The sequence below is a fragment of the Salvelinus namaycush genome, chromosome 33 (genome assembly GCF_016432855.1).
Source record: "Salvelinus namaycush isolate Seneca chromosome 33, SaNama_1.0, whole genome shotgun sequence".
NCBI classification, from domain to species: domain Eukaryota; kingdom Metazoa; phylum Chordata; class Actinopteri; order Salmoniformes; family Salmonidae; genus Salvelinus; species Salvelinus namaycush.
Window position 1 is genome coordinate 10113107 of NC_052339.1, and position 288358 is coordinate 10401464.

The window sequence follows — 288358 nt, forward strand, 5'->3', positions numbered from 1 at the left end:
CAAACATAGAACTGTTTGGCCATAATGACCATCACTATGTTTGGAGGAAAAAGGGGGAGGCTTGCAAGCCGAAGAACACCATCCCAACAGTGAAGCACGGGGGTGGCAGCATCATGTTGTGGGGGTGCTTTGCTGCAGGAGGTACTGGTGCACTTCACAAAATAGAAGGCATCATGAGGAAAAAATATTATGTGGATATATTGAAGCAACATTTCAAGACATCAGTCAGGAAGTTAAAGCTTGCTCACAAATGGGTCTTCCAAATGGACAATAACCCCAAGCATACTTCCAAAGTTGTGGCAAAATGGCTTAAGGACAACAAAGTCAAGGTATTGGAGTGGCCATCACAAAGCCCTGACCTAAATCCCGTAGACAATGTGTGGGCAGAACTGAAAAAGCATGTGCGAGCAAGGAGGCCTGCAAACCTGACTCAGTTACACCAGCTCTGTCAGGAGGAATGGGCCAAAATTCACCCAACTTATTGTGGGAAGCTTGTGGAAGGCTACCCAAAACGTTTGACCCAAGTTAAACAATTTAAAGGCAAAGCTACCAAATACTAATTGAGTGTATGTAAACTTGTGATCCACTGGGAATGTGATGAAAGAAATACAAGCTGAAGTAAATCATTCTCTCTTCTATTTTTCTGAAATTTCACATTCTTAAAATGAAGTGGTGATCCTAACTGACCTAAAACAGGGGATTTTTACGAGGATTAAATGTCAGGAGATGTGAAACCTGAGTTTAAATATATTTGGCTAAGGTGTATGTAAACTTCCGACTTTAACTGTAGCTATCTCGCTCTCTCTATCTTGATCCTCCTTCATTTTTGAATAAATTAATTTGTTCAAAACTGTTCAACTATTGTCTTTCACTCTCTGAGTCAACTACTCACCACAGTTCATGCACTGCATTGCTAGCTAGATGCATCTTATGCTTTCAGTACTAGATTAATTCTCTGATCCTTTTGATTGGGTGGACAACATGTTGGAAGAGCTCAAATAGGTTGGAGGATGTCCTCCGGAAGTTGTCATAATTACTTTGTAAGTCTATAGAAGAGGGTGAGAACCCCAGTATCCTAGGTTTTGTACTGAAGTCAATGTACTCAGAGGAGGATAGAAGCTAGCTGTCCTCCGGCTACACCATGGTGCTACCCTACAGAGTGCTGTTGAGGATACTGTAGACCGTCATTGCAAAACAGTGTGTTTTAATCAATGTAAATGTATTTTGTTTTTATCTAAAAAGGATAATTTAAAAAAATATCAACATTTTTATGAAATTCACTGGGGAGGATAGTCCTTCCTTTCCTCCTCTGAGGAGCCTCCACTGATCGACGTGTATTACAATTCCCCCCAATATCCAGCATCTTCGCACGACCATTGAAGAGGAGTGGGATAACATTCCACAGGCCACAATCATGATCAACTCTATATGAAAAGATGTCGCACTGCATGAGGAAAATGGTGGTCACACCAGATATTGTCTGGTTTTCTGTGACCAACATATATATATCTGTATTCTCAGTCATGTGAAATCCATAGATTAAAGCCGTTTTTTTTCCTTCAATATATATTTTTTCTTCCATATATGAACTGTAACTCAGTAAAATCTTTGAAATGGTTGTGTTAATATTTTTGTACAGTGTAAATACTTTTTCTCTCATGTAAAACTAACATGATGTCTGAAAAAGACAAACTGAATGGGCGAGGAGCTAGTAGGCTGAGTAGGCGGGGAGCTCACCTTAACTGGCGGTTATTTGAAAACGCCTATTTAAAAAAAAAAATATTTGAATATTTAACCTTCTCAGCTCGGAGATTCGATCCAGAAAAAGTTCTGTTACTGGCCCAAATCTCTATCCACTAGGCTACCTGCCTATGTCAAGCAACAGTGAGCAGAAAGACAGTGAGAGAGAGAGATGATTATAATGGGAGTTGAAAGAAAAATGCTGTATATTTCCCTGCAGTGGCCAGCAGATGCCTTATTGCAATGGCCTGGCACTCCAAAAGTGCTGTAAGAGAAAAATTGTGTCCAAAATCGCACCCTATTCCCTAGAGAGTGCACTATTTTGACCAGAGTCCATAGGGAATAGGGTGCCGTTTGGGACATACTGGCCAAATGACATATAGGGGTTTGAAAAGTGCAGGAATGTTTTCTAATTTACCACCAACAAGAAAAGTGACACCTACTGCACAGATATAATAGAGCAGGTAATCAATGTTGATTTGAGGTTAGAACACATGGCATTTTGGAGAGCGGGGGAATGGTGGGATGGCACCCTATTCACAATATAGAGCACTCATGTTTAGCAGGGCCCTGGTCAAATATAGTGCACAATATAATGAAAAGGTTGCCATTTGGGATGCAGATGAGGACGTATACAGAGACAGTACCGGGCCGAGTCTTGTTGACTTTGGGAGAGGTGGTGGTAGGTGATGAGTGCCATGCAGCCCGGCCCACGTCTCAGTGGGAGTTGTTACCTAATTACCTTGCAGTCTAATCTGTGTTTAAAAAGTGACTGCCCCTAAAAAAACAACTTCTCGTTTTAAAAACAGCCTGTGGCATCAATATGAGTCAAACATTTATTCTAGTGTTACATTTGACTACACAGTTTAAATAGGATTTTTTTTGTCACAAAGTCAGTCTCGTCCAAATCTTAGATTTACTAGATTTACATAGACAATAGGAAAGCATTGTACGCATTCTTAAAGTATTCAGACCCCTTAATTTTTTCCACATTTTGTTGTTTCAACCTTATTCTAAAATTGATTAAATACATTTTTTGCCTCATCAATCTACACATAATGACAAAGCGAAAACAGGTTTTTAGAAATGTTTGCACATTTTTTGAAAATACCAAACAGAAATACCTTATTTACATAAATATTCAGACCCTTTGACTCGAAATTGAGCTCAGGTGCATCCTGTTTTCATTGATCATCCTTGAGATGTTTCTAAAACTTGTTTGGAATCCACTTGTGGTAAATTCAATTGATTGGATATGATTTGGAAAGGCACACACCTGTCTATATAAGGTCCCACAGTTGACAGTGCATGTCAGAGCAAAAACCAAGCGCCGAGACAGGATTATGTCAAGGCACAGATCTTGCGAAGGGTACAAAAAATGTTTGTAGCATTGAAGGTCCCCAACAACACAGTGGCCTCCATCATTCTTAAATGGAAGAAGTTTGGAACCACCAAGACTCTGCCTAGAGTTGTCCGCCCGGCCAAACTGAGCAATCGGTGGAGAAGGGCCTTGGTCAGGGAGGTGACCAGAACCTGATGGTCATTCTGAGAGAGCTCCAGAGTTTCTCTGTGGAGATGGGAGAACCTTCCAGAAGGGTATCCTTCTTGACCTGTTCACCGGAAGTGCTACCTGTCCCAGACCTGCTGTTTTCAACTCTCTAGAGACAGCAGGAGCGGTAGAGATAGTCTTAATGATTGGCTATGAAAAGCCAACTAACATTTACTCCTGAGGTGCTGACTTGCTGCACCCTCGACAACTACTGTGATTATTATTATTTGACCATGCTGGTTATTTATGAACATTTGAACATCTTGGCCATGTTCTGTTATAATCTCCACCCGGCACAGCCACCTGGCCACCCCTCATAGCCTGGTTCCTCTCTAGGTTTCTTCCTAGGTTTTGGCCTTTCTAGGGAGTTTTTCCTAGCCACCGTGCTTCTACACCTGCATTGCTTGCTGTTTGGGGTTTTAGGCTGGGTTTCTGTACAGCACTTTGAGATATCAGCTGATGTAAGAAGGGCTATATAAATACATTTGATTTGATTTGCAGCACTCCATTAATGAGGTCTTTATGGTAGTGACCAGACTGAAGCCACTCCTCAAGTAAAGCCACATGAAATCTCGCTTGGAGTTTGCCAAAAGGCACCTAAAGACTCTCCGACCATGAGAAACAAGATTCTCTGGTCTGGTGAAATAAAGATTGAACTCTTTGGCTTGAATGCCAAGTGTCACGTCTGGAGGGAACCTGGCACCATCCCTATTGTGAAGCACGGCAACTGCACCACCCACAACCGCAGGGCTCTCCAGAGGGTGGTGCGGTCTGCACAACGCATCACCGTGGGCTGACTACCTGCCCTCCAGGACACCTATAGCACCCGATGTCACAGGAAGGCCAAAAAGATCAACAAGGACAACAACCAGCCGAGTCACTGCCTGTTCATCCCGCTACCATCCAGAAGGCGAGGTCAGTACAGGTGCATCAAAGCTGGGACCGAGAGACTGAAAAACCGCTTCTATCTCAAGGCCAGACTGTTAAATATAAGAACTAACATTAGGCTGGGTATCAGTCAAGCAAGACCTGATGAGAAGTTTGATGACATGTCCCCTAGCCTACCACACAAAGGCACTATGGATTTATTTTCTCTGGTTGACACATACATGCTCAGGAAAGTGATATCACAATTTAAGCCTTCTACCTGCCTTCTCAATCCTATCTCCAGCACCTTCTTCAACAGTTTATAATTGCGTATCTGAAGAAGTGCAAGCTGTTGTTAATCACTCCCTGTTCACAGGCACTTTCCCCACTGCACTAAAAACTTATGGTGAAACCCCTTCTGACGAAAAGTAATCTAGATTCTTCAGCTCTTAGCAATTTTTGGCCAATCTCCAACCTTCCATTCTTTAAAAAAAATCTGGAGAAATTGGTGTTCAAACAGATTTTTTTTTATAATTCTGTATTTTTGAAAAATTCCAATCTTGTTTTCGTGTTCAGCCCACAGACAGCCTTAGTTAAAGTGGTAAATGATCGTAGAACCAACATAGATGCCAAACAGCTCTCTGTCCTTAGATTTAAGTGCTGCATTCGACTCTGTTGACCATTATGTCCTCCTGGACAGACTGGAGAGGTGGGTTGGCCTATTTATCCAGTTTAGGACCTATTAACATAACTCAGAGAAAATACAAATGACATGTACCATTCCACAAGGTTTGATTTTGGGTCCAGGACTGTTCAGTTTATATATGTTACCCCTTGGCAGCGTTATCTGAAAGCGCAGCATTGATTTTCATGCAGACGATACACAACTTTACATTTCTGTGTCACCAGAGGATTGGATAAATTATTACACTGTTAAATACTTGGATGGCCCACGACTTCCTCCAGCTAAATCAAGACAATACCGAGGTACTTATTGTTGGAGACAAAGCACAGAGAGAATCTAGCCGCACATTTTAATTCATGGACAATCAAGATAACACCTAGGTTTTTTACCTGATGTTTTATTTTAAATTCTGAACAAAGTTTTGAATCACACATTAGGAATGTGACCAAAATAGCTTTTTACCACCTGGGGAACATGCCATGGTGTGACCGTGTCTCTCTCAGGCTGATACAGAGACTCATCAACACTTTTAGTACAAGCAGGCTTGACTACTGTAATGCTCTCCTGCCTGGTCTACCAATGAAAGCCATTGGTCAACTGCGAAACATACAGAGTGCTGCAGAACGGTCAGTGACCAAGATCAGACTGAACACACATTACACCAGTTTTAAGGTCTCCGCACTGGCTGCCTGTGAGTTTTAGAATTAATTTTAAGCTTCTTCTATAGGTTTTTAAATCAATCCACGATTGTGCACCCCAATACAAGTCAGACATGCTTTTAAGTTGTGTACCCAGTAGGGTCCTGTGGCCAGTGTTGTAGTACTCAAGACCACATATTAAGTGTCTCGATCTTCTCTCGGTGTCAGGTACATTTGTACTCGTTCCTGACTGGTCTCAGACAGTGAGGACTGGTAATTTCTTCCCGAGACCAGCAGAGTAAACTCATAATTATTAGCTCCCATTCAGTCAGGGCATAAAACCGCTTCCCCAGGCCAAATATATACACTCCTTTCTTGAAACGTTAGTATCTTAACAGCCTTATCTATTATAGACATGTTTGCTCAGTGGCGAACATATAGGCCTTCAGTGTGTGACAGGTTCTTGATTCTGAAATGACAGTAACTGTAATACCAGCGCACTCAAATAGGAGAGTGCACTTTTTGTAAAACACAAAGAGCCAGTGGTGTAGTGGAGGGTATACTCAGGTACAACAGAGAAATCATGCACAAAGTAGCCTATAAAATTGCAAAGCACGTGAAGTATATTCACATGAGCGCCGCACACAGCCTAGTTTAAGCAGAATATTATCTGCAGGCAGCAGGTGCGTGCAGCTCTCAACTGGTTTTGGGATAGAGCAGCTCACAGAATAATGACGTCAGTAGCCGGTAGGATAGGAAAGACTTTTCAATTGATGATATCTACCAGTAAATGCTAACTAAGGCAACAATGTGTATGCAAACCAGGTATTGAAAAAATGCAGTCCGAAGTGTTGTCATCATGCATTGTTTGCATCAAGGGCGTAGACATGGATGGGCCTGGGTAGACAAGAGTGTACAAAGCTGTCATCAAGGCAAAGAGTGGCTACTTTGAAGAATCTAAAATCTAAAATATATTTTTATTTGTTTTACACTTTTTTTGGTTACTACATGATTCCATATTTGTTATTTCATAGTTTTGATGTCTTCACTATTATTCTACACTATTATGTAAATAAAGAAACCATTGAATGAGTAGGTGTGTTCAAACTTTTGACTGGTACCGTATTTTAAAAAAGATCTTGAAACACATATTTTTTGCTTTGTTTTTCATTAGTGTACTTTTTAGTTCAGTTGTTTTGTTTGTTTTGTAGTAAATATTTCAGTATTGTTTTTTATTTAAATGTTTTCCTGTAAAGCACATTGTGTTGTATTCCATGTCTGAAATGTGCTTTATAGATAAAGCTTGATTTGATTGCAGATTTGGATGTTCGGAGTCTGTTTGACAACCACACATTTCCTAATTTGTAAAGCTCCAACCTCAGTTACAACAGAACTCAGGAAGCCAATTTTTCTGTCTGTAGCGTGAAAACAAAATTATCTCCTATCCTGAATCTCTTCATGGAGGTTGTGAAGGTGGTTAAGCAGATCTCAGTTTGACAGCAGGGGAAAAGAAAAAGAACACACAAAACAGGTCATAATTATTAGATGATGTAGAGGTGTTTTCTGTCAAGCTTTCTCTTGATTGTGTAATGAAACCAAAACTGTCGTCATTTGCAGGTGCTCAGCTGTTAGCTCCATCAAATATGCACTCTGAGGACCAGAAAATATAATTCATTCTGTTGCCAAAAACGGTCTCGAATTAGTGTGAAATGTATATGAATATTCATTAAAAAAAAACTTGTGTTCTGTTCAAGATATAATTTCAGTTAGGGCTCAACTGTGGGATTTGGTTTGCATCCAATTTGTATATTGTGACATACAAATGCAGATTAGTTTGGCAACAAATTGATAGACGTTTTCAAGTAAACATTAAGCTCATTTGGTAGGCATGGAATTTCACAATGGCATTACAATGCCTCTCAAAATTCTCCTTCCCTTCCCCGTTTTGCTATGCCACCCACCCTCATTCAATTTAGGAGAGGTGTAAAGTCAAGATTTCTATTATTTGTGTTATTATACTGTATTATTACTTCCTCTCAGTCCCTGGCCCTGTTTGTTGCAGTGATATGTGTTTGACCCGCTCGCTCCTCTGCTATCTGGTGGTTGACATCAGCAGAAAGCTGATGCTGTGAAACGAATGCAGTGGGTTTGCACTCAGCAGGCGGCCAAAACATTAGCCATAAACAGCAGGCAAGGGCTCCCTCGATCTCTCACTACAGAGCTCTCGCTCTGTCTCTCATCCTTTACTCTCTCTCTTTTCCTCTTTCTGTTGTAATTAACCATTCACCTCATCATTTATCATAGAAGGATAAACATCTGTGTTTGAACACTTCTTTAAATTGAACCTTCAACTAGGCAAGTCAGTTAAGAACAAATTCTTATTGACAATGGCAGCCTACACCAGTCAAACTCAGATGACGCTGGGCCAATTGTGCACCGCCCAATCACGGCCAGTTGTGATACAGTCTGGATTTGAACCAAGTTGTCTATAGTGATGCCTCTAGCACTGAGATGCGGTGACTTAGACCACTGCGCCACTTGGACGCCCCAATCATATGTACTATATGTGTATATACCTTCTGAGATGACTTTTCCACCATATCAGTTGGATAGTGGGATATGGTGCCTTTCACTGACTATGCCAGCTGCTTCTTAATGACTGTCTGACATCACTGTTTTACCACCTATCAGCATGATTACCACACAATTAGCACTGATTAAAGAGCGACACAGGAGGTGCCAGCCTGAAAGCACTGATAATAGAATAGGCTTACTTGGTCTAGCATAGGGATACAGGTTGCTCACACAAGTCTAGCATAGGGATAGAGGCAGTGCTGGGAAAAAGTAATTGAGTAATAGTAAAGACACATTAATAGAAAATCACTCAAGTAAAAATCACCCTGTAAAATACTACTTGGGTAAAAGTCTAAAAGTATCTGGTTTTAAGTACAGTGGTGGGAAAAGCAATCAATTGTCATACTTCAGTAAAAGTAAATGCTATACATCAAATTCCTTATATTAAACAAACCAGACGGCATGATATCATTTTTATTTAAAAAAATTACGAACAGACGGGCACACTCAACACATTTACAAACACAATATTTGTGTATAGTGAATCCACCAGATCAGAGGCAGTAGGGATGGCAACGTGTTATGTTGATACATCATATATGCTGAAATATTTGAACAAACCCCTTCAAATTACTGGATTCGGTTATTTCAGCCAAAAATCGAGCACACAGTCATGCAATCTCCATATACAAACATTGGCAGTAGAATGGACTTACTTACCTTTCAACATGGCACCATCATAGGAAGCCACCTTTCCAGCAAGTCAGTTCGTCAAATTTCTGCTTTGCTAGAGCTTCCCCAGTAAACTCTAAGTGTTGTTATTGTGAAGTGGAAACGTCTGAGCAACAGAGGCTCAGCCGCAAAGTGGTAGGCCACACAAGCTTACAGAAATTAAGGTCTAGGGCTGTTTTTCATGGTTCGGGATGGACCCCTTAGTTCCAGTGAAGGGGAAATCTTAATGCTACAGCATACAATTACATTCTAAACGATTCTGTGCTTTTAACTTTGTGGCAACAGTTTGGGGAAGGCCCTTTCCTGCTTCAGCATGACAATGCCCCCGTGCACAAAGCGAGGTCCATACAGAAATCGTTTGTCGAGATTGGTGTTGAAGAACTTGACTGGCTTGCACAGAACCCTGACCTCCCTCAACCCCATCGAACACTTTTGGGATGAATTGGAATGCCGACTGCGAGCCAGGCCTAATCGCCCAACATCAATACCCGACCTCACTAATGCTCTTGTGACTGAATGGATGCAAGTCCCCGTAGCAATGTTCCAACATCTAGTGGAAAGCCTTCCCAAAAGATTGGAGGCTGTTATAGTAGGAAAGGTGGGACCAACTCCATATTTATGCCCATGATTTTGGAATGAGATGTTTGATGAGCAGGTGTCCACATACTTTGGTCATGTAGTGTAGGTGCGTGAATTGGACCATAATTCTGTCCTTCCTGAGCATTCAACATTTAACGAGTACTTTTTGGCGTCAGGGAAAATGTATTTGAGTAAAAAGTATATATTTTATTTAGGAATGTAGTGGAGCAAAAGTAAAAGCTGTCAAAATATAAATAGTAAAGTAATGTACAGATACGCCAAAACTACTTTAGTAATACTTTAAAGTATTTTTACTTAAGTACTTTACACCACTGGATACAGGTAGCTTACACAAATCTAGCATAGGGATACAGGTTGCCAGAAGATACCGACCTTACCTTTACGTCTGCTTACACTGATCTGCACTGGGGTCAGAACGCAATCATGGTAACTTTAAGATGCCGTTGAGCCGGCGCGAGATATGGGTCAGAAAACGTACCTCGATGCAGTGATTGATTATGCCACAGTACTGTGGGTTCAATCCCAGTGCTATAGGCACTCGTTAAAAATGTTTCCGTTTTAACCCTATCCCAAACCTATCCCTTACCTTTAACTTCACCCATAGATGTTTATTCACAGGCAACTGTATTAGGGTAAAACTAGGCCCTCAAAATAAGGCTTTATGAAATACTTATGGTATTGTGTTAAATACATACTTTTTTTTATTATAACATATTCACTTATCTCACTTTGTGAGGTCCACATGACTAATAAAGGATGGAAGCAACGTGCATGTCTCTGTCTCTAACAAATTAAATCATGGGTGGTAATACTACAATTTACTCAATAGGCTAGGCACTCTGGGAAATATTTGAATAAGGCTTTACACTAAGCAGTGTGTTAATTTAACACTGTTCCGGTCTCTATAAGAGTCTACAGACTCAACACTTTCGGTGTTCATTTGTTTGTCTTTTTACACTGGAGAATTTTCTGTGGTACTCAAATTGACCATAACCACATCCGGGAATAAGCAGTTAATTATTATTTCAACAAAACTTGCTTTCTTTTTAAATATGCCCTTTTGCTGACTTGAATATAATCAAGTGCAAAATTACAGGGGAAGAAAAAGAATATGGGCATTATAAATAGTCATATTTTTAGCACTTAAATTTTGCCTTCAATATGCAATTTAGTTTTTCGAAGAAACCCATTTACTAGAAGTGTTTTCCGCTTTCATTTTCCATTGCCTACCGAAACACACTCTCCAAATGTCATGCATTTGAGTAGCTTAATATCTGTCGTTATCACCGCAAATGTATTTCTTGCTGCCCTGGTTATAATTCAGATTGCCAAGGCACCAACTAATCCTTTCATACAATGGCCCAGCACTGAAAAATAAATAATAATTTTTAACAAAACACCAACTCATCTATGTGAGTCTCTACAGCAGGGGTAGGCAACCGTGGTCCTGGAGTGCTGCAGGCACTTCATGTTTTTAACAGACCTAGAGGCATTCACTGAACTGATCAATTAGGTGTGGTGCCTAGTTGGAACAAAATCCTGCAGTACCTGCGGCACACCAGGAACAGAGTTGCCTACCCCTGCACTACAGTTATAGCCCCATACTGGCTTTAAAGATGGATCCTAACTCATTGGGCACTATTACTTAAAAAACACCATGCCTGCATCCCAAATGGCACTCTATTCCCTATATAGTATACTACTTTTACCAAGGTCCATAGAGGTCTGGTCAAAAGTAGTGCACTAAAGGGAATAGAGTTCTATTTGGGATGCAAACCATTTCTGTGACCTCACCGGCACATACAACCTTTGAATAATTGAACAAGTCACCTAGGGCTGTGGTGGTCATGAAATTTTGTCAGTCGGTGATTGTCAAGCAAATAACTGCCGGTCTCCTGATAATTGACCGGTGATTAACATAAACACGTTTAGCCTCCCCTGGCTTCCACGCATAGCCTACAAGCCACTGATGTAGACCTTTTGGAACATCTTTTTTAAAAGTCGAATAAATCTATTTAACGTAGCCTACACTATCACAATAAGTCCATTATTTATTTTAGACAGGTCTAAAGAAACATGATATGAAGAAAATGTAGTCTATTTCGGAAGAACAGAATAGAATACTCTGAGTTGTCCTTATGTTAGGCCCTGATATGGTTGTGGGCTACACTAGTTGATTTAGCAGACAACATTTGCTTAGAGTTCTGTGGAATTATTTTAGTATTATTTTATAGTATGTAGAATACAATTGAACATAGCTGAATAAAATAGAAAGTATATTTTCTCTGAAAGATTTCCAAGGAAATATTCAGTTTTGAGTAAATAACAAAGAAACAGGTCCTCCTATATAATTAATTTAGAGTTATTTATGCAACGTTAGTTGTCATACAAACGTGTGCCATTGGGCTGAATATAATAATTATAATTCCCGGCTGCTGTGCTCCGAAGCACCTCTCACTTACATGGCGCTCTATGATATCTCAATTCTTATTGGCCAATGCCCCTTGTGTGACCGTAATGCCCCCACAAAAATCCAAGCCTTTTGCGGCCAAAATGGCCGTTGTGCCATTGGGTTGAATATAAGAATTATAATTCCCTTCTCCCGGCTGCCGTGCGCCAAAGCACCTCTCACTTACATGGCGCTCTGTGTCTCAATTCTTATTAGCCAATGCCTGTCACATGATCTGGTCCTTCTCACAGCTACGAATGAATCTACAAGTGAAGACCGACATGTCGGGGATGCAACTGCTTGCGTCCCTCATCAAATTTCCAGGTGCATATTGAAGATGTTAGAACTGTCCACATTTAGCCTGCTTTTCAGCCATCAAAATGAGTAGGCCTAATGAAAAGCAAAAGCACTGGCCTATGTCAATCTACTATCCCCCACAGTACAAAAGTTGACCCATTCAACTTGTCCTTCTGTGCAAGAAATACATTTTCCAAACATACGCTGGGACAGTTGTGGGATGCGATAGACCCCAAATTAATACAACCACTCGCATCAAAAACCTTTCAAAAGCAATGAGGCTGATGCAACATATCAGAACATTTACCTTAAAATGTTAATGAACTATTAGGCTATTTCCTCACATAAGCGCAGCAATGCGCACATGGCAGTAGGTTATAAGCGTGAATGTTCCAAAAATTCAATCAATTAGCGGTTGATTAAAGCAGATTGTTGTCCTTAATTTCAAGAAGCTACAGTATTTGGCTTTTGGCTAGGCTATATGAGGTGTGCAACTATGATTTGAAAAAGTTTTTAAAAAAAAAGGCTATTCCTTGCCTTACAGCACATGCTGAGCATCATTCACAAGTGATAATACATCGTTCACAAGTGATAGGCTAATATTGTCACTCATCAGACTATTCTTAATGTAATGTTATCTTTACATATACTAAATAATATGAGTGAAATTAGTTTTGATTTAGAATGGACCATTATCATGCACCTGTCACGGAACAGGGGCATGGGAAAAATAAATATACATACATGTCATCTATACACTTAAATAACAAATAAGGTCACGGTAACAGTCCTAAACGCACCAGAAATGTGTTTCGTGTTCTCCGAACTAATTGTAAGGATCTGATAGTGGCATCTTTTCTGTATTCAAAGACATCTTTTTAAAATGCTTGCCCTCTGTGTCAAGTATTATTATGGCCAGCTCCTATACATTTTTAGGAGATTAAGTAAGTTAAAACAAAAAAAAATGTAATACATCCTTCTCTCTCTCTCTCTTTTTCTCTTCCAGGAAACACAAAATGGTCGCCATAATCAACTCCAGTTTCTGGTAAAACTAAACAAAAGCCATAATCCATCCGTGTTTTTCTCCAGACCCTGGCTGTTCCATAATGTAAATGAAGCTTGCCTTGATTCTACTCAACAGACGGCTAGGCCATGAGCCTTAGAGGATCTACCGTAACCCGGACAGGGCCTACCCCGGTTTGGATTTAGTGCCACCCTCGTCCTTCTGTTGAGACTGCGAGCCACGTGAGGCTGCAGACGTGGCCGGTGGTGGTGGCGACGGCGGTGGTGGGAGGACTTTCACACGTAGCACAAAAAACACTGGGATATATTTACAAACATACTGAGGAAACACCATGAGGATATCCACGATCTTCTGTCTTTGTCCCGTACTGGTCTGCCTCTGCTTTCTCCAGAAGTGCTATGGGGTTAGCCATCATGTCCCAACATCCAAAGTGCCCAACACAAAGAACCAGACCAAACTGGCCAATGGCGAGACGGAAGTGCACCACAGACCTAAACGCGGCTGGATCTGGAACCAATTCTTTGTTTTAGAAGAACACATTGGACCAGATGCTCAATATGTGGGAAAGGTATTGTTTTATCTTACTTCACAGTACTTCATGGCTTGAATTTAGATGCTTGTAAACAACCACTTTTTCATTACAAGGATATTTGACTCCTTGGCTCTGAATTGTGTCCTAAATGGCACCTTATGCCCTACATAATGCATTACCATTGACCAGAGCCCTATGAGCCATGGTCAAAAGTAGTGCACCACTTATGGAAAAGGGAGCCCTTTTTGACAAATACTCTGTTTTTCTGCGCAGCGGTCTTGTGTGTTGGAAATGCATTGTGGCAGGTACAGCTTTGATTATTAATGTGACTTGCCTTGTTGGTATTCCAGGTGCTTTTGTTCTGTCTAATGATGTAGAAGCCAAGGCTATGTTCCAAATTGCACCCTACTCCATACATAGCTCAATCATTTTGACCAGGGCCAATAGGGCTCTGGTCAAAAGTGGTGCACTATGTAGGGAATAGAGTGACATTTGGGATGCACTACAAATCTCACGTGGGTATATTTTGTAGAGAAAAGAGGTCTACACTGTCCAAGTTCTTCTCATGATAATGTCTTGTGTTTTATGTAGGATTAATCAACAAGCTCCCCTTAGATCATCTTAGTCTGTCACGTTCGGCTTTAAGGCATGCGACATTCAATTGTGAAAATAGCTTGTTCTTTGTTTGAATTAAGCATAGTACAAAATCAAACCAACCCTTACAAAAAAAACACATGATTTCACATGTGAAATGTCCACGTTGTGCACAAAATGTGAAACCAATGTGGTTTTGGTTCACTTCACATGTGATATGACACATGAAATTTCACAGGTGATGCCCTGCAAACAAAACTTTGTCATAAGAATGTCACACAGTCACAGTGTTTTCAAATTACATATTTGACACACTTGATTACGTTGTGTATATTCATTTACGCAGTAATTATTATTCAACATGCCCTCACCTGAGATTTTAAATCACAAACTCTTGATTGACGATATTCCGATCTTCCTGCTACGCCACCATGTCTGTGCCAATAATAGATTTTCACCATTATTTCTACACTTTGGACTTCAATGTACAATACATCTCAGCTTCGTTAAGAATACACTCAACAAAAACTATTATATTTATCATAGTGATTCAGGAGTAACATTAAACCAGAATAATATGCCTCACCAACATTAGACAACTATACAGAAAACCCTGAAATTGCTGAAATAAGTCAATTAAATCAATGATGAGAGAATAATCGGATTAAATTATAACTAAATTGTCACGTTATCATATTAATAACCTCACATAAGATTATGAGAAATTCATGTTTTTTCCCCCAAGGGATGTACCACAGGTGGCCCGTAATTGGCCAGGCTGGTCTCATAAACTAGACGGAACACACTAAATGAAAATCCAGGACACTCAAATTAGTATAATTTCTTAAGTTTGGTATGGTTACATAAGGATACTTACGGCAAAAAAAACGAAAGGAGGGTGGTTGGTCGGGTTGGAAGGGTAGACATATAATGCTAACATCTAGCAATCCAAATGTTCTCATTGGGGACAACTTTAGCATTTTAGCTAATTAAGAATTTGCAACAACTTACTACTTTTTAGCTACTTTGCAAGTACTTAGCATATTAGCTAACCCTTCCCCTAACCTTAACCTAAACTCCTAGTCTAGCTAACGTTAGCAACCGAGCCACCTACCTAACGTTAGCCAAAACAAATTGGAATTCGTATCATATCATGCATATCATAAAGGGGGTCATGTAAATTGTCCTGGTAGCCATTTGATTAACTGTTCAGCAGTCATACGGCTTGGGAGTGGAACCTGTTCAGGTGCCTTTTGGTCCCAGGCTTGGTGCTCCGGTATCGCTAGCCATGTGGTAGCAGAGAGAACAGTCTATGACTTGGGTGGCTGGAGTCTTTGACAATTTTTGGTGCGTTCCTTTGACACCGCCTGGTATAGAGTTCCTGGATGAAACGGAGTTCGGCCCCAGTGATGTACTGTGCTGTACGCACTACCCTCTGTAGTGCCTTGTGGTCAGATGCCGAGCAGTTGCCATACCAAGCAGTGATACAGCCAGTCAAGATGCTCTCAATGGTGCATCTGTATAACTTTTTGAGGATCTGAAAGCCCATGCCAAATCTTTTCAGCCTCCTGAGGAGGAAGAGACGTTGTCGTGCACTTTGGACCATGATAGGTTCTTAGTGATGTGCACACTGAGGAACTTGAAGCTCTCAACCCGCTCCACTACAGCCCCGTCGATGTGAATGGGGGTGCATTCGATATTCTCCTTTGTCTTTCCCACATTGAGGGAGAAGTTGTTGTCCTAACACCACACTGCCAGGTCTCTGACCTCCTCCCAATAGTCTCATCGTCGTTGGTGATCAGGCTACCACAGTGATGTTGTCGCCAAACCTAATGATTTTGTTAGAGTTGTGCGCGGGCTTGCAGTTGTGGGTGAAAAGGGAGTACAGGAGGGGACTGAGCTGATCTGTAGTCAATGAACAGCATTCTCACATAGGTGTTCCTTTTGTCCAGGTGGGAAAGGGCAGTGTGAAGTGCAATGGAGATTGCTTCATCTGTGGATCTGTTGGGGAGGTATGCAAATTGGAGTGGATCCCGGGTTTCTGGAATAATGGTGTTGATATGACCAGCTTTTCAAAGGATTACATGGATACAGATGTGAGTGATACAGAGTGGTAATATTTTAGACCGGTTACCTTGGTGTTCTTAGGCACAGGAACTATGGTGGTTTGTTTGAAACATGTAGGTTTTACAGACTGGGCCACAGTGAGGTTGAAAATGTCAGTGAAGACCCTTTCCAGCTGGACATCTCATGCTCTGAGTACACATCCTGGTAATCCAACTAGCCCTGCGGCCTTGTGAATGTTATTCCTGTTTAAAGGTCTTACTACATCGGCTACGGAATGCGTGATCATACAGTCGTCCGGAACAGCTGGTACTTTCACGCATGGTTCAGTGTTACTTGCCTTGAAGTGAGCATATCGAGCATAACATATCATACGAAATGGATGATGGACATCCACAAATGAATACTTACCATACCAAACAGAACATACAGTTGAAGTCGGAAGTTTACATGCACTTAGGTTGGAGTCATTAAAACTTGTTTTTCAACCACTCCACAAATTTCTTGTTAAAACTTCTTATGGATAGGGGGCAGCATTTTCACGTTTGGATGAAAAGCGTGCCCAAACTGCCTCCTACTCAGACCCAGATGCTAGTATATGCATATTATTAGTAGTATTGGATAGAAAACACTCTGTTTGAATGATGTCTATGAGTATAAAATAACTCATATGGCAGGCATAAACCTGAGAAAAAATCCAAACAGGAAGTGGGAAATCTGAGGTTTGTAGTTTTTAAACTCAACCCTATTGAATATACAGTGGGATATTGGTTATGGTGCACTTCCTAAGGCTTCCACTAGATGTCAAATGTTTTTAGAACGTTGTTTGATGCTTCTACTATGAAGGGGGGCTGAATGAGAGGGGAATGAGTCAGAGGTCTGCCAGCAGCCAGAGGTAGCTCTCGTTCCATTGCTTTTCTACAGACAATGGATATCTCCGGTTGGGACATTATTGAACATTTATGATAAAAACATCCTAAAGATTGATTCTATACATTGTTTGATTTGTTTCTACGACCAGAAATATACAATTTTGGAATTCTCATCCGACATTTCCGCCGAGTTTCGATTTGTTTACTAACGCCCTAACAAAAGGAGGAATTTGGACATACATTATGGACTTTATGGAACAAATCAAACATTTATTGTGGAACTGGGATTCCTGGGAGTGCATTCTGACAAAGATCATCAAAGGTAAGTGAATATTTATAATGCTATTTCTGACTTATGTTGACTCCAACATGGCGGATATTTATTTTAGCTGGTTTGGGCTCTGAGCTCCATGCTCAGATTATTGCATGGTATGCTTTTTCCGTAAAGTTTCTTAAAAATCTGACACAGTGGTTGCATTAAGGAGAAGGTTATCTAAAGTTCCATGCATAACACTTGAATTTTCATCAACATTTATAATCAGTATTTCTGTGAATTGATATGGCTCTCTGCAAAATCACCCCATGTTTTGGAACTACTGAACATAACATGCCGATGTAAAATTAGATTTTTTGATATAAATATGCACTTTATCGAACAAAACATACATGTATTGTGTAACATGAAGTCCTATGAGTGTCATCTGATGAAGATCATCAAAGGTTAGTGATTAATTTTATCTCTATTTGTGCTTTTTGTGACTCCTTTCTTTGGCTGGAAAAATGGCTGGGTTTTTCTGTGACTTGGTGGTGACCTAACATAATCGTTTGTGGTGCTTTCGCTGTAAAGCATTTTTGAAATCAGACACTGTGGCTGGATTAATGAGAATTACATCTTTAAAATGGTGCCTAGTACTTGTATGTTTGAGAAATTTGATTTATGAGATTTCTGTTGATTTGTATTTGGCACCCTGCAATTTCATTGGCTGTTGGCGAGGGGTTTCACTAGCGGAACGGGGTTAACAAACTATAGTTTGGCAAGTTGTTTAGGACATCTACTTTGTACATGGCAAGTAATTTTTCCAACAGTTGTTTAGACAGAATATTTCACTGTATCACAATACCAGTGGGTCAGAAGTTTACATACACTAAGTTGACTGTGCATTTAAACAGCTTGGAAAATTCCAGAAAATGATGTCATGGCTTTAGAAGCTTCCTGATAGGCTATTTTGACATAATTTGAGTCAATTGGAGGTGTACCTGTGGATGTATTTCAAGGCCTACCTTCAAACTCAGTGCCTCTTCGCTTGACATCATGGGAGAATCAAAAGAAATCAATCAAAATATTATAGACCTCCACATATCTGGTTCATCTTGGGAGCAATTTCCAAATGCCTGAAGGTACCACGTTTGTCTGTACAAACAATAGTACGCAAGTATAAACACCATGGGACCACGCAGCCGTCATTCCGCTCAGGAAGGAGACGCATTCTGTCTCCTAGTGATGAACGTACTTTGGTATGAAAAGTGCAAATCAATCCCAGAACATCAGCAAAGGACCTTGTTGTAACGGCAGTCTAAGTCGTCCTCCTCCTCAGACGAGGAGAGGCGAGAAGGATCTGAGGACCAATGTGCAGCGTGGTAATTTTCCATTATTAAATTAACACAAAACAAGACACTATACAAAATGACAAAACAAACTAACCGTCACAGTCCTAGCTGGTGCAGACAAAACACAAAGACAGGAAACAACCACCCACAATCCCCAACACAAAACAAGCCACCTATATATGATACTCAATCAGGGACAACGATTGACAGCTGTCTCTGATTGAGAACCATATTAGGCTGGACACAGAAACAGACTAACTAGACACACAACATAGAATTCCCACCCAGCTCACGTCCTGACCAACACTAAACAAGCAAAACACATAAGAACTCTGGTCAGGACGTTACACTTGTGAAGATGCTGGAGGAAACAGGTACAAAAGTATCTATATCCACAGTAAAACGAGTCCTATATCAACATAACCTGAAAGGCCGCTCAGCAAGGGAGAAGTCACTGCTCCAAAACCGCCATAAAAAAGCCAGACTACGGTTTGCAACTGCACATGGGGACAAAGATCATACTTTTTGGAGACATGTCTTCTGGATTGATGAAACAAAAATAAACTGTTTGGCCATAATGACCATCGTTATGTTTGGAGGAAAAAGGGGGAAGCTTGCAAGCCGAAGAACACCATCCCAACCGTGAAGCACGAGGGTGGCAGCCTCATGTTGCAGGGGTGCTTTGCTGCAGGAGGGACTGGTGCACTTCACAAAATAGATGGAATCATGAGGTAGGAAAATGATGTTGATATATTGAAGCAACATCTCAAGACATCAGTCAGGAAGTTAAAGCTTGGTTGCAAATGGGTCTTCCAAATGGACAATGACCCCAAGCATAGTTCCAAAGTTGTGGCAAAATGGCATAAGGACAACAAAGTCAAGGTATTGGAGTGGCCAACACAAAGCCCTGACCTCAATCCTATTGACATTTTGTGGGCAGAACTGAAAAAGCATGTGCGAGCAAGGAGGCCTACAAACCTGACTCAGTTACACCAGCTCTGTCAGGAGGAATGGGCCAAAAGGCACCCAACTTATTGTGGGCAGCTTGTGGAAGGCTACCCTTAAACGTTTGACCCAAGTTAAACAATTTAAAGGCAATGCTACCAAATACTAATTGAGTGTATGTAAACTTCTGACCCACTGGGAATGTGATGAAAGAAATAAAAGCTGAAATAAATCATTCTCACTACTGTTATTCTGACATTTCACATTCTTAAAATAAAGTGGTGATCCTAACTGACCTAAAACAGGGTATTTTTACTAGGATTAAATGTCAGGAATTGTGAAGAATTGAGTTTAAATGTATTTGGCTAAGGTGTATGTAAACTTCCGACCTTATCATACTATTTTGAATGTCCTTGATTTTCATATACTACGTAACGTCGACCCCTGAGTCCATGTTGGAATGGCTCTTGATTACATAGTTAGTGTGGATTGAATTGAATTTATTAGACAGTTTATAAAATACATATAGCCTACATAAAAAAACTATCAAGGATAACGGAATAAAGTCGCTTATTTATGTACACGATATCTACTGTGACTGTGGGCCTTTTGTAGCAGTAAGTCTGAGCCAGGGGCGCTTGAAAACGTGTGGCGAGGCAGCATTTGCCACAGCACTTTTAAATCACCTTTTATTTAATTTAATCAAATATATTGGCAAAAAAAGAGGGGCAAAGGGCTGTTTTTTTGACCGATTTGCTTCGTAGCAGTATATACACCTAAGCATTAGCGATCCGACATGTTTCATTGCATGGAAACGAGACAATTTTTTTGTCTGATCAACTGTAGGCTACTAACAAAAGTACCTGCATAGTCTAGCCTACTATGCGCCCTGTCCCTCTGGCCAGTGTAACAAAGGAGTAACATTGTGCATTTGTAGCCCATTAGTTTGTAAGAAAATGTGATTAGGATCAAATTTGGTTTATATTTCTTACTTGGGCTGACTAGACAACAGACTTTTTTGATAGAAAATCATTAACTGAAATTAATCAATAAACACAATAGCTAACATAGACTGTGAGTTAATGTTATATTAGGCCTACAGTTGCATAGGGCAGGACTACATGATTACAAACCTGCATAAAGCAGGGTCAGCCCTGTGAGTTTTATTGTCCAATCATGTTGCTTTCTCTGTTTATGTGTATAGGAAACCCCCCTAGTCCTTATTTAAAATATAATTCATATGACCAAGTGCACTGTTGCTGCAGATTGACAAGGTTTTCATCGTTCCCAAGGCCAGGAGTTTTTCCATCAGATCTTTTAAAACGTGACCTGATTAGAAAAACTCTGGTCCCATCATGGCCCATATCAAACCTACAGGCCCCAGACTTTATTCTGCCACACCACTCTGAGACCTGTGGCTCAACCTCTGGTCAGAGCTCCATGTCATACCAGCTATGGGCTCAGACTGTCACAGACAGATGGGTGTCACAAAGACTGAGAGGCAGGGACTAGAGATGACTGGTGGTCCTATCCTCGTGCTCGGAGGACAAGATCAACCCAGCAAGTATGGTCTGCGGGCGCTGTGATGACTTTTCTGTTAGTTACACAAAGGGCCACAGGAAACTGGTTAATAAGTCCTCTGCTTGCAGATTGCCTGCCCCCCTTATCTCCTGAAATGTGGAAATGTGTTTCTCCGCTGCAGTGATCATTATTCTAGGCACTCGGGCAGAAGCTAATCCCTTCGACCGCACTCAGAAAGAACGAGGGAGGCAGATCACTCCTCTCCCTCTGACTGCATGCGCATATGTCTGTATTTCAATACATAGGAGGGAGCATGATGTGGAATAGAAAAATACATACAAAAAAGAAAGCAGTCCAGAGAGACAACATAGAGGGGTGGAAAGACAACACTAAATCCCTCTATCCTTCTTAATGTTATTACTCACCATCACCACTAAGCTTGTTTTAATCACCGTGATGACAACAGTGTGCTACAGAAGGCTGCCTGGGTAGTGGTTTTGACAGAGCAGGAAAAAACGAATCCTTATAGGTGTTATTTATTGATGAAACATGCTGATGCTAAGGTTATAAAATGCATGAGTGAACCACAAAACTCCCAAGGTGCCACCAAAACATTCTCTCAGCCTTTTTCTGTGGTTCTGTCTGTATTATTACAGCTGACTAACTGGAGTAGTACAAGGATATTAGCGTAGAGAACATCCTTATTGAAATGGCAACATTGTATAATGGCAGTGTATCAGTTGCCACTAATTACATGAGAGAATAATAACTTTCATGGATTATATTAACATTTAATACAGCTGCTGCTTATCATTTGAAGACTCTGATTGGCTTGCTGTCTCTATCATGCTGAGTTTATATTGGTCAAGTCTCTCCATCCCTCATATTCTACAGTAGAGGGAGTTGTGATGGTGTGTGTCCCAAATGACACCCGATTCCCTTCATAGTGGACAACTTTTCAACAGGGCCCTGGTCAAAGGTAGTGCATTCTATAGGCAATAGGATGCCCTTTCGGACGCATGCCTGGTGATGAAAACAAACAAAAATAGGTAATCCTTACCCTGTTTGGGACCCTAAGAACAAACATACACATTATTAAAGTCTATGTCCAGTGAAAATCTCACTTTTAAAAGTTAATATTCTGTTAACTCATAGCCAAATAATGTTGTTGACTCATCCTATATTCATACAGTATTTGTGGCCAAAGCATACACATTAGGGAAAAAAAAACACTTCAAAAACCCCATCTCAAACAAATTTGCTTGGATAATGACATCATTATGTGATTTGTCCAGCAGCTTTTTCCTTTTTTCCTAATTCTCCGTTGGGGAGAACAATCTATTTCGAGACTAGGGGAGAAACTAGCTCACTGCCCAAGTGCAAACTAGCTAGCAAGCCAAGCTATCCACAGCTGTTTTTAGCAAAAGGACAAAGCCTATGCAACAACTGTCTTGCCAGTCACTTCTATTTGAAAGTATGTGGTTTGTAAGATTTGTGGTTTGTAAGAGGCTCTTTAGAAGCAGTTAGCTAACATTAGCATGCTAACATGAGCTATCATTAGCTAGGTGGCGGGCCAACAAGAAAGCAAGTCAAAGCAGATCCTCCACACAACAACCATCTCACCATTCTAATTTAAATCCTGTAGTTTGTTGCTAAACATTTCATGTCAAGAGGAAACCTAGTTGGCTGTTGTTGACTGATGTAGGCTAGCTAGCTAGCTTGCTTCATGACTAGCTAACTAGCTAGTTAAGTAGCTAACAACAAAAATATCAGGAACATAGGACAAAAACAACTCACACTTGTGAAATAATCAGCCTGCATTTGTTGCTGTAATAGTAAAGTGCCATAGTAGTTCCATCAATAATTTACAAATCCTGAATTCAATCCATCCATAGAATTTGAGTTGGTGCAGCCGGGAGTCTGCCCCCGTGCCCCCAGTTAATATCCAAGTGTTTGTGAGCGTCTTATTGAATGAGCCCAAACCATTCTGGTCTGTCGTAACAGGTCAAGAAGCGGCACAAAGAAAAACTGCTTTTTAACATAGTTAATTCTATTTTTTTGTGAAGGATATCTATTTAATTCATATTGTAATTAATTTGAAGTAATAATTCATAAAACAGCTTGAACACTGGACTTATGTACAGTATATTATACTGTACTTTAAGGAATTCATTTGACACACCACATTTGGACGAAGAGAGATGATGAAGTGTCTTGATGGCTGGAGAGAAACTGGGCAACATTTAATTATGAGGCTGCGGGATTGCTGTGCCATGTCTTAATGTGGCCAAGAGACTGAATGACCCTTAATTAAGCCAAGAGAGGAGGATTAATCTTTCACATTCAAACACTATATTGTTCTCATCACTGCGCTTGACAAAAATTGCAGACACTAGCAAGCAGCAATGGAGGAGCGGGAGGAGGTTTCCCCTGAAGAAATTGGTAGGTTTGTTTTTAATGTCAAACCGTGCCCATGCTGTTTTTTTTGTGTGTTTTAGATTGCTTAAAATAAATACTGTTGAAAATCATTAGAATAAATACTGTACAATATTGTTTTTAATGAAGTGTAACATCTTATCACCAGTGCAACCAACTATTAGGACATTATACACTGAGTATATAAAACATTAAGAACACCTGCTCTTTCCATGACATAGATTGACCAGATGAATCCAGGTGAAAGCTATGATCCCTTATTGATGTCACTTGTTAAATCCACTTCAATCCGTGTAGGTGAAGGGGAGGAGACCGGTTTATGAAGGATGTTTAAGCCTTGAGACAATTGAGACATGGATTGTGCATGTGTACCATTCAGAGGGTGAATGGGCAAGACAAAAGATTTAAGTGCCTTTGAACAGGGTATAGTAGTAGGTGATACGTGCACCGGTTTGTGTCAAGAACTGCAACGCTGCTGGATTTTTCACACTCAACAGTTTCCCGTGTGTATCGAGAATGATCCACCACCCAAATGACATCCAGCCCTGTGGAACGCCTTCGACACCTTGAAGAGTTCATGCCCCGACGAATTGAGGCTGTTCTGAGGGCAAAAGGGAAGGGTGGGTTGCAACTCAATATTAGGAAGGTGTTCCTAATGTTTGGTATACACGGTGTATACAGTACAGTCCAATACGAGCAGGTGAAGTAATATTATTCATACAGTAGAACACTAATTGCACTGCATTTCATTCACTGGTTTAGTAAAAATGGGAGAAACATAATGCAACCCAACCCGACCACATGGTGAGGATTCAGAATTACTCTGTGGGCGCTCATGTGTATCTCTTAGCCACACACACATACACAGACACAAATCAAATTGTATTAGTCAGATGCGCCAAATACAACGAGTGTAGACTTTACTGTGAAATGCTTGCTTACGAGCCCTTCCCGATGATGCAATAAACAATACACATTTAAAATAGTAACACAAGAGGAATAATATACACAAGAATTAAGCTATATACAGGAAGTACAAGTACCAGATCAGTGTGGAGGGGTACGAGGTATTTGAAGTAGATATGTACATAAAGGCAGCGTAAAGTGATTAGGCATCAGGATAGATAATAGATAGATAAGAGCAAGAATGAAGTACAGATTAGCAGAAGCATATGATGAGTGTGAAAGTGTGTGTGTAGTGGCTTCAGAAAGTATTCATAGCCCTTGACTTATTCAACATTTTGTTGTTATAGCTTGAATTCAAAATAGATTAAATAGTATATGTTTTTCTCTCACCCATACATACCCCATAATGACAAAGTGAAAATATGATTTTAGAAATTGTTGCAAATGTTTTGAAAATGAAATACAGAAATAATAAATGTAGATAAGTATTCACACCCCTGAGTCAATACATATTAGAATCATTTTTGGCAGTGATTACAGCTGTGAGTATTTCTGGGTAAGTCTCTAAGAGCTGTGCTCACCTGGATTGTACAATATTTGCACATTATTCTCTTTAAAATTCTTCAAGCTCTGTCAAGTTGGTTGTTGATCATTGCTAGATTTTCAAGCCTATTTAAGTCAAAACTGTAACTAGTCCACTCATGAACATTCCATGTCATCTTGGTAAGCAACTCCTGTGTATATTTGGCCTTGTGTTTAATTTTATTGTCCTGCTGAAATATGAATTTGTCTCCCAGTGTCTGTTGGAAAGCAGACTGAACCAGGTTTTCCTCTACGATTTTGCCTGTGCTTAGCTCTATTCCTTTCTTTTTATAAAAAAAACTCCCTAGTCCTTGTCGATGACAGGCATACCCATAAAATGCTGCCATCACCATGCATCACCGTAGGGATGGTGCCATGTTTCCTCCAAACGTGATGCTTGGCGTTCAGGGCAAACAGTTCAATCTTGGTTTCATCAGACCAGAGAATCTTGTTTATCATGCTCTGAGAGTCCTTTAGGTGCCTTTTGACTAACTCCAAGCGTGCTGTTATGTGCCTTTTACTGAGGAGTGGCTTCTGTCCGGCCATTCTACCATAAAGGCCTGATTGGTGGAGTGCTGCAGAGATGGTTGTCCTTCTGGAAGTTTCTCCCATCTCCACAGAGGAACTCTGGATCTCTTTCAGAGTGACCATCGTGGGTCTTGGTGACCTCCCTGAACAAGACCCTTCTCCCCCGATTGCTCAGCACTAGGCAGAGTCTTGGTGGTTCCAAATTTCTTCCATTTAAGAATGATGGAGTCCACTGTGTTTTTGGTGACTTTCAATGCTGCAGACATTTTTTTGTACCTTTCCCCAGATCTGTGTCTCGACACAATCCTGTCTTAGAGCTCCACGGACAATTCCTTCGACCTCATGGTTTGGTTTTTGCTCTGACATGCACTGTCAGCTGTGGACCTCATATAGACAGGTTTGTGCCTTTCCAAATCTTGTCCAATCAATTGAATATACCACATTTAAACTCAAATCAAGTTGTAGAAACATCTCAAGGATGATCAATGGAAACAGGATGCACTTGAGCTCAATTTCGTGTCTCATAGCAAAGGGTCTGAATACTTACGTAAATAAGGTATTTCATTTTTTTTGCAAACATTTCTTAAAACCTGTTTTCACTTCATCATTATGGGGTAATGTGTGTAGATTGATGAGGAAAATGTTTGATTTAATCCATTTCGGAATAAGGCTGTAACAAAATGTGGAAATAGTGAAGGGTCCTGAATACTTTCAGAATGCACTGTATATAGTCCCTTATGTGAAGTTATGATAACATGTAACTACATGTGATAATATGACACTACACATTTGAAAACATTTGAGCACAAGTAAAATGTAATCTCATATGACATAACTGTGAACACATGGGGATGCAACATTTTAACATGTGATACCATGAAACTACATGTCTCAGAATTTGAACATTTTAGACATGTGAAAGTGCAAATTAGATTGTCACGTGAATGTCTACCGTAAACATCTATTTCACATGTCACATTGTTTTTTGTCTGTAAGGGAAGTAATAAAATAGTTTGGTTGTTTTAATATGAATAAGTCCCTTACAGATTCATTGCCTATAATACATCTCTGAATTTAGCAAAAGTGTGCCATCTGCACTGCTGTTTTAGTTATCAGTTAATCTGACTATTCTCTCATCATTGATTTAATTGACTATTTCAGCAATTTGAGTGCTTACTGTATAGTTGTTTAATGTTGGTGGGGCATATTATTTTGTTTTAATGTTACACTGAATCACTATGAAAAATATAATGGTTTCTCTTGAGAGTATTTTTAACATAGCTGAGATTTTCTTGGATTCCTACACTTTGGACTTCAAAGTAAAACCTGTTATTTACACAGCCATGGTGGCATAGCAGGAAGATCAGAATGCTGTGAACCAAGAGGTTGTGAGTTCAAATCCCTGCTGAGGACATAATAATGAATAATATGAATAATTACTGTATAAATAAACATACAAAATGTGATCATGTATGTCAAATATTTGAAAAGACTTCTTGACATTCTTACGATAGATTTTTGTTTGCAGGGCATCACCTGTGAATCGTTATGTGATTTATCATCACATGTGAAGTGTTCCGAAACCACATGGAAATTTCACATTTGTTTTTTTCCGTAAGGGGTGTGCATAGAGTCAGTGCAAGATAGGGTCAATGCAGATAGTCCAGGTTACCATTTAATTAACTATTTAGCAGTGTTCTGGCTTGGGGTACAAGCTGTCTCGGAGCTTGTTGGTCCGAGAGCCAATGCTCCACTACCAATTGCCGTATGGTAGCAGAGTGAACAGCCTATGAACATATGTGCACACGCACACACACACACGTGGTAGTGGGATCCATCTATGCACACATTACAGAATTTCTTCAGAATTTGAATGAGTGAGTGTGGAAGCCAGTCTGTCAAACTGTGTCCCTAATCCACTTGTGGTGTGTAGTATAATCCCCAGTGACACTTCTCTGAGGACCCATGCATTTGGGAAATTACAGGTCTGTGTAAGTGAGAGAGAGAGAAATACAAGGTAGGGGACAGGCCTTGTGCAGATATGTACAGTAGAGATGGGCGGCTGCGTCTCAAATGACACCATTTTCTTATATAGTGAACTATATAACAAATAGTGTGCTATTTGAGACGCAGACAGGAAGACACCCACAGGCCCAGTGGGAGGTTTGGATGTGTTCATGTCACTCAGGGAAAGCCACACGGTGCCCTGATGTTGTTACACTAGCTAGTAGTAGTATGCTATTCTGCTGTATGACAATGCCCATTCTAAAACAAGCCTTCAATTGCATTTCCACGCCCATATGCTCCTACTCTCTCTACACCCCAAAAAATGCTGGATTAAAACAACCCAATTTGCGTAAGTATTAGGCAGAACACATGTTGGGTTATTTTCCCCTATCCAGTTGGGTCACATACAACCCATTGTTTTCTTTAAATTGATGTTGGGTTATTGAGCTATGAACCACCAGGTCAGATCAGAAGACTGTAGGCATGGCTTAGTAGGGGTGTGGCTTTCCGCTAGTTAGTTTTGGCCACCCGTGAGAGTAAATGTCATTCCGGTTAACCTGTTCCGTTCTATTGTTCACACATGTTGGGTACTGATGTTGGACAATTAATAAAGTTTACATAAGAGTATGAGGTCCTTAAGTGCCTATGCATTTTGCAATAGTTACCACTTAAATAATATTCAAATGATGTAAAATGTATATAGAACTATGTAATGTTTTATTCATTGTATTTATTAAACTAGGCAAGTTAGTTAAGAACAAATTCTTATTTACAATGATGGCTTACCAAAAGGCCTCCTGTGGGGACAGGGGCTGGGAATTAAAATAAATTGAATGAAAATACACGACAAGAGAAACAACACAACACTACATAACGAGAGACTTAAGACAACAACATAGCATTGCAGAAACACATGACAACACAGTACAAACATTATTTGGCACAGATAAAAGCACAAAAGGCAAGACGGTAGCGACAATACCTCATGTAAAGCAATGTGCAAAACTATTGACTTTACATTTTATTTGCAGTGTACAAACTCAAAATTATGAACATGAATGACATTTACTCTCATGGTTAGCCAGCAATAACTATCCGAAAGCCACGCCACCAATAGGCCACGCCTTTGAACTGATATGGGTTAATTTAACCATCAGTTGGGTTTTCATTCAGGTTACTTTCAGGAGGAATGTATTTAAAGATGCACTATGCAGAAATCGCTCCGCCTTATTTCAGTTTATGTGACAAAACAAGCAAGTACAGTGTAGATAATCATTGTACCATCTAAACCGCTGTGAAATATATTTTCTATAAAATGAAATATATTGTATTGTCAGCTGTTTGAAGCTGGTGTACAAAACCGGATGTAAAAGTTGCAAAACTAAACTTAAATAACCGGAAGCATAGAAATAGCGCACATAGAACAGATCTACCGCTTCTTAGACTTGCTTTCAATGAAGACTGGAGAATGAGAATTACATATCTATAAGAAACATTTCTATGTGAATTTGTTTGGGTGGCCTAGAAAGTTACATATTACAGCCGTAAAGGTAATGAACAGTCCAAATATTTATTTTTAATGAACTTGCATGAAACCAGATCAAAGTATAATGACCAAATTAGAAAAAATGACTGGTGCTTCTACATTGATAAACTTTCATCATAAAGTAACTGGTCCCCTCTGTGTCAAACACTTGGATTAAGGAGGCAAGATTATTAAGAGATAGGGTGAGATCACCCTAACGCTCTCATTTTAATACACCAATGGTAACATGATATTCTCTTACCTAATTTAAATAAGTACCACCTTGTAACCAACATCGGAGAAGGTGTGTTTGCAGAAGGGCGTGGTTTATATAGCTAAATAGCTGCTCTACTGGTGCCAAAATTGTACTGTAGGGTGTCAGAAAATATAATTAAAAGTTTACCCTATTCATCTATGGCAAAGATACCTACAGTATATGTTTCCCCTTTTATCTGCGTCTGGTGTTAGCTAGTTAATGGCTCGTAGTTAGTTGTCAAGTCAACACATCCGTCAGTGCTGCTCTGAACCGCATCATCAACAACATGCCAAACGGGAGAACTATACATTTTTGGGGGACATCATTGATGCAATTTCAATGTCGTTTGAGTCGGTTTGTGTATCACCAAATTGGTTCAAGATGATTGTACTGCAACACTGCATCTAAGTTGCTTGACATAGGCATTTTAAAGAGCAGTCAGTCAAGGCGAGCTCATGAATATAAACTCCCAGCCCACTCAGCCTGTCTTTTCAAACTTCCAGGTAGCTAGCGATGAAAAAACAAATTTTGAGCATTACTATCCAAAACAAAAATTATGGGTGATAGTTTAGTCCGTCAAAAGTCTGTTTTACAAGGGAATCAGAATGACTGTTCGGGACCTTTAATTTGTAGAGCAAAATGCCAACCTCTCAGAAAAGGTGCCTAAATGTTTTATTCATACCGCTATAAATGGTTTGTGCTGTGACAGAATCAGGCAACTGGCTTATATTTAATGCTACAGTGGAAAAAAGTGAAGCAAGGGTTTTAGTTAAATTGCTTTTTTGCGCCCATGCTTTGCAAAGGAGCTGAGCTGAGCGCTTGCTGGGTTCTGAATGCTCATTACCCATTGAGTGGTAATTTAGAACAGAATAAAATACACTGTCACAGCTCGCGTCATTCACCGTTTGTAATACAGAAAAAAAACAATCCTCCAAGAGATGTTTTTTACAAAACTCTAAACCCAGTTACAGTTAGGTTATGTTCACTCACAAGTGTAAACCACTTCCCAGATCCCTGAAACACCACCTGCGTGTGTGTGTGTGTCATGCATCCATACGTGTGTATTGATTTTTCTCAGCCTTTCAGTGCACCTCCAGTCAGTCTGGGGCTCCTGTCCCGTCTATGTTCAGGTCAGATCAGGAACCTTCTAGAACAATCTGTTTGCATCCCAAACGGCACTCTATTCCTCATATAGTACACTATTTTTGTCCAGCATAATAAATACATCCTCATAAAAATATGTCAGTTTAAGATAGAGATATCTGGGGTTTTGCACTGGATGCATCTACAAACTATTATGAGACTCTCACGGACACGGTGGTGTTCTCTGTTTTGCTCTTGGACGCCCCACAATAATGTCTGAATGTTCCCTGGTGCCAGTTGAAAAAATGAATGGAGGTACAGTATATATGGAGACTGTTTAGTGCAAAAAAAGGGGTTCAATACATGTTAAAAAAATCAGGATCTTTCAAAGATCTATCAGATATAGGACAGTTACTTTAGAACAAACTTCCTTCAGATTTTTGGGGGGGTACTATCTTTTGTTCCATTTAGTGAATCTATTATTCAATGCGTTTGTATGGCCAATAACAGTAAGGCCACATTTTAGTAAAACATTATTTTTTTTATATTCATGAAAAAATATATACTTTAAGGGGTCTTCAAATTTTAAATCAAATAGCTAAATGATCCTTGATATGACCTTAAACAATTCCATATAGCTTAGTTGAACACGCCCCCCTGAACCCCTTGCTAAGACAGGACTGTAATGGGTTTTAAAAGCACCTTTCGCACCATTCACAAACTCTAGAAGGATAACTCTGCTTCATGTTCAGTGGACTACCTCTGCTCTCTTGTGTTGATCGTGCAAGATCAAATGTGTCTATGCGTGGAGTCAATTAAATAGCCTGTAGGCTACATGCATGGGTGGAGGAGCATGTGCAGTTGTTTTTCCATGGAAATTAACTTCCTAAATATGATAGGCTATAGTTTAGGCTCCGACATTGACTGGAAAAAAAAAAAAAAATTCTGCCTGCAAAATTGTCAGGATCCTATCAAATTAAGGTTGTAAGATTATTTCAAAACAGTTGTGTTTCTGTTTTGTAGGCTATTCGTTATCTATTGTATCCCAGTCTTTTGTCCCCACTCGCTTCAAGATCACCACCATTGTTCCTGTACCCAAGAAAGCGAAGGTAACTGAACTAAATTACTATTGCCACGTAGCACTCACTTCTGTCATCATGAAGTGCTTTGAGAGGCTAGTTAGGGACCGTATCACCTCAACCTTACCCGACAACCTAGACCCACTTGAAGGGGGTTCACCTAGGGGTCATGATAGGGGCTGTACCAAATGTTTGATGTATTATAATAATAGATTTTGCTTATGTTGTATTAATAGAAGGGGAGGGGTTATACGACCCCACCCTCCTTACATTATAAGACCCCTCCCTCCTTACATTTATAGGGTCCTAGACTACACAACATATATTCATTATAGAGGTTTAGTATTGTTCCACAGTTGTTTTCTGGTCTCTTTGCCTCTTATAAAGAGACCCCTCTGAGAAATGTGTGACTGTGAAGACAGAACTCTGCAGGGGAGTGTAAGAGATAAGAGATTAGTCAGACATTCCACTATAAATCAACTTGGACATTTACTGCTAAGCTTTTAGATAGCTATATAAACAAGAGTTTTAGTGTTGAGTAGGCACGGTTTTCGTCTCATGAGTAAAAGATAATGACGTAGGCAGTGACGTCACTAGGGCTGGACTTCGGTTTGATAAAATAACTTGGGACCTTTTCTTTGATGCAGAACTTACTCGGAAACATGCGTGCTATGTTCCTGGTGCCAACTTCTGTCTGCAATTGCAATAATAAAGGTTTTGAATGATTTAATTAAAGATATTTCCATAATGCTAATTTCACCAATGAGCCAACGATTGACAAGGAACAAGGAAACGAACCCCAACACACTACAATTCACATACCGCCCAAACAAATCCACAGAGGAATCAATCGCAATTGCGCTGCCCTATACATTTCCGACATTTAGCAGATGCTCTTAAGCCTTCAACACCATAGTGCCCTCCAAGCTCATCACTAAGCTCAGGGCCCTGGGTCTGAACCCCTCCCTGTGCAACTGGGTCCTGGACTTCCTGACGGGCCGACCCAAAGTGGTGAAGGTAGGCAACAACACCTCCGCCTTGCTGATCCTCGAAACGGGGGCCTCACAGGGGTGCGTGCTCAGCCCCCTCCTGTACTCCCTTTTCACTCATGACTGCGTGGCCACCCATGTCTCCAACTCAAGTTTGCTGGCCACACAACATTGGTAGGCCTGATTACCTTCAATGACGAGACAGCCTACAGGGAGGAGGTGAGAGTCCTGGCTGAGTGGTGCCAGGAATAACTTCTCCCTCAATGTCAACAAAACAAAGGAGCCGAAGTGGAGACGTTCAAAAGCTTCAAGTTCCTCATCGTGCACAGGACTGACGACCTGAAATGGTCCCTTCACACAGACGGTGTGTTGAAAAAAGCGCAACAGCGCCTCTTCAACCTCAGGAGGCTGAAAAAATTTGGTTTGACCCCTAAGCCCCTTATGAAATTCTACAGATGCACCATTGAGAGCATCCTGTCGGGCTGTATCACTGCCTGGTATGGAATTGGCTGAGAAAAGAGAAAAGGGCAGCACAGCTGGCCCTTAAATGTACACGGAGTGCTAACATTCATAATACGCATGCCAATCTCTCATGGCTCAAAGTAGAGGAGAGATTGACTTCATCACTACTTGTTTTTGTAAGAAGTATTAGAATGCTGAATGCACCGAGCTTTCTGTTTAAACTACTAACACTCGGACACCCATGCATACCCCACAAGACATGCCACCAGAGGTCTCTTCACAATCCCAAAGTCCAGAACAGACTACATAGAGCCATGACTACATGGAACTCTATTCCAAATCAAGTAACTGATGCAACCAGTAAAATTAGATTTTAAAAACAGATAAAAAAACACCTTATGGAACAGTGGGGACTGGGAAGACACACACACTTAGGCACAGACAAACGCTTACATGTACACATAAGACACGCACTCTACACACACGTACACATGGATTTTGAATTGTAGATACAGTGTATGTGGTAGTAGACTATGGCCTGAGGGCACACACTTAATGTGTTGTGAAAAGTGTTATGGAATGTAATGTCATGTAATATTTATAATTTTGTATAGCTGCCTTAATGTTGCTGGACCCCAGGAAGAGTGACAGCAGCTAATGGGGATCCTTAAAAAATACAAAAACTGCCTGCCCTCAAGTACGTCTACAGCCCCCAGAGTCACAGGAAGGCCAAGAAGATAAATAAGAACCTCAACCACCCGAGCCACGGCCTGTTCACCCAGCTGGGACAGAGAGCTGGTACCGAGAGACTGATAAACGGCTTCTATATCCAGGCCATCAGACTGTTAAACAATCACCACTAGCTGGCCTCCTCGCAGAACCCTGGCCCGAAATGCTTTCCCTACATACTGTACATAGTCATTGAACATAGGTAACTTTAATAATGTTTACATACTGTTGAACAACTTTATATGTATGTACTGTATTCTAGTCATGGCACATCACTGTACATACATGTTCTATTAATATACTGTCAATACTGTCTATACACACCATTACTTATATATACGCTACCATTCAAAAGTTTGGGTCACTTAGAAATGTCCTTGTTTTTTAAAGAAAAGCAAATTGTACAACACAAGTTTTCAGCTGTGCTAACTTAATTGCGAATGGATTTTCTAATGATCAATTAGCCTTTTAAAATGATAAACTTGGATTAGCTAACACAACGTGCCATTGGAACACAGGAGTGATGGTTGCTGATAATGGGCCTCTGTACGCCTATGTAGATATTCCATTAAAAATCAGCCGTATCCAGCTACACTAGTCATTTACAACATTAACGATGTCTACACTGTATTTCTGATCAATTTGATGTTATTTTAACAGATAACAAATGTGCTTTTCTTTCAAAAACAAAGATATTTCTAAGTGACCCCAAACTTTTGAACGGCAGTGTGTACAGTTGAAGTCAGAAGTTTACATACACCTTAGCCAAATACAAATAAACTCAGCGTTTCATAAGTCCTGACATTTAATCCTAGTAAAGATTCTGTGTCTTAGGTCAGTTAGGATCACTACTTTATTTTAAGAATGTGAAATGTCAGAATAATAGAGAGAATTATTTATTTCAGCTTTTGTTTCTTTCATCACATTCCCAGTGGGTCAGAAGTTTACATACACTCAATTAGTATTTGGTAGCATTGCCTTTAAATTGTTTAACTTTGGTCAAACGTTTTGTGTAGCCTTCCACAAGCTTCCCACAATAAGTTGGGTGAATTTTGGCCCATTCCTCCTGACAGAGCTGGTGTAACTGAGTCAGGTTTGTAGGCCTCCTTGCTCGCACACGCTTTTTTAGTTCTGCCCACAAATTCTTTATAGGACTGAGGTCGGGGCTTTGTGATGGTCACTCCAATACCTTGACTTTGTTGTCCTTAAGCCATTTTGCCACAAATTTGGAAGTTTGCTTGGGGTTATTGTCCATTTAGAAGACCCATTTGTGACCAAGCTTTAACTTCCTGACTGATGTCTTGAGATGTTGCTTCAATATATCCACATAATTTTCCTTCTCATGAAGCCATCTATTTAAATATGTTTTGATTTATTTAACACTTTTTTGGTTACTACATGATTCCATATGTGTTCCTTTATAGTTTTGATGTCTTCACTATTAATCTACAATGTATAAAATAGTAAAAATAAAGAAAAACCCTTGAATGAGTAGATGTGTCCAAACTTGACTGGTACTGTATATAAAAATGTATGGGACATTGTTTTTTTTACCAGTGATGTTTTACTCACTCAAAAGGCAATTTTACATTGGAATCAGAATAACTGTTTGGGACCTTTTTAAGTGTGTGTGATCGTGTCAGTTTGAATCTGTGGAGAGTGAAACGTCTCATCAAAACCACACCCATAGTTATCATATTTCTCAGCATACTGCAGGTAGATTTTTATTTTCAGGATCTTTTTTTATTATCTGTGTTTTTGCCTGTAAATTGTTTGATTAATCTTGCTACACACAGATAAATACGATTCATTTTTCTAAAATAATCCAATCAGTTAGTTTGAGTTATTGCAACCGTTACTGAAATTGTTGTTGCAATTTAAATGGTTTAGGTTGTCTTCTTTTATACTTATGTGTTTAATCCACTATGTAGGTGAATGAAAATGCCTAGTTTTGGGTAGCCTATCTCTGGCTGGATTCTAATATGAATTGCATATCACTTTGCAAGCCAGTGTACTGTGCCTTGAAGATATACAGTGCCTTGTGTAAAGTATTTAGCCCCCTACTTTGGCTTTTGTCCTATTTTGTTGCCTTACAACCTGGAATTAAAATAGATTTTGGGGGGCTTTGTATCATTTGATTTACACAAAATGCTTACCACTTTGAAGATGCAAAATGTTTTTTATTGTGAAACAAACAAGACAAAAAAAACTGAAAACTTGAGAGTGCATAACTATTTACCCCTCCAAAGTCAAGACTTTGTAGAGCCACCTTTTGCAGCAATTACAGCTGCAAGTCTCTTGGGATATGTCTCTATAAGCTTGGCACATCTAGCCACTGGGATTTTTGCCCATTCTTCAAGGCAAAACTGCTCCAGCTCCTTCAAGTTGGATGTTCCTGCTGGTATACGGTAATCTTTAACTAATACCACAGAATCTTCAATTGGATTGAGGTCTGGGCTTTGACTAGGCCATTCCAAGACATTTAAATATTTCCCCTTAAACCACTCGAGTGTTGCTTAGGGTCATTGTCCTGCTGTAAGGTGAACCGCTGTCCCAGTCTCAAATCTCTGGAAGACTGAAACAGGTTTCCCTCAAGATTTTCCCTGTATTTAGCTCCATCCATCATTCCTTCAATTCTGACCAATTTTCCAGTCCCTGCAGATGAAAATCATCCCCATGATGCTGCCACCACCATGCTTCACTGTGGGGATGATGTTCTCAGGGTGATGAGAGGTGTTGGGTTTGTGCCAGACATAGCGCTTTCCTTGATGGCCAAAAAGGTACCTTTTAGTCTGGAATTGTGATACAGTGAAATAATCTGTCTGTAAACAATTGTTGGAAAAATTACTTGTGTCATGCACAAGGTAGATGTCCTAAATGACTTGCCAAAACTACAGTTTGTTAACAAGACATTTGTGGAGTGGTTGAAAAACTAGTTTTAATGACTCCAACCTAATTGTATGTAAACTTCCGACTTCAACTGTATATAAACTCAGGCAAAAAAGAAATCCCCTTTTCAGGACCCTGTCTTTCAAAGATAATTTGTAAATATCCAAATAACTTCACAGATATTCATTGTAAAGGGTTTAAACACTGTTTCCCATGCTTGTTCAATGAACCATAAACAATTAATGAACATGTACCTGTGGAACGGTCGTTAAGACACTAACAGCTTACAGACGGTAGGCAAATAAGGTCACAATTATGAAAACTTAGGACACTAAAGAGGCCCTTCTACTGACTCTGAAAAACACCAAAAGAAAGATGCCCAGGGTCCCTGCTCATCCGCGTGAACGTGCCTTAGGCATGCTGCAAGAAGGCATGCGGACCACAGAAGTGGCAAGGGCAATAAATTGCAATTTCCGTACTGTGAGACGCCAAAGATAGCACTACAGGGAGACAGGACAGACAGCTGATCATCCTCACAGTGGCAGACCACGTGTAACAACACCTGCACAGGATTGGTACATCCGAACATCACACCTGCGGGACAGGTACCGGATGGCCGAAGTTACACCAGGAACGCACAATCCTTCCATCAGTGCTCTGACTGTCCACAATAGGCTGAAAGAGGCTGGACTGAGGGCTTGTAGGCCTATTGTAAGGCAGGTTCTCACCAGACATCACCGGCAACAACGTCACCTATCGGCACAAACCCACTTTCGCTGGACCAGACAGGATTGGCAAAAAGTGCTCTTCACTGATGAGTCACAGTTTTGTCTCACCAGGGGTGATGGTCGGATTCGCGTTTATCGTCAAAGGAATGAGCGTTACACCGAGGCCTGTACTTTGGAGCGGGATCGATTTGGAGGTAGAGGGTCCGTCATGGTCTGGGGCAGGACTGAGCTTGTCGTCATTGCAGGCAATCTCAACGCTGTGCATTACAGGGAAGACATCCTCCCTTCCTGCAGGCTCATCCTGACATGACCCTTCAGCATGACAATGCCGCCATACTGCTCGTCCTGTGCATGATTTCCTGCAAGACAGGAATGTCAGTGTTCTGCCATGGCCAGCAAAGAGCCCGGATCTCAATCCCATTGATCACGTCTGGGACCTGTTGGATCGGAGGGTGAGGGCTCGGGCCATTCCCCACAGAAATGTCCGGGAACTTGCAGGTGCCTTGGTGGAAGAGTGGGGTAACATCTCATAGCAAGAACTGGCAAATCTGGTGCAGTCCATGAGGAGGAAATGCACTGCAGTACACTGCAGCTGGTGGCAACACCAGATACTGACTGTTACTTTTGATTTTGACCCACCCTTTGTTCAGGGACACTTTATTCCATTTCTGTTAGACACATGTCTGTGGAACGTGTTCAGTTTATGTTTCAGTTGTTGAATGTTGTTATGTTCATACAACTATTTACACATGTTAATTTTACTGAAATTAACCCAGTTGACAGTGAGAGGACGTTTCTTTTTTTGCTGAGTTTATATATATATATATATATATATATACTGTATATATATATATATATATATATATATATATATATATATATATATATATATATATATATATATATATATATATATACTGTATATATACACTTTTGCCTAGATGACAGCTTGGCACACTCTTGGAATTCTCTCAACCAGCTTCATCTGGAACGCTTTTCCAACAGTATTGAAGGAGTTCCCACATATGCTAAGCACTCGTTGGCTCAAACCATCTCAATTGGGTTGAGGTCGGGTGATGATGAAGGCCAGGTCATCTGATGCAGCACTCCATCACCCTCCTTCTTGTTCAAATAGCTCTTACACAGCCTGAAGGTGTTGGGTCATTGTCATGTTGAAAAACAAATGACAGTCCCACTAAGCACAAACCAGATTTGATGGCGTATCGCTGCAGAATCCTGTGGTAGCCATGCTGGTTAAGTGTGCCTTGCATTCTAAAAAATTACAGACAGTGTCACCAGCAAAGCACCCCCACACCTTATCCTCCATGCTTCACGGTGGGAACCACACATGCAGAGATAATCCGTTCACTTACTCTGCGTCTCACAAAGACACTGCGGTTGGAACCAACAATCGCACATTTGGACTCATCAGACCAAAGGACAGATTTCCACCAGTCTAATGTCCATTGCTCATTGTTTCTTGGCCCAAGCAAGTCTCTTCTTTAGTAGTGGTTTATTTGCAGCGATTAGACCATGAGGCCCGATTCATGCAGTGTCCTCAGAATAGTTGATGTTGAGATGTGTCTGCTACTTGGACTCTGAAGCATTTATTTGGGCTGCAGTTTTTGAGGCTGGTAACTCTAATTAACTTTTATTCTGCAGCAGAGGTAACTCTGGGTCTTCCTTTTCTGTGGCAGTCCTCGTGAGAGCCTGTTTCATTATAGCACTTGATGGTTTTTGAGACTGCACTTGAAGATTTTCTGGATTGACTGACCTCATGTCTTAAAGTAATTATGGACTGTTGTTTCTCATTGTTTATTTAAGCTGTTCTTGCCATATTATGGACTTGGTCTTTTACCAAATAGGGCTATATTCTTTATACCATCCCTACCATGTCACAACACAACTGATTGGCTCAAACGCATTAAGAAGGAAAGAAATTCCACAAATTCACTTTTAACAAGGCACACCTGTTAATGTAAATGCATTCCAGGTGACTACCTCATGAATCTGGTTGAGAGAAAACCAAAAGTGAGCAAAGCTGTCATCAAGGCAAAGGGTGGCTACTTTGAAGAATCTCAAAAATGAAATACATTTTGATTTGTTGAACACGTTTTTGGTTACAACATGATTCCATATGTGTTCTTTCATACGTAGTTTTGATGTATTCACTATAATTTTACAATGTAGAAAATAGTAAAAATAAAAAACCTTGGACTGGTACTGTATATACTGTATATATGTATATATATATATATCTGTACCAATAGCCATGTGAGAATCTCTGGTATTTTAACCTATTTCTTAGGCAATTATTTCACATTTTGAACTTGACTAGGGTGTCAAAATTGCTGGCATGGGGCTGCAAAGTGAGCTGCATCACATACACCTAAAATAACATTGAGGGTTCAGGACTAGTTCTTGTAAGTCAGCAGCAGCAGGCAGGTGTGGTATAAAAATCAGTCCCGCACAGACCTCTACTGTGAACATCAATTGTACTGAACAAAAATATAAATTCAACATGCAACAATTTCAAAGATTTTAGTTACAGTTCATATAAGGAAATCAGTCAATTTAAATGAATTAATTAGACCCTAATCTATGGATTTCACATGACAGATATGCATCTGTTGGTCACTGATACCTTAAAAGTTAGGGGTGTGGGGTTAGGGGTGTGGATCAGAAAACCAGTCAGTATCTAGTGTGACCACCATTTACCTCATACAGCGCAACAAATATCCTAACATCCTAACATGCTTAATGGGTGACATATCTGGTGAGTATGCAGGCCATGAAAGAACTGGGACATTTTCAGTTTCCAGGAATTGTGTAAAGACAACGTTGACATCAGCAAACCGCTCGCCCCCATGATTCCATACACTTGGCCATTTGGAGGTACTGGCAAATTCTCTAAAACGACGTTAGAGCCCGCTTATGGCCTTTTTATTGTCCCCAGCACAAGGTGCATCTGTGTAATTATCATGCTGTTTAATCAGTTTATTGATATGACACACCTGGCATGTGGATGGATTATCTTGGCAAAGGATAAATGCTCACTAACAGGGATGTAAACAAATTTGTGCACAACATTTGAGAGAAATAAGCTTTTTGTGCATATGGAGTGCCGGGTTTCATTTTATTTCCCCCAGCAGCAGTAGAAGTCAAAATAGAGGACAGCCATTAGGGAAGATGATGTGCATCAGAGACAAGCAGCACATCTTTGTCATGACCCCATCACAATGTCCCAATTCACGGTCATTAGCTGTGTGTTCCATCATCACCAAGGTGCCCAAGACTGTGACAAATCAATTGTCAAGAGAGTGCTATGAGGATATGATTGGGGGAAGCACGGACGAAATGCAGCAATAATCAAGCAATAATCAAGCGCACCCACATAAAATGTGATTAAGTCCTCTTGAGCGAAGAATAAGGGCTGAAATTTAATAAAAAACAAACCCTCCTCGCTAATTGCAAATGTGAGGCCTGGCGCTGAAGAGCCAACCCCTTTTTCTCATACCGCTTCCCCTCTCCTCCTTGCCTATTTGTGGAAAGACAGAGAGCGCGTCCCTAAAGACACATATCCTTAATTTCTCCAACTCCCCATCAGCACTTTTCTATGTTTTCAGAGATGCTAACTCTTAGGTGAATCTAGGCAGCTTCCTAGCAAGACAGTTGACACCAACACTTGTTTGGTTCCTGCGGCGTAGCACAGCTGGCAAATGTGACAGCATATAAATCGTAATGGTCAAATACAAACACTCCAAGTGCACATACAGACACAAACAACAAGATAATCAGTTGAGATAATCACACACCCCAACAAGTAGATGTACATGCTAATGTATGTCTGTGTCTCAAATAGCACCCTATGCCCTATATAGTGCACTACACTGTAAAAATGTCCTGTTATTTTACAGTAACTTACAGTCAGAGAGTTGTCTATAATTACCGTAAAAAAAGGTACAGCGTGTTAGCGTTCTGTGTTTTACGGCATCCAATACTGTTACTGTAATATTTTTTACCATTGTTTTTTCAATCACTGACAAGCAACTGGCTGCCTGTAAGTTACCATAAAACAACAGTACAGTGCATTACTGTAATCGTATGACGGTAATTGTAACAAATTAAATGATATGTTCTTGTTCTTGTTCATCGACCTTAGCTTATTGCACTGACTGTAAGTCGCTCTGGATAAGAGCATCTGCTAATTGACCAGAATGTAAATGTGAAAAATGAAGACACACTGCTGGGTATTATTTTAATGAGCTCCGCCCCCAAACAAGGCCACATTTGATCAAAATACAAATAGTTAGAGGGTGGCACACATTAAAATAATACCCTACAGTGTGCTTTGCAACTGTTCATTTTTACATTTACATTTTGGTCATTTAGCAGATGCTCTTATCCAGAGCGACTTACAGTCAGTGCAATAAGCTAAGGTCGATGAACATGGACATATCAGAGTCATAGCAAATAAAAATATTATGTCCACAGCTTTGTCTCTGTGTACCCCTCCATTATCAGGCTGCACACTGGCCAAGTGATCAAATCTATCTAGACTTCGTTTATTAAAGGGTTTGTCTGGGGATCTGAATGTTCCTGCCAGTGACTGTGTTGCCCCTGACAATTTTGATCCCTTTAACACTCAATGTCCTAATGCATTCCCTGCAGACAGCCACCATGCACCAGCCATGCGCCAGACAGTCATCCTTTTGGCTAGGCCTTATTGAACTCACCATAGAGAGAGAGAGAGAGAGAAACACAATCCCTGCATCCTCCTCTCTGTAGCACAGTGGAGGAGAGGGCTCAACTTTTCAGTACAGTACGTCTCATATGGCTTCCTATTTACTTATATACTAATATAGAGCACTACATTTGACCAGAGCACTGTAGTAGCAGTAGCAGTAGCAGCGGTAGCAGTAACAGTAGTAGCAGTAGTAGCAGTAACAGTAGTAGCAGTAGCAGTAGCAGCTGTAATAAAAGAGCACTGTACTGTATATGGAATAGGTTGCCATTTTGGAAGTAACTTATAGTGCATTCAGAAAGTATTCAGACCCCTTGACCTTTTCCACATTTTGTTACGTTACAGCCTTATTCTAAAATTGATTAAACCGTTTTTTTTACTCATCAATATCCCGTAATGACAAAGCAAAAACAGTTTCTTAGAAATGTTTGCAAATTTATAACAAATACAAAACTGAAAAATTATATTTACATAAATATTCAAACCCTTTACTGAGTACTTTGTTGAAGCACCTTTGGCAGTGTTGATGCTACAAGCTTGGCACACCTGTATTTGGAGAGTTTCTCCCATTCTTCTCTGCAGATCCTCTCACGCTCTGTCAGGTTGGATGGGGAGCATCGCCGCATAGCTATTTTCAGATCTCTCCAGAGATGTTCGATCGGGTTCAAGTCCGGGTTCTGGCTGGGCCACTCAAGGACGTTCAGAGACTTGTCCCGAAGTCACTCCTGCATTGTCTTGGCTGTGTGCTTAGGGTCATTGTCCTGTTGGAAGGTGAACCTTCGCAACAGTCTGAGGTCCTGAGTGCTCTGGAGCGGGTTTTTATCAAGGATCTCTCTGTACTTTGCTCCATTCATCATGCGCCCGGTCCTGACTAGTCTCCCAGTCCCTGCTGCTGAAAAACATCCCCACAACATGATGCTGCCACTACCATGCTTCATCGTAGGGATGGTGCCAGGTTTCCTCCAGACGTGACGCTTGGCATTCAGGCCAAATAGTTCAATCTTTGTTTCATCAGACCAGAGAATCTTGTTTCTCATGGTCGGAAAGTCCTTAAGGTGCCTTTTTGGCAAACTCCAAGCGGGCTGTCATGTTCCTTTTACTGAGGAGTGGCTTCCGTCTGGCCACTACCATGAAGGCCTGATTGGTGGAGTGCTGCAGAGATGGTTGTCCTTCTGGAAGGTTCTCCCATCTCCACAGACAAACTCTAGATCTCTTTCAGAGTGACCATCGGGTTCTTGGTCACCTCCCGGCCAGCTCTAGGAAGAGTCTTGGTGGTTACAAACTTCTTCCATTTAAGAATGCTGGAGTCCACTGTGTTCTTGGGGTCCTTCAATGCTGCAGATTTGGTACCCTTCCTCAGATCTGTGCCTTGACACAATCCTGTCTCGGAGCTCTACGGACAATTCCTTCGACCTCATGGCTTTGTTTTTGCTCTGACATGTACTGTCAACTGTGGAACCTGTTATAGACAGGTGACTGTCTTTCCAAATCATGTCCAATCAAATTAATTTACCCCAGGTGGATTCTAATCAAGTTGTAGAAACATCTCAAGGACGATCTATGGAAACAGGATGCACCAGAGCTCAATTCCGAGTCTCATAGCAAACTCCTGAATACTAATTTAAATTAGGTATTTCTAAAAACCTGTTTTCACTTTGTCATTATGGAGTATTGTGTGTAGATTGATGAGAAAAAAAATATTTAATCAATTTTAGAGTAAGGATGTAACGTAGCAAAATGTGGAAGAATACTTTCCGAAATGCACTGTATGTCTTATTGGTTAAAATAATAAAGAAAAAAATAGCTGTCTCTCCCTCAGTGGCCAATCAAGACACGACTCACCTAGCAATGTTTTGCCTGCTTTGAGGAGAGAGAGGAGAAAGCAGCTCAGTATTAGAGAGGATTTCTACTTATTTGTATGTGGACACTCACCGCTAACTGACAGACAGTTCCCCACACATCTTTCCATCCCCTCCTCAGGACATTGCAGTTGTTTTTCATATGGCCTTCATTATTCCCACACACACACGCACACACACGCACACACACACATACACACCCATACACACAGACAGTGGTGATGTATGTTCAGCTCTTTTCGGACAGGACCGTTGATGTACTAACAAAATTAACACTAATTACATCCAAAAGGCGGGGAGTCATGAACATTTCTGAGTGATCATCTTTAATGAACTATAAATAAATTATCCCTGACTGTACTGGTATTGAATGCATTAGAAGGCACACTGCATAGAGATGTAGCCATTTACAAAGGATTATGTCTGTTAGAGCATTGAGTGGTCTTCCTAGTAGGTTTAGCCTATCAATATTGGCCATCGAATATGATGTTATGGCTTTTATGTCAATCAGGCTTTTCCTGACACTGCTGGAATCAAATGCATTACAAGTATCAGAAGTGCACTCCACATGGAGTTGTAGCCATAGCCCCAAAGGAAGCTGTCTGTAACACCATAGATTGGTCTACCTAACAGGTTCAACCTTTGATGCTGATCGGTATTGCCCATCTGATTTGGTTTTATGACTTCTGTGTCAGTCTTGTTGTTCCCATGTGGCCTAACACACTGTGTCTTCCCCTATAGTGTTTGATGTTGGGATAATGACCCGTGACCTGTTATCACTTTTATCTCCCGGCTTTGGAAAGGGACCAGTCACCATATGCTCAGTGGCTCACACACTCTTAAGCGACTGTGATATATTAGCTCTTGCCAAACAAGTCAATGGCCAAATTAGCACTCTGACCGCAGGCTAAATTAAATGTATGTGCTTGTACTTGCAGAGTGCCTCCTTCCGACATGTAAGTGGTTTCTTCTCCTGTAGTGAGGTGTTGTTTATTTCCTCCCTACTTCCTGATTTCTCCAAACACCACACACCCTGATCATGACACTCACATGTATAATGCACATTTAAAATCTATAATATTACTATTACTCTGTTACGCCAGGTTCTTTCCTGCAGTCTCCATCACCCATGGGAAGTGTAAACCGCCTGTTTCATTGTGTACTTTTGTATGGTTGGTGGGTTGTCGTTAACTTAATCCTGATTCCTGATTAGGAGAGTAAAAACTCAATGGGAACTTTGACTCCCTACCTAATTAGAGGCTCTGATGTTTACCAGAGGATGGACAGTTTGCTCCCATCAAGTGGCAAGCCTTGCAATCAGCCAGCAGCTTTTTAATTAGGGATTCATTTGCTAGGCACAGTTTTGATTAGATTTGGACCCGGTACCTTTCGCACTGCTCAACTTAATGTTGTGAAATACAGAGGGGAACAAGGGGAGATGGGGTCAGATGTGTGTAGGGGAGGGGTAATTCCTGACATGCAGAAGGACACCAGTGATGAAGTATTTTTTATGTCCCCTGCTGTTTTGTATTTGTCTAATTGAGATAATCATTGTGATCGGAACTCAATAGCCTGTTATTGCCAGTGCAAATCAGCTGACAACTAGACCGTGACTCCAAACCACCCCTTGGGTGCTGTCCTGCAGGACTACTAGAGTTCTTTGTAAATAGAGTATATCACCACCAACAAGCCTTGCTGACTTAATGCAGTACTCCTTGTCTGTCACTTACTGGGAGTCTACCTCACATGCTCACTCAGAGGGAGTTTACCTCATCAATAATGGCTACCTCATAAATTCAGTAATGGCTACCTCATATGCTTCATAATGGCTACCTTCAGTGGTGTAGTTAGTGGAGGGAAAACACGTAAATGCTGTTTACGCACCTTTTTTATTTCGCTTACCTACTGATCTCTGAAAAACACATTGAGAATAAGTCGTTCAAATGAGATACTAAGTCGTCCAAACAAGTTATTTAGTCGTTTGAATGTCTTATTATCTGTTCAAATGACTTAATTAGGCCTCATTTTTATGCAGCGCCAGTTGTGCTTTTGAGACCATTGCTGCAGCCATTCATTCACTAATTCCATCCATTGATATGATTATTCATTGACAGTTCTTTGATAGAGCTGCTTATGAATGCCAGAGTATGTAAGTGGGCCAACAATATCAGACGGTTTTACCAATTTGACTTCCGATTCTGCCACTTATCCACATTGCTCCAAATGTAAAATGTTGTCAGTGTTATTTGACCTCAGGTTTGCCCCTACTGCTCAGCATCATCATTCCGAAGGTTGCATGTTCAATCCCAATAGTATTATTATTTATTTTTTTACCCTATCCAAAACCTTAACCCTTAAAATGGTAACCTGGAGTTGCTACATACTTTTTTTGACTTATAAAATAATATGTACAAATTGATTATTAAAGAATATAACGTATAAATGCCTCACGAGCTTATCTTAACTGTCATACCACATCAGAACCCAACATATAATCTTGCTTTACTCAAATGTTTATAAACAAAGTAAATGTAAACACCATTTTTGCCTCAAAACATGATTAAAACTACTCTGAACAAAAAAATAAGTGCAGCATGCAACAATATTTTTTTTTTACTGAGTTACATTTCACATACGGAAATCAGTCAATTTAAATAAATTCATGACTAGGAATACAGATACCTATCTCTTGGTCACAGATACCGTTTAAAAAAGGTAGGGGCGTGGATCAGAAAACCAGTCAGTATCTGGTGTCCACAATTTGCCTCATGCGGCGCAACACATGTCCTTCGCATAGAGTTGATCAGGCTGTTGATTGTGACCTGTGGAATGTTGTCCCACTCCTCTTCAATGTTTCCTGGATATTGGTGGGAACTGGAACACGCTGTCATACACATCGATCCCGAGCATCCCAAACAGGCTCAATGGTTGACATATCTGGTGAGTATGCAGGCCATGGAAGAACTGGGACATTTTCAGCTTCCAGGAATTGTGTACAGATCCTTGCGACATGGGGCTGTGAATTATCATGCTCAAACATGAGGTGAAGGCGGCAGATGAATGGCACGACAAAGGGCCCCAGGATCTCATCACGGTATCTCTGTGCATTCAACTTGTCATCGATAAAATGCAATTGCGTTCATTGTCTGTAGTTTATGCCTGCCCATACCATAACCCCACCACCACCATGGGGCAGTCTGTTCACAACTTTGACATCAGCAAATCGCTCACCCACACGACACTATACACACTGTCCAGTACACTGTCCAGTACAGTTGAAACCGGGATTCATCCGTGAAGAGCACACTTGTCCAGCGTGCCAGTGGCCATCAAAGGTGACATTTTCCGAACTGCATTCAGGTCTACACCCTTGTGACGACGACGAGCACCCTGATGAGCTTCACTGAGACGGTTTCTGACAGTTTGTACAGAAATTCTTTGGTTGTGCAAACCCACAGTTTAATCAGCTGTCTGGTTGGCTGGTCTCAGAAGATCCTGCAGGTGAAGAAGCTGGATGTAGAGGTCCTGGACTGGGGTGGTTACACGTGGGCAGGGGTTGTGAGGTCGATTGGACATACTGCCAAATTCTCTAAAACAATATTGGAGGTGGCTTATGGTACAGAAATTAACATTCAATTCTCTGACAACAGCTCTTATTGACATTCCTGCAGTCAGCATGCCAATTGCACGCTCCCTCAAAACTTGAGACATCTGTCACAAAACTGCACATTTTAGAGTGGCCTTTTATTGTCCCCACCACCTATGTAATGATCATGCTGTTTAATCATGTCACGTTCCTGACCTGTTTTCCTTTGTTATGTATTTGTTTTAGTTGGTCAGGGCGTGAATTGGGTGGGTTAGTCTAGGTTTCTATTTCTATGTGGGGTTTTGTGTTCGGCCTGGTATGATTCTCAATCAGAGACAGGTGTGTGTCGTTTGTCTCTGATTGAGAGTCATACTAAGGCAGCCAGGGTTTCACTGGTGGTTTGTGGGTGTTTGTTCCTGTGTCAGCGTTTGGGCCACACAGGACTGTTGCAGGTTAGTCAGGTTTGTTGTTTTGTTAATTTGTAGTGTTTGTTTGTTTGCCATTAAATAATGAACACTTACCAATCCGCATCTTGGTCCGATCCATGCTCCTCCTCGTCTGAGGAGGAGAACGACATTGACAACCTTTACAGAAACACCCACCAAACCAGGACCAAGCGGATTGGAAAAGGACGGCAAGAACAAAAGCAATGGAGAGAAGAGGAATGGACATGGGAGCAAATATTCAACGGAGAAGGACCCTGGGCTAAGGTGGGAGAGAATTGCCGCTCTCGGGAGGAGAAGGAGGCAGCCACAGCCCAGGAGCGCTGGTATGAGGAGGCAGCACGTAAGAGAGGCTGGAAGCCCGAGAGGCTCACCCAAGAATTTCTTGGGGGGGGGCTAAAGGGGAGTGTGGCGAAGCCGGGTTGGTTACCTGAGCCAACTCCCCGGGCTTACCGTGGAGTGAGAGGGCGTCGTACTGGTCAGACACCGTGTTATGCGGTAAAGCGCACGGTGTCCCCAGTACGCGTGCTTAGCCCAGTGCGGGCTATTCCACCTTGCCGCACTGGTAGGGCTAGGTTGGGCATCGAGCCGGATGCCATGAAGCCGGCCCAACGTATCTGGCCTCCAGTACGTCTCCTCGGGCCGGCGTACATGGCACCAGCCTTACAGGTGGTGTCCCCGGTTCGCCTGCATAGCCCAGTGCGGGTTATTCCACCTCGCCGCACTGGCAGGGCTACGGGGACCACTCAACCTGGTAAGGTTGGGGAGGCTTGGTGCTCAAGAGCGCGTGTCCTCCTTCACGGTCCGGCATATCCGGCGCCACCTTCCCACCCCAGCTCAGTACCACCAGTGCCTACTCCACGCACCAGGCTTCCAGTGCGTTTCCAGAGCCCTGTTCCTCCTCCACGCACTCTCCCTATGGTGCGTGTCTCCAGCTCAGTGCCTCCAGTTCCGGTACCACGCACCAGGCCTACTGTGCGCCTCAGCAGGTCAGAGTCGGCCGTCTGCCCAACGCCGCCTGCACTGCCTGCCTGCCCAGCACCATCTGAGCCATCCGTCTGCCCAGCGCCGTCTGAGCCATCCGTCTGCCCAGCGCCGTCTGAGCCATCCGTCTGCCCAGCGCCGTCTGAGCCATCCGTCTGCCCAGCGCCATCTGAGCCATCCGTCTGCCCAGCGCCATCTGAGCCATCCGTCTGCCACGAGCCTTCAGAGCCGCCCGTCTGTACCGAGCCATTAGAGCCGTCCGTCAGTCAGGAGCCGCTAGAGCCGTCCGTCAGTCAGGAGCTGCCAGAGACGCCAGCCAGTCAGGAGCTGCCAGAGACGCCAGCCAGTCAGGAGCTGCCAGAGACGCCAGCCAGTCAGGAGCTGCCAGAGACGCCAGCCAGTCAGGAGCTGCCAGAGACGCCAGCCAGTCAGGAGCTGCCAGAGACGCCAGCCAGTCAGGAGCTGCCAGAGACGCCAGCCAGTCAGGAGCTGCCAGATCCGCCAGCCAGTCAGGAGCTGCCAGAACTGCCCTTCAGTCATGAGCTGCCCTCCAGTCATGAGCTGCCCTCCAGTCATGAGCTGCCCTCCAGTCATGAGCTGCCCTCCAGTCATGAGCTGCCCTCCAGTCATGAGCTGCCCTCCAGTCATGAGCTGCCCTCCAGTCCGGAGCTGCCCCTTATCCTGGTGCTGCCCCTTATCCTGGTGCTGCCCCTTATCCTGGTGCTGCCCCTTATCCTGGTGCTGCCCCTCAGTCAACTGCTACCCCTCAGTCTGTTACTGCCTTTTGGAATAGCGGGATTGACATGGAGGGTGAATATTGGGAGGAGGCCACGGAAGCGGTGGTTGACTATGGTGGGGTGGGGACCACGACCAGCGCCAGAGCCGCCACCGTGGACAGACGCCCACCCAGACCCTCCCCTAGACTTTGTGCTGGTGCGCCCGGAGTTCGCACCTTAAGGGGGGGGTTCTGTCACGTTCCTGACCTGTTTTCCTTTGTTATGTATTTGTTTTAGTTGGTCAGGGCGTGAATTGGGTGGGTTAGTCTAGGTTTCTATTTCTATGTGGGGTTTTGTGTTCGGCCTGGTATGATTCTCAATCAGAGACAGGTGTGTGTCGTTTGTCTCTGATTGAGAGTCATACTAAGGCAGCCAGGGTTTCACTGGTGGTTTGTGGGTGTTTGTTCCTGTGTCAGCGTTTGGGCCACACAGGACTGTTGCAGGTTAGTCACGTTTGTTGTTTTGTTAATTTGTAGTGTTTGTTTGTTTGCCATTAAATAATGAACACTTACCAATCCGCATCTTGGTCCGATCCATGCTCCTCCTCGTCTGAGGAGGAGAACGACATTGACAACCTTTACAAATCAGCTTCTTGATATGCCACACCTGTCAGGTAGATGGATTATCTTGGCAAAGGAGAGATGCTCACTAACAGATATTTAAACAAATGTGTGCACAAAATTTGAGTATCGAACATTTCTGGGATTTTTTATTTCTGCTCATCAAATATGGGACAAACACTTTACATGTTGCATTTAGATTTTTGTTCAGTATATAATGTTTATGGATTGTCACTCCTTGCATCCATAGCACTTTCTTATTGTTTCAACTGCTGATTGCCCCTTTAATTTAAGCATCTGGAATTAATAATGAAGGAAGGTGCTGAGTAGGAGGAGCAACCAAGGGTGTCAAAAACACTTTGAAATGTTACCTTTGGAGAAACATGGATACATGTCAGAATCTGAAGTCAAATTGGTAAAACCGTGAGATCATGTTGGCCCACGCATGCTTTTGCATTCAAACGCAGCCCTATCAAAAACTGATGAATAATAATAACTGTCCATGAATAATCATATCAATGGATGGAATCAGTGAATTAATGGCTGCATCAACGGTCCGACAAGCACAACTGGCACTGCATAACAAATGACACCTTATTAAAAAAATAAAAATAAATAACAATTAAGTCGTTTGAACAAGATAATAAGTAATTCAAATGAGATACTAAGTTCCAAGAGTCAAATTTTGTTATATATTTTTTTGCCTTGGGCTTCAGGACTTCTGTATATGCTCAATAATGGTTTGGTAGATACATATGCAATGCAATATGAAAATGGTGCCGCTATCATGAAGCATTATTGCTGTGAAGTCAAAATTGCCTGTTGTGGCTAGCCCCTTGATGTTTGACACATTAATTAATGTAGAAGGTGAGAATGTAAATGGACGGTTGAACTCTTCAGGCTTTGTTAGATCACTGTATACATTTTAAATGATAAGTTACCTATTACTTAGTACCTTATATATTTTTTTAAAGTTCTGTCATCTTCATTCAAATGAATGAAAACAGTATGGATGGTTATACTGCATTTGTTGTACAGTTATAATGTCCTGATTTGTTAAAGCAGGTGAATAGTATGTAATGTTGGGCGGCAGGTAGCCTAGTGGTTAAGGAGTTGGGCCATTAACCGAAATATCACAGGTTTGAATACCTTAATCTACAAAGTGGAAAAATCTGATGTGTCCTTGAGCAAGGCACTTAAAACTTCCCTGTGATATGTGGGACGCTAGCGTTTGGTATTGGTTTCACATGGCCAACATCCAGTGAAAATGCAGAGCGCCAAACTCAAATAAATTACAATAAAAATTTAACTTTCATGAAATCACACATGCAATACACCAAATTAAAGCTACACTTGTTGTGAATCCAGCCAACCTGTCAGATTTCAAAAAGGCTTTACGACAAAAGCACACCAAACGATTATGTTAGGTCAGTACATAGCCACAGAAAAACACAGCCATTTTTCCAGCCAAAGAGAGGAGTCACAAAAAGCATAAATAAAGATAAAATGAATCACTAACCTTTGATGATCTTCATCAGATGACACTCATAGGACTTCATGTTACACAATACATGTATGTTTTGTTCGATAAAGTTCATAGTTATATCCAAATATCTCAGTTTACATTGGCGCGTTACGTTCAGTAATGTTTTGCTTCCAAAACATCCGGTGATTTTGCAGAGAGCCACATCAATTTACAGAAATACTCATCATAAATGTTGTTGAAAATACATGTGTTATGCATGGAACTTTATCTAAACTTTTCCTTAATGCAACCGCTGTGTCGAATTTCAAAAAAGCTTTACCGAAAAACCACACCATGCAATAATCTGAGTACAGCGCTCAGAGCCCAAACAAGCCGAAGTCAGATATAGCATTATAAATATTCACTTACCTTTGATGATCTTCATCCGAATGCACTCCCAGGAATACCAGTTCCACAATAAATGTTTGATTTGTTCGATAAAGTCCATCATTTATGTCCAAACACCTCCTTTTGTTCACGCGTTTAGTACACAATCCAAACTGATGACGCGTTGGCAGGTCCAGGCGAAAGTTCAGACGAAAGTCATGTTACAGTTCGTAGAAACATGTCAAACTAAGTATAGAATCAATCTTTAGGATGTTTTTATCATAAATCTTCAATAATGTTCCAACCGGAGAATTCCTTTGTCTTCAGAAATGCAATGGACGCAAGCTACCTCTCATGTGAATGTGCGTGACCAGCTCGTGGCACTCTGCCAGATCTCTGACTCAATCCTCTCTCATTCCCCCCTCCTTTATAGTAGAAGCATCAAACAAGGTTCTAAAGAATGTTGACATCTAGTGGAAGCCTTAGGAAGTGCAAAATGACCCCATTTCCACTGTATCTTGGATAGGCAAAGACTTGAAAACCTACAACCTCAGATTTCCCACTTCCTGGTTGGATTTTTTCTCAGGTTTTTGCCTGCCATATGAGTTCTGTTATACTCACAGACAGCATTCAAACAATTTTAGAAACTTCAGAGTGTTTTCTATCCAAATATAATAATTATATGCATATTCTAGCTTTTAGGACAGAGTAGCAGGCAGTTTACTCTGGGCACCTTTTTATCCAAGCTACTCAATACTGCCCCCCTGTCCCAAAGAAGTTAACCCTCATTTGCTGTAATACTATAACTGACCCTGTAAAGCAAACATATTTTATGTTTTTGCTTTTAAGTTCTAACTGAAACTGTCAGGTAATTGGGATTTGGTAAAGCAGGTGACTATTACTGTAAGAACTTCACAGGATACAAACTAAAACTGTCAAGTAATTGGGATTTGGTTAAGCAGGTGAGTAATATGAGATTTGTTGTTAGTATTTGTTGTGAAGTTCTGAGCAGAATAATTGGCATGAGAGTGGCAATTCCCAAGTTATCAATTATGCCTGAACAAACAGCTTGGTTTTCTCTCCCATTTTTTGCTCTCTTACTGAGAATTAAGAGTTAGTAAGTGTAGCACTGAGTAAGTAGCCAATCTACGCCACCTTTTTTCTTATAGAGGTGAGGTCCTCTGATAATTACCAAACACTATATCAACAATCTATAATAACACAGCTTCTTTACCAACATAGGTGGAGCATGGAAATAAAACGTTTAGAATAAAGTTTCAAATAGAAACCCTTTTATTTTTTCTGCAGCAGCATAGTTTCAGTTCGTAGATTCAGTAGAATTGTATGGTCACACATAGCCTAATAATCATCAGAGAGCTCCACTTGAAAATAATACAATCTTCGGCGCTGTCACTTGTACAGTCATTCTAGTAAAATTATTATCTTGACAAGAGCACACAAACTAAATGCATTGTTGAGGGAGACGTGCCACAGGGAGAAGGAGAGTGGATCCTGGCCGAACAGCACATATTTACGACTAGTCAACCAGGCTGCCTCACTGGAATTTGGACTAAAGACACATTCACCGCTTTCGTCTTCCCCAGGCACGCCTATCTGTACACGTGTAAAAGCAATCTGCTGGCACAGGGAAACACTGGCAAACACATGTTTAGAAATCCCAGGCTAAAGCTTTGTCTATGACATTTTGAATATGTTACATTGAATAATCTAAGACTCACAGGTTTGTCTGATGTATTACCTTACCAGCCCACTCACAACTAATAGGCTCCCTATGATTTTCTAGAGAATATCTCCATATTTTGTCGTTTTTGGACTGGCATTTAGCACTTATTAAATATTTAAGTTTTAAAATTGCTATAACTTAAAGGGGTAACTTATCTAATAATTATGGTTATGCAATGTAGTAGAGCTCTGATATGTTGTCTCTGGTCTCTCTTACAGCTTCATTCCAACTCAGACAAAGGGGATGGCTCCGTAAGGTACATTCTGAGCGGGGAAGGTGCTGGGAGTATATTCATCATCAACGAGGTGACAGGAGATATTCATGCGACTGAGAGCCTGGACCGGGAAAGGAAAGCACACTACGTCCTCCACGCACAAGCCTTCGACCGCAACACCGAAAAGCCCCTGGAACCAAAGTCGGAATTCATCATCAAAGTCCAGGACATCAATGACAATGCCCCCAAATTTCCAGATGGTCCCTTTGTAGCTGCTGTGCCTGAGATGTCTCAAGTGGGTAAGGACAGCCCTGTAATTTGCTACCTGCTTCCAATAAGTTAACTTGACTTTGCAGTATGCAAATACTAGATAAAAGACGTGGTGGCCATTTTGGCTTTGTTGGAGTGTGTCCTTTATCTAGGAATGCATTTTACCCATAACATATCTTACATTCACATTCTTATTTACAACATGTTATTATTTAAATCATTGGGAATCTTAAGAAATAGATTGCGAATCGAAAACATCTGGCACAAGACCTCGGTGTTTAATACATTCTAAAAGCTTTAACCCGACTATTAAAACCACTCTGACCCTGTTCCACTACTAAATTCATTGTTAAAAGCCCATACATAGTTGTATACTGTACACGTACAACAACAGGATGATAAAAACATGCAACATGTTCCATGTTCTCAGTTGTTTCCTCTCTTTTCATTTCCATTTTCATCTTTTCGTGTGGCAGTGGAGTCTTCCCTCCCTCCCTCCTTTCTTTCTTTCTTTCTTTCTTTCTTTCTTTCTTTCTTTCTTTCTTTCTTTCTTTCTTTCTTTCTTTCTTTCTCTCTTTCTTTATATTTACTTACTTTCTCTCTCCCTCTCTCTCGCTCTCTCGCTCTCTCTCTCTCTGATGGTTCCCCTGGGTAGGGAAAGGAAGGTCTTTATGAAGCACTCAATAATGCTCTCCGTCATCCCTCCATCCCTCCCTCAAGACTCTGCAAGCCTCTGGAAGCCTCTCCATCAAGGAGAGAAAGATTCCAGTTGCCTCCTCCTGATATGCCCGCATCATGTGGCAGCATCTATGTTGTCTCTCCGTTTTAGCTATGGACAAACAAAAGCTGTTTTTTTTGCGTTTTTTCAGTGCAATGGATTTCTCTCTGCCTGGCAGCCAAATGGCTCTAAAATGTTTTGCTGAAACACATCAGACTTGGGTCCAAAAAGTGTTGTGTTTTGCCCAGAATGGTGGCATGCTTCTATCATCATCTTTTAAACTCTTGGTCAGATATTTCAAAGTTGGTAATGATTGCTCTATCAATGCCACTTTTTGTGTTCTTTGAGCCGCTATCCTCCTTTCTGTCCACGTTCAACCATTTTGGTGTTTATCTTTTGGAGCTTCTTAGGTGCTTTTGAAAAATGACAAAGTGGTGGCCTGGGGTGGTCTAGCGAAAAGGGCCAGGGCCTTCAGTGGACTTGAACAGCTTTGCCAATTCACTCAGTGTACTGTGTAGATCTGCACTGTAAACCCCAATGTGATGTCATGACTCAAAACTTTTGAGGAAACCTGTTGCACGTAATATATCTGAGTACAGTTACTTATCGTGATTTGTAGTCATTACTCAAACCAATAGAGTCACTGTGACCATAAATGGGGTCCAAATTTGAGTTGTATCAGCTTGAAAATGTTGAGTTACGCCCCCACTAAGCCATGCCTCCAAAATAAATGAATTCCCAGTGTGAATTCCATTTTTGAGTGAATTGTAGTTATCACCCATGACTGTGTTTGTTAGTGACAGAGACATAGTTGTTGAATTCGTTCATATTCAGTCCTGTGGCCTTCACCAAGTGAGTTCCTAAGCAAATCTTATCATCATAATTATATAATACATTACATATCTCAGAAGGATGTATTTTGAGACCTTGCTTTACCCTAATGCAGGGGCCTGAAACTTATGGTTTACAGGCCACATCGGGCCTGCAAGTAGGGTTGCAACGTTCCTGGTTAAAGGATTTCCAGGATCCATTCAACTTGGATATCTGGAAAACCTGGGAAATGTACCAGAATTTTGCAACCCTACCTGCAAGTAGTGACATTACGTTTGATGCTGGAGCTCTGAGACATGCATTGAAATCACTAAGCAGTGTACTTCAAAGCAGTGTACCAATGCCTGGATCAGAAGCCCGTGATCAATGAAGTCGGAATCTTCTTTTTGTTGAACAACCACCTGATTGGTTTGGTATTGTTTTGGTAGAAGACAAAGGCTACGCTGCACATGTGCTACGGGGTGTGTGACGTCCTCTATAATAATTTGGCTGCTCTAAAGTATTTTGACCATCAGGTGCCACTAGTGTACACTGTGTTTATCAAAGCCTATTTTTGACACAATATGCTGGAAAACCTTAGTGCTTCAGGAAGCTTGGTTTCCCCATCACTACCTTCACATATTTGTAAGTACGGTGACCAGTAGAGGTCGGTGTTTGAAACAGCTTGGACTCTAAAAAAGCACCGGAACCATGGCAAAATCAGTGGGATCTCGCATTTTGCAACACACGTTTTGAAAAAGCATGTGATCAAACAAAGCTTTGGACGTCATTAATGAAGTACTTCTGATAAAGTGATACATGCATCGGCACACTGCTTCGAAGTACACTGCTTAGTGATTTCGACGGCTTTACCTACAAGCATTACCTACCAGAAAAAATATCATTTTTTTATCGTAACTTTCAAAACAATTGTTGATGTGACATCTCATATAGATTTGAGTAGGGTACCACATAAACATTTAAAGTAATAATACATTTTAATTGACTTTGAGTTCAACTTACTAGAAGTATTTGAGTTTAAAAAAACTTGATATACAGTGTGGATCTCTCCAAAATATATTGACCGCTGTTAACCCAATGGGCCCTGTAGAGGCCTTTTCCATAAACAGTCAATATGACTGTCACGCCCTGATCTGTTTCAACTGCCGTCGTTATTGTCTCCACCCCCTCCAGGTGTCGCTTATTTTCCCCAGTGTATTTATCCCTGTGTTTCCTGTCTCTCAGTCCCAGTTTGTTTGTATGTTTTCCAAGTCAACCAGCGGTTTTCCCAGTCAACCAGCGGTTTTCCCATTCTCCTGCTTTTTGCTATTCTCCTTTTTCTAGTCCTCCCGGTTTTGACACTTGCCTGTTTCTGGACTCTGTACCCGCCTGCCTGACCTTTCTGCCTGCCTTGACCATGAGCCTGTCTGCCACTCTGTACCTCCTGGACTCTGATCTGGTTTTGACCTTTTGCCTGTCCACGACCATTCTTTTGCCTTTTGGATTAATAAAGACTCCAACCATCTGCCTCCTGTGTCTGCATCTGGGTCTTTCCTTGTGTCATGATAATGATCCTTGATGTATTTATGCATTTTTTATGAGCAGACATGCATGCCTTAGAACTGTGTTGCTAAACATCTTTCTACAAACCCCATGCATCCATGTTTGTAATCCTCTATGAGGCCCTGTTACATACTGGACAATAAATGCTTCGTAATCTCAATGTAAATGTATGATACAAGCTGACAGGAATATTTGATGTAGTGGCTGTAGGAATTGGCAGGTGACAAGCCAAATATTGGCTGAATGTGTTGGTGGCTCATTAACAAACCGCTATGTTAATGTAATTGGCTCCTGGTTTGAGAGCTTCCATATTGTCCAATGTGTTGCTTAGACATTTTATGATTTGCCTCAGTTGGGGAAAATCCACAGGTTTCAAAAGTTTCCCTGTTTCCTGGAAAAATGTTGCCAATCAGCCAGGTAGCTAGTCCCTACAACATGTAGAATCAATCAACATTGATGACCCAATGGGAAGAATCAAGGACTGCGATGGGTAAAATAATTACCCATTTTCTCTCCCTCCCTTTTGCTTGTGTCCATTAAAGCTAATCCTCTTCGGCCTGCTGGCGTCTGTGGCATCAAATCGGCTGTAACAATCAACTGTCCTCACACTTCACAGCTCTAATTCTCCTGAGTTTGTCAATACCTGCTCTCTCCTTGCCCAGGAACGGGCTGTCTGGGAGTCTGGCGGCTAATTGCCTGTGGTGTTCCTTTTTGCTGTCTAAATTGATTAGCTGGGCATGTGCAAGGGTACTCCAACATTACCATTTCACTTCTCAGAATTGTACTGCAAAAAAAATATTCGGAGGCTTAGATGAAAGGGGTATCAATTTTCTACTCATCTAATCGACCTTGATCTCTGGCAGACACTCCTGCTTGAACATTTTTAAATGGACAGGAGGTGTGCATTTATACATTTTTCTCTCTCTCTCTCTTTTGTATACGTCTACCCTCAGCTGGCTAGAATCTTGTTGTTTAATTGGTGTAAAATACAAGTTAAAAGATTAAGGGTGTTTTCATCTGGTAAATGTGGAATGGTGACAATCATTTTGAGTAACTCAAATTATATTTGTTCTGTTCTAGAACGTTTAGATATTAAAAGGAATTCAAGGCCTCAATATAAAAGATGGAACACACATTTCAATCCTCTACCCCCTTCCTCAATCTAAACCCTTGGCAAGTGAGAAATGGGTATCCCAATAGGTGCTGTCACCTGTCATAAAATACAGATCAATGCTACCCCATGGGAGCTGGCAAGAAGAAAGTAATTTTGTCTACGATGAAGTGGTTTTACATTTCTTCAATCCATATTACATGAAAACTCATTTTTCAAGATGCTGTTTAACAGGGGGATTTAAATTTCAGTTTCTACCTGTCTGTTGCGCTAGGATTACCCTTTCTGTCTTCTGAGACAATCATCAATCTAAAAGCTTCAGGAAGTATCGCCTTAGCACTTACTGCTTTTGTTAAACTTTTCATAAAACACTGTGCTCATTCGATAAACTACCCCATGACCTGGAATTTTTTCAAACAGAAACAAAATATGTGGTAGTAATGCTGAATTGGCTGAAGGTGGACAGTCTCTCTCTTTTTGCTGTGACTTTCACAGAATTTTTTTTTTTTTTTTAAATACCCAGGTCTGTTGTAATCCTATTTCAGATGGTTATCTTGAGCTCTCAAAACTGCATTAAATGGTTTGTGGTCCCTGCAATAAGTAAACAGCAGACAGTGTAGATAGATGGATTGAAACCAATGGGAGGTAATGAAATTGAGCAGGGACAAGCCATAGGTAATGCTGCACTCGTAATCAAGTAGGAGGTGGGAATTTACTAGTTGTGAAGTCGTAAATACAAGTTGGATGTATTCACGTGCTTTGAACTCATTGAGAAACACTGATTGGTTAATGGTCATCATGCTGCATAAACTAAAAGTACAGCTATCAAGCTTGTACACAAATTATAGTGTTAAAAAATATATATTAATAGATCGCTTTTTAAAAAGAATGCTTTGTTGCAGTTAAATGCCAAAAATGCTGTTGTCGAGCGTGTGAGAGAAGTGGGAGCCCAGGATGATGAACGAGTTCCCACCAGCAATTACCATTTGGAGGGCCATTAAATATTTCCCAGTTGTATGTAATCACTTCCCACTTGTTCCCACTTGGTTATGAATGCAGCATCACAATAAGACGATGTATGTGACATGGGTTCTAAAGGTCTCGAACAGTCATTCTGATTCCCATGTAAAATAACCTTTTGAATGACCAAAACATCACCAATAATATTTTAGAAATGCTCAGCATTTTTGAAAATGTACTTTTTCGAACTATTAGAAAGTCAAAAAAACAGCCTGAGTGGGCGGGGAGCTCACCTAGATGGACAGTTATTAGAAAACGCCCATGTCAACTAATATGGACACATTGAGCAGTGTTGCGATGAGATCATCTCAAGCGAATTTGCTGATATGCAAATCAACTCATACAACATTGAACATTGCATGCAACATCCAATCCTGTCACACATCACATTATGGTTTCAGAAATGATTTATGAATTGTCAGCACTGTTTTATCGAGCTAGCTAGTTCATCTTGGACTATTAGAGTTGAAACTAGACAGGGTGAAGTCTGGGTACACTTCATATATGATATATCATGACTATCAATGATATCAAACATTTTGTATGAAACTAATTCTTTGGTGGGGGTTTTTCTGCAGTTGTCTTCCAACATTCTTGTATGAATATTCTGTTTGCCATGTCTCATGATGTAATGACATGACAACTGCGTCAGAGTTTTGGGCAACCCTTCCCCCGCTTTTGTTCCATGCTGGCTGATTACCTAGCTAGCCAGTGACTTGCTAACACCAAACACAGATGAAAGCAGAAACCTATTTGTATCTTTGCCTTAGATTAATAGGGGAAACCTGTGATTATACTGAACAAAAATATAAATCAATTTAAATAAATGTATTAGGCCCTAATCTTTGGATTTCACGAATGGGCAGGGGCGCAGCCACCCTCTGGGAGCCAGGCTCACACACTGGGGAGCCAGGAGCAGCCAATCAAAATATGTTTTTCCCCACAAAAGGGCTTTATTACAGACTATTTTCATCAGCTGTCCGGGTGGCTGGTCTCAGACAATTTTGCAGGTAAAAAAGCCGGATGTGGAGGTCTTGGGCATGGTTACACGTGGTTCTGCCGTTTTGAGGCCAGTTGGACGTTGCTGCCAAATTCTCTACAATGACGTTGGAGGCAGCTTATGGTAGAGAAATGAACATTTAATTATCTGGCAACAACTCTGATAGACATTCTTGCAGTCAGCTTGCCAATTGCATGCTCCCTCAACTTGAGACATCTGTGGCATTGTGTTGTGTGACAAAACTGCACATTTTAGAGTGGCCTATTATTGTGTAATGATCATGCTGTTCAATCAGCTTCTTGATATACCACACCTGTCAGGTGGATGGATTATCTTGACAAAGGAGAAATGCTCACTAATACGGATGTAAACACATTTCTGTTCAACATTTTAGAGAAATAAGCTTTTTGTGCATATGGAACATTTCTGGGATAGTTTATTTAATCTAATGAAACATGGGACCAACAATTTACATGTTGCATCTATATTTTTGTTCAGTATATATTTGCTGACACGCTACAGTCAAATAGCTACCGAGCTATGTAAACTATGCCAATATACGGAGACTCCTGCAATGTTGGTTACAAGGCAGTACTTATTTAAATTAGCAAAGAGAATAAAATGAAACGTCACAAAAAGTCACAAAATGCCTTTAATAATCCCACCTCCTGAATCAAAGTATTTGACATGAGGGAGGGGACTTGTAACTTTGTGATAAACTTTATAAATGTGGAAGAAATAGTCATATTTCAGACGTTAGTCATCACATTTTGATCTGGTTTCATCCAAATACCATAAAATTACATGATTTTGACTGTACGGGACCTTTTTAAGAGAAGAAAATTATCCACCATCTGAGCTAAACCAAAAAACATGGATCACAAAAGCTATATAATCCTTCTGTTAGGCAAGTAGTAGTAGCCTATCTTTACTGGAAACATATTTTATTGAACAGCTTGAGACTCCTGAATGCGAATAACTAACTGGACATTTCAAACGATGATAGTATCATACAGTACCAGTCAAAAGTTTGCACACACCTACTCATTCAAGGGTTTTTCTTTATTTTTACTATTTTCTACATTGTAAAATTATAGCGAAGACATCAAAACTAGGTATGAAAGGACACATTTGGAATCATGTAGTAACCAAAAAGTGTTAAACAAATCAATACATATATACATATTTTTTTAATATATATATTATATTTGAAAATCTTCAAAGTAGCCACCCTTTGCCTTGATGACAGCTTTGCACACTCTTGGCATTCACTCTACCAGCTTCATGAGGAATGCTTTTCCAACAGTCTTGAAGGAGTTCCCACATATGCTGAGCACTTGTTGGATGCTTTTCCAATTCATCCCAAACCATCTCAAAAGGGTTGAGGTCGGACGATTGTGGAGGCCAGGTCATGCAGCACTCCATCACTCTCCTTCTCTGTCAAATAGCCACAAATGATAGTCCCACTAAGCGCAAACCAGATGGGATGGCGTATCGCTGCAGAATGCTGTGGTAGCCATGCTGGTTAATTGTGCCTTGAAATCTAAATAAATCACTGACAGTGTCACCATCAAAGCACCCCCACCTCATCACAACTTCTCCTCCATGCTTCACAGTGGGACCCACACATGCGGAGATCATCTGTTCACCTACTCTGCGTCTCACAAAGACACAACGGTTGGAACCAGAAATCTTACATTTGGACTCATCAGACCAAAGGACAGACTTCCACCGGTCTAATGTCCATTGCTCTGTGTTTTTTGGCCCAAGCAAGTCTCTTCTTCTTATTAGTGTCCTATAGTAGTGGTTTCTTTGCAGAAATTCGACCTTGAAGGCCTGATTCACACAGTCTCTTCTGAACAGTTGATATTGAGATGTGTCTGCCACTTGAACTCTGTGAAGCATTTATTTGGGCTGCAATCTGAGGTGCAGTTAACTCGAATTAACTTATCCTTTGCAGCAGAGGTAACTCTGTGTCTTCGTTTCCTGTGGCGGTCCTCATGAGAGCTAGAGTAGTTTCATCATAGTGCTTGATGGTTTTTGCAACTGCACTTGAAGAAATGTTAAAAGTTCTTGAAATTTTCAGCATTGACTGGCCTTCATATCTTAAAGTAATGATGGACTGTCATTTATCTTTGCTTATTTCAGCTGTTCTTGCTATAATATGGACTTGGTCTTTTACCAAATAGGGCTATCTTCTGTATACCGCCCCTACCTTGGGCTCCCGAGTGGCGCAGCGGTCTAAGAGACTGCATCTCAGTGCTAGAGGTGTCCCTATAGACCCTGGTTCAATTCCAGGCTGTTTCACAACCGGCTTTCATTGGGAGTTGCATAGGGCAGTGCACAATTGGTCTGGAGTAGGCCATACTTGTAAATACAAATGTGTTCTTAACTGACTTGCCTAGTTAAATAAAGCAACAACTAAAAACACTTGTCACAACTGATTGGCTCAAATGCATTAGCAAAGAAATTCCACAAATTAGCTTTAAACAAGGCACACCTGTTAATTGAAATGCATTCCAGATGACTACCTCCTGAAGCTGGTTGAGAGAATGCCAAGCGTGTGCAAGCTGTCATCAAGGCAAAGGGTGGCTACTTTGAAGAATCTCAAAAATAACATATATTTAGATTTGTTTAACAATATTTTGGTTACTACATGATTCCATATGTGTTATTTCATAATTTGATGTATTCCCTATTATTCTACAATGTAGAAAAGTAAAAATAAAGAAAAACCCTTGAATGAGTAGGCGTGTCTAGTCTTACTTTGAGGGTTTGAGAATTAAACAAATCCCAAAGGTAACCATTCTCTGTGTCCTGAAATTATTAATTCTTCAATTAAATATATGAAGTCACCCAATTTCAAAACCAATCCTGTATGAATTAAAAGGCACTCATGAAGACACACATACTCATAAGTATCACATATCGATAAGAAAGCTTGATTCTGATAATGTTTTTTCATTATATTTTCAGGTACTTCTGTATATCAAGTTACTGCTTCGGACGCTGATGACCCAACGTATGGAAATAGTGCCCGAGTTGTCTACAGTATTCTCCAAGGACAGCCATATTTCTCTATTGATCCCAAAACTGGTAAGACACAATATTGTACACATTATCAACTTACTTTGAGTGAATGCAGTGCTGGTTTTAATTACTGTCATGAAATAGAATCAACGTAAAATATTTATACATAGTATACTATCGTCGGATATGCAGTGATTTTTTTATTGATACTTCGGAAATATCTCCACGGAAATCTCTCCACAATGGCACCTTGGTCAAATGACATACAGTACCGGTAATGATAGTAGCTATCTCTGAGATGTAAGCAAACTACAGCTATAGAGTACCACAGTATAAGTCATAATACTCATAAAGCATATAAAGAACTACATGATGATCGGGACTAGACTACCGAATCGAGGCAAAGGTAAGAATCTCTGATTTAACTCTCTAATATTTGCTAAATTTAGTAATAAATAAATTGCCTAATTTTTTTTAAATTGACAGTTCTGTGGACTATCTTGTGCAAGTTTTAGATTGACGCGATACCTGTTAGCAAAGTTGTCAGCTAGAGATTACGTGCAGGAGTTTACAGGGATTTGTAGTCGTGCATGATGTCTACTTTGATGCTAATTAGCATTTTCGATTCTGAGAGTAAATATAGCCGAATATATTAATAAAAGTCACCTTGTCCTAGAGAGATTTATATGGTTATCAAAAAGTCACGCCAGGGTAAGCTTACACGAAATCCAGTGGTGTAAAAAGTACCCAATTATAAGTCAAAAAATATTTGGTTTTAAATATACTCAAGTATCAAAAGTAAAAGTTTAAATCATTTAAAATTCCTTACATTAAGCAACCCAGATGGCACGATTTTTTTATAATTTTTTTATTTACGGATAGCCAGGGGCACACTTCAACACTCAGACATCATTTAGAAACGAAGCATTTGTGTTTAGTGAGGCAGTAGGGATGAGCAGGGATATTCTCTTGATAAGTGCGTGAATTAGACAATTTTCCTGTCCTGCTAAGCATTCAAAATGTAACAAGTACTTTTGGGTGTCAGGGAAAATGTAAAGAGTAAAAAATACATTATTTTCTTTAGGAATGTAGTGGAGTAAAAGTAAAAGTTGTCAAAAATATAAATAGTAAAGTAAGTACAGATACCGCAAAAACTACTTAAGTAGTACTTTAAAGTATTTTTATTTAAGTACTTTACACCACTTCACGAAACACAGCACTTATTTTAAGTGTTTTGAAAATTCCCTATGGGAAAAATTAATGGTGGAAAAAGGATTAGAACCATTTCCCTGTTTGACCGCTGGGTTTTATAGGTATTATGACACCTCCATTGTGGGGCTCTATACAACCTCCACATTCTTTATTGCAGTGGTCACCAACAGGTCGATCATCCTAGTCGATCATCAAACATTTCTGTAGAAAAGCCAACAACAAAAGCATAAATGCTTGGGCTCTGTTTTTGTGTGTTGTGCTGTTGGCGGTAGGTGCACTTGATTCAGAAGCCCTGTGCACCAGGTAGACCATTTAATTTGTATGAAAATACAAACTTTGCCTACCCGGCGGAACAGGAGATCTTTGGCTAAATCGAGTGCGCCTACTGTGCTGTCCAATCGGATAGACAATCGGATAGAGTACCAGCTGTTCCGGAAGACTGTGTGACCACGATCTCCGTAGCCGATGTGAGCAAGACCTTTAAACAGGTCATCATTCACAAGGCAGTGGGGCCAGACGGACTACCAGAGTGTGTACTCAGAGCATGCGTGGACCAACTGTCAAGTGTCTTCACTGACATTTTCAAGCTCTCCCTGACCGAGTCTGTAATACCCACGTTTCAAGCAGACCACCATAGTTCCTGTGCCCTAGAATGCGAAGGTAACCTGCTTAAATGTCTACTGCCCCATAGCACGTCGGTAGCTTTGAATTGCTTTGAAGGTCATGGCTCACATCAACACCATTATACCGGAAACCCTAGACCCACTCCAATTTGCATACCGCCCCAACAGATCCACAGATGACGCAATCTCAATCGCACTCCATATTGCCCTTTCCCAACTGGACAAAAGGAACACCTATGTGAGAATGCTGTTCATTGACTACACCTCAGTGTTCAACACCATAGTGCCCACAAAGCTCATCACTAAGCTAAGGACCCTGGTACTAAACACCTCCCTCTGAAACTGAATATTGGACATCCTGACGGGCCGCCCCCCAGGTGGTAAAGGTAGGCAACAACACGTCTGCCACGCTGATCCTCAACACAGGGGCCCCTCAGTGGTGCATGCTTAGTCCCCTCCTGTAGTCCCTGTTCACCCACGACTGCATTGCCAAGCATGACTCCAACACCATCATTCATTTTGTTGATGACAGAACAGTCAACGACAATGATTAGTCAGCCTATGGGAGGAGGTCAGAGACCTGGCAGTGTGGTGCCAGGACAACAACCTCTCCCTCATTGTGAGCAAGACAAAGGAGATGATCGTGGACTATAGGAAAGGAGGGCTGAACAGGCCACAATTAACATCGACTGGGCGTGTAGTGGAACGGGTCAAGAGTTTCAAGTTCCTTGGTGTCAACATCACCAACAAACTATCATGGTTCAAAAACACAAAGACAGTCGTGAAGAGGGCACAACAAAACCTTTTCCCTCTCAGGAGACTGAAAAGATTTGGCATGGGTCCCCTGATCCTCAAAAAGTTCTACAGCTGGATCATCGAGAGCATACTGACCGGTTGCATCACCGCCTGGTATGGCAACTAATTGGCATCTGACTGTAAGGTGCTACAGAGGGTAGTGCGTACGGCCCAATACATCACTGGGGCCAAGCTTCCTGCCATCCAGGACCTATATACTAGGCAATGCCAGAGGAAAGCCCAACAATTGTCAAAGACTCCAGTTACCCAAGTCATAGACTGATCTCTCTGCTACCGCACGGCAAACGGTATCGGAATGCCAAGTCTAGGTCCAAAGGCTCCTTAACAGCTTCTACCCCCAAGCTATTAGACTGCTGAACAATTAATCAAATGGCCACCCGGACTATATACATTGACATCCCCCCCCCCCTTTGTTTTTAGACTGCTGCTACTCACTGTTTATTATCTATTCATAGTCACTTTACCCCTACCTACATGTGCAAATGACCTCGACTAACCTGTACCCCCGCATATTGACTCGGTACCGGTATCCCCTGTATATAGCCTTGTTATTGATATGTCATTTTATTGTTACTTTTTATTACATTTTTTACTTTAGTTTATTTAGTAAATATTTTCTTAACTTATATTTTCTTAACAACTGCGTTGTTGGTTGAGGGCTTGTAAGTAAGCATTTCACGGTAAGTTCTACACCTGTTGTATTCGGAACATGTGACAAATACAATTTGATTTGAAATCCCTCTGCCTACCTACAGCTTCCAGGTCCCCGGCCACAGAAAAGTTTGACGCTAGCCTATGTGAGATTTCATAACTTTTACAACCATAACTAGAGAGAGACTGTCAATGAATACAGCAAAGAGCTGCTGTTTTTATGAGTGAGTTCATGTCTAAGTTTAATTCAACCTTATTACTAAACATTAAACTAGCATTTCTCTCTACTTCCACTCGCGCTACAGCTGCAATGAATTAGCGAAGTGTATTGATAGCCCTGTGTTTTTATTATTATTAGCAGCTCGTCGTGTCTTTTAATATCGAGGAATATTTCACTTCCTCTGGTCATAGTAACAACATACATTTTTTCCTGAGGCAGATGCGCTGCGACTCGAGTTTGGCCATTGGGTGCAAGACTGTGGCCCTTCTCTCTGTTCAGTCTCACCGAAGGAATGGAAGTAGTAAGCAGGGACCGTGAGAGGCGAACCCGCTGCTGCTCTCGCCCTCCCCCCACTGAAGCTTAATACCGTGTTCAAACCAATTAGGAACTCGGAAATCTCTGACTTCCGATTTCAGTGCATTCAAGACAAATGGGATCTCTGAATTTTTTTTATCCGGCTGGGGAAATTTGTTTTGAATGGTCATCCAACTCGAAAACATCTTTCTAGAGCTCCGGCTCTCCGACCTGGTGTTCACTGACATAATTTTGTCTGAGTAGCCCAGTTGTCTTGAAACCCCATGAATATCAGACGAAGGTACCATTAGTCTAGTAAAATTAAAAAGCTAAGTATTTAAATTTATGCTTCACTGTAGCTCGCGAGTACTACACCAATATCTACAGTGCATTCAGAAAGTATTCAGACCCCTTCTTTGTTCCACATTTTGTTACGTTACAGCCTTATTCTAAAATGGATTTAAAAAAAAAAAAACTCATCAATCTACACACAATATCCCATAATGACAAAGCGAAAAACGATTTTAGCATATCTATTAAAAATAAAAAACAGAAATACCTTATTTACATAAGTATTCAGACCATTTTCTCTGAGACTCGAAATTGAGCTCAGGTGCATCCTGTTTCCATTGAACATCCTTGAGATGTTTCTACAACTTGGAGTCCATCTGTGGTTAATTCTATTGATTGGACATGATTGGGAAAAGCACACACCTGTCTATATAAAGTTCCTATAGTTGACAGTGCATGTCAGGGCAAAAACCAAGCTACGACGTTGAAAGAATTGTCCGTAGAACTAGGAGACAGGATTGTGTCAAGGCACATATCTGGGGAAGGGTAACAAAAAATGTCTGCAGCATTAAAGGTCCCCAAGAACACAGTGGCTTCCATAATTTTTAAATGGAAGAAGTTTGGAAACACCAACTCTTCCTAGAGCCATTCGGGAGTTTCTGAATGTCCTGAATGGCCAAACTGAGATATAGGGGGAGAAGGTAGGGGGAGAAGGACCTTGGTCAGGGAGGTGACCAAGAACCTGATGGTCACTCGGACAGAGCTCCAGAGTTCCTCTGTGGAGATAGGAGAACCTTCTAGAAGGACAATCATCTCTGCAGTACTCCGCCAGACGGAAGCCAGTCCTCAGTAAAAGGCACATGACCGCCTGCTTGGAGTTTGAGAAAAGGCACTTAAAGGAGAAACAAGATTCTCTGGTCTGATAAGACCAAGATTGAAGTCTTTCGCCTGAATGCCAAACGTCACGTCTGGAGAAAAACTGGCACCATCCCTATGATGAAGCATGGTGGTGACAGCATAATGCTGTGGGGATGTTCTTCAGCGGCAGAGAGTGGGAGACTAGTCAGGATCGAGGGAAAGATGAACAGCGCAAAGTACAGAGAGATCCTTGTTGAAAACCTGCTCCAGTGCACTCAGAACCTAGACTGGGGTGAAGGTTCACCTTCCAATCAAGACAATGACCCTAAGCACACAGCCAAGACAACGCAAGAGTGGCTTCGGGAGTTTCTGAATGTCCTGTGGCCCAACCAGAGTGGCCCAACCAGAGCCCGAACTTGAACCCGATCAAACATCTCTGGAGAGACCTGAAAATAGCTGTGCATCGATGCTCCCCATCCAACCTGATAGATCTTGAGAGGATCTGCAGTGAAGAATGGGAGAAACTCCCCAAATACAGGTGTGCCAAGCTTGTAGTGTCATACCCAAAAAGACTCAAGGATGTAATCGCTGACAAAGGTGCTGAGTAAAGGGTCTGAATACTTATGCAAATGTGATATTTCCGTTTGTTATTTGTAATATATGTAAAAACATTTGTAAAAAATAGTTTTTGCTTTGTCATTATTGGCTATTGTGTGTAGATTGATGAGGGAAAATATTTTTTTTCTCCATTTTAGAATAAGGCTGTAGGGTAACAACGCTAGCGTCCCACCTTGACAACTTCCGGTGAAATTGCAGAGCGCCAAATTCAAATTAAATTACTATAAATATTTAACTTCATGAAATCACAAGTGCAATACATCAAAATAAAGCTTAACTTGTTGTTAATCCAGGCGCGCTCTCGGGATTGCGCACCAAACAGGTTGGGGAAATTCCACTGGCCTCTCATTGAAACTGCTCATTCTCCCTCAGTTTTCAGAATAAAGGCCTGGAACATTGTCTAAAGCCTGTTCACAGCTAGTGGAAGCCATATGGAACGGAATATGGGTCCTATCCCTTTAAATGGTGGATAGGCTTTCAATGGAAAAACACCCATTTCAAAATAATAGCACTTCCTGGACGGATTTTCCTCAGGCTTTCGCCTGCCATTTCAGTTCTGTTATACTCACAGACATTATTTGAACAATTTTGGAAACTTTAGAGTGTTTTCTATCCAGTTGCAGTCCCCACGTTAAAAAGGACAAGGTCACCTACAGAACTAAGCCAACCTCAGCGTGAGCTCTGGTTGAACGACAAGAACCTAACGAAATTAGCATCGAATTTCAACGTGAAGATGTGAATTTTAACGTGAAGACGATCCACCTGCCGAAAGGATGAATTTCGACTATACCAGCCAGAATATAGCATGAGCTTAAATGATGCTAACTTGGTATGAACATTGAACTCTTATTCACTAAAGAAGTGACACCTCCTAGCCGTTGCTTTAGCGCAGAAACTGTAGACGTGGCCTAGGAGAGGACGGACAGAGTATCCATTCTACCACGCTCCAGTTCACCACTAGACATTCTTCAGAGGACCAGAGATCCATGCTGGACCACCCCGCCTTCTATCTATGACGAATCTACCGAAGCGCAGCTCAGAGAAAATATTTATTGCATTATCCTTTTTCAAATGGGCGGTTATTTAGACTGCATAAGATACTGTATTTACGAAAACATAGCTGCCTACTGCCCGATAGTGTCACGTTCGTCGTCCTCCTCATCTGAGGAGGAGTAGTAAGAAGGATTGGAGGACCAAAATGCAGCGTGGTAAGTATCCATTTTAATTAGAATACTTGAAACAAACAAAAAAACGAATAAACGAACGAACACGAAACAGTCCCGTATGGTGAACAAACACAGAAAGCGGAACAATCACCCACAACCCACAATACAAAACAGGCTACCTAAATATGGTTCCCAATCAGAGACAACAACTAACACCTGCCTCTGATTGAGAACCATATCAGGCCAAACACATAGAAATAGACAAACTAGACATACAACACAGAATGCCCACTCAGATCACACCCTGACCCAACAAAATATAGAAACATACAAAGCAAACTAGTCAGGGCGTGACAGATAGAGACACAAAACCTTTTTGATCCTCAGTCTTCCCGCTCTTTCACTCAAACCCAACCCCCTTTCTTTGTGTAACCAGCCGTCATATCTGTTCCGTCCGCTAGGGACGTTTTCCATTATGACATATATTGTAATCAATGTATGATACATTCTGTGTGTATGTAATTCTGTGTGATTATTTAGGTATTTAGTAAATAAATAATTAAACCACATTTTGTATTGCTGATTCAACTTGTTAGCCAAGGTTTGTGAAGATAACCAAGAATTTACAACTTTCAGATGAGACTGAATAAAGTGACGATTAAATATTGACTGCTACTGATGTAAAAGATTACTAGGTCTTTAAGAGTTTATTCGGTAGATAACAGCTCTATAAACATTATTTCGTGGTGCCCCAGCTTTCTTGTTAATTACATTTACATTATTAGCTTTATCAGGTAATATTAATTACAGAGAAATTATTTTATAGAATAGCATGTCACATCACTTAATCCGGCATAGCCAAAGACACGACAGCACAAACCTCATTCCTAAAGAACTGTTTTATTAGGTTAATGTTACATATTTTAAGTAATGTGTTTTTTTATCGGAGCGGTAGATCTTGGCTTGCTTTTTGACTGTGAAAGTGATCTTGACTCAAAAAAGGTTTTCATTGATAATTTTTTTATTTCACCTTTATTTAACCAGGTAGGCTAGCTGAGAACAAGTTCTCATTTACAACTGCGACCTGGCCAAGATAAAGCAAAGCAGTGCGACACAAACAACAACACAGAGTTACACATGGAATAAACAAACATACGGTCAATAACACAATAGAAAAAAAGAAAGTATACAGTATATACAGTGTGTGCAAATGGCATGAGGAGGTAAGGCAATAAATAGGCCATACTAGCAAAGTAATTACAATTTAGCAGATTAACACTGGAGTGATAGATGGGCAGATGATGATGAGCAGATGATGGTGTGTAAGTAGTGATACTGGTGTGCAAAAGAGCAGCAAAGTAAATAAAAACAATATGGGGGATGAGGTAGGTAGATTGGGTGGGCTATTTACAGATGGACTATGTACAGCTGCAGCGATCGGTTAGCAGCTCAGGTTGGTGACCACTGCTTTAAGGTATTGTTCAGCTCCCTATTTACTCTTTAGGCCATCACTAACAATCTCCTCTAAGGTAATTTGTATTAGATGCACTCTCTCTCTCTGAGCTACAGTCAGCCTTTAAAATAAAATTAAAAAGAAAGGTTTAAAACTGTTTCACTGTTTTCAAAAATGCATATTTTGTTTTAGATGGCCTTACATGATTCTATAAAATATTTAATGCGGATGGCAAAGTGCAAGTGCACACAATACTTCTGTGTCTGTGTAAGATGGCAATGGTGTGTAGCATACATGTGTCTCGTAGCATGAACTACTCACATAGAAGCAATGCTTTAATGACCTAGATGAATGAAAGATGAATTGAAGACTAGTTCAGATAGGTCTCTTGGGAAAGACTCTCCATAAAAATGTATATGATAAAACATGTTGCATTAGAGCATTGCAGCCTACCGTATGTCCCAACAAAATTAACATCTCCCCGTTGCCTAATCAATAACTGGATGTTGAAACCTCTGTAAATGCAGTTGATATTATTGAGTGTAAAATGGTTAATTGTTATTCTGCACCAAGCATACAGTATGTAATGGTCATTTTTACCCATATGCAGCAGTATGCTCTTGGTCATATATCCGATGGGTTGTTTTTCTCGGGCTGACTGCATCTTGGCTGCATTATTATTCAGCATGGGCATGAGGCATGGAGGAAGGTGCATGGATGTGTGTGTGTGGGGGACGTGATCGAAGGTGTAGCCAGCAGCTGCTCTCTACACTCCATAGCAGTGTTAGCCATGCATGCTAATACAATACTGTCTCTGTCTGCTGTTTTAGTAACTAATCTGTCCAATCCTTTTCACTAACCGAAAGGTAGCTGGTTCAAATACCTGAACCAACAGGGTGAAAAATCTGTTGATGTGCCCTTGAGCAAGGCACTTAACCCTAATTTGGTCCATGGGTGCCGTACTATGGCTGACCCTGTAAAAGAACACATTTCAATGTACCTTTCCAGTGCGTGACAATAAATAAAATACATCAAAACTACAACGAGAGTCTACTAAGGGCTATAGCACAGAGGGTATCGGAATGAGTTTCCTATACAATTTGTAGTATCTGAAAGGATTATGGCCTGGTGCCCGTTTCCCAAAAACGAGCACGTGACTATAGTGTGTGTGTGTGTGTGTGTGTGTGTGTGTGAGTGTGTGAGTGTGTGAGTGTGTGAGTGTGTGAGTGTGTGAGTGAGTGAGTGTGTGAGTGAGTGAGTGAGTGAGTGAGTGAGTGAGTGAGTGAGTGAGAGAGTGAGAGAGTGAGAGAGTGAGAGAGTGAGAGAGAGAGAGAGAGAGAGAGAGAGAGAGAGAGAGAGAGAGAGAGACTACTGATGGTGTTACATCAAGTTTTCTGATTATAATGAAAGGTGACTGGCAGGAGTCGGTTCTGAGTACAGGACTTTTTATTGTATACATTAACAATACTGGTTTGTCTGTAAAAGAATTGTAACCTGTATGCGGACGATACTGTGTATTATTTTGCCCCCACTGTTGACCAGGTTCTATCTGAAATATAGTCTTCTTTTATTGTTTTACAGAAAACCTTTATTGATCTTAAATTCGTATTGAATGCAGGTAAAACAAAGTATATGTTGTTTTCTAGAGTACACAAAAATTGTTATAATGATTTAAGCATATGTACCTTGGATGGTCCCAACATTGTTCGTTTATGTCCCTGCTTACAAATATCTGGGCATTTGGATAGGTGATAAGCTGTCTTTTTAAAAAGCATATTTATGAGTTAACTAAGAAGTTGGGCTTCTTCTATAGAAATAGGTCATGCCTTTCAGTAAATATTAGAATGCAGATCATTCAGTTGACATTTATTCCTTTCCTAGACTATGGCAACATCATCTACATGAATGCAGCTGCCACTTCATTATAGCCGTTAGAAGCAGTTTACCATAGTGCACTTTGTTTTATCACGAATGACAGGTTTTGCACTTATTACTGCTTTCTCTGTCAGAAAGTAGGATGGCTCACGTAGGTCGAAGCACTGCATTTTATTCATTTATAAAGCCCTTTTGCTAAAACTCCCACATTACCTGACATCTTTACTTACCCATAGAAGCACGAGTTACCATTCCCGATCACAGCGATGGCTAACTCTGGAAATTATGTATGTTGCGACAGACTTAGGAAAATCTGCTTTAAGTTTCTTTGCACGACATGTATGGAAAAATCTTCAGAGTTTCCTACATATGGATGTATTGGTGCCTTTCGGGCAGTTCAGAGTGTTGATTGAGGACATTAGTGTGATTGTAGTGTGATTGTTTTTCATGAGTGTGTTTATTCTTTTTATATGTCTGTATTTACATTTTCTGGTGTATTTCTGATGTGTAATTTATTGTGTAATTGTAAGATGCAAGGCTAACTTTTAAAAAAAAAGTATTCAGACTACTTCATTTTTCTACATTTTGTTACATTAAAAGCTTTATTCTGTAATGTATGAAATACACAATGACAAAGCGAAAACACGTTTTTTGTATATAAAAAAACAAACAACAACCTTCAAATCGAATCAAATTATTTGTCACATGCGCCGAATACAACAAGTGTAGACTTTACCGTGAAATGCTTACTTACAAGCCCTTAACCAGCAGTGCAGTTCAGGAAGAGTTAAGAAAATATTTAAGTAGACTAAAATAAAAAGTAATAATAAAAAAGTAACGCAATAAGAATAACAATAACGAGGCTATATACAGGGGGCACCGGCACCGAGTCAGTGTGCGGGGGTACAGGTTAGTTGAGATCATTTGTACATGTAGGTGGGGGTGAAGTGACTATGCATAGATAAAAAACAGTAGCAGCAGTGTACTAAACGGAGGAGGAGGAGGAGGAGGAGGAGGGGGGTCAATGTAAATGGTCCGGTGGCAATTGTATTAATTGTTCAGCAGTCTTGTGGCTTGGGGTTAGAAGCTGTTGAACAGCCTTTTGGTCCTAGACTTGGTACTCCGGTACCGCTTGCCATGCGGTAGCAGAGAAAACAGTCTATAACTGGACTGGAGTCTCAGACAATTTTATGGGCTTTCCTCTGACACCGCCTATTATATAGGTCCTGGATGGCAGGAAGCTTGACCTCAGTGATATACTGGGCCGTTCGCACTACCCTCTGTAGCGCCTTACTGTCAAATCCCGAGCAGTTGCCATACCAGGCGGTGATGCAACCAGTCACGATGCTCTCGATGGTGCAGCTGTAGAGGTTTTGAGGATCTGGGGACCCATGCCAAATCTTTTCAGTCTCCTGAGTGGGAAAAGGTATTATCGTGCCCTCTTCTCGACTGTCTTGGTGTGTTTGGACCATGCTAGTTCATTGGTAATGTGGACACCAAGGAACTTGAAACTCTCGACCCGCTCTACTACAGCCCGTCGATGTTAATGGGGGCCTGTTCGGCCCGCCTTTTCCTGTAGTCCACGATCAGCTCCTTTATCTTGCTCACATTGAGGGACCACACTGCCAGTTCTCTGACCTCCTCCCTATATGCCGTCTCATCTTTGTCGGTGATCAGGCTTATCACTGTTGTGTCATCAGCAAATGTAATGATGGTGTTGGAGTCGTGTTTGGCCACGCAGTCGTGGGTGAACAGGGAGTACAGGAGGGGACTAAGCACGCACCCCTGAGGGGCCCCCGTGTTAAGGATCAGTGTGGCAGATGTGTTGTTGCCTACTCTTACGACCTGGGGGCGGCCAGTCAGGAAGTCCAGGATCCAGTTGCAGAGGGAGGTGTTTAGTCCCAGTGTCCTTAGCTTAGTTGAACGCTGAGCTGTAGTCAATGAACAGCATTCTCACATAGGTGTTCCTTTTGTCCAGGTGAGAAAGGGCAGTGTGGAGTGCGATTGAGATTGCCTCATCTGTGGATCTTTTGGGGAAGTATGCGAATTGGAGTGGGTCTAGGGTGTCTGGGAGAATGCTGTTGATGTGAGCCATGAACAGCTGGTGCTCTCGTGCATGCTTCAGTGTTGCTTGCCTCGAAGCGAGCATAAAAGGCATTTAGCTCATCTAGTAGGCTTGCATCACTGGTGCATCTCGCGTCTGGGTTTCCCTTTGTAGGCCGTAATGGTTTTCAAGCCCTGCCACAACCGATGAGCATCAGAGCCGGTATAGTAGGATTCAATCTTAATCCTGTATTGATGCTTTGCTTGTTTGATGGTTCGTCTGAGGGCATAGCGGGATTTCTTATAAGCGTCCGGAGTAGTTTCCCGCTCCTGCTCTAGCCTTTAGCTCGATGCCGATGTTGCCTGTATTCCATGGCTTCTGGTTGGGATATGTACGTACAGTCACTGTGGGGACGACGTCGTCAATGCACTTATTGATGAAGCCGATGACTGAGGTGGTGTACTCCTCAATGCAATTGGATGAATCCCGGAACATATTCCAGTCTGTGCTAGCAAAAAAGTCCTGTAGCATAGCATCCGCGTCATCTGACCACTTCCGTATTGAGCAAGTCACTGGTACTTCCTGCTTTAGTTTTTGCTTGTAAGCAGGAATCAGGATGATATAATGATGGTCAGATTTGCCAAATGGAGGGCGGGGGAGAGCTTTGTATGCATCTCTGTGTGTGGCGTAAAGGTGTCCCAGGATTTTTCTTCTTCTCTGGTTTGGTAAAACTTATGCGACTTGAAATTGACCTCAGGTGCATCCTGTTTCCATTGATTATCCATGATGTTTCTACAACTTGATTGGAGTCCACCAGTGGTCAACTCAATTCATTGGACATGATTTGTAAAGGCACCTCTCCGGAGGTGAACAAGAACACGATGGTCACTCTGACAAAGCTCCAAAGTTCCAGAAGGACAACATCTCTGCAGCACTCCACCAATAAGGCAGTTATGGTAGAGTGGCCAGACGTAAGCCCGTACTTGAACCCGATCGAACATCTCTGGAGAGACCTGAAAATAACTGTGCAGTGACGCTCCGCATTCAGCCTGGCAATGTTTGAGAGGATCTGCAGAGAAGAATGGGAGAAACTCCCAAATGCAAGTGTACCAAGCTTGTAGTTGTAGCGTGACACAAGAAGACTCGAGGCTGTACTCGCTGCCAAAGGTGCTTTAACAAAGTACTGAGTACTTTGTACTGAGTACAAAGTGTCTGAATACTATGTAAATGCAATATTTAATGTTTAATAAATTAGCAGAAATTTCTAAAAACCTGGTTTTGCTTTGTCATTATGGGGTATTGTGTGCAGATAAAATTGATCAAATGTAGAATAAGGCTGTAACCTAACAAAATGTGGAACAAGTCAAGAGGTCTGAATACTTTCCAAAGGCTCTGTGTGCATATATCTATATATATTTCTCTCTCTCTATATATATATATATACAGTACCAGTTAAACGTTTGGACACACCTACTCATTCAAGGGTTTTTATTTTTACTATTTTCTACATTGTAGAAACCATCTCAATTGGGTTGAGGTTGGATGATTGTGGAGGCCAGATCATCTAATTCAGCACTCCATCACTCTCCTTCTTGGTCAAATAGCCTTTACACAGCCTGGAGGTGTGTTTGGTCATTGTAAGGGGTTGAAAATCAAATGATAGTCCCACTAAGCGCAAACCAGATGGGATGGCGTATCACTGCAGAATGCTGTAATAGCCATGCTGGTTAAGTGTAGTTTGAATTCTAAATAAATCACACACAGTGTCACCAGCAAAGCACCCCCACACCATCACACCACCTCCTCCATGCTTCATCGTGGGAACCAGACACGCAGAGATCATCCGTTCACCTACTCTGCATCTCACAAAGACACGGTGGTTGGATCCAAAAATCTAAAATGTGGACTCATCATACCAAAGGACAGATTTCCACCGGTCTATTGTCCATTGCTCATGTTTCTTGGACTAAGCAAGTCTTTTCTTCTTATTGGTGTCCTTTTAGCAGTGTTTTGTTTGCAGGAATTTGACCATTTTTTGAATTTGAACTCTGTGAAGCATATATTTGGGCTGCAATCTGAGGTGCAGTTAACTCTAATGAACGTATCCTCTGCAGCAAAGGTAACTCTGGGTATTCATTTCCTGTGGCGGACCTCATGAGAGCCAGTTTCATCATAGCGCTTGATAGTTTTTGCGACTGCACTTGAAGAAACTTTCAAAGTTCTTGAAATTTGACATTGACTAACCTTCATGTCTTAAAGTAATGATGGACTGTAATGTTTCTTTGCTTATTTGAGCTCTTCTTGACATAATATGGACTTGGTCTTTTACCAAATAGGGCTATCTTTTGTATACCCTCCATACCTTGCCTTGTCACAACACAACTGATTGGCTCAAACGCATTAAGGAGGAAAGAAATTCCACGAATGAACTTTCAACAAGGCACACCTGTGAATTGAAATGCATACCAGGTGACTACCTCATGAAGCTGGTTGAGAGATTGCCAAGAATGTGCAAAGCTGTCAACAAGGCAAAGGGTGGCTACTTTGAAGAATCTAAATTCTAAAATATATTTAGTTTTGATTAACACGTTTTTGGTTACTGCAGGATTCCATACATGTTATTTCATAGTTTTGATGTCTTCACTATTATTCTACAATGTAGAAAAGTATAAATAAAGATAAACCCTTGAATGAGTAGGTGTGTCCAAACTTTTGACTGGTACTGTACATACATACATACACAAAAATATAAACACAACAAGTGTTGGTTTCATGAGTTGAAATAAAAGATCCGAGACATTTTCCATACTCACAAAAAACTTTTTTCTCACAAATTTTGTGCACAAATTTGTTTACATCCCTGTTAGTGAGAATTTCTTCTTTGCCAAGATAATCAATCCACATGACAGGTTTTGCTTAACAAGAAGCTGATTAAACAGCATGATCATTAAATAGGTGAACCTTGTACTGGGGACAATAAAAGGCCACTCTAAAATGTGCAATTTTGTCACACAACACAATGTCACAGATGTCTCAAGTTTTGAGAGAGCGTGCAATTGGCATGAGGACTGCAGGAATGTCCACCAGAGCTATTGGCAGAGAATGTAATGTTAATTTCTCTACCATAAGCTGCCTTCAACGTCATTTTAGAGAATTTGGCAGTAGGTCCAACTGGCCTCATAACCGCAGTCCACGTGTATGGCGGTTTGCTGATGTCAACATTGTGGACAGAGAGCCCCATTGTTGCCCATTGTTGCGGTGGGCTTTTGGTTTGGGCAGGCATAAGCTACGGATAACGGACACAATTGCATTTTATCGATTGCAATTTGAATGCACAAAAATACTGTGACAAGATCCTGTTGCCCATTGTGTGGTCCATTTTTTTAAAGGTATCTGTGACCAACCGGTGCAAATCTGTATTCCCAGTCATTTTAAATCCACAGATTATTGCCTAATGAATTTATTTCAATTGACTGGTTTCCTCATATGAACTGTAACTCAGTTAAATCTTTGAAATTGTTGCATGTTGCGTTTTAACTTTTTGTTCAGTATATGCATTGCATTCGGAAATATTCAGACCTCTTGATTTTTCCACATTTTGTTAAATTACAGCCTTATTCTAAATTGGATTAAATAATTAGTTTCCCTCATCAATCTATTCTAGCGAAAACAGGTTTTTAGAAGTTTTTGCAAATGTATTACAAAATAAAAATCAGAAATACCTTATTTTACATAAGTATTGAGACCCTTTCCTGTGAGCCTTGAAATTGAGCTCAGGTGCATCCTGTTTCCATTGATCAACCTTGAGATGTTTCTACAACTTGATTGGAGTCCACCTGTGGTAAATTCATACCCAAGAAGACTCGAGGCTGCAGAGACATAAAAATGGTATCTACAAGTTCACCTGACTCTGGGTAAGTTGAACAAGGGCTTGACTGCCGGAATCTCGCAGTAACCCAATAAGTATAGTGTTACTTGAATCTAAACTACTCTTGCTGCAGGCCTGCGTAACAACAATGTAATAAACCCAACAACATCTCCCAGAAATAAACAGTAGGCCAATGTGTCAACTTCTTATTGCACTCAAAATATTATTTGGTTCCTTCATTACTTGTGTAAAATACTGCCTGCAATTATACCTAAAACATCAAGCAGCAATTAACATAAAATGTTTTTTTTCCCTTGTTGCCAATACATTTTTGCCAAAGGTACAGACAGATGTCAACATGCTTTCTTAAAGTATACCTGAAGTGCTTGTTTCCATGGTGATGGACCTGCCTGCAACCTATATGCTCTTAGCCTTCAACAAGCACACAGGGGTCAGTCAGCAATTTACACTGTCACCTCTAATCATGACCATTCACGCTTCAGGCTACTATGTGCAAACCTGTCACCAAATACCCCACACTCTGATGATAACTATAGTTTGGAATTCTGGATGTTAAATTACAATTTGATAGACTGCATGGCTGAAAAGATTGTATTGGAATCTTGGATTCTAAGAAGTGTTTATGAGTTCTTGGAATGCCTCCCTCCTCAGCTTCCTACTCTTATTAAGGCATCTCAATTGCCTCATCTGTGGATCTTTTGGGGAAGTATGCGAATTGGAGTGGGTCTAGGGTGTCTGGGAGAATGCTGTTGATGTGAGCCATGAACAGCTGGTGCTCTCGTGGGATGGGTATCACCTTTCAGTGATACCCATCCCGGATCCGGGATCCTCCTCATCAAAAAAGCTGACTAGCATAGCCTAGCCTAACGGGACAGGGATATCATATAATATAATTTTCATGAAATCACAAGTCCAATACAGCAAATGAAAGATAAACATCTTGTGAATCCAGCCATCATTTCCGATTTTTAAAATGTTTTACAGCGAAAACACAATATGTATTTCTATTAGCTAACCACAATAGCCAAACACACAACCGCATATTTTCACCATGTTTCCACCGCATAGGTAGCTTTCACAAAACCGACAAAATAGAGATATAATTAGTCACTAACCAAGAAACAACTTCATCAGATGACAGTCTTATAACATGTTATACAATACATTTATGTTTTGTTCGAAAAATGTGCATATTTGAGGTATAAATCATAGTTTTACATTGCAGCTACCATCACAAATAGCACCAAAGCAGCCAGAATAATTACAGAGAGCAACGTGAAATACATAAATACTCATCATAAAACATTTATGAAAAATACATGGTGTACAGCAAATGAAAGATAAACATCTTGTGAATCCAGCCAATATTTCCGATTTTTTAAGTGTTTTACAGCGAAAACACAATGTAGAATTATATTAGCTTACCACAATAGCCAAACACACAAACGCATTTATTCACCGCAAAGGTAGCATTCGCAAAAACCAGCAAAAGATATAAAATTAATCACTAACCTTTGGACAACTTCATCAGATGACAGTCTTATAACATCATGTTATACAATACACTTATGTTTTGTTCGAAAATGTGCATATTTAGCGCTGCAATCGTGGTTATACATTGTGAATATGTAGCAACATTTTCCCAGAATGTCCGGAGATATTTTGGACACTCACCTAATCTGACCAAAGAACTCATCATAAACTTTACATAAAAATACTTGTTGTATGGCAAATGAAAGATACACTGGTTCTTAATGCAACCGCTGTGTTAGATTTTTAAAAATAACTTTACCATAACATACAGCTTGCGTTATTGTGAGACAGCGCTCACCAAAACGGCAGAGAATAGGAGTCAACATTTCACACAGAAATACGAAATAACATCATAAATGTTTTCTTACTTTTGCTGGCTTCCATCAGAATGTTGTACAAGGAGTCCTTGGTCCAGAATAAATCGTTGTTTGGTTTTAGAATGTCCATTTCTTCTTTCGAATTCGCGCCACAATGCTAGCCAAGGTTACTAACATTCCCATCCTCTCCTGGGGCAAAGAACGGAAAACTCCAAAAGTCCCAATAAACGTTGAATAAACTGATACAACTCGGTTGAAAAAACCTACTTTATGATGTTTTTCTAATATGTATCAAATAAAATCAGAGGCGGAGATATTCGCCGTGTATACCGAACGCTTATCAGAAGACAATGTCGAGGTCCTTCGCGCGCCTTGGAAAACTGACAAAATGGCTGACCTGTCACTCCAAAAGCTCTTGTTCGACCTCAGATCAAGCTAGACACCCCATTCCACCTTCCACTGCCTGTTGACATCTAGTGGAAGGCGTATGAAGTGCATGCATATCGATAAATATAAGGCAATTGAATAGGCAGGCCCTGAAACAGAGCCTCGTTTTCAGATTTTTCACTTCCTGTATGGAAGTTTGCTGCCAAATAAGTTCTGTTTTACTCACAGGTATAATTCAAACAGTTTTAGAAACTTGAGAGTGTTTTCTATCCAATAGTAATAATAATATGCATATTGTATGATCTAGAATAGAGTACGAGGCCGTTTAAATTGGGCACGATTTTTTCCAAAGGGAAAACAGCGCCCCCCTATTGACAAGAAGTTTTAAACAGTGTCCTTGTTTCACCCACTGAAGTCTGTTTCTGAGATTCATTTGACAATCTGCATTTTTATGTATAACTTAAGTCTGAGAAAGTGGTATGGAACTTTATCACAAAGACTGGCTTGACAACAATAATGAACTATGACACATTATATTGAACATTAAACTCTTTATGTTTTGATCAATGGAGATCATTGTATGGGCCACCAAGCCAACACTTTGGTAGTATCCAGGTTTCCATCCAACCTTTAAAAAAAAATGACCCCCTTTTTCTCCCCAATTTCGATCTTGTCTCATCGCTGCAACTCTCCAACAGGCTTGGGAGGTGAAGGTTGAGTCATGCGTCCCCCCGAAACAGGACCAGCCAAACCACGCTTCTGAACACCATCTCTTAACCAGGAAGCACCAATGTGTCAGAGGAAACACTGTTCAACTGATGACCAAGTCAGCCTGCAGGCATCCGGCCCGCCACAAGGAGTCACTAGAACGCGATGAGCCAAATAAACCTCCCGTGGCCAAACCCGGATGACGCTGGGCCAATTGTTCGCCACCCTATGGGACTCCCGATCACGGCCGGTTATAATACAGCCTGGGATCAAACCCAGCTCAGTAGTGATGCCTCCAGCACTGCGATGCAGTGCCTTAGAACCCTGCACTAATCGAGAGGCTCTCCATCCAACCTTTTTATGGGAAATAAAGTACATCGGATAAAAAATGTAATGACAATCCTGATTTTTCTGTAAACTTTCCAAATGTCAAACCAAAACAAAATCCGCAAGACAAGGTTGGATATTTTTGTGTTGGTACAATGAATTATGCGAGAAATGTCAGTTGAAACGTTTTCAAATATTGATATAAAAATATATTGATATAATAACCATCATATTGAAGTGACCTTGGAGTCAAACGATGTGTGGTCCTCCCACTACGACTCCCTGGGAAAGCGTGCAGTTTATCTTCTTCTCAATAGGGGGTGCTGTTTGCACTTTGTAATAATTTCGTTCCCAAATTAAACTGCCTCGTACTCAATTCTTGCTCGTACAATATGCATATTATTATTACTATTGGATAGAAAACACTCTCTAGTTTCTAAAACCGTTTGAATTATATCTGTGAGTAGAACAGAACTGGACTTAGAGCAATTTTCCTATGAGGATGTGAGAATGCTGAAATCTGCTTGCTGTTCTGAGATCTGTTTATAAATCTGCCTGTCTTCTATTGGTTGAGATGCACTGCATACGTCTTCCCCTGGGTGTCAGCGAATAGTGAGAATTGAAATGGAGTTGCTAGGCAGAACTGAGAGGTTATAAATGGCCTGGCAACGTGGTGTACTCCCTTTGTCCTCTTCGCCCTGACGCAGAAAGGAGCTCTGGCTGTGGTTCTAGAACGCTCCGGTTATAGGCCTTAGATATATCCGGCTCTGTTTTTATTTGATATAGGTGTTAAAGACATCATAATGTTGTTATATTAAACCGAGTTATATCAGTTTATATCGGTATATTGCGATTTTCGGATATTTATTTGTCCTGCGTTTTAGTGAGTCGGACACGTCTTTGCCACATGGCTAATGTTTACTGCTAATTCGAACGTTGAAGAGGACAATCTACAACCAAGCAACGATTCTTTTGGACTAAGGACACCTTGCCCAAGATTCTGATGGGAGTTCATCAAAAAGTAAGAACTATATATGATGTTAAATCGTTGTTCTGTTGAAAAATGTAGAACACATATTCTGCCAATAATCTAGGTGCGGTCTCGCTTTAACGCACGCTGTATGTTGTAGTAACGTTAATTTTAAAAATCTAACAGAGCGATTGCATTAAGAACTAATGTATCTTTCATTTGCTGTCCAACCTGTATTTTTTAGTCAAGTTTATGATTAGTTATCGATTAGAATAGGTGCCTCTCCCAAGATTTCTCCCGACATTTTGTTTGCATTTTGGCTACTATTCATATTGTATAACCACGATTTGTGCCGCTAAATATGCACATTTTCGAACAAACTCTATATGTATTGTGTAATATGATGTTATAGGACTGTCATCTGAAGAAGTTTGAGAAGGTTAGTGAAAAAATTAATATCTTTTGCTGGTTTATAAGTTATCGCTATTTTTGGCTTGAATCAATGCTGTTGTGTGGTTGGCTATTGTAGTAAGCTAATATAATGCTATATTGTGTTTTCGCTGTAAAACACTTAAAAAATCGGAAATATTGGCTGGATTCACAAGATCTTTGTCTTTCATTTGCTGTACGCTGTGTATTTTTCAGAAATGTTTTATGATGAGTATTTAGGTAATTCACGTTGCTCTCTGTAGTTATTCTAGTCGCTTTGGTGAGAGTTGTGATGGTGGCTGCAATGTAAAACTATGATTTATACCTGAAATATGCACATTTTTCTAACAAAACATATGCTATACAATAAATATGTTATCAGACTGTCATCTGATGAAGTTGTTTCTTGGTTAGTGGCTATTTATATCTTTATTTGGTCGAATTTGTGATAGCTACCTATGCAGGAAAAAATGGTGGAGTAAAAAAAGTTGTGTCTTTTGCTAACGTGGTTAGCTAATAGATTTACATATTGTGTCTTCCCTGTAAAACATTTTAAAAATCAGAAATGATGGCTGGATTCACAAGATGTGTATCTTTCATCTGGTGTCTTGGACTTGTGATTTAATGATATTTAGATGCTAGTATTTACTTGTGACGCTATGCTAGGCTATGCTAGTCAGCTTTTTTACTGATGGGGGTGCTCCCGGATCCGGGATTGGGAGGAAGTAGAAGTTATTAGGTTACAGATGAAAACCTATGATGAACTTCAAAGGTTGGTGAAAGTGCAAAGTGATATGCTTGATGATCATTTCCAATAAATATCGAGGGTCTTATTTTGGTGACATGATCATCAATGCTTGGCTGCAAATAAAACGTATCTTGCTCTTTTGTCCATATTAATCTAATAATGTAGGCTATATGTGCGCTCTAGCCAACAGCGTGCAGATGTACAGCACAATCAGAAAGTATTCAGACCGCTTCCTTTTTTCCACATTTTGTTACGTTACAGCCTTATTCTAAAATGAATTTACAAATATTTTTTTTCTCATCCATCTACACACAATACCCCATAAGGACAAAGCCAAAACAAGTTTTTAGTAATTTTTGTAAATGTAATAAAAATAAATGCCACATACATTGTTTACATAAGTATTCAGACCCTTTGCTATGAGACTCCAAATTGAGCTCAGGTGCATCCTGTTTCCATTGATCATCCTTCAGATGGGGCGATAGTGGGGCGATAGTAATTTAGATGGGGCGATAGTAATTTAGTTCAGTTACCTTTGCTTTCTTGGGTACAGGAACAATGGTGGCCATATTGAAGCATGTGGGGACAGCAGACTGGGATAGAGAGAGATTGAATATGTCCGTAAACACAACAGCCAGCTGGTCTGCGCATGTTCTGAGGATGCGGCTAGGATGCCATCTGTGCCACGTTTTCCCCACATTTTATTACATTACAGCTTTTTTCTAAAATTGATTACATTTCTTTGGTCCCCTCATCAATCTTCACACAATACCCCAAAACGGTTTTTTAGAAATGTTTGCAAACTTCTAAGAATTGAGACCCTTACTCAGTACTTTGATGAGGCACCTTTGGCAGCGATTCCAACCTCGACTCTTCTTGGGTATAATGCTACAAGCTTGGCACACCTGTATTTGGGGAGTTTTCCCGTTTCTTCTCTGCAGATCCTCTCAAGCACTGTCAGGTTGGATAGGGAGCGTCGAAACACAGCCATTTTCAGGTATCTCCAGAGATGTTTGATCAAATTCAAGTCTGGGCTCTGGCTGGACCACTCAAGGGCATTCAGAGACTTTCAGAGTCCTGACATTCAGAGTCCCGAGCCATCTTCTGCGTTGTCTTAGAGCTCCACTGACAATTCCTTCGACCTCATGGATGGTTTTTGCTCTGACATGCACTGTCAACTGTGGGAGCTTATGTAGACAGGTGTTTGCCTTTCCAAATCATGTCCAATCATTTGAATTTACAACAGGTGGACTCCAATCAATCCTCTGAAGGATCGGCAATGGAAAAATATGCATCCGAGCTCAATTTTGAGTCTCATAGCAAAGGGTCTGAATGCTTATGTAAATAAGGTATTTTTGTTTTTTTTATTTGCAAACATTTCTTAAAACCTGTTTTCGCTTTGTCATTGTGGGGAAATGATTCAGTATTTAAATGGGAAAACTATAAACTGGGCGATCGAGAAAACGGAAAACCACAGATGCAAAGGAAAACGTATTAATGTAACGGCTTTCGTTGGTGGAAGGAGAGGAGGACCAAAATGCAGCGTGGTACGTATCCATAATAACTTTTAATGAGAATGAATACAAAATACAAAAAGAACAAGAGAATCAAAATGAAAACCGAAACAGTCCCGAATGATGAAAACACTAAAACGGAAAACAATCACCCACAAAACACAATAGAAAACAGGCTACCTAAATATGGCTCCCAATCAGAGACAACGACTGACACCTGCCTCTGATTGAGAACCATACTAGGCCAAACACATAGAAATATAAATACAGAACAAAACATAGAAAAGCAACATAGAATGCCCACCCCAACTCATGCCCTGACCAAACTAAAATAAAGACATAAAAAAGGAACTAAGGTCAGAATGTGACAATTAAACTCTATTGTTTTGTATTTATATTGCATTTTAATGTACAGTTGAAGTCGGAAGTTTACATACACCTCAGCCAAATACATTTAAACTCAGTTTTTCACAATTCCTGACATTTAATCCTAGTACAAATTCCCTGTCTTAGGTCAGTTATGATTACCACTTTATTTTAAGAATTTGAAATGTCAGAATAATAGTAGAGAGAATGATTTATTTCAGCTTTCATTTCTTTCATCACATTCCCAGTGGGTCAGAAGTTTACATACACTCAATTAGTATTTGGTAACATTGCCTTTAAATTGTTTAACTTGGGTCAAACGTTTAAGGGAGCCTTCCACAAGCTCCCCACAATAAGTTGGGTGAACTTTGGCCCATTCCTCCTGACAGAGCTGGTGTAACTGAGTCAGGTTTGTAGGCCTCCTTGCTCGCACACGCTTTTTCAGTTCTGCCCACAAATTTTCAATAGGATTGAGGTCAGGGCTTTGTGATGGCCACTCCAATACCTTGACTTTGATGTCCTTAAAGCCATTTTACCACAACTTTGGAAGATCCATTTGCGACCAAGCTTTAACTTCCCGACTGATGTTTTGAGATGTTGCTTCAATATATCCACATAATGTTCCTACCTCATTATGCCATCTTTTTTGTGAAGTGCACCAGTCCCTCCTCCAGCAAAGCACCCCCACAACATAATACTGCCACCCCTGTGCTTCACGGTTGGGATGGTGTTCTTCAGCTTGCAAGCCTCCCCTTTTTTCCTCCAGCATAATGATGGTCATTATGGCCAAACAGTTCTATTTTTGTTTCGTCAGACCAGAGGACATTTCTCCAAAAAGTACGATCTTTGTTCCCATGTGCAGTTGCAATCTGTAGTCTGGCTTTTTTTATGGCGGTTATGGAGCAGTGGCTTCTTCCTTGCTGAGCGGCCTTTCAGGTTATCTCGATTTAGGACTCGTTTTACTGTGGATATAGATACTTTTGCACCTGTTACCTCCAGCATCTTCACAAGGTCCTTTGCTGTTGTTCTGGGATTGATTTGCACTTTTCGCACCAAAGTACGTTCATCTCTAGGAGACAGAACGTGTCTCCTTCCTGAGCAATATGACGGCTGCGTGGTCCCATGGTGTTTATACTTACGTACTATTGTTTGTACAGATGAACGTGGTACCTTTAGGCGTTTGGAAATTGCTCCCAAGGATGAACCAGACTGAGGTCTTTGCTGATTTCTTTTGATTATCCCATGATGTCAAGCAAAAAAGCACTGAGTTTGAAGGTAGGCCTTGAAATACATCCACAGGTACACCTCCAAATGACTCAAATTATGTAAATTAGCCTATCAGAAGCTTATAAAGCTATGACATCATTTTCTGGAATTTTCCAAGCTGTTTAAAGGCACAGTCAACTTAGTGTATGTAAACTTCTGACCCACTGGAATTGTGATACAATGAATTATAAGTGAAATAATCTGTCTGTAAACAATTGTTGGAAAAATGACTTGTGTCATATGCACAAAGTAGATGTCCTAACCGACTTGCCAAAACTATAGTTTGTTAACAAGAAATTTGTGGAGTGGTTGAAAAATGAGTTTTAATGACTCCAACCTAAGTGTATGTAAACTTCCGACTTCAACTGTAGGTCTATATGGAAGATTGACCATGTGGAGATGTTCACATTGAAACATGCCTTATTTTTGTAAGTTCCTAAATTGTTTCATAAGATACAGTGCAGATTTTCTCAGCAGACCCCACAATTGGAAACCACTGTACTTCTCTCTTTATTGGCATGGGAAAGATATGTTTACATTACCAAAGCAAGTGAAATAGATCATTAACAATCAAAAATAAACAGTAAACATTACCCTCAAGTTTCAAAGGAATAGACACATTTCAAATGCCTTATTATGGCTATGTACAGTGTTATAATGATGTGCAAATACTTAAAGTACAAAAGGGAAATAAATAAACATAAATGTGTTGTATTTTTATTGTGGCAACAGGTCAAACATCTTGCTGCTGTGATGGCACACTGTGGAATTTCACCCAATAGATATGGGAGTCTGTGTAATCTGAGGGAAATATGTTACTCGTTTCAGCAAACCAGGCATATGTCGCACGTCACTACTTCACAGGAGAGCCATTTGAATTTAAACTTTAAAAAAAAATCTAAATGCATTTTCTGGCAGAAATGTCTTCTGGAACATGTGCATTTTTATGTGCCTTAATAACAAACTTGTACGCCATCTGTAAATACAAATGGTTTAACCTTCCTGCTAGCCATGATTTCCTGAGATAATGGGTGGGCTTGACATGCCGAGAGATGAGTTCGGATTGGTCTGCCATGTAGCATGTCTTCTGTATATAACATGAGAGGGTCAGTATGTGTTGGTAATCCTTTCTAACGCAGCTTTTTTGAAAGATATCACGTAGAACTGCAAAGGTGTGGTTCTTCACTTTCTGGAGAACCGAGTTTTGAAATCAGTGGAATGCACAGTGGAATTATAGTATGATAGCTAAACAGATGGAGAAAATTCTGCCGTTTGATTGCAAATATGCAGAAAAGAGTCGAAAAGAGAACACACAGAAGGCACAAGTCTCCGGATTACATCTTCAAACTAAGGCAACCATGGCATCCGTGACAGGGAGGGAGAAGCATCCATAAGATAGTCTAGCAAGCTACATTTTCAGATATTACTCGTTTCTAATTTGGTCAAAGTCGTTTTCATTGCAAGTTAAAGCGTACTGTTAGCTAGATAGCTAACGTTTGCTGACTGGTTCGCTAGCTAACGTTACGTGTATGATCTGTGTAGTAATATTATTCGTATCTCAGAGCCATTTGCAGTGCTAGTTATAGCCTAATGTTAGCTAGTTAGCTAACATTGAACCTGGTTAGTTAGCTACCTGCAGATTCATGCAGGGTAGTGACATTATATGTTGGGATTATGGTTCATTGTTTAGCTAGCTAGTTACAAGTTTAAAAAAAAGACTCTATCCACTATGCAAGTAACCATTTCAATAGAATGTTCATGATCTCACTGTGACAACTGTCGATAGACGAAGGTGGTAAATTCGCTCTGGCTATCTACTCTGATTTTAGAGCACTCGTGTGAATGTGCCAGAGTGCAGAATAACTGACGAATTTATGAATGCTCAACACCTGTTGAATATGGCCAGTGTCAGTAAACGTTAGCAAAAAAAGCGTAATAAAATTGCCAACAGCACACTTGTAGTCACCAACACTCTGGATAACATAAAAACAGCCTAACCAGCTCTGCTAGTGCGAGATAAATGATCAGATTGAGCTGTTCCCTCATTTGTGTCTGGAAGTACCACGCAATCTAGCCAATTTTAGCCGGTTAGCCTGAGTGTTTGACTGCTGTTGTTAGGTCAGAACGCTCAGATCAACCCTACTCCTCGGCCAGAGATTCCAGTGTGCTCTCTGAACACTCTGAGAGTGAAACACTCTGAATTTACCAACAGACAATCTGCTCGAGCTTAATGATGAGCTTGGAGGGTACTATGATGTTGAATGCTGAGCTATAGTCAATGAACAGCATTCTTACATAGGTAATCCTCTTGTCCAGATGGGATAGGGCAGTGTGCAGGTCGATTGTGATTGCATCGCCTGTGGATCTATTGGGGCGGTAAGCAAATTGAAGTGTGTCTAGGGTGACAGGTGACAGTGATCCTTGACTAGTCTCTCAAAGCACTTCATGATGCCAGAAGTGAGTGACATGGGGCGATAGTAATTTAGTTCAGTTACCTTTGCTTTCTTGGGTACAGGAACAATGGTGGCCATATTGAAGCATGTGGGGACAGCAGACTGGGATAGAGAGAGATTGAATATGTCCGTAAACACAACAGCCAGCTGGTCTGCGCATGCTCTGAGGATGCGGCTAGGATGCCATCTGTGCCAGCCGTTTGGTTCAGGTTTTCGTCACTGGTACATCCTGTTTGAGTTTCATCCATCTGTTAACTTCTTATGGCTGCAGGGGCAGTATTGAGTAGCTTGGATGAAAGGTGCACAGAGGTGCCCAGAGTAAATGGCCTGCTCCTCAGTCATAGTTGCTAGTATATGCATATTATTATTAGCATTGGATAGAAAACACTCTGAAGTTTCTAAAACTGTTTGAATTATGTCTGTGAGTGTAACAGAACTCATATGGCAGGCAAAAACCTGAGAAAAAATCCAAACAGGAAGTGGAAATTCTGAGGCTGGTCGATTTTCAACCAAGATCCCATTGAAATCACAGCGAGATATGGATGAGTTTGTAGAACCTTGTCTGATACCTCTACTGTGAAGGGGGGCCGAATGAGAGGGAAATTAGTCAGGTCTGCCATGACCTGACCATTCTTTGACCATGTGCGTTCACATGAGAGGAAGCTCTGTTCCATCGCTCATCTGAAGTCAATGTAATTCTCCGGCTGGAACGTTATTCAAGATTTATGTAAAAAATATTCTAAAGATTGATTGATTGTTTCTACGGACTGTTACGGAACTTTTGGACATTTCGTCAGGTTTTAGTGAACGCGCTTCACAGACGTTGGATTTGTTTACCAAAACACGCTACAAAAATAGCTATTTGGACATAATCGAAAAAAACAAACATTTCTTGTGGAAGTGGGAGTCCTGGGAGTGCATTCCGACGAAGATCAGCAAAGGTAAGTGAAGATTTATAATGCTTTTTATGAGTTTTGTTGACTGCACAATTTGCCGGGTAACTGTATGGCTTGCTTTTGTGCCTGAACGCTGTTTTCAGATTATTGAATATTGTGTTTCGCTGTAAAGCTTTTTGAAATCTGACACAGCGGTTGCATTAAGAACAAGTGTATCTTTAATTATATGTAAAACATGTATCTTTCATCAAAGTTTATGATGAGTATTTCTGTTATTTGACGTGGCTCTCTGCAATTTCTCCGGATATTTTGGAGGCCTTTCTGAACATGGCGCCAATGTAAACGGAGGTTTTTGGATATAAATATGAACTTCATGTTACACAATACATATATGTCTTGTTCGATTAAGTCCTATGAGTGTCATCTGATGAAGATCATCAAAGGTTAGTGATTAATTTTATCTCTATTTGTGCTTTTTGTGACTCCTCTCTTTGGCTGGAAAAATGGCTGAATTTTTCTGTGAGTTAGTGGTGACCTAACATAATCGTTTGTGGTGCTTTCGCTGAAAAGCCTATTTGAAATCGGACACTTTGGTGGGATTAACAACAAGATTACCTTTAAAATGGTATAAAATACATGTATGTTTGAGGAATTTTAATTATGAGATTTCTGTTTGAATTTGGCGCCCTGCACTTTCACTGGCTGTTGTCATATCATCCCGTTAACGGGATTGCAGCCATAAGAAGTTATTTAAGCATGGTGGAGCCAATGTGCTGGTCTGTGGGTTCTTTGGCGGTGGTAAAGTGTGAGATTTGTACAGGGTAAAAGGGATCTAGAAGAAGGAAGGCTATCACTCAATTTTGCAACGCCATGCCATACCAAGTGGACGGCGCTTAATTGGAGCCAATTTCCTCCTACAACTGGACATTGACCCAAAGCACAGCTCCAAACTATGCAAGAACTATTTAGAGAACTAGCAGTCAGCTGGTATTATGTCTATACTGGAGTGGCCAGCACAGTCACCGGATCTCAACCTTATAAAGTTGTTATGGGATCTTGACCTTATGGTACGTAAGAAGTGCCCATCAAGCCAATCAAATTGTGGGGGTGCTTCAGGAAGCATATGATGAAATTTCTTCAGATTACCTCAACATTACCCCAATGTTTGAAGGACACAATTATTATTTCAATTAAAAATCATTATTTATAATCTAATCAATGTCTATATTTCCTATTCATATTGCAACTCAGTTCATGTGTGTTTTCATGAAAACAAGGACATTTCTAAGTGACCCCAAACTTTTGAATGTTAGTGTATATCTCTGTGTGTGTCACTGCATACTTCATTAATGATGACATTCTTTGCAGGCATGGAGTCTCCTCATGTGAATAATCCTCGACTCTCATAAGACATTGCATGATAGATTGAATGTTTACAAACAGTATGAGTGCCTTAGGTCACATTGCTCTGTTGCAGGTGAAAATCTTGTGAAAAGTACAATGACAGTTTACACATAGTAGGAAAAACCAATCCTGACTTGTAGAAAAGTAGGCCAACCATTACCATATCAATCAACGGCATGTCATAAAAAGTTAAATGGATTCACTTGATTAGCACAGTGAGTGAGTTTTGAACTGCTCAAAATGCAAGCGGGATCTTTTTTAGCATTACATGTTTTATTAGCAGAACAGAAAGACAAAAAATAATTTCTCCTTTTTAATAGCCGGGTCATATCTCCCGTCTTCTCCAATCATTAGTACAGTTACCCTGGGAGCTAACTAAGGCGTGTAGTCAGCTCACTGGCTTAGTCTCTGGCTGTGTCCCAAATGGCAAACTGCTGAGTGTCTGAGTCTGATGGTGAACCCACCCTTCTACCCCCCGGTTCCCACTGCATTTTAAGTAGGTTAATTTCTCAGCTGATCTGGGATTCAATTGAAGGAGCTGACACAGATTGGGTGGTTTTCTCAGAGCATGGATTAGGTTCTGCACCTTGTTGGATCAAATTAAACACGGTCACTTTGTCACTCGGTCACCTAGCCTATACCAGTCAAGTGATTTACCTTGTAGTTAACACAAAACTGTCTAACCCTCACTGCTAGATGGAAGGGAATATGTCTTGTTCACACAATTAACCATCACTATTTTTGCTTTAATCGTACATTTTTGATTTATTGCTCTTTTTCTACAGGGTGCGGGTAGCTCCATCTCTTCCCGTAACTCGAAAACTTGACTAAGTTACCCCTATTACTATGTAACTACACAGTAATAACTGTAGTAACAACTTAATAGTTATATAGATGTTACTATGTAAGTACATGGTAATAAGGTTGTAGTTCTATCAGTTATTACACAATTGGAACAAGGAATGTGTAATTGCACATCCATTTGCAGAAGCTTATTCCACATGTGTAATTACTGATGTTATTACACATTTTATTTTTCTACTATGTATCTGCTTTGTAATTACATGTTTGGAAGTCACTTGTGAATTACCATGTTAATAACTTAAACCAAAATCTGACCTTACATGTAAGTACAAGGTGCCACTACCATCGAATCCGGATGAAATACCATGGTTGATTAATAGGCTAGGACCTGGTAACAACAATTGTAACAAGGCACACCCTGTCATTAACTACCTGTCATTTTACATTTGTTTATTTCTATGTTATGACATGGGTCAAAGGCTAATCGAATCAAGTGTAATGCAAGAACAATTTATTTACATAAGGTATACTTGTAATGATCATGTACCTACCCAGGAGCAAGCAAGTTAGTAAAACGTACTAACACAGAGTGGTAAAGCTAGCTAGCATTTCCCCATTATTCACTAATATAGCTAGCCAGCAGATAGTTAAGCTTACTTACTTGTGGGTTCGCTGATGATTGTATAATGTGGGATGCACATTGTCTTCCACAGACAGAGCACACAAAGGCATGTCCCGTTGTAGCTGTCCATATAGCATCTTTCGCGGCAGGCAATCCTCTGGTATTCGTATGGCATAGCTGAGCCATCTAAGTTGGTGGTGTGTGATGGACGCCTCAATGATCCTGCAGTTGGTTATCTGCAGGATCTCTGAGTATGGAGTACGGTCCTGTCAGGTCACTTTCAAAATTCCTCCGAGGCATTTTATGTGAAAGGCTGTAGACTGTCCATGTTTCACATTCAAAAAGGAGAGTACAGTGCAATCGGACCACTGGAATTTTTCCACATTGTTATATTACAGGCTTATTCTAAAATGTATTACATTCCTTTGTATATACACACATTACCTTACAAATGTATTCAAAATAAAAAAAATAGATACCTTATTTACATAAGTATTCAGACCCTGTGCTATTGAGCTCAGGTGCATCCTGTTTCCATTGATCATCTTTGAGATGTTTCTACAACCTGATTGGAGTCCACCTGTGGTAAATTCAATTGATTGGACATGATTTGGAAAGGCACACACCAGTCTATATAAGGTTCCACAGTTGACAAGCCATGAGGTCGAAGGAATTGTCCGTAGAGCTCCAAGACAGAATTGTGTCGAGGCACAGATCTGGGGAAGGGTAGCAAAAAATGTATGCAGCACTGAAAGCCCCCAAGAACACAGTGGCCTCCAGCATTCTTAAATGGAAAAAGTTTGGAACCACCAAGATTTTTCCTAAATCTGTCCGCCCGGCCAAATGGAGCAATCGGGGGAGAAGGGCCTTGGTCAGGGAGGTGACCAAGAACCCGATGGTCACTCTGACAGAGCTACAGAGTACCTCTATGGAGATGGGGGAACTTTCCAGAAGGACAACCATCTCTGCAGCACTCCACCAATCAGGCCTTTATGGTAGAGTGGCCAGATGGAAGCCACTCCTCTGTAAAAGGCACGACAGCCCGCTTCGAGTTTTCCAAAAGACACCAAAAGGACTCTTAGACCATGAGAAACAAAATTCTCTGGTCTGATGAAACTAAGATTGACATTTTTGGCCTGAATGCCAAGAGTCACATCTAGAGGGAACCTGGCACCATCCCTACAGTGAAGCATGGTGGTGGCAGCATCCTGCTGTGGGTATGTTTTTCAGCGGCAGGGACTGGGAGACTAGTCAGGATTGAGGGAAAGATGAACAGAGCAAAGTACAGAGAGATCCTTGATGAAAACCTGCTCCAGAGAGCTCAGGAGCTCAGACTGGGGCAAAGGTTCACCTTCCAACAGGACAACGACCCTAAGCACACAGCAGAGACAACGCAGGAGTGGCTTTGGGATAAGTCTCTGAATGTCCTTGAGTGGCCCAGCCAGAACCTGAACCCAAACAAACATCTCTGGAGAGAGCTGAAAATAGCTGTGCAGCGAATCCCATCCAACCTGACAGAGCTTGAGAGGATCTGCAGAGAAGAATGGGAGAAACTCACCAAATACAGGTGTGCCAAGCTGGTAGCTTTATATCACATAGCTGACAAGGTCTTAACTTTAGCTAATTTGTATTTGTTATTACAGGAAAATAAACTCACAACAAGATCATTATTGACAATTTAATGGTGAGCTAATTACAGAAAATAGCTTACGTTTGTGATTGTGACAAAATAAAAGCAGGGCATTCTACAAGATCATTTTAGAACTTAGACCCTGTCTCGTAGATCTAACGTAATATCCTAATTTGACTTTGGTGCAGGTCATGTTTTTCTTCACATGACCATCTCTGGTAAACACACACTATATGAAATGAAATCAAAGTTTATTCATCACATTCACAGGATACAAATCAAATCAATTTTATTGGTCACATACATATGTTTAGCAGATGTTATTGCGGGTGTAGCGGAATTCTTGTGCTCCCAGCTCCGACAGTGCAGTAATGTCTAACAAGTAATATCTAACAGTTTCACAACATATACCCAAAATACACATAAATCTAAGTAAGGAATGGATTAAGAATATATATACATACAGTATATGTCAGAGCGACATTGGACTAAGATACAGTGGCATAGTATAGAGTACATTATATACATCTGAGATGTGTGATGCAATATTTACACACAATTAAAGTGACTAAGATACCGTAGAATAGTATAGAGTACAGGTTATACATATGAGATGAGTAATGCAAGATACGGAGACATTATTAAATTGGCTAGTGTTTCATTTCCTTAAAGTGGCCAGTGATTCCTAATCTATGTCTATAGGCAGCAGCCTCCGATGTGCTGGAGATGGCTGTTTAACAGTCAGTGGTGTAGTATGGAATACAATACAATATATACATATGAAATGGGTGATGCAATATGTTAACACAATTTAAAAGTAACTAAGATACCATAGAATAGTGTGGAGTGCAGTTTATACATATGAGATGAGTAATGCTAGATACGGAAACATTATTAAAGTGGCTAGTGATCCATTTCTAAAAGTGGCCAGTTATTCCTAATCTATTTCTATAGGCAGCTGCCTCTGATGTGCTAGTAATGGCTGTTTAGCAGTCTGGTTGTCTTGAGATAGAAGCTGTTTTTCAGTCTCTCGGTCCCAGCTTTGATGCATCTGTAATGACCTCGCCTTCTGGATGATAGCAGGGTATACATGCAGTGGCTCGGGTGGATGATGTCCTTGATGATCTTTTTGGCCTTGCTATGGCATCGGGTGCTGTAGGTGTCCTGGAGGGTGGAAAGTTTGCCCCTGGTAATGCGTTGGGCAGACCGCACCACCCCCTGGAGAGCCTTGCGGTTGTGTGAAATGGTTACTAGCTTGCTAAACAATTAACCATAATCCCAACTCATAACGTTACTACCTTGCATGAATCTACAGGTAGCTCAAGCTAACCAACTAGGTTCAATGTTAGCCAGCTAACTAACGTTAGGCTAAAACTAGCAATGCAAATGGCTCTGAGATACAAATAACATTACTACACAGATTATACATGTAACATTAGCAAGCGAGGCAGCCAGCTAACATTAGCTAGCTAACAGTACGCTTTAACTTGCAATGAAAATGACTTTCTAACCAAATTAGAAACGTATATATATGTTTACCTGTATACATGGATATACGCTTATCCCTCTATGTCACGGATGCCATGGTTGCGCGTGTAATCCAGAGACAAGAGACAGCCTTTTGTTTGTTCTCTTTTCGACTCCCTACGTATACAGTTTTACATTACATTACAGTTTATACATTTTTCCTATTTCGTTGCCTTACAACCTGGAAATAAAATAGATTTTTGGGGGGGTTTATCATTTGATTTACTCAACATACCTACCACTTTGAAGATGCAAAATATGTTTTATTGTGAAACAAACAAGAAATTAGACAAAAAAGTGAAAACTTGAGCATGCATAACTATTCACCCCCCATAGTAAATACTTTGTAGAGCCACCTTTTGCAGCAATTACAGCTGCAAGTCTCTTGGGGTATGTCTCTATAAGCTTGGCACATCTAGCCACTGGGATTTTTGCCCATTCTTCAAGGCAAAACTGCTCCAGCTCCTTCAAGTTGGATGGGTTTCGCTGATGTACAGTAATCTTTAAATCATACCACAGATTCTTATTAGATTGAGGTCTGGGCTTTGACTAGGCCATTCCAAGACATTTAAATATTTACACCCTTAAACCACTCTAGTGTTGCTTTAGCAGTATGTTTAGGGTCATTGTCCTGCTGTTAGGTGAACCTCCGTCCCAGTCTCAAATCTCTGGACGACTGAAACAGGTTTCCCTCAAGAATTTCCCTATATTTAGCACCATCTATCATTCCTTCAATTCTAACCAGTTTCCCAGTCCCTGCCGATGAAAAACATCCCCACAGCCTGATGCTGCCACCACCATGCTTCACTGTGGGGATGGTGTTCTCGGGCTGATGTGAGGTGTTGGGTTTGCGCCAGACAGTCTTGTCCTTGATGCCCAAAAAGCTACATTTTAGTCTCATCTGACCAGAGTACCTTCTCCCATATGTTTGGGGAGTCTTCCACATGCCTTTTGGCGAACACCAAACGTGTTTGCTTATTTTTTTCTTTAAGCAAGGTTTTTTTTCTGGACACTCTTCCGTAAAGCCCAGCTCTGTGGAGTGTACGGATTAAAGTGGACAGATACTCCAATCTCCACATTGGAGCTTTGCAGCTCCTTCTGGGTTATCTTTGGTCTCTTTGTGCCTCTCTGTTGCCTCGCCTGGTCCATAAGTTTTTGAGAATGGATTTAATGGTGCTCTGTGGGATGTTCCAAGTTTCTAATATTTTTTATAACCCAGACCTGATCTGTACTTCTCCAGAACTTTGTCCCTGACCTGTTTGGAGAGCTCCTTGGTCTTCATGGTGCCACTTGCTTGGTGGTGCCCCTTGCTTAGTGGTTGTTACGTACGCCTCTAGGAAGAGGGAATGCAACACCCTACTACAACTCAACTCCCCGTGGAGTGAAAGAGGTATGGGACTGTAGGTGCAAGTAAGGATGACAAAAGGCAGAGAATTACCATTTACAGGGAATGTATTCCGTCACACGGTAATTTGGGGAAAAAGGGCTGGACAGAAACAAAGCAAAGAAAGTTAATATCAAAGCCCACTCTCCTACCTTACCTGCCTACCCACTACTTACCTAACTAGCACCACCTGGTGCACTGACCAAAATACAGGGGGTGGTCCGCCCAGGTCTTACCTAGTGTTCATAGACAGTAAACTACTACGGGTTATGTATGCCCGCAGGTCTCTTGCTTAAGCACTCCCTAGGTGCCTTCCCCTCCCCCCCTGGGAACAACAACAGAATAACAAAACAATTTCAATAATCAAACCACTGCGTCCTATTGACACACAACAGACACAACCAATCAGCTCTCTCACTCAACCAACACAGGACACACTAATCATCTCTCTCCTAACAACAACCAACACAGGATATCACCCTCATCTCTCTTCTCTCAGCAATCATCTCCTCTTCTGAACAACAGAACACTGGCTTTTATAGCTGGAGAAGGAGTCTAATGGGATACAGCTGTATCTTGACGAGGGGGCGGGGTCAGCTCCAATTAGCCATGGAGTCGACCAATCAGCTGCTTGGGGGATTCCAGGAAGCCATTTCCTGAAATACATACAAATACACAAACCACAACACAGAACCTGGGGAATGTAACAGTGGTGTTGCAGAATCTGGGGACTTTCAGAACAGGTATATATATACTGAGCTCATGTGACACTTGATTGCACACATGTGGACTTTATTTAACTAATTGTGTGACTTCTGAAGGTAATTGGTTGCACCAGATCTTATTTAGGGGCTTCATAGCAAAAGGGGTGAATACATATGCACGCACCACTTTCCGTTTTTCTTTTTCTGGAATCTTTTGAAACAAGTAGTTGTTTTCATTTCATTTCACCAATTTGGACTATTTTGTGTATATCCATTACATGAAATCCAAATAAAAATCCATTTAAATTACAGGTTGTAATGCAACAAAATAGGAAAAATGCTATGGGTGATGAATACTTTTGCAAGGAACTGTATTTGCAATTAACCGCCTGAATTTTTTCCATCTCCTGAGCTATCATGCTCTTCTTCCACTGGGAATTTCACTGATTTCAAAAGTGCATTAGCAACACATTTGCAGTTCTTAAAAAAAGCATAGTTAGAAAGGATTACCTACACATACTGAGCACCTCATGTTTTAGACATAAGCGTGCTTCGCGGGAGACCAATCCGAACTCATCTTTCGGCATGTCCAGCCCATCCATTCTCTCAGCCAATCATGGCTAGTGGGAATGTTCTTATCTTATTCCGTGGCTAAACCAACTATGCTCGTAATTTCAACATTTTATTCATATTTACAGATGGCATACAAGTTTGTTATTAAGGCACATTAAAGTTTACATGTTCCAGAAGGCATTTCTACCAAAAAAACGCATTTGATAAAAAAACATTTTTTATGTTCAAATGCCTCTCCTGTGAAGTAGGGAAGCTCGACATACGCGTTGTTTCCTGAAACGAGTCACGTGATTGACAAGGATTCTTTCTTCTGTAACAATGTAAAAATGCAAACAACTATTCAGACACTATTTGAAAATGTAGGTAACCTCTCTCAATAAGATTTTGTACAGAAAATCCCTACCACAGATTCTCAATTGGATTGAGGTCTGGGTTTTGACTAGCCCATTTCAAGACATTTAAATGTTTCCCCTTAAACCACTCGAGTGTTGCTTTAGCAGTATGCTTAGGGTCATTGTCCTGCTGGAAGGTGAACCTCCGTCTCAGTCTCAATTCTCTGGAAGACTGAAACAGGTTTCCCTCAAGAATTTCCCTGTATTTAGCGCCATCCATCATTCCTTCAATTCTGACCAGTTTCCCAGTCCCTGCCGATGAAAAACATCCCCACAGCATGATGCTGCCACCACCATGATTCACTGTTGGGATGGTGTTCTTGGGGTGATGAGAGGTGTTGGGTTTGCACCAGACATAACCTTTTCCTTGATGGCCAAAAAGCTACATTTGAGTCTCATCTGACCAGAGTACCTTCTTCCATATGTTTGGGGAGTCTCCTACACGCCTTTTGGCGAACACCAAACGTGTTTGCAAATGTTTTTCTTTAATCAATGGCTTTTTTCTGGCCACTTCTGTAAAGCCCAGCTCTGTGGAGCGTACAGCTTAAAGTGGTCCTATGGACAAATTCCCCAAACTCCGTTGTGGACCTTTGCAGCTCCTTCAGGGTTATCTTTGGTCTCTTTGTTGCCTCTCTAATGAATGCCCTCCTTGCCTGGTCCGTGAGTTTTGGTGGGTGGCCCTCTCTTGGCAGGTTTGTTGTGGTGCCATATTCTTAAAAAAAATATATAATGGATTTAATGGTGCTTCGTGAGATGTTCAAAGTTTGGGATATTTTTTATAACCCAACCCTGATCTGTACTTCTCCACAACTTTGTCCCTGACCTGTTTAGAGAGCTCATTGGTCTTCATGGTGTCACTTGCTTGGTGGTGACCCTTGCTTAGTGGTGTTGCAGACTTTGGGGCCTTTCAGAACAGGTGTATATATACTGAGACCAAATTGGAATTTGTGTAATGTACATGAATGCTTTATAAAGAAAGAAAATTGTGTAGTATACTCAATGCGTTATATCTCCTGGTTAGCCTTTTGTCTGCAAAGGTTGTTGAATTGTAACTACAATGTAGTTTTTCTTTAAACAAAAGAGTATTGTTCATTAAATCACTGTATCTGGCAATCCTTTATGTTATGTCTTTACATTTTTGGTTTAGCGGAAGTTTGAAGGCATGTGGGTAGATGCATAACAAAACGTTCAAATATGTTATTGTTCAAAATAATTAAGATGGCTATTTTGAAGGCTTGAATAAACCATGAAGATGTAACAAGAAAATTAGGAGTGAGAAGTCCTGTCTTGTCTCATCATTTAAAAGGTTCCTGTTCTCCAAGACTCTTGAAGATCCATGCAGATTTGTCAATTCAAAGATCAATGTCCACAGTTTGTTCCATCTGATAATTGTTTTTATTTGTTAAAACTTCTTATGGCTGCAAGGGAAAGTATTGAGTAGCCAGTGAAATCGTGCCCATTTCAAACGGCCTCGTACTCAATTCTTGCTCGTACAATATGGATATTATTATTACTATTGGATAGAAAACACTCTCTAGTTTCTAAAACCGTTGGAATTATTTCTCTGAGTGAAACAGAACTCATTTGGCAGCACTTTCCCTGACCAGGAAGTAGAATGTCAGAAATATATGCTCTGTTCAACTTCCTGCCTATACATGGTCATGACACGTAGGAGTCTACGTACACTCCATACGCCTTCCTCTGGGTGTCAAGATGATGTGAGAGAAGAAATTTTGTGTTTATCTTGGTCTGGGGTGGAATAAAAGCTATTTCTTTGACGTGACCGTCCACTTCCGGTACTCTGAAGCGCGCGACTTGGAAGTGAGATTGCCTTCTGTTTTGCTGCCGTAATGGATGACAACTATCTCCGGCTCGGATTTTATTTGATACATGTGACCATATCATCGTAATGTATGTTTTTTCAATATAGTTGAATCAGATTATTGAAATTTTTTCGGGAGTTTTGCCGTGTTCCGTTCTGTGACTTTGTTTACTTTGGAGAGATATGTAGCACTCGGCTAGTGCCCATGCTAAATGAAGAGGGAAAGTTGCCATTCTGAATCCAAACAATGACTCATCTGGACAAAGGACACCTTGTTCAACATTCTGATGAAAGATCAGCAAAAGTAAGACCCAATTTATGATGTTATTTCATATATCTGTCGTGCATGTGAACTGGTCGTGGGCGCCCAAGTGTTTCTGGCTATTGTGGCTACGCTAATATAGCGCTACATTTTGTTTTCGCTGTAAAACATTTAATAAATCGGAAATATTGTCTGGAATCACAAGATGCCTGTCTTTCAATTGCTGCACACTATGTATTTTTCAGAAATGTTTTATGATGAGTAATTAGGTATTTGACGTTGGTGTCTGTAAATATTATGGCTGCTTTCGGTGCAATTTCTGATTGTAGCTGAAATGTAAACTATGATTTATACCTGAAATATGCAAATTTTTCGAACAAAACATATGCTATACATAAATATGTTATCAGACTGTCATCTGATGAAGTTTTTTCTTGGTTAGTGGCTATTTATTTCTTTATTTGGTCGAATTTGTGATAGCTAGTGATGGAGTAAGAAACTGATGGAGTTAGAAAAGTGGTGTCTTTTGCTAACGTGGTTAGCTAATAGATTTACATATTTTGTCTTCCCTGTAAAACATTTTAAAAATCGGACATGTTGGCTTGATTCACAAGATGTGTACCTTTCATATGCTGTATTGGACTTGTTAATGTGTGAAAGTTAAATATTTTTAAAAAATATCTTTTGAATTTCGCGCCCTGCACTTGAGCTGGATGTTGTCATAAGTGTACCGGTGTCGGGCCAGCCAGCCTAACAGGTTAAACCACAGAACCACAAAAAAATATTGTTTGTTTTTCTCGCAGTATGGCACTTTAGGCAATTAGTTTGTCTGAAGGATCTTAGGATCATAAAAACAAAAGACATACAAAGGATTGCACTGTGGACCACAACATCAAGGGCCCCTGAGCAGGCGAGAGCAGGAGAAAAGCTTTGGTAATCTCCCCATAATCCTTTCTGTTCACCCTGGAGATTGTCCTCCTTTAGAAGTTTCCAGCCAGACATAGAGGTGTATATTGTGATGGTATCAACTCTAATAGACTGGTGGGGGTTGAAGTAAAGGCTAACCATCTCACTCACTCAAATAGCCCTGGGTTCAAGCAAGACAGCTCCTTTTCAATTATTTTCTAAATTAACGGGCTTGTTCCATTGAGACCTAGCCCAGACTATCAGGGATGGATGTAAGCTAAAGGAAATCGGTAGAGGAGGCGATTCAAGGATCATTCTTATGTCAAACTGTCAAGGCACCTTTCAGGGTGGTGCGTTTTTGTTATAGTACCACATTTTGGAGGAAGTATATGCACTTTGTCTTTGTTGTGTTTTGTAGGATATTCCCCTGAACACATTTGGCCATTTAGGAGGGAATCACATCCAGAGTATGTATTTTAGTGAAATATTCAGAACTGTCGCAATTGTCTCTCGCAGTATAGTTACACATCTATTGAATGCATGTGTTCTAGAAATATTATGGTGTATGATTCTTCCATAAGCCTATTTAAGCATCCTTTTAAGATTGTATATCTAAGGTTTAGTGCTAGCAGTAATGGATAGGGGTTCAAGCAGTAAAGCTTGTGAAACCCTATTGTATTTGTTCCCGTTCATTATTGTTATTTTTATTGTTCCTATTTCTGTAGTTTTGGTGAAAAAAATCTAATTCCTGTGAGATGAAAAGGCCCATGACTGTGCAACTTAGCAACATGGTAAAGGCCCAAGGGCCACACCCTCTCATGCAATACCATGCCAATTGGCCACATGGTAGAGCTATAACAAGCGAATGAAAAGGCATATTTTGAAAGATCAGCTCTCACCACGTGTGACCTAGAGTCATGAAATGTAGTTCATAGGTCCCTCTCCTCACAAGGAACAGATTTCCCTGTTGAAACCATTAACCATTTAGAATTTTGTGAAAATTACTTAAAATGCTACTCCTCTAGTACCGATTTGACTGATGAGCATGAAACTTGATATGTGGCATTTATGGACCAAGGTCTCGCAATGCAATATTTTCCAAACTTGTGACAAAACAACATGGCCGCTATTGATCAATGAGCATTCACATGGGCGTGGTCTCGCACATAAATGCATGCAAATCAGACAAGGACCTTCGTATTGTGAGAAAAATGGGTACACATGTTACAAACACTGTCAAGCCTCAACATATGTAAGCACATTTCGATCGAACACACAGTGCTCGATTATTTTAACTAGGCAAGTCAGTTACGAACAAATTCTTATTATCAGTGATGGCCTAGGAACAGTGGGTTAACTGCCTTGTACAGGGGCAGAACGACAGATTTTTACTTTGTCAGCTCGGGAATTCAAACTTGCAAACTTTCGGTTACTAGTCCAACACTCTAACCACTAGGCTACCTGCCGCTATAACAGGCACACGTTTATATCTCTTGATCTGTTTGACTTAGTGATGAAATTTGGCACACACACTCAGGGAGGTGAGGCTAGCTAACCTGTAGATTATGGTTGAGTTTGGCCGCACGGCGGCGCTGATGGACAGGACAAAACGTTCATGCAAGCTCATTGGTTCATGTTGTTTTAACTAGAATCTTGGAAAATGATGCATTTAAAGACGTGCATCCATAGATGCTACAGTTGAAGTCGGACGTTTACATACACTTAGGTTGGAGCCCTTAAAACTAGTTTTTCAACCAACCACTCCACAAATGTCTTGTTATTAACGAACTATGGTTTTGGCAAGTCGATTAGGACATCTACTTTGTGCGTGACAAGTAATTTTTCCAACAATTGTTTACAGACAGATTATTTCACTTATAATTCACTGTATCACAATTCCAGTGGGTCAGAAGTTTACATACACTAAGTTGACTGTGCCTTTAAACAGCTTGGAAAATTCCATAAAATGATGTCATGGCTTTAGAAGCTTCTGATAGACATCATTTGAGTTAATTGGAGGCGTACCTGTGGATGTATTTCAAGGCCTACCTTCAAACTCAGTGCCTCTTTGCTTGACATCATGGGAAAATCAAAAGAAATCAGCCAAGACCTCAGAAAGAAAATTGTAGACCTCCACAAGTCTGGTTCATCCTTGGGAGCAATTTCCAAACCCCTGAAGGTACCACGTTCATCTGTACAAACTATAGTACGCAAGTATAAACACCATGGGACCACGCAGCCGTCATACCGCTCAGGAAGGAGAAGCGTTCTGTCTCTTAGAGATGAACGTACTTTGGTGCGAAAAGTGCAACTCAATCCCAGAACAACAGCAAACTTCCGACTTCAACTGTACTAAACTTGGTTCCGATCGGTCCAGCGGTTCAGGAGGAGACATTTAAAGTAGTCAATATCATAAACATTTGTCCAAAATATATCAAAAGCATTTTGCATGATTTGGTTGATTTTGAGTTCTAATATTTGCCAACTGTGGTATGGAGTTGGTAGAGCATGGCGCTTGCAACGGCGTTTGCATGACACTTGCAGTTCTAAGGTTGTGGGTTCGATTCCCACGGGGGACCAGTATGAAAAAATAAAAGTTTGAAAATGAATGCACTTACTACTAAGTTACGTTTGATAAAAGCGTCTGCTAAATTACTAAAATGTAAATGAGTACAGAAGTGTCACACCCTAGGGAAATGTGTCCAATTTGTCCTGATGGTGGCATAGTGGACCACAGCTTGAACCCCGGCAATGCTTCTTGCAGCTTTAATTGTTGCTGTTGTTGTTGTAGAAGTGGTATGTCTAGTGAGTTTCGTCCATTTTCCGTCTTCCTGACAGATTTCCGACCGTCATTGGGAGGAGGCTGACGATTCATTTTCAGACACACTAGCTGGATGGAAAAGTGCAGAATATCCAGAGCCAAGAGACATTTCATAGTTCATTGTGGGGCTGTGCTCACTACTTCTAAACAATATTCAGTGAATGAGTAAATCATGAAAAAGCCACTGTAAAGGTCAGATCGTCCGTCTTTGTATTGGTTTAATGGAAAGCGTGGCCATTTGCCAAGATTTTCTGTTTCTTAAGGACCCCAGGTTAAGTTATAACCTGGTTCCAGTTAATATCTTGGAACCTAAATTGCCTATACAGAGCCACCAATGCATGTCAATCAAATGTATTTATAAAGCCCTTCTTACATCAGCTGATGTCACAAAGTGCTGTACAGAAACCCAGCCTAAAACCCCAAACAGCAAGCAATGCAGGTGTAGAAGCACGGTGGCTAGGAAAAACTCCATAGAAAGGCCGGAACCTAGGAAGAAACCTAGAGAGGAACCAGGCTATGAGGGGTGGCCAGTCTTCTTCTGGCAGTGCCAGGTGGAGATTATAACAGAACATGGCCAAGGTGTTCAAATGTTCATAGATGACCAGCAGGATCAGATAATAATAATCACAGTGGTTGTAGAGGGTGCAACAAGTCAGCACCTCAGGAGTAAATGTCAGTTGGCTTTTCATAGCTGATCATTCAGAGTATCTGTACCGCACCTGCTGTCTCTAGAGAGTTGAAAACAGCAGGTCTGGGACAGGGTAGCACGACCGGTGAACAGGTCAGGCTTCCATAGCCACAGCAAGAACAGTTGAAACTGGAGCAGCAACACGACCAGGTGGACTGGGGACAGTAAGGAGTCATCAGGCCAGGTAGTCCTGAGGCATGGTCCAAGGGCCCAGGTCCTCAGAGACAGAGACAGAGAGACAGAGAGAGAGGTGATCATGTCAAATGTAATCATACTGATTAAAGATGTTTACACTATTTTTGCTGAACAGCGTACCACTTACCTTAACAGTTAAATGTAACTAAATGTAATCGAAAATGTAACGTAAGTATTCCCCCTAAGTGATGCTGCATACTCCAAGTTAAAATCGAACCATTTTGGTAAAATGTTTTATAAATTGCTGCGGTGTAGTCATTTTTGAGGACACAAGCTCAATTACACAGCACAAACATGATAGAAATATGTAAGTATTTGATGATGTATTTCCTATTCAACAAAACTGTATGAGTAACGCTTGAAATTACATATGCTTTCTAAATGTAGTATAATAATAACATTTCACCGTCCTTATAACTGTAAAATACATATTTGTATGTTTAGTGTTAGAGAATAATTGCTTGATCAAAACATCTGCCCCCATTGCTGTGAACGTATCACAGAGCTTAAAAATCTATGAATAATTTTATATTCACAGCTATATATCGATCTCTGAATTTGCTACAGTGATGAAACCATTCTCCCCTACTGTGCTACGATGTAAGGATTGCATGCATGTCCTTTGTCAGTAGCTGTGATATAGGGTTCAGCCAGGGATTGATGGACAGTCGAAAGAGCGAATGAAATGGTAGGAGGGACATCCCAGCTTCAGGTGGTTTCAGATTTCATCGAAAATATACTACTGTGTCCGTGAGAATCAGGGCTACCACTCAATGCAAGCCATTTTGATCTATGGTCGATTTATAACTGATGTCGGTTGGAACAGGTACCAGAACCACGCAGGTCCGATAAACAGGGGACTTTACATCTAAGAAGATTTATTAAAACCCCCATACCATTTTATTACATCCCTTATAAATAAATAAAAATCCCATATGTGGAATTGCAATTTTACATGTGAAAAACATTAAAATGTTGTCACGTGTTGAAGTTTCCATCCCCAAGATACCACTTTTATTTCACATGCTCAAATTTTTCACGTGTCGTTTCATGTCATCACATGTTGCTTTTACATGTTACATGTTATGAGATTAACATAAGATCACATGTCAAATTCATGTGGTTTTTCTGTAAGGGATAAGAACATGAGGTACTTTTGAAGAGGAATGAACAGTAAAGGTTAAGGTTATTTCATGCACAAGTACTGGGCTAAGGTGAAATCAAACATTCATTCCTTTCCTATCTAGTTTGCTTACCCAGCTATGCATGCTGTACATTTTGAAAGGTTACGTTATTTCCAGATTCCAGATGATCTAGAACAGTTCACAAGATGGGCTATCAACGTATTGAATGTGTGTTATGCCACCAAGGGTAGCCTGTGCAATAAATACAGAAAAATGGCTCTTTGACTTTATACTTTGGCATACACAAGGCCTACCCATTGTGACGATAAATTCTTTCTGCATTCTGCCCCTGGTAGTCAAAGCTACTGGCCCGCCAGCACAGCATCCTCTTATCTATTGTGTGCTTAAAGCCGTCTATCTCTTTTCTTTGAAATGGAATGCTACGGTAGTGTGGAGATCAGAGAGCACAGACAACTGGACTACTTGATCCGTTCTCCTGGGTGACAGATGAGGCTGCCTCCCAAGTGGCAACCTATCCCCTATATAGTGCATTACTTTTGACCAGGGCCCAAGTATGTGTAACTGATGAATGCACAATCACAAGCACACACTATGACACACACCCACACATTATTATTCTTCAGTTGAATTGTTTCTTATTTTTGTGTGTGTGTAAATGTGTGTCTATTGTATTTTTTATACTATGTGTATATATATATATATACAGTTGAAGTCGGACGTTTACATGCGCCTTTGAACAAATACATTTAAACTCAGTTTTTCACAATTCCTGACATTTAATCCTAGTAAACATTCCCTGTTTTAGGTCAGTTAGGATCACCACTTTATTTTAAGAATGTGAAATGTCAGAATAATAGTAGAGAGAATTATTTATTTCAGCTTTTATTTCTTTCATCACATTCCCAGTGGGTCAGAAGTTTACATACACTCAGTTAGTATTTGGTAGCATTGCCTTTAAATTGTTTAACTTGGGTCAAACGTTTCGGGTAGTCTTCCACAAGCTTCCCACAATAAGTTGGGCGAATTTTGGCCCATTCCTCCTGACAGAGCTGGTGTAACTGAGTCAGGTTTGTAGGCCTCCTTGCTCGCACACACTTTTTCAGTTATGCCCACAAATTTTCTATAGGATTGAGGTCAGGGATTTGTAATGGCCACTCCAATACCTTGACTTTGTTGTCCTGAAGCCAATTTGCCACAACTTTGGAAGTATGCTTGGGGTCATTGTCCATTTGGAAGACCGATTTGTGACCAAGCTTTAACTTCCTGACTGATGTCTTGAGATGTTGCTTCAGCGTAGCCTAGTGGCTAGAGCATTGGACTAGTAACCGCAAGGTGGCAAGATTGAATCCCCGAGCTGACAAGGTGATAATCTGTCGTTCTGCCCTTGAATAAGGCAGTTCACCCACTGTTCCTAGGCTGTCATTGAAAATAAGAATTTGTTCTTAACTGACTTGCCTAATAAAATAAAATAAATATCCACATATTTTCCATCCTCATGATGCCATCTATTTTGTGACGTGAAACAGTCCCTCCTGCAGCAAAGCACCCCCACAACATGATGCTGCCACGTCCGTGCTTCACGGTTGGGATGGTGTTCTTCAGCTTGCAAGCTTCCCCCTTTTTCCTCCAAACATAACGATGGTCATTATGGCCAAGGTCCTTTGCTGTTGTTCTGGGATTGATTTGCACTTTTCGCACCAAAGTACGTTCATCTCTTGGAAACAGAATGCGTCTCCTTCCTGAGCGGTATGACGGCTGCATGGTCCCATGGTGTTTATACTTGCGTACTATTGTTTGTACAGATGATCGTGGAAATTGGAAATTGTTCCCAAGGATGAACCAGACTTGTGGAGGTCTACAATTTTCTTCCTGAGGTCTTGGCTGATTTCTTTTGATTTTCCCATGATGTCAAGCAAAGAGGCACTGAGTTTGAAGGTAGGTCTTGAAATACATCCAAAGGTACACCTCCAATTGACTCAATTTATGTAAATTAGCCTACCAGAAGCTAAAGCCATGACATAATTTTCTGGAATTTTCCAAGCTGTTTAAAGGCACAGTCAACTTAGTGTATTTAAACGCATTGTGATACAGTGAGTTATAAGTGAAATAATATGTCTGTAAACAATTGTTGGAAAAATGACTTGTGTCATGCACAAAGTAGATGTCCTAATCGACTTGCCAAAACTATAGTTTGTTAACCTGTTTGGCGTGCAAGCCCGACGTCGGTACACTTATGACAACAGCCAGCTCAAAGTGCAGGGCGCGAAATTCAAAATATATTTTTTTTAAATATTTAACTTTCACACATTAACAAGTCCAAGACACCAGATGAAAGGTACACATCTTGTGAATCAAGCCAACATGTCCGATTTTTAAAATGTTTTACAGGGAAGACACAATATGTAAATCTATTAGCTAACCACGTTAGCAAAAGACACCACTATTCTTACTCCATCAGTTTTTTACTCCATCAGTAGCTATCACAAATTCGACCAAATAAAGAAATAAATAGCCACTAACCAAGAAACAACTTCATCAGATGACAGTCTGATAACATATTTATTGTATAGCATATGTTTTGTTCGAAAAATTTGCATATTTCAGGTATAAATCATAGTTTACATTTCAGCTACAATCAGAAATTGCACCGAAAGCAGCCATAATATTTACAGACACCAACGTCAAATACCTAATTACTCATCATAAAACATTTCTGAAAAATACATAGTGTACAGCAATTGAAAGACAGGCATCTTGTGATTCCAGACAATATTTCCGATTTATCAAGTGTTTTACAGCGAAAACACAATATAGCGTTATATTAGCGTAGCCACAATAGCCAGAAACACAAGCAATTTCCCAGTAGCAAAAGTAAGCGATCGTAACAAACAGGCAAAAGATATATAATTTTTGACTAACCTTGATTTTCTTCCTCAGATGACAGTCCTATAACATCAGGTTATACATACACTTATGTTTTGTTAAAAAATGTGCATATTTAGAGCTGAAATCAGTGGTTACCCATTATGCTAACGTAGCTACTATTTCCCACAACGTTCGGATATTTTACTGACACTTTTTCTGACACACATATTCTGACCAAATAGCTATTCATAAACATAACTAAAAAATACATGTTGTATAGGAAATGATAGATCCATTAGTTATTAATGAAATCACAGTGTTAGAATTCTAAAAATAACTTCATTACGTTATGCAGCTTCGGTATAGCTTAGAGTAGCCAAAACGTTGGCCGCCCACGACTAGTACACAGTTCGACAGATATATGAAATAGCATCATAAAATGTTTCTTACTTTTGGTGATCTTCCGTCAGAATGTTGGACAAGGTGTCCTTTGTCCAGAACAGTCGTTGTTTGGATCTGGAACGGCAAATTTTCTTCTTCATTTAGCATGGACACTTGCCAAGTGCTACAGATCTCTCCAACGTCAACAAAGTCAGAGAACGGAACACGGCAAAACTCCCGAAAAAATTTCAATAATCTGATTAAACTATATTGAAAAAACATACGTTACGATGATATGGTCACATGTATCAAATAAAATCTAAGACGGAGATGTTAGTCGTCCATAACGAGAGCAAAACAGAAGGCAAATCCATGTCCCCTTTCGCGCGCTCCAGAAACAGGAAATGGACGGTCACGTCAAACAAAGAGCTTTAATTCCACCTCAGACCAAGATAAACACGAAATGTTTTCTCTCACCGCCTCTTGACAACCAGGGGAAGGTGTATGAAGTGTATGTAGACTCTTACGTATCATGCCCATATATAGGCAGGAAGTTGAACAGAGCATCGATTTCTGACATTCCACTTCCTGGTCAGGAAGTGTGCTGCAGAATGACTTCTGTTTCACTCAGAGAAATAATTCAAACGGTTTTAGAAACTAGAGAGTGTTTTCTATCCAATAGTAGTAATAATATGCATATTGTACGAGCAAGAATTGAGTACGAGGCCGTTTGAAATGGGCACGATTTAACTGGCTACTCAATACTGCCCCTTGCAGCCATAACAGGTTTTAACAAGAAATTTGTGGAGTGGTTAAAAAACGAGTTTTAACGACTCCAACCTAAGTGTATGTAAACTTCGGACTTCAACTGTATATATATATATATCTATATACAGTAGCTTCAGAAAGTATTCAGACCCTGTGAAATTTGTTATGTTACAAAATTGATCTACCTACAATACCCCATAATGACAAAGGAAAAAACTTTTTTCTACATTTTAATAATATATTAAAAACAAAATTCTGAAATATCACATTTACATAAGTATTCAGACCCTTTACTCAGTACTTCGTTGAAGCACCTTTGGCAGCAATTACAGAATCAAGTTTTCTTGGGTATGACGCTAGCTGACAAGGTATAGATCTGTCATTCTGCCCCTGAACAAGGCAGTTAACCCACTGTTCCTAGGCCGTCATTGAATATAAAAATTTGTTCTTAACTGACTTGCCTAGTTAAATAAATGTAAAATATAAAAATACAAGCTTGGCATACCTGTATTTGGGGAGTTTCTCCCATTCTTCTCTGCAGATCATCTCAAGCTCAAGCATCTATTTTCAGGTCTCTCCAGAGATGTTTGATCAGGTTCAAGTCCGGGCCACTCAAGGACATTCAGAGACTTGTCCCGAAGCAACTCCTGCGTTGTCTTGATCTGTTCTTAGGGTCGTTGTCCTGTTGGAAGTAAGGCAAGCTCTAGGAAGTCTTGGTGGTTCCAAACTTCTTCCATTTAAGAGTGATGGAGGCCACTGAGTTCTTGGGGATCTTCTTTACTTTTTATTTCACCTTTATTTAACCAGGCAGGCCAGTTGAGAACAAGTTCTCATTTACAACTGCGACCTGGCCAAGATAAAGCAAAGCAGTGCAACAAAAACAACAACACAGAGTTACACATGGGATAAACAAACATACAGTCACTAACACAATAGAAAAAAGCTATGTACAAGTTGTGCAAATGTAGTAAGATTAAGATAAGGCAATAAATAGGCAATAGTGGCGAAATAATCACAATTTAGCATTAACACTGGAATGAATAGATGTGCAGATGATGATGTGCAAGTAGAGATACTTGGGTGCAAAAGAGCAAAAAAATAATATAATAATAACAATATGGGGATGTGGTAGTTGGGTGTGCTATTTACAGATGGGCTGTGTACAGGTGCAGTGATCGGTAAGCTGCTCTGACAGCTGATGCTTAAAGTTAGTGATGCTTCAATGCTGCAGAAATGTTTTGGTACCCTTCCCAAAATCTGTGCCTCGACACAATCCTGTTTCAGAGCTCTACGGACAATTCCTTCGACCTCATGGCTTGGTTTTTGCTCTAAACATGCACTCAACTGTAGGGCATTATGTAGTCAGGTGTATGACTTTCCAAATCATGTCCAATCAATTGAACTTACCACAGGTGGACTCCAATCAAATTTTAGAAACATCTCAAGGACGATCAATGGAAACAGGATGGACCTGAGCTCATTTTCGAATCTCATAGCAAAGGGTCTGAATACTTACGTAAGTAAGGTATATCCATTTTTTTGTTTTTGCTTTGTCATTATGGGTATTGTGTGTAGATTGCTGAGAACATTTTTTTATTGAATCCATTTTAGAAGGCTGTAACTTAAGAAAATGTGGAAAAAGTCTTGGGGTCTGAATACTTTCTGAAGGCACTATATAGTACAAGGATGTGAATGTGTTAAGGTAGTCTCATATCTAAGTCTTCCCAACCCTGGCAGTCATTCTGAATACATGTTGCGGGTGAATACCAATTCAAAATGATGGATATCCCCATTCTGTCTGGATTCCAACAGAAATTACACATCACTTTGCAAGCCAGCATAATGTGACTTGCAGGCCTGATGAGGCCCGTAAACTGTGGGTTTCAGCTCACTGTATTAGGGTAAAACTAGACCCTCAAAAGAAGGCCTTATGAAATATGTACAAAAATATATTGTAATTTAGTACACTCTTATCTAGAACAAATGCCAGTAGTGAGTGCATACATTTTCATACTGGAATCAAACCCACAACCCTGGCGATGGAAGCTCCATGCTCTACCAACTGAGCCACACAGGTCTTGTATTGTCTTAAATAATTACATTTTAATGACAACATATTCACCTAGGACCTCACTTGGTGAAGGCTCAAAGAATACAACAACCATGTCTCCATCACCAGGAAACACTGTCAGGGGTTGTACTGCTAACTCTAAAATTCATTTGAATGGGTTAAAACCCAACATCAAGGCTATTCAATTCAGATCCTGAAGGGCTGAAAGATTTTTGTGTTGTTATTCAAAGAACCATCCCATTTATGGTTCTTCAGAGACCCTAAAATGGTTCCCCTATGGAATCGTTCTCAAGAAACATATTTGTTTCTAACTTGCACCTTTATTTTTAAGAGTGTAGTAACATTGGTACTCTTCTATTATTTATATTCTTCTCCCCCTGTCCAGGAGTCATCAGGACTGCCTTAGGCAACATTGACCGGGAGGCGAATTAATTGTATACTGTATATGTTTGTAATGTACATGTTAAAACTTCTTCTGGCTGCAATCCCGTTAACGAGATTGATATGACAACAGCCAGTGAAAGTGCAAGGCACCAAATTCAAACAACAGAAATCTCATAATTAAAATTCCTCAAACATGCAAGTATTTCACACCATTTTAAAGATACACTTCTTGCTAATCCCACCACAGTGTCCGATTTCAAAAAGGCTTCACAGCGAAAGCACCACAAACTATTAAGTTAGGTCACCGCAAAATCACAGAAAAACACAGCCATTTTTCCAGCCAAAGACAGGAGTCACAAAAAGCAGAAATAGAGATAAAATGAATCACTAACCTTTGATGATCTTCATCAGATCACATTCATAGGACTTCATGTTACACAATACATACGTATATGTTTTGTTCAATAAAGTTCATATTTATATCCAAAAACCTCAGTTTACATTGGCGCCATGTTCAGAAATGCCTTCAAAATATCAGGAGAAATTGCAAAGCCACATCAAATAACAGAAATACTCATCATGAACTTTGATGAAAGATACATGTTTTAAATAGAATTAAAGATACACTTGTTCTTAATGCAACCGTTGTGTCAGATTTCAAAAAAGCTTTACGGCAAAAGCACAATATTCAATAATCTGAGAACAGCGTTCAGCCACAAAAGGAAGCCATACAGTTACCCGCCAAATTGTGCAGTCAACAAAAGTCATAAATAGCATTATAAATCTTCACTTACCTTTGCTGATCTTTGTCGGAATGCACTCCCAGGACTCCCACTTCCACAAGAAATGTTCGTTTTGTTCGGTAATGTCCATCATTTATGTACAAATAGCTATTTTTGTTAGCATGTTTGGTAAACAAATCCAAAGTCCGGAAGCGCGTTCACTAAAAGCAGACGAAATGTCAAAAGTTCCGTAACAGTCAGTAGAAACATGTCAAACGATGTATTGAATCAATCTTTAGGATGTTTTTAACATAAATCTTCAATAATGTTCCAACCGGAGAATTCCATTGTCTTCAGAAGTGCGATGGAACAGAGCTCCCTCTCATGTGAACGCGCATGGTCAGAGCATGGTCAGCTCATGGTAGACCTTACTCATTCCCGTCTCCTTCGGCCCCACTTCACAGTAGAAGCATCAGACAAGGTTCTACAGACTGTTGACATCTAGTGGAAGCCATAGGAAGTGCAAACTGACCCATATCCCACTGTGTATCCCACTGTGTATTCGATAGGCGATGAGTTGAAAAGATTTCCCACTTCCTGGTTGGATTTTTTTTCTCAGGTTTTTGCCTGCCATATGAGTTCTGTTATACTCACAGACATCATTCAAACAGTTTTAGAAACTTCAGAGTGTTTTCTATCCAATACTAATAATAATATGCATATATTAGCAACTGGTACTGAGGAGCAGGCAGTTTACTCTGGGCACCTCTGGGCACCTTTTCATCCAAGCTACTCAATACTGCCCCTGCAGCCATAAGAAGTTAATGGTTAACATTTTTGTCTGTAATGTCTTTTTCGTTATGTCTGGTAGACTTGCTGTCGGCATTTTTTATAATATTTTTAAAAGTAGTGCACTAAACAGGGAATAGGGTGCCATTTGGGACACAGCCAATATTTAACCTAACCTCCCATATCCATTGGATGGTAAAAATGTTGGCTGCATTGCTCCTTGACCCACTTCTAGTGATTATTCTGCCCGAGGCAAGTGGGTTGGATTATTTTCTGCCTGTAACATCTTCTTGAAAAGAGAGGAAAGAATGAAATGCTGTAAGAAAATAAACATTAGTAGGGCCTCTTTTGTCCAAACTTGGTGTGATGGTGCATGATAAAATCTAAATATGGCTTCCCTCTTAAAATCCGATCAGCTGATGATCAGTGGATTTTAAGAATACAATAGAATAAGGATACAGGGAATAAGGTGTATCTATAGATTAACAATATCTGGCAGGATTGTAATGAAAACACATTTCTTTTGAAACATTGAAACAGTTAGAATATTAAGATGGCTTTGCTCTTAGAATGCGATCAGAGTACCATAGGATACTTTTTTTTATAGATCAACAATGTCCAGCAGGACTGGTACTGGAAAGCAACAGCCTATTTTTCATTAACATTTCATTATTTATATTCAAACAGGTAGGAGTGGTCATGGATAAGTCATGAATAAATTGCTACAATGTCTCTGTCCTACCAAAATCAAATAGACACATTTTGCTCAGAAATAGTAAAACCATATTGCAAATACTTACATTAGATATGCACATAATATTGCAACTCTGTCTGATGTGTGGGTGCCTTTCGGCTTCCCATTTCTTCTCCACATTAATGTATTTTGATTTATGGCAATGGTGGGCTTGAAACTGAGAAGATTGTAACTAGTTATGTGCTCTTTCCAGACGTAAACCTTTGTTTTGTTTGTTTGTTACTTTGAGGATTTTTACACATGCAGAGACTACCTTACCAAGTAAACAAGTATTTTTTTACCCTCAAGGAAGAAGTACATAGAAAAGGGGTTGAGTAAGGAAAAAGAAAACAAGACAAACTGCACTTTTACTCCAAGAATTTACAGATTGTCTCCTAGAACGTTCCTGATATTGTTAAAAGTAAACAACCCTAATCCTGCAAACTCAGTCACTGAATTCCATATTGACATATTATTCAAGGGGCCTTGTACTGATGAAATCACACATGACTGCTTATCTTTTCTATAACCTTGTTACTGATAGCTGTGATTTCAAATAACCTAGGACACACTCCTCTTCAGTAGCAACCATTTTGTTTCTTGATCAATGATTTTATATCACAGGCGAGACCCTGCTGTGTTCTGTAGATTGCTGTTACAGAGTTCACACACAAGTTCACCAGTTGCTCTAGGGTTTTGCCTCTGGGAGAGAAACAGAAAAACAAGAGAGAGAAAGAGATTGAGAATGAAAACTGAGGTAACAGGAAACACATGGTAAATCAAGTTCCTTGATCTGGTTTCAGTGTACAGCGGGGCGAGACAGTGGGCCACTTTAACCCCACCCCACACACACACACATACACATACACATACACATACAGTGTGTGATTTCATCTGTACATGCCCAAATGACTATCCCCCTTCACGCTCAACTCGATCATCATGAAGTGCTTCAAGAGGCTGGTCATGCCCCACATCAAGGCCAGCATGCCATGTACACTGGAACCACTCCAAATTGCCTACCGCTCCAACAAATCAATGGAATATGCCATTTCCATTGCTGTTCACACAGCCTTAACACATCTGGACAAGAGGAACACCTATGTGAGAATTCTGTTCATTGACTACAGTTCTGCATTCAACACTATTATTCCCTCCAAGCTTGATACCAAGCTCAGAGCCCTGGGTCTGGACATCACCCTCTGTAACTGGATCCTGGACTTCCTGACGGGCAGACCACAGGCTGTGAGGATTGGCAAACGGAAAAGACCACACCTCCTCCACACTGACTCTTAACACAGGGGCCTCCCGGGGTGTGTCCTCCGTCCTCTGCTGTAGGACTGTTCACACAAGTCTGTGTGGCTTTGCACGACACCAACTTCATCATCAAGTTTGCTGACGACACCACGGTTGTAGGCCTGATAACCAAAAACGACGAGTCAGATCATAGGGAGGAAGTAAACGAACTGGCATTGTGGTGTTGTGATGGCAACCTCTCCCTCAATGTCAGCAAAACAAAGGAGTTGATTGTTGACTTCAGGAAGCAGAGGAGGGAACATGCCCCGATCCACATCAACGGGACTACAGTAGAGAGTGTCATAATTTATAAGTTCCTCGGCATCCACATCACTGAGAACTTGTCCTGGACCAACACCACCACCATTACTCTTGTCAAGAGGGCGCAACTGCGTCTCTACTTCCTAAGATGGTTGAAGAAATTTGGCATGCCGCCCCGGGTCCTCTACAAATACTACCGCTGCAGAATCGAGCGGTTGCATCACCGGTTGCATCACGGCCTGGTATGGGAGTTGCTCCATCCATGACTGCAAGGCCCTCCAGCGGGTGGTGAAGACAGCCAAATACACCCCTGGGATCGTGCTCCCACCTCTCCAGGGTATTTACTCAACGGTGCCTGAGGAAGGCACGAAGCATCACAAAGGACCCCACACACCCCAGCCTTGAGCTGTTCTTTGCCTTACCATCGGGCAGACGGTATCGGAGCATGAGGTCTGATAGAAACTGTCTCTGAGCCTGGTGGTATCTACAAGCCATCAGACTGCTGAAGACTTGAACTGGACTGGCCATTTGCTCTGATTTTACGCACCTTAGCAAACATGCACACACAATCACACACACACAATCACACACACACACACACAATCACACACACACACACACACACAATCACACACACACACAATCACACACACACACACACACACACACACACACACACACACACACACACACACACACACACACACACACACACACACACACACACACACACTGTACATTCATGCTACACACATCACAACTGCTGCTACCAGACTATCATACTGCTCAATTCATACACTTTCCCCCCGTCCCCCTTCCCCAATGCACTTGTAAATATTGTACTATAAATTGTGCCTTCCTGTATTATTCTTATGCTAAAATGTATAATTATATTCTGCTGCCATTTACTTTATGTTCGTATTCTTGTCTTATTATTTGTTATTGTTGTTGCATTTTGGAGAAGGAACCTGCAAATAAGCATTTCGTTGGACGATGTACAGTATATCATACATATCCCATACATATGACTAATATAACTTGAAATATGCACACGCACACACACACACACACACACACACACACACACACACACACACACACACACACACACACACTAATCTGGATGGCAGGTAGCCTAGCCGGCAGGTAGCCAAAGAGCATTGAACCAGTAACTAAAAGGTTGCTGGTTAAAATCCATTTGCGGACTAGGTAGAACATCTGTTGATGTGCTCTTGAGCAAGGCACTTATCCCAAAATGCTCCTGTAAATCACGTTTGCAAATGGACTAAAATGGAAGTTTGTTTAGCAGATTGTGTACTCTTTTCAATCTGTGAAAAATTAAATATAGTACAGCAGCTCCAACATTACATTGAGAACACATTTTTTATTCGTAGTGACATCAACTTACCTTTCTACTTTTATACTATATTTACTGTAGTGTGCAATGCTTTGATGCAGGATACCTATTTTTAACCCGAGTAACCTACTGCACCACTCGGGGGGCTGTATCACAACCGGAAGTGATTGGGAGTCCCATAGGGCAGCGCACAATTGGACCAGTGTCGTCCGGGTTTGGCCGTCATTGTAAATAAGAATCTGTTCTTAACTGACTTGCCTAGTTAAATAAAGGTGAAATAATAAAAAATAAAAAGATCATGGTGCTAATTCCTGCGTTATCATAGTGATAAACATGATTGAATGGGTTATTTCAGGAAGGTTGCATTCTCTCTCCTACAAAGGTTGCATAGTCATTTGAAATATAATGAAAAGTGGAGAAGCAATGAAATAATAATCAAGATCGTAAGGATATTGGAGCAGCCTATTATTATGAATGCATCTTAAACTGTCAAACGGTATGATTATTTTTAACAAGGCTCTTGTGAGAATCCAAATTCCATCCTAGACAGTAATGGCATATTAACTCAATGACTTCCACACCATAACTTTCTCCCTTCAGAATCTATTTCCTAAAATGGTATTATCAGTTACTGTAATGTTAAGAGCCTATGGTCAGGCTCTTTTGCCACCATGTATAAAGGGGTTGCCGTGAATTTGACAGTAGCTTACAGGCAGATCGTGGCAAATATTTATTTTTATTACAATAGACCTACTGTAATATAAGTACATTATCAAAGCAAGTACCGTGTAATGACACACAATACAACACTGTACAATTGACTGTATTATACTCTAGAAAAGTAAATGCTACTATAATTGGAATGGATGGATGGATGGATGGATGAAATTCATTGAGGGGAGGGGTTTGTATTTCACAGTATTTTACTATAATTACAAGGGATTGGTGCAAGCAGGTTGGCTGCTAGGTAAAGTGTTTACATAAATGACACCACATTAATTAATTATTTGTGTTTTATATCACTTACACTTCTAGAGGCCTTAAAGGTCCCGAACAGTCAATCTGATTCCCATGTAAAATAGCCTTTTGAGTGACCAAAATATCACCTATAATATTTTTGGGATAGAGATGCTTAACATTTTACAAAAATAAATGTTTCTCTCATGGCAAACTACAAGGAAGTTTGAAAAGACAGGTTGATTGGGCGGGGAGCATATATTCATGAGCTCACTTTGACTGATAGTTCTTTGTAACGCCTATGTCAAGCAACTTGGATGCAGTGAGCAGTGTTGCCATCAAATCATCTCAAGCAAATGCGGTGATACACAAAGCCCCTCAATCATTAAAATAGCATCAACGATGTAAATTTTTTTTTATACATCTTTCATTTGACGTCTTTTGTGATGCATTTCACAGCAGCACTGACGGATGTGTTGACATGACAACTGTGTCAGAGTTTTGAATGATCCTCCCCCCCTTTTGTTCCATGCTGGCTCAAGCCCTAGCTAGCTAGTAACTAGCTAGCACCAGACACAGATGAAAAGGGAAACATAAGTATATTTGCCATAGATGAATAGTGTAAATGTTTACTTATATTTGCTGACACCCTACAGTCAAATTTTTGGCACCAGTAGAGTGGGTATCTAGATATATATATCATGGCCCTCCGCAAACATGCCTTCTCCGATGTTGGTTACAAGGAGGTACTTATTTAAATTAGGTAAGAATTTAAATAATAACCATGCCTCCTGAATCCAAGTGTTTGACACGGGGTAGGGGACCATTAACTTTATGATCAAACTTGATCAATGTAGAAGCAACAGTCATATTTCATACTTTGGTCATCATACTTCTATCTGGTTTCATCCAAATATCATCTAATTTCATAAAAAACATGACTTTGACTGTTCATGACCTTTGACAAAGGTTTCCAAATGCAACTGCAGGGCAAAACAGACCAAAAGGACATGGCAAAATGTCAACCTTTTAAGGTCAATTTTTTCATTTTTTTCCTAAATTCACAAAAAGTTTACATTTCAAATACAATTAAGTTCACATTCTAAATAAGAAACAATTCAAACAATAAGCAATCTATCCAATTTAAGTTAATCAAATCAAAACAAACAGCAACAACAACAGCAACAAATGAATAAAAAAATAACAAATAATAACTGGTAACAATATTCAGTCCATCACGTAGTCAATAATGGTTGGTCTGGTGGAGTGGTTGAGATTGTGTTTGTGTCTTTGTTTGGAAAGGGGTGGAGTCTGGGCAGTCAGTTGCTGATTGGAGGTGGCAGTTGTGGTTGGTCGGTGCTGGTCTTGGGGCTGGGACCGGAAAAACCTGGGTTGGTGCTGGTACCAAGACTGGAAATCGTGCGGCTACCTGGGCTGAAAAACCAGGGGTTGTGCTGGGTCTGGTGCTGGGAGAAACAGGAACCAGGAACTGGGGCTGGGGCTAGTGCTGGGTCGGGATCTGTGGAGGGGAGGAAGGACAACCTGAGGAGCAAGCAGACACACAAGGGAGCCCTAGACCCAGAGGTCAAGTGTGGCACTATGGTTTGCTCGCTCCAGGTGAATGTTTGTTGTTTGGTCCCTTCTCCGTGCCTCTTCTTGTGTTTTGACTGGGTCTGTTGCTGGAAATGGGACTGGTGTTGCATCTGCAGAGTGGAGGAAGGACAATCAGAGAGAACAGACACACCTGGAAGCACAAATCCCGGGAAGTCAGTGATGATTCTCCCCTGTGGCTTGCTCACTCCGGGTGTAGGTCTAGAGCTTTTGTCCTTCCTCCGTGCCTCTTCAGGTGTGGTGATTAATGGTTCCTGGTTCTGGTCTGGTTCTGTGAGAGTTATACATGTAGAGGGAGGAAGGGGGAAAGGGATGAAGAGAGAGCAGGGGGTTGGGGTTGGTGGAGGGCATGTCCATCAGCCTGGGTTGGTGTTGGAGGAGGAGCGATGCAGCGGCAAAGCTGGATGCCGGATGCTTGAAGACAGAGGGAGCAAACAGGGCCCAGACCCACCGGGCCACGGAGAACTCACAAACTGTTGGTGGGTGTGTTCAGTACGATTACTTCCGTGGGGGCAGTTCTCTGTACGTACCTTGTGCTGTCTATAGGTGGATTCCCTAGTGGGGAGGCAACCATGAGCAGCCGTCTGAGGAAAGTCCTTCTGTTTGGAGTGTGTTGTCAGGGTCATGATAGGTTATTGGGGGGTCCAGGTCTGATAATTTCATTGCAGATTTGGATGAGGGCCTCAGCGGGTTGTTTGTGTTAGGTGGTTCTGAGAGGTGGTCTGGGGTGGTCTGTGGACTCGGGAGTCAGGTCAGGCCACAGTCAAGCCACTGTTACCTTTCTTTCTCCCCAGTCCTTCAGGTATCGGGGTGGTCTGTGAACTAGGGGAACAGCACCAGCCTCGTTCAAGACATTGTTACTAGCACTGTCCCCAAGTCTGAAAATACAAGACAGAGAAAATAGGGTAGATAGAAGGACACAACCCTAGAAAATCCTCCCCACGCTTGGTGTGGTTAATGAAGAGAATCCAGAGTCTGATATATCGTTTAAGGTTTGAGACTTGCTGCCACTATAGAGACTTGCTGTGCCTTTCTGTCCCCTATACATCTTAAGTTTTTGGGGCACTATAACCACATTGGAGTTAAATTGGTACAGCAGTCTCACTCACAATGTCAAAAATATAGCATCTTAAAAAACACCTTAAAATGTGTTAATGAGCCAGAAACAATACCACCATGCACCCACTAGTGCTCAAAAGGTTTTTGGCGCTCCATAAATACAGTACGGTAGTGTATTCTGTGGGGTAGAATTACAGTATCGTTAGAAATACAGCCATTATTTCCCCGGACACAACATTTTCCCACAATGCAACAAAATTTACAGTATGCTGCAGTGAAACGTTTCAGAGTATTTTACTGTTAACTTCTTTGGGCTGCAAGCCCGAAGCCGGGCACAATATGACAACAGCCACTTTAAGTGCAGGGCGCGAAATTCAAAATATATTTTTTAGAAATATTTAACTTTCACACATTAACAAGTCCAATACAGCATATGAAAGATAAACATCTTGTGAATCCAGCCAACATGTCCGATTTTTAAAATGTTTTACAGCGAAAACACCACATATATTTATGTTAGCTCACCACCAAATACAAAAAAGGACAGACATTTTTCACAGCACAGGTAGCATGCACAAAGCCAACCTAACTAACCAAGAACCAACCAAACTAACCAAGAAACAACTTCATCAGATGACAGTATTATAACATGTTATACAATAAATCTATGTTTTGTTTGAAAAATGTGCATATTTGAGGTATAAATCAGTTTTACATTGCAGCTACCATCACAGCTACCGTCACAAATAGGACCGAAGCAGCCAGAGTAATTACAGACACCAACGTCAAATACCTAAATACTCATCATAAAACATTTCTGAAAAATACATGGTGTACAGCAAATGAAAGACAGGCATCTTGTGATTCCAGCCAATATTTCCGATTTCTTAAGTGTTTTACAGCGAAAACACAATATAGCATTATATTAGCTTACCACAATAGCCAGAAACACAAGCCATTCCCCAGCAGCAAAAGTTAGCGATCGTAACAAACCAGCAAAAGATATATAATTTTGGACTAACCTTGATAAGCTTCATCAGATGACAGTCCTATAACATCAGGTTATACATACACTTATGTTTTGTTCGAAAATGTGCATATTTAGAGCTGAAATCAGTGGTTATACATTGTGCTAACGTAGCATCTTTTTCCCACAACGTCCGGATATTTTTCTGACACTTTTTCTGACACACATATTCTGACCAAATAACTATTCATAAACATAACTAAAAAATACATGTTGTATAGGAAATGATAGATACACTAGTTCTTAATGCAATCGCCGTGTTAGAATTCTAAAAATAACTTCATTACGATATGCAGTTTACGTTATGGCGAGAGCGTGCCCAAAACCTGGCCGCAAACTACTAGTTCACATTTACGACAGATATATGAAATAACATCATAAAATGGGTCCTACTTTTGCTGATCTTCCATCAGAATGTTGTACAAGGGGTCCTTTGTCCAGAACAATCGTTGTTTGGATTTAGAATGTCCTCTTCTCCAGTCAATTAGCACGGAAAGCTAGCAAAGTGGCGCGAAGCTCTCCTTCCTGAACATACGCAGACAAAGCAACACGCCTAACGTCCCGAAAAAATTTCAATAATCTAATAAAACTATATTGAAAAAACATACTTTACGATGATATTGTCACATGTATCAAATAAAATCAAAGCCGGAGATATTAGTCGTCTATAACGACAGCTTATCAGAAGGCAAATCCAGGTCCCTTCACGCGCTCTCCAGAAAACAGGAAACTGGTGACACGTCATACAAAGAGCATTTATTCGAGCCCAGATCAAGTTATACACTTCATTTCTTCTCTCACTGCCTGTCGACATCTAGTGGAAGACGTATGAAGTGCATGTATTCTAATAAATATCAAGGACCTTTATAGGCAGGGCCTAGAACAGAGCATCGATTTCAGATTTTCCACTTCCTGTCAGGAAGTTTGCTGCAAAATGAGTTCTGTTTTACTCACAGATATAATTCAAACGGTTTTAGAAACTAGAGAGTGTTTTCTATCCAATAGTAATAATAATATGCATATTGTACGAGCAAGAATTGAGTACGAGGCCGTTTGAAATGGGCACCTTTTATCCGGCTACTCAATACTGCCCCTGCAGCCCAAACAGGTTAATAATTAAATAACTTACTGTATAATTTACAGTTTTCCATTACAGTGCAGATATGTTGCTTCCATCGTCACTTCTCCCCACTTAACAATAGAAATAACACATGCATGTCAAAAATCCAATAAAGGGTCTCCAAACAGTAAAATATTAACATAGGTATTCTTCTATTTATCTCCCCCTGTCCAGGAATCACCAGGACTGCATAGTCATACAATACATTAGTTACATTGGTATACATTGGTAACAACATGTTCTCCTCCTGTCCAGGATGGCCTTATTACTGCACTTTATGGCCTTAGCTCTATAGTACAGTAGTAACATTGGTATTCATACAGTACACTGCAAAAATTACTTTCTTAAATGTTTGTATCACGACTCAGGATATGATTGAGATGGAGGCACATGGTTCGGTTCTCAGAATATTTATTATAACAAGGGGGCCGGCAAAAGGGCAGGTCGAGGGCAGGCCGAGGTCCGAAATCCAAGGCAGAGTCAAAAAGGGACAGAATGGCAGGCAGGCTCAGGGCAGGCAGAAAGTTTGGAACCGGGAAGACGAGAAAACAAGAACTAGAGAACTGGAGAAATGGGAAACACGCTGGTAAGACCTGACAAAACAAGGCGAACTGGTAACAGACAAATAGAAAACAGGAGACAAAGGGCTGTGAGACAGATGTTTAATCTTAGAGACATGGAAAGTGGGAGGTATATGGAGGGTGCAGGGCAACAGAAGACGAACAGCAGTGGAGCTAAGGATTTTAGAGATGGGGAAAGGGCTGATAAAGCAGGGGAAAAGTTTATGGGACTCCACCCTGAGGGGCAGATCCCGAGTGGAGAGTCATACCCTCTGCCCGAGACGATAGCAGGAGCCGGGGTCCAGTAGTGGTCCACCGATACCTAGAGGTGGCCTTAAGAAGAGCGGATCGAGCTCTCTTCTAGGTACGCCGACAGCGCGGATGACCATCTGGGCCGAGGGTATGCTGACTTCTTCCTCTTGCTCAGGGAAGAGCGGGGGCTGGTAATCCAAGGAAAACTCGAAGGGCGAGAGACCAGTGGCCGAGTTGCTGGCTCCAGGTGGTGGCGTTGGCAGAGACGAGGCAGCGAGGAGTCGTCTCCAGGTCCGACTGGCTGCTGGTTTGGGGATGAAACCTGGAGGACAGGCTGGCCAACGACACAATCAAGGTGCAGAATACCTTCCAGAAACTGGACAAGTACTGAGGACCACAATCGGAGACCATGTCGACCGGAAGTCCATGGATCCGGAAGATGTGCTGCACCATAAGCTGGGCCGTCTCCTTGGCTGAGGGCAACTTGAAAAGGGGAATGAAAAGTGTGGCTTTGGAAAACCTATCTACATCCGTAAGGATGGTGGTGTTTCCATTTGATGGGAGGAGACCATTGAAAAAATCCAGAGACATATAGGACCTGGGGTGGTGAGGAACAGGGAGTGGTTGAAAGAGGCCAGCAGGAGCTTGCCGCTGAGAATCGTACTGTGAGTGACCCTGCCAATTGAGTGTCCATCCAATGCTCTGGTGTCCATGGGAATAAAGAGGGGTTGTGTGGAGATACCCAGCTCAGATACCAGGGTAGCATCCATGAAGCTCTTGTCAGCCCCAGAGTCAATGAGCACCGGGAGAGATTTTGACTGTTCATCTCACAGCAGGATAGCATGGTGAGGAGTACAAGTAATAAGAGTTTGGAGACTTCCAGTATGGCCCACCGGCATACTCGTACCTACTGATGAGCCTGGTCTTTTACTGGACAGGTGGACATATAATGTCCTACATTCCCACAATTCAGGCAACTGTTGGAGAAAAGCCTGTGTAAATGTTCATTATGAGACAATCTAGCCCTGCCCAGCTGCATGGGCTCTGGAGGAGACGAGTCGCCAGTCCCCGATGATTCCCGAGGGAACTTGGGTGACTTCAGATTCTCTCGGAAATGCAGGCGTTGGGGACTTCCGGGATTCTTCGGAAGAAAGAATGGTGTCCGGTAGGGTGCATGCTCAGCCCCCTCCTGTTCACCCATGACTGTGTGGCCACTCACGCCTCCAACTTAATCATCAAGTTTGGAGACTGATTACCAACAATGACGAGACAGCCTACAGAGGGGAGGTGAGGGCCCTGTTAGAGTGGTGCCAGGAAAATAACATCAACAAAACAGGAACTGATCGTGGACTTCAGGAAACAGCATAGGGAGCACGCCCCTATCGACATCGACAGGACTGCAGTGGAGAAGGCGGAAAGCTTCAAGTTCCTCGGCGTACACTTCACTGATGATCGGAAATGGTCCACCCACACAGACAGTGTGGTGAAGAATGTGCAACAGCGCCTCTTCATCCCCAGGAGACTGAAGAAATGTGTCTTGACCCCTAAAACTTTTACAGATGCACAATTGAGAGCATCCTGTTGGGCTGTATCATTGCCTGGTACGGCAACTGCACCTCCTGCAACCACAGGGCTTGCCAGAGAGTGGTGCGGTCTGCCCAACGCATCCCCGGGGGCAAACTAACTGTCCTCGGGACACCTACAGCACCCGATGTCACAGGAAGGACAAAAGATCATCAAAGACATCAACCACCCGAGCCACGGCCTTTTCATCCCGCTATCATCCAAAAGGCAATGTCAGTACAGGTGCATTAAAAGCTGGGACCGAGAGACTGAAAAACAGCTTCTATCTCGAGGCCTTAACTAGCCGGCTTCCACCCGGTTACGTAACCCTGCACCTTAGAGGATGCTGCCCTATATACATAGACTTGGAATCACTGGCCACTTTCATAATGGAACACTAGTCACTTTAATAATGTTTACATACTGCTTTATTCATTTCATATGTATATCCTGTATTCTACTGTATTTTAGTCATTGCCACTCCGACAATGCTAGTTCAAATATTTAAACATTTCCATTATTTTACTATTAGATTTGTCTTTATTGTTGTGAATTGTTAGATACTACTGCGCTGTTGGACCTAGGAACACAAGCATTTCCCTACACTCGCAATAACATCTACTAAATATGTGTATGTGGTCAATAAAATATGATTTGATTTGTATACAGCATAAGCAAATCTAATATGTTAATTGCAAGTGAGGCCTGCTACTGCATTCTCCATCTTTCTCTCCCACTCTCACAAGCACACGTGTGTGTACACACATATCACAGAAATCAACGCACACCCGCGTGTGTCTGTGGTGTGTTTGTACACATGTAGTACTAAACACTTCAAAAACAACAACCAGATGAATCATACATTTGGCATAATTGAGCTTAGAACAAGGCAAATAACAATGCTATATGACGTTACACTACTTAATTCTGAAATGTATTTCAAAATACATATGTTGAAATCATTTTAATGATATTTCCACATTTTATCAAAATCACAACTTTGATTGTTATTATCTATCATACTTTCTGTGACAATCTTAAAATGTCAATGTGGCCTGTCTAGACACTTGTACTCTGCTGGCACCAAATTTCATTCCCCCCAAAACCGAATTTGTTCAATGGCGCATTTTGATATTGCACTAAATATAGTGCCTTCGGAAAGTATTCAGACCATTTGACTTTTTCCACGCTATGTTATTCTAAAAAATATTAATTTGTTTTTTTCCCCTCATCAATAAACACACAATACCCCATAATGACAAAGTAAAAACAGGTTTTTAGATTTTTTTCTAATTTAATGAATATAAAAAACTGAAATATCATATTACATAAGTATTCAGACCTTGATTTTTGTTGAAGCACCTTTCGCAGCAATTACAGCCTCGAGTCTTCTTGGGTATGACGTTAAAAGCTTGGTATACCTGTATTTGGGGAGTTTCATTCTACTCTGCAGATCCCCTCAAGCTCTGTCAAGTTGGACGAGGAGCGTTGTTGCACACCCACCACCATGCTTCACCATAGGGATGATGCCAGGTTTCCTCCAGACGTGATGCTTGGCATTAAGGCCAAAGAGTTCAATCTTGGTTTCATTGGACCAAGGAATCTTGTTTCTCATGGTCTGAGAGTCTTTAGGTGCCTTTTGGCAAACTCCAAGCAGGCTGTCATGTGCCTTTTACTGAGGAGTGGCTTCCGTCTGGCCAATCTACCATAAAAGCCTGATTGGTGGAGTGCTGCAGAGGTGGTTGTCCTTCTGGAAGGTTTTCCGATCTCCACAGAGGTACTCTGGAGCATCTGTCAGAGCGACAATCGGGTTCTTGGTGACCTCCCTGGCCAAGGCCCTTCTCCTCTGATTGCTCAGTTTGGCCGGGCGGCAAGCTCTAGGAAGAATCTTGGTGGTTCCAAACTTCTTCCATTTAAGAATGATGGAGGCCACTGTGTTCTTGGGGACCTTCAATGCTGCAGATATTTTTTGGTACTCTTCTCCAGATCTGTGTCTCGACACAATCCTGTCTAGCAGCTCTACAGACAATTTCTTCGACCTCATGGCTTGGTTTTTGCTCTGACATGCACTGTCAACTGTAGGGCGTTATGTAGGCAGGTGTGTGAATTTCCAAATCATGTCCAATCAATTGAATTTACCACAGGTGGACTCCAATCAAATTTTAGAAACATCAAGGATGATCAATGGAAACAGGATGGACCTGAGCTCAATTTCGAGTCTCATAGCAAAGGGTCTGAATACTCATGTAAGTAAGGTATTTCCATTTTTTTTTTGCTTTGTCATTATGGGTATTGTGTGTAGATTGCTGAGGACGTTTTATTGAATACACTTTAGAAGGCTGTAACTTAAGAAAATGTCTTGGGGTCTGAATACTTTCTGAAGGCACTGTATAGTACAAGGATGTGAATGTGTTAAGGTAATCTCATATCTAAGTCTTCCCAACCCTGGCAGTCATTCTGAATACATGTTGCGGGTGAATACAAATTCAAAATGGTGGAAATCCCCATTCTGTCTGAATTCCAATAAAAATTGCACATCACTTTTCAAGCCAGCATAATGTGACTTGCAGGCCTGATGAGGCCTGTAAACTATGAGTTTCAGCTCACTGTATTAGGGTAAAACTAGACCCTCAAAAGAAGGCCTTATGAAATATGTACAAAAATATATTGTAATTTAGTAGACACTCTTATCTAGAACAAATGCCAGTAGTGAGTGCATACATTTTCATTCTGGTCCCCCGTGAGAATCAAACCCACAACCCTGGCGATGGAAGCTCCATGCTCTACCAACTGAGCCACACAGGTCTTGTATTGTCTTAAATAATTACATTTTAATGACAACATATTCACCTAGGACCTCACTTGGTGAAGGCTCAAAGAATACAACAACCATGTCTCCATCACCAGGAAACACAGTCATGGGTTGTACTGCTAACTCTAAAATTCATTTGAATGGGTTAAAACCCTATACCAAGGCTATTCAATTCAGATCCTCAAGGTCTGAAACATTTCTGGTTTGTGATTTTTGTGTGGTTATTCAAAGAACCATCCCATTTATGGTTCTTCAGAGACCCTAAAATGGTTCCCCTATGGAATATTTCTCAAGAACCTTATTTGTTTCCAACTTGCACCTTTATTTTTAAGAGTGTAGTAACATTGGTACTCTTCTATTATTTATATTCTTCTCCCCCTGTCCAGGAGTCATCAGGACTGCCTTAGCCAGCATGGACCGGGAGGCGAGGGAACACTATGCTGTCGTCGTTCAAGCCAAAGACATGGCAGGATCGGTTGGAGGACTCTCTGGATCCACCACCATCAACATCACCCTCACCGACGTCAACGACAACCCACCCAAGTTCCCGCAAAGTGAGTACTGTATAGACACCAGGGTTGTTTTCAGCAGGCAAACGTTGTAGAGCGTTCAAAGAGAACAAAGATGCCTCTCTGACATGTGGAATAAGGAATCACGTCAGTTTTATTCGTGGAATTTATATCAGCAACGTTTCACACCATTTACTGAACGTTGCCCAGTTACTCCATATCACTTGGAACGTGATTTTAAAAATGGCTTAACAGTATCTAAGAAATCGACTGTCTATTTCTGCTAAATACTAATTCCTTTGTTTAATAAAACAGCAGTGTTTCTCAGATATGTCACGTGACTGGCACATTGTCAATTTGAGAGTATTTTTAGCAGGCCAATTACAAATGGAGATTTCTCATATATCTATTAAAGAATCAAAATACACTCCTCCTCACTCAAATGGATTGAGCTTAAATACAGAAAAACTAAACAGCTTTAATTGACTGTCAGGAGGTCAATCTTTAATAATTAACAGATGTTCAACATACATTAGTTAGATGAGAATAGCATTGAGTAAAACCTTACCAATTATGAATCCTGATTTTATATATTTTTTTAAATCTATCCTATGTAATAATAATCATATATTGATATGACATTTGATCTCAAAATCTCTCATCAAATGCCATGCTGGCTGAATAAATATGTAAGAACACTGAACATCAATACTGTACAATTAAGAAGTTGTTAAACGGAGAATGCAGTTGTTATGTTCAATAATCAGATCTCTTTTAGAGTCCAAGTCAAAGTGAATTCTATTCAAGTGCCCTCAGACACATTGTAGCTCTAAACGTTGATTCAAGCAATCTGACTTGATATCAAAAGGCATTTAGTAACAATTCCATTCTGCGAAGTCAATTCAGGGTGACACAGGTAAAATACATCATTATTTGGAAAATCAGCCCAAAATATGGCACCAACTAGTGATGCTAAGCTGTTTCTTAGCCTTTGTCCCAAATGCCACCCTAATCCCTATTTAGTACACTCTAAGGAATATGGTGCCATTTGAGATGCAAACAATGTCTGTATTGTTATGTTCATGATCCACAGAAAATTACCAGTTGTACGTCCCTGAGTCAGCCCAGGTGGGCAAGCCAGTAGGGAAGATTAAAGCCAATGATGAGGACCTTGGCGTAAACGCAGCGATCAAGTACAGCATCATCAACTCAGAAGGAGCGGCCGTGTTCTCCATCGCCACAGACAGAGACACCAGAGAGGGAATCATCAGCCTCAAGAAGGTACACAGAGTGAATGAATCAATTCATTCATTCATTAAAGAATAAATGAATGAATGAACAATGACAGGCACTCTAGGGAAGGAATAATCAACTTCATGAAGGTACATGACAAAGTTGTGCTTTAAGGCACTCTTTTCCAGAAGTGTGTACTTGCACACTCCCCGTCATGGATTTAAAAGCATACGATTGTTGTAAGCATTGGTTGGAGAGAGTTTCCACCATTGTAAAAATCCATGTGACATATTTTGCAAATGCAAACTTTAGGAAAACAATGGTATTGCTCTCTATTCCTGTGTAATAACACTGTTATTATTTTAGTAAAAACATTGTATTAACTCAGGGGTTCCCAAACTTTTTTGGCCTACGACCCCATTTTGATGTCTGAAAATTGTCAAGAACCCAACCATGAGAAAAGAATTATGTAATTAATAGCCAATGTTAACTTTTTTATTTGGGGCTATAACAGTCAATTGAAAAACATGAACAGTATTTCTGATTGTTTTCTCAACTCACCATCACGTACTTTTAATGTTGGGCTATGACAGCCAATTTGCAAATTAGTCTGACATAATGTACAGTATCTTGTCTCACCACCACTAATGAGATCGGTGTGCTTGATGCATGTTACGTCAGAACTTCTCAAAGTCAGGGGGCGTGGTCGACAGTCGCACATCATTTGAATGCATTCGATCAGCTGTTCGATTCAAATCAAATCAAAGTTTATTTGTCACGTGCACCAAATACAACAGGTGTAGACGTTACAGTGAAATGCTTACTAACAGGCTCTAACCAATAGTGCGAGGAAAAAAAGGTGTGTGTGTGTGTGTGTGTGTGTGTGTGTGTGTGTGTGTGTGTGTGTGTGTGTGTGTGTGTGTGTGTGTGTAAGTAAAGAAATAAAACAACAGTAAAAAGACATTTGAAAATAAGAGTAGCAAGGCTATAGGCAGACACCGGTTAGTCAGGCTTATTGAGATAGTATGTACATGTAGGTATGGTTAAAGTGACTATGCATATATGATGAACAGAGAGTAGCAGTAGCGTAAAAAGAGGGGTTGGCGGGTGGTGGGACACAATGCAGATAGCCCGGTTAGCCAATGTGCGGGAGCACTGGTTGGTCGGGCCAATTGAGGTAGTATGTACATGAACGTATAACTTAAGTGACTATGCATATAAGATAAACAGAGAGTAGCAGCAGCGTAAAAGAGGGGTTGGGGGGGGCACACAATGCAAATAGTCCGGGTAACCATTTGGTTACCTGTTCAGGAGTCTTATGGCTTGGGGGTAAAAACTGTTGAGAAGCACTTGCCAAGTCTAGGACAAAAAGCGGTACCGCTTGCCATGCGGTAGTAGAGAGAACAGTCTATGACTGGGGTGGCTGGGGTCTTTGACCATTTTTAGGGCCTTCCTCTGGCACCGCCTGATGTAGAGGTCCTGGATGGCAGGCAGCTTTGCCCCAGTGATGTACTGGGCCGTACGCACTACCCTCTGAAGTGCCTTGTGGTCGGAGGCCGAGCAATTGCCGTACCAGGCAGTGACGCAACCGGTCAGGATGCTCTCGATGTTGCAGCAGTAGAACCTTTTGAGGATCTCAGGACCCATGCCAAATCTTTTTAGTTTCCTGCGGGGGAATAGGCTTTGCCGTGCCCTCTTAACGATTTCGCAAGGATCACAGTCAATCGAATTGGGAAGTAGGTCCCAAACTGCTCCTCTGAGCGTTGGATGTGAGAAGTCATCAGTTGTGTGGGACACTTAATGCTACTGTTTTCTGTCAATAAACATGCACAGCCGTGGGAAGGGGGCATGGTTCGCTTTTGAAAGACTATCCAATAATTATTATTTCCTCTGAATCCACTGATTTGGAAACTCATCTGTAGAATGTTTTTGTATTTTCGACTGCATGATTTGTTTCAGTTTCCCAAATATGTCTGTTACATAGTCAAGGACACACAAGTCCGACACCAAGTCCGTTTTTTCACATCCATTGTGAATGACAACAGATCCTCTTTCAATGCGAAAAATCTTTCCAACACTCCCCCTCGATAACCACCAAGCCTTGGTGTGAAATAGAACATTGTTATTCTCTGATCCCATATCTCCAAATTAAAACAAAATAAAATAACATTTTATCGGTCACATACACGTGTTTAGCACATGTTATTGCGGGTTTAGCGAAATGCTTGTGTTTCTAGCTCCGACCGTGCAGTAATATCTAACAAGTAATATCTAACAATTTCACAACATATACCCAATACACACAAATCTAAGTATGGAACTAAGAATATCTAAATATATGGATGAGCAATGTCAGAGCGGCATAGACTACGATACAGTAGAATATAATAAAATACATTGTATACATATGAGATGAGATGAGTAATGCAAAATATGTAAACATTTTTAAAGTGACTAGTGATTTCAAGTCTATGTATATAGGCAGTAGCCTCTAATGTTTAACAGTCTGATGGCCTTGAGATAGAAGCTGTGTTTCAGTCTTTCGGTCCCAGCTTTGATGCACTTGTACTGACCTCGCCTTCTGGATGATACCAGGGTGAACAGGCAGTGTCTCGGGTGGTTGTTGTCCTTGATGATCTTTTTGACCTTCTTGTGACATCGAGTGCTCTAGGTGTCCTGGAGGGCTGGTAGTTTGCTGAAGTTTCCTGAAGAGTTTCCTGAAGTCCACGATCATCATTGTTTTGTTGACGTTGAGTGACAGGTTGCTTTCCTGACACCACACTTCCAGATCCCTCACCTCCTCCCTGTAGGCTGTCTCGTAATTGTTGGTAATCAAGCCTACTACTGTTGTGTCGTCTGCAAACTTGATGATTGAGTTGGAGGCGTGCTTGGCCAATGAAGTCATGGGTGACCAGGGAGTACAGCAGTGAGCTGAACACACACCCTTGTTGGGCCCCAGTGTTAAGGATCAGCGAAGTGGAGGTGTTGTTTCCTGCCTTCACCACCTGTGGGTGGCCCGTCAGGATGTCCAGGACAGTTGCACAGGGCGGGGTTCAGACCCAGGGCCTTGAGCTTAATGGTGACCACGTCAGAAGCTTAGGGGGGTTAGAAGCAGAGAATTCCAGTGGAGAGAGGGGAACCGGCCAGGCAGAGACAGCAAGGGCGGTTCGTTGCTCCAGAGCTTTTCCGTTCACCTTCACACTCCTGGGCCAGATTACACTCAATCATATGACCTACTGAAGAGATGAGTCTTCAGTAAAGACTTAAAGGTTGAGACCGAGTCTGCGTCTCTCACATGGGTAGGCAGACCATTCCATAAAAATGGAGCTCTATAGGAGAAAGCCCTGCCTCCAGCTGTTTGCATAGAAATTCTAGGGACAATTAGGAGGCCTGCGTCTTGTGACCGTAAAGTACGTGTACGTATGTACGGCAGGACCAAATCGTAAAGATAGGTAGGAGCAAGCCCATGTAATGCTTTATAGGTTAGCAGTAAAACCTTGAAATCAGCCCTTGCCTAAACAGTAAGCCAGTGTAGGGAGGCTAGCACTGGAGAAATATGATCAACTTTTTGGGGTTCTAGTCAGGATTCTAGCAGCCGTATTTAGCACAAACTGAAGTTTATTTAGTGCGTTATCCCGGTAGCCGTAAAGTAGAGCATTGCAGTAGTCTAACCTAGAAGTAACAAAAGCATGGATTAATTTTTCTGCATCATTTTTGGACAGAAAATGTTTGATTTTCGCAATGTTACGTAGATGGAAAAAAGCTGTCCTTGAAACAGTCTTGATATGTTTGTCAAAAGAGAGATCAGGGTCCAGAGTAACACCGAGGTCCTTCACAGTTTTATTTGAGACGACTGTACAACCATCAAGATTAATTGTCAGATTCAACAAAAGATCTCTTTGTTTCTTGGGACCTAGAACAAGCACCTCTGTTTTGTCCGAGTTTAAAAGTAGAAAGTTTGCAGCCATCCACTTCCTTATGTCTGAAACACAGGCTTCTAGCGAGGGCAATTTTGGGGCTTCACCATGTTTCATTGAAATGTACAGCTGTGTGTCATCCGCAAAGTAGTGAAAGTTACATTATGTTTTTGAATTACATCCCCAATAGGTAAATATATAGTGAAAACAATAGTGGTCCTAAAACGGAACCTTGAGGAACACCGAAATTTACAGTTGATTTGTCAGAAGATAAACCATTCACAGAGACAAATTGATATCTTTCCGACATATAAGATCTAAACCAGGCCAGAACTTGTCCGTGTAGACCAAATTGGGTTTCCAATCTCTCCAAAAGAATGTGGTGATCAATGGTATCAAAAGCAGCACTAAGGTCTAGGAGCACGAGGACAGATGCAGAGCCTCGGTCTGACGCCATTAAAAGGTAATTTACCACCTTCACAAGTGCAGTCTCAGTGCTATGATGGGGTCTAAAACCAGACTGAAGCATTTCGTATACATTGTTTGTCTTCAGGAAGGCAGTGAGTTGCTGCTCAACAGCTTTTTACATTTTTTTTCGAGAGGAATGGAAGATTCGATATAGGCCGATAGTTTTTTATATTTTCTGGGTCAAGGTTTGGCTTTTCAAGAGAGGCTTTATTACTGCCACTTTTAGTGAGTTTGGTACACATCCGGTGGATAGAGAACGTTATCAAAACATATCCTAGTCCGCATGATCAAAACAATCTTGAGGCGTGAATTCCGATTGGTCAGACCAGTGTTGAATAGTTCTTAGCACAGGTACTTCCTGTTTGGGTTTTGACAACACAAAAGTCAGAAATAACATGCCTTACCTTTGAAGATCTTCTTCTGTTGGCACTCCAATATGTCCTTTAAACATCACAATGGTCCTTTTGTTCGATAAATTCTGTCGTTATATATCCAAAATGTCCATTTATTTGGCGCGTATGATTCAGAAAATACACCGGTTCCAACTCCCGCAACATGACTACACATTATCTAATTGTCACGCCCTGACAGTAGAGAGCTTTTTATGTCTCTATTTTGGTTTGGTCAGGGTGTGATTTGGGTGGGCATTCTATGTTCATTTTCTAAGTTTTGTATTTCTTTGTTGTTTGGCCGGGTGTGGTTCTCAATCAGAGGCAGCTGTCTATCGTTGTCTCTGATTGAGAACCATACTTAGGTAGCTTTTTCCAACATGGTTTTTGTGGGTGGTTGTTTTCTGTTTTTGTGTCTTCACCAGACAGAACTGTTTCGTGTTGTTACATTTTGTTATTTTGTCTCAGTGTTCAGTTTTTTAAATAAATAATCATGAACACTTCCCACGCTGCGCTTTGGTTCACACCTTCTTCATACAACGACCGTTACACTAATTAGTTACCTGTAAACTTGATCCTAACATTTCAAACAACTTTCCTAAATCAACTTTAGGTATTTTTAAACATAAATAATCAATAACATTTAAGATGGAATAAACTGTGTTCAATTTTTTGAAAGCGTGCTTTCAAGTCGCGCGACTCAACCACAACAGTACACTTCACTCGACCCTCGTTCTGGACAGACCTACTTCTTCATTTCTCAAAGGAAAAACATCAACCAATTTCTAAAGACTGTTGACATCTAGTGGAAGCGATAGGAACTGCAAGCAACTGCCTTAGAATTCTAGATTTCCATTGAAATCCCATTGAAAAGAGAGTGACCTCAAATTCTTTTCCCCTGGATGGTTTGTCCTCGGGGTTTCGCCTTCCAAATAAGTTATGTTATACTCACAGGCATCATTCAAACAGTTTTAGAAACCTCAGAGTGTTTTCTATCAAAATCTACTAATAATATGCATATCCTAGCTTCTGGGCCTGAGAAGCAGGCAGTTTACTTTGGGCACACTTTTCATCCGGATGTGAAAATAGTGCCCCCTAGCCTTAAGAAGTTTTAACAAACAGTACAGTTTTATGAAAAATACAAAAAAAAGAAATAAAAGTAACAAATAAATAAAGCGCAGCAGTAAAATAACAATAGCGAGGCTATATACAGGGGGCACCGGTACAGAGTCAATGTGCGGGGGTACTGGTTAGTTGAGGTAATTGAGGTAGTATCTACATGTAGGTAGAGTTATTAACTTCTTCTGGCTGCAAGCCCGAAGCCGGGCACAATATGACAACAGCCACTTCAAGTGCAGGGCGCGAAATTCAAAATATATTTTTTAGAAATATTTAACTTTCACACATTAACAAGTCCAATACAGCATATGAAAGATAAACATCTTGTGAATCCAGCCAACATGTCCGATTTTTAAAATGTTTTACAGCGAAAACACCACATATATTTATGTTAGCTCACCACCAAATACAAAAAAGGACAGACATTTTTCACAGCACAGGTAGCATGCACAAAGCCAACCTAACTAACCAAGAACCAACCAAACTAACCAAGAAACAACTTCATCAGATGACAGTCTTATAACATGTTATACAATAAATCTATGTTTTGTTCGAAAAATGTGCATATTTGAGGTATAAATCAGTTTTACATTGCAGCTACCATCACAGCTACCGTCACAAATAGGACCGAAGCAGCCAGAGTAATTACAGACACCAACATCAAATACCTAAATACTCATCATAAAACATTTCTGAAAAATCGATGGTGTATAGCAAATTAAAGACAAACATCTTGTGAATCCAGCCAATATTTCCGATTTTTTAAGTGTTTTACAGCGAAAACACAATATAGCATTATATTAGCTTACTACAATAGCCTACCACACTACCGCATTCATTCATCAAGGCACGTTAGCGATAGCAATAGGCACGTTAGCGATAGCGAATAAACCAGCAAAAGATATATAATTTTTGACTAACCTTGATAAGCTTCATCAGATGACAGTCCTATAACATCAGGTTATACATACACTTATGTTTTGTTCGAAAATGTGCATATTTAGAGCTGAAATCAGTGGTTATACATTGTGCTAACGTAGCATCTTTTTCCCAGAATGTGCGGATATTTTTATGGCACTCAACTATTCTGACCAAATAACTATACATAAACGTTACTAAAAAATACATGTTGTATAGGAAATGATAGATACACTAGTTCTTAATGCAATCGCCGTGTTAGAATTCTAAAAATAACTTCATTACGACATCCAGCTTAGGTATAGCGAGAGAGTACCCAAAATCTGGGCGCAAACGACTATTTCACATGTTCGACAGATATATGAAATAGCATCATAAAATGGGTCCTACTTTTGATGATCTTTCATCAGAATGTTGTACAAGGGGTCCTTTGTCGGGAACAATCGTTGTTTGGATTTAGAATGTCCTCTTCTCCAGTCAATTAGCACGGAAAGCTAGCAAAGTGGCGCTAAGCTCTCCTTCCTGAACAAAGGCACACAACGCAACACGCCTAACGTCCCGAATAAATTTCAATAATCTAATAAAACTATATTGAAAAAACATACTTTACGATGATATTGTCACATGTATCAAATAAAATCAAAGCCGGAGATATTAGTGGTCCATAACGACAGCTTATCAGAAGGCAAATCCAGGTCCCTTCATGCGCTCTCCAGAAAACAGGAAACTGGTGACACGTCATGCCGAGAGCTATTATTCGACCCCAGATCAAGTTACACACTCCATTTCTTCTCTCACTGCCTGTCGACATCTAGTGGAAGACGTATGAAGTGCATGTATTCTAATAAATATCAAGGACATTAATAGGCAGGCCGTAGAACAGAGCATCGATTTCAGATTTTCCACTTCCTGTCAGGAAGTTTGCTGCAAAATGAGTTCTGTTTTACTCACAGATATAATTCAAACGGTTTTAGAAACTAGAGAGTGTTTTCTATCCAATAGTAATAATAATATGCATATTGTACGAGCAAGAATTGAGTACGAGGCCGTTTGAAATGGGCACCTTTTATCCGGCTACTCAATACTGCCCCTGCAGCCCAAACAGGTTAAAGTGACTATGCATAGATAATAACAGAGAGTAGCAGCAGCGTAAAAGAAGGGGGAAATGCAAATAGTCTGGGTAGCCATTTGATTAGATGTTCAGGAGTCTTATGGATTAGAGGTAGAAGCTGTTTAGACGCCTCTTGGACCTAGACTTGGTGCTCCGGTACCACTTGCCATGTGATAGCAGAGAGAACAGTCTATGACTAGGGTGGCTGGAGTCTTTGACAATTTTTAGGGCCTTCCTCTGACACCGCCTGGTGTAGAGGTCCTGGATGGCAAGAAGCTTGGTGATGTACTGGGCCGTACGCACTGCCCTCTGTAGTGCATTGCGGTCGGAGGCCGAGCAGTTGCCATACCAGGCACTGATGCAACCCGTCAGCATGCTCTCGATGGTGCAGCTGTAGAACATTTTGAGGATCTGAGGACCATGACAAATATTTCCAGTCTCCTGAGGGGGAATAGGTTTTGTTGTGCCCTCTTCACAACTGTCTTGGTGTGCTTGGACCATAGTTTGTTGGTGATGTGGACGCCAAGGAACTTGAAGCTCTCAACCTGCTTCACTACACGCCCCCCGTCGATGAGAATGGGGGCGTTCTCGATCTTCCTTTTCCTGTAGTCCACAATCATCTCCTTTGTCTTGATCACGTTGAGGGAGAGGTTGTTGTCCTTGAACCACACGGTCAGGTCTCTGACCTCCTCCCTATAGGCTGTCTCATCGTTGTTGTCATGCAATTAAATGCAAATGAATTACTTAAAAATCATACAATGTGATTTTCTGGATTTTTGTTTTAGATTCCGTCTCTCACAGTTGAAGTGTACCTATGATAAAAATTACAGACCTTTACATGCTTTGTAAGTAGGAAAACCTGCAAAATCGGCAGTGTATCAAATACTTGTTCTCCCCACTGTATATCCGCAGTAAAACGAGTCCTATATCGACCTAAGCTGAAAAGGCGCTCAGCAAGGAAGAAGCCACTGCTCCATAACCGCCATAAAAAAGCCAGACTACGGTCTGCAACTGGACATGGGGACAAAGTTGTTACTTTTTGGAGACAAGTCCTCTGGTCTGATGAAACAAAAACAGAACTGTTTTGCCATAATGACCATCGTTATGTTTGGAGGAAAAAAGGGGAGGCTTGCAAGCCGAAAACACCATCCCAACCATGAAGCACGGGGGTGTAGGACAGAACTGAAAAAGTGTCTGCAAGCAAGGAGGCCTACAAACCTGACTCATTTAACCTTGAGCATTCCTTAGATACCGTGCAACAGCTGTTGTTTACAAATATACATAGACCGCCACCCCTTGTCTTCCAGAGGCTACTGTTCTATCCTGCCAGTACAGTATATAACAAGCCAGCTGTATGTTATTCATGTCATCTTTCAGCCACGACTTGGTGAAACATAAGATATTACAGTTTCTAATGTCTTGCTGGTAGGATATATGTATGTGTATATATGTATGTATGTATGTATGTATATATTTATATATGTATATATTTATTATGATTATGATTATTATTTATTGTTTTGGAGAAATTCTCCAGCTACTCCATTTTCACATTACACGAACCCACATGGGATTGCGAACCCTAGTTTGGGAACCGCTGCTGTAGTTTGTTGTCCTTCTGGCAGGTTCTCCCATCTCAGCAAAGGAACTCCGTATTTCTGTCACTAGTGATTGGGTTCTTGGTCACCTTTCTGACCAACGTCCTCCTTGCCCGTTTGCTCAGTTTGGTAGGACGGCCAGCTCTATGCAGAGTCTGGGTAGTTCCATACTTTTTCCATTTCCCAATGATGGAGAACACTGTGGTCTTGGAAACTTGGGGTTGCGTACCCTAGTTTGGGAACAGCTGTATTAACCCTATCTCTCCCGAGACCCCAGCAAAGATTGGCTTTTAATTTTTCTGCCTTTCATTTATCTGCATGTCCAGCCCCTGTATTTGGCCTCACACTTAAGTGTTTTTCCATTCCATTTTACAAATGTCAATAAAAATGTTTTGCCAGAGCAAAAACCTGATAAAAATGAATTCATATGAATGCTGTACAGAAATTGTTTGCTCGCTGTGAAATTAATATGCAACTAGTCAGTGACAATTGTGTGGAGTTTGTGACAGCAACCATGTGAGCTTATTACAGTATTATTGACAATATGTCATGGGATTTCTAATGATCTTCTTTGTAGAAGAACCACTTACCTTGTAACAACACTTCTATAGCTTGTGAGCGTCATAGAGCAAATGTTCCATGTGCGTGTTCGTGAGCATCTCAGCTTTTCATCGATAGAGCTAATAGTTTAAACCTCAAACCATTCGGTCTCACAAACACCGCTCTAACTCAGCCCCCATGAATCACACATACGAATGGTTGATATCTATTGATACAGAAGACATAGGACTAACCCAATGGTACAACCCAGAAGTCTGTAGACATCTCAAACACACAATGTTTAAAACATGCTGGCATTGCTGTGAGACGCATTGGGTTAACATGTTGTAATATAGTACTTTAGTAGGCTACTTGCATTGTAATTACATGGTACACAAGTGGAATGAAGTATGTTCCTAATCCTGCATGTTTTCCTGGTGCCTTTTTCCTGGACATACAGCCACTGAACTATGAGAGGAAGAGGACCTACACCCTTCACATTGAAGGAGTGAATACCCACGTGGAACCTCGTTTTTCCTACCTTGGTCCTTTCAAAGACACTGCCACCCTAAAGATCACTGTGGGAGATGTGGACGAGCCCCCTGTATTCTCTATGGATTATTACATCATGGATGTTTATGAAAACGCTCATATTGGTACAGAGGTGGGGGCTGTAACAGCCCGGGATCCGGACAGCAAAAACAGTCCTGTCAGGTAAGAGCTTGGAGACAATCTATTCTCTGTCTGCATCACCTCATCCCTAAGCCTGGGTAGTACAGGATCCAGAACTAGGCTAATCATGTGTCCACTCCATGTTTTGTGTTCAAACATGATTCTCCAGTCTGGTCAGGCAAATGTTTTGTTGTTATGAGTATAAATGTAAAAGCAGCAAATGGGCTCTACTAGACAACACATAATATGCATGTTTGCTCACGTGCAAAGATATGGTCATATTAACCTGATTTTAAAAAACATACAACCCTTCAAGTGTCCTAATAGGAATCAGCTTTCCTAGTTTGCACGGCATGGGCTCCAGTTATCATGTCTAAAAGCTCTGGGCCATTCAGTCTATACAAACCTTGTATTCATTTTCACATTCCAAGAAATGAAGAGGGAATTGTGTCATAACCTCATATCAGATACAGTATATTATCCATACCCCAATAGATTGCAATCTAATAGTCCCTATTACATGATATAAGATCTTGGTTTGGTGAAACACCACTCTGTACATATGGGAATTCCTCAACTGTATTAGGCACTGAACCGCAGTCCCTTCACATGTTATTGTGGCCATATCTCTTTCCGTCATGTCTGCAAAAGACAGGCTGGCTAGCCAGACCCTTTATGAAGAAGGATGTATCTATAATACATGTTCAAGGAGTGATAGAGAAGCTGACAGAGTCTGACATTTTTTAAACAAGATTCTTATTGTGAATCAGCAGTTTAAGAGATTTGAAAGGGATTTGTGTTAAACAAAAGGAAATCTACATATGAAAGGGTCCTGGTGGGATACCCCCCCCTCATCTAATTCGTAGAGCTCTCTGTCTCACTGTTCACCACCAGAATGGAAGAGACAATGGGAAAGGTTTGAAAAAAATCCATTTGAACTGAGAAAAATAAAAATGCCACAAAATAATATTCCTTGAGTTGGTGGTTGACGGTTTGCTGTTGGGGACAGATAGTAGTCTCTCTCTCTCTCTGATCGCTGATGCTACTTTTGCCTCATGTATCATTTATGTTCCTTCAAGATACGAAGAAATAAGGCCAGTAGTTCGATTTTTTAAAAAGATCGTTTCAGGTCCCTTTGTTATTGACACATTTTAATTGCCGAACAAGGTGGTGAGTCATAATCATCACAGCAACATCTTCAAGTCCCTCTGAGGACCAAGGTGCTGTCTGACCTGACACCTCCACGATGAGAGTTCTCTAGCAACTCCATAACAGTTAACAATAACCTGTGTCACACTCGTAGTGCACTGTAAATGGTCTTCTGTAATAGTACTAATATATTTTTAATAAAGCCTTATGTATGACTCAGGGTTGGAGAGTTATCTGATTACAAAAAAACTAACTGTACACACTAAAATATGAGGGTTCCTCAAGGGTTCTTCGGGAAGGGTGATGGTTCTATGTGGAATCATAATGACTAAAATTAACCTTTGACTTCTTTGATGGTTCTTTACAGTTCACCAAAGGGTTCTTTGCTCGTTTAGTCATAATTCAAATGTAGGGGAGGCAGCTCATTAGAATATTTTGGGGCGGCTCTTTTTGGGCAACCGTGACTGAGTGTCATTCCAGTTCATCTAACGTGTTGTTTTATGCCATTCTATACTATGGCCAGTGACAGTGTCTTGTAAAAGACTTTGAATCAATTGAGAACAATTGAGAACGGTTGACTAAATCAATCAATGGTTTTCAATTCTCTCCTCAGGGAACTGCAGCTGTTCCAGAGGAAGCTCACTTGATTAAACTTGTCACCTAACCCAATAATAACACCTATGGAATTTTAAGAATATAATATGGCTTCCCATAATATTAAAAACCTGTATGGTTCTTTGAAAGGATCTACAAATAATCATTCTTTATAGAACCATTCTCCATAAAGGTTATATAAAGAACCATAAAAAATGGATCTATATTGCAATGAAAGGGGTTTTACATTTATAAAATATGTTTGCAAAAAAATACATTATGACACCTTTCAGTTTTCTCAATGACATTTAATTCAGCAGTGAAAAAAATTCACACGTTTACATTTGTTCCACCACAAGTCAGAGACCACTATGATGACACACCAAATGCGTTTGATTGATCCTTTTAGTCTTCTAATGCCTCTTAAAGACATGCTCTGGAATTTTGGTGAATAATAAGCATTTTATAAGCCTCCCTCTTTGGGCTTGATGTTTCAAAATGTAGTTCATACATGCATATAATCTATGAGCAGAATTACTGTTTTACCTCAATTAGACACGAAATTCCTAGTTTGAAAGCAACTGTTTCATGGAAGCTGTTTGGCGCCATTTTTCCTACATTTCCCCATACGTGGGCCAGCCCCCCTAGCAATTCGAGTTCTAGCCAATGAGCTTCAGCCCCTCGCCATTTGAGTCACAGCTAGTAAGATGCACACACAGCAGACAGAGAGAGAGAGAGAGCGAGAGCGAGAGCGAGAGGAGAGCGAGAGCGAGAGCGAGAGGAGAGCGAGAGGAGAGCGAGAGGAGAGCGAGAGGAGAGCGAGAGGAGAGCGAGAGCGAGAGGAGAGCGAGAGCGAGAGGAGAGCGAGAGCGAGAGGAGAGCGAGAGCGAGAGGAGAGCGAGAGCGAGAGAGCAATGACGTGGTGCAAATTGAAGGTAGTAGCCAATTTTCGGGGACCACTTTTGTCTCGTGAGTGCTACTTTCAGAACAACTGACAAAAAAGTATACAGAAGTACTGGAGAATCTCTTTAAGGGGAAAGCATTCCGAAAGTAACTGAAAGTAATCAGATTAATTTCTCTGAGTTTTGGTAATCCAAAAGTTACATTACTGATTACAATTTTGGACAGTTAAGTAGAACCTGTAAAGATTACATTTATAAAGTAACCTGCCCAATTCTGGACTTACTTGACCCCTATAAGGAGTATAGGTCATTAGCGAATGTCCTCCAACTCAGGACACTGACATGTGAATAATTGGCAGGCACACTTTGTTGGAGGATTTCAGTTTACCAGGAGAGTGTAACTTTTGCCATCGTATTCAGTTACCTTATAGACTGATGCAAAACCCACCACACCAAGCAATTGATATGATATGAGGTTGTGTTTAGGCATTTTTGTGCTGTCAAAATATCACACTTAAAAACATTTCACTATTTAGACGTTTTATGGAATCACATGATCATGCAAACGCCCATTCTGTTTTGGATTCCTCCCATGTAATCACCAAACGCTTGAACCTTGCTGTTAAAATCTCTCTTTCAGTCTTTGTGCACTTGTAAACATGAGAGTTTAATAAACCATGACAGCATTTCTGCCGAGTGTGCCTTCTACAGTTGTAAGCAAGCTACGCTTACGAGAATTAATTAATTATAGCAAATGAATGCAATCCTTTGCTTTATTGTCTTTCCCCTCTCTCCATCTTGCTATTAGTGCTTTCTTTCCATGCCAATGTATATTAGTTCTAAGAACCAAGACTAAATTAGACGTGCAAATGGTTCATTAAAAGATACATTACCAACCACACATTCAGTGTTCATTTCATACATACTAAAAATCTTAAGGAAACAAGCTGAATATAGGCTAACATATGGAATTGTTTTAAAATGGTCTTAACATGCATTATATAGCTATCTGATTTTACATTTTAGGACCCCTTTAATTATAAATATAGAAATATATATAATTTGATAAAATATTGAATTTGGCCTTTACTACGAAAAAGGTATGAAAATGTATGCACTCACTACTGTAAGTCGCTCTGGATAAGAGCGTCTGCTAAATTAATAAAATGTCAAATGTAAACCTACTTTTGCCCGATAGAAATGGTTTGAATAACACATTCATAAATGGCAGTAAAATACAGTAAAAAAAAAAATCATAATGAATATGGTTTTGAAGTGTCTGTCCTGTATCGAGGAGATATAAGAAAGCTCAGGAAATGTTTGTTTTTTGGATACACATTTAACCCCTGATTTGTGTTGCAACAAAACTACCTCCATACTTCCATTCATTTGTATGGGTTACCTTCGAACGAGATCCATGGGGGTTGTAGAGCAAAACAGAGAGCTTAGAGTGGCCATATTAGTTTGTAGGCCAAACCATTCGGACGCTACAGACGTTTTCATGAAAAAAACGATTTCCGGGATGTCTCAAGGTCTAACAAACACCACTGTACTGGTTGAAAAAGTTGCCATTTGTCATATTGAGTAAAAATACCTTAATATAACATGACTCAAGTAAAAAAGTGGAAGGCACCCAGTAAAAGAATACTTGAGTAAAAGCATTTCGTTTTAAATATACTTACTAAGTATCAAAAGTAAAAGTATAAATAATTTCAAATTTCTTATATTAACAAACCAGATGGCATGATTTAATTATTATTTTTTCAATATGGATAGTCAGGGGCACACTCCAACACTCAGAAATAATTTATAACAAAGCATTTGTGTTTAGTGAGTCTGCCAGATCAGAGTCAGTAGAGATGACCAGGGATTTTCTCTTGATAAGTGGGTGAATTGGACCATTTTCCTGTCCTTCTATGCGTTCAAAATGTAATGACTACTTTTGGCAGTCAGGGAGAATGTATGGAGTAAAAACTACAATTAATTTTAGGAATGTAGTGGAGTAAAATTAAAATAAAATAAATAGTACAGTACAGATACCCCCCCAAAAATGTAATAGTACTTTAAAGTATACTTAACCCTTGTGATGTCTTAAGGGTCAAAACAGAGTGCAATGAATACTCTGGGAGAAGAAAAGTGTAGATTCACGCGCAGAGCATGGCAGGTGTTTATTTCGCCTTCACAGAAGGCAGGAATCGTAGTCTCAGGCAGGCAATGGTCATACACAGGTAGGCAAACAGGCAGGTGAATCAAAACAAGGACTGAAGGCTCTAACTGGTTCTCACAAACGAGCTAGGAAAAGGCTTAGTAGTTAAAATGAACAATACCTCACAAAGGCACAAACAGAATGAACTGAAGTAAATAAGGAGCTGATGAGACCAGGTGAGTAACTAACACAGGTGAAATCAATGAACACAACTGAAAGACAGGGCTACGTTCAAGAACACAAAGATACAGGGCTACGTTCAAGAACACAATGAAACAGGGCTACGTACAAGAACACAACGAAACAGAACACAATGTTGACTAAGAAAATAAATACAGAACCTTACAGTACCACCACAACTTACGGACTAGAAGTTTGGTGGTTCATGTAATGCCCGGATGTCCTGACCCCAAGGACGTGTGACACCATTGCATCAGTTGGGGCTAACAGCTGCTGGTATGTAATTCTTCCCAGCTGGTGTCTCAGGAGGAGCCGGGTCTGAGTTTAGGGCTTCTTGTATGGAAGAGTGAACCTCCCACTGTACCGGTCCCATAATGCATGAGGATGGAAGAATGGGTGTAGGGTCTGAGTTACTGGACAGAAGGTCAAACTGGCGGGAGAGAGCATCAGCTTTTATATTTTTCTTTCCAGGGATGTAAGTAACATAAAAATGGAAACGTGTGAAGAAGAGAGCCCAGCGGGCTTGTCTGGAGTTTAACTTCTTGGCCCCTCTGATATATTCAGAGAGAGTATGGCTTCTACTCCCACTTCGAAGGCATCCACCTCCAGGGTGAAAGGAAGGGTCGGATCAGGTTGACGAAGGACAGGAGCTGAGGTGAAGAGGCGTTTCAAGTTGTTGAAAGCAGTCAGGGTGCTATCAGGGTATTGAAGGGTCCGGGTCTTTTGGCTGGTGAGGGGAGCGGCAGTAGAATTGAAGTTCCGAATGAACCGGCGATAGTAGTTGGAGAACCCAATGAAATGTCGGCGTTCCTTAACGGTGGTGGGTTTGGTGACTTTGTTCTCGGTGACTTTGTTCTCATCCATGCTGACCCCTCCAGGTGTCAGTACAAAACCGAGGAAGTTTACCGAGGTTACATGGAAGGTGCTCTTTTCAGTCTTCACGTAAAGGTTATGGTCAAGGAGCCGTTGAAGAACCTTTTGCACATGCTGTATGTGTTCCTTCAGGGAGTGGGAGTAAATCAGGATGTCATCAATGTAGACAATGAGAAAGCAGTTGATTATATCCTGGAAAACCTTGTTCATGAAGGATTGGAAGACGGCGGGGGTTAGGAAGGCTGTAGGGCATGACCAGGTATTCGTAGTGCCCCCGTGTGGGGTAATAAAGGCCATCTTCCATTTGTCACCTTTACGGATAAGGTTATATGCACTTCACAGGTCGAGTTTTGTATAGATGTTGGGGCGGCCCACTTGTTCAAGGGTCGCTGGGATCAGAGGAAGAGGGAAATGGTTCTTTACCGTGATGTCATTCAGGGAACGGTAATCAATACATGGACGGAGACCACTGTCCTTTTTACCAACAAAGAAGAACCTGGGGAAGAAGAAAGACAAATTAAACTGTTTTAGTGATTCATCAATGTACTTCTCCATTGCCTCATCTTCCGGGATAGATAGGTGGTAAACACGGTCCTTCGGTGGGGACACTCCAGGGCGTAAGTCAATAGCACAGTCCCCTGGGCGATGTGGTGGCAGAGTGGAGGCCTTGATTTGGCTGACGACATTGCTGTACTGGTCGTATTCAGATGGTATGGTGGGTGGCACTGCAGAGGCAGAGTCCTCAATGGTAGTGGCTCTGCAGGGTAGGGCTGAGACAACTGGTGACGCAGGTAGAAGACCAGGACAGTAGTTCACCTTGTTGCCACGAGATGGCAGGGTCGTGACGACAAAACCAGGGGTGTCTGAGGATGAGTGGCTGTTTGGGAGAGGAGAGTTCCATGACTTGAAGAGTTTCGGTGTGGAAGACTCCAATCTGGAGGGTGACGCTCTGTGTCAGGTGCGTAATGAAGCCCGTGCCCAATGGCTGCCCGTCCAGGGTGTTAATCCTTAAGGGAGGGGTGACAGGTGTTAGATCATTGTCAAGCTCTTGTACTAGCTGGTGATAAAAGTACCTGCTGCTCCCGAATCTATCAAGCCCTCTACGTACTTAGTAACCTTCTTCACGGTTATCAATACTGGGATGGCGAATTGCTTCTGGGAGATATTTAGAAATAAGGACACGCCTACCTGCATGGCAGCGGAGGGACCTTTCTCATCTCTCCGTGGGGGGCGAACAGGAAAATGAATGAGTAGATTATCGGATCCAAGCCCTTCTTGGATCCGCCTTTGACATTCGATACACGGGAGAGGAGCATGGCCCAACTGCATGGGCTCTGGAAGACTCGGACGGGATGACAGAATCATGGAAAGAGAAGGTTTCGGGTTCCTGGGTGGCAGAGTTCTTCGGCGGTCGGCAATGAGGTGGTCGATGGAGATGGACATATGAATGTATTGATTTAAATCCTGAAGGTCACCTCTACAGGCCAGCTCCGCCTGAAGTTCCCTATTGAACACTCTTCGGTAGACGGTAAGTAAAGCAGCCTCACTCCATCCACTCCCTCCAGCCATGGTGCGGAACTCGAGGGCATACTCGGCAGCTGAATTGCGTCCTTGTTGAAGTTCTATGAGGAGGTGTCCTATAGGACGACCGGAAGGATAGTGATCGAATACCTCTTTGAAGAGGGTGTGGAAATGGGTCTTGGATCCGAGTTCTGTGCTGTTGGCAGTCTATATGGCAGTGGCCCAATCCAGGGCTTTGCCTGTGAGTAGAGACACAACAACATCCACTCTGCTCTTGTCGGTGGCGAAGTTAGTGGGGTTGTGCTCAATGTATTTGCTGCATTGCATCAGAAAACCCTGACATTTCCCAGGTGATCCCTCATATTTTCCATGCATGGGTATGAATGAAGGAGGGCTATGGGTTACGATACCTGGCACCGGAGGAATAGGGATAGGCTGGCGGAGAAAATGGCAGATTTCCTCCATGCGCTTCTCTTGCTGGGTTATGCGCCGCTGTAGCTCCCCTAAATCCATTCCGGTTTTGTGTGAGGTATTCTGTAGGGAATACTCAGGGAGAAAAAGGTGTATATTCACGCGCAGCGTGCGGCAGGTGTTTATTTTGCCTTCGCAAAACGCAGGAATCGTGGTCAAGGGCAGGCAATGGTCATACACAGGTAGGCAAACAGGCAGGTGAATCAAACTAGGACTGAAGGCTATAACTGGTTCTCACAAACGAGCTAGGAAAAGGCTTAGTAGAGTCAAAATTGGCAATACCTCACAAAGGCACAAACAGAATGAACTGAACTAAATAAGGAGCTGATGAGACCAGATGAGTAACTAACACAGGTGAAATCAATGAACACAACTGAAAGACAGGGCTACGTTCAATAACACAATGAAACAGGGCTACGTTCAAGAACACAATGAAACAGAACACAAGGTTGACGAAGAAAATAAATACAGAACCTTACACAGAGAAAACACCTACATGATCATTTTTCAAATTGAAATTTGAGTGACCACAACATTAGAAAAAGTGAAACATTGCCTTTGTTCATATTTCCATAAAAGCTGTACACCACCAGGGTACAAAGATTGTCTTAGGGTCATTTTTGACCCGGCAGTTATAAAATCATTTATACACCACAAAAACCACAAAGACACACACACATACAATGAGAATTTTAGATTATGTGTGCTACAGATCAAACTCAGCCAGCAGCTCCTGAAGAGGAAGATCACCACGGTTGGCAGAGTTAGAAAGAACAAGCCTGAACTCCCCCTGCACTCCTCGCAACAAGGGGGAGAGACTCCTTCTCAACAAAGTTTGCCTTCACCCCCATTACCACTCTAGTTTCTTACCTCCCGAAGAGGAACAAGAATGTGGCGCTCCTGAGCACACCGCACAAAATGGCTGAGATCAGTGATCATGAGGACAGGAAGCCAGCCGTCATCCTGGACTACAACCACAACAAAGGAGGCGTGGACAACCTGGACAAGGTGACTGGAACTTACAGCTGCAGGAGGATGACTGCCCGCTGGTCCCTGGTCATCTTCCATAACATCATTAATTTGTCCTCATACAATGCCTTCGTAATATGGAACAAGATCTACCCTACCTGGATGCCTGATAACCTGAACAAGAGGAGGGTGTTCCTGGGGCAGCTGGGAAAGGCACTTGTAACCCCACGCATTCAAAGAAGGGAGCGCATCCCCCGCACAGCAGCCTCTGCAGCACTTGTGAAAGCTGTTGAATCTTGTCCTGATCCACCTGAGGCTGCAGTTGTGGCAGGCAAGAAGAGGATATGCCAATTTTTCTTATTTGTTGTTGTTGTTTATACACCTTGTGGGTGGTGGCAATGGTTCAAAAAAATGGGAGAAGACTAGTATTTTGTAGTTGAATTCTTCATTGTACAGAATATAAGAATATATCACTGTGTTGCCAAAAAAGTTCAAGACTGTTATTGCTTTCTTCCAATAAAATGCATTCAAAACTACTTTCTTCACATTTCTTCAACGTTCTTAGGCTATACAAGAGCTATCTCTTGCTAAAAAAATGTATGTTTACACCTATGCAGTATCTTTAGCAATAATAATAATAAACCTCTACTTTAGTAAATAAAACAATTATGACAGGTGTGTTGTAATAAAAACAAGTTGTGTCCACTGACTAAATGCAGTCTTTCTGCATTGTGAAGAGGGAAAACCCAGATATTCACAAAGTTTGTGTTGAATGACAGGTTGTTTCTTCATGCAAAATAGATTTGGGGTTTAAAATTCAATTAAGCTGCTTTATTTTAGGGGTTTAGTGAAGGCGGGTCATTTTTTACCCTTAGGACGTGGGGAGTATACAGAATGTTAAGACTACACAAGGGTTAAGTACTTTACATCACTGCACTGCTGTAGCTCGGCCATCTTCAACCGCAGATGCGGAAGGCGGACATAAGCAGATTGAGACACAGCCCATGCAAATAAAAACTGAAATCTGTAGCTTAAACTGACATATTTTGATGGGGATGTTTTTTATTATGATACTTAGATTGACGCGGTCCTATGGGTCCTGATCTTGTAGTGAGCCCTATTCCTATGGGCCCTAGTCAAAAGTAGCGCACTAAATAGGGAATAGGGTGCAATTTGGGATGCACACCCACTGTACTATAAACTGTGGACCGTAGACTCCACAGCACACAGGGATACATTTGACATCAACCCTTCAAGGGTAATTTGTTTTTGCATCGTGATGCATTTCCCATTTCCACAGGTCTGCATGACATTTTTATGAGACTGTGCAGAAACAGTATTAATGTGTTTTTAAACTATCCTCTACCTCCTCCTTTCTCAAAATAGGTATTTCATCAACCTCAGTGAACACGGAGATAAGTATTTTAACATTGACATGGACAGCGGCGTTATAAAGACTATCCAGAGTCTGGACCGGGAAGACATGCCGTGGCACAACATTACTGTGATGGCCTCGGAGGTTGGTAGGTACCCAGGGTTTCCATTCCTACTGCAGCAGGGTGTGTGTCTGTATGTGTGTGTCTGTGCGTGTGTCTAAAGGGTAGGGGAAGCCTCAAACTTTAAATATAAAATCTACCGTATACAGTTTTGGGAGGTGAGGTTTGAATCGTCAATCAATTCATATTTTCTTGTTCTGACCTCATCAAAGCTATTAAACTTTCCTTTAGCCTTTACACAAACATAATGATGTACTAATGGTATTGAGATATATGCCTAGATGGTTGCATCAGATTTGGAGATGATTCAATATGAATCGGTGTGTATGTCACTGTTGAATTTGAAATGAGGGGATTAGTTGTGGTTTTAAGGAGGTGATTGAGTGATAAATGACTTATGAAGTTGTTGACATCACTGCTGTGGGGCTGATGAGTCACAGGGTGTGACCCAAATGGCACACTATTCCATAGGGCTATGGTCAAAAGTAGTGCACTAGATAAGGAATAGGCTGCCATTTGGGACGCTTCCTACATGATCCATTAATGATTGTGTTTTATAACCTATTATAAAGCAATTCAATTCTGGTTGTCTAATGTGTCATTTATGTTACCGTTTCCAAAATGCTGTTCTTTTATGAAAAGCACAACTATAGAGATGTTGTTTTGGAAAAGCTTTTAACAGTCTATTCATAGCGCATTTAATGAAAATAATTACCATTCACATACCATTTTGGCTTTTAAAAGTATATTATTATGCATGAGTCATGAAGAGTTGCAAGATTTCTCCTCAAGTGTTGAACAAAATTACTTTAACCTCTCTTGTGTACGTGAGACGTCAGCGTCCCACCTCTTCAACAGCCAGTGAAACTGCTGGGCGCCAAATTCAAATACAGAAATACTCATTATAAACATTTTGGTGATTAACTTCTTGTGAATCCAACCACGGTGTCAGATTTTAAAAAATGCTTTACGGCGAAAGCATACCTTACGATTATTTGAGAACATAGCCCACTAGACAAATCATTACAAACCGTAACCAGCCAAGTAGAACAGTTACACAAGTCAGAAATAGAGATACAATTAACCTTTGATGATCTTCATATGGTTGCACTCAGCAGACATTCATTTACTCAATAAATGTTCCTTTTGTTCGATAAAGTCTCTTTATATCCAAAAACCTCAGTTTTCTTTGCTCAATTTCTTCACTAATCCACAGGCTCAAACGCAGTCAAAACAGGAAGACAAAAAAATCCTAATTGTATCCTTAAAGTTCATAGAAACATGTCAAACGATGTTTATATTCAATCATCAGGTTGGTTTTAGCCTAAATAATCGATAATATTTCAACCGGACAATAACGTCGGCAATTTAAAAGGTAAACAAGAAAGGCACTCTCTCGGTCTCGCACATGAAAAAGCTCTGTGACACTTTAGGGTCCACTCATTCAGACTGCTCTTACTTCCTCATTTTCAGAATACAAGCCTGAAACTATTTCTAAAGACTGTTGACATCTAGTAGAAGGCATAGAAACTGCAATTTGAGTCCTAAGTCAATGGATACTGTAATGGCATTGAATAGAAAACTACAAAACCAAAAAATAATCGACTTCCTGAATGGATTTTTCTCAGGTTTTCACCTGCCAAATCAGTTCTGTTATACTCACAGACACTATTTTAGCAGTTTTGGAAATTTTAGAGTGTTTTCTATCCAAATCTACCAGTTATATGCACATCATATCTTCTGGGCCCGAGAAGCAGGCAGTTTAATTTGGGCATGCATTTCATCCAAAATTCCGAATGCTGCCCCCTACCCTAGAGAAGTTTTAAACAGCTTTCAATTTGTTTATATCCCATCCACATAATTAAGCACGTCAGGCTCACTGCTGGTAAAGCAGATGATTGACAAAGGCAATGTACTGTACTCCGTCTCAGATTGAACAATTAAACCATTATTATTTAAGTTATTGGTCAATTAGAAGGAATAGGGGAAGCTCGCTCATAATTAAAATATTGATGCTTTATTTGTCAAATTATAATTAAAATCATGACATTTTGGCCATCAATGCCCTTCACTATTCTCAGAAATATAGTTAGTTCCACTTGCATTGTAATGCATGCACTGAAACATTAACTAACCACAAAACAAAAACAACCTTAGTGTACAGAAAACGATTACTGGGATTTGTTTTGATCATTTGTGTTTCCAGAGAAACTAGGGTTAAGCACCTTGCTCAAGGGAACATCAGCAACTTTTCACTCTGTCAGCTAGGCAACCTGACACCCAGTAGCTAAGCTCTAGACACTAGCTAGCTAACTAGACAGTCATTGGTGCTAACAGATTGAAACTGATGTGTTTCAAACTATCCCACAAAACATGACATTGCTAACCAGGCCTTACATGGCATACACAATTTTCAAGTTTATTAGGAAGTTTAATAAGTTACACTCACCGGACAACTCTGGTGGGTATTTTAGCTAGCTTGGTTTCCATTTTCCAACAGATTTTTCTTCTCCCCCTGACTGATTGTCAACGATTACTGTTCTTGGAACTCATGTGTTCACCAGAAATGGCTTCTGGTAAACTGTTTGCCACTACTGGCAAGAAGTATTGTTGCCACAAGTTTGCCACAGATTCAAATAGAATTGTTTGCCAGACAAAAACCTCTGGCACTCTGTTTGCCTCTAGTGGCAATAACTATTATTTTTGTCAATGTTTTGCTGCAAATTCACCAATAGTGGCAAACATTTTCAATCTTCTGGCAACATTTTGTGGCACACTATATAGTTTATAGTAAATTTGCCAAACTTGCGGGAAGTTAATCGTGCATACTTGAGATTGAAATAAGTATGTCTCATACAAACCCACATGATATACATGTCAAGATGTCACTATATCAAAGTCTTTATGATACAAGTATTTGGAATAAAGATATCAAGTATTCTATCGAATAGCATAGCATTTAACTGCACTATTTCAGCATCACAATGGTATCACAAAGACTCCGACATAACATTGCAAAGGGGTGATGATGCACTTATCATGATGATATCTACAGGTAACTGCCAAAATAAAGAAAACACCAACATAAAGCGTCTTAGGGCGTTGGGCCACCACGAGCCAGAGCAGCTTCAATGCGCCTTGGCATAGATTCTACAAGTATCTGGAACACTACTGGAGGGATGCGATACCATTCTTCCATGAGAAATTAAATAATTTTATATTTTGTTGATGGTGGTGGAAAACTCTGTCAGGCGCCGTTCAAGAATCTCCCATAAGTGTTAAATTGGGTTGAGAACTGGTGTCTGAGATGGCCATGGCATATGGTTTACATAGTTTTCATGCTCATCAAACAATTCAGTGACCACTTTTCTTCTTATTATTATTATTTATTATGGTGGTCCGCATACAAATATATATAAACTCAGCAAAAAAAGAAACGTCCCTTTTCCAGGACCCTGTCTTTCAAAGATCATTCGTAAAAATCCAAATAACTTCACAGATCTTCTTTGTAAAGTGTTTAAACACTGTTTCCCATGCTTGTTTAATAAACCATAAAAAATTAATGAACATGCACCTGTGGAACGGTCGTTAAGACATTAACAGCTTATGGTAGGCAATTAAGGTCACAGTTATGAAAATGTAGGACACTAAAGAGGCCTTTCTACTGACTCTGAAAAACACCAAAAGAAAAATTCCCAGGGTCCCTGCTCATCAGCGTGAACGTGCCTTAGGCATGCTGCAAGGAGGCATGAGGACTGCAGATGTGGCCAGGGCAATAAATTGCAATGTCCGTACTGTGATACGCCTAAGACAGCGCTACAGGGAGACAGGACGGACAGCTGATCGTCCTCGTAGTGGCAGACCACGTGTAACAACACCTGCACAGGATCGGTACATCCGAACATCACACCTGCGGGACAGGTACGGGATGGCAACAACAACTGTCCGAGTTACACCAGGATCTCACAATCCCTCCATCAGTGCTCAGACTGTCCGCAATAGGCTGAGAGGCTGGACTGAGGGCTTGTAAGCCTGTTGTAAGGCAGGTCCTCACCAGACAGCACCGGCAACAACGTCACCTATGGGCACAAACCCACTGTCGCTGGACCAGACAGGACTGGCAAATAGTGCCCTTCACTTACGAGTCGTGGTTTTGTCTCACCAGGGGTGATGGTCGGATTCGCGTTAATTGTCGAAGGAAAGAGCGTTACACCAAGGCCTGTACTCTGGAGCGGGATCAATTTGGAGGTAAAGGGTTCGTCATGGTCTGGGGCATTGTGTCACAGAATTATCGGACTGAGCTTGTTGTCATTGCAGACAATCTCAACGCTGTGCGTTACAGGGAAGACATCCTCCTCCCTCATGTGGTATCTTTCCTGCAGGCTCATCCTGACATGACACTCCAGCATGACAATGCCACCAGCCATACTGCTCGTTCTCTGCGTGATTTCCTGCAAGACAGGAATGTCAGTGTTCTGCCATGGCCAGCGAAGAGCCCGGATCTCAATCCCATTGAGCACGTCTGGGACCTGTTGGATCGGAGGGTGAAGGCTAGGGCCATTCCCCCATGAAATGTCTGGCAACTTGCAGGTGTCTTGGTGGAAGAGTGGGGTAACATCTCACTGCAAGAACTGGCACATCTGGTACAGTCCATGAGGAGGAGATGCACTGCAGTACTTAATACAGCTGGTGGCCTCACCAGATAGTGAATGTTAGTTTTGATTTTGATCCCCCTTTGTTCAGGGACACATTATTCAATTTCTGTTAGTCACATGAGTGTGGAACTTGTTCAGTTTATGTCTCAGTTGTTGAATCTTGTTATGTTCATACAAATATTTACACATGTTACATTTGCTGAAAATAAACGCAGTTGACAGTGAGAGGACGTTTCTTTTTTTGCTGAGTTTAGGTGAATGCCGCCACGTACTGTATTGGCAGTATCAGCCTACTATTCTGTAGTATGAATTCATTACACTTTGTGAAAAAATTGCCCTACCAACTAACCCTACACCCATTAAAAACTCATCACTATTCCACTACTTTGGTCCTATCTGATCCTGCACCAGGCCAGCAGGCTGGGAGGACGTTTCTTTTTTTGCTGAGTTTAGGTGAATGCCGCCACGTACTGTATTGGCAGTATCAGCCTACTATTCTGTAGTATGAATTCATTACACTTTGTGAAAAAATTGCCCTACCAACTAACCCTACACCCATTAAAAACTCATCACTATTCCACTACTTTGGTCCTATCTGATCCTGCACCAGGCCAGCAGGCTGGGAGGAGGGGACACTATCATTCAAAACACCAAATAACATTAGAATTTTGATTTGATTTGACATCCTTACTTGACTTTATCTGGTTAAAACTCTGCATCAAAACTCAGTAGTACATACAGTGTCTTCTCTGTTTAACCACACTCTCCACTGTGTCTGCGTTGCACCAAACAGAGGGCATCACAGACACCAGGAATCTTCAACTTCGTTTGACCCTCCTCAACATTTAACACCTCTCCAGTTATCATTCCTTTCAACTGCGCCCTGCTCTGGAGAGGAAAGCAAGTCACAGTTCTTGTCCCCAGTCACGTGGTGTGGAGCACACACTCCCTCTGGACGGCAGAAATGCAAAAAATCTACATGATTCCACTTTGAGTCCCTTTCATCGACCAAACATTCCCGGACCTCTTTTCCACTCAACCTGACACCACATATGGATCAGCCAGAAGGCAAGGATACATTTTCTCCAAAAATGTCACTCCGACTGGGCAAAAAAACATATTCATCACCATCAGGACGAGGCAGAAACTTTGCCAACGCAGTTAATTCATCCCCACTCTCGTCATGTTCAATATTCTTCTGCAGCAATCCATATGTACTCTTATTATATTCCACTCTCTTAAAAAATTTTCCTGCCCGCCTTCTTACCGGCCTCAATGGGTTTAAACACAGATTCAACCACAAAAACCAGAGAGGTTTTCCAATGCTTTGCATGGAAGGGCACCTATCGGTAGAAAAAAGCAGACATTTAAAAATCTTTTGAGCATGGTGAAGTTATTTATTACACTTTGGATGGTGCATCAATACATCCAGTCACTATAGAAATACAGGTGTCCTTCTTGACTCAGTTGCTGGATAGGAAGGAAACCTCTCAGGGATTTCACCAAGAGGCTAATTGAGACTATAAAACAGTTACAAAGTTTAATGGCTGTGATAGAAGAAAACTGAGAATGGATCAACAACATTGTAGCTACTCCACAATACTAACCTAATTGACAGAGTGAAAAGAAGGAAGCATGGCACTGTTATTGTAGCAAAAAGGCACTAAAGTAATGCTGAAAAAAATGTGACGAAGCAATTCGCTTTTTGTCCTGAATACAAAGTGTTATTTGGGGCAAATGCAATACAACAAATTACCAAGTAGCACTGTCTATATTTTCAAGCATAGTGGTGTTATGGGTATGCTTCTAATCGTTAAAGACTGGGGAATTTTTCAGGATAAAAAAAAGAAACGTAATGTAACTAAGCACAGGCAAAATCCTAGAGGAAACCCTAGGTCAGTCTGCTTTCCAACAGACACTGGGAGATAAATTCACCTTTCAGCAGGACAATAACATAAAACACAAGGCCAAATTTACACTGGAGTTGCTTACCAACAAGACAGTGAGTGGGCAAATTACAGATTTGACTTTAAATCCAGTTGAAAATCTATCTGAAAATGGTTGTCTAGCAATGACCAACAACCAATTTGACAGAGCTTGAAGCATTTTGAAAAGACTAATGGGTAAATGTTGCACAATCCAGGTAAGTAAAGCTCTTACAGGCTTACCCAGAAAGACTCAAAGCTGTAATTACTGCCAAAGGTGCTTCTACAAAGTATTGATTCAGGGGTGTAAATACTTATGTAAATGAGATATTTCTTTATTTCATTCTCAATAAATGTGCAAACATTTCTAAAAACTTGTTTTCAATTTGTCATGATGGTGTATTGTGTGTAGGTGGTTGAGAATCTACAGTTTGTAAGCCATTTTGTACGTTGACTGTAAGACAACAACATTTGGAATAAGTCCAGGGCTATAAATACTTTCTGAAGGCACTGAAAGTTATGATGAACTTCACAGGGTAGTGAAAGTGCAAGGTGATGCACTTGATGCTCCTTTCCAATAAATATCAAAGGACTTTTTCTGGTGACATGAACATTGATGTTTGGCTGCTATTTATCCATAATAATCTCATCAGTTTATAAATGCACTTTCGCCAACAGGTCGCAGCTCCAGTACTGTATCTGCCCACTGTTGGCTGGAGCGCACGTGCCAAAACCATCAGTAGAATTCAATTTGATTTTAACATTTTATGTGCACTACCTCATCACCCACAGCCTATTATTATCCTCTTAAGTCAATGTGATGGAAGCACATCTCTAGTGGGAAAATGTGCATATTGTTTTATGCACATTTTTGAATATTCACTTGAAAATCTGTCACCAATTGGATAGAAACCTAGCTAATGACCTCAACTTGCACATGCCAAATCTAACCAATAACTAACCCCAAAAAATATTCTCACACCCACATCTAAATGCTTCAAGTTTAGGTTATTTTGTCTTTCTATTGCTAGGACATTGTGGAACTTATACAGTAAATGTGCACATCATATACAGTATAGACTGATATTATGATTTAGAAATGTAAAACCGTTTGGTAAGAAAATGCAAAAAAACTAAGTCATACATACAATCAATCAAATATTTGCATATTTAAAGCATTGGTTTAAATGGGACAGTCAGACATTTGTGTCCTTAGCTATGTTTCCTATTAAATAATCAATTATCAAATTAGTCAATGTTCCACTGTTCTTTGTATTCTTAATATTATGTTGTAAATTAATTAAATCAATTCGGGCCCCGACGACTTCAGGAATTCCTATGAGGCTAATTTGTAATCACAACTAGGCAATCCCTCACCAACTGATGCGGAGGCTGCATACAAATTTGTCTTTATCTCTTTGCCTCCCTTTAGTATGCAAAAGGTACAATGGGCATGTTTAAACTTTTCCCATCAAAATTGTGAATAATATGTTTCTATATCAAGACTGATTTCTTTAAAATGGGCCTTTTTCCCAGACACAGATTGAGCCTAGTCCTGAATTTAAAAGCATAGAGCAGGTAAGAGTTTGACCAATACAATGGAAAAGCCACACACAACCCCCCCATGCAGGATACATACAGAAGCTCCTAATTGCCAGCCATCAAAATTAGCCTTCATTTAGGCTATTGTTTAAATATAGTACCAGTTAAAAGTTTGGACACACCTACTTTTACTTTATTTTTTACTATTTTCTATATTGTATAATAATAGAAAAGACATCAAAACTATGAAATAACACATATGGAATCATGTAGTAACCAAAAAAGTGGTAATTAAATCAAAATATATTTTATATTTGAGATTCTTCAAAGTAGCCACCCTTTGCCTTGATGACAGCTTTGCACATGCTTGGCATTCTCTCAACCAGCTTCATGAGGTTGTCACCTGGAATGTATTTCAATTAAAAAGTGTGCCTTGTTAAAAGGGAATTTGTGATATTTCTTTCCTTCATAATGCTTCTGAATTCTTAATTGGCATTTGAGCCAATCAGTTGTGTTGTGACAAGAAAAGGGTGGTATACAGAAGATAGCCCTATTTGGTAAAATACCAAGTCCATATTATGGCAAGAACAGCTCAAATAAGCAAATAGAAAAGACAGTCCATCATTACTTTATTTCACCGGCCTGAACTACAATTCATGTCGCCTATTTGATAAAATATAGAATTTGACCTTTACTACTATCACCCATAGAAATGCATTGAATAACACATTCATAAATAGCAAAAAAACACAGTCAAAAAATAAATCATAAGGAATAAGGTTTTGATGTGTCTGTCCTATATCTAAGATACATAAAAGCTGAAGATGTAACTGTGTTTTTGGATACATATTTAACCCACATATTTAACTACCTACATACTTCCATTAGTTTGTATGTATTACCTTCAGACAAGTCACGAGTCCCATAATATATGTTAGTCTGTTGCTCAAACAGTTTGGACGCTACAGACAGTTGGGACAAGTTGGCACATCAGCATTACTGATTTCAGACGAGTCCCGTGATCCTTGTGGGGGTCGTAGAGAAAAACGTCTATCATAATAGTTTGCATGCCAAACCATTCGGACACTACAGACGTCGTGAGAAGACTGATTTTCGGGGTGTCTCATGGTCTGACAAACACTGCTGTAGCTCGGCCAACTACCGCAGATATGGAAGGCCAACATAGGCAGATGCAGTGGATTGAGACGCAGCACTTGCAAAAAATATCTCTAGCTTAAACTGACGGATTTTGATGGGGATTTTTTAATTATGTTACTTAGATTGACTCAAGGGTGCTGCAGTAAATATATAGCATAACAGTACTTTATTGTTAAATTACATTTTAATTAATCTACAGCAATTGCTAAAAGTGAATATGGAATTATATATTACAGCGTACTACAAAATATTTGGTGTTTTTATATCACTTTTTATATCACTTTATATCAATTGCACTCCCCTAGGCCTAAACAAACAAAGGCAGTGACTACAGTGACTACAGGGCAAACAGGTCAAATGTACAAGGCTAAAAACTCCCCAATTAAGGGTTTGCGACATGCTGGCACTCTGATCTGTTCCCTATACACATTTAATTTCTAGGGAACTACTACCACAAATCAATTATATTGGTACAGTACTCTAACAGGTGCAAGAAGTATTGCGTCTTATAAGGCACATCTCCAAAATGTGTTAATTAGAGAACTTTAACAACAATACCATGCATCCACAAAAGGCTGTTGTGTGGTACCAAATCAGTAAATTCCGGTAGATTGGAAAGAAAAGATTTCTTGAGTCCAAAAATACATTATGGTACTGTATTAAGTAGGATGGTACTGAAATCCAGTAAATATACTCTGTGGGGTACAGCATTCTCACTAATGGGTGCTCAAAATGTGTTAATGAGCCAGAGATTATTTTGCTTCCAACAACATTGTACTTTACTGTATTTGCTGTAATTTTGCAGCAGTGTAGCGGAATGCCATTGAGGCCCCATAATGCATTGCTCTTTACAGGACTGTACTGTAATATAGATTAGAGCAGCTAAATTGTAACGGGCTTCCTCCTTCTCTTCATCCGAAGAGGAGTAGCAAGGATTGGACCAACGTGCAGCGGGGTGTGAATTCATAATGATTTATTAAACAAAAACGACGAAACACGAAATAACACTTAGAAATACAAAATAACAAAAACGAATGTAGACTGACCTAAACCATGACAACTTACATACAACACGAAGCACGTAGGAACAGGTACAGACTATTACAAACGAACGAACAAACGCTACAGTGCCGTGTGGTGCGCAGACACAGACACGGACGACAATCACCCACAAACAAACAGTGAGAACAACCTACCTTAATATGACTCTCAATCAGAGGAAACGTCAAACACCTGCCTCTAATTGAGAGCCATACCAGGCAACCCAAAACCAACATAGAAACAGAAAACATAGACTGCCCACCCAAAACTCACGCCCTGACCAATAAACACATACCAAACAACAGAAAACAGGTCAGGAACGTGACATAAATGTAAAAGTTTTACAGTAAATTTAAAGCCATTTGTTAGTGTTATGCTACCAGCTTATTCAAACGGTAGTTAGCAATCACCAGATATTTTTTCTAAAGCCAAAAATGACAACTTCTACATTCTGCAGTGAAAATAGCCAAATATATCCAAATCTGATTTTTGTATCTACATTGTGGGCCTGTTAGAACACATATTGTAAATCATGATGGATTTGACAAATATCCACTTTGTTAGAGCAGATTTTTTTGAATGGGTGTCAATGATGGTGTCCTCGTTCTATACCCCACGTCTGCGTTCCATTGGTCTGTTTACCTTATGTACTCTCAATCGTTTATTTCCGTGCATTGAAAGTGCTTTTTAGTCTCGGGCTAGGCCTAATCTCTGTCTGGGAAACTGGCATAAAGTGGAGAATATACCATGCTTTACAGCTTTTTCTCCAGATTGTAAACTCATAGTATGTGTATTGTCATACGATATACTGTAGTATCATATATTTAAAAAGAGATAATGTGTCACTATTGCAGATGGAAAATTATCATCTCAACATGACGCAGAGCAATAACAAAATACACACAAGTGCTCCCTTGTATCACCTCGAATGATTTCAATATGCTGTTTCAGTAAATTGAGGATCTAATATACATTACATGTATACTGAATAAAAATATGAACACAACATGGAATGTTTTAGGGCGATCAAACAGGCAAAACCTCAGTACAGAGAGTCGCAATTCAAAGGCTCAGAATCGAGACATATGTGGCAGGGTCTACAGACAATCACGGATAACAGAGGGAAAACCAGTCACGTCGTGGACACCGACGTCTTGCTCCCAGACAAGCTAAACACCTTCTTCGCCTGCTTTAAGGATAACACAGTGCCATTAATGCGGCCCACTCCCAAGTCCTGTGGGCTCTCCTTCTACATGGCCGATGTGAGTAAGACGTTCAAGTGTGTTTACCCTCGCAAGGCTGGCTGCCCAGACGGTGTCCCTAGCCGTATCCTCAGAGCATGCGCAGACCAGCTGGCTGGAGTGCTTAAGGACATATTCAATCTCTCCCTATCCCAGTCTGCTGTCCCCACTTGCTTCAAGATGTCCACCATTGTTCCTGTACCCAGGACAGCAAAGGTAACTGAATTAAATGACCTTCGCCTTGCAGCACTCACTTCTGTCCTCATGAAGTGCTTTGATAGGCTAGTTAAGGGTTGTATCACCTCCACCTTACCTGACAATAGATAAATAGATTCACAGACAATACAATTGCACTGAACACTGCCCTATCCCACCTGGACAAGAGGAATACCTAGGTAAGAATGCTGTTCATTGACTATAGCTCAGCCTTCAACACCCTATTACCCTCCAAGCTCATCATCAAGCTCGGGGCCCTGGGTCTGAACCTCGCCCTGCGCCACTGGGTCCTGGCGAGCCGACGACAGGTGGTTAAGGTAGAAAACAACGCCTCCACTTCACTGATCCTCAACACAGGGGCTCCACGAGAGTGCGTACTCAGCTCCCTCCTGTACTCTCTGTTCACCCATGACTGTGTGGTCACACACGCCTCCATCTCAATTATCAAGTTTGCAGATGACACAACTGTAGTAGGCTTGAATACCAACAATGACGAGACAGCCTACAGGGAGGAGTTGAGGGCCCTGGAGGAGTGGCACTAGGAAAATAACATCTCCCTCAACATTAACAAAACAAAGGAGCTGATTGTGGACTTCAGGAAAAGGCAGATGGATCCCACCCCTATCCACATTGACGGGACCGCAGTGGAGAAGGTGAAAAGCTTCAAGTTCCTCGGCGTACACATCACTGACGATCTGAAATGGTCGACCCTCACAGACAGTGTGGTGAAGAAGGTGCAACAGCAACCTCAGGAGGCTGAAGACATTTGGCTTGGACCCTAAAACCCTCACAAACTTTTACAGATGAGAGCATCCTGGCGGTATGGTAACTGCACCGCCTGCAACCGCAGGGCTCTTCAGAGGGTGGTGAGGTCTGACCAACGCATCACCGGGGGCACACTGCCTACCTTCCAGGACACCTATAGCACCCGATGTCACAGAAAGGCTAAAAAGATAATCAAGGACACCAACCACCCGAGCCACAGCCTGTTCACCACGCTATCATCCAGAAGACGAGGTCAGTACAGGTGCATCAAAGCTGGGACTGAAAAAGAGCTTCTATCTCAAGGCCATCAGATTGTTAAATAGCCATCACTAACCGGCTACCACCCGGTTACTCAACCCTTAAACTTAGAGGCTGCTGCCCTATATACATCATCATGGAATCACTGGTCACTTTAATAATGGAACACTAATCACTTTACATACTGCTGTTAACATACTGCTTTACTCATTTTATTTGTATATTATATATTCTATTCTCCTGTATTTTAGTCAATGCCACTCCGACATTACTCGTCCTAATATTTAATATTTATATATTTCTTAATTCCATTATTTTACTTTTAGATGTGTGTATTGTTGTGAATTGTTAGATATTACTGTGCTGTTGGAGCTAGGAACACAAGCTTTTCACTACACCCACAATAACACCTGCTAAATATGTGTAAAGTTGAAGTCGGAAGATTACATACAAGATTACAAAACTCCTGACATTTAATCCTAGTAAAAATTCCCTGTCTTAGGTCAGTTAGCATCACCACTTTATTTTAAGAATGTGAAATGTCAGAATAATAGTAGAGAGAATGATTTATTTCAGCTTTTATTTCTTTCTTCACATTCCCAGTGGGGCAGAAGTTTACTTACACTCAATTAGTATTTGGTAGCATTGCCTTTAAATTGTTTAACTTGGGTCAAATGTTTCAGGTAGCCTTCCACAAGCTTCCCACCATAAGACTTTTTCTATTGTATGATTGACTGTACGTTTGTTTATCCCATGTGTAACTCTGTGTTGTTGTTTGTGACGCAGTGCTTTGCTTTATCTTGGCCAGGTCGCAGTTGTAAATGAGAACTTGTTCTCAACTAGCCTACCTGGTTAAATAAAGGTGAAATGAAAAAAATGAAACATAAGGAAAAAAATAAGTTGGGTGAATTTTGGCCCATTCCTCCTGACAGAGCTGGTGTAACTGAGTCAGGTTTGCTATTGTGTTGTGTGACAAAACTGTACATTTTAGATTGGCCTTTTATTGTCCCCAGCACAAGGTGCACCTGTGTATTGATCATGCTTTTTAATCAGTTTCTTGATACGCCACACCTGTCAGGTGGATGGATTATCTTGGCAAAGGGGAAATGCTCACTAACAGGGATGTAAAGAAATGATAAATAAGCTTTTTGTGCTTTTGAAAAATGTCTGCAATCTTTTATTTCAGCTCATGAAACATGGGACCGACACATTACATCTTTTGTTTATGTTTTTGTTCAGTATACAGTACTTGCATAAATGCATGAATTTTCCCTTGAATGCATCAGCGAAATCAGAGCTGTTATTCGTCAGCCAGAGAGAATGGTCCATATACACATGAATGGACACCAGCACATGGTTTAGTAGACTGGGCCCTTACTCTAATATGCTGAATAATCGCCTGTGCAAGCGTGGGGACCAAATGATCCATCACCCACAACATGCTAAATGAACTAAAACATACTAAAATATATTGTTTTTTATGTTTCTTTGGCTTCCAAGTTAAGAAACATATTGCTTCATGACTTATCATCTTCTCCTACTTCTAGAATATCATGCTGAATAGTTTAGTTTTTTGTTTTATTAGAAAATCTAATGTAGAAACAGTGTGATACAAGTCCATTTTAAGGACACAATATGTCCTTGGTGTGCAAAGTAAGATGCATTGGAAACCAATTTATCAGTTTGTGTTATCTTTACTTAAGGACCTGTATTCATAAAGCGCCTCAGAGTATGAGTGCTGATATTGGATCAGTTTTACAGTTAAGATCTTAATGAATACGATTAGCCAATGTGAACAGGGGGGTAACCTGATCTTAGATCACACAGCAAATTATCCAGATAAATAAATAACACTGAGTCTTAAATCAACACTGGAAGTGTGGAGTCTGTGGACCCATATACACATCGGAACAGTGTTAAATTAACACACTGCTAAGTGCAGGGGGTGACAAACTCATTCCATGGACAGCCTAGTGTTTGCAGGTTTTTGTTTTTTCCTTTCAATTAAGCCTTAGACAACCAGGTGTGGGGAGTTCCTTACTAATTAGTGACCTTTTTCCTCACCCATCTACACACAGTAACGCATAATCACAATGTAAAAACATGCTTTAAGAATTTTTTCACATTTATTGAAAATTAAATACAGAAATATTTCCTTTACATAAGTATTCACACCCCCTAATCAATACTTTGTAGAAGCACCTTAGGCTTTGAGTCATTTGGGTATGTCTGTGTCAGATTAGAAAATCCGGATTTGGCAATTTTCTCCCATTCTTCCTTGCAGATTTTCTCAAGCTCTGTTAAGTTAGAGGGGGAGTGTCAGTGAAGAAATCTTCAAGTCTTTCCACAGATTATCAATGGGATTCAAGTCTGGGCTTTCATGGACTTTCACATTCTTGTTCTGAAGCCATTCCAGCATTGTTTTGCTGTATGCTTTGGGTCATTGTCCTGTTGGAACCTACATCTTTACCCACAATCTAAGGTTGTTAGCACTCTGAGGCAGGTTTTTATCAAGGATTTGTCTGTATTTGGCTCCATTCATTGTTCCCTCTATCCTTAGCAGTCTTCCAGTCCCTGCCGCTGAAAAGTGTCCTCATAGCATGATGCTGCCACTACCATGATTTGCGGTAGGGATGGTGTTAGACGGGTGATGAGATGTGCCTGGTTTTCTTCAGACATAGCACTTTGCATTCAGGCCAAAGAGTTACATTTTTGTCTCATCAGACCACACATTATTTTGCCTCTCAAAGTCTTTCACATACCTTTTTGTAAACTCCAGGAGTGTGGTCTTGTGCCTTTTTATCAGATGTGGCTTCCATCTGGCCACTCTCCCATAAAACCCAGATTGGTGTAGAGACTGTTGTCCTTCTGGCAGGTTCTCCCATCTCAGCCAAAGAATTCTGTAGTTCTGTCAGAGTGGTCATTGGCTTCTTGGTCACCTCCCTGACCAACACCTTTCTTTCCCGTTTGCTCATTTTGGTCGGATGGCTAGCACTAGGCAGAGTTGAGGTAGTTCCATACTTTTTCAATTTCCCAATGATGGAGACCACTATGCTCTTGGAAACTTCCAACACTAGAAATAGTTTTATACCCTTCCCAAGATATATGCCTCATCACAATTATATATCGGAGAGCTACAGCCATATCCTTGACTTCATGGTATAGTTTCTTCTCGGACATGCACTGTCAACTGTTGAATATTATATAGAAAGGTTTGTTTTTTTCTAAATCATATCCAAACAATTTATTTGGCCACAAGTGGATTTTAATCAAGTTGTGTTTACAGATCAAGGATGCTCAAAATAAATTGTATGCACCTGAGCTCTGTTTCGAGTGACATAGCAAAGGGGTGTGAATACTTATGTAAATGAGATATTTCTGTGTTTCATTTTCAATACATTTGCTAAAATATCTAGAAACATGTTTTGACTTTGTCATTATGGGGTATTGTGTGTAGATGGGTGAGAGAAAACATCAAATTAATCCAGTTTGAATTCAGGCTGTAACACAGCAAAATGTGGAATAAGTCAAGGGGTCTGAATACTTTTTGAAGGCACTGTATAACACAATACCATTTGTATTTCATAAGGCCTTATTTTGAGGGCCTAGTTTTACCCTAATACAGTGGCCTGCAACTCATACACATCACTTTGAACCAAAACCACGCCCATCACTATCGTATTGCAAGTTTAGACTTGTTTGTTTAGATATCTACAGTGCATTCAGAAATTATTTGGATCCCTTGACTTTTTCCATATTTTGTTAAGTTACAGCCTTAATCTAAAATGTATTAAAAAATGATTTTTCTCATCAATCTACACACAATATCCCAAAATGACAAAACGAAAACAGGTTTTTACAAATTTTGCAATTTTTTTATATATTTTTTTTATACATTACTATTATACAGAAGTATTCAGACCCTTTGCTAGGAGACTCGAAATTGAGCTCAGGTGCATCCTGTTTCCATCTTCCTTGAGCATTTCTGCAACTTAATTGGAGTCCACCTGTGGTAAATTCAATTGATTGGACATGATTTGGAAAGGCACACACCTGTCTATATAAGGTCCCACAGTTGACAGTGCATGTCAGAGCAAAAACCAAGCCATGAGGTCGAAGGAATTGTCTATAGAGCGCCGATACAGCATTGTGTCGAGGCACAGATCTGGGGAAGGGTACCAAACATTTCTGCAGCATTGATGGTCCCCAAGAACACAGTGGCCTCTATGCTTCTTAAATGGAAGAAGTTTGGAACCACCAAGACTCTTCCTAGAGTTGGTCGCCTGACCAAACTAAGCAATAGGAGAAGGGCCTTGGTCAGGGAGATAACCAAAAACCCGATTGTCTCTCTGACAGAGCTCCAGAGATCTTCTGTGAGATGGGAGAACCTTCCAGAAGGAGAACCATCTCTGCATTACTCCACCAATCAGGACTTTATGGTAGAGTAGCTAGACGGAAGTCACTCCTCAGTAAAAGGAACATGACAGCCGGCTTGGAGTTTTCCAAAAGGCACCTAACGGACTCTCAGACCATGAGAAACAAGATTCTCTGGTCTGATGAAACCAAGATTGAACTATTTGGCCTGAATGCCAAGAGTCACGTCTGGAGGAAACCTAGCACCATCCCTATGGTGAACTATGTTTTTCAGCGGCAGGGACTGGGAAACTAGTCAAAATCGAGGGAAGGATGAACATAGAAAAATACAGAGAGATCCTTGATGAAAACTCCTCCAGAGCACTCAATACCTCAGACTAGGGCGAAGGTTCACCTACCAACAGGACAATGACCCTGAGCACACAGCCAAGATAATGCAGGAGTGGCTTCGGGACAAGTCTCTGAATGTCCTTGAGTGGCCCAGCCAGAGCCCGGACTTGAACCTGATCGAACATCTCTGGAGAGACCTACAAATAGCTGTGCAGCGACAATCCCCATCCAACCTGACAGAGCTTTAGAGGATCTGCAGAGAAGAATTGGAGAAACTTCCCAAATCCTTCACAAAGATAAAATAACATTCATTTATGCACCCGTTATTTAAATGTTTGTTCCAGTTTAAATACATGATTCTAACGATGCCATGCATTCTGAATGAAGGATGCAGGTGAATACAATATCCAACTGTTGGATAGCTTTGCTTCTGATGGACTCCATTAAAAATTAGACATCACTTTGCAAGCCATTATAAAGTGACTTGAAGGTAGGGTTGCAAAATTCAGGCAACTTTTCTAAATTCCCAGGTTTTCCATAAACCCTGTTTGGAAGTTTCTTGGAAACAGAAGCAGGAAATCAGAATCCTTCAACCAGGACTTCCATCAAGTCTCCGGAATTTTACAACCCTACTTGCAACCCTGATGTGGGCTGTGTTATGAAATGGGGTACAATTATGCACTTTAATTAGTGATGTTACGTTTGATGCCAGCTAATCGCTAAGCCGTGTACCTCGAAGCAGTGTGCCGATGCCTTCATCACTTTATCAGAAGTACTTTATCAATGGCGTCTGAAGCTTCGTTTTGTCGCACAACCACCTGATTGATTTGGAAGAAAACAAAAAGGACCCGCTACGAGGTGTGGGACGTCATCTATAGTAATTTGACTGCTCTAAATTATTTTGACCAGCAGGTGCCAGTAACGTACACTGTGTTGCTCAAAGCCTTGAGTAATGCACCTATTTTCGATACAATTGGCTGGAAACCTTCATTTCCCCATCACTACTTATAACTAAATGCACAAACGATGATCTTACAGGGTACCACTACAATGACAAGTGTTTGTACCCCTTTTGGAAAAAATCTACATCTTTTTTTTCTGAGAGTGTAATACAATGACCTGAAACTCGTCGTTTACACCACATGAGGCCTGCAAGTCACATTATTCTGGCTTGTAAGGTGATTCCTATTGGAATTCATCCAGTGTGGGAAATCCAACTTTTAACAATTTGAATCACCCGCAACCTGTATTCAAAACGACAGCCAGGGTTGGGAATACTAAGTTAAATTACCTAAAGCATCTGAACTGGAACAACTGTTTCAGTAATGGGTGCCACAAATCCATGTAAGATATTGGATTAGTTTAGAAAATGTTTGTAAATTATATTTGAGTTGCATAAGCTCAATTAATTAATCAATCAATTGCGCAAATATACGTATTGAAACAATAAAATAAATCTACCTGCAATAGAGCATGGTGGATAAATATGATAATGCTGTTTTTTTTCAAAACAATGTTAATGAGTTTCAGGCCCATGTTTTAGGTTCAAACTAGGCCCGCAAAATAAGGCCTTCTGAAATATGTATTGTATTGTGTTAAATATGTTTTTGGGTGGTAACTGGATTTAACAATATCAAACTATCAAGATCAAAGTATAAAAAAAATACTGTTGCTTCTATATTGATAAAGTTTGATCATAAAGTTACTGGTCCCCTACCCCATGTCAAACACTTGGATTCATTATTAAGGGGACAAGGTGACATCACCTCAACTCTAATTTGAATAGACCAATGGTAACATTATTGTCTTACCTAATTTAAGTAAGTACCGCCTCGTAACCAACATGGGAGACAGCGTATTTGATTTAACACCGTGTTCATTGTATTTTATTTAACACTGGAGAATTTGCTGTCCAACACTCCTACTCCAAGATGCTTAAAAAATATGATATCCTGTGATTCTTCTACATCCTTGTGAATGTATTTGTTCAAAGATGTATGCTATATATCTGAGGTGGGAAAACTAAGGACGGAAAGTTCTATATTTTTTGAGGGGAGTTTATTTAATGTTTTAATAAAAACTTGAACCCACTCTTGAACTTCTAAAACTAGATAGAAAGTATTTATAAATTGCAACAGACCTATATATTTTCAAATAACTACCCTTTTTCTGGCCCACATATTGATTTCAACAAACAAATCGTTAAAAAAAATATCTGTACGGCCCTTGCTTAAATTTCAAAATCCTGAGGTGGCCCTTGAGCCCAAAAAATTTGCCCACCTCTGCCATATAGATGTAGGATCTTAATTTGGCCTGTATTGTCGCAGCAAAATAATCCTGCAGCAACAGGACTTTAAAGTTTTTCTCATTATGTTGCTTGATCGTAGTTAGGCTATTAGCTGGTCAAATTTAGGCTACATGAAAAGTGGAATATTGTTAATATAACTGTGTTGGTGAATTTATGTAAATCACAAAGCTCATTTTCATTACTGTGGTGCAGGAAAATTATTCAGACCTGCCTAACTTCTCTACCTATTCTCACTTGTGTGTTTTAATATTATTTATGAGTGTTTGTGTTGATGTTTTATCCAGACAACCCCAGCCTCCTCAGCCACGTCCCAGTCACGGTGCAGGTGTTGGATGTGAACGACAACCCTCCTGAAATTAAAACAGACGAGGTGGTCGTTGTTTGTGAGAGCTCGAGGCCAGGACAGGTGAGCATCATGCACGTACACATGAGTGGAGGGGGCGGTGATAAGGTGCAGCTAATACATTTTTAAGAGTGTGTTTAATCGTGTCACCATGGCAACAAAAACTTAAGTTAAAGAAAATAAGTATCTTTTATAAAACAAATTGGGTGGGGTTCAGAAAGTTTGAGTTTGAATGATAGTGCTACTCAATAAAGGAACACTGAATAACAAAATATAAAACACGGCTTTTAAAGCTGTTTATAACTTAAAGATTATTATCTAAAAAAGAGATTTAACGGAAAATTAACTGCCAAATTGGCAAACCTTGTCAAGGTGGATAGGTGTGGTTCACACAGTTTAAGTGGTCCATATTTAAGTAGCAGCGGATTTAAAAAATACACTTAAAGCGGCAATCAGCAGTAGAAACAATGAGTATGTTTACTGTACATGCAGAGTAAAACCTCAATATTAAACCGATTATGGCAGTAGGCAGATTATGCAACAGTCATGTAAACATCTTACAGTACTCTGTTTATCTTAATTGGCATAAGGTCAAAATCGGGAGTAAGCATACGCTGATTAAACATCTGGTTTTCTGAGAAATCTTTCAAATTATTAGGACATGTCAACACCTTAATCGGCATTCCAGCTGTGTATTTGATCTGCGTATGTGCCAGCGCCAGTACCGCAAGCCTCCCTCGTTAACGCGAGTGAAGTGAGTTCAGAACAATTGAATGTATGCGTCTTAGGCATAGTTTTCACATACAAACTTTATAGGTCAGAACTCAGAATCAAATATACTTCCCAAAAATAACATGGTAGATGTGGTAGATTGTTTATTGAGATTTTGAAAATTTCTACATTTATCAGAGTGCCATCAGGTAGCCTGATTTCAGATGTGTCCATGTAAACAGAATTATTAGGGAAATTGTTCTTCTTGCAAAGCATGTAAACGTTTTAATCAGACTATTATATTATATCTATCCAGAATAATCGCATTATTGTGTGCATGTAACCGTACTCAATGACAAATCATTTTCTGTAAAAAGCCGAGGGATGGGGCTGGAGAAATGTAACTGGGCTCATTTTATCATTCAGTGCCTTTTGAGAAGTGTAACTTGTTATACAAAATGTTTTTAAATGTATTTCACCTAATTTTAACATTCTGTCATAAAGAGCAGATATTCAACTTCATTAAAAAAAATCCATCTCAAGATGTTAAATAAAAAAGACTATAGTAATTGCCTATTAAGTGCCAAATAAAGTAACAGGGTTGTCCGTAACATCTGAAATCAGCCATAAATCCCCTTGTGACGGGGAATGAAAGCTTGTTGTGTGCAACAGGGAGGGGAAATTGAATGCAAGCTTAAAAAAAACAGGGTTGACGTGTTATGCTCGACCCGCTAGGTTTTCCAACACAAACACCAGAAAATGGTCAAAGGAGTAGAACCAGTTCACCTGCTTTTACACTATGATTTGACTACTAGATGTTCAATATGTATTGGTTACGGCTAGGGTTAAGGTTAGAGTTAGGGCTAGGGTTATGGTTAGTAGATAGTTAGTTGAAATGTTGCTGATAGTCTGTAGACTATCCAAATAAAGTGTTAATATTTAGTTTCACCATTTTAAAACAAGAGTTCAGTTCATGTAACAGAATTGACCTTAAACGTCCCGAACAGTCAAAACCATTGGATACAATTAAGATTAAAATGTAAGTAGAACTGCCAAAGTATGAAAAATTATTGTTGCTTCTCACATTGATAAAGTTTGATCATGAAGTTACTGGTCATCTCCCTCATATCAAACAATTGGATTCAGGATAGAGGCAGGATTATTAAGGTATTTTTGTGACATCACAAAAAGCCTTATGTTAATGCACCAATGGTATTGTCTTATTCTTCTACCTAATTTAAATAAGTACCTGTAACGGCTGAGTGTAGCAGGGATCGGACCAAAGCGTGGTATGTATCCATATTTATTAGAATACTTCTTCAATACGAACAAAACAATAAACAAACGAAAACCAACGAAGCTACAGTCCTGAACTAGAGAACATAAAACACATGAACGCATGAACAATCACCCACAAACAAACAGTGAAAACAGGCTACCTTAATATGGTTCCCAATCAGAGACAATGACAAACACCTGCCTCTGATTGAGAACCATATTAGGCCAAACAACAAACCCAACATAGAAACACAAAACATAGAATGCCCACCCAGCTCACGTCCTGACCAACTAAACAAAGACTAAACAGAGGAAATAAGGTCAGGAACGTGACAGTACCGCCTTGTAACAAACATCGCAGCAGGCGTGTTCGCAGAGGGGTGTGGTTTACATAGCTAGGTAGCTAGTCTACTAGTGCTAAAATATAATTAGAGGCATTCAAGGCAAATATACTTATAGATTTCTGCTTCATTTGTGTCTGGTGTTAGCTAGTAACTGGCTAGCTAGGGAAGAGTTGTCCAAAACTCTGAAGCAGTCATTACATCAAGAGACATGCCTAACGGAAAAGTTATACAATCTTCTTGACATCATCGATAGTCCTGCTACAGTATATCAAAATCATCTGATAGTCAGTATACATATTTCATGACAAGTACCCCGACTACACCCTGTAAAGTTTTAACTGAAATTCTCCAAGGTGAACTGGCTAGCTTGATAAGCAGTGCTGTCAACTTAATTTGGGCTAGCTAGCTAAATTATTCAGCCAACGTTTTGTCCATATTGACGCTAATACAATAACCAAACAGTTGCATAAAAAAAAGCTATTTTGCATGGGAATCAGAATGACAGTTTGGGACATTTAAAATGATGGACAGACGTAAAGGAATCACTAAACACGTTTCACAGGAAAATGTTTACAGTGTAGGACTTTACAATAATGAGGAAAACTTGGAGATATTTTGTGGTTGAGTGTGTTAAATCTTCCTAAAAGTCACAGAAGGTGCAGTGATGGACATTTCAAAATGCTGAATTTTGGCACTAGCTAGTCTTTATTCATATACAAATCCGATTTATTGAATTCTCCATGTGGTCTATATTAAAGGCCACTTTCATTTCTATACATAATAGGCTTTTACAAATTCTATATTGGGGCTCAATTTCTACTTAAAATATCAAAGGGACACAAAATGCACTCTTTTCGTGGAACAACCCAACTACACTCAAATTCATAGACAGAGCTATGGATGCAAGGACTGACCATCCTTGATATCAAAAATATAGTTTTGAGGCTATATAGTGTTTGTTGACATTTACTTTGTTTACAAACATTCTGATGAGGTACGACAGTTGAACTAAGCTCATGAGGTATTAATACATTCTTTAAGAATCAATGGGTACATATCATTAATTCATTTTAGTCCTAAAAATGATGTAGCAACTGCTGATTGCCCTTTAATAAGTGCTCTTAAACAGCTGAGAAGCACTTTTCCTCTAATTCCAATGTAAGTTTCTGTATGCCTTACATGTCGGCAGTTAAATAGGTTGGCAGTCAAAGCGGTAGCAGTTTTGTGCACCTCAAAACATGTGTATACATCAACACATTACCCACAGTGGCAGGGTCTGTCAGGTCAGCCTTCTCCTGGGGTGCCTCTCCTTGGGCTGGTTCTCAGTCTCTTACCAATTAAGGGTAACAAGCTGACAACAGTGCAGAAGTTGTCATTTATGAGAGCACTCGTCAGGCCTTTGATGCTAACTCCCACTGGCTGGGAGGCTGGAGCAGGACGTTCGAGAATTTATAGGCCCTCAACAATTCGGCTTCCATCACAAAAAGAAATGTACGTGAGGACAACAGATGGTTGCCAAAGAGAAGTGTTTTGATAAGACAGGGGCGGCATCTGAAATGCCACCCTATACCCTATATAGTACACTACTTTTGACCAGATCTCTATTGACTCTGGTCAAATGTAATGCAAAAGGTGGCATTTCAGACATAGTACGGGTATTTGTTAAGTAGATGATTATGCATGATGTATAGGTCAGATTGATATGTCTGATGCATGTGATCAGAATAACTAAACAAAATTATGAATTATAAATCTGCTGCAAATGTTTTAAACTGTGGTTCACATCATTTTGAGTATCGAGGACTGACTTCTGGATGTTCACTTGTTAGCTAAGCATGAACGTACAGATGTAGGATCTTCATTTGATCACTCTTTTGTTACTGAGAAGTTTACTGCACTTTACTGCTTTGTGATTTACATAAATTCACTGAAAACCCACACCAACACAGTTATATTAACAGTATTGCACTTTTCATGTAGCCTACTTTTGGCCAGCTTAACCACTGATCAAGCAAAATGATGGAACAAACGTTCAAATCCTGTTACTGCAGGATTATTTTTGATGTGACAATAAAGGTCAAATTAAGATCCAACATCTTGTAAGCAGCCGACCATAAAATGTGCATAAATTTTGGTTTGCACTGTTTTTAATATGAAGACCGGTCATGACTCATTATTAGTTAGCTATTGATGTTGTTCTTTCCTGATAAACAACAGGTGATTCAGACTATCGCTGCAGTGGATAAGGATGACTTTGCAAACGGCCAGCGATTCTCCTTCTCTTTGCTGAGCGGAATCCCTGTCAACCCCAACTTCACCCTCAAGGACAATGAAGGTATTTATTGCGTTCAATATAGTCTGTGTGCATTTCTTATGAGTTTTCTCTAGCTCTGCCCTTTGGCTAAACCTCCACCCAAGGTTTCACATTCAACCACTCAATACCAGATCTCTTTAGATACCTGCTACTTGTAAATATACATAGCTTGATTGTCAAACACATCACAGTTAGGCACTGTTGACATTTCAGGGAACGACATTTCAATGAGGGCTCATATTATGTGATTTCCTCAAAACATTAGAGTGCATAAAGGGGTTGGAATAGAATGTTTGGGACCTGTTGTCAGACAGATTACTTACTTTAGTCCGTGCCTCTCTCTCTCATTGCTTTAGTCCGTGCCTCTCTCGCGGTACTGCTCTACCACTTGCCTTATTGTATTGTGTACCAAGGCAGAGGCCGAGTGAGCAGTGAATAGTTACCATGGCAACTGGCAGTCAGGGGTGAGTGTCAGGGGGATAGATAGGCTACTTATCTTAGGCTAGCTAAGACCCACAGGTTGGTTTCTGTGTTGCAATCATGAGGCTTTTACACTCTCTTCTGCGGACGATAGACCCCATAGGTAGGTAGCCCTGGGAGATGAGAGTTCACAGATCTCTGGATGGATCCCCGAGGAAGAAAGAGGACGGGGAAAAAAGCTAAAGAAAATCAATGCGATAATAGGAGATAAGGCTGTTGAGCCTTTATAGTACCTTAGGTCCACACCACCAATACAGACCAGAGACGAGGAATGTGTCCCAGATGGCACCCTATTCTACTATAAAGTACACTACTGTTAACCAAAGCCCCATGGGCCTGGGTCAGAGTAGTTTGCCATAAAGGGAATAGGGTGCCATTTAGGATGCAGACCTTACCTTAGCTCTGTACAATCAGCCTCCTCTGTCCACCTTCCCTTTATAAACCCAGCCCAGAGACTGGATTTACCGTGTTTATCCAAGTGGCACTTGCAGACCCTCTTCACTTCCTCTCAACCTATACCTTCCATGGAGGTGGTTAGGTCAACAACCAAAAGTACTGACTGGTCTGGAGTGTTTAGTGTTGAGGTAAAAAAAAGTGACATGGGTGCAATTACGGCCTGCAATTCAGGGCGTTCTTTATGTGGGCATTCCTACATCTGCAGGAACCACTATTCATTTTCTATTGGTCAATTTTTAAGCTAGGACAAGCAGAAGGCGGGGCGCTCCAGTACAGTAGGTGGCGTTAATGCACAATAAAGTTGGATGCCAGCCGCCGATAAACCCCACAAAAGAAGGGGGTGGCATCAACAACTGTCGCTAGTTAGCTGTACACAGTTAGACAGTGTCCTTCATCCCCGCCTGTTGTGCACTGTTTCCCGACGGCGAGGGCAGGTGTTTGTCAGGCGGTAGCAAAGGACTCTGTGTGCTAGCTTAGCTAGGCTGGTACACAGCAGGCGGGAGCAACACCGTGTGCTAGCTCTAGCTAGCACATTGTGTCCCTAACTTGTAAGATAGCCAGTTTGCTAACACTAGGAACTCTAGCCCTTTTGTTCACCTGACCTATAATTCCTTACACTCAAATACCGAAAGCATTATCTACCAAGAGAGTTATCTTCGATTATAGTCACAGCCGTGTATATCCACCCCCAAGTAGATACCTCGACGGCCCTGAAAGAACTTCACTGGACTCTGTAAACTGGACAAAGCTAATCTGAGAACAAGGCTTCCTAAATTCGATCAGCATATCGAAGGCGCGACACAGCTGGTAGCATTCTGGACCATTGCTGCTCAACTTCCTTGATGCATACAAAGCCCTCCCCCCTTTGGCAAATCTGACCATGACTCAATGTTGTTGCTCCCAGCCTATAGACAGAAACTATAACAGGAAACGCCCATGCTCAGGTCTATCCAGCGCTGGTCTGACAAATCGGATTCCACGCTTCAAGATTTCTTCGATCACGTGGACTGGAATGTGTTCTGGGAAGCCTCAGACGATAACATTGACGTATACGCTAATTCGGTGAGTGAGTTTATTTAAAAGTGCATCGGTGATGTTGTACCCACGGTGACTATTAAAACCTTCCCTAACCAGAAACCATGGATTGATGGCAGCATTCGTGCAAAACTGAAAGCGCCAACCACCGCTTTTAATCATGGCAAGGCGACTGGAAACATGACAGAATACAAACAGTGTAGCTACTCCCTCCGCAAGGCAGTCAAACAGGCAAAGCGTCAGTATAGAGACAAAGTAGAGTCGCAATTCAACGGCTCAAACACGAGAGGTATGTGGCAGGGTCTACAGTCAATCACGGATTACAAAAAGAAAACCTGCCCTGTAGCGGACATCGACGTGTTGCTCCCAGACAAATTAAACAACTTTGCTCGTTTTGAGGACAATACAGTGTGACACAGCCCGCTACTGACACAGCCCGCTACCAAAGCCTGTGGGTTCTCCTTCACCATGGCCAACGTGAGTAAAATGTTTGAAAGTGTTAACCCTTGCAAGGCTGCCGGCCCAGACGGCATTCTTAGCCGCATCCTCAGAGCATGCGCAGACAGCTGGCTGGTGTGTTTACGGACATATTCAATCAATCCCTATCCCAGTCTGCTGTGCCCACATGCTTCAAGATAGCCACCATTGTTCCTGTTCCCAAGAAAGCTAAGGTAACTGAACTAAATGACTATCACCCCGTAGCACTCACTTCTGTCACCATGAAGTGCTTTGAGAGACTAGTCAAGAATCATATCCTCTCCATCCTACCTGATACCCTAGACCGACTCCAATTTGTTTACCGCCACAATGGGTCCACAGACGACGCAATTGCCATCACACTGCACACTGCCCTATCCCATCTGAACAAGAGGAATACCTATGTAAGAATGCTGTCCATTGAATACAGCTCTGCATTTAACACCATAGTACCCTCCAAATTTGTCATTAAGCTCGAGACCCTTGGTCTCGACCCCGCCCTGTGCAACCGGGTACTGGACTTTCTGACGGGCCGCCCCCAGGTGGTGAGAGTAGGAAAAAACATCTCCATCCTGCTGATCCTCAACACTAGGGCCCCACAAGATTGCCTTCTCAGCCCTCTCCTGTACTCCCTGTTCACCCATGACTGCGTGGCCAAGCACGCCTCCAACTCAATCATCAAGTTTGCAGACGACACTACAGTGGTAGGCTTGATTACCAGCAACGACGAGTTTGCCTACAGGGAGGAGGTGAGGGCCCTCAGAGTGTGGTGTCAGGAAAAGGACCACTCACTCAACATCAACGAAACAAAGGAGATGATTGTGGACTTCGGGGAAAAGCAGAGGGAGCATCCCCCCATCCACATCGACAGGACAGTAGTGGAGAAGATGGAAAGTTTTAAGTTCCTCGAAGTACAAATCACGGACAAACTGAAATGTTCCACCCACACAGAGAGCGTGGTGAAGAAGGCGCAACAGCACCTCTTCAACCTCAGGAGGCTGAAGACAGTTGGCTTGTCACCTAAAACACTCACAAACTTTTACAGATGCACAATCAAGAGCATCCTGTTGGGCTGTATCACCGCCTGGTACGGCAACTGCTCCACCCACAACTGCAAGGCTCTCCAGATGGTAGTGCGGTCTGCACAACGCATCACCGGGGGCAAACTACCTGCCCTCCAGGACACCTACACCACCCGATGTCACAGGAAGGCCAAAAAGATCATCAAGGACAACAACCACCCGAGCCACTGCCTGTTCACCCCGTTATTATCCAGAAGGCGAGGTCAGTACAGGTGCATCAAAGCTGGGACAGAGAGACTGAAAAACAGCTTCTATCTCAAGGCCATCAGACTGTTAAACAGCCATCACTAACATAGAGTGGCTGCTGCCAACTTACAGACTCAAATCTCTGGCCACTTTAATACATTTAACAAATGGATTTAATATAGGTATCACTAATCACTTTAAACAATGCCACTTTAATGATGTCTACATATCCTAAATTACTCATCTCATTTGTATATACTGTATTCTATACCATCTACTGCATCTTGCCTATGCCGCACGGCCATCGCTCATCCATATATTTATATGTACATATTCTTATTCGTGTAGGAACCAATGGGATGCTCGAGGGAATGCTCACGTGCAGGAATGCTCCAAATTGCAGGCTGCAGTTGCACATAATTGAAAACAGTGGTCGAAATGTGTTTATGTGTGAACTAAAAATGATGCACAATAGTGTGCATGCAACTGGGTTTGCCCTTGAATTGTCTGTCCAACTTGACATCATGCTTCTTCCAATTTTAGATAGTCTGTGACTTGTGTGTACCCAACTCTGAAGAATTTCTCAGGATTTATCAAATGTGCCTGTAAGATACCTTTGTCGATTGTGGCTTGATTTGATTAAATTATACTAATACACTCTTATAAAAATTAGGGTTCTACCCAACAATGCAATTCTTAAGTAAAGAATAGGTATTAGGTTAACAATAGATTAGTAAAGAAATAAAAAACAACAGAAAAAGACATTGAAAAATAACAGTAGTGAGGCCATATACAGTAGCAAGGCTATAACAGTAGTGAGGCTATATACAGTGCCTTGCGAAAGTATTCACATATGCACACACCACTTTTCCGTTAATTTTTTTTTTTCATTTTTGAAACAAGTCATTTTTTTTATTTCACTTCACCAATTTGGAATATTTTGTGTATGTCCATTACATGATGTCCAAATAAAAATACATTTAAATTACAGGTTGTATGCAACAAAATAGGAAAAACGCCAAGGGGGTGAGTACTTTTGCAAGGCACTGTACAGGCACCGGTTAGTCAGGTTAATTGAGGTAGTATGTACATGTAGGTATGGTTAAAGTGACTATGCATATATGATAAACAGAGAGTAGCAGTAGCGTAAAAGGGGGGTTGGCGGGTGGTGGGTGGCGGGACACAATGCAGATTGTTCGGGTAGCGGGGGCACCGGTTAGTCGGGCTAATTGATGCATATATGATAAACAGAGAGTAGCAGCAGCGTAAAAGAGGGGGGGCGGGGCGGGACAATGCAAATAGTCCTGGTAGCCATTTGATTACCTGATCACTCTATGAACAGTTCTACCGATAACCCTTTTATCGTTGAAGGGTTCTTCCTATAACCCTTGATGAACGGTTCCACCGTAATTAGGAGTACTGTCTTGGATTCACTTTCTGTTAGTGTGAGTTCCTTCCTCAAAAACTCATCAATAGTTCCTATTCCCATTCGTCTGCAATAGAGACTCCCACTCTCTGTCTCTTCACGTGGCCATTTTACCCTTTTACTTCTTTTTATCCATTAACAAAGCATGTTTCTTGTTTAGTCGTACTGAAATGTCACTATTTCATTTTTTTGTGTTTTTATCTTGAACTGCATTGCTGTAAAAATAGCCTAAAGTAAGCATTTCACTGTTCGTTTACACCTATAGTTTACATAGCATGTGGCAAATAGCATTTTATTTTATTTGAATTAAGATATATTTTCTTTGGGTTTCAAAAGGGGTCTCATGTCACAATCTATTACCAAGGTTATTTTTAGTCTGTACTGTACTCACAGTGTTAGCAGCTAGTCAGAGTGTGAGTCATAGAACCCACCCTGCACGTACTGTTGACTCTGTACTGTATTTGATACACTCTTAAAAATAAAGGTGCAAGTTGGAACCAAATAAGGTTCTTGAGAGCGATGCCATATGGGAACCATTTTAGGCTCTCTGGCGAACCATAAATGTGATGGTTCTTTGAAGAACCATAGAAAAATCCCAGACAAGGAATGTTTTGGCTCTCCAGGATCGGAATTGAATAGCCCTGCTGTAGGGTTTAGTTGCATATTTTCCAGGGTTATTTGCATGTGAGTTTCCAGTACCAGCCATGACTGTATTTGCTAGTGACAGAGACATGGTTGTTGCATTCGTTCCTTTCCTGTGGTTTTCACTGAGTCAGTTCCTAAGTGAATATCATTCAAATGTATGATTTAAGACAATACATATTTCGTAAGGCCTTCTTTTGACGTCCTAGTTTTATGCTAATATAGTGGCCTGAAACTCAGTACATGGCACATCAGGCCTAAAAGTCACATTTTGCTTGATCGAAAAGTGATGTTTAACTCCTTATAGAATCTAGCCTGAGTGGGGATAACCAACATTTGGAAATATTCACCTGCAAACTGCATTCAGAATTATTTCAGAAAGTCTTACATATGAGACTATATTAAAATGTTTAACTGGAACAACTATTTTGGTAACGGGTGCAATAAATTCAGGTAACATATTGGAATAGTTTAGAAAAATGTATGTTATTTATATTTGAGTAGAACAATATTAATGAACCAATCAATGTACATGCAAAAACACAGATATTGAAACAAACAATTCAAAAAAATCGACCTGCAATAGATCATGCTGGGAAATATGACCATGATGTGCATGGTTTTGGTTCAATGCTGGTTATTAACACCAACACGGGGTATGTTACGCCACTGAGTGTTAATTTAACTCTTTATGGTTTTAATTTTACTCTTGAGTCAACACAAGAAAAGTTACACAAAAATATACACTAGTTAACACGGGCTAATTTGCTGTGTGCTATGAAAGGGACATATAGTATCTGCAGGCTTCCATATATTTCAAGAACCTTTCAGAGTTCAGAATAACCGTAGATGCCACGTCAAGAAACCCACAATTAACTCAAAGGTTCTTTATCGGGCAAGAGTTCTCCAAGGAACCTTAAGAGCTGAGGAAGAACCCTTTTAAGGATCCTTTCCCCCCCCCGTGTAGAGTAAGCTCTTGCCTCTTACAGCAGGTTCTTGCACTACTACAGAGGTTGGGAGTGGATGTCTGTCTGCCAGCGCCTAATACTTCCTATCTGTTGTCGTGAAATTTAAGAAAATCCCTCACACACACCCTCAGACAGACAACCCCTTCTCCCCCCTCCCTCAACACCTCATCCCTCTCTCCACCCCCATTCTCCCTTTTATGTTCAAAATGGTCCTCATAGACTAAACATCTTGGGGTGCATCCCAAATGGCACCCGATTCACTTTATAGTGCACTACTTTTGACCAGGGCCCATTGGGCACTATATAAGGATTAGAGTGCCATTTAGGGAAGGAATAGAGTGCCATTTGGGACAAATCCTATGCCCTATCATTGAGTTATTGCTGCTGCAAACACTTTTACACTTTTAGCCATAAAAGCTAGGTTAAAGAAAACACACTGGCTAAGTGATATGTTCTGAATGGTGCTATTGTTAAGGGGGTTATGTCGTCTCTGGTTTCAGCTGACTGCCCATTTCTGCGTTTTAAAACAGCCCTTAAAGCATTATGGATACTTCAGAGGCCCTTTTCTCCTGTCTGCTTGCAACCCCATCTTTGCTGAATCTCTAAAGCTATTATAAAACCTGAATTCCATCGTGTGCTATTCTCTGTTCTTCTCAGAATGAGTAGTTATTATTTCATTCTTTCAAATCAAAAAGCCATGGCGTAATTTATGTTGCAATGTTTCATTAACAATGTCTATGGGAAAGAGGTATGTACGACAACAGCTGATGCACACAATGCAATCGTGAGTTGTGGAATCTGGGGGCTCGTCTCAAATAATGCTGGTTAAGTAGTGCAGCGTATCCCACATTTTGGTACATTATCTACATAAAAAAAAGATGAACAGACATTGCCTTTCCCGATGGAGATTTACAATTACTCAACATTACATCCCTCTATGATCTGAGTTTTCTGTGCCACATCCCTGCGGTGACATTTGCTTTTCTTTGCTGTGAATTATCTAGAAGTCTGTGTTTTCTAAACGACCCAGTTATTTGAATAGATCAATAGATTTGTGAAGGCCTTTCATACAGAGGACCTTTTGTTATTCCAAGCTAACCAGCTCGGTAGAAAGCAACGCTGTCAAGCCATTCATATTTGGGAATTTTAATTAGCTTATGCATCATTCATACAACATTTTACCGTTGGTGCTCTATTTCTATCTAACATTTGAGACACGATCGTCTGGTTTAGCTTTTGGAGTATTTGTGCCAAAGAGTACTATAAGAATCCAGTGTTCACGATAATTCTTAACTCCAAAATGTGCTTGCTTTGCTAACTTGGGTAAGACACTAAGACATTGATATGAAAAAGCCGACATTAAAAAGCATCTATTTGCATGAGGCAGGCATTTGATGAAATGTGTTATAACATGCATTACAACACATCCAGTGACGTAACATGGCATAACATATTATCTGAGCCAGCTAGACATTGAAATACTTAGGGCTCTATTCAATCTGTATCTTTGAAGAAGGGTAATTTCCTATTGAGCGGACATCTGCAGCTTTCACCATGAATACGGTCTCCACTAACTCGGGAATATTGCCTTTAGTCAAAATTACGCCAGTGGGGATGGCTGATGTTTAATGGGCTCTTAACCAACCGTGCTATTTTGATAGTTTTTTCGCATTGTTTGTCATTTATTTTGCACATAATGTTGCTGCTACCGTCTCTTATGATCGAAAAGAGCTTCTGGACATCAGAACAGCGATTACTCACGTTGAACTGGACGAATCCTTTTTCTTTAATGAGTCGGACGAGAGGGAATTACTTCAGACACCCGAAAAGGCCCTCATCCCCGTCATTCACAGGAGAAAGAGACAGAGGTTTCGCCTTGTGAGGATCCGGCGACGAGTGGCTAATCTGCCTTTGCCAAGCGTACTATTGGCCAATGTACAATCGCTGGATAATAAAGTGGACGAACTACAAGCACGTATATCCTACCAACGGGACATTAAAAACTGTAATACAGCCACGACTGTGTTTTTATTACAGGGACATTTAAAAACTGTTCAGCCACGACTGTGTTTCACGAGTCGTGGCTGAACGATGACATGAATAACATACAGCTGGCAGGTTATACACTGTATCAGTAGGATAGAACAGTCGCCTCTGGTAAGACAACCAAGCTGGTCTGACCAGCATGATCTATCTGGTTATGGTGCAGACCAGTATGGTCTAGCTGGTCAAACTGGTCTGAACAGCATGGTCTAGCTCAGGCCTGGTCAATTATTTTCCATGGAGGGCCACATTAGATTATATATTTGCCATCGCGGGCCAGAATCATATTACAGGAATATACATCATGTGTATTACTGTGTTGACAGATATATCTACTGTAAATCACGTCCAGATATACTACTTCATTTACTGTTTTAACATGCACAGAAATAGACCACATCCATGTTTTCCTTTTGGTAGGTATTTTCATTATTAAACATTCAATGAACTACAAGGAGGGAAAAGTACATTGTGCATTCAGCACCACGGACAGAACTCTTGTTAACAGGTATGCACAAAAACACAAGAAAGAGAGAGAGCTCAACATTACATTTAAACTACTCAATCAGTGTGAGGAGTGGAGTCTCTGATGGGCATTGACTAGAGCAGTAAAGTCAGGTATAGTTTCTGACGTTGCTATGCGCAGGATTGCTGAGAGGTGAGAGTCAGTAAGAGATGATCTGTGCCTTGACTTGTTATATTTCATCACTGAAAATGTCTGTTCACATACATATGTTGACCCAAACAGTACAAACATCTTCTGAGCATAAATCCTAATCTTTGGAAAGTTTTGTTCATCGAGAGATGCATAGAACCTCGTCAGTGACATTGTTTTGAATAGTTCTCCAATCACTGCATCAGACTGAAGATCGATAAGCTCAAGTTGCAGGTCAGTGGGAGCGTTATCCATATTGAAGGTGAAAAGAGAGGAAACCAACAGCATGTAATTTTCTAACACTTTGAAATCCTCAAAACGACGAGAAAACTCACCGTTCAAAGCACACAGCAGCGATGTATACTTCTCCCGCTGGTCATCTGATAGGGAACAGACTAGTAGTGTCGGAAGGTAGGTGAGATTGTTGGCTTCTACTTGACGGGTCAGGAGGATACATTTTCCATTGAAGGCTTTGACAAGGCTGTACATCTGATGTGAAAAAAGACCCTTCCCTTGTAGTTTGGAATTCACTTCATTCTTGAGGGCCATTGATGTCCACAGTGAAGGCAAAATCAGCCAACCATTCTTTATCTTGCAGTTGAGGGAAATCCACATTTTTTCTTTTAATTTGCAAAACTTGATTCCGCAGGCCGTATTGAATCAGGTCGCGGGCCGGCCTTTACCCAGGCCTGGTCTAGCTGGTTATGCTGGCAGATCGTTATGTTTTCACTGGTGACCAGCCTTCGCTGTGTTTCGGTCACTTGTGACCAGCGTAAGCTAAAGCAAAAATAGCATCAAGTGACATTATGTTGACAAAAGGATGTTCATTCCCGTTGGAATCCAGCCAGAGTGAATTCCAAAATCTGCATTCAGAATGACTACCAGGGTGAAAAGGATTATTTAATGAGACTACCTAAAGCATCTAAACTGGAACAACCCTTTCAGTAATAGGTGCAATAAATCCACCTAACAGATTGGATTACTTTAGATATGTTATTTATCTTTGTGTCGCATAAGATCAATTAATTGATTAATTAATCAATCAGTGTACATGCAAAACACTTATATTGCAATAAACAATTTTAAAAATCTCATATTCTCTTTTGCCAGCTGCCTGAATTTCCTCCTACACCACTGTATGATACAGATTGTTAAAAGATTAGAACCAATAGACATTATGTCATTTTTCCCTTTGGGGGAAGCTTTTTAGGTGCCACATAGAACCCTTTTATTTGTCCCTGCACACCAGGAGGCTCTCATGTAGTCTATATTAGCATGGATCTGGGCTTCAGAAATGCAAGCTATGATCGTGAATACCAAACATCACTCTCTCTTTCTTTTCTTTATCTTACAGCTCTCACTCTGTCTTTCTCTCTCTCTCTCTCTCTCTCTGTCTCTCTCTCTTCCGCCCCCTCCTGTCTTGCTGATAATGTGATACGGCGAGTCTGAGTTAATAAAGCTTGAAGTACGTGTTGTCATTCCGACTGTCAATCATTATAATTATTCCATAGATGGATTAGAGTGTGAGGTGGTGGAGGTCTAGGAACACTAGTTTGGTAGCTACTACTTTATACTACAGTGACGTCTTTATGGAGGAAGTGTTTTCACAGTGAAGAGAGAGGAGCCAGTGCCTCTCACAACCTCCACTGGAAAATCTCCTTTTATTTCCCTTTTTCCATCTTTCTTTCATTTCTCTTTCCTTCCTCTCTCAAATTTATTAGTAGAGTGGCCTCATGGATTTTCAAGGTGAACTTCTTATTTCGTGGTTTATTGTAATGACTCGGATATGAACTATAACAGGAACAAAAAGTAAACAACAAACAGAGTTAACAGACACAGAGAAAGAGACATTTTCCAGCTTGAGAGAGACAAGAAGTATGTATGTGTATATCGTTAGACTTGTGGAATAGAAGAATTTTCTATTTCAAAGTGAAAGTACATTTGCTCGCTATCTCCATTAAAAATCCATCTGTGGAAGTGGGTTAGAATGGAGCACTCTGGACAGAATCCCACCTAATGGGAAGTGCGGCCTGGGTAGCTAGTCGTCCTGAATGAGTCCTCTCCTCTAATATTTTTCTCTCTCTCTCTCTCTCTCTCTCTCTCTCTCTCTCTCTCTCTCTCTCTCTCTTTCTTTCTTTCTTTCTTTCTTTCTTTCTTTCTTTCTTTCTTTCTTTCTTTCTTTCTTTCTTTCTTTCTTTCCAGACAACACGGCCAGTATCATTGCGCGCCGGAGGCGGTTCAGCCGACTGGTCCAGGAGTTGTATGAGCTGCCCATCGTGGTGTGGGATGGTGGGGAGCCGGCACTGAGCGGCACCAGCACACTGACCCTGCAGGTGTGCCCATGTCAGTGGAACGGGAGGGTGCAGACGTGCCAGGATGAGAGGGGCCTCCTCTCCTCGGCAGGCCTCAGCACGGGGGCCCTGATCGCCATCCTGCTGTGCATCGTCATCTTGCTGGGTAGGTGTTGCCTGGGTCTGGGTAACATCAAGCCTAAGGGTATGGAGGAGGTTATGGGCCGCATGGCGGGCCTCACACCTTAGGCGCATATTGGTGGGGATGATGGAGGGTATGGGTGCAGGCCTGGATGGCATCACACTTTAGGGCACATTTGTGGAACACCCCGGGGGCATATTGTCTGAGGGGCAAGGTGGTTGAAGGGTATGGGCGTTAAAAACGCCTGGAGACATGGTGAAGTGTAAGGAGGAGAGCAGCAGGAGGAGGAGTGGAGACCTCACAGAAGGAGGGATGACAGACCAAGGGTAGAGGAGGAGATAGGGAGAGAGATGAATGGAAGGGTAAGGAAGGACACAAGTGGGTTTTAGAAAGAGGGAGGATAGGGACAAGGTCAGGATAATGTAGAAGTGGATAACAGAGAGTTAGTGAGATTGGGCCAGATGGGGAGATGGATGAGAGAGGAAAAATGGACTAAGAGGAGAATAGAAGGAGGTAAAGGAAGGGATACGAGACTTTAGAGAGCGTGGCACAGAAGGGGGATAGAGCTGTGTTAGACCTGTCCAGAGATTTTCTGATGCTTTCTATTTCCATAGAGTCAGGATAAACACACTATTTAGGTTAAATTAATGTGTTGTATAATAAATGCTTTATAACCAGAGATCACAGAGAATTCATGTGCCACAGAATTCATATGAATTTCAGCAAAGGGGAAACGGCACTGCCCCCACTGCCAAATACCAACAAAGTGCCTCTCCAGAGCAAACAGAACAGCGGTAGGACAATGAAGAGACTGTGTATAATGAACAGAATCCGCCATCACCCACTCACCCCATCTCCCTTGATTGTCTGTGGACATCGGTGCGTGAAGGTGATGAATATTCATATCAGTCTCACCACGGCTCTGTCAGAGACTGAGGCACCCAGCAACTAAATGCCATCATTACGGTTTGAAGCGAACACATGAGTGAGAGACTGCAGAGTGAGTGAGTGAGTGAGTGAGTGAGTGAGTGAGTGAGTGAGTGAGTGAGTGAGTGAGTGAGTGAGTGAGTGAGAGTGAGTGAGAGTGAGTGAGAGTGAGTGAGTGAGTTCTAGATACCTAAACACAGGACTTATCGTCTGGTGCAGGAATATTGAGATAAGGTGGGGAAGGGAGTGTTAGTGTGATACAAAGCTGTTTCATGCCAAGAGAGATTGACTGAATGAAGGTCTTATTTTAATGAGCCATCCTCATTATACTAAAAACACCACAAACACACACCCCCCCCAAAACACGCATCGTGTGACACCATAACCTCCACACAATCCCATTACACAGTACACAACATTACAATACACCCTTCAGCACGACATTACAACCGTACATCCAGCCCCTCCTCTCCAGCTATACAGACAGCCCCCCTGAGCCCCCATACCTCTGGAGACATCTCCACACTGTTGATCATTTTGTAAATCTCGAACTTAAACCTAAGACACGCAGAGACCATACATTTGAATAATAACACGGGATCTGATGCCCCCGTCAGTTCCGCCTGCTGTGCCAACTCTTGGGGGGGTTTCCGCAGCCGTAGGTCTGCTAGTCTCTTGATGCTTGCTGCCATTATACCTGTGCAGGTTGGCTGAAAGGGTGGACCTCAAAGGGATAAGTGGGTTGTGGAACATGGGCTCCTCCCACACCCATAGCCCAGGCACCACACCCCCCCTCTCGTGTGGGTCTCAGCAGTTGCCAGGCCCTCAGTACTGCAGCACAAAAATCAGAGACCACTGCTATGTGTCTCCGGCCGCATGAGGAAAAGCTCCAGATCTAGCCCCAAACCGCCAGCCCTCCTCAATAGAGCACATGCTGGTAGAGTACCTTCTCAACAGAGCACAGTATGGTAGAGTACCTTCTATGCAGCTTTGAGTCGGATCCCTTCCACCCTGCTCTCCAGGTCCACCAGGCCTTGTCCCCCCTCCAGGTACAGAACCACCGCCCTCAGCCAGTGATGCCCCGACTAGAAAAAAATCCACTAACTTGCGCTGCAGCTCCGCAAGCAGACCATCGGGGGCATTGAGAACGGCCAATTTATGCCATAGGGAGGATGCTGCCAAGTTGTTGATGATCAGCACCCTCCCTCTGTATGACACTTGGACAGGAGCCACCTCCACTTCGTCAACCTTGACAGCACTGCTTTTGACACTCCTTCCCAGTCCTTCCTAACCCACCCCCCTGAGCCCAGACACCCCAAGCATCTTGAGACCCTCACAGCCCACTGCAACCCCCTTCGAAGCTGCGTAGGTGCCCTGTCCCTCCATGCCCCACATAACAGAGCCTCACTCTTTCCCCCTCGTACACCCTCAAACTATTTCCTGCTCATCCTTAACCAACACTGAGACATCATCAGTATATGCTGACACTGCTATGCCTGTCGCCAACCCTATGCCTGGCTCACACACTCCCTGTAGTCTCCTGAGTAACAGGCACAGAAAGGACAGAATAACAAGAGTGTATAGCGGCCCCGACACAGGGCATCCCTGGTGAATGCCCTGCCCTACCCGGACTGGCCTACTGAGCCCTCACCCGACCTTGACCATACATGAAGCCCCAGCATACAACACTTTAACCCAGGCCAGAAAATTGTCCCCACAACCAAACAAGACAACAAATTGAATATATATCCATGGTCCGCCCAATCTAAGGCTTTCTCCTGGTCCAAGGAAACAATTTAAAAATGTCCATTTGAAAGCCTTGACAGGCATGTCCCTGATTATGAACAGATTATCAGTGATTGAGCATCCTGGTGAAAAACAAATGTCTTGTGCCAATGACTGTTGAGAAGAACGTTTCAACATTGGAGTACAGGGTTTAGCATGTCTCTCGACGAGGCTAAAAAGAGATTTCAGCTTGTAAAAGTTGAATATTTTCAGGAGTTGGGTAATTGGGGAGCAGGATGGGAGGGAAAAAGAGAGGAGGTTCAAAAGACTGAGGGATGCAGAGGATGGGTTTGAATCTGTTGAAGCTAGTAATAACAAGGGAGAGGGTTTGTCGAGGAAGATTGGTGTTAAATTCAAACAGAGTGAGCTGGACACCAGTTTGAGTTCTGGAGGTGAAATGGAAGGGGTAGAAATTGTTGTGAGGAGCTCGGAACCCAAGCCTTGCATTGATGGACATGGTTATGATAAAGATAAGTTTGGTCCAGTGGGAGTGAGATTTTTGAAGTTGGATGGAAAAGATGGTGGGTACTGTTGAGTCAGTGAAGGTATCTCACACACACACACACACACACACACACACACACACCACACACACACACACACACACACACACACACACACACACACACACACACACACACACACACACAGTACTAAATTCTTTTTGATGGCAGCCATGTTTGTTTATGTTTGACAAGCATAAATGGACTAATCCCAGAATACCATTCACTTTCATTAAGACGCAAATAAACAAAGTCAAAGATGGCTGCACCCATTGCCCGAATAAGACCAACTTAGTTTGTTTACTTTTGAGTTTATTACAAATCTCCGATGTGCTTGTTACAATATTCGATGTGATTGTATACAAGAACTGAAGCACATGACTTGAAAAGTCGTTTGACTGTTTTTAACAAATTACAAAGCAAATAGTGTATTCACCTCAAAGATGATCAACTCAAATACAAGCCTACTGCCTAGCCTAGCCGTAGGGCGAAAGCTAATATTTAGGGGGGTTTCTAGTCAGTAATACTTGAAGTTTATACAAATGTAAACACGTTTTGGAAAGAGATTGATAATTGGTCCATCCACGTAACATTCAGCCCGTAGATGACGCCAAAGCATAAACCTAGATAATCCTGTCTAGCTCCATAGTTTACGATAACCCATTATATCTACAACATCTCCTCACTCATGCCACGGTCTCTGCACATGTAGCTGATCATATGCACACACCATTCATTCTGATCATCCACACAAACTACCTCACTTTGTTGCTTACATGACTTTGTCCACTACCCTGTTCTCACTCTCCTCCGCCCGACCGGGCTTAAACCTATCCAAGCCATAATACTCACTGCGTTTGATGATTGCGAAAAATCTTTCTTGCTTGGCAACTAGGCAGGCATCTGTAGGCTACATGTCCAGTGGTAATAATACATTGACATGATGATAAAATGTTGTCACTGCTGTAGCCTAATTTTTCCAGGTGAAAATACATTCAATTAATTAAAAAAAATTACAAAAACTATTTAGGATGCCAGCGATTCCCTTAGCGATGGTCGGCATATAAAATACAGTGCATTCGGAGTGTATTCAGACCCCTTGACCTTTTACACATTTTGTTACGTTACATCCTTATTCTAAAATTGATTAAATTAAAACATTCCCTCATCAATCTATAATACACCCCATAATGACAAAACAGAAAAAGGTTTTTAGACAGTCTTGCAACAACAACAAAAATACAGAAATACCTTATTTATATACAGTGGGGAGAACAAGTATTTGATACACTGCTGATTTTGCAGGTTTTCCTACTTACAAAGCATGTAGAGGTCTGTAATTTTTTATCATAGGTACACTTCAACTGTGAGAGACGGAATCTGAAACAAAAATCCAGAAAATCACATTGTATGATTTTTAAGTAATTAATTTGCATTTTATTGCATGACATAAGTATTTGATCACCTACCAACCAGTGAAAACTCCGGCTCTCACAGACTTGTTCGTTTTTCTTTAAGAAGCCCTCCTGTTCTCCACTCATTACCTGTATTAACTGCACCTGTTTGAACTCGTTACCTGAATAAAAGACACCTGTTCACACACTCAATCAAACAGACTCCAACCTCTCCACAATGGCCAAGACCAGAGAGCTGTGTAAGGACATCAGGGATAAAATTGTAGACCTGCACAAGGCTGGGATGGGCTACAGGACAATAGGCAAGCAGCTTGGTGAGAAGGCAACAACTGTTAGCGCAATTATTAGAAAATGGTAGAAGTTCAAGATGACAGTCAATCACCCTCGGTCTGGGGCTCCATGCAAGATCTCACCTCGTGGGGCATCAATGATCATGAGGAAGGTGAGGGATCAGCCCAGAACTACACAGCAGGACCTGGTCAATGACCTGAAGAGAGCTGGGACCACAGTCTCAAAGAAAACCATTAGTAACACACTACGCCGTCATGGTTTAAAATCCTGCAGCGCACGCAAGGTCCCCCTGCTCAAGCCAGCGCATGTCCAGGCCCGTCTGAAGTTTGCCAATGACCATCTGGATGATCCAGAGGAGGAATGGGAGAAGGTCATGTGGTCTGATGAGACAAAAATAGAGCTTTTTGGTCTAAACTCCACTCGCCGTGTTTGGAGGAAGAAGAAGGATGAGAACAACCCCAAGAACACCATCCCAACCGTGAAGCATGGAGGTGGAAACATCATTCTTTGGGGATGCTTTTCTGCAAAGGGGACAGGACGACTGCACCGTATTGAGGGGAGGATGGATGGGGTCATGTATCGCGAGATCTTTGCCAACAACCTCTTTCCCTCAGTAAGAGCATTGAAGATGGGTCGTGGCTGGGTCTTCCAGCATGACAACGACCCGAAACACACAGCCAGGGCAACTAAGGAGTGGCTCCGTAAGAAGCATCTCAAGGTCCTGGAGTGGCCTAGCCAGTCTCCAGACCTGAACCCAATAGAGAATCTTTGGAGGGAGCTGAAAGTCCGTATTGCCCAGCGACAGCCCCGAAACCTGAAGGATCTGGAGAAGGTCTGTATGGAGGAGTGGGCCAAAATCCCTGCTGCAGTTTGTGCAAACCTGGTCAAGAACTACAGGAAACGTATGATCTCTGTAATTGCAAACAAAGGTTTCTGTACCAAATATTAAGTTCTGCTTTTCTGATGTATCAAATACTTATGTCATGCAATAACATGCAAATTAATTACTTAAAAATCATACAATGAGGGGCCTCCCGGGTGGCGCAGTGGTCTAGGGCACTGCATCGCAGTGCTAACTGCGCCACCAGAGTCTCTGGGTTCGCGCCCAGGCTCTGTCGCAGCTGGCCGCGACCGGGAGGTCCGTGGGGCGACGCACAATTGGCATAGCGTCGTCCGGGTTAGGGAGGGTTTGGCCGGTAGGGATATCCTTGTCTCATCGCGCTCCAGCGACTCCTGTGGCGGGCCGGGCGCAGTGCGCGCTAACCAAGGGGGCCAGGTACACGGTGTTTCCTCCGACACATTGGTGCGGCTGGCTTCCGGGTTGGAGGCGCGCTGTGTTAAGAAGCAGTGCGGCTTGGTTGGGTTGTGCTTCGGAGGACGCATGGCTTTCGACCTTCGTCTCTCCCGAGCCCGTACGGGAGTTGTAGCGATGAGACAAGATAGTAATTACTAGCGATTGGATATCACGAAAATTGGGGAGAAAATGGGAGAAAATTAAAAAAAATAATAATAATAAATCATACAATGTGATTTTCTGGATTTTTGATTTTTTTAGATTCAGTCTCTCACAGTTGAAGTGTACCTATGATAAAAATTACAGACCTCTACATGCTTTGTAAGTAGAAAAACCTGCAAAATCGTCAGAGTATCAAATACTTGTTCTCCCCACTGTAAGTATTCAGACCCTTTAACTTTTACCGCCTCAGAAACCCGGATCCGGGATCACCCCCCACCCCCCCCACACTGATTAGCATCGCTAGCATAGCGTCACAATTAAATAGTAGCATCTAAATATCATTAAATCACAAGTCCAAGACACCAAATGAAAGATACAGATCTTGTGAATAAAGCCACCATTTCAGATTTTTAAAATGTTTTACAGGGAAGACAAAATATGTAAATCTATTAGCTAACCCCGTTAGCAAAATACACCACTTTTCTAACTCCATCAGTTTCTTACTCCATCAGGTGCTATCACCAATTCGGCCAAATAAAGATATTGATAGCCACTAACCAAGAAAAAACCTCATCAGATGACAGTCTGATAACATATTTATTGTATAGCATAGGTTTTGTTAGAAAAATGTGCATATTTCAGGTATAAATCATAGTTTGCAATTGCAGCCACCATCACAAATCTCCCCAAAGCGACTAGAATTACTACATAGAGCAACGTGTATTACCAATTTACTCATCATAAAACATTTCTTAAAAATACACAGCTCACAGCAATGGATAGACACAGATCTTGTGAATTCAGACAATATTTCAGATTTTCAAAGTGTCTTACAGCGAAAACACAATAAATCGTTATATTAGCATACCACATATGCAAACGTTACCCGACCATTGATTCAAGCCAAAGAGAGCGATATCGTTATCATCGCCAAAATATATTAATTTTTTCACTAACCTTCTCAGAATTCTTCCGATGACACTCCTGTAACATCATATTACACAATCCATATAGAGTTTGATCGAAAATGTGCATATTTAGCCGCACAATTCGTGGTTACACAACGTGATTAGTGGGCAAAAAATCAAGCAATTTGCCCGGCGCCATTTTGGAAAGGCACCTAATCTTATCGAAAACTATTCATAAACTTGACTAAAAAAATACAGGTTGGACATGAAATGAAAGATGCATTAGTTATTAATGCAACCGCTGAGTTAGATTTGTAAAATTAACGTTACTAGACATACAGTGTGCGTTACAGCCAGACTAGTGCCGCAATAATGGCGTCACTAGTCGCCATTATTGAGTTTACATTTTTCCACATAAAAACGGAATAACATCATAAATAGCTCTTACTTTTCGACGAGCTTCCATCAGAATCTTGGCCAAGTGGTCCTTTGTCCAAAAGAATCGTTGCTTGGTTGTAAAACGTTGCATTCAACTTCTGATATAGCAGCTAACAATAGCTAACAATAGCTATTTTGCCCCAACGTGTCCAAATCCTCAAGACGCAATACTGAGGAAATTCCGAAAAATAGCAATATACTCGCATAATCTGATATAACTCGGTTTAAAATAGCTTCGTTATGATGTTTCTAAAACCTATATCGAATTAAATTACAGACGGATACATCTAACGTTGATAATTGAGCGTTTGAAAATGGCATCCTGAGGTCCCTCTCTGCGCAATGGTCAGCGTCGAAAGGAAGGCGCACCTCACTCCTTGGCCTTTTATAACCTCTGAGAGCTACGTATCAAGCCCATTCCACTTCTCATTGGTTACTGACATCCAGGGGAAGGCGGGTGCAGTTCATGTCGTTCCATAGGATACACACAGACCTTTAAAACTGATCTGAGACCAGAGCTTCGCTCTCAGACCATCGCAGTACCTGTCATGGATTTCGCTGTAGAAAGAGTTCTGGGTCACCCACAGACATAATTCCAACGGTTTATGAAACTAGAGAGTGTTTTCTATCCAATAGAATTGATAATATGCATATTGTACGAGCAAGAATTGAGTACGAGGCAGTTTAATTTGGCGACACCCAGAAAAAAAAAAATGCTAACTGCTCCCCCTATTGACAATATAAGACTCGAAATTGAGCTCAGGGGCATCCTGTTTCCATTGTTCATCCTTGAGATGTTTCTACAACTTGATTGTAGTCCAGCTGTGGTAAATTCAATTGATTGGACATTATTTAGAAAGGTATAAACCTGTCTATATAAGGTCCCACAGTTGACAGTGCATGTCAGAGCAAAAAAAAAGCCATCAGGTCAAAGCCATCAGAGCTCAGAGACAGGATTGTGTCGAGGCACAGATCTGGGAAAGTGTACCAAAACATTTCCGCAGCATTGAAGGTCCCTAAGAACACAGTGGCCTCCATCATTCTTAAATGGAAGAAGTTTGGAACCACCAAGACTCTTCCTAGAGCTGGACACCCAGCCAAACTGAGCAATCGGGGAGAAGGGCCTTGGTCAAGGAGGTGACCAAGAACCCGATTGTCGCTCTGACAGAGCTCCAGAGTTCCTCTGTGGAGATGGGAGAACCTTCCAGAAGGGCAACCATCTCTGCAGCACTCCACCAATCAGGACTTTATGGTGGAGTGGCCAGACGGAAGCCACTCCTCAGTAAAAGGCACGACAGCCTGCTTGGAGTTTGCCAAAAGACTTTCAAAAGACTTGCCAAAAGACTTTCAGACCATGAGAAACAAGATTCTCTGGTCTGATGAAACCAAGATTGAACTATTTGGCCTGAATGCCAAGCGTCACATCTTGAGGAAACCTGACACCATCACTACGGTGACGCATGGTGGTGGCGGCATATGTATATATTTTTTACTTTCTTTGCTTTCCGGCCCACAGAATGTTTGTCTCTGTGTTATGATTATGGTGGTTAATGCTTTGTATTTGTGTACCTTTAAAAAAAAAGTGAGAGCCCACGGCTGGATATGCGCTAACTATTAATTTACATGAATTTACCTCCCAAAAATATAATATAGATTTGGTGACAAAATCATGTCATTAGTGCGCAGCAAGACTTTCTCGACTCGTTTCTTTCATGATTTATTTGAGAAATACTGCATCAAACACCTTAGCTAGATGTCAAATTTGACAACTAAGACCTCCTTAGCAAAAATGAATAAATGATTTACAGATTTCCTGATTTATCTTAGATTGATTCTGACTATTTTAAGGAAATTACTATTTGGAGGAAAGGGCTATGTTGTTGCCATGGTAACTGAAGAGTAACTAACAACAGTACCTGCCGGGGTACGATACACAAACATAACACACCCACATCAAACCAAAGCCCCCAGACAACTCTTGTTTGGGTAAAGTCTTGGCCGCTAGCATTTCTTAGTGAGCAAAATTCAAAACAAGGCCAAATGAGTAAGTGCAGTCGACCTTTAATCAATGTACACGCAAAAACAGATATTGAAACAAACCATTCCAAAAGTCTACCTGCAATGAGCATGCTGGGAAATATGATAATGATTGCCGTAAAGTTCTGTTTATTTATGTCAAGAACAAAAAATATATTTTCCAACCCATATGATCTAGTACACAAAACATTTACAAATATGATGGTATAATAATAAAAAAACATTGTGAATGAATAACCCTTTTCATACTTTGTAATATGTCCATAGATCATTAAAATCTGTTTTGAGAACATCTACTCAAAATATTTCACCTTCTTTACCAAACATACCATGACATTATTGATAGTCAAACAGACAAGGGAGAATGGCTATGTAAAGGGCTTGATTTTGTTGTTCTGAGCATATGCAATGTGTCTGACATAAAACAAATGTTTGACTTCCACACAAAATGACTTATTTAATTATTTTAGGTTTAAGGAAGTGTGTAGGTTGCATAATTTATCTTAGAGCTATGAAAGTTATGTATTTCGATCTGCCTGCTCAAGACACGTTCAGCGATTGCTTTGCCATGTCTGTGCCATGAAGCAGTCGACCTGGATACATGTTTTTCTGCCCCTTTGACGTAACATTGCAGTGAAGTGATATAATGATGTAGCCGACCACCAGCCGGAGGCAAGACACGTTTATTCGACAGAGGACGTTGACATGGTCCTAGGAAGGTCTAGATGGCTGTCTTCTGATTTATAAAACGGTGAGAAATCAAGTAAATTTGTGATGTAAACATCTACAAATATTTTTGTAAGTAATTCTAGTGCCCGATTTCGGGGGCTGTCAACTTAAGAGGTTAGGAAAAAACATTTTAGAACCCGATTTTTAACAGGGTCGTGAGCATTAGGAAAAAATTAAAATTTCTGCCTCGACCTAGCTCAAAATCTAGGCATCGGATAATAACATGACTACAGCCTCCATAAAGTGACCATTGGATTTGCCATGTTTCAGAAGTTACAAGTTGGTAGGTGTAACAGTTTTTATTAAATTAATAGTTTATTGCTCTCATGTGCCCAATAAAAAACAACTATGTGCAACTTTTTTTATAGCATTTCTGACAATGCTAATATCTTTTTCATCTGAATGTCAAGAGTTCTAAAACCGGGCACAGCAACTCGGTTGCTCAACAACTCAGCATCACAAGCCTTTCACAATCTTACCCCTTAATGTGTCACTGTTGTCACTGCTGGTGTGGTAGTGATGGCATCGGGCTACCATAGGTTGTGTAAGCTGTGTGGTTGTTTTACAAAAAAAAGTTAAATAGGTGTTAAAACAACAACACCATCATTGCTTGCTTGTGTGAACTGTGCGTAGTCAAAATAAAATGCAATGCTTGCTAACTTGTTTAGCTGCGTCAGTGGTTCCCAACCAGGGGTACTAGGACCTAACCACAAGGGGGGGTGTACTTGGCCTAACCACAAGGGGGTACTTGAGAAGACTCATGAGACCATAGACTTACTGGTAAAATGCACATGAGGGGGTACTTCAGGGGTACTCCGGGCAGTCTTAAATTCAGTTAGTGTTACACTAACCGAAAAAGGGTGGGAACCACTGAGCTACATGATCAAATTTGTCTGTTTTCAACAAATCAACTGTTTAAGATGGTTTTAACCAAGCAAGATAAACAAGCGTACAATCAGCACTGAGTGAATGAACAAAAACGTTTTGGAACAAATGCTTCCTATCATCACCAGACTGTCCATTTAAATAGACTGTCAAGTTAACATGTTTACGACTGGGTTTGTAGCGTAATGGTTAGCGTTACCACCTAGGGCTCTACATTTTCTCATTTATAGTTTGACAGGCACACACACACACACACTTATTTACATTTATTAGGTGGCTCTTAAAAGAGCCTTTGGGTTCGTGGAGTGGCAGGCAAGTGACTGATTGTGGTGGTGTGTACTACTGCATGCGTCTTGCTAGAACGGATGAGAGACCTGTGCCAGTTTCCACAAAGCATCTCAGAAAGGGTCTTAGGAATCCTGTTAACCTGATTTAAGGCAAAATAAATCCCAGTTTAGAGTATGATGTTAAGACACTGCCCAGACAAACTCTGAGCTAGGAGTAAAATCAATTCATAAAAGTTTCTCAGCTGGTAATCATGACAGTTTGAGGTACCGCAAAGGAAAGATGGTGATGACTCTCATTGACATTGTTGCAAACTGGGGAATAACCAATCATGACGAGGCACTGCAAGTTGTGAACACTATAGCATGTGTCGCTTCAGAGATACTGCGCAAGAGATGCTGTTGCAGGTTTAGATTATTTATGCATTGATCATATAGATTGATAATTTTACCAACTCCAAAGCAATTGCATGTGGCGCAGGAACCCCTGATTTGCTGCAATTATCAAAATACCTTCTGGTAACTCTAAACTGGTTAGGACAGCTCATGAGGTCTCTTAAATATCTGTTGACTTGGTGTGACTCTTATAACTAAAGAGGATTCATGCATCACTTTTATTTTTACCCATAAGAATAGGAGTGAAATGGCAATATTCTCAGCACTTACAACAAATTTTCTAGTCTTATGACACTTTGTGGATGCGGGCCCAGGGCTGAACGTGGAACGAGAAAATGTTGTTTAATAGCCTACCTGTTTAATGTGGATCCTGCAACGTGGTTATCCTCAGTTGCTGGGACCGCTACTGTCTGTCCCGGCACACTGCCAAACCGTAAAGTCTGAAGAGCTGCTATTTGGCAAAACAGCTAGCCTAGCTGCTAGTTATCAAGCTAGACAGGTTTCCTTGACAGTTTGAACACATCCCGCAATACCGTTCGCCCTTGTGGATGGGATAGTCCCGGGCTTGTGGCTGTTTAAATCCCTGCTATTTGTTGCTGTTTCCATCGGCCCTGCGAGCTGTGCTGGATGGAATTCCGTCGAGTACCAGTGTTAGCCTACGTTGCCACCATCATGCCGCCCAAAGTTAAGAAAGTTTGGAGTAATAGAGATGACAGTGTTTTGCTATCACAGGTGCAGGATCTTTTAAATCGATAAAAATATGCCTACAAGCAATTGTTACAGAAACAGGAAAATGGCTTCAAGAGCTTTTTCCAAATAATGGTGAAATCAACTAACAAAAGAGTAGACCTTAAGAGACCTTAAGAACAGTTTGCAGTTCTCCCAGGGAGAGGTGGATGTCCTGAAAGAGACTTGCAGCAAGATGACAACAAACTAAGTCCACGCGAGATGTCATCAGCACTGTCTGTGAACAGTGGTGTAAAGTACTTAAGTAAAAATACTTTAAAGTATGTACTTAAGTAGTTATTTGAGGTATCTGTACTTTACTATTTATAATTTTGGGAACTTTTATTTTTACTTAACTAAATTTCTTAAGAAAAGAATGTACTATTTACTCTATACATTTTCCCTGACACCAAAAGTACTCATTACTGTGACAAGATTGCGTTTAGAGGTAGGTGAAGGAGTCAGGTGCAGGAGAGCAGAGATGTCCGAGATGCGTATTTTAATGGGCAAGTCCATAAACATACAGGTAAGGTACAATACCAAAAATAAACGCCCTCGACAACAGAGAAACCCGTTACTCATGAAAGGAGGAAAAAAACAACGCTCCTAAATGTATAAACACTCAGTATAAATCCGTGAAAACAAAACAGGCACAACCTTAACGAGCAACGTCATACCAATAATCCCGCACAAACCTAGGCAGGTAACAGAGGTAATTATACACACAGAAATTAAGGCAAATAAAACCAGGTGTGAAAGAACCAAAAGACAAAACTAACAGAAAAGGAAAAAAGGATCGGTGATGGCTAGTAGGCCGGCGATGCCGACCGCCGAGCGCCGCCCGAACAGGGAGAGGAACTACCTTTGGTGGAAGTTGTGACAATTACATTTTGAATGCTTAGCAAGACAGGAAAGTGGTCCAAATCACACAGTGATTTGGACCACAAGAGAACATCCCTGGTCATCTCTGTTGCCTCTGATCCTTTGGACACACTAAACACAAATGTTTTGTTTGTAAATTTGTAAGTCGCTCTGGATAAGAGCGTCTGCTAAATGACTTAAATGTAAATGTAAATGTAAATTATATTTGTGTGTTGGAGTGTGCCCCTGGCTATCTGTAAATTAAAAAAACGTGAAAATGGTGCCGTCTGGTTTGCTTAATATAAGGAATGTTTTACATTTACTTTTGATATTTAAGTATATTTAAAACCAAATACTTTTAGACTTTTACTCAAGTAGTATTTTACCGGGTGACTTTTACTTGAGTCATTTTCTATTAATGTATCTTTACTTTTACTCAAGTACGACAATTGGGTACTTTTCCCACCACTGTCTATGAATCATTATTAGAAAACTGGGGAAACAGACAATGTAAAGTGGCAATCCAGGAGGATTGTTGATAACATTGTTGTGGATGGCATACCAGAGTCTCCTCATGAGACCTGGAAGGAGTCTGAAGAGAAGATGAGAAAAATTATCACCGAAAAGCTGCAGATGGATCATAGGAAGATTGAGGTGGAGTGCGCCCACAGATTTGGAAAACCTGTAACCAGCCCAGGTGACAGACCCAGGCCGCTAGTAGTCAAATTCATAAGGTTCAAGGACAAGATATGGCTGTTCTGGAGAGAGCCAAGAAGTTGAGAGGAACCAACATCTTCCTCAACGAGGACTTCTCTGCAGCTGTGCGCCAGAGGCGTAAAGAACTTATCCCAACTATGAAACCTGCCAGAGAGCGTGGGGACATTGCTTATATCTGCTACGACAAGCTCATTCTCCACCTTCCCAAAAGCCTGGTAGGAGGGAGAGAGCTAAGCTTTGATATGATCAATACATAAATACTCTAGACCTACATACACCAGTATCTCTTGTGGTTTTGACAATGATTTCACAATGCCAATTTCATAATACATTAAAATATGTAATGTGCAAAAATAAAGAATGGGTCCTTTTACAAAAGTAGTAAACTATATAGGAAGTAGAATGCCATTTGGGACACAGCCAGAGCTTTCATTTTGTCAGCTGTTTACGACCCAAAACATGCACATTTCTTATGACGTAATAAATTACATACCAACACCACATGCAGAGCATGGAATTAGCATGCGACCAGGCTTGGACATCATACTGAAATGCAACTGCTACAATAATGATGGGGTATTGTTAAACCAACCGTTTTGTTGATGTTTCCATTACAGTCATTGTTGTTGTTGTTGACATGGCTTCTCTACATGTCTCATTTTCTAATTTTATCGATCAGCGTTCTGTTCATCACTCTCTGGAGTGGCATTGTAAAACCACCATTTTGTTGATGTTGTTTCCATTATTGTTGTTGCTGTTGACATGATGTCTCTGCTTGTCACTCTCTTCTGCAGCGATCGTGGCTCTGTTCATCACCATTTTGTTGGTGTTATTGACATGATATCTCTGTTAATTTCTCTCTTCTTACAGCGATTGTGATTCTGTTCACTGTTTTTTTGTTGGCATTGTTTATTTAATTGTTGTTGTTGTTGACACAGCATCTGTCCTTGTCTTCCTCCAGTGATCGTGGTTCTGTTCATCACCCTGCGGCGGAGCAAGAAGGAGCCCCTCATCATCTCAGAGGAGGACGTGCGTGAGAACGTGGTAACCTACGACGACGAGGGCGGCGGCGAAGAGGACACTGAGGCTTTCGACATTATTGCCCTGCGGAACCCCGCCGCCGCTGAAGAGCTCAAGTTCCGACGGGACGTCCGGCCGGAGGTGGCCCGACAATATGGCGGGCCGGCGCAGGGCTGCCACAGTCCCCCAGAGCTGGACCAGGTGAATGTGCAGAAGTTTATTAAACAGAGACTGGTGGAGGCAGACATGGACACTGGTGGGCCTCCCTATGACTCCCTCCAGACCTATGCCTACGAGGGTCAAGGGTCGCCCACAGGCTCCATCAGCTCTCTGGACTCCCCAGGAACACACTCAGAACAGGATTATAACTACCTGGATGACTGGGGGCCCGAATTTCAGAAACTGGCAGAACTCTACGAGGAGGATATGGATGTGGCAGAATTGGATGTAGCGGTTGCAGTGACAGTGGCGACCTAGACTCTCAACGTCTGTCACAACGTCTGTTAAACTAAACCTCTCTCTCTCTCAATCCTCCTCCTCAAATAATTTTAAAACAATGAAACAGAAATGCTTTTGAACTCATTCCAGCTGATCTACTTTTACTGTTGAATAACTGACTGCCCCTTTTTTCAGTTTTCCTTTTGGATCATGGGTCTAATATGCAGAAGAACTTAATAAGATTTCGTGGATGGAAAAATATTAAGGATTAACGGAAAAAGGAAAATATTTTCCCTGGTGTATATTTTTTATTGCTCAATAAAGTCCTGAATTCCATATGAGTGGATATATGTGAAACGGAGTGTCAACTTTTTTTCTGAAGATCCACAGAGTAAGGGTTATCTTACACTCTTAAATTTAAAGGTGCAAGTTGGAACCAAATAAGGTTATTGAGAGCGACGCCATAGGGGAACCATTTTATGGATAGTTCTTTGAAGTATCATACAAAAATCAAAAAACAGAAATGTTTCCAGAACCAGAATTGAATAGCCCTGCTGTAGGGTTTTAAGCCTATTTTGCATATTTCCCAGGGTGCCTTTCGAGTGCATTTTAAAGTTACCAGTACCACCCATAAATCTGTTTGCTAGTGCCAGAGAAATGCTTGTTGGACTAATTAATATTCTTTCCTGTTGCCTTTAACAAGTGAAGTTCTAAATGGATATATTGACATTTAATTGTATTCATAAAGCCAATTCATATTTCACAAGGCCTGCTTTTAAGGGCCTGTTTTTACCCTAATATAGTGGCCTAAAACTCATGGTTGACAGGCCACATCAGGCCAGTAAGTCACATTATGCTGAATTGTAAAGTGGTAAGTAATTCCTATTGGAAAGGGGATGGTCAACATTTGGAAATGTAATATACCCGTAACCTGCATTCACAATGACTGCCAGGGTTGGGAAGACCAGGATATGAGACTACCCTAAACAACTAAACTGGAACAATCATTTCAGTAAGGGGTTCAATAAGTCCAAGTAACACATTGGAATAATAAAATAAAAAAAGTATGTTATTTATATTTGAGTAGTATAAGATTAATTAATCAATCAATATACATGTAAAAACCTAGATATTGAAACAAACAGTTCTAAATATTAACCTGCAGTAGAGCATGCTGTGATATATGATAATGATGGGCGTAGTTTTGGTTTAACCTCTTATGGCTGCAAGCCCGAGGTCGGTACACCTATGACAACATCCAGCTCAAAGTGCAGGGCGCGAAATTCAAAAAAATATATTTTTTAAATATTTAACTTTCACACATTAACAAGTCCAAGACACCAAATGAAAGATACAGATCTTGTGAATAAAGCCACCATTTCAGATTTTTAAAATGTTTTACAGGGAAGACAAAATATGTAAATCTATTAGCTAACCACGTTAGCAAAAGACACCACTTTTCTAACTCCATCAGTTTCTTACTCCATCAGGTGCTATCACCAATTCGGCCAAATAAAGATATTGATAGCCACTAACCAAGAAAAAACCTCATCAGATGACAGTCTGATAACATATTTATTGTATAGGATAGGTTTTGTTAGAAAAATGTGCATATTTCAGGTATAAATCATAGTTTACAATTGCACCCACCATCACAACTCGACTAGAATAAATACAGAGAGCAACGAGAATTAACTAATTACTAATCATAAAACATTTCTTAAAAATACACAGCTCACAGCAATGGAAAGACACAGATCTTGTGAATTCAGACAATATTTCAGATGTTCTAAGTGTTTTACAGCGAAAACACAATAAATCGTTATATTAGCATACCACATGTGCAAACGTTACCCGAGCATTGATTCAAGCCAAAGAGAGCGATAACGTAATCATCGCCAAAATATCTTAATTTTTTCACTAACCTTCTCAGAATTCTTCCGATGACACTCCTGTAACATCATATTACAACATACATATAGAGTTTGTTCGAAAATGTGCATATTTAGCCACAAAAAAACGTGGTTATACAATGACAATACTAGCAAAACTAGCCTGAAAATGTCGGGCGCCATCTTTAACAGTGATCTTGTCTCATGCATAACTATTCATAAACTTGACTAAAAAAATATAAGTTGGACAGCTATCGAAAGACAAATTAGTTCTTAATGCAATCGCTGAATTACATTTCTAAAATTATCCTTACTGTGCAATACAGGGTTCGCCAAGCGAAGCTATACCAAAAAAAATGGCGGAATATGCGTTTAAATTTTTTCGACAGAACAACGATTTATCATCTTAAATATTTCTTACTATGAGGTGATCTTCCATCAGAATCTTGGGCAATGTATCCTTTCTTGGGTCTAATCTTCTTTTGGTCGAAAGATGTCCTCTTGTCCGTCGAAATGCCCACTAACGTTCGACCGGGACCCCGAAACGTGCCCGGCGCTTCAAAGTGCAACACAAAGCAATGCCTCAAAATCGCACTAAACGGATATAAATTGCTATAAAACGGTTTAAATTAACTACCTTATGATGTTTTTAACACCTATAACGAGTAAAAACATGACCGGCGATATATTACTGGCTAAACCCAAGCTTGGAAAGAGAGCAGGTCCGACGTCCATCGTGCGTCAGGCGCAGCAGGAAAAGAACGGTACATCCGGTCTTTGGCCTTTTATACAGGCCCTGATTGCGCAATCGACTCCATTCAAATTGTCACCTCTTACTGACATCTAGAGGAAGGCGTGGGCAGTGTTTGTATCCTCATAGCATTTACAGGGACTTTAAAACTGACCTGGGACCAGAGTCCAAGATTTCTGAAATCTCACTCCATATCAGGAAAAGTGCTGTAGAATGAGTTCTGTTCCACTCAGAGACATAATTCAAACGGCTATAGAAACTAGAGAGTGTTTTCTATCCAATAATAACAATAATATGCATATTGTACGAGCAAGAATTGAGTACGAGGCCGTTTGAAATGGGCACCTTAAACAGAGCTACTCAATACTGCCCCTGCAGCCATAAAAAGTTAACTCTGGTTATTAACACGAGTACTGCGGTTCTTTTACACCATTGAATGTTAATTTAACTCTTGAATCGAGGGCTGACCCCAATTACTCGACTGCTCGATTGTTTGGTTGACCAAAATTGTTTTAATTGACCAGTAACATATCTCTCTCTTTTTATATATATACATTATATCACAAAAGTGAGTACACCCCTCACATTTTTGTAAATATTTGAGTATATCTTTTCATGTGACAACACTGAAGAAATGACACTTTGCTACAATGTAAAGTAGTGAGTGTACAACTTACACTTGTATAACAGTGTAAATTTGCTGTCCCCTCAAAATAACTCACACAGCCATTAATGTCTAAACCGCTGGCAACAAAAGTGAGTACACCCCTAAGTGAAAATGTCCAAATTGGGTCCAAAGTGTCAATATTTTGTGTGGCCACCATCATTTTCCAGCACTGCCTTAACCCTCTTGGGCATGGAGTTCACCAGAGCTTCACAGGTTGCCACTGGAGTCCTCTTCCACTCCTCCATGACGACATCACGGAGCTGGTGGATGTTAGAGACCTTGCACTCCTCCACCTTCCATTTGAGGATGCCCCACAGATGCTCAATAGGGTTTAGGTCTGGAGACATGCTTGGCCAGTCCATCACCTTTACCCTCAGCTTCTTTAGCAAGGCAGTGGTCGTCTTGGAGGTGTGTTTGGGGTCGTTATCATGTTGGAATACTGCCCTGCGGCCCAGTCTCCGAAAGGAGGGGATCATGCTCTGCTTCAGTATGTCACAGTACATGTTGGCATTCATGGTTCCCTCAATGAACTGTAGCTCCCCAGTGCCGGCAGCACCCATGCAGCCCCAGACCATGACACTCCCACCACCATGCTTGACTGTATGCAAGACACACTTGTCTTTGTACTCCTCACCTGGTTGCCGCCACACACGCTTGACACCATCTGAACCAAATAAGTGTATCTTGGTCTCATCAGACCACAGGACATGGTTCCAGTAATCCATGTCCTTAGTCTGCTTGTCTTCAGCAAACTGTTTGCGGGCTTTCTTGTGCATCATCTTTAGAAGAGGCTTCCTTCTGGGATGACAGCCATGCAGACCAATTTGATGCAGTTTACGGCATATGGTCTGAGCACTGACAGGCTGACCCCACACCTCTTCAACCTCTGCAGCAATGCTGGCAGCACTCATACGTCTATTTCCCAAAGACAACTTCTGGATATGACGCTGAGAACGTGCACTCAACTTCTTTAGTCGACCAAGGCGAGGCCTGTTCTGAGTGGAACCTGTCCAGTTAAACCGCTGTATGGTCTTGGCCACCGTGCTGCAGCTCAGTTTTAGGGTCTTGGCAATCTTCTTATAGCCCAGGCCATCTTTATGTAGAGCAACAATTCTTTTTTTCAGATCCTCAGAGAGTTCTTTGCCATGAGGTGCCATGTTGAACTTCCAGTGACCAGTCAGTATGAGGGAGTGTGAGAGCGATGACACCAAATTTAACACACCTGCTCCCCATTCACACCTGAGACCTTGTAACACTAACGAGTCACATGACACCGGGGAGGAAAATTGACATTTTCACTTAGGGGTGTACTCACTTTTGTTGCCAGCGGTTTAGACATGAATGGCTGTGTGTTGAGTTATTTTTAGGGGACAGCAAATGTACACTGTTATACAAGCTGTACACTCACTACTTTACATTGTAGCAAAGTGCATTTTCTTCAGTGGTGTCACATGAAAAGATATACTCAAGTATTTACAAAAATGTGAGGGGTGTATTCACTTTTGTGATATACTGTATATATGTATATGTGTGTGACCCATTTCAGGAAACTAGGTGTATGTCACGGGTCACTACTTCACAGGAGAGCAGTTTTATCGTAAACTTTAAAAAAAATCAAAATCAGTTTTTTTGGCAGAAAGGCCTCTCGAACATGTAACCTTTCATGTGCCTTCATAACAAACTTGAATGCTATCTGTAAATACGAATAAAATTGTTAAATTACGAGTCCAGTTGGTTTAGCCACAGAATAAGGTAGCAACCTTCCCGCTGCCGTAATTGGCTGAGATAATGAATGGGCTGGACATGACGAGAGATGAGTTTGGATTGGTCTGCCATATGGCACGCTTCTGTCTATTTGAGTTAGTCAATATGTCTAGGTACAAAAATGGCTCCAACAGAGATGGTCGCTTCACGTTCTTAGGAAACTATGCAGTATTTTGATTTTTTTATGTATTATTTCTTACATTGTTACCCCAGGAAATCTTAAGTCTTACTACGTGCAGCCGGGAAGAACTATTGGACATAAGAGCAACGTCAACTTACCAACATTACGACCAGGAATACGACTTTCCAGAAGTGGATCCTCTGTTCGGACCACCACCCAGGACAATGGATCTGATCCCAGAAGCCGACCCAAAGGGACAAGGTGCAGTCGCAATTCAACGGCTCAGACACAAAATGTGTGGCAGGGTCGACAGGAAATCACGGACTACAAAAACGAAAACAGCCACATCACTGACACCGATGTCACGCTTCCAGACAAACTAAAAACCTTCTTTGCCCGCTTTGAGGATAATACAGTGCCACCGTCGCTGCTCGCTAACAAAGACTGCGTCCCCCCCTCTCGTTCTCCGTGGCTGACGTGAGTAAAACTTTTAAGACTGCTGGCTCAGACGGCATCCCTAGCCGTGTCCTCAGAGCATGTGCAGACCAGCTGGCTGGTGTGTTAATGGACATATTCAATCGCTCCCTATCCCAATTTGTTGTCCCCACATGCTTCAACTACCATTGTTCCTGTACCCAAGAAGGCAAAGATAACTAAACTAAATGACTACTGCCCCGTAGCACTTACTTTTGTCAGCATGAAGTGCTTTGAGAGGCTAGTCAAGGATCATATCACCGCCACCTTACTGGCTACCCTATACCCACTTAAGTTTGCATACCACCCCAACAGGTCCACAGATGACGCAATTGCCATCACACTGCACACTGCCCTATCCCATCTGGGCAAAAATAATACCTTTGTAAGAATTCTGTTCATTGACTATAGCTCCGCATTCAACACCATAGTACCCTCCAAGCTCAACATTAAGCTGGAGGCCCTGGGTTTCAACCCCGCCCTGCGCAACTGGGTCCTGGACTTTGACATGACACCCCCAGGTGGTGAAGGTAGGAAACAACACCTCCACTTCGCTGACCTTCAACACTGGGGCTCCTCAAGGGTGTGTGCTCAGCCCTCTCCTGTACTCCCTGCTCACCCACGACTGCATTGGCATGAACGCCTCCAACTCAATCATCAAGTTTGCAGACAACACAACAGTAGTGGGCCTTTATCACCAACAATGACGAGACAGCCTACAGGGAGGTGGTGAGGGCACTCAGAGTGTGGTGTCAGGAAATCAACCTCTCACTCAACGTCAACAAAACAAAGGAGATGATTGTGGACTTCAGGAGACAGCAGAGGGAGCACCCCCTATCCACATCGAAGGGACAGCAGTGGAGAAGGTGGAAAGTTTTTAAGTTCCTGGGTGTACACATCACAGACAAACTGAAATGGTTCACCCACACAGACAGTGTGGTGAAGAAGTCGCAACAGCTCCTCTTCAACCTCAGGAGACTGAAGAAATTTAGCTTGTCACCCAAAACCCTGACAAACTTTTACAGATGCAAAATCGAGAGCATCCTGTCGGGCTGTATCACAGCCTGGTACGACAACTGTGCTGCCCTCAACCGCAAGGCTCTCCAGAGGGTGGTGTGGTCTGCACAACGTATGAACGGATGACTGCCGTTGTGAGGTCAGAACGTTCGGATCAACCCCAGTGTGCGCTCGGAACACTCAGAGAGCAAAACGCTCTGAATTTACAAATGGACAATCTGACATCACAGTTGCAGTCACCAACGCTCTGGATAACTTAACAGCCTAACCAGCTCTGCTAGGGTGAGTAATGTTAAGTGAGCTCTTCTCTCATTTGTGTCTAGAAGTAGTTAGAAAGTTAGTTGAGGTGCATTACTGCTGTTGTTAGTACAGAACACTCGAACCAACCCTTAAAGAGATGGGTGGGGCTAAAGCTTTAGAGGGTGAGAACAATGTTGAATGGGTGTAGACAAAGCCAAAACATTCCAAGGCCATTTTCTCAAAAGTGAGTTTACAAGTTGATCAAATTTCAAAGCAAAATTACTTTTCCATTGTTTCTCAACTGTAGTGTATGATATACCATTTTGTAGCTCTGAGTCTCTACTTTTATCCAATGGAAAAAACACAATTTAAAATGTTGCTGCATAAGACCGATTTGAGCCAGTCAGTCACATATGCCCCCATCTCAGTGAACTAATCCATTGCGCAGGCCTAGACTAAAAGCAAATTTATGCTTGATACGAACATGTGGTCAGAGGCTCCATATGTAGGCTGTGATGCAATTGCTCAGCCTCTAGAGGCATGCAGAGACCAAATCGAGCCCAGTAGCGCATCACCATGGCCTCCCAAATGTTGTAACAATGCAGAGGGCTCTGTACAGCTCCATATTGACATGAATGGTAGTTGGGGGTGGTACATCCTGTGTAAACACAAACTCACTTCCTTGACAACTTCTTTGACAACAGCTCTGCACTGCTCTGCAGAAGTATGAATGTCCTGACTTCTGCAGAGGCCGTACCACCATAAATGCTGCATGGCCAATGCAGACGTTGGATTGACCATGCAGCGCCCACATGTACAATGCACTTGTCTCTCCAGAATACGCTCTCTTCCACCAATTTGTGCACATTCATTGTTTCATAACTTCATTGTGTGAATTGTTTGCATTTTATTGTTAGTGTATATCAACTCCCCATTATATATATCACCAATAGTACATTTACCCTTAAATCCTATCATTTATCATCTACAATGTTTGTCATTGTCTTTTGTTTGGAGCGCTCCTGTCAATGTTGAGTAAGGACGCGTACCTGATTACACATGCAGTTGAAGTCGGAAGTCTACATACACCTTAGCCAAATACATTTAAACTCAGCTTTTCACAATTCATGACATTTAGTCCTAGTAAAAAGGAGGTTCACCACTTTATTTTAAGAAAATTAAATGTCAGAATAATAGTATAGAGAATGATTTATTTGAGCTTTTATTTCTTTCATCACATTCCCAGTGGGTCAGAAGTTTACATACCCTCAATTTGTATTTGGTAGCATTGCCTTTAAATTGGTCATTATGGCCAAAGAGTTTTATTTTTGTTTCACCAGACCAGAGGATATTTCTCCAAAAAGTAAGATCTTTGTCCCCATGTGCAGTTGCAAACCGTAGTCTGGCTTTATTATGGTAGTTTTGGAGCAGTCTGGCTCCTTCCTTGCTGAGCTGCAGGACTCGTTTTACTGTGGATATAGATACTATTGTACCTGTTTCCTCAAGCATCTTCACAAGGTCCTTTGCTGTTGTTCTGGGATTGATTTGCACTTTTCGCACAAAGGGAGTTTATTGCTAGGAGACGGAATGCGTCTCCGTCCTGAGCAGTATGACGGCTGCATGGTCCCATGGTGTTTATACTTGCGTACTATTGTTTGTACACATGAACGTGGTACCTTCAAGCATTTGGAAATTGCTCCCAAGGATGAACCGGACTTGTGGAGGTCTACAATTTATTTTCTGAGGTCTCGGCTGATTTCTTTTGATTTACCCATGATGTCAAGCAGAGGCACTGAGTTTGAAGGTAGGCCTTAAAATACATCCACAGGTACACCTCCAATTGACTCAAATGATGTCAATTAGCCCATCAGAAGCTTCTAAAGCCATGACATAATTTTCTGGAATTGTCCAAGCTGTTTAAAGGTACAGTCAACTTAGTGTATGTAAACTTCTGACCCACTGGAATTGTGATACAGTGAAGTATAAGTGAAACCATCTGCCTGCAAACAATTGTTGGAAAAATTACTTGTGTCATGCACAAAGTAGTTGTCCTAACTGACTTGCCAAAACTATAGTTTGTTTAACAATACATTTGTAGAGTGGTTGAAAAACGAGTTTTAATGACTCCAACCTAAGTGTTTGTAAACTTATGACTTCAACTGTAGGTTCCGGTACTCATTTTGGGTGCTGGTAGTATTTATATTTAAGTGCAGGTGCTCCACAATACTTTTGAGCTAATATTCTATAAAAGGAACAGGAGCTCAAGCAGTAGAACATTTGAGGTGCCGGTACACAGCTCTGGTGAGCTCTCTTGAGCAAATAGCCTACAGCTATGTCTGTCCTGAGCTCACTGGCGTGGGAAACTCTGAGCGCCCAGAATAATGAGGGCCCAAGTTAATAGTTGATACAATGTTTCAAGTTCGTTGCAGACAGGCCATGCTTAGTCAATGTGATGTATGGCTTATTTATTTTTATCAGGATATTTTCTACCTGCAGGCTGCAATATTTTTATTTGTTAGCTTTATGAAAGCTATTTTTACATATTCGGCAATGGCAAGGGGGTGACTTTTTAGGTTTGTATCATTTTGATTTTGATTTTGATAGAATTTTGATTAACCACTTGACAGTGATTTTGAGATATGAAGACAAAGATTTTGAGATACGAAGACGTTCTAATACATTAAATGAAAATACGCATATGAAAACCATAACTGGCACGCAGATCGGTAGAAATTGTAAGATAAATTGGCATTCCACATGAGAAAGGTTGCTGACTCCTTGTGTAGCTTTTTACCCGCAACTTCAGTAGAGTAATGGCAGAATCTGTGAAAGCCAGCAGGAGCGGGAGGAGAATGGTTGTGTCAGGCTAAGGTTTTTTCTTCTTGTTATCTAAATCTCTGGCTCCCTCTTGACTCATTTGTGTCTTATTTAATCTAACAGTAAGCTTAAAGCATCAGACATGCTCAATGCATATAGTTGATTTTATTAAAACACGTAGGGTGTGTCTACTGTAGAAGTAGGCCTGTAGGCTACCTGGCCTGCACATTTGGAGATCTGATAGTATTTTTGATTGGCTTGATGCATCACTACTAATGTCTTGTGAAGCTTCTCAAAGTAATGTTTTTTTCACTTCAAACTGCAAGCAAACAAAGTATGTTGTTACAATAGTTCCTTGATGTATTTGAAAAATCTTTCCAGCTCTAACCTTTGCGATAACCACTCAGCGTGAAAGGGAAAAATGTCCACTCAGCTATGTCTGTCCTGAGCTCACTGGCGTGGGAAACTCTGAGCGTCAAGAATAATGAGGGCCCAAGTTAATAGTTGATACAATGTTTCAAGTTCGTTGCAGACAGGCCATGCGTAGCCAATGTTATTGATAGCATATTTATTTTTATCAGTATATATGGAAAAATACACGTTTAAAATAAGAACATACAACTTTCGTTTGACCAAGATTTTTTTTTAGTTGGGGACAGTCCTACTTGAATCAACACTTCAAATGTTACACTGAATAATCAACACTATTGAACACTGGCAAATTTGCTGTGTGCTATGAAAGAGATACATCTGCAGGCTTCCATAGATTTCAAGAACCTTTTAGAATTCTGAAGATCCGTAAATACCACCTTAGGAACCCCACATACAGTATAACAAAAGTTTCTTTATCTGGCAAGAGTTCTACAAGGAACCTTATGAGATGAGGATGAACCATTTAAGAACCTTTTATTTTTTTGTGTAGAACCGAGTTTACGCAAAGCTTTACATATTTAACGCACAAAAAGTTATATTGAACCAACCATATAGAAATCAGTCAAATTAAATTAATTAATTAGGGCCAAATCTATAGATTTTACATGACTGGTCAGGGCGCATCCATGGGTGGGCCTGGGAGGACAAAGGCCCACCCACTTGGGAGCCAGGCTCAGCCAATCAGAAATGTTTTTTCCCCACAAAGGGGTTTTATTACAGACAGAAATACTCCTCAGTTTCATCAGCTGTCCGGGTGGCTGGTGTCAGATAATTCTGCAGGTGAAGAAGCCGGAGGAGAAGGTCCTGGGCTGGCTTGGTTCCAAACTGGTCCGCAGTTGTGAGGCCGATTGGACGTACTGCCAAATTCTCTAAAATGACATTGGAAGCAGTTTATGATAGAGAAATTAACATTAAATTATCTGGCAACAGCTCTGGTGGACATTCCTGCAGTCAGCATGCATATTGTACGCTCCCTCAAAACTTGAGACATCTGTGGCATTGTGTTGTGTGACAAAACAACACATTTAGAGTTTTTTTTATTGTCCCCAGCACAAGGTGCACATGTGTAATGATCATGCTGTTTAATCAGCTTTCTGATATGCCACACCTGTCAGGTGAATGGAGTATCTTGACAAAGGAGAAATGGTCACTAACAGGGATGTAAACACATTTGTGCACAACATTTGAGAGAAAATAACTTTCGGTATGTATGGAACATTTCTGTGATCTTTTATTTCAGCTCATGAACATGTTGCGTCTATATTTTCGTTCAGTATATTATGAACCCTCTATGGAAAGATGAGACTATCATGAAAATAAGGTATTTCTGCTTTTTATTTTGAAAACATTTCAAAAAATTCAAACAACCTGTTTTCGCTTAGTCAATATGGGATATTGTGTGTAAAAAAATGTTTTTTGTTATTTAACCTCTTTGGGCTCAAGGGGCAGTATTGAGTAGCCAGATAAAAGGTGCCCATTTCAAAAAGGCCTCGTACTCAATTCTTGCTCGTACAATATGCATATTATTATTACTATTGGATAGAAAACACTCTCTAGTTTCTAAAACCGTTTGAATTATATCTGTGGGTGAAACAGAACTCGACTTAGAGCAATTTTCCTATGTGTATGTCAGAATGCAGAATTTTGCTGGCTGTTCTGAGACCTGTGTATTAATTTGCCTGTCCTCTATTGGTTGAGATGCACTGCATACGCCTTCCCCTGGGTGTCAGCGAATAGGGAGACTTGAAATGGAGTTTCTACGTAGTTCCCAAAGGTTCTAAATTGCTTGGAACCGAAATGTCCCATCTTTCCACTCTTCGCTCTGACGCAGGGAGGGTCTTGGCATGTCATGTTAGAAGCTCTTGTTTTAGCTCCTAGTTATATCCGGCTCTGTTTTTATTCGATATAGGTGTTAAAGACATCGTAATGTTGTTATTTTAAACCGAATTATATCAGTTTATGTCAGTATATTGCGATTTTTGGGTATTTATGTTCGTGACGTTGTAGGAAGTTGGGTATCTCTGGCCCACATGGCTATTGTTTACTGCTAATTGCAACGTTGAAGACGACGTTCTCCAACCTAGCAACGATTCTTTTGGACAAAGGACACCTTTCCCAAGATTCTGATGGGAGTTCATCCAAAAGTAAGAACTATTTATGCTGATAATTCATTGTTCTGTTGGAAAAAGTAAAATGCATAAGACGCCATTACTTGCAGTGTAGCCTTGCTTTATCGCACCCTGCATTGCGCAGTAACGTTAATTTTAAAAATGTAATTCAGCGATTGCATTAAGAACTAATTTGTCTTTCAATTGCTGTCCAACCTGTATTTTTTTTGTCAAGTTTATGAATAGTTTTCGATAAGAATATGGGCCTTTCCAAGATGGCGCCGGACAGATTGCTTGAGTATTTGGACACTATTTTCATTGTATAAGCACGATTTGTGCCGCTAAATATGCACATTTTCGAACAAACTCTATATGCATTGTGTAATATGATGTTACAGGACTGTCATCTGAAGAATTCTGAGAAGGTTAGTGAAAAAATTAATATATTTTGGTGGTTTCTACATTATCGCTATTTTTGCCTTGAATCAATCCTGTTGTTATGTTTGCTATTGTGCTAAGCTAATATAACGCTATATTGTGTTTTCGCTGTAAAACACTTGATAAATCGGAAATATTGTCTGGAATCACAAGATGCCTGTCTTTCAATTGCTGTACACTATGTATTTTTCAGAAATGTTTTATGATGAGTATTTAGTTATTTGGCGTTGGTGTCTGTAATTTTTCTGTCTGCTTTCGGTGCAATTTCTGACTGTAGCTGCAATGTAAACTATGATTTATACCTGAAATATGCACATTTTTCTAACAAAACATATGCTATACAATAAATATGTTATCAGACTGTCATCTGATGAAGTTGTTTCTTGGTTAGTGGCTATTTATATCTTTATTTGGTCGAATTTGTGATAGCTACTGATGGAGTAAAAAACTGATGGAGTAAGAAAAGTGGTGTCTTTTGCTAACGTGGTTAGCTAATAGATTTACATATTGTGTCTTCCCTGTAAAACATTTTAATAATCGGACATGTTGGCTTGATTCACAAGATGTGTACCTTTCATATGCTGTATTGGACTTGTTAATGAGTGAAAGTTAAATATTAAAAAAATATATATTTTGAATTTCGCGCCCTGCACTTTGAGCTGGCTGTTGTCATAAGTGTACCGACGTCGGGCTTGCACGCCAAACAGGTTACTCCATTTTAGAATAAGGCTGTAACGTAACAAAATGTGGAACAAGTTAATGGGTCTGATTACTTTCCGAAGGCAATGTATATGGAGACTGTTTAGTGACAAAAATGGATAAATACATGTAAATAGATGTGATCTTTCTTAGACAGTAAATTCGTAAAGTATTCAGACCCCTACAATTTTCCACATTTTTTTACATTACAGCCTTATTCTAAAATGGCATAAATAACACATTTTTTGCAAACTGAAACACCTTATTTACATAAGTATTCAGACCCTTTGCTATGAGACTCGAAATTGAGCTCAGGTGCATCCTGTTTCCATTGATCATCCTTGAGATGTTTCTACAACTTGATTGGAGTCCACCAGTGGTAAATTCAATTGATTGGACATGGTTTGGAAAGGCACACACCTGTCTATAAAAGGTCCCACAGTTGACAATGCATGTCAGAGCAAAAACCAAGCCATGAGGTCGAAGGAATTGTATGTAGAGCTCCGAGGCAGGATTATGTTGAGGCACAGATCTGGGGAAGTGTACCAAAAAATGTCTGCAGCATTAAAGGTCCCTAAGAACACCGTGGGCACCATCATTCTTAAATGGTTTGGAAACACCAAGACCTTTTCTACAGCTAGCTGCCTGGCCAAACTGAGCAATCGGGGGAGAAGGGCCTTGGTCAGGGAGGTGATCATGAACCCGATAGTCACTCTGACAGAGCTCTAGAGAACCTTCCAGAAGGACAACCATCTCTGCAGCACTCCACCAATCATGCCTTTATGGTGGCCAGACGAAAGCCACTCCTTAGTGAAAGGCACATGACAGCCTGCTTAGAGTTAACCAAAAGGCAACTAAAGGACTCTCAGACCATGAGAAACAAGATTCTCCAGTCTGACCAAATCCAAGATTGAACTCTTTGGCCTGAATGCCAAGTGTAATGTCTGGAAGAAACCTGGCACCATCACTACGGTGAAGCATGGTGGTGGGAGCATCATGCTGTGTGGATATTTTTCAGTGCCAGAGACTGGGAGACTAGTCAGGGTCGAGGGAAAGATGAACGGAGCAAAGTACAGAGAGATCCTTGATGAAAACCTGCTCCGGATCACTCGGGACCTCAGACTGTGGCGAAGAATCACCTTCCAACAGGACGATTACCCTCAGCACACAGCCAAGACAACACAGGAGTGGCTTCGGGACAAGTCTGTGAATGTCCTTGAGTGGCCAGCCAGAGCCCGGACTTGAACCTGAAAATAGCTGTGCAGCGACGCTTCCCATCCAACCTGACAGAGCTTGAGAGAATCTGCAGAGAAGAATGGGAGACACTCTACAAATACAGATGTGCCAAGCTTGTAGTGTCATACCCAAGAAGACTGGAGGCTGTAACTTCTGCCAAAGGGGCTTCAACAAAGTACTGAGTAAAGGGTCAGAATATTTATGTAAATATGTTATTTCAGTTTATTTTTTGGTCAATATTGGGTATCGTGTGTAGATTGATGAGGGGGGAAAAACAATTTCATCAATTTTAGAAGGCTGTACTGTAACAAAATTTGGAAAAAGTCAAGTGGTCTGAATACTTTCCGAATGCGTGTAAAAATCGACCGTCCTCAGTTGCAGCACTCAATACAGAGTTCCAAACTGCCTCTAGAAGCAACGTTAGCACAAGAACTGTTCGTCGGGAGCTTCATGAAATGGGTTTCCATGGCCGAGCAGCCGCACACAAGCCTAAGATCACCATGTGCCATGCCAAGCATCGGATGGAGCGATGTAAAGCTTGCCGCCATTGGACTCTGGAGCAGTGGAAACACGTTCTCTGGAGTGATGAATCACGCTTCACCAACTGGTAGTCCGACAGATGAATCTGGGCTTGGCAGATGCCAGGATAACACTACCTGCCCCAATGCATAGTGCCAAAGGTAAATGTTGGTGGAGGAGGAATAATGGTCTGGGGCTGTTTTTCATGGTTTGGGCTAGGTCCCTTAGTTCCAGTGAAGGTAAATCTAAAATCTTAACTATTTTTAATCTTAACTACTTTTTGGTGTGGAAGAACTTGACTGGCCTGCACAGAGCCCTGACATCAACCCCATCGAACACCTTTGGGATGAACTGGAACGCAGACTGTGAGCCAGGCCTAATCGCCCCGCATCAGTGCTCAACCTCATTAATGCTCTAGTGTCTGAATGGAAGCAAGTCCCCGCAGCAATGTTCCAACATCTAGCGGAAAGCCTACCCAGAAGAATGGAGGCTGTTATAGCAGCAAAGGGGGATCAACTTCATATTAATGCCCATGATTTTAGAATGAGACGATCAATGAGCAGCTGTCCACATACTTTTGGTCATGTAGTGTATGTGTTATGAATGACCAAAGGTGGCTGACCTTGTAAGAACAGCGTCATATGATATAAGGCATTTATGTATGTGTTATAAATGACCAAAGGGGTCTTACTTTATATTAAGTACAACATCATGCGATATAGTCTATATGGATGTATTATGAATGACCAAAGGTGTCTCACTTCAAAGTATTAAAGGACACTACATGAATTACAGGACACTACATGGATCCACAGGTAAATGTAGGGTGTAAGAGGTATTTAAATTGCTTGATGGACCTGCAAAGCTTGCGTTTGTGTGTGTGTGTCAGAATCAACATGATTTTGAATTGTCCAACATGATACTACCGCTGGAAACTAGGGCTTGATAACAACCTGTTACAATGGAGCCAACATTTTGAGTGGGTAAATGTGTCAAAGACCTGAATGGGTCCAGAATCTCACGGTATGGCACATTTTTGTTGTGTTTGTGTACTGACTGAGCAACATGTATCTTGGTTTCAGAAAAAAGACACTTTCAATTTCTTTAGGTTGGAGGCTTTCATCAAGGTAAGTGTTTCTTGGTGTGATGTCGTCCCCAGGCTATTGCAAACACTGCACATATAAGCCTGGGATATCAACCATTCAAATTTGGCCTCAGTGGGAGTGAACATAGAATTCTATAGGAGTGAGCTTACTGAGTAATGTATTTGTCATCGTCATTACTTAACACAGTCAAAATGTCATAATTATGGCTAAACCCTGACCATTTCCACAATGCAGCTTCTTCAAATTTGATTTGAAACCTAACCCTACGTATGTCATGACTGTCTTGTGACGATCCAAATATATCAGATCAGCTTCGCAATAAATAACTTCAACCAGACCCCCTCTCACCCGCAGAGGGGCGTGGAGGGAACTGGTGGGGGTTAACACCTCACGCCCTGTTCAAGGCCAGAACATTCAGACATCCCTCTCCAAATTCACCCAAGGAATGTCCTTTGTTTTAAGAATACTTTTTCCGCCGACACTCTAACACGTTCAAAAGCAACTACTGGAACAGCATTACTGACACAGAACGTGGGGAATAGTCTGAGGCGACCTAAAATAACACTAATGTAGTTTTGGTTGTTATTTTGTGATGTCATTCAAAATGTTATAAAGGAAATACTGTATCTTGGAAAGTATACATAATACATACAAATCTAAACGCAAGGTAGAGACGATAAAGTCAACTCCCGGACAATCGCTGGTAGGGCTGATTAGCTGTCCTTAAAGTATCTAGAAAAGCGAATTTAAGTGGAACCATTCTACTACTCTTTTCAAACCATGGTATTCCGCTACTCTCTTCACCCCACTGGGAACCATTGACACGGCTGGCAAGCCGGTCTTCAAAGAAGCATCTTCCAGAGCGAATGGAAGGAGAACAAACTTGTAGTTCTGTTCAAGTCACCGGATACCGGACGACTGCAGAGGAGAACAGAGAAACACCTTTTGGACTATCAGAGCCTTACAAGCGTGCCGTGAAAAGGCCCAACCCCCCCTTTCCAAGGCCAGGTTCCGGGGAAGAGACACGGTGAACCAAAGCATTTTCACGTAAATACATTCATAATTTCTTACTCCAAGCGGGAGACAGTACATGTGAAAATTATAGGAGTACTATAAGTGAAAGTAGTTTCTAAAATATACCAACTTTAAGTGTCTCTGTCCCTCTCTCTCGCCGTCTCCATGTCTTTTGTAAGAAGCAGCCATGTTGATGTCAGTCCACTAGGGAACTGTTTTTAATGTATTAAGTGTGTATGTTTATCCTGTGTTACCATTTAGTTAGCTAGTAAATAAATAATTAAACCAATTTGTGTAGTACTGAATCATAAGTAAGGCTCTGGTTTTTGCAGATACAAGGAGGTTACGACTTTTCAGAATGATGATATGATACGAGGTTATGATTAATAAGTTGACTGTTTATAGATGGAATTAATAAAGACCTTTAGAGTTTGATTTGGGAGATGGTAACTCTTTAAAGAACCACTCTCGTGGTTCCCCAATTCCTAATGAGTTAATTGTTACATGATTAATTGAATCAGGTAACAATTAAACATAGTTAGTTGATTAGATAAATAACAGTCATCATATTAATGCGAAAGTAAAGTCACGACACCTAACTGCTGAAGGCCAAGTATGATGCATTGGTCCATCAGATCTTTTGTGCATTTGGGCAGAAGTGTCTGGGAACGAGATTAGGTGTAATGTGACTAATTTGACATCATGTAACGGTTGCCCTCCTCCTCTTCGTCCGCAGAGGAGGAGTAGGGATTGGACCAAAGCGCAGCGTTTTGATATGACATAATGAATTTATTAAAGAAATGACGAAACACGAAAATACTTTAACAAACTACAAAAACAAATAAACGATGTAGACAGACCTGAACGAGAGAACTTACAAAACACGAAGAACGCATGAACAGGTACAGACTACACAAACGAACGAACAAACGAAACAGTCCCGTGTGGTGCACAGACACAAACACGGAAGACAATCACCCACAAACAAACAGTGTGAACAGCCTACCTTTATATGGTTCTCAATCAGAGGAAACGTCAAACACCTGTCCCTGATTGAGAACCATATAAGGCTAATTACCAATGACCTAAACATAGAAACACAAAACATAGAATGCCCACCCCAACTCACGCCCTGACCAACTAAACACATACAAAAATAACAGAAAACAGGTCAGGAACGTGACACATCACTTTAGAGCGTATGCCATACTTCAGCACAACATGTCACCCTTCATAAAGCACATGTTTTTAACCTACTCGACACAGTGTGTTATGTCACACAGTTATGCCACATTTATGAACCCTTAATAAAGCATGACATACAGTTATAGTTGTTTTGTAACACTTATGTAGTACTTATGAAGGCATTATGAAGGCTTTATGAAGCCTTTAGAAGCTAAAAGTAATTTAAAGCGGGACACAAATTTCACATGTAAAACTTCAAATTTCCCATGTAAGGTGAAATGTGTTATTTTCCTCACATGTAAAAAGGTGGTGTTAACATGTGAACTCTAAATTTAATACATGTGAATATATGGTTTCAGATGTGAACAACTGACCTCACGTCTCTTTTGTTTTCACGTGTGAAAATTTCAGCTATTTCACGTGTTTTTTTATAAGGGAAGTAATGAAATGGTATGGGGGTTTTAAAGTAAGTGGTACGCTGTAGAGCTAAAATAGAGTAAACATCTTGTTAGGGCTAGGGGTTCCGCTAGTGGAACCCCTAGCCAACATCCGCTGAAAAGGCAGAGCGCGAAATTCAAAAATATTTTGGGGAAATATGTAACTTTCATACATTCACAAGTGCAATAAACCAAATTAAATCTTAACTTCTTGTCAATCTATCCATCGTGTCCGATTTCAAAAAGGCTTTACAGCGAAAGCACACCATATGATTATGTTAGGTCAGAGCCTAGTCACAAAAACACATACAGCCATTTCCAGCCAAAGAGAGGAGTCACAAAAAGCAGAAATAGAGATAAAATGAATCACTAACCTTTGATGATCTTCATCAGATGGCACTCATAGGACTTCATGTTACACAATACATGTATGTTTTGTTCGATAAAGTTCATATTTATATCCAAAAATCTCAGTTTACATTGGCGCATTATGTTCAGTAGTTCCAAAACATCCAGTGATTTTGCAGAGCCACATCAATTTACAGAAATACTCATAATAAACATTGCTAAAAGATACAACTGTTAATCATGGAATTTTAGATCCACTTCTCCTTAATGCAACCGCTGTGTCAGATTTAAAAAAAGAAATTACGGAAAAAGCACATCATGCAATAATCTGAGTACAGCGCTCAGAAACCAAAACAACCCAAACAGATATCCGCCATGTTGTGTAGTCAACAGAAGTCAGAAATAGCATTATAAATATTCACTTACCTTTGATGATCTTCATCAGAATGCACTCCCAGGAATCCCAGTTCCACAATAAATGTTTGTTTTGTTCGATAATGTCTATCATTTATGTCCAAATACCTCCTTTTTGTTCGCACGTTTAGCCCAGTAATCAAAAATCATGAGGCGCGATCACTAGGTGCAAATAAAGTCAAAACGTTCTGTTACAGTCCGTAGAAACAGGTCAAACGATGTATAGAATCAATCTTCAGGATGTTTTTAACATAAATCTTCAATAATGTTGTAACCGGAGAATTCCTTTGTCTGTAGAATTGCAATGGATTGCAACTATCACGTGAATGCGCGTGGTCAGCTCATGCCTCTCTGGCAGACCTCTGATTCAATCCCCTCTCATTCGCCCCCACTTCACAGTAGAAGCCTCAAACAAGGTTCTAAAGACTGTTGACATCTACTGGAAGCCTTAGGAAGTGCAATATGACCCCATAGACACTGTGTATTCGATAGGCAAAGAGTTGAAAAACTACAAACCTCAGATTTCCCACTTCCTGGTTGGATTTTTTCTCAGGTTTTTGCCTGAGCAGGCAGTAGCAGGCAGTTTAATTTGGGCACGCTTTTCATCCAAAATTCCCAATGCTGCCCCCTACCCTAGTGAAGTTAACCGACTTGCCTAGTTAAATAGAATTACGAACCTGTCACTTAAGACCTATAGGTTAGCCAAACATGTTTATAATAGATATAAAGGCTGTTAAGATAGTGTATTAGTGCTTCAAGAAAGGAGTGTATACTGTGTATTTAGCCTGGCGAAGCGGTTTTATGCGTTGACTGAATGGAAGCTGATAATTAATTGTTTTTTACTCCGCTGGTCTTGGCTGGTCTTGGCTGGTCTTCACTGTCCGAGACTGAGTCAAGACCCAGTACAAATGTATCTGACACTGAGATAAGACAGAGACACTCAATATGTGGTCTAGAGACCGGATTTATGTACTACAAAACTGCTAACGACTCATTTCTGTTTGCAGGTGAAATCTCTTGAAAAGAGGAGAGGAGATATGAAGAGATTTTTTTTTTTAAACACATGATTTTGCTTGTGAAACGTTATGTGATCACGTGAAAATCCACATGTAAAACTCCATGTGTAATAAATGTGCATAACTTGTGCATAACTTAGAAATTTCACATGTGAAATCATGTGTTTTTTTCCATAAGGGATGGCTGCTACTAAGACAACTGACAGGGTCTGGATGAAGGGATGGGAGACTGATGAATATTACAGATTCACTCTTTATCTCTTCATATCTCCTCTCTCTCCTTCTCTCTCATGCTCTCTTTCTCTGTCTTTTGATCCCTCCCTTACTTTCTCTCCATTGCTATCTCTCTACAGTCTCTTCTCTCTCTCTCTCTCTATCTTGCATTCTCACTCCCTTTCTGAAGCTATCTCTCTCACTTGCTCTCTCTCTTTCACTTGCTACTGTATCTCTCCTTCTCTTCTCTATTATCTGTCTTTTCTCCTGAAATTCACAGATACAGTATTAAAGACACGTGAGTCACGTTTTTATTGAATATTAAAACATACAATCTACTTGCAGTGAAGCCCCTCAACATTTATATTACATTTTCCTCTAGCAGACTCCCACCCAGAGCGACCCACAGAAGAAACCAGGGTCAACGCCCTTCTCAAGAGCACGTCGACAGATCTCCCACAAAGTCAAAAACGGGGACCCGAACAAGCGACCGATCAGCCACCGGCCAAAGCTCCCAACTGACAGGTCACCAGCCCTACAAGATCCTCCCCACAGTTCCCAGAGAGCTGACCCTCAACCATCCGAGACCCTCCCCCACAGTTCCCCCAACAGGAGAAAACAATAATCCCCCGATGTGAGTCACGTTGGTGTTAAAACATTGGGACATGGTTAGATTAGAAAGCTTTGAGTTACTGGACGTTAGTTTGGAGCAGAGAGTATCACTATCTCCCATTAACATATGTAGGAGTGTGTGCGTGCGTGTGTGTGTTTGCGTCTGCTTGTAAATGATGTGTGTCTTTGTGTATGTGTTTATGTGTGTGCTTCCCTGTGCCCCAGATAATGTCCAAGTCAATGGTTTCAAGTGTCACTTGCCAGGAAATCACTTGCCAGCTCTAATTGATATAGTTGTGCAATCAACACATTTCAAAACGTCTAATTTCCTCCAGCCACCACCGTCTGTGTGTGTGCGTGTGTGGGATCTTTACACTCAAGCCTAAAATACAGTGCAGAGGATAAATCTAGTAAAGAAAAGAACAGTCTTGTAGTTTATATGAGGGGACATCTTTCAAACATGACTGGCATAACTCAACTCCCATCAATTACAGCTTGCAGTTGAGAAACAATCTTAATATCATATTTAATCGATTGTTATACGACAAGGTTTGTAGAGACATTGTGCTTTGAATTGTGTTTGTCTGCAGAGGTAACATAACATGGACAATGGCACTTTATAACATTTTAGTGTCAGTAGTGAGTAAATCTCTGCACATCATAGATTTATGTTACACCAGATTTCTATGACAAGGAGTAGGTTGAGGCTGTGTCCCAAATTGTACCCTGTAGACCTTTTGCACAACATATCAAAGCCCACTTCCGCTCAACATCCTACCCGATACATAGCTTCCTGTCTCGATTGTGTCCTGTCTTGCCTTCTCACAAAACGACCAGTGTGGGCCTCTTGTGAAGGCATGGGCCAAGGAGCAATGAGCTACTACTGCAATGCATCTTTCCTTTTTTTGCTGTGACCATCCACATTGTCTAACACCCTGTAATCCATTTATAGATAATAAACACCTCTGCTTATACTCCAAACACAATGCTATAGAGTTTTTATTTAGTCACAAGAGAACAGAAAAATGTTACTGAATTAATTTAAATGATTTATTAATTAATTGCACAGACAGATTTGTTGGTTTGTTTCTCTTTCATTAATTGAAAGATAAAGGAGCCTGTCCCTTTATTTAGTTATTTAGTCTTTCCTGCCTAAGAACTTTTGCATGTACACATAAATAGTACCAGTCACCCTTGTCTCTAATTAGTGAGAACACCACTGGGTCTCTATGAATTCTCTCACCTGAAGAGACTACGTGAAGCTGGTCTTCGTCACTGAGCACAAATGTGCAGCCTTGAAAGTTGCTCTCCAGTCTGTAGTCATCCAGGAGCTGTGAAGGGAATGGTGGTGACTCCTTATGGTGAACTATGTGTCGCGTTGTGATTGGAGGCTGCTGGTAAGACAGGAGGCTCCCCACCTGTACCTTTCCAAAGTGGGAGTTGACTAAAAGCTTTTCAGCAGACATCCCCATGCTGCAGATCAACGGCTTGGATAGAGGGTCAAAGTTCTTGTATTTCTCTTCTATCTGGAGAACTGAGAGGTCAGGGAGCGGTCCAAGGGCGCTGTAGAGTGTACTTCTGCAAAGCAAAGCAGCCGCTGTGGTTAGCCAATCTAAACAATGTACTTGAAACCACCTGAAATTAAATCATTTTATACAGTCAAAGTGTAATAGCACATGACCAGCTACTACCTACTATTCTGGCTATTAGGGAATACTCACCTAATCCCTCCTGCCATGCGCTTTTTGGTGGGCTTGGTGATGGTCATTTTGCCTATGGGCCCAGGTTGCAGACCCTGTAAAAAGACAAGGGCACTATTCTAAATCTAATCATGAGACAATTTAAGTTTTCATTAAATCATTTATTAGCATTCTGATGTGATTATAATCATATGATGTTGATATGTGGTATAGGTATTAAAACATAGCACAGTCCTTGGCTTATGCCACTGCTGCTTGGCCTCTGTGCAGCTGTGCACAGGTGGGACGACTGGTGTTCCCATCTGTGAATAGTGTGCAGACTTTAATAGTAATGCAACTGTGTGGTTGCATAATGCAGTGGCAGCAACACATGAACAGTGATGTTGTATCATGATGTTGTATCATTGTTACTGGCTCAGAGAGCTTCAGTACAACCTACGTGGGGATATAAAAATAATATGATTAGACTATAAAATCACTCAACATGTGTCATGACCAGCAAACAGAAGTGACTGGCGCAACATGCAATAGCCACTAAATTCATTAGAGCAATACGGGTTTAAACTTTTCTATTAAGAGTATATGCCCTTGTTAAAATGTAATCTAATGCGTCCAACATAACAGAGTTTACATAAACAGCAAGGAAGACGATTGAACAATTCCTACACTAAGAACGGTTTCATAGACATGGGTTAAGCCTAGTCCTAGACTAAGCAATGCCTCTTAATGCAGACCTCCATTGAAAGGAACTTCTTAGTCTAAGACTAGGCTTCATCTCTGACTGTGTAAACGGCATGTAGTGTGTCACGAACAGCTGAAATTTCACCTTACACTCAAACTTTGTGGTTTCTAATTTTTCCTCATGGACCTGTAGCAGCAAGCCCTTATGCTGACCTCTCCAGTCACTTTGTCCCTGTTCGAAACTATTTGGAATAAAAAGAATGAGCAATCATAATGTTAGCTGGCTACTGTAAAAGGCATGTCTTAAACTAGGTTATTGCTTTGAGTAAACGTCCTTGTCTGGTCTGATAGGCAACTTTTTTATTTTATTTAACTAGGCAATTCATTAAGAACAAATTCTTATTTACAATGATGGCCTACGGCCTACCAAACAACTTGGCTATACTTACCTTCATAGTTCAAAGGTAACTGGAGACAAAGTTTGAATCCTTTTTCCAACTTGGAGGTCGGTGCTTTGCTACTTGTCTTGGCCAGACGATGTACATCCGTCACTGCTATCTTGGGCAGCTCTTGCAAGCACCTTGTGTAAAACCGTGTTGGTAAGGGAGGGGGCGTTGGCTAATTGATAGCCACCTTACTAGTTAGTGCGTTAATAGCTCGCTAGCTAAGAGATACAAAAAGACACAGAACACAATAATCGAATTACAAAAATCCCTAACTGAATGGATAAACAGAATTTTCAACAAGAATGATAAAAAAAAATTGAAATATGATTATATTACTATACTGAGATAATGATAAAACGAGCGACTTCGAGGCTAGTATGGCTAAAATCAGGCTGACAGGACGCGATCGGGACAGGAAGCTATGTATCGGGTAGGAAGTTGAGCGGAAGTGGTCGTTGCTACGTTGTTCAAAAGGTCTATTCACTATATAGGGCCATGGTCAAAGTAGTGTACTGTATAGGGAAAAGAGGGCCATTTCACTGATTCCAGAGCATTGCCTGTATATTTGATTAAAGTTGTTGTGTGTGTGTGTGTGTGTGTGTGTGTGAGTATTGTGTTTTTATGTACTGTACGTGTGTGTGTGGGGGCACCTACCTGCCTTCGAGTGTACACGTGTGTGCATGTCCTCACGGAGTACGGTGGTTGCGTAACACTTGGCCTTAAGAGTCAATACTGAGAGGCCTTTCATGGCATTTGAGGTCAGAGGCTCCCCAGAGGACTGCACACAGCCTGCCAGGCATCACGGACGGAGGGTATACTGTAAATATGATTGAAGGAGGGCCTACCTTTGCATACTCTGAATTTTCATGAGTCTTCAAAGTGTCTGAAGGTGAAATGGAATTAAAAACATCAAAGAACTAAGCCCCTCTTCAAAAGTCAATCCACTATCATTAGAGGGGAGTTGTTGTGTTGAAACGTAAAGAAGTAGACGTTGTGTTTTTGCAGTGGGAAAAGTCCTGAGTTATGAACAGTTTTTTATGCTGACATTTCACTTCAAGAAGAAAGTGGGAAAGTCCCTTATTGACCAGGGGTTGTGTCACATAGAAATAGAATGACAAATTCCTTGATTCTAATTCTACATTATGTGTTGCCATTCAATGTTAAAGAACCATACAGACATCTTGGCTTAGTCAAAGGCCTTGGAATTATAGACAAGAATATGCACGGATGCATGCACAAGCACGCACACACACACACACACACCGTTCATATACATCTACTCTTCATGAAATATTTATATCCATCTACAAATGGAATTGGTTTCTATACAACAAGAAAATCAGCATGTACACCCTTTGACTAGAGCGCATCCACTATGACAATAATCTCCAAAGAAACGCCCCAAAAAATAAATGACTGTGAGAGAGGAGAGGCTCAGAATGCCTCTGTCAGCTAGATGGATAAACTAGAAATACCCCTTGCTGTAAATTTGGGCTCTCACAGCTCTGAACTCTCACCAACATTACTGACTGTATGCTGCTTTAAGGTTGCATCCCAAATCGCAACCTATTCCCTGCATAGTGCTATACTTTTGACCAGAGCCCTATTAAACAAAAAACAAAGTTTTAAGTGAGAATAAGCATTGGTCTGAAGTGGAAAAAGAAAGGAAATTCACATAAGCACCATAATGCCTATTCCACCCATGCTCTACCAAGGTTTTCCAGCACAAAGCTTTGATCAACTACAGTATCTATGTTGCTATTGTACTTCAAGCTATGTGTAGGCAGGTTGCTTAGGGTTCAAGACACACACAGTAGTACACACCACCACACTCAATGTCACTTGCCTGCCTCTTTTGGATTCTAGCTTGAAATTTTTGCTATACTAGAAATAGATTGCTTTACATGTATAATGTATATACATGTTGGGGTCAATGGTGGGTGGATGAGAACCAGGTATATTGAAAGTTACTGAGGGAGAAAGGGGAGTGCAAAAAGTTTACATTCTGCAGAACATGTTAGTGTTAAATCTCATGTATTCTATGGATGAGGGCAAAGGACAACAGTCTGGTTTCAGTCACTGATAAGGTAGGACAGCCGTGGAGTAGGGAGGAGTGAGGACTAAGGAACTAGAGCTGAGGGCAGGTCAGATGAAGTGACAAGGAACAGTTATATTACACACAAACCACCTAAGTTCCTGCCTAACAACAGAGACGTATTGGCTGTCGAGATGTGCAAGGAGGAGACTGCGCCAAATAGGAGGATGTAAATAAGTGTGTCCACACTTTTGACTGGTACTCTATATCAAGCCAAACTTTTCACTGGTGATATATATACATATATATACACAATGGCTTGCAAAAGTATTCACCACCTTTTTCCTATTTTGTTGCCTTACAACCTGGAATTAAAATAGATTTTGGGGGGGGGTTGTATAATTTGATTTACACAACATGTCTACTACTTTGAAGATGCAAAATATTTTTTATTGTGAAACAAACAAGAAATAAGACAAAAAGACAGACAACTTAAGCGTGCATTAATACTCCCCCCCCCAAAGTCAATACTTTGTAGAGCCACCTTTTGCAGCAATTACAGCTGCAAGGCTCTTGGCGTATGTCTCTATAAGCTTGGTACATCTAGCCACTGGGATTTTTGCCCATTCTTCAAGGCAAAACTGCTCCAGGTCCTTCAAGTTGGATGGGTTCCGATGGTGTACAGCAATCTTTAGGCCATACCACAGATTCTCAATTGGATTGAGGTCTGGGCTTTGACTAGGCCATTCCAAGACATTTAAATGTTTCCCCTTAAACCACCTGAGTGTTGCTTTAGCAGTATGCTTAGGGTCATTGTCCTGCTGGAAGGTGAACCTCCGTACCAGTCTCAAATCTCTGGAAGACTGACACAGGTTTCCCTCAAGAATTTCCCTGTATTTAGCGCCATCCATCATTCCTTCAATTCTGACCAGTTTCCCAGTCCCTGCCGATGAAAAACATCCCCACAGAATTATGCTGCCACCACCATGCTGTGGGGATGATGTTCTCGGTAGTGAAGGCATCAAAACTATGAAATGACACATATGGAATCATGTAGTAACCAAACAAGTGTTAAACAAATCAAAATATATTTTCTATTTGAGATTCTTCCAATGTGATTCGTGATTCCACATGATTCCATATGTGTCATTTCATAGTTGTGATGCCTTCACTATTATTCTACAATGTATAAAAAAGTAAAAATAAAGAAAAACCCTAGAATGAGTTGGTGTTCTAAAACTTTTGACCTGCAGTGTATACGTATGTGTATGTGTTAAAAGAATTAAAAAACATTTTTTACAGAAAAGTGGTGAGTGCATATGTGTTCACCCCCTTTGCTATGATGCCCCTAAATAAGATCTGGTTGTCACGCCCTGACCTTAGAGAGCCTTTTTTATGTCTTTGCCTTGATGACAGCTTTGCACACTCTTGGCATTTTCTCAACCAGCTTTACCTGGAATGCTTTTCCAACAGTCTTGAAGGAGTTCCCACATATGCTGAGCACTTGTTGGTTACTTTTCCTTCACTCTGCGGTCCGACTCATCCCAAACCATCTCAGTTTGGTTGAGGTCGGGAGATTATGGAGGCCAGGTCATCTGATGCAGCACTCCATCACTCTCCTTCTTGGTAAAATAGCCCTAACACAGCCTGTAGGTGTGTTGGGTCATTGTCCTGTTGAAAAACAAATGATAGTCCCACTAAGCCCAAACCAGATGGGATGGCGAATCGCTGCAGAATGCTGTGGTAGCCATGCTAGTTAAGTGTGCCTTGAATTCTAAATAAATCACAGACAGTGTCACCAGTAAAGAAGCCCCACACCATAACATCTCCTCCTCCATGCTTTACGGTGGGAAATACATTTGTGGAGATCATCCGTTCACCCACACCGCGTCTCACAAAGACAAAGTGGTTGGAACCAAAAGGATAAAATTCTACCAGTCTAATGTCCATTACTCGTGTTTCTTGGCCCAAGCAAGTCTCTTCTTCTTATAGTTGTCCTTTAGTTGTGGTTTCTTTGCAGCAATTCGACCACGAAGGCCTGATTCACACAGTCTCCTCTGAACAGTTGATGTTGAGATGTGTCTGTTACTTGAACTCTGTGAAGCATTTATTTGGCCTGCAATTTCTGAGTCTGGTAACTCTAATGAAATTATCCTCTGCAGCATAGATAACTCTGGGTCTTCCATTCCTGTGGCGGTCCTCATGAGAGCCAGTTTTATCATAGCGCTTGATGGTTTTTGCTGTTCTTGTTGTTATTCACTAGGGTTAATGTTTAAATAAGATAGCTAAATTCAATCAAAAATATGTGTAATTTTGGTATAGAATTTTAAAAATGTTGTTTATGTATAACGTATTTGGCAACAAGAATAAAAAATGCACAATCATTTCAATGGTCTTGTTATCATTGCAATAGTAACATATTATACCCTTCATGTCAAAAACATGGGTAGTGTTCATAATGGTAAATAAGTATTTTGCAAGGTTCTCCCAAAATTCTGACACAAATTTACATTCAAAGAACAAGTGAGACAGATTCTCACCTTGTTTTTCACAGAAAACACAGATATCATCAATAGCCAAAAATGTGGATAACATAGAATTACATGGATATATCTTATGTACAATTTTAAAGTGCACTTCATTAACATTTTTTGGTATACAATATGTGTAAGCCTTTAACCATGCATTTTTCCAGACAATGTCAGGAATAAGCATGTTCCAGAAAAATGTTCCTCTCAGTGTAAGTTGGTTTTGTGAATGGAGAATTTGTCTTATATATTTATTACAAGATTTCTCAAGTAAGCCCACGCCTTTCAATCCGAGTTCTGGATAAGTTTTGTGATCATTACCAAAGCGAAGATGAGTTTTCATTAGTGTAGTTAGACCACTGGGAACGGCTTTGATCACAGAAATAAACTCTCTGAAAGGTATTGGAAACTCTTTCAATGTTATAAATTGTTCATATGTAAGAATATTACCCCTGTTGTCAAAAACATCAAGAACAAAGTCAATATTTCTCTCATGTCAGCTGAGGTAGAACAATGACTTATTCCTTACAGTTATGTCTGAATTATTCCACAAAAGAGCTTTATGTGGGGAAAAATTGTGCAGGAAAAATATTTTCCAGGCCATTAAAAGTAGTTAGTGAAACCTAGCCAATTTAGCGGGTAATTTTTCAGGAATATAATTACATTTCAGTAAAAATTGAAGACCTCCCAATTTATTAAACACATTATTTGGAATGAAATACCATATTGAATCAGTATTGATCAAACATATTTTCAACCAGTTGATCTTGCAAGTGTTATTTATGTCAACAAAATCCAACACTTCCAGACCGCCTTCAACTCTTTTATTAGAAAGGACTGACTTTTTCGTTTGTGAGACTTATTTTTCCAGATGAAGTCAAGAAAGGTCTTATTGATCTTATTGATGAAGTAGAAGGATTTACAAATAAAGATAATGAGGAGTACACAAAATGAGACAGTTCCTCTGCCTTGGACAGAAGTACTCTCCCAAGTATAGAAAGATCTCTTTGTAGCCAATTATTAAATATATTTTTGGTTTTCTTAATTTTAGGGGAGAAATTCATATGTTGTCTGACTAAGTGGTTTTTTGACCAGATGTATTCCTTAATATATAACACAGTCCTTTACAGGAATATTTTCTATTTCTTTATCATCAAAGTCAAATAAACATAAGATTTCACATTTAGAAACATTCAGTTTTAATCCTGATGCAATAGAAAATGCAGTTATAGCATTAAGTGCATGGGCGACCTGGTCTTTGTCTCTTAAGAAAAGAGTAGTATCATCAGCCAGTTGGGAAATTTTGATTTCTTTGTTAAAAATGGTTAAGTGATATAAATTTGCATTATTCAGAATATCTAGAGATAGAAGTTCCACAACCAAAATGAATAAAAATGGAAAATTGGGCATCCTTGTTGTACACTTCTGTTGATACTGAATCTTTTGGAAGTATTAAGGTTTAGTAACACATAACTATTTATATCTTTGTAAAACATACGAATGACTTTGATACAATTTTCACAAAATCCAAAAAGTTTAAGTGACCTAAAAATAAATTAATGTTCAATTGTGTCAAAGGCTTCACAGAAGTCCAAAAATAAGACAACCACATCTGAGTCAATTGCATCTGAATAATCTATAAGACTAAAATAATATTAGAGCTTATGTGACAGCCCTTCATAAATCCTCTTTGAGTCTCATTTATAATGGTATCTATTTCTTTCTTTAATCTTTTGGCATAAACCAAAGCAATCAATTTGTAATCAATATTTAATAAAGTAATTGGTCTTCAATGGCCAATGAGAGAAGGGTCTTTATTGGGCTTCAGAATCAATGAAATAAGGTCCTGTTTCATAGTGGAGACCATTTCCCCACTTTTAATGCAATCTTGAAACACATAAAAAAAATTGATCTTCTAGTAACTCCCAAAACTGTCTATAGAATTCAACTGATAGGCAATCAGGGCAAGGTGATTTCCCTTTTTTCATTGAATTCAGAGCCTAATTTCTTCAATTGACACAGGTGAATCGCAAATTGAGTGGAAATCATCCTCAACTACAGGGACATAATTCCGAATGTGGCAAATGTGGCTTTCACAACCATCTTCGTGAAATTGAGAGCTGTAAATGTTTTCATAAAAGGAATTGACAAATTATGATATTGTAATGGGATCTTTGCATAAAACATCATTCATTTTGAGTGCAGTTAGATTTTCTTTTGTAGTATCTCTTTCCAAGTGCAAAAAAGTAACTAGTGTTTCTTTCCCCCTCTTCAATCCATTTTACTCTTGACCTTACAAAGGCACCCTTTGCCAGATCCGTGTAAAGCTAATTCTAGTTGTAAAGACTTAAATACAGACTCTTCTTCTTCAGATAGATTATCTTTCTTTAGAAAACTGTCAAGCTTGCTCATCAACTCTTTTTCTCTAAGGTTCTTTAAGTGCATCAGCTCTTTGGCACGGTTAATGGCTACCACTCTGACTTTATATTTGAAAAACTCCCATCTACTTCCATGACCGAAGTCTTTTCTTGCAAAAATATCTTTGGCTAACGATTTGATGTTTCCGATGAGAGTAGGATCTTTAAGAAGAGTGTTGTTTAATTTCCAATATCCTCTAGTACCTTTAGATTTTTTTGTATCTTGTAAATTCAGGGAAATCAAGTGATGATCAGAAAAGGGAGCCGACTGATGATCTACATCTATAACAAATTGTAACAAAATGGGGAAAATTAGGAATAAATCTATTCTAGATTTACATGCCATAGTTTTGTTGGTCCAGGTATAACCCTTTGAATCCGGATTGAAATAACGCCAGGCATCATCAACACAGAGATAATGTAGTGATTATATTGCTATTTTGAAGGCTTTGAATCATTCTAGGAGGAAAACAATAAACAGATGCATTAGGTGTTTCATTTAAATCCCCTGAAATAATTAGAAAAGCCTCTGAGTATTTGTTGCTTAAATCCTGTACTTTTCTGGTAAATTGGGTAAAAAGGGTCTGATTTGGAGGCATGTGAGTTATGTCCATATACATTACAAATGATGAAAATGGCATTGTCAAGTTTAACAGTTACTATGATCCATCTCCCATCCGGTGAAGATGTGGATTCTAGAATGTCACCTTTAAACTTGTGAATTAGTCTCAAAACACCAGCAGAATGATTTGATACATGATTGAAAAAGGCCATGTCTCCCCATTGTGATTTCCAAAATTTCAAATCACTTTCACCCAAATGAGTTTTCTGAAGAAGGACAACATTTGCTTTACTGCATTTACAATATAAAAATAAGGCGTTCCTTTTTGTAAGATCTCTCAAACCCCTAGCATTCAGACGAACAATATTGAGTGAGTTGAAAATGAACTCCTGCATTAAAAAAATAAAGAACACAAATTAGATAACAGAAGTAGTAATGTGAACAATAAAACAAACATTGAACCTTGAGAGGATTACTCCGACGGAAAACTACGCTCAGCTGAGGTAGCGGTGGTTAACAGTATAACACATCTATTTACTTCCTTTTTTCTATTTGGCAAGTGTTCATCAGTTGTAGTTCGAACGGTACATTTACTCGTGGCAGTACATTAACTGTACTCTTGGCAGTGCTCACAGTTCTAGTTTGATTAATGTCAACAGAGTTACCCAGTAATCATTCTTTCTTCGATAAACGCGTGTGGGCCCTTAAACCCAGCCTTCTTTCCCTCTTGTCGTGCCTTCTGTATAAGCGGCCACAGTTTCTCCCTGGCAGTCTGATCCTGCGGTATCAGAGCTTCTTTGATGCGGAGCTTCTTCTCGTCCAGAAACGTGTTCCCCTTGGCCATTTTCCAGATGATGTCCCTGTAATGGCGCATAGTTAAGCGCAAGATGACATTGCGAGGGGGTCCATCAGATGTTTGTTTCCCAAGTCGATGCACCACGTCGATCACGTCTCTTAGCTTGTCTTTGATGCACGGAGCCACCATTCCCAGGATATTAATGACTGCTTCCCTAATATCCTCTCCCTCTACCTCTTTTACACCTTGGATTTTCAGATTCCATCTGCGAGAGTACCTTTGAAGTTCATCTACATTCTCACACAGCTCAATATTTTGGGATTGCAGTTTCTTCAACTCATTCTCTAGGAAGGTTATCTTTTCCTTGCTCTCGCTCTCAATTTTGTGTAGCTGACTGACAGTTTCTGACAAATTATCGATCTTCTTTGATGTTTCTTCGGTGGCCACCTCTATGATGGACACTTTGGAGAACGTTGGGTCTTGTTTAGTAGACAGGGACTGGATTGCAGAGAAAAGTTCAGAAATGGAAATGTCCTCTTTTACTTTATTCACCAGTCGATTTTTAATTGGGGTCTGAGGTAAAGAGGTTGCAAGGATTTCATCCTGGTCAGTTTTGTTCCTTCTCTTGCTTGAGTTCGCAGCTTCTTGTGTATCCACGCTGCTCTGGTTCTCGTTCTGGCTAGCTAGCATGTCTGCCGTCTTCTGTGAGACTTGAATATTCCATCTACTATTGTCTTTCTGTCTTGTTCTTCCCATTCAACTTGACAAAAACGAACTCTAAACTTATCCTATGTCGCAAAAACAAGTTATAGTTTGTTTCTTTCAACATTGATAGCCAATATTAGACTGTTAACCACCTAACCCTCAATGTTGCTTTGACGAGCGAGAAAACACTCTCTCTCAAAGCGACGCCATCTTAATCTTAGTCTTAATCTTTACTACACTACTCACTGTTTAGCACATGACCTCACATGTGAATCCTTAAAGAGATGGGTGGGGCTGGTTTAAGAGGGTGTGGACAATGCTGAAGGGGTGTAGACAAAGGAGAGCTCTCTAGTAGGTACCAAAACATTCAAAGGCCTTTTCTCAAAAGTGAGTTTACAAGTGTATCAACTTTCAAAGTATAAATACTTTCCAAATTGTTCCTCCAAAATGCAGTGTATTATATACCATTTTGTAGCTCAGAGTCTCTACTTTTATCCAATGTAAAAAAACAAGTTCAAATGTTTCTACATAAGACCAAATCCAGGTGGTGAGTCACATATGTGACCGACCGGCTCATATCGGTCTTATCCTTTCTGGCGCAGGCGTTCCGCTAGCGACCCACCTCGACAACATCCGGTGAAATTGCAGAGCGCCAATTTCAAAATACAGAAATAGTCATAATAAACGTTCATAAAAAATACAAGTGTTATACATCGGCTTAAAGATTAACTTCTTGTTAATCCAGCCGCTTTGTCAGATTTCAAAAAGGCTTTACGGCGAAAGCATACCATGCGATTATCTGAGGACAACACCACGCATACAAAAGCATGAAAAACATTTTCCAACCAAACAGATGCATCACGAAAGTCAGAAATACCATTAAAATAAATCGCTTATCTTTGAAAATCTTCATCTTTTTGCAATCCCAAAGGTCTCCGTTACACAATGAATGGTCGTTTTGTTTGGAAAAGTCCTTCTTTATATCCCAAAAATGTCTGTCTATTTGGCGCGTTTCATTCAGAAATACACTGGTTCCAACTCGCCCAACATGCCTACAAAGGATCTAATAAGTTACCTGTAAACTTGGTCCAAACATTTCAAACAACGTTTCTAATCCAACCTCAGGTACCCTAAAATGTAAATAATCGATACAATTTCAGACGGAATAAACTGTTTTTAATACCGGAGAAAAACAACACGTAGAGCGCTCTCATTCACATGCACCGAAAGACAAGAGTCCACCTGAGTGACATTTAGAAAGAATACGACTACTTCTTAATTTTTCAACAACAAAAAAACATAGAACAATTTCTAAAGACTGTTGACATCTAGTGGCAACCATAGGAACTGGGTCCTAATCTGGGTCCTAATAATTCGGCTTCCCCATAGAAAAGCATTGGAAATCCAATGACCTCAACAACAACAAAAAATCCTGTCCTCTGAGTTTTGCCTGCCAAATCAGTTCTGTTATACTCACAGACATTATTCTAACAGTTTTAGAAACTTTAGAGTGTTTTTTTGTCCAATACTACCATGCATATGCATATCCTAGCTTCTGGGCCTGAGTAACAGGAAGTTTACTTTGGGCACCTCAGTCATCCAAACTTCCGAATACTGTACCCTATCTCTAAGAAGTTTTAAGTAGCAACATTTCTAATTGTTTTTTTACATTGGATAAAAGTAGAGTCTCAGAGCTACAAAATGGTATATCATACACTACAGTTGAGGAACAATGGGAAATTGATTTTGCTTTGAAAGTTGATAAACTTAAAAACTTACTTTTGAGAAAATGTACATTGAATGTTTTGGTACTACTACTGGAGAGCCCTTCTTTCTCTTCTTTGTATTCAGCATCGTTTACACCCTCTTAAGCCTTTGCCCCACCCATCTCTTTAAGGGTTGATCCGAGCCTTCTGTACGAACAACAGCAGTCAAGCACCCGTGTAAAGACCTTTATTATACACAGATTCAAAATAACTATTGATAACAAATGTGTATTTTGTGGTTGTGACCAAGAGACTCTTGACCATTTATATTGGGACTGTTCTTATGTCAGAAGATTTTGGAGTAGGATAGATTTTATATTAAAATAAACTGCTATTAATGTTAATTTGAAATTCTCTGATATTATGTTTTATTTTGATCCAAATTATATGGACCCTGATTTAACTTTCATTGTTAATTTGTTTATTTTTCATGGCAGATTCTTTATCAATGAAATGAAGTGGATGGAGAACAAACCCCTCTTCACAATGTTTACGTACCATAAAACTTTTTGACAAATGAAAATGTATCTGAATATGTAATAGCCCTGTCTGTTAGGTTTATGTACTCCTGTTTGTATATTTCTTGCTAGCTATTTCCAGACACAAATGAGAGAACCGCTCACTGAACATTACTCGCCCTAGCATAGCTGGTTAGGCTGTTTTTATGTTATCCAGAGAGTTAGTGACTGCAACTGTGCTGTCAGATTGTCCGTTCATAAATTCAGCACGTTTCGCTCTAGGAGCGTTCAAGCGCACACTGAACGCTTTGGCCAAGGAGTAGGGTTGAACCGAGCATTCTGACCTCACAACGGCAGTCAAGCAGTCAAGCTAACTGGCTAACATTGGCTAGCTTGATAGCTACTTCCAGGTACACAACACTCTGACCATTTTACTCACCCTAGCAGAGCTTGTTAGGCTGTTTTCATGTTATCCAGTGTGTTTGTAACTGTAAATCAAATCAAATCAAATTGATTTATAAAGCCATTTTTACATCAGCTAATATCTCAAAGTGCTGTACAGAAACCCAGCCTAAAACTCCAAACAGCAAGCAATGCAGGTGTAGAAGCAAGGTGGCTAGGAAAAACTCCCTAGAAAGGCCAGAACCTAGGAAGAAACCTAGAGAGGAACCAGGCTATGAAGGGTGGCCAGTCCTCTTCTGGCTGTGCCGGGTGGAGATTATAACAGAACATGGCCAAGATGTTCAAATGTTCATAGATGACCAGCAGGGTCAAATAATAATAATTGTGCTGCTGGCAACAATTTAATTACGCTTTTTTGCTGACAATTACTGACAGCGACCATATTCTTCGTAAATTCATCAGTTAATCTGCTCTCTGGCACACTCAGACGAGAGTCTTTTGTTAAGACATGTAGCTAGCTAGCTAGGTAACGGTGACTAACCCCATTCCGTACAGATTTGCACAACCGCGACATTCGAACGAGGCTGCAATGAAAACTAATGGGACTGTAGCGACCGTGTTGACATCAAAATCTGGGGTGTGAACTATGTTTCTATTCAAGAGTTAATTGACATGGCAATAGTATTGGAGAAAAGTTGAAAAAACTGTCCCCTCTGACGCTGTATGTTAAATTGTGACGTGTTATGACGTAACGTACAGCACGCATAACTCATTCTGTGTCTTACAACATTTACATTTTACATTTAAGTCATTTAGCAGACGCTCTTATCCAGAGCGACTTACAAGTACATACATTCATACTTTTTTTGTACAAGACTCATTCTGTGTCTTACAGCCTCTCTCCACCAGGTGTAGCGCTTCTCTCACCGTTTAAAAATAAGAAAGGGACAGGGACAGGTTAAGGGGGATACCTAGTCATTTATTCCATCATCACTGCAAGCCATCATGACTCTCAAAAGCCGCGACAGCCGCTGTTTACTTCTGAAGATAACTTTAGCACCGCCCTAAAAACCTGATTCAAATTTGACACAAACCTTCAAATAGGTATGTAATGACACATTATATAAACTCTTTATAGTGTTTTATTTACATTTTAGAGGTGATAAGATGATAAGTTGGACAGATCGGGTGAAAAAAAGCAGTTTCCCCACACAACATATCTCTCCCTTTCACTATCACGCGATAGGTTACGCTTCCCCACCCGCCATTTTTAAAAAGAGCCGACAGAGCTCATTGCCTTCTTGAATCATGCAGAGATGGGTATCATGAAGGTCTCGTCATTAATTTAGTTGGAAGGGGAGAAAGTGTGCTTTACAATGGTATTGATATTACAGTTGATCTGGAAGTATTACGTTTTTGGGGAGCTAAAATGAGGTCAATTGCACAGACCAGCACGATGTAAAAAAGTGAGTTAGTTACATAATCCCAACTCATGACGTTACTACCCTTCATGAATCTGCAGGAAGCTCCCCAACCAGGTTCAATGTTAGCTAGCTAATATTAGTCTATAACTAATTAAGCAAATGGGTCTGAGATACGAATAATAAGATCATACACGTAGCATTAGCTAGCGAGCCAGCCAGCTAACGTTAGCTAGCTAGCTAACAGTACTATTTAATTTGAAATGAATCTACTTTTTCAAAATTAGAAACGTGTAATATCTGAAAATGTAGCTAGCTAGACTATCTTACCCATATACATTATTCATGGATGGATGCATCTCCTGTAGGATGCCATGGTTGCCCTTAGTTTGAAGATGTAATCCGGAGACGGATGTTTTCTCCATCTCCTTAGCTATCATACTCGAATTCCACTGATTTCAAAACTTGGTCCTCCAGAAAGTGGAGAGCATACACGTAACATTAGTTAGCTAACAGTACACTTTAACTTGACATTAGGCTTATTTAGTTTTACTACGAGATAGATAAAAAATAACGCGTTAGAGAGGATTACCTACACATTCTAACCAGATCAAATAGACAGATGCGTGTTATATGGCAGACCAATCTGAACTCATCTCTCGGCATGTCCAGTCCACTCCTTATCTCAGCTAATCATGGCTAGCGTGAAGAATGCTGTAAAAAAAGATTAAGTTCAAATGGCTCTCGTGTGAAGTAGTGACCGGGGACATACGCCTAGTTTCCTGAAACGGGTCACATTTTGTTCATTCACTCAGTAATGATGTCATGTTTTTTTCTCTTGCTTGGTTAAAATACAATAGTCTAAAACAGTCAATTCGTTTAAAACTGACAAATTTAATTAAGTAATTAAAAAGCATTTCCTTTTCTTTTGACTGGGCGCTGCTGCAGGCGGCAACCTGTTCTCATAGCAATTCGTATTATTCTGTATGTAAAACTGAAATACTCCATTTAGAATGATATATTATGAATTACAATTCGTATGATATGTTACAAATTGCAATTCGTATGGTATGTATTCATTTGTGGATGTCATCATCCATTTCACATGATATGTTATAAATGAGTTACGATTTGCATTTCGTATGATATGTTCCGAATTTCAATTTGTAAACTATGTTAGGAATTTACAATACGTATGATATGTTACCAATTCCAATTTGTTGTAACTAACATTAGTTAGGTGTCTAACACTGAAGTTAGCTAGGAGGCTAACGTTACTTAGGCTAGAGATTAGGATTAGGGTTAGGAGTTATGTTAAATGTTATTAAAGTTAGAGTTAGGGGAATGTTTAAGTAACATGCTAAGTAGTTGCAAAGTAGCTAAAAAGTCATAAGTAGCTAAAATGCTAAAGTTGTCCATGATACAGTTGTCCATCGTACACTCAACTTTTGGGTTGCTAGACATTCTCGTTATACGCCCATCCTTCCACCCCGACCAACCACTTACTTTTTTTGTCTTAAAGGACAATTTTCCTATTTCTGAAGTAAATCTCTATTTTTGATGGAAATTGCATGTTATGGAAGGGTCCAAACACATTTTTTTGAAACTTATCCCAGCCACGATTCACTTCCTCAATGCTCGTTGTACAGTATCAGGGCACGTTAAAGACATGATTAAGCTCCAAAAACACCTAAAGAAACAGACACGCCCTCAGTATAGTGATGTAGGTCATGGCCTGATACTGCACAATGAGCAATAAGAAAGTGAATCACAGCTGGGATAAGTTTCTCAAAAACAAGGCAAATCACAAAAAAGCGCCTGCCCTGACTACTTTTTACTTTTGAATGGGACATTTTTTTCTGTGAAGATACTGAAAAGTAACTTGACACTGTTGATCCATCAGTACGAATTGGACTTATAAGAATGACAAGACAGCAGGAGAAAGAGTTTATTCACTGTTTGAAACCGTGATGCTGTCAGTCAAGTCTGATAAACAGAGGTTCGGTTCACATGTGCATTTTTGAATACATTTACTATATGTGCTTCATAACTAGCTTACTGTTTCTTAAAAAAAATGATTTGTTTTCTCGGCTATGGTTTGTGTGGTCTTGGTTGTTCTTTGAGTAAATGTGGCGTAGCTAACTGCAGCTTTTCTCCTGTCTGAAATCTGGCTACTTCATTTTTACCATAGATTGGTCTGTGTAATGCAAATTAACTTAGTAGAGTGGCAGTTTCCCAAAGTTTAGTGGTTTTAAACTTAACGTAACTAACTAGTTATGTTTTGTGTTAGAAAGTATGGTCTATTGTGGTACATGAACTTGCCATACACGTTAGCCAATGTTACAATCTTATGTTGGCTAAGGTTAACATTACTTAGCTAGCTAAAGTTAATTGGCTATCATTGCTGCCAAGACATTTGCTAGTTTATTTGCGCATATGCGTTTGTGCTCCGATTACACACACGTGTCTAGATCAGCAGTTTACACATGATGACTTCAGCCTTATTTGACGGTCATTTTATGGACACCATAGTCTCGTTTTAATCTGACGACTAGAATTTCAGATAGGTCAACGCAAGAAATACTCTTAAAAATCAATTACTAACGGTATGTGGTTCTCGGTAACGACGGGACAGCTCATGGCAAAGGCCAGGAGTGTGTTGTGTACTTCCAATCGAGTTGATTTGCACATTTTCATTGAGATTGGTGTCAAATTGGCTTAGATATGACGGTAGGGAGATTTGTATTCAACATTGAGCTTCAACCAATACCTATTCTGTATTAAGGGTGCCATTTGCGACGAAGCCCGAGTGACTAATTTTGGTTTCAGCCACTGCACCATTCCCAGGAAGGATCCCAAAATGCACCCTGTTCCCTATTTAGTGCACTACGTTTGACTAGGTCCCATAGGATGCCATTTGAGAAGCAGACATATTTTAAAGAGTAAATTATTCATCTGAGACCTCATAACCGGGACTCAAAATGAAAAACCCAATGAAGGGATGGTAAATATAATTTTCCTGTGAAACACACCCCCTGATGGGAGTCATGTGGTTGAGTCAGTTGAATAAATAGCAACCAGTTTATTAATTTCTACCAGGACGTTGTTGATCATTACCATATTAGGGATGCAGTAATGAAAATGTAAAAGCAATGTAATTACAACTACAACTGTCATTCACCACTTCCTACCAGAGACTTCTATTTCCAAAATAAAAGGCTATGCCTACACTACAAGAACCCTACACAAAATGTGCTATGTAGAAAATGTGGCCCCATAGGGGAACCCTTTTTTGGACATAGGTTGAATCCTTTGCAGAGGGTTCTACCTAAAACCCTCTATGTACTGTAGGGTTCTTCGTAGAACTCCCTGTATATGGTTCGACCTAGAACCCTCTATGAAGGGTACTGCCTATAACTCTCTATGAAGAGTTCTAACAAGAACCATTTTATCATCTACAGGTTCTTCTGGGAACCCTCTATGAGCGGTTCCACCAGCCTTATTAGCTTTACAATTAAATGATTTATGACAATACATTATAAACACAGAGTATACCAAACATTAAGAACACGTGCTCTTTCCATGACATAGACAATTGAATCCAGGTGAAAGCTATGATACCTTATTGATGTCACTTGTTAAATACACTTCAATCAGTGTAGATGAAGGGGAGGAGACAGGTGAAAGAAGGATTTTTAAGCCTTGAGACAATTGAGACGTGGATTGTGTGTGTGTACCATTCAGAAGGTGAATGGGCAAGACAAGTGCCTTTGAACGGGGTAGGTGCCAAGTCACCGGTTTGTGTCAAGAATTGCTACGCTTCTGGGGTTTTCACACTCAAAAGTTTCCTGTGTGTATCAAGAATGGTCCACCACCCAAAGGATATCCAGCCAACTTGACACATCTGTGGGAAGTATTGGAGTCAACATGGGCCAGCATCCCTGTGGAGCACCTTCGACACCTTGTAGGTGTTCGTAATGTTTGGTATACTCAATGTACAGTATATCACAAGGCCTTTCGTTGAGGGTCTAGTTATAACACCCGTTTTACAGGCCACATCAGGCCTACAAATGTATTTTTATTTATTTAACCTTTATTTAATGAGGCAAGTCAGTTAAGAACAAATTGTTACTTACAATGACGGCCTACCAAAAGGCAAAAGGCCTCCTGCGGGGATGAGGGATTAAAAAAAAAAATAGGACAAAACACACATCACGACAAGAGACACAACACAACACTACATAAAGAGATACCTAAGACAACAACATAGCATGGCAGCAACTCATGACAACACAGCATGGTAGCAACACAACATGACAACAACATGGTAGCAACGCAACATGGCAGCAGCACAACATGGTAGCAGCACAAAACAGGGTTCAAACATTGTTGGGCACAGACAACAGCACAAATGTCAAGAAGGTAAAGACAACAATACATCACGCAAAGCAGCCACAACTGTCAGTAAGAGTGTCCATGATTGAGTCTTTGAATGAAGAGATTGAGATAAAACTGTCCAGTTTGAGTGTTTTTTGCAGCTCATTCCAGTCGCTAGCTGCAGCGAACTGAAAAGACGAGTGACCCAGGGATGTGTGTGCTTTGGGGACCTTTAACAGAATGTGACTGGCAGAACGGGTGATGTATGTGGAGGATGAGGGCTTCATGAGATATCTCAGATAGGGGGGAGTGAGGCCTAAGAGGGTTTTATAAATAAGCATCAACCAGTGGGTCTTGCAACGGGTATACAGAGATTACCAGTTTACAGAAGAGTATAGCGTGCACTGATGTGTCCTATCAGGACAATTGGTGGCAAATCTGATGGCCGAATGGTAAATAATGTATTTATTTATTTTTATTTCACCTTTATTTAACCAGGTAAGCTAGTTGAGAACAAGTTCTCATTTACAACTGCGAACTGGCCAAGATAAAGCAAAGCAGTGCGACACAAACAACAGCACAGAGTTACACATGGAATAAACAAGTATAAAGTCAATAACACAATAGAAAAAAAATAAAGTCTATATACAGTGTGTACAAATGGCGTGAGGAGGTAAGGCAATAAATAGGCCATAGTAGCGAAGTAATTACAGTTTAGCAAATTAACACTGGAGTGATAGATGAGCAGATGATGATGTGCAAGTAGAAATACTGATGTGCAAAAGAGCAGAAAAGTAAATAAAAACAATATGGGGATGAGGTAGGTAGATTGGGTGGGCTATTTACAGATGGACTATGTACAGCTGCTGCAGCGATCGGTTAGCTGCTCAGATAGCTGATGTTTAAAGTTAGTGAGGGAAATATCCCCAACTAGCCGCTCAAGAGCACCCTTACCTGCCGATCTATAAATTATTTCTTCATAATCTAGCATGGTCATCTGAATCAGAGTTAGTTTGGTAGCTGTGGTGAAAGAGGAGCAATTATGATAGAGGAAACCAAGTCTAGATGTAACATTAGCCTGCAGCTTTGATATGTGCTGAGAGAAGGACAGTGTACCGTCTAGCCCTACTCTCAAGTACTTGTATGAGGTGACTACCTCAAGTCAGTTAAGAACACATTCTTATTTACAATGATGGTCTAGGAACAGTGGGTTAACTGCCTTGTTCAGGGGTAGAACGACAGATTTTTACCTTGTCAGCTCGGGGATTTGATCCACCAACCTTTCAGTTACTGGTCCAATGCTCTAACCACTATATACAGGTACTGTATATACCTACAGTACCAGTCAAAAGTTTGGGTACACCTACTCAGTCAAGGGTTTTTCTTAATTTTTTGGTCATTCTTTATTGTCAGCAAGCTGGAGAGGACACAGTCAATCTTAGATGCATAAAGTACAGGTCTGAAGTGAGCTCTAATGGGGCAGTCCCATTTAGTTCCCTTATATACTGATTGCAGACATGTTACATAGGCATAGTTCATAGAGTTGGTTCTGTCTTGTGTCTAGCACCGTCTCCTATCTTACCTTAAAGAACATATTCTGGGCGTTCTACCAAATAGTCTAAAGGAGGACACATCTTTGCCATGCACAGGCAGGAGCTAAGGATGGTTTATAACACCAAAGACAAGATTCACAATGTAAAAAGTATGTCTTGTCCATTTTCCTACCAGTCCACCAGCAGCATGAGAGAAGTTTGGATGGGATCTCTCTCCATGCTCACTCCACGTGGACTCCTGTCGCACTCCTGAGAGAAAAGGCAGTTGATAGCTTCGACTGGATGCTGTGTACAGGTTGCTGGCTAGGACTCAGGTCTCATGGTAGAAGTGAAGGACCATACTGATCGCCATTGCTTCAGCCAGTTAGGGGGGGATTGAGGTTCACACTGTTCTTGGTCAAATGATTCCTTCCATGCATCTAGATACCATCTGTGGTCACATTCGCCATAACCTTGAGAAAGGACAGACCAGAACAACAGTTTAGTTTAGGGCATTTCTGATTCAGGAAATCTAGACAAATGCTTTACTGTATGACATATTATTACTACTACCTGATTCTTAACCTCTCTAGGGTACGTGGGACGGTAGCGTCCCTCCACCTCTTCAACATCCAGTGAAACTGCAGGGCACCAAATTCAAAACAACAGAAATCCCATAATTAATTCCTCAAACATACATGTATTTTACACCATTTTAAACATACACTTGTTGTAAATCCAGCCACAGTGTCCGATTTCAAAAAGGCTTTACGACGAACATATTCACAGAATAACACAGCCATTTTTCCAGCCAAAGAGAGGAGTCACAAAAAGCAGAAATATAGATAAAATGTATCACTAACCTTTGATGATCTTCATCAGATGACACTCATAGGACTTCATGTTACACAATACATGTATGTTTTGTTCGGTAAAGTTCATATTTATATCCAAAAATCTGAGTTTACATTGACGCGTTACGTTCAGAAGTTCCAAAACATCCGGTGATTTTGCAGAGAGCCACATCAATTTACAGAAATACTCATTATAAATGTTGATGAAAATACAAGTGTTATGCATAGAATTTTAGATGCACTTCTCCTTAATGCAACCGCTGTGTAAGATTTCAAAAAAGCTTTACGGAAAAAGCAAACCGTGTAATAATCTGAGGTAGGCGCTCAGAGCCCAATCAAAACAAAATATATCCGCCATATTGTGCAGTCAACAGAAGTCAGAAATAACATTATAAATATTCACTTACCTTTGATGATCTTCATCAGAATACACTCCCAGGAATCCCAGTTCCACAATAAATGTTTGTTTTGTTCGATAATGTCCATCATTTATGTCCAAATCCCTCCTTTTTGTTAGTGCGTTTAGTTCACAAATCCAAATTCAAGAGGTGCAGACACTTTAGTCCAGACGAAAAGTCAAACAAGTTATATTACAGTTCATAGAAACATGTCAAATGATGTATAGAATCAATCTTTAGGATGTTTTTAACATAAATCTTCAATAATATTCCAACCGGACAATTCCTTTGTCTTTAGGTATGAAAAGGAACGCAGCAAACTCTCACCGGCACGCGCCTGACTGAGCTCATGGCATTCTGCCAGACACCTGACTCAAACAGCTCTTATTCTCTACCCCTTCACAGTAGAAGCCTGAAACAAGGTTCTAAAGACTGTTGACATCTAGTGGAAGCCTTAGGAAGTCCAATCGGACCAAATTTTACACTGTATATTGGATAGACAAAGACTTGAAAACCTACAAACCTCAGATTTCCCACTTCCTGGTTGGATTTTTTCTCGGGTTTTTGCCTGCCATATGAGTTATGTTATACTCACAGACATCATTCAAACAGTTTTAGAAACTTCAGAGTGTTTTCTATCCAAATCTCCTAGCTTCTGGGCCTGAGTAGCAGGCAGTTTACTATGGGCACCTTATTCAGCCAAGCTACTCAATACTGCCCCCCAGCCATAAGAAGTTAAAAACAAACAAAATTGCCAGGCCTTACTTAATTTGGGAGCTCCCTTAACAGCTGGATCCGGGGTACCCTTATCTGCTCTCCCAAGGCACTTGCCTTAGGAAGCCTTTCAAATGGAGAGGTACAGAATCATTGATAAACATGTAAAACTTGGAAGTGGACATTCCATCAGTGGTATACAAAATTATACTTCAGACACATCAGATGATACAGTGTCCCTTCAAGCTGAATAGGCACATTCTAAAGTAAACAATCCCAAAGAGCCTATCTTGTAATCATTTTCATTTTCACCTGTTGCATTGACACACAATTCTGTACAAACTGTCCCTGGGACATAAACTTAGTCAAAATATTAAACCTGTTGCTTAACAAATCTGCTAGAACCTTCAAAAGGTTGGTACTGGCTTATCAGCTCAATATTCAGTACTAAAAATGTTTACTTGGATCTACTTCAATTCTGTACACAGTGCAACATAATGGAAAAATATTATTGTTTTAGATGACATTACCTTCTTACTTAAATCACTGGTTCTACCCAAACTATAGAATTTAGAAATAAATTGTGACCCATTTCAGTAAACTAGGCATATGTCGTAAATTATTTTTAGCAAAATGTGTTTTTTTGCCAGAAATGCCTTCTCGAACATGTGAACTTTCATGTGCCTTAATAACAAACATGTATGCATCTTTAAATATGAATACAATTGTTAAATTACAAGCCTAGTTAGTTTAGCTACAGAAAAAGTAAGCAATCTTCCCGCTAGCCATGATTGACTGAGATAATGAGTGGGCTGGATATGCCGAGAGATGAGTTTGGATTGGTCTGCGATATAGCACGCTTATGTCTATTTGAGCTGGTCATTATGTCTAGGTAATCCTGTCTAACACAGCTTTTATTTAAATGTATCGTGTAGTAAAACTGCATACAGTAAGTGTAGCTCTCCACTTTCTGCAGGACAGAGTTACGAAATCAGTGAGATTCGAGTATAATAGCTAAGATCATGTAGAAAACACCTGTCTCTGGATTACATCTTCAAACTCAGGGCCACTATGGCATCCGACAAGACACGTGAATGATGTATACGGGTAAAATAGTCTGGCTACCTACAGTTTCAGACATTACACATTTCTAATTTTGACTGAAAGTGGTTTCATTTCACGTTAAAGTGTACTATTAACTAGCTAGCTAAAGTTAGGTGGCTGGCTCGCTAGCTAACGTTACGTGTATGATCTTATTATTCATATCTCAGAGTAATTTGCTTGGCTAGGTATAGCCTAATGTTAGCTAGCTAACATTGAACCTGGTTGGTTAGCTACCTGCATATTCATGCAGTGTAGTAACATCATGAGTTGGGATTATGGTTCATTGTTTACCTAGCTAGCTACATGTCTTAAAAGACTCCACTTTGCAAGTAACCATTTAGTGTGCGTTTGTAAATTCAGTCTGGCCATCTACTCTCATCTGATTGTGCCAGAGCGCAGAATAACTGATGAATTTACCAACACTCAACACCCGTTGAATATGACCGATGTCAGTAAACGTCAGCAAAAAAGCGTAAATAAATTGATGTCAGCAGCACAGTTATAGGCACCAACGCTCTGGATAACATGAAAACAACCTAACCAGCTCTGCTAGGGGGAGTAAAATGGTCAGAATTGGGTGTTCTCTCATTTGTGTTTGGAAGTAGCTATCAAGCTAGCCAATGTTAGCCAGTTAGCTTGGGTGCTTGACTGCCATTAGGTCAGGATGTTCGGATCAACCCTACAGTGTGCGCATTGAATGCTCCAAGAGAGAAACACTCAGAATTTACGAACAGACAATCTGACAGCACAGTTGCAGTCACCAACGCTCTGGATAATATAACAGCCTAACCAGCCATGCAAGGGCGGGAAATGTTAAGTGAGCTGTTCTCTCATTTGTGTCTGGAAGTAGCTAGCAAGTTAGCTTGGGTGCTTGACTGCTGTTGTTAGTAGAGAACGCTCGGATCAACCCATAAAGAGATGGGTGGGGCTAAAGCTTAAGAGGTGGTGGACAATGCTGAATGGATGTAGACAAAGAAGAACTCTTCAGTAGGCGCCAAAACATTCAAAGAAAGTTTTTTAACTTTCAAAGCATAATTCCTTTCCTATTGTTCCTGAACTGTAGTGTATGATATACCATTGTGTAGCTCTCTACTTTTATCCAATGTAAAAAACTACATTTCAAATTTTGCTACATAAGACTGATTTGAGCCGGTAGGTCACAATTGTCAAAAACGTGTCTTATTCAATTACTCATACCTCAGTTATTCATTTCCCCACTGTCTCTCTTACAGCCTATTTGAGTTCAGTGTGTACTGGCAGCTATCTATTGTTCTACAGGAATCTTATCTCTAACCCAAACAACAGATTACACAAGAGCAGTGGAGCAGGCCTTGAAGAGTGAGCGGCCTGTAATTTAATATCAGTCCCAATGCTCAATCCCTCTGTTCGTCCTTATATTGAAAAATGTACTTCTTCAAATTACTAAGACTATCTCCTTCAACAAGGACTCAATTCTTCCCAATAGGAAGAGCTATCTCTACCAGGCACAGGCAGGAACCAAGGATTGTTTATGACACCAAAGACAAGCAACATTTCCTTTACACAGCCCCAGACCATTATTCCTCCTCCACCAAACTTTACAGTTGGAACTATGCATTGGGGGAGGTAGCGTTCTCCTGGCATCCGCCAAACCCAGATTTGCCCGTCGGACTGCCAGATGGTGAAGCATGATTCATCAATCCAGAGAACGCATTTCCATTGCTCCAGAGTCAAATAGTGGCAAGCTTTACACCACTCCAGCCGACGCTTGGCATTGCACATGGTGATTTTAGGCTTGTGTGCAGCTGCTCGGCCATGGAAACCCATTTCATGAAGCTCCCAACAAACAGTTATTGTGCTGACATTCCTTCCAGAGGCAGTTTGGAACTTGGTAGTGAGTGTTGCAACCAAGGACAGACGATTTTTACGCTCGCCGGTCCCATTCTGTGAGCTTGTGCAACCTACCACTTCACGGCTGAGTCGTTTCTGCTCTTAGACATTTACACTTCACAATTACAGCACTTACAGTTGACCGGAGCAACTCTAGCAGGGCAGAAATTTGATGAACTGATTTGTTGGAAAGGTGGCATCCTATGATGGTCACTGAGCTCTTCTTAAGGCCATTCCACTGCCAAAGTTTGTCTATGGCGATTTCATAGCTGTGTGCTCAATTTTATACACCTGTCAGCAACCGGTGTGGCTGAAATAGCCAAATCCACTCATTTGAAGGGGTGTCCACATACTTTTGTATCAAATCAAATCAAATGTTATTTGTTACATGCGTCTTATACAAGCCTTACCGTGAAATGCTTACTTACAAGCCCTTAACCAACAATACAGTTTTAAGAAAATAGAGTTAAGAAAATATTTACAAAAAAAGTAGAAAATTACATGTACTGTAAGTAGGGGTGAAGTGATTATGAATAAATAGATCATAAACAGCGAGTTGCAGCAGTGTAAAAACAAAGTGGGGTTCAATACAAAAAGTCCGGGTGGCATTTTGATTAATTGTTCAGCAGTCTTATGGCTTCAGGGTAGAAGCTGTTAAGGAACCTTTTTGACCTAGACTTGGCACTCCGATATTGCGCATATATATATAGTATATATACCAATCCCCATGTTTTTTGTTGGGCCTGACTTTATTGTATGCATACCCTGTTGACCATCTCATATTTTTGTTAAGTTGTTATCTGTATAATCTATCCTGTATTTTTTTCCCGAGTTATCTAACTGTAATCTGTAACAGTTTACCCTTTGTTTTGATTTGTTAAAGTCAAGTTCTAAATCGAAGTCTCCTGAGAGGAGCAATCTAAACATGAGTAAACGCCTAAACAAGAGTAAATGATCCTCCCCGTTCCCCATCCGACACATTTTCCCATAATGCATCATTCTCAACAACTCATCTTGATGACTAGCAGTTGTGCATGAAATCCCACGAGGAAGCATTCCACATTCCACCTTCTAAATAATTTTTGGGATGGAAAAGAACTCTACCTCAGATTCTATGGAATATAGGCTTACTTTGCATAAATGGTATACAGGCGTCTACGGGATTCTTTGATCATCTGACAGACAGACAGGAGTGCGGATGCTACAATACACTATCCCAGGTATGCCATTGAGAGCAGGGCCATGGGACACCAGGTGTAGTCATTTGTTTTCAGAATAATTGGAAATTAAAGAGATAATGAGCTCTTTGGGGAGACAAAGTCGAGTGGCAAAAAAAACAACTAAATTAGGGCCTACACTTTATGAGAAGAAGAATATAAGATATTTGTTCATCCATCATCCATGATATGCATAAGAACAAACGATCACAGTTTCTGATTTGGAGTGTAGGGGAAAGTGTAGCACTGCAGTCTTTTGTTTATACGATTATTGCAACTTCATATTCAGTCATTTTCTGTAGTGGAGTGCATATAGGAGTACACACTTTACAGTGTAAAGTGTTCCATTGGGGAGAGGCCATTCCATTGGTTGTTTTGTTGGTGTTATAGATCATCCAACTGAATCCAGTTTGCATTCCGCTATGCCTCTGTAGTGTCATTAAGCATGCTGAAGACATGCAAAAGGATTCGGGAATACCTGTAGTGAGAGACAACGAACACTAAAGCCCTATAGGTGATAGTAAGAATTGTCATTAATGTTTGAAGTTTCGTGATTATGTGTGACCATTTTCATGGCACATGGGGACTTATTATTCTTACCGAAGCAGAGATAAAAAGCTTGTGTTGGCCTTTAGGGAGGTTTCTTGCCGATGCTGTCCACATTTCCTGTGCCGTTTATGTATTTAGGAGAAGCACGTAGACGACATATCCACACAGAAACACCACCTTGCTGCATTCTAAATCAGAATGAATGAAGCCCTAGAGATGAAAGGCAAACATATGCAGAGATTATGAAGGAACAACGGACAATGATGTTCTTGGAATAGCTACATATAGAACAACCTCAAAGATTCACAAAGTGGGTAACTAAAGTATTCTCCTCAACTGCTTTAGTAAAGTCTTTAGTCTACATAAAATACCTCAGAAACTGAGATGTTTTGTCTTGAGGAATTTTAATGGGAAATGTCACTGCAAAGGATCTGAGTTTGCTTTTTAGCTCATTTACATAATATAACCAACATTTCCATCCCATTTTAAAGAAGCAACAATAACTTTATAGAGCATTCATAAAGTCTTCAAAAACACTTCATAGACACTCCATAACCCTTCTGTGATCCTTTAGAATTGCGTATGAAAGATTTCTGAAACATCTAGGTGGCTTTATAAAGTGTTTAATAAGTAGCTTAGATGTTGGATCCTCACTAATAGTATATCAGGCCTTGAGTATCTTCCTCTTAGATGACTCCCCAGAGAACGTTAGAGTGGAATCACTTTAATTATCATGCATGTACTGCATAAACTGTATATGCTGCTCTAACTGCTCGTTCCCTCCATTCCCTTGTCTTCGGGAAAATATTACTGGAATGTGAACCAAATACTAAAATAATATAGCTACTCTTGATTCTTGAATCTCTGCATGCTCCCTCTTACTGAGAAGGGAAACATTTTATTCTGCCTGTACTGCTATTGCCTGCTAGCAAAAACCAAGGCCCGGGTATCCAAATCTCAGAGGAGAGTTTATTTAATATGATTCTTTAGAGGAAATAAATGAAACCCCAGCTACCGAGCACTTTATTAACACTTGCTCTGGAGTTCCCCTGCGACCATTGTGTGTTTATTGGAAACACCAAAGGATCTAAATTCTGTTCAGAATGTGTTGACCCTTATTTCCAGTCAGATTCACCCTGGACTCCAATTCTTTATGGAAAGAAAACTACGATTTCTCACAGTAAAAACACTAGTTGTGTGAGGATGGCCACTAGAATGACTATATAAGATTGGTGGAGAAGAGTAGGTTTGGTTGGAAGAATACTGGAAAATATTGTATGCCTCCCAAATGGCACCCTATTAAAGAGTACACTACATTTGAGCACAGCCCTACGGGGGGTAGGGCTGTGCTCAAATGTAGTGTACTCTTTAGGGAATAGGGTGCCATTTGGGATGCAAAAGTTGATCTATATGAATAAAGGTTAAATAGAAAGTAGGTGTAAGGAAATGTGATAGAGACAATTATCATTAGTCAGAAACCAAATCAATAAGGAGCCAAACAGTTTTAAGACAAACCCGTCCACATATCCACTCTAACATCATTCACTTGAATAATAAGTAACTTTCTGCCAACGTAAAACCAACCCAATAATTTTTTCCCCCATGCTGAGTATAGCATACACCTGAGCTGTGTAAATTAGTTTGGTAACACCTCATATTCTGGGATAATTCATTAATATTCTGGGATAATTCATTTATGTAGGCCTAATTTTGTTGTATTTCACCAATCTATCAATGATACTGATAAGCATCCAACAAATGTTCCATCTGGTGTCCAATCATTATCAACAATAAAAATGCTATGGTCATGTAATGCTTCCACACATACTGTAGTGTGAAAACCACTTCTTGTTTAGACAGCAGATAGTGGAACAAGTTTAGTTTTCTATGAGTAATACCGTAATTCTAAAATGGGTCTAGATGTTGATACCCTTGTCAGTTCGCTGCTGTTCAAGTAATTTATCTGGCTGCTGAGTTATTTTCTCTGAATTTCAAAGTTTCTCTGATTACCTTGGCAGATAATGATCTTCCCATTTTGATTACCCTATTACATCCTCAGACAGTGTCTGTATCCTAAATGACACCCTATTCCCTTTATAGTGCACTACTTTTGACAGGCTCTGGTCAAATGTAGTGCATTATACAGGGAATAGGGATCCATTTGGGATGGACCGCAGACTGTTTCATGCCGCATGCAGAACAAGATGGAGTGATAATCACAATCAGAGCCCCCACCAATCAAAGCTATTCAAATCGTTCTGTGACGCATTCAAATCGACAAAGAAGCGTTTTCTGCAAAAAAAGTTATTTTCCACATTATTAGAGCACCACTTTGGATGCACCTGTGTGTCCCGTAGATAACCCCCTTAATCAGTAAGGAGAGCATAAATAAATAAACACCTCAAATGAGACCCGGTTTTATCCACACACTAGATATCCAATTACAGCCTTTTCCACTCTTTCTTTTTCTTCTTCTACAATCACATCCTTAATCCACTTTTGTCAAATCCAATGATCCTTTCTGTTGCATCAACATTTTGAGAGTGAGGTTGTTGAATGTGTATAGAATGTTTTGATCGTGGGGGTGGATCATGACTTTTATGGGAATGTTACTTAGGGCTCTATTCAATCAGATCCGTGTGAGCCAACATCCGCATATAGCGGTTGTTTTGGCGGTGTCGGAGGTGGAACTGCGTTAGCGCTGTCAAATCCACAAATTGCTCCCAGCATTACACCTAAAGCAGATATTGCCATGACAGTCGCATTAACAGAAATCCCACGCAACCTTGTTTACAAGTTCAAACACTGGAATGATTAGGATGATAGAAATGCTCATGATTTTGTCAAATGATTTTTCAATTTGACCGTAAATATTTCTATATGGCCTACACTTTCTCATTCTGAACTAATGCGAGTAGGGCGGGTGTGGCTTCATGACAATGGTCCTCTGGCACCTCCAAACATCCGCTCTGGGGGTGTCTGCTATTGCCAGTTAACGCTTGATCTGATTGAATCTAGGCCCTAATATTATAGGAACTGTCAGGGGTTTGAAAGGACAAGAAGAAAGATAAATGTACCTTTACATTAACCTTTTACATTTACCCCCTACTGCACCTCTGAAAGAATTATGTCATCATACCTTGAACTTTCAATTGAGAGGGCGGGTATGTTGAGAGGGCATAATATGTTACATGGGCATGTTTTAATGAACAGAACAGCTGTTCCACAACATTCAACTTGCATCTACTATAAAAATCAATTTTTTCAAGAGCTGTAAAACATGATGCAATTTACTGTAGTCTAAATCTGCTGACTATATATGCCTCCACCACATATTTATATTTATGGGCATTATAAACAAAAAACCAGTGATATCGCTGTAAGTTGTCAGCCTCCATTTGGCAATCTGCTCTTTCTCTCTTAGTTTGACTGGTTATGAAGCTAGCTAATATATTTCTGTTCTGCTGACTGGATCCTTCCCTTATTCCAAATTGAGGTATATTAACAACAGTCTTTTAATATGGAGCTAAGGCCTGCTGCGTCCCAAATGGCACCCTATTCCCTAAATAGTACACAGCTTTTGACGAGTGCACTATGGGCCCTGGTCAAAAGTAGTGCTCTAAAAAGGGAATAGAGTGCCATTTGGGACGAAGACAGCCTTAGCTCCATATTAAAAGACAGTCTCAGCTCAATTGGCTTTTCATCCCTCTAATATCTGAGAGAGAGGAAATTAGAATATGCTTTAAGGATCATTGTGAATTTATATTTTTCTTCCTTCCATGAGAGTTTTTAAACATTGGAATATTTTTTATATTTTGATATAATGTGATAATGATAAAAACGCAACTAAGAATTCCCCTCTGGACAGATGAAGTTGCTGCCCAAATGGAACCCTATTCCCTACATAGTGCACTACTTTTTGACAAGGGCCTTGATCAAAAGAAGTGTACTATATAGGGAATAGGGTGCCACTTGTGACACACAACGAAATGAGAGCTCCATCATGGCTAGATATATCAGGTTTTCTACACCACCGGGTCTGTGGGTATGATAGAAATTGTTAAAAGGTTAAAACCAATAGACATTCCGTCATTGGCCCCTATAGGGGGAACCCTTTTGGGTGCCAAGTAGAACCCTTCGATTTTTTAGAACCCTCTAACAAGGAACACTGTTTTTTCGACCCAATATATTAAATATAAGGTACCATCATTACTACACTTTGAAATGTAGGTGGGATCAATGTGTTGGCAGGGGCTCATTAGCATATTTGGAGGCATGGTCTAAAATATGTTGTCTTTGTGCCAACCGTTAATGGAAGTGTTGTACAAGTTTAAGTGATTTTATTATTATTATTATGTTGATATTAGTTGAACATCTCATTTGTCTATGCTCAGCTCTATACTCTTTTTTTTAGAGCGTGGGACAATCAAAAGCTGCACTGTTGAGCGGTTACTGCTTTTTCTGGTCATTTATTGGCATATTATCATCAGGAAATTGATGTTTTCTGTTGTTGCTAAGATTGCAGAATTGTGTTCCAATAGGTGCTCAACTTTCGACAACATAACCACTGGTACAACACTTCTAGCGACGGTTGGCACAAATACACAACATTCAGTAACTTGTTACTGTATTTTCACTGCAACCAGTAGCCTGTAGTGTACTGTAAAATTACAGGAACTTTTTAACAGTATAGCATTTCATGGCATAAAGGAAAACATGGTGGAGGAGAAGGAAAGAACAGGATAGTTCTTCACAACCATCACAGCAGTAAAAAAAAATTCCTGAGCAGTAAAGAACTCTGCCTGAAATCACCCTCACCCCTGACAAAGAACCCATCAATAACTTTTTTTTTGGAGAGTGTAGACTTCAGAGAGAGAAATATCTCTTGTTCTCTACTGAATTTAAACATGATGGTATAGACCCTAACCTCAAAGGTTAGTTATCTACTTAAATACCTCAGGGCTCACACTTTCTTATGAAGGAGGAACATTTAAAATTCTGAGACTTCACGCGGGAAGAAAGGCCCTATGGTTGTGCTTTGAGAGATATCCTAATGGTACCGCGATAATGACATGGAGGAGAGAACTATCTATCCGTTGTCCTTCATTTCCCCACCTTATCATCCCTTTCTTATACAGATAATTTGTTGAACAAACAAGATGGTAGACATGTAGCCAGGGTGAACCTTAAAGCTGCAATATGTACTCTTTTTGGGCGACCCAACCAAATTCACATATATATGTGTGTTATAAATCTGTCATGCTCAATGAAAACAAGTCTAAGAAGCTGTTGATCTGTTTTATGTGTGCTATTTCTATGCTTCCCGTTCTTAAGTTTAGTTTTTACGTCTTTTACTCTTGGTTTTGTACACCAGCTTCAAACAGCTGAAAATACAATATTTCTGGTTATGGAAAACAAAATTCACAGCAATTTAGATGGTAAAATAATTCTCTACACTATACTTCCTTGTTTTGTCACATAAACTGAAATTAGGTGAACTATTACAATATTAGTAACCAGGAAATGGTGGAGAGATTTCTGCATAGTGCATCTTTAAAATAGAATATTTAGGATACTCTGAAATTCTATGTACTGTGTATTGGCATTACAATAAAGATGCTATATATACATTTTGATCTGTGAGAGACCATTTTACCACTAAAGGAAACTTGCAAACATACAAACTTTAAGATAGTTATGCTGTATGTACTGCATTACCATTCAATTAAGACATCTACACAGTTTGTGCTGTGAGAGACCACACGTTTTCTCAGTATTTTCAGTCATTATCTAGAAACCACTTGAGGGGACTATTACTTAGAAAATAAACATCAGAAATGTTCCAAGTTCTTCTTATGGTTATTTTCATAATTCATCATTCATCTTGCAATTACTGCTAATTGCATCCAGTAGCTGGCTGGCTGAAAGCTACCACTCACAGCTATTCAGTGCCCTATTCACAGATACAGAATAATCAGGGGACTGAGTGCATCATTCAATCTAGTGTTGTGTTTTTCACCCCGACCAACCGTGTCAAATTAAATTGTTACAGTACACACTAAAAACAAATAATTCTATATAGTGCAAATAAGTGTTATTTGGCTTGTAACCATAGCGGAACCCTTTTTGGTTCTATAAAGAACCATGCTCATAAGGTTCTAAATGGAACCTGTAATTCTAGTTAAATTATATCAATCTCGAACAGGAGATAAAGACTGTGAGAGAGTGCTTGCGCATGCTTTGATTTAAATCAACAATATTCAAGTGATAGGCTGTTTTAATAATCTGCAGCTGAAATTTAAAAAAAATTACCATCTTTACAATTAAAAAACAAGGTGACCCCAAAAGCCAGATGGAGATGAGTAAATTAGACGCGCATTCGGTCTTTATTACTGTAGCATAGGCTTTGCGGCAGCAAATGTAGGCCTACCTGTGACAAGAAAAAAAAGTTACCATGATGAGATGATAGGTCTAGTGTACATGCATTGTGAAGTGCACTCTGTACTGAGATGGGCTATTTGTCCCCACCCTGAGTGTTGATTCATCATCCAGAGGCTGAAGCCAGATTTAGACATCACATACAGTATAATTTAATAGTTCCATTTCACACAATGCTATTCATATAATAATTTACTATAATTTACCAGTTTCTCGCAGTTATTTAGCCCGGGAAAAGGGAGTGGTTTTGGGCGGTAAATCTCGGTAACCGGGTTCCCGCCATTCAACCCTAGTTACAACCCTTTTGGGGCTATTTAGAACCCTTTTTATGCTTATTTATAGAACTGTTATATAGAAACATACAGGGTTTTTTATTCTGGTTTAACCCTTTAGACACCAATAGAATTCTAGAATGATGTTGTACTTAGCTAATTTTCTCACACAATTCAAACAAACAGATATACAGTAGCTCAAAAACACAGAACAAATGACAATTACAAGTTAACTTTGTTTTAAAGAGCACAACCTCTTCTTTAATATGACAGAACATTCATGTAAATAGGAATAACACAAATGTTGTCTTCCATTGTGTAAAGACACTCAGCATAAAAAAATTATTAACGCTCAACAACAAAAACAAATAGAGTATTTAAATTGTAGTACAATTACTCACTCAAAATGTACCAAGTATAATATATTATACTTATAAATATTAATTACATATACATATTAAAGAAATGCAAAAATGTGACCAGAGGACAATATTCAGAAAGTATTTCAAAACCCACACAAAGTAGGCTATTTTAGTGACAACAATTCTTACTTCTGTAACATGGGTAAAAAATGCTAACTATTCAGAGACCATTTCAAAATGTAGATATCCTCTCTCAATAAGATTTAGTACAGACTAAGCCTGACACAAATGTAGAAATATGTCACGACTTCCGCTGAAGTCGGCCCTTCTCCTTGTTCGGGTGGTGTTCGGCGGTCGACGTCACCGGCTTTCTAGTCACCACCGATCCATTTTTCAGTTTCGTTTTGTTTTGTCTGTATTATACACACCTGGTTTCAATTCCCCCATCATGTTCCCTATTTAACCCTCTGGTTTTCATTTCTGTTTTGTCCGTGATTGTTTGTGCGTTAGTGGTTGTGGTTGATACGTGTATGTATCTGTTTATTTCCATTTGTGGAATTTTGCCTTAATTTTGAGTAAAACACTGTGGTTTCGCTCAATACCTGTGTCCTGCGTTTGACTCCGAATATTCTCCGCACACAACCCTGACAGAATCACGGACCAACTTCAAATGGAGTCAGCAGGCGCAGCCAGCCCTTCTCTCCCAGTAGAGGAGCAGGTTCAACAGCACGCGACCATGTTGCATAGTTTAGGGACAGCCATGGATCGCGTGCTGCAAACTATGGACAGATGGGAGAGGGGAGGTCTCCCAGTAAATCATACCCCAGCACCAATACCCGCACCTCAACCTACACCACCATCCATCCCTCCACCGGTCGGAACCAGTGGAATTCGGCTCTCGCTCCCAGGAGCGTATGACGGAACAGCAGCCGGGTGTCAGGGTTTCCTCCTACAGCTGGAGCTATACCTGGCATCTGTTCATCCGTCCCCTTCGGGACACGAGAAGGTGGGCGCCCTCATCTCCTGTCTGACTGGTAAAGCCCTGGAGTGGGCCAACGCCATCTGGGGAAGAGAGGGATCTACCCTGGATAACTATGATAACTTCTCTCGCCGCTTCCGGGCAGTCTTTGATCATCCACCTGAAGGGAGAGCGGCGGGAGAGTGATTGTTCCATCTAAGACAGGGGATGAGGAGCGCTCAAGATTTCGCCTTGGACTTCCGTACTCTGGCCGCTGGTGCGGGATGGAATGAGCGGGCCCTGATCGATCATTACAGGTGTAGTCTACGAGAGGACGTTCGTAGGGAGCTAGCCTGCAGGGACACCACTCTCAACCTGGACCAGCTGGTGGATTTATCTATCCGTCTGGATAACCTGTTGGCCTCCCGCGGGCGTCTAGATCGGGGTCCGCCCATTCCATTACCCAGCTCCTTGGATCCAACCCCTATGGAGTTGGGAGGGGCTGCTAGGAGGGAGACCGGAGGGGGAACCACTCCATGTACCAACTGTGGACGCAAAGGGCACACTGCTGTCCGGTGCTGGGGTGTTTCTCCTGGAAGTCGAGGTAGCAGGCGGAGCACTGGTGGGTCGTCTCAGGTGAGTAGGCACATAACTCACCCAGAGCCTTCTGTTGCACACATGTGGTTATCTATAGAATTTCCTGAGTTTTCCCCACATCCCCAGCATAAGGCGCTAGTAGATTCAGGCGCAGCTGGGAACTTTATTGACCGCTCTTTGGCTCATAGCTTAGGGATCCCTATTATTCCGGTTGATGTTCCCTTCCCTGTACATGCCTTAGATAGTCGTCCTTTGGGGTCGGGGCTGGTTGGGGAGGTCACAGCGCCCATCGCTATGAGAACGCAGGGGGATCACGAGGAGAGAATTAGTCTCTTCCTGATCGACTCTCCTGCGTTTCCTGTTGTGTTGGGTCTTCCCTGGTTGGCCTCTCATGATCCGATTATTTCGTGGCAACAGAGGGCTCTCAAGGGATGGTCCTGTCAGTGTTCAGGGAGGTGTGTAGGTGTTTCCTTAGGTGCCACTACGGTGGAAAGTCCAAACCAGGTTTCCACCATGCACATTCCTCCCGAATATGCCGATTTGGCACTCGCCTTCTGTAAGAAGAAGGCGACTCAATTACCACCCCATCGACCGGGGGATTGTGGGATAGATCTCTTGGTAGACGCTACACTTCCCAGGAGTCACGTGTATCCTCTGTCACAGGAGGAGACGGTGGCTATGGAGACATATGTCACCGAATCTCTGGGACAGGGATACATTCGGCCTTCCATCTCACCTGTCTCCTCGAGTTTCTTTTTTGTGAAGAAGAAGGATGGAGGTTTGCGCCCGTGTATTGATTATCGCGGATTAAATAAGATCACGGTAAAATACAGTTACCCGCTACCACTTATAGCGAGTATGACCGAGTCATTACACGGGGCGCGCTTCTTCACAAAATTGGACCTCAGGAGCGCTTACAACCTGGTGCGTATCAAGGGGGGAGATGAGTGGAAGACAGCATTTAGCACCACTTCTGGGCATTATGAGTACCTCGTCATGCCGTACGGGTTAATGAATGCTCCATCAGTCTTCCAATCCTTTGTGGATGAGATCTTTAGGGACCTGCACGGTCAGGGTGTAGTGGTGTATATAGATGACATTCTAATATATTCCGCTACACGCGCCGAGCATGTGTCCCTAGTGCGCAGGGTGCTTGGTCGACTGTTGGAGCATGACCTGTACGTCAAGGCTGAGAAATGTCTGTTCTTCCAACAGTCCATCTCCTTCCTAGGGTACCGCTTTTCAGCGTCAGGGGTAGAGATGGAGAATGACCGCATTTCAGCCGTGCGTAATTGGCCGACTCCAACCACGGTAAAGGAAGTGCAGCGGTTTTTAGGGTTTGCCAACTACTACCGGAGATTTATCCGGGGTTTTGGTCAGGTAGCGGCTCCCATTACCTCACTGCTGAAGGGAGGACCGGTGCGACTGCAGTGGACAGCTGGGGCGGACAGGGCGTTTGGTCAGCTGAAGGCTCTGTTTACCTCAGCTCCCGTGCTGGCTCATCCTGATCCTTCCTTAGCATTCATAGTTGAGGTGGACGCGTCCGAGGCGGGGATAGGGGCTGTGCTGTCTCAGCGCTCGGGTACGCCACTAAAGCTCCGCCCCTGTGCATTCTTTTCGAAGAAGCTCAGCCCGGCGGAGCGAAACTATGATGTGGGGGACCGGGAGTTGCTGGCTGTTGTCATGGCTCTGAAAGCGTGGAGACATTGGCTTGAGGGGGCAAGACACCCTTTTCTCATTTGGACTGACCACCGCAATCTGGAGTACATCCGGGCGGCGAGGAGAATGAACCCTCGCCAGGCAAGGTGGGCTATGTTTTTCACCCGTTTTGATTTCACCCTTTCCTACAAACCAGGTTCCCAGAACGTTAAGGCAGACGCACTGTCCCGGCTGTATGATACAGAGGAGAGGTCCTCAGATCCCACTCCCATCATTCCAGCCTCTCGCCTGGTGGCACCGGTGGTATGGGAGGTGGACGCGGACATCGAACGGGCGTCACGTTCAGAGCCCATTCCACCTGATTGTCCAGCTGGGCGTATGTACGTTCCGTTTGATGTCCGCGATCGTTTGATCTGTTGGGCTCATACGTCACCCTCCTCTGGTCATCCTGGTATCGGTCGGACGGTGCGCTGCCTTGCTGGGAAGTACTGGTGGACCACTTTAGCTAAGGACGTGCGGGTTTATGTGTCCTCCTGTTCGGTATGTGCACAGTGCAAGGCACCTAGACATCTGCCCAGAGGGAAATTACAACCCCTTCCCGTTCCACAGCGACCGTGGTCACACCTATCGGTCGATTTTGTGACGGATCTTCCCCCGTCGCAGGGTAACACCACGATCCTGGTCGTTGTGGATCGGTTTTCTAAGTCCTGCCGTCTCCTTCCTTTGCCCGGTCTCCCTACGGCTCTACAAACTGCGGAGGCTCTGTTCACCCACGTATTCCGGCACTACGGGGTGCCTGAGGATATAGTTTCTGATCGGGGTCCCCAATTTACGTCTAGAGTCTGGAGGGCGTTTATGGAACGCCTGGGGATCTCGGTCAGCCTTACCTCAGGTTTCCACCCCGAGAGCAACGGGCAGGTGGAAAGAGTCAACCAGGATGTGGGTAGGTTTCTGAGGTCCTATTGCCAGGACCGGCCGGGGGAGTGGGCAGCTTACATCCCCTGGGCGGAGATGGCCCAAAACTCCCTCCGCCACTCCTCTACCAACCTATCACCGTTTCAGTGTGTGCTAGGTTACCAGCCGGTCCTGGCACCATGGCATCAGAGCCAGATTGAGGCTCCTGCGGTGGATGAATGGTTTCGGCACTCAGAGGAGACTTGGAACGCTGCCCATGTGCGGTTACAACGGGCCATCAGGAGACAAAAGGCGAGTGCCGACCGCCACCGCAGTGAGGCCCCGGTGTATGCACCGGGGGATCGGGTCTGGCTCTCGACCCGAAACCTACCCCTTCACCTGCCCTGCCGGAAGCTGGGTCCGCGGTTTGTGGGGCCATTTAAAGTCCTGAGGAGACTGAACGAGGTTTGTTATAGGTTACAACTCCCCCCTGATTACCGTATTAATCCCTCGTTCCATGTGTCTCTCCTCAGGCCGGTGGTGGCTGGTCCGCTCCAGCAGTCTGAGGTGCGGGAGGTCCCTCCGCCCCCTCTTGACATCGAGGGGGTCCCGGCGTATATCGTAAGGGCCATCATGGATTCTAGACGTCGGGCGAGGGGCCTTCAGTACCTCGGAGTGGGAGGGGTACGGTCCGGAGGAGAGATGCTGGGTACCGGTGGAGGACATTCTAGATCCGTCCATGTTACAAGAGTTTCACCGTCTCCACCCGGATCGCCCTGCACCTCGCCCTCCGGGTCGTCCCCGAGGCTGGTGTCGTCGCGCTGCTGGAGCCGCGCGTCAGGGGAGGGGTACTGTCACGACTTCCGCCGAAGTCGGCCCTTCTCCTTGTTCGGGTGGTGTTCGGCGGTCGACGTCACCGGCTTTCTAGTCACCATCGATCCATTTTTCAGTATCAGGTCTGTATTATACACACCTGGTTTCAATTCCCCCATCATGTTCCCTATTTAACCCTCTGGCTTTCATTTCTGTTTTGTCCGTGATTGTTTGTGCGTTAGTGGTTGTGGTTGATACGTGTATGTATCTGTTTATTTCCATTTGTGGAATTTTGCCTTAATTTTGAGTAAAACACTGTGGTTTCGCTCAACACCTGTGTCCTGCGTTTGACTCCGAATATTCTCTGCACACAACCCTGACAAAATAGTAGCCTGCTTTGATAAAAATTCTGTGAATGCAACACATATTAGATAGAGACAGATAAAGAGAGAAGATACAAAACGCAACAACTGTTCGGAGACAATAAAATATTTGTAGGACAAATTCATATTTCACACTGTCACTAGTGTTTTCATTTAGCCTAAAACATGTCATTGAACTTCTGGAAGCACGCACCCATCATGCAAAGTATAACAGAACACGTAGAGCACCCAAAGGAGGTTTCTACACATCTCCCACTCTTTGCCCTACGTCCACTCAGGATGCACACCACACACCCTCTCTTGCGCCCTTCAAACTTCATCTGCTTTTAAAGGAGTGTGACGACCCTCCCAATTCTTTCTCTTAGCTCTTGTTTTCCTTAATAGGATGTCGGTGGGCGGTGCCGGGATTGTCGTCAGAGAAATGGGACACACCTGGTCTCGGGTGTGTCTCAGGATAAATGCACCTCTTCCCCATTCATTGGGGAGACTCTCTCCATGCAGACACAGATTGTGGTTGTTGCATTTTTGTGCCTGTTTTTGGTTGTTTGCGTTGGCACCTTTCAACACCCCTCATTATCACATTTCTGCACTTACACTCACTTACACTATTCATTACTGACTACACACCCACCATTGTTAATTATATTTAGTTTACTTTCGTTCATAAATATGTTTTGTTATTCTTTATCTCCACGTTGTCTCCCTTTTTGTTACGCACTTTGAGCCGGTTCATGACAGGAGTTACAACTCACTCCACATTTGCTGGTGCCACACTCTTGTTTCCTCTCTTCCTGCCACTGTAGCCATACCACAAAGTGAATGCGCAAGCTACATTTTGAACACCTTTAGGGACGAATGCCTGTGGTATTTGGGAAGAGGCTTTGCAGGATCCCCTACACAATGAATGCATTTATGATGGCAATGTTGAGCATCCCCAAAACACATACTTCCACCATGGTCTGCCTGTGCGTCCAACACTGTAATAGCTCCTAAGTTGGTCAAGAGGGTCAACCCCGCCCATATTCTTGTTGTAATCCATTACAAGCACTGGAACAGATATCAGTTCCTACCGCTTTTAAAACCAACTCCAAAACGCCTGCCACTGTCACTTTAGACCCAGGCTTTGTGGTACAAGGGCGAATGGTGGGACTTCGGGCTGACATGCCATGGACACGTAGGCCCTCCTCTAGGGTGTGCTCTCCTTCTTCCCCTATCTATTCCTCCTCCTCTCCCTCCACTTCTTCCTCTCCCTCCACTTTCCTCTCCCTCCTCTTCACTTTCCTCTTCTCCTCCTTCCTCCTCTATCTCCTCTCCTTCACTCTCTTCTTCCTCTATCCCTCCACTCTCCTCTCACTCCACTCCCCCACGCCTCACTCCACATCTCTATCTCTTATTCCTCCCTGGCATCTGCTGTGTACCTTTAATTTACAATCTGTAGAAACTAGGAGAATTGAAAGGTTGAGAACTTTTGTGAAACATCACAGCACAGTTGAAAAATATATGGCAAATAGAAATCAAAACTGGATGGTGTTTAGAGATAGATGGGAGGCGTTGAGTGGAGCTGAAGGATGGGACTAAAAACAAACAAAAGATAACTAATGTAAAACATACTGTGTCCGTAAAATGTACACTACCGTTCAAAACTTTGGGGTCACTTAGAAATGTCCTTGTTTTTGAAAGAAAAACTTTTTTTTTGTCCATTCAATTACATAAAATTGATCAGAAATACAGTGTATACATTGTTGATGATGTAAATGACTATTGTAGCTGGAAACGGCTGATTTTTAATGGAATATCTACATACGCGTACAGGTGCCCACTATCAGCAACCATCACTCCTGTGTTCCAATGGCATGTCGTGTTAGCTAATCCAAGTTTATCATTTTAAAAGGCTAATTGATCATTAGAAAACCCTTCTGAAATTATGTTAGCACAGCTGAAAACTGTTGTCCTGATTGAAGAAGCAATAAAATTGGCCTTCTTTAGACTAGTTGAGTATCTGGAGCATCAGCATTTGTGAGTTCGATTACAGGCTCAAAATGGCCAGAAACAAATAACTTTCTTCTGAAACTCGTCAGTCTATTCCTGTTCTGAGAAATGAAGGTTATTCCATGTGAGAAATTGCCAAGAAACTGAAGATCTCGTACAACGTGGCGTACTACTCCCTTCACAGAACAGAGCAAACTGTCTCTAACCAGAATAGAAAGAGGAGTGGGAGGCCCCAGTGTACACCTGAGCAAGAGGACAAGTACATTAGTGTCTAGTTTGAGAAACAGACACCTCACAAGTCCTACACTGGCAACTTCATTAAATAGTACCCGCAAAACACCAGTCTCAACGTCAACAGTGAAGAGGCGACTTCGGGATGCTGGCCTTCTAGGCAGAGTTCCTATGTCCATTGTCTGTGTTCTTTTTGCCCATCTTAATATTTTCTTTTTATTGGCCAGTCAGAGATATGGCTTTTTCTTTGCAACTCTGCCTAGGCGGCCAGCATCCCGGAGTCGCCTCTTCACAACTTGTTGTTGACGTGCCTGGGTGTTGGGTGGTTATTTTCTTGAAACTCTTTCAAACGGAAGGGTGCTAACATGTAGACTGGGCAGGCTGCCATCACAGGGTTAGGGTTAGGGTTGAGATTAGGGTTAGGGTTAAGGCTAGAGTTAGGGTTGAGACTAGAATTAGGGTTTGTGGAGGGACCAAATATGCTGCCATTATGCTTTCCACATAATCCCCTTGGTGCCTTTTTAATTTGCTCACAAAGGAGCTAACATCAGGTTCCATTTCACATCCAAAACTACTAAACCCTCATCAATGTATCAGAGACATGCACTCACACACACACACACCCACACATTACATCATCCAAGGTGTTATCTTTCTCTGTTATCGTTATTTATATCAAAGGACAAAAGGTTCACACAGTCCATTATCTCAGACGACTGTTCAATTTCCTGTCGAACATGAAATGGTATAAAGCGGAGCAGACAGTTATCATGTGGTAGAGGCTAACGGGCGGAGGGCCATGCTGCAATGTTTTTACGTGGTGATTGTGTGAACATGGTGCTTTATTAGACGCTAGCCGCCTCGGTTTCTCTGCAGTACCCTCAAACACAATAGACCATCTTATTATATCTGTCCCCTGCCCACCTGACTGCCTGGCTGAGAGGCACTGAGAGGCCTGAATAGCCATACTCAAGCTGCTGGTGATCATGGGCTGCACAGACCTTTTTGTGCCCCGACATCTGGACCATAAGCTCTCAGTGACAAGGTTTTATTCGGTCTCTCTCAATTTCATTTTCAATTTAAAGGGCTATATTGGTATGGGAAATACATGCTTACATTGCCAAAGCAAGGGAAATAGATAATAAACAAAAGTGAAATAAAGAATAAATAATGAACAGTAAACATTACACTCACAAAAGTTCAAAAAGAATAAAGACATTTCAATTGTGTTATTATGGCTATATACAGTGTTGTAACGATGTGCAAAAAGTTAAAGTACAAAAGGGAAAATAAATAAACCTAAATATGGGTTGTATTTACAATGGTGTTTCTTCATCACTGGTTGCCTTTTCTTGTGGCAATAGGTCACAAATCGTGCTGCTGTGATGGCACACTGTGTGGGAGTTTATCAAAATTGTATTTGTTTTCGAATTCCTCGTGGGTCTGTGTAATCTGAGGGAAATATGTGTCTCTAATATGGTCATACATTTGGCAGGAGGTTAGGAAGCGTATTTCAGTTTCCACCTCATTTTGTGGGCCGTGTGCACATAGCCTGCCTTCTCTTGAGAGCCAAGTCTGCCTACGTCGGCCTTTCTTAATAGCAAGGCTTTGCTCACTGAGTCTGTACATAATCAAAGCTTTCCTTCATTTTGGGTCAGTCACAGTGGTCAGATATTCTGCCACTGTGTAGTCTCTGTTTAGGGCCAAATAGCATTCTAGTTTTCTAATTTATTTTGTCAATTCTTTCCAATGTGTCAATTAATTATCTTTTGGTTTTCTAATGATTTGTTTGTGTCTAATTGTGTTGCTGTCCTGGGGCTCTATGGGGTCTGTTTTTGTTTGTGAACAGAGCCCCATGACCAGCTTGCTTGGGACTCTTCTCCAGGTTCATCTCTCAGTAGGTGATGAATTTGTTATGGAAGGTTTGGGAATCACTTCCTTTTAGGTGGTTGCAGAATATATCGCCTCTTTTCTGGATTTTGATAATTAGCGGGTATCGACCTAATTCTGCTCTGTATGCATTATTTGGTGTTTTACATTGACACAGAGGATATTTTTTGCAGAAATCAGCATGCAGAGACTCAATTTTGTGTTTGTCCCATTTTGTGAATTCTTGGTTGGTGAGCGGACCCCAGACCTCACAACCATAAAGGGCAAAGGGTTCTATAACTGATTCAAGTACTTCTAGCCAGATCCTAATTAGTATGTTGAATTTTATTTTCCTTTTGATGGCATAGAAGGCCCTTCTAGCCCTGTCTCTCAGATCGTTCACAGCTTTGTGGAAGTTCTGTTGCGTTGATGCTTATTCCGAGGTATGTTTAGTTTTTTTGGTGCTCTAGGGCAACGTTGTCTAGATGAAATTAGTATTTGTGGTCTCTCTTTCTCGCTCTCTTGGCATCTGTCTCTCTCCCTCTTAAATCCAATGTTATTGGTCACATACACGTGATTAGCAGATCTTGTCGCGGGTGTAGTGAAATGCTTGTTCTTCTAGCTCTGACAGTGCAGTAATATCTAACAAATTACACAACAGATACCCAATACACACAAATCTAAGTAGGAATGAATTAAGACTATATACAGTTGAAGTCGGAAGTTTACATACACTTAGGTTGGAGTCATTAAAACTTGTTTGTCAACCACTCCACAAATATGAAGCTAGGGGCAGTATTTTTATGTTTGGAAAAATAACGTTCCCAAAGTAAACGGCCTATTTCTCAGGCCCAGTTGCTAGAATATGCATATAATTGACAGATTAGGATAGAAAACACTCTAAAGTTTCCAAAACTGTCAAAATATTGTCATTGAGTATAACAGAACTGATTTTGCAGGCAAAAACCTGAGGAAATCCAACCAGGAAGTGCCTCTTATTTTGAAAAATCCCTGTTCCATTGCCTGCCTTTCCTCCATATAAAGGGATATCAACCAGATTTCCAATGGCTTCCACAGGGTGTGAACAGTCTTTAGACATAGTTTCAAGCTTTTATTCTGAAAAATGAGCAAGATTTATCAAATCGCGTCAGTGGACTGTCAGATGTCCTTCGATTAGTTCATGGGCGCGAAAGTGGTAGCTCGACATTTTCTTTATCTCTTGTATTGAATAGTTTACCGTCCGGTTGAAATATTATCGATTATTTATGTTAAAAACAACCTGAGGATTGATTCTAAAAAACGTTTGACATGTTTCTACGAACTTTACGGATACTATTTGGAATTTTCGTCTGCCCTTCATGACCTGAATGAGCCTGTGGATTACTGAACATTCCGCGCCAACCAAAGGGAGGTTTTTGGATATAAAAATTATCTTTATCGAACAAAAGGAACATTTATTGTGTAACTGGGAGTCTCGTGAGTGCAAACATCCGAAGATCATCAAAGGTAAGCGATTCATTTTATTGCTTTTCTGACTTTCGTGACCAAGCTACATTGCTGCTAGCTGTTTGTAATGTTTTGTCTACTGATCGATAAACTCACACAAACGCTTGGATTGCTTTCGCTGTAAACTATATTTTCAAAATCTGACACGACAGGCAGATTAACAACAAGCTAAACTGTGTTTTGGTATATTGCACTTGTGATTTCATGAAATTAAATATTTTTTGTAATTTTTTTGAATTTGGCGCTCTGCAATTCAGCGGATGTTTACGAAAATGATCCCGCTAAAGGGATCTGTGCGCCAAGAGGTTTTAACAAACTATGGTTTTGGCAAGTCGGTTAGGACATCTACTTTGTGCATGACACAAGAAACTTTTCCAACAATTGTTTACAGACAGATTATTTCACTTAAAATTCACTGTATCACAATTCCAGTGGGTCAGAAGTTTACATACACTAACTTGACTGTGCCTTTAAACAGCTTAGAACATTCCAGAAAATGATGTCATGGCTTTAGAAGCTTCTGATAGGCTAATTGACATCATTTGAGTCAATTGGAGGTGTACCTGTGGATGTACTTCAAGGTCTACCTTCAAACTCAGTGCCTCTTTGCTTGACACCATGGGAAAATCAAAAGAAATCAGCCAAGAATTGTAGACCTCCACAAGTCTGGTTCATCCTTGAGAGCAATTTCCAAACGCCTGAAGGTACCACGTTCATCTGTGCAAACCATAGTACGCAAGTATAAACAACTTCAGTCTCCTTGAGATGAACGTACTCTGGTGCAAAAAATGCTAATCAATCCCAGAACATCAGCAATCGACCTTGTGAAGATGCTGGATTAAACAGGTACAAAAGTATCTATATCCACAGTCAAACGAGTCCTATATCGACATAACCTGAAAGGCCGCTCAGCAAGGAAGAAGCCACTGCTCCAAAACCGCCATAAAAAAGCCAGACTACGGTTTGCAACTGCACATGGGGACAAAAATGTTACTTTGTGGAGAAATGTCCTCTGGTCTGATGAAACAAAAATATAACTATTTGGCCATAATGACCATCGTTATGTTTGGAGGAAAAAGGGGGAGGCTTGCAAGCCGAAGAACACCATTCCAACCATGAAGCACGGGGGTGGCAGGATCATGTTGTGGGGGTGCTTTGCTGCAGGAGGGAATGGTGCACTTCACAAAAGAGATGGCCTCATGAGAAAGGTAAATTATATGGATACATTGAAGCAACATCTCAAGACATAAGTCAGGAAGTTAAAGCTTGGTCGCAAATGGGTCTTCCAAATGGACAATGACTCCTAGCATACTTTCAAAGTTGTTTCAAAATGACTTAAGGACATCAAAGTCAAAGTATTGGAGTAGCCATCACAAAGCCCTGACCTCAATCCCATAGAAAATGTGTGGGTAGAACTGAAAAAGTGTGTGCGAGCAAGGAGGCCCACAACAAACCTGACTCAGTTACACCAGCTCTGTCAGGAGGAATGGGCCAAAATTCACCCAACTTATTGTGGGAAGCTTGTGGAAGGCTACCGGAAACGTTTGACCCAAGTTAAACAATTTAAAGGCAATGCTACCAAATTGAATGTATGTAAACTTCTGACCCACTGGGAATATGATGAAAGAAATAAAAGCTGAAATAAATCATTTTCTCTACTTTATTCTGACATTTCACAGTCTTAAAATAAAGTGGTGATCCTAACTGACCTAAGACAGGGAATTTTTACTAGGATTACATGTCAGGAATTGTGAAAAACTGAGTTTAAATGTATTTGGCTAAGGTTTATGTAAACTTCCGACTTTCAACTGTACATATGGACGAGCGATGTCAGAGCAGAATGACTAAGATACAGTAGAATAGTATAGAATACAGTATATACATATGAGATGAGTAATGCAAGATATGTAAACATTATTAAGTGAATGAGATACCGTAGAATAGGACAGAAAACAGTATATACATATGAGATGTGTAATGCAAGATATGTAAAAAAAAATTAAGTGACTAAGATGCTGTAGAATAGTATGGAATACAGTATATACATATGAGATGAATAATGCCAGAAATGTAAACATTATTAAAGTGACTTGTGTTCCATTCCTTAAAGTGGCCAGTTATTTCTAGTCTATGCCTCTCCACCCTGCAGTACATCGGCTAGGGACCCTGCTTTATTTCTCCTTCCTTTTATCTGTCCCTCTCTTCACAATTACTCTCCGTTTCTCGCCAAGTCTTTTTTTCTTTAACAGTCTTTGTGTTTTCTTTCTTTCTTTCTCCCTCCATCCCTCATTCACTCATCCTCCCTCCCCAGTGCATTGTCTTAACACCTATCTGTCTTTCTCTGTTCTTTCCCCTCCTGGTCTGCTCTTTGTCCCATCCAGCTACATCTGTCTTACTTCTTTTCTCTACTACTCTCCTCCTCTGTATCCTAAATGTTTTTCTCGTCCTCTCTAAGCACCTCCTGACACTCCTATTTTTCTTTGAGTCCCTCCCTCCATATCTCCCCCCATCTCTTCCTCCTGCAAAGCTACTCCTGTCTGGCCCACCTGCACACAGTCCTTGGAGAGTGCTGACTTATTTTCTGGTAGCGGCATGCCGGCTGGGCTGGGAGGAACACTTTATATTGGAGTGGAGAAGGGCAGGAACAGCGTTAGACATATGCTGCTTGTCAAACATTGAGCTTATGCAACATCTCCTGAAATGCCAGACGGCAATGCATCATTATTTGGATTACTCCATGGAGTCCATGCCCCCGTGTTTGTTAACCAGCTATTTGCACTAGGCTACTAGACAAACGGGTGTATGCTATTATGTCATATGTGACGCCCAGGCTTTAGTAAGGGTAACAAGGTTTTAAACATTTAAATTCTTGTTTGTAGATAATGTTGACGTCAATACTGTAGCAGCAGACTGTGACAAGAAAGAAACAATGAATGAAGTTGCATGGTCCATTTTTTAGTTAGTCCTTTGTCAATGTTCCCAAAGTTAAGAGAAGTAAACATTAAAGGCTCTTTTTCACACCTGTGGCACAACCGCTTAGTACTACTACACCATAAACAATTTATTAAGGCTTGTTTGCATTTGAGTATATTATCAACTCAGTTCACACTGGCAGAATAGCTTAGTGTGGACTTAATGTCATAAAACTGCTGGTTCGGTGTGTGCAACTGTTATCTGTCTGTCATACTTCTCTCTGTGCTGTGTGGGATTAATGAGGGACACCACCCTATTCCATATATACAGTAGTGCACTACTTTTGACCAGAGGCCTGTGAACCCTGGTCAAAGTAGTGCACTAAATATGGAACAGGAAGCCATTTGGATGGTCCTCATCATTAAGATGAGGACCATCTACATTCATGTCAATGTCATTCACTCTGTACACATTCACCGCTAGCACACACACAACATCCGACGGTGAGCACGATGGGTCCATTTCCAATCTGCAATGTAATCTGCCCATTTAAAAAACACAGGCCAACTGGGGGTGGGGGGGGGGGGGGTTCTGAAAGGTATACCAACTACCATTCCCTCAGACAAGTACCTAAATTAAACAACAGCAGAGCTAGCAGTCTGAAGAGAGAGTATGGCTGCTGCTCCATCACATTTCCTCTCTCCTCTCATAGCCTCTCCATGCTATGCTGAGAGATAGGGAGAGCGGTCACATATTAATTAATGCCGCTATTTGCATGCACAAGCGGTTTCTGAGGGTCTATCAAAGCAAATTGCTTTATCTGGAGAGAACATGACCCTGAGAACCATTGGGTTTTGTAAATAAGCCATTATCCATCTAAAACATAATTACATCGCTAATGCCCTGCACCGGTGCAGGGCCCCCGCCAGCCCGACTAGACACATACCTAGGCCTAATTGATAAACGTATCACACTTCAACGTTTACAACAACTCGGGAATGGAAATGTTGCTTAGTGCTGCCGGTGACCTGCCAGGTGAGAGACACTATCGAAATGAGCGGACGAGCGGGACACGTGATCAAGGAGGTCATTCAGCTCTGGCAAACAGAGAGAGGAATGGGGGTAAAGAGAGAAAAAGGGGAGAGAGAGAGAGCGGGGGAGGTAGGTGTCGTGCCCTGACCTTAGAGATCCTTTTTATGTCTCTATTTTGGTTTGGTCAGGGCGTGAGTTGGGGTGGGCATTCTATGTTTGGTGTTCTATGTTTTCTATTTCTGTGTGTTTGGCCTCTCAATCAGAGGCTGCTGTCTATCGTTGTCTCTGATTGAGAACCATACTTAGGTAGAGAGAGAGAGAGAGAGAGAGAGAGAGAGAGAGAGAGAGAAAGAATTAAACATGTTGCCTCATATTTCCTGTTAGGTTCCTATGATGTGAGGTTCATGACATTATCCATTGTAATCTAAGTAAATATGCCAAGGTGTTGGGTGGCATGTTCTGAATCAGTAGAGATTGGAAAGACAACACCTGCACATATGCAGTACAATTAATCCCCTTAAATTCCCTGATAACTGCTAAATAACATGAGGCTTGTCATCATAACCTAATGCACCCTATTTGCCTGCTGATTGCTAAGTAACATGTCACGGGTCTAAGAGCACTATGATCGAAATGAAAGAGAAACACCGTTAGAGCTGGTTACATGTAATGATGTGATAGTGTGATTAAAACCTGCTCGTGTGCTGTTTTGAATGAGAGTCCTCATCATCATACAACTATCATGCTGTGAGGAGCCGGCAGGTGGGAGAAGATAAATCCTATCTCGCTATGCTGTCCATGTGGTAATCAGCATGTGATCACACATCCTGTGTATTTAGACATGTTGCTGTTAATTAGCTAGCTAGCTGCGCCCCAACTTTTATTGTCGCCATAAATAATCTAGCTGTGCTACTGCAACGAATTGCAAATAGCCTCATCTAACTTGTATAATACTGTGTTTTTTCCTTGTGTCTATTTACTATAATTCTGAGTGTGGGTTTTTGTTAAATATTTGGTTAGAGAAAGATTATTAGATTTGAAATGTGTGAATGTTGAATGTTTTGACGTCAAATCTGTAGCAAGTGCTTCATGTGTACCAATTGCATTTATTGTTAGCTGACCTAATAGCTTAAAGTTGTTCAAAATAAAACAGCACTTAACTATGTTGAACAAGAAGTGTCTGTTGTCAGATAGATATGAAGTGTTCTCAATTATGGAAGTACAGCTTTACACTACTTTAAATTAGAATAATTGTGTCTAATAATCCTCTCCTTGGGTGGCTTGGTTTTGAAAATAGATAATTTTCTTAACTCAGTGAAATACTCAATTGCTCCTTTCTTCCTTGAGGCGTGTTGGAGAGGACAAGTCATTCAGCTGTTATTTGGCTCCTGCTGTGACTTCAGAGAACTCGCGTTGTTAGAGCCCTTACATCCTTAGAAATCGCTAAAGGTAAGATGTTTGAGATGTTTCCAAATGTTTATTTTCAAACAATGTCATTCCTTTTTATATAATGATATTACTGCAATTATCTTTTGGTGCATGGATGTCAAAGTGGAGTGGTAGTAGGCTGTTTAGAGGGTTCAGAGGGTGGAACGTCAACTATAGGGAAGTTAAAGGACCACACACGCCACACTGAATGTTGATCTGACATTTGTCTGCCAATTGTTTGGCGTGCTGTGTTATAGGGACCACCCCTGGTGGGCGTCTGACTGCCGACATTATTGTGCAATTCTATTGCACTCTGTTTATGGCTGGCACTCTGTTCAGAGGTGCTAAGTTCAGTACTCTCGGCCGGCAAACGCTATTGGTGTGTCCAAACCTTAAGACGACACAGAGGCAGCACACAGGAGCTATGTAAAACGTGTCTTTATTCTCTAGAAGCAAGAACCATCTCAATCCATTTACATGACAGACAATAATTTATAGACACAAGACAGGCATTACTATCAATGAGATGAACATCAAATTCACATCCTTACATAAGTCCCCCTCTTACAAAAAACATGATTGTTTCTCAAACATAAAAGGAACGCTGTACTTTTTAAAAGCAATATACTTGAACAGAATATGCATATTGCCTAGATACATTTTATACAAATAATCCTGATACAGCTAACATTACCCCAGACTATCATAGAATATGCACAAAAATGTTTTATAAATGTACCACTGACAGAAAATTTCAATAGCTAATATACCAACAGTGTAAATTAAAATTTCACTACATCTTTACAGTCTTCTTTGTTAACAAAGTTGAATTAACATTTCCTTGAAACCACCGAAGTCCACGAGGGTGGTCGACTTGAAGTCCCATGAGTGGCCCACATGCACACAACAGGCCACTGGTGCGCCGGCCTCCTCGAGACCTATCTTGGTTTCACACACGCAATCGAAAAGTGACAAAAGCAGCTAAGCTACAGTAAGTTTTCCCACCCGGCACACAGGTAGGCAGCTCCATCAATCCCTAACGAGTACCCAGCTGGTCGGACAGCAGAAATCTTCTCGCACGAGTGCGCACCCATGCAGCTACGTTGCATCCATTTTGAAAAAGCAAAAGCAAAATATACAGTGGGGTCCAGAATTATTTGCACCGTTAATAAAGATACAGTATAGAATAAATAATGCTGAGGTATATTGTATGCTTTCGTTTTTTGACACCAAACCCACCACTGGTGTGCATAGCCAAAGAGCTCTATTGTCATGTCAATTGACCATAGCACCGCCTGGAGATAAACAGCATTGGAACTTCGATTGGAACCAGTGCTATGGTCAGATGACATGAAAAAGCAGTGGACATGCACACTGATTAATTGTCAGATCCAACAGTAGATCTCTTTGTTGCTTGGGACCTAGAACTAGCATCTCTGTTTTGCCCGAGTTTAAAAGTAAAAAATATTCCACCAGCCTTAACCTTAAGTCTACACAGGGGCAGCACACAGGAGCTATGTTAAAAACTTATTTGGGATTGATGTCCCATCCACGGGACGGTTGAGCTAACATAGGCTAATGCGATTAGCATGAGGTTGTAAGTAACAAGAACATTTCCCAGGACATAGACATATCTGATTTTGTCAGAAAGCTTAAATTCTTGTTCATCTAACTGCACCGTCCAATTTACAGTAGATATTACAGTGAAAGAATACCATGCTATTGTTTGAGGAGAGTGCACAATTTTGAACATGAAAAGTTATTAATAAACAAATTAGGCACATTTGGGCAGTCTTGAGACAAAACTTTGAACAGAAATGCAATGGTTCATTGGATCAGTTTAAACGTTTCACATACACTGATGCCATCTAGTGGCCAAAATCTAAATTGCACCTGGGCTGGAATAATACATTATGGCCTTTCTCTTGCATTTCAAAGATGATAGTACACAAAAAATACAAACAACGGTTGTTTTTTTCTTTGTATTATCTTTTACCAGATCTATTGTGTTATATTCTCCAACATTCCTTTCACATTTCCGCAAACTTCAAAGTGTTTCCTTTCAAATGGTACCAAGAATATGCATATCCTTGCTTCAGGGCCTGAGCTACAGGCACTTAGACGTGGGTATGTCATTTTAGGTGAAAATTTAAAAAAAGGGGCAGATCCTTAAGACTTCTTCATTCTCTAGAAGCAACCACCATCTTAATCACATGACAGACAGGAATTTATAGACACAGGTCAGGCTTCACTAATCAAGGATAATCTTTCACATCCTTACATAACCATTGAATCTATCGACAGTTCTTGAATAGACAGTGCACATAAATAGACAGTTCTTGAAAGACAGTGCACATAAATAGACAGTTATTGAAAGACAGTGCACATAAATGCAAATGATTTAAGACAACAGAATAGCATTTTCAGTAGTGAATGCATATTCAACAATGGAACAAAAGTAACAACAGTACCTAAATAAAGAGAAAAACATGATACAACAGAAGAGCTAACGAGACGCTACAAACATGAAGTATGGGTCGGAATCCATATAAGCAGCCAGGCAATTACAACAAGAGGTATGAATCCCAAATGGCCCCCTGTTCCCTATACAGTGCACTACTTTTGATCAGGGCCCATATCACAGCAAATTCTCCAGTGTTAAATCAATACTGAGAGTGTTAAATCAACACTGAAAGAGTGTGACCATACTGGAACCAGTGTTAAACTTAATCAACACTGAGAGTGTTAAATCAACACTAAAAGAGTGTGACCATACTGGAACCAGTGTTAAACTTAATTAACACTGAGAGTGTTAAATCAACACTGAAAGAGTGTGACCATACTGGAACCAGTGTTAAACTTAATCAACACTGAGCGTGTTAAATCAACACTAAAAGAGTGTGACCATACTGGAACCAGTGTTAAACTTAATCAACACAGAGTGTTAAATCAAGACTAAAAGAGAGGGACCATATACACACTGGAACCATTGTTAACACTGGAGAAGGTGCTGTGGTCAAAAGTAGTGCACTACATAGGGAATAGGGTGCCATTTGGGATTCAGAAGGGTATGCTAGGCATGCACCCACTTGATGTTTTGTGTCTATGTGAGACAGATGAATGAAGAGACAGTGTGCGTGAAGAGTGTGCGCGTGTGCCTCCCTTTGTGTGATAAACAAAATGTGATAATACCCTGGTTGTGCTTCACCTGCGTTTAATGTCTGCACAGCCAGACAGATATGCTAATGTACTTTCCGCTATGAATATGAGGAGTATAAATACGAACAATCACACTGCCAAGCACTCCCTCTGGGGATATCACACAATGTAGTGGGATTTTAGGTGCAGGTTTTCCAAACATCCCGCAGTCTGGGTCTAACAGGGCCAGGTTTCTGAAGTGGTGTGTAATTAATTGCAAAATAGGATTAAGGACCAGCCATTGCACTAGATAGACTTCCATATCATTCAAAACAGCATGATGTGATGTTGCATTGCCCTGAAGCTACGGATTAAGACAACTGCTGTGTATTAGCGCAATTTAGATTACAACCAGATTAAGACAAACGTGTTTATTATTGTTAATGATTTTCTGAATTCTTTAGCAACCCCACCCCTGTCCTGGATATACTGTAGGATTTTGCCTGATACCCAAATGGGCCTCTGGTCAGAAGTAGTGCACTCTAGGTAATAAGGTGCCGTGTGGGATGTAGACAATATACTACAATTTTTCACGGACCCTGAAAATAACATTTTACCACTTCAGGAAGACCTTGTGGGGTTGAGGAGTTACTAATAATAATAAAAGTTGAGGTGTTTATTGTTCATAGAAAGACTCCCTTTCTAAAGATTCCTTGGAGAACTCTTGTCCGATAAAGAACCTAGAATTTAAGTGTGGGGTTCTTGACGTGGCATCTACGGTTCTTCAGAATTTCAAATGTTCCGGAAATTTATGGAAGCCTGCAGATGTGTCCCTTTCATAGCACACAGCAAATTGGTTAGTGTTGTCTAGTCTTGATTTTTTTATGTGACATTTCTAGTGTTGATTCAAGTTAAAGGAACACTCTAAAGAGCTAAATTAACACTCAGCGATGTAAAATGACTCCAGTGTCAATAACCATTAGTGATGTGGAAACGAAGCTTCCTGAAGTGTTGAGGCTTTCCAGCCAATTGTGTCGAATAAATAGATTAGTTACTTAAGGCTTTCATCCACACAGTGTAAACTAGTGGCACTTGCTCGTCAAAATAATTTAAAAAATACATTATTATTGCTTACGTCGCACTCTTCCAAAACCAAAGCCAAACCAATCAGGTTGTTGATCGATGAAACTAAGTTTCAGATGCCATTGATCACATGCTTCTGATAAAGTGATACAGGCATCGGCACACTGCTTAAGGTAAGTTGCTTAGCGATTAAGACGCATGCCTCGGATCTCTGGTATCAAACATAACATCACTAATAACCAGAGATGATCCAACACCAGGCCCATGTACTTTGATTGATTAATTAATATGAACCTACTCAAATATAAATAATATACATTTTCTAAAGTATTCCAATCTGATACTTAGATTTTTTTATTTATTATTTAACCTTTATTTTAACCTTTGATTTATTGCACCCCGTTACTGAAATGTTTGTTCCAGTTTAGATGTTTAAGCTACTGTCAAATCCTTCTCTGCCCAATGATGGTAGTCATTCTGAATACAGGTTGTGGGTGAAGAAAAATCCAAAGTGTTAGATATCCCCATTCAGGCTGGATTCCAATAGGAATTACACATCACTTTGCAAGCTATCATCTTTTTAACTTGCTGGCCTGATGTGGTCTGTAAATTATGAGTTTCAGGCCACTGTATTAGGGTAAAACTAGGCTCTCAAAATAAGGCCTAATGAAATACAGTGGGGAGAACAAGTATTTGATACACTGCCGATTTTGCAGGTTTTCCTACTTACAAAGCATGTAGAGGTCTGTAATTTTTATCATAGGTACACTGCATCTGTGAGACGGAATCTAAAACAAAAATCCAGAAAATCACATTGTATGATTTTTAAGTAATTAATTTGCATTTTATTGCATAACATAACTATTTGATACATCAGAAAAGCAGAACTTAATATTTGGTACAGAAAACTTTGTTTGCAATTACAGAGATCATACGTTTCCTGTAGTTCTTGACCAGGTTTGCACACACTGCAGCAGGGATTTTGGCCCACTCCTCCATACAGACCTTCTCCAAATCCTTCAGGTTTCGGGGCTGTCGCTGGGCAATATGGACTTTCAGCTCCCTCCAAAGATTTTCTATTGGGTTCAGGTCTGGAGACTGGCTAGGCCACTCCTGGACCTTGAGATGCTTCTTACGGAGCCACTCCTTTGTTGCCCTGGCTGTGTGTTTCGGGTCGTTGTCATGCTGGAAGACCCAGCCACGACCCATCTTCAATGCTCTTACTGAGGAAAGGAGGTTGTTGGCCAAGATCTCGCGATACATGGCCCCATCCATCCTCCCCTCAATACGGTGCAGTCGTCCTGTCCCCTTTGCAGAAAAGCATCCCCAAAGAATGATGTTTCCACCTCCATGCTTCACGGTTGGGATGGTGTTCTTGGGGTTGTACTCATCCTTCTTCTTCCTCCAAACACGGCGAGTGGAGTTTAGACCAAAAAGCTCTATTTTTGTCTCATCAGACCACATGACCTTCTCCCATTCCTCCTCTGGATCATCCAGATGGTCATTGGCAAACTTCAGACGGGCCTGGACATGCGCTGGCTTGAGCAGGGGGACCTTGCGTGCGCTGCAGGATTTTAATCCATGACGGCGTAGTGTGTTACTAATGGTTTTCTTTGAGACTGTGGTCCCAGCTCTCTTCAGGTCATTGAAGGGGTCCTGCCGTGTAGTTCTGGACTGATCCCTCACCTTCCTCATGATCATTGATGCCCCACGAGGTGAGATCTTGCATGGAGCCCCAGACCGAGGGTGATTGACCGTCATCTTGAACTTCTTCCATTTTCTAATAATTGCGCCAACAGTTGTTGCCTTCTCACCAAGCTGCTTGCCTATTGTCCTGTAGCCCATCCCAGCCTTGTGCAGGTTTACAATTTTATCCCTGATGTCCTTACACAGCTCTCTGGTCTTGGCCGTTGTGGAGAGGTTGGAGTCTGTTTGATTGAGTGTATGGACAGGTGTCTTTTATACAGGTAACGAGTTCCAACAGGTGCAGTTAATACAGGTAATGAGTGGAGAACAGGAGGGCTTCTTAAAGAAAAACTAACAGGTCTGTGTGAGCTGGAATTCTTACTGGTTGGTAGGTGATCAAATACTTATGTCATGCAATAAAATGCAAATTAATTACTTAAAAATCATACAATGTGATTTTCTGGATTTTTGTCTCCGTCTCTCACAGTTGAAGTGTACCTATGATAAAAATTACAGACCTCTACATGCTTTGTAAGTAGGAAAACCTGCAAAATCAGCACCCCCCTGTGGGGGGGTACCACAGGGTTCAATTCTCGGGCCGACTCTTTTCTCTGTATATATCAATGATGTTGCTCTTGATGCGGGCGATTCCCTAATCCACCTCTACGCAGACAACACCATTCTGTATACTTCTGGCCCTTCCTTGGACACTGTGCTATCTAACCTCCAAACGAGCTTCAATGCCATACAACACTCCTTCCGTGGCCTCCAACTGCTCTTAAACGATAGTAAAACCAAATGCATGCTTTTCAACCGTTCGATGCCTGCACCCGCCCGCCCGACTAGCATCACCACCCTGGACGGTTCCGACCTAGAATATGTGAACATCTATAAATACCTAGGTGTCTGGCTAGACTGTAAACTCTCCTTCCAGACGCATATTAAACATCTCCAATCCAAAATCAAATCTAGAATCGGCTTTCTATTTCGCAACAAAGCCTCCTTCACTCACGCCGCCAAACTTACCCTCGTAAAACTGACTATCCTACCGATCCTCGACTTCGGCGATGTCATCTACAAAATAGCTTCCAATACTCTACTCAGCAAACTAGATGCAGTTTATCATAGTGCCATCCATTTTGTTACTAAAACACCTTATACCACACCCACCACTGCGACCTGTATGCTCTAGTCGGCTGGCCCTCGCTACATATTAGTCGCCAGACCCACTGGCTCCAGGTCATCTATAAGTCCATGCTAGGTAAAGCTCCGCCTTATCTCAGTTCACTGGTCACGATAACAACACCCGTAGCATGCGCTCCAGCAGGTATATCTCACTGATCATCCCCAAAGCCAACACCTCATTTGGCCGCCTTTCCGTCCAGTTCTCTGCTGCCTGTGACTGGAACGAATTGCAAAAATCGCTGAAGTTGGAGACTTTTATTTCCCTCACCAACTTTAAACATCTGCTATCTGAGCAGCTAACAGATCGCTGCAGCTGTACATAGTTCATCTGTAAATAGCCCACCCAATTTACCTACCTCATCCCCATACTGTTTTTATTTATTTACTTTCCTGCTCTTTAGCACACCAGTATCTCTACTTGCACATGATCATCTGATGTTTTATCACTCCAGTGTTAATCTGCTAAATTGTAACTATTCGCTCCTATGGCCTATTTATTGCCTACCTCCTCATGCCTTTTGCACACAATGTATATAGACTCTTTTTTTTCCTACTGTGTTATTGACTTGTTTATTGTTTACTCCATGTATAACTCTGTGTTGTTGTCTGTTCACACTGCTATGCTTTATCTTGGCCAGGTCGCAGTTGTAAATTATAACTTGTTCTCAACTAGCCTACCTGGTTAAATAAATGTGAAAAAAATAAAATAAAATAATAATAATAAAATAAAAAATAATTTTAAAAAAAGTATCAAATACTTGTTCTCCCCACTGTATATGTTGTCTTGTCTTAAAGAATTACATTTAAATGACAACTTAGGATCTCAATTGATGAATACCTGAGGCGGCTTACCAAAAGGTAGACAGCTACTTATTCAGAATGGAGTTTTTGTTATTTGTAACTTTAGAATGAGAAAGCACATGCACTGCAGTCTCAGTGTTAGCTAGCTAATGTTAGCTAGCTTCTCTGGTTTGATGCAGTCAAGACAGGTACTACATAATCCTGTTGGATGATAAATATCCAAAGGCATGGCAGCTATACTATAGCGAGAGTCAGCTTGTTAGTTGCTGTCTCTTGTCTTTCCCTGCCTCCCTCCTCCCCTATGTCACTCACTCACATAAGCCCCCCTGACCCATATGTTGACATGACAACTGCGTCAGTGTTTTAGGGATAAAGTACAAATAATCGATAATATTATGTTAACAAACTATAGTTTTGGCAAGTCGGTTAGGACATCTACTTTGTGCATGACAGATTTATTTCCAAAAACTGTTTACAGACACATTATTTCACTTATAATTCACTGTATCACAATTGCAGTGGGTCAGTGTAGCTATTCCCTCTGCAAGGCAATCAAACAAGCTAAGCG

General features: G+C 40.9%; 1 protein-coding gene across 1 annotated transcript; it reads left to right on the plus strand.

The window, feature by feature from the left end:
• The first annotated feature begins 13486 nt into the window (after nt 1-13486).
• On the plus strand, nt 13487-206541 carry LOC120027657 (cadherin-18-like). The gene is made up of 11 exons (XM_038972651.1): nt 13487-13723; nt 54257-54551; nt 63721-63840; nt 131552-131719; nt 132768-132955; nt 143428-143681; nt 153891-154027; nt 174098-174219; nt 178707-178824; nt 190456-190710; nt 206006-206541. The coding sequence occupies exons 1-11, from the start codon at nt 13487-13489 to the stop codon at nt 206539-206541; spliced, it is 2430 nt and encodes an 809-aa protein (XP_038828579.1).
• The last annotated feature ends 81817 nt before the right edge of the window (nt 206542-288358 follow it).

Bases quoted from the DNA above. Each gene is read 5' to 3' on its own strand.
- LOC120027657 (XM_038972651.1), top strand. From the start codon at position 13,487: ATGAGGATATCCACGATCTTCTGTCTTTGTCCCGTACTGGTCTGCCTC. The intron at 132,956-143,427 runs GTACACAGAGTG...CTGGACATACAG, and splicing joins GAATCATCAGCCTCAAGAAG to CCACTGAACTATGAGAGGAA. The intron at 190,711-206,005 runs GTAGGTGTTGCC...GTCTTCCTCCAG, and splicing joins GTGCATCGTCATCTTGCTGG to TGATCGTGGTTCTGTTCATC.